This window comes from Moschus berezovskii, chromosome 5 (assembly GCF_049115385.1).
Source record: "Moschus berezovskii isolate FMDL1 chromosome 5, NW_MosBer_1.0, whole genome shotgun sequence".
NCBI classification, from domain to species: domain Eukaryota; kingdom Metazoa; phylum Chordata; class Mammalia; order Artiodactyla; family Moschidae; genus Moschus; species Moschus berezovskii.
In genome coordinates, this window is record NC_142464.1 from 105,756,321 (window position 1) to 106,044,678 (window position 288,358).

A 288,358-nucleotide genomic window follows, 5' to 3' on the forward strand; every position below is an offset into this window, starting at 1 on the left:
TCCCACCATGTGCAGTGAATGGCTGGCAGGACATGGTGGCAGTCTTTGCTCCCAGTGGGGAAAAGGGAGGTTACCCTAGTTCTGTCTCTTAAATGTTTTATATACTTTCAACATTAAATTATATCTTCACCTACCTCATAGATTTTTTTTAAAATTTAAATTAAAGGAGCTAATAAAGGTGGTGATTCTCATTGTGGTATACTGCAATATTGTTTCAAATATTTTGCCTTTTTTACACATACCCATTATTACATGACTTGCTGTGTTTCTTTCATTGGCATCAGGTTTGGCCGTATGACTTGTTTTGACCTATGGAATTCGAGCTACGTACGCCATGAGGGAGAAGAGGTTTTCAGAGCCATTGTGCTCTTTTTCTTCTGCCACAAGGATGACTTATCTCAAATAGGGTCAACTCATTCAGGCTGGGCTTCCCTGGTGGCTCAGATGGTAAAGAATCTGCCTGCAATGCAGGAGATCCAGGTTGGATCCCTAGGTTGGGAAGATCCCCTGGAGAAGGGAATGGCAACCCACCCCAGTCTTCTTGCCACGAGAATTCCAAGGACAGAGGAGCCTGGCAGGTGCAGTCCATGGGGTCACAAAGAGTTAGACACGACTGAGTGACCAACACTTTCACTTTCATTCATTTTAGTTCCTGAATGAAGAAGCCATGGGGAATAGAGCCTCCACTATAACAATCAACATATAATACATAAGAAGTAAGCCACTGTGTTAAAAGTCCACTGATTTGAGCTTGTTACTGGGACATAACCTGGTGAAGCTGACTAATTGCCCAGTGAAAGTTCTCCATCCATGTAAAGTACCTAGAACAGTGCCTGGTAGAAGGAATTAATAGTGACTCTCATTGCCAGTGTGCTCTGACTTTAGACACGACTTCCTCATTTGCCCTTGTTTGTCTTAAATTAAAACCCTCATCTTTGGATCCTTCAAAGTATTAGGTTATTGACAATCATCTGGTTAAAAGAAAGTGTGGGTTCCAGTCCTAATTTGCTTTTCCTGAGGCTCTGTTTTCATAAATAATCGTCAGAGTTCCTTGCAGCTCATGGAAGTTTCAGTCTGTAGATAAGCAGCAGTGGAATCTTCCACAGCAGTAAGCGAGGGTTGGCTCTACCTAGCTACAAAGCCAGATGATTTCAGGAGGCTCAGATGATAAAGAATCAGCCTGCAATGCAGGCGGCCTTCTGCAACATGAAGACTCAGTTTCGATCCCTGGGTCGGGAAGATCTCCTGGAAGGGAATGGCCATGTACTCCAGCATTCTTGCCTGGGAAATCACATGGATAGAGGAACCTGAAGGGTTACAGTCCATGGGGTCGCAAAGAGTCAGACATGACTGAGTGACTAACACTTTCACTTTCTCTTTTTCCCTCCACAGGGTTTATGTTAAATTATTGCCATTGTCAATTTTCAAGGCAATGGCATTTGCACAAGCTCCTGAATTACAGCGACAGTTTTTCATTTGGTTTGGTCTTTCTAAGATTAAGTTAGGTCTCAAAACTCTTAATCAGAGAAAAAAAGTGATTTCTTAGAAAAGGTGCTATGAAAAATCTTTGGCTAACCAAGTGTGTATTCAACTTAAAGAACTTAAAATAAAAAGCAGGGTACAATCAGAGAAGAAAGCTAGGCTGTCGTGATGAGCAGAGCTCTGGCCTAAAAACTAAAGCTTTGGGTTCCAGACTTCTTCCTGCCATCAGTCAGCCCACTAACCTTGGGCAATCATTATTTCTGTGGGTTTCAATCTCTCTATATGTAACAATAAAGGATCTCCAAATTCCTGTCTAGCACTAATGCTTCATCACTATGATTCCATCAGAATTAATTGACAAGGTTATTTCTGATAAGTTTTAAGTGGCAGTTCTCTTCATTTGCAGAAGTGAAGAAATACACTAAAGAAGGAAAATGTTTATAGGGGAAGCCCAGGCCACATAAAAGCTTGAAGAAGTTGATTTTTAATCATTTAACAAAACAAGCACTCTTTGGTTTGCCAGAACAGGTGGCCTCCTATCTTTTCCTGTCCATTCACGGGAGCTTTTCTGCTCCAACTAAGGAAAGCTGATCTCCGCCATTTCCCTCCCAGCTCTACTGAAATGTGTCCAGATCCTCAAAGTCTCAGTCAGAGGTCTGTCAAGCAGAGCACGGGTACCAAAACCGGCCCATGGCTTGATGTATTATTGGTTTTAAAGACCAGATCCTCTTCCCATGACTTAGAGCCGTAAGTGCCTACTGTTCCCTTGCCACTGGACTCAGCAGATTTGAGAGACAGTCCAGCTTCTGTGCCTTCCTTTCCCCTGATTCCCAGTCGATGCCATTCTGGCCTGTGGGCAGGGATGGCTCTAAGATTGGCTTTGGTAAATACATTATTTGAGTCAGACAATGTGCTCTAAGATAAGTTTCTGGGATCACCTCTTTTACTCTGTCCCTCCCACAGAGAGGTCTATGATGACCAAAATCTGTGAAAACTGGTGGGTTTTCTAGAACAGAGGGCATTCTAGAAGAACAGGTCATGAAGATACCCTGTTCGGAGAACCTGGTGTGGCGCATGGCTGATAGACAGCCACCGGCTACCGTGTTTTGGATCCATTAATGTGTTACCCTGAAGCCACACCTCCCCAGGGCTGTTCCCAGCCACTGACTGTGCACAGGCTGGGGCAGGGAAGTGGAGGATGCGGGGAACTAGAGTTGGGTCATTCCTTTCTCAAGGGGATTCTTCAAAGAGGCACTTTTGGCTTGGGGACTCTCCACCAGGATAGTGGAAAGTTTCTCGGAGCTGCGCTGTGGTCTGAAACTCTTCCTACTCAATCCTTCCTTCCTCTTTCCTTTCACAGATCTCAGTTCAGCATCATGGACTGAAGGCTACCCTTGACTGTACTGCTGTTTCTCACTTTGCCCCTCATCCCTCACAGGCACTCCCTTCGGTAAACCTCTTGCACATTTAATTCCATTTGGCATCTGCTTCTAAGAGAAGCAGGGCATGACATTTTCCAAAGTGCCTGCCTGGCCCACTGGGTTAGCCAGTGTTCTCCAGAGAAATAGAACCTATTGGAGATATATATATATATATATATATATATATATATATATATATATAATAAGGGGCTGGCTCATATAGTCATAGGGTCTGAGAAGCCATCGGGTCTGCAGTTAGCAAGCTGCAGACTCAGGAGAGCCAATGTGGAATTCCATTTTTGGAGTCTAAAGGTCCAAGAGCTGATAGTTCAAGTTCCAGTGTGAAAGCTGACAGGCTTGAGATCCAAGAAGAGCTGATAATGGTTCAGTCCAAGTCCAAAAATCAGACAAGACCAAGGTCAGAGCATTCAGGCAGGAGGAGTCCCCTCTTACTCCTGGGGAGTGGGAGAGTAGGGTGGTAGCAGTGGTGCTGGTGTGATGTCAGGTTTTTTGTTCTATTTATGTCTTCAACTGATTGGATGAGGACAACCCCATTGGGAGAATGATTAACTTTCTTCAGTCTACTGATTCAAATGTTCATCTCAACTAGGAACACCCTCACAGATACACCCAGAATAATGTTCAGCCAAATACCTTTGTACTCTATGGCAGTCAAGTTGAAATATAAACTTAACCATCCCACTATGGAGTCCAATTGCCAATCAGTTAAATCACTTTTGCTAAAGTCATGAAAGTGAAAGTTGCTCAGTCATGTCCAACTCTTTGTGACCCCAGGGACTATACAGTCCATGGAATTTTCCAGGCTAGAATATGGGAGTGGGTAGCCTTTCCCTTCTCCAGGGGATCTTCCCAACTCAGGGATCAAGCCCAGGTCTCCCGCATTGCAGGTGGATTCTTTACCAGCTGAGCCAACAGGGAAGCCCAAGAATACTGGAGAAGGTAGCATATCCCTTCTCCAGCGGATCTTCCCAACCTAGGAATGGAATCAGTGTCTCCTGCATTGTAGGCAGATTCTTTACCAGCTGAGCTACCAGGGAAGCCTATGAATACAGGTCAAGTTCTCATAGAGTGAGTGGCATTTATGTTTGCATCTGTTCTCCAAAAAGCCTGCGAATACTTTGGAGGTGGTAAACCATGTCTTATTCATTTTCAGACTCTAAGTACATAGTAGGAATAACTGATATTTATTGAGCTTCTATCATGCGTCATGCATAAGGTGCTAGTGGTGTAACAGTGAACACGCAGACCAGGTCCTTGTGCTCAGAGAGCTGATGTTTAGGGGAGAGGGCAAACAGTATATAAAACGACTGAAAATATAATATAATGAGGCAGTAACAAGAGTGAAAAGAAGAGAATAAAGCAGGGTAAGGGGCTAGAGATGGATGCAGGTCTCATTTTATATATGTGCCCAGAGAAGGTTTCAATGAATAACTGGATGAAGGTGTGGAGAAGGTTGTATAAGTCTGCTGGGGCAAAAGCAGGAATTTGGAGCTACACAGAGAAGAAGGAATCTTAACCTTCACCAGGGCATCAGCTCAACTAAATTGTTATCTCCCCCCAATTCTGGACTGTTTACTGTTCTTTTTTTCCTCCCTCACTCCCATTTCTACAGCTTTTACTTTCAAAACAGAGTGGGCCCTGTGTGGCTTTTGTGTGTGTGTGTGTGCTTTTAAATTATTTTTACCTGGAGGATGACTGCTTTACAACATTGTGTTGGTTTCTGCCATACATCACCATAGGTTGCCATACATCAGCCATATGTCTCCTCCCTCTTGAACCTCCCTCTCACCTCCCATCCCATCCCACTCCTCTAGGTTATCAGAGAGCACCGGATTTGAGTTCCCTGTGTCATTCAGTAAATTCCCACCTAATGCCTTTTCTTAAAGGGCTTCCTACTGGACTAAGTTTTCAAGTCAACTTCATCACTTGCATTGACCTTCCCCCATATGAAGGCTTGGGGCCAGTTTTCACTTCTGAAGAAATTCCTCTGAAGTGGTATTTTGGGACACCAGAGAAAATGAAGATAGACTTGGCAAAGAAATTTCAAGCCTACAGACAGATAATTAAGAGAGATTTTCAAAGCCTAGGGGGAAATCAAAGACCATTATAAATGTACAGTTGGCACTAAACCACTTTTATTACAATTTGAGCTCCTTACAGCTGTGCAGCAATTGAGAGGTAAGAATACACAGTCAGTGGGGAAAAAAAAAAGAAAAGCCACGTGGATGCCAACCTGCTAGTGGCCTACAGGATCCACATGTAAGTTTCATGATTTGTCCTGAGGAATTACGAAAACCAAAATAGGACATTTTATTGTAATTCTAAGAAGGAAATGTTTACGTAGCCATTGAGAAAAAAAGTTTAAAATTTCCCTTTCTCTCTTCCACCTCTCTGACTCAGTTCCTTACTCTCAACAGGGATGTGGTAAGAGGAATGAGACTCTGTGTCAAGTCATCCGAAGTCTTCAGGAGCCTGAGCTTTGGAACCAAGAAGTGGAAGTGTTAGTTGCTCAGTCATGTCCGACTCTTTGCGACCCCATGGACTGTGACCTGCAGGCTCCTCTGTCCACGGGATTTCCCAGGCAAGATTACTGGAGTGGGTTGCCATTCCCTTCTCTAGGGGATCTTCCCGACCCAGGGATTTAACCTGGGCCTCCCTCATTGCAGGCGGTTTCTTTACCATCTGAGCCACCAGAGAAGAAAACTTGGAAACAGGAGGGCCTAGAAATGCTATTTAATGCTGCCAGTTAAGAGCTGTGTGATTGTAGGCCACTTACTCAGTCTCTCTGAGCTCCATTTTCCTAGTCTATAGAGTAACTACTTGATGGAGTTTTTGTAATGATCACATGAGCAGGGTAAGAATGATGCCGGGCACATGACAGGCACTTAATGAATGACGGTTCATCTTCATGGAAAAGAAGCTATTTAAGGAACACAAAAAACCATTTATCATAGTTTCTGTTTTTTTAAATTTGTGTTGCAATACATATGCTTTACAATGTTGTTTTAGTTTCTACTGTATGGCAAAGTGCATCAGCTATACATATACATGTAATTTCCTCTTTCATTGTTTTCCTTCCCATTTAGGTCACCATGGAGCACTGAGTGGAGATCTCTGTGCTGTATACTAGGTTCTCATTAGTTACCTATTTTATATATATTAACAGTATCAATTGTGTACATGTATCAATCTCAATCTCCCAATTCATCCCACCCCCAGTTTCCCCATTGGTATCTGGTATAGTACATTTGTTCTCCACATCTGTGTCTCTATTTCTGCTTTGTAAATAAGATAGTCTGTACCACTTTTTTCAGATTCCACATATACATTAATACATGATGTTTGGTTTTTTCTCTTTCTGACTCAGTTTCTCTCTTGTTACTGTTAATTAAGATGATGATATCAAAAAGTTCTTTGTCAAGAGCAGTGATCACCAAAGCAAATGTCTTTGGTAAGCCTACAGTAGGATTTTATTTGTGATTTGTGGAGAACTGTGGCAATGGCAAGCCACTCCAGTACTCTTGCCTAGAAAATCCCATGGACGGAGGAGCCTGGTAGGCTGCAGTCCGTGGGGTCACTAAGGGTCGGACACGACTGAGCGACTTCACTTTCACACATTGGAGAAGGAAATGGCAACCCACTCCAGTGTTCTTGCCTGGAGAATCCCAGGGACGGGGGAGCCTGGTGGGCTGCCGTCTATGGGGTCACACAGAGTCGGACACGACTGAAGTGACTTAGCAGCAGCAGCAGCAGCGGCAAACTTGAGGGCCCAAGCTTACCAAAAGGCCTGTGTCCCATTTGAAGAGGGCAATTAGAGAACTTATGCCTGATATAGGAGGGTCCACTCCCATCCATGGAGGGACTGAGTCACATCTAAAGGGCAGTTTCTACTTTACTCCTGCCTCAAGATAGTGCAGACCCACCGGTGACAGATTTTTTTTGTTTAATCCTGAAATCTATTTCTATGTGAAATTTCCAGTTCACATAAAAGGCCTCCTAAGTCAGTTAATTAGAAGACACATAGGCCACAAAAAGCATGTCTGCAGGCTATGTGGCCTGTGGGCCACCAGTGAGCAACTTCTAGAAGAGGAACATTCCATGAATACATTCTCACTCCTTGTATAGTAAAATATTTTGGTGAAAAAAAAAATTCTTCAAATAATTCCACACAGAGCAAAGCGTTCAACATACAAATAAATCTCTTCCTGCATATTTCTATATCTAGGACACCAAGGGCCAAAAATAACCTTAGAAACCTATGAAGGATTTTGTTGTTATTTATTCCTCAGGATTTGGCCATTTGCTGGTGGGCAGACTGTTCAAAGTCTGTGCATAGGAAAAGATAAGTTGATGCCTGCTGATAAAGCTATTTTCTAGGTATATGCTTGTGAAATGTGATATTCCCTACATTTTCCATGGTATCATAGAGGGGTTAAAACATCAACAAATAGTCCACAAAACTGTCACCTTCAGATCTTAAGAGAGAGGGTAGAAAGAGCTTAGAAGAAATTACTGTGTTTGTTAAGGAATCTGTCTGTTGGCTCTGGATGAGCTTCACAATAACAGAGAATGTTCCCAAGGGGTGCTGACTAGAAGCTATCAGTGGCTGAAAAGTATTAAGCCACCAATGTTTTAATTAACTTGTTCCACTCCATTTCTGAGCTTACAGCTGAGGACAAAAAGGAATCCTATTTCAATATCCAAAGTCACTGTAAATGTTAAGCTCTGCTTTTGACTGACAGTCTCCCACACGCTCGCACACCCTAAAACTAGCAACTCTAAATTTAGAGCATTTGTAAAACCCAAGAGGTTTCTAGAGCATGTGACACTCTAGATATTCCTGCATCACTTATCCACAGAAGCCGTCTCTTGTGGGGGAAATGTACTCTGACATTCACCTTGATAGGTAACAGGCACATTAAAATGGGCTTACCTCAGTTAGAACAAGGAGAGAGAAATCTTAGACCAGATGAATTACAGAGCATCTCCCAGGAACATACTCAATTCCCTTTATACACACAGAGATTTGTTAAAAATTGGCTGAGGGGAATTGAATTATCAATACATCATTCCAAGGTATCTATGTGTTCTGCAGACATATCATCACCAAGTAATTGCTCCACCTACAACTATCCAAAAAGTTACTGGGCATGTATTGGATCTGAGGTCCAACTGATATGGCAACCCTAGTTATTGATATGCAACACAACAAGTTAATTCCATATTCTACTACTTATTTTCCCATGTTTCCAATACCAGATTGAAAACAAATTTCCTAAGAAGAATGTGGCCTGAAGATATTCATGTTCCAGTCCATTCTAGGCAGTATGGGGTTAAATATATTATCTATATATTTTTAAATATATTATATATATTAATATATATTTTAATATCTCTATATATTTAATATATAAAATATATTAAAATATTATTTAAATAATATATTATTTATGTCTTAAAATATTTGATTAGGAAATAGCGACAAGGATCTATAAAAAGGGACACAAAAATTATTCCACCAAAATGATGTTTTAGTGATATGCTATGCGATCTACTGCAAAAAAAAGTTTAAGAATTCTCTCTTATTACCAGGAAAAGGCATATTTTTGAAGTTATGAAATTCAGAACCTAAAACAACAATAAAAAAGGATATTTTGGGTAAAGTATATTGAGATTTTTGAGAGGCAGGCACTAAAATAAAATAGCACTATCATAAAGTAGCATCTCGAATAGAATTTCTATTTGAAAAACTAGTCTTCAGTGACCTCTCTTGGCTCCTACATTCTTTTTTCTTGTGACCCTTTATCTCTAATACTGTAATGACCTTAATAATAAACATGTTTTACCTAAGAAATCCACTTACTTTAATGTTGATTTTATTTTAATGACAATATTGAATACACCTCACTTTGAGAGTGACTTTTTGGAAAAGATGAGTCAAATTCAATTAAGTGTAAACTGACCATTTCCCAACCATGTCCCCTAGGATAATGTTCCCAAGATATTTCATAATCTTAATTGGGTCAACACTGCAGTTTACTTGAAGAGCAGAATGCCAGGGGAAGTCGCTATGCTGAGTCTGACACTTAATGGAGTTGTGCTTTTCCTTGAATGAACACCCCATTATAGAAATGAAGTCCCCAGAGTAGATTTAAGAGTGTGGTCAAAATATTGCTTTGCAAGGTCAGTGAAGGTCTGACTGACCATTTGGGTAGAAGTCAGGACACAAACTCTAACTGGGATGGCGGGAACATTTCAATGCAGACTACTGCATTCTGCATTCTTTTTTCTCACCAATTCCCTCAAAACCATAGTGCTGCTGTGATCTGCCAAGGTGATATTCAGTTCAGTTCAGTTCAGTCACTCAGTCGTGTCTGACTCTTTGCGACCCCATGAATCACAGCACGCCAGGCCTCCCTGTCCATCACCAACCCCCGGAGTTCACTCAAATTCATGTCCACAGAGTCGGTGATGCCATCCAGCCATCTCATTCTCTGTCGTCCCCGTCTCCTCCTGCCCCCAACCCCTCCCAGCATCAGAGTCTTTTCCAGTGAGTCAACTCGTCGCATGAGGTGGCCAAAGTATTGGAGTTTCAGCTTTAGCATCAGGTTTCCTTAATAAAGACAGATACATCACAGCAGTGGGTTAAGTGAGAGAGTGAACAGTTAATTCTTGCTTCATTAAGCCAAACCAAATAATTCTCATTTAAATGAAGAAACCCATCCTGCATCCCAGTAAATATTCGGTATCAGAGCAGCAATGAAAGTTTGTGCTATGTAAACCCTGCTTCACTTTGGGGGGGTCCTAGAACATTTCCACAAGTACTCCACCGAGAACGATAAAACTTTCAAAACAAAATGACACTTGACCAAATCAATGGGTAAAGGAAGCTTTGTGAAAGCTCTTCCTAGAGTTTGTGGTTTCATGGTTTTGTTTTGTTTTAATGCAGTGTGTGTGTTCACTCTCTTATTCAATCCTGAAGACATTGCAGTTCTCCCTGGGCCTCTCAGCCATTAGAATGGATTAGAAAATCCTACTGAATAATCTCTGCGAATCATCCTACAGAAAGTGCCTGGGCTTTTCAGGCGAAGTGCACGTTATACATATAAATCATGATCACTCTGGGGTTGATTAGGAAAGGACAGGTATTTTGCAATCTTGGCAATGTGTGTATGCCTGTGGCAACTGATTAGCAATTTCAAATTAATAGCTTAAAATTAAAAGAAGCCCGAGGTTAGAATAAAAGGAAATGGTTTTTTCACGTAAAGAAAGCTTCATCCTCCTCCAAAAAGCCCCTTCCCTCCCCCTCACCCTTTCCCTTCCTCTTATTATCCAGTCTCAGAATGATATCTATCAGTGGGAGGACTCACAGAGGTATGGCTTGTTACGTGAGTTTCCGGATCTGACTGAAGGAGAAGCAGTGGGCACAGCTAGAAACAAAGATGTCCAGTAAATGAATGTATCTGTAGTCATTTCACACCCGGGGCTCAGAAGTTTCTCAGGAGGAGTTGCCTGGCCGTGAGTCGGGCTGAATCCTTTCTTCTGTCTGCCATATGCCATCCTGCCTGGGTCAGGCAGCTTCTGGAGATACCCTCTGCCCACAACCAGCCCAGGACACCAGGATCTTCCATTCAGTGAGAACCACAAGAAAAACAAAAAACCCAGCAGAGAAAACAAACACATACTCCATTTCCAGAGTCGGTGGAGGACCCAGGGTTAAGGAGAATGGGTTATGCGGTTATGTTCACAGGTGGAAAGAGGATCTGGGTTTCCAGAAAGAATTTTACAAGACTTTTTTTTCCCCCCATTTTGTTTTTTTGACATATCAGGCCTTGATTTTATTTTGAAAAACATTAGACATTAAACTTATACTGCTATCTTAGCTGATCTTCTGAAATTAAAGAAGAAAGAAAAAAAAATCCTGTCTTTGAAAGATCCTTTTACAAGCAGTAGAAAATATACCTTGATATCCTTGCTGCCTCTCCAAGAAATCAGGCAGCCTGAAGTTTGTCTAAACTCAGGACATTTCTGTTAGTTAACCAAGATGGGCAAGGCTTTATTTCTCTATCTGTTGAGTTTATTTCCTTAATGATCCCTCCTCTTTATTTGATAAAGAGAAGCTGTCCCTTATGCAATTTTAATTTTGTCTTAAAGATAAGAAAGCCATTATATAGGCAAAACGAATTTCTTTCCATCAAATTACCTACTTAGAATACACACTAACAGGTTATACCCTTCGGTCTTAAAAGATTAGTACCGCTGTCAGCTACTAGTAAAAGACTGATTGGAAAGAGAGAGAAAAAAGCTTTGATATCAAGCAGATGTGTTTTAAAATTCCAGTTCTGCCACATACAAGCTGAGTGACACTGGGGTGAGTTGCTAAATGTCTGTGAACATCTGGGTCTTCATCTCTAAAAGATGGGGCTTTTATAATACATCCTTGGCAGCATTGTATGAGAATGACTTTAGATAACAAAGAATAAACACTTATCATGGTTCAGTTCAGTTCAGTTCAGTCGCTCAGTCGTGTCCGACTCTTTGCGACCCCATGAATCACAGCACGCCAGGCCTCCCTGTCCATCACCAACTCCCAGAGTTCACTCAAACTCATGTCCACAGAGTCGGTGATGCCATCCAGCCATCTCATTCTCTGTCGTCCCCTTCTCCTCCCACCCCCAATCCCTCCTAGCATCAGAGTCTTTTCCAGTGAGTCAACTCGTCGCATGAGGTGGCCAAAGTATTGCAGTTTCAGCTTTAGCATCAGTCCTTCCAATGAACACTCAGGATTGATCTCCTCCAGAATGGACTGGTTGGATCTCCTTGCAGTCCAAGGGACTCTCAAGAGTCTTCTCCAGCACCACAGTTCAAAAGCATCAATTCTTCGGCGATCAGCTTTCTTCACAGTCCAACTCTCACATCCATACATGACCACTGGAAAAACCATAGCCTTGACTAGATGGACATCGGTTGGCAAAATAATGTCTCTGCTTTTTAATATGCTATCTAGGTTGGCCATAACTTTCCTTCCAAGGAGTAAGCGTCTTTTAATTTCTTGACTGCAATCAGTACCTGCAGTGATTTTGGAGCCCAAAAAAATAAAGTCTGACACTGTTTCCCCATCTATTTCCCATGAAGTGATGGGACCAGATGCCATGATCTTAGTTTTCTGCATGTTGAGCTTCAAGCCAAACTTTTCACTCTCCTCTTTCCCTTTCATCAAGAGGCCTTTGGGTTCCTCTTCACTTTCTGCCGTATAGGTGTTACATATTCATTTTATTCCTTCCAATTAGAAAATACTTTATGGAGATTCAATTTAATCAGTATCCTTAGAATGCCTACTCAGTCCAACTAGCTCTGTGGTAGGCATTGTAAAAAAATAATAAAGGATGAGAAAGCCCAGACAATGTCTCATTCCTTCCGTTTGAGGAGACAAGAGGTATAAATAAACTCCTATTTGCAACTGGGAAGCAATTAGGGTACCTATAGACAAGTATTAGATGTTATGGTATAAACAGCAGGTGCTAGGGAAGATCATGGGAAAGAGATAGATTTTATTTAGGCTTTCATGACATACAGAATTTTAACTGGCATAAACAAAACAAACCACTTTAAAAACAAACCAACCTAGGGATTTTTTCTTTTTTTTTTTTTTTTTAATTTATTTTTTTTTATTTTACAATATTATATTGGTTGGTTTTGCCCTACATTGACATGAATTCGCCCCAGGAGTACATGAGTTCCCCCTCCTGAACCCCCCTCTCACCTCCCTCCTCCCTTTATCCTCCCTCTAGTTGAAGATTTGAGGGTAGAAATGAACAGAGCATAGATCTTGAGGAATCTGACTCACAGTAGACAGCTTTATTGGGGGAAATGGTACAAAAGAGCAAAGTCAGGACCAAGTTAAAAAGGGCCTTGAACATTATCCTAATTAGAATATGGTCTATGAAGTCTTTAGAAAGAGAGTAAAAGCGGACTTCTGAAGAGGCCGTGGCTCTCCAGGATGCACTGGAGACAGGGTATGGGTCCGGGGACTTTTCTAGAGTCATGAGAGGGAAGGTAACTTGTTTGTGCTCCTCAAATGCTTCTTCTTTTTCCAGGCAAGGTTTTACTGGGGCCCCTGCTACAGCAAGGGGGGAAGTGATAACAAACAACAGGTTCCCTTGCTGCTGGCTCCCGAAGGGCTGAGTTTGCTCCTTATTGAGGTGAGGGCAGGTGTATGCCCAGGGGCCCGGCCAGAGGGGTGGCTTAGGTGGTTTGCACACCCCTTTGGTGGTGTTGTATGCAGGGGGCACACATAGTACCTCAGTACCTTGCACTTGTTCCGAGCTCTTCAGAAGTGGCAACTGGGTTTTTTGATGCCTTTTTATCTTTTGTCCAGAATCTGCCCCAACTGTGCATGCACACAGTTATTTTTAGTTCCATAGAGTTTCTTTGCATTTTGTTGCTCAAGGAGGGACGTGTCTGGTAAAAGCATTGTGTCATTGCCACAAAGGGTCCCAGGTCCCAACCTCTCTCATCCCCCCTGAGACTCTACACCGTTATTCTTAAGGGATAAGGAGAGAAGGTTTGTTTTTCTGAAACCTCTTCCCTCACTGGCTTCTGAAGTGTTCATTCCAAGCCATAGGCCAAATGGGTCTTAAAACTTGTTTTCATCAATTTACTATAGATGATTTGATCCATAGTAACTAAACTCAGAAGAGATTTGTTCATAAAAGCCAATTTAAGCATTTAGGAAGTTACACACAATTATGAAGAGGAATGGCTTGTAGTCATGGTAAGTAATTCAGCCTGTCTCATTCCTCTCTAATAAGAACAGTATTCTGGAAAATTAAATCAATATCAGAGAGTTGACTGGTCATTCATTCATCAGTTTATCAAATATTGATTAAGCATCTTGAAGTGGCAGGCACTTAGGTGAGAAACAGCACGAGGAAGCTGAGCTAGGCAAGTGGTTTAGGGATGCTGGAAGACCAAGCAGGGGGTCTCAGGGGCTGGGTGGCAGGGAGGAGGGCGGAATCCCGCCCCAGAGGGTTGTGTACTTCCTGGCACAGAGCTAGGACTTCAATCTCTCTATAATCACAAGCCACTGAAGTGTTTTAATAAGCTCAGAAAAACGACTGAGTGACTGAACCGAACTGAACTGAACTGAACTTCTAAGTATGTCATTATTTCATTTGACTGGTGGCTCAGCAGTAAAGAATCTGCCTGCAGTGCAGGAGACTAGGGTTCGATCCCTGGGTCTGGAAGATCCCCTGGAGAAAGGGAATGGCTACCCACTCCAGTATTCTTACCCGAGAATCCCATGGACAGAGGCGCCTGGTGGGTTATAGTCCATGGGTTTGCAAAGAATCAGACACGACTGAGTGACTAACACTTTGGTAAGTCGTATTTTACCCACTAGATACTTGTGGTTGAAGCAATAATGCTACTGGATTGAAATAGCAGATAGAAAAGGACCTGAAAATACGATGTACCAAGCTCTCAGAAACAATATTTTGGTTATACAAATAAACCACTGGCTAAGAATCACCACTATTCACAGGAGTTAACTGTATAACAAAGAAACTGGGATATGAACTTATGTTTTCAAACCAAGGAATAAGTTAATTCCAAACAAAACAAAACAAACAAACAAACAAAAAATTAGGATGAAATGAAATCAGTAATGATGAGCCACCATCATACAATTGAGTAGGCTTCTCAAGTAGGGAAGCTCTGAAATCTATAGGTCTCAAATTACAACTCATTACACATTTTTCTCCTTTTTTCTTTTTTAAAAAATTTAGCCACACTGCTGAGCATATAGGGTCTTATTTCCTCAACCAGGAAATGAACTCACGTCCCTTGCAGTGGAAGCACAGTCTTAACCACTGGATCACCAGAGAAGTCCCTTAATTACATATTTTTCATTTAATTTTTTGATAGAAAATATATTTACATGGTTGAAAAATCAAAATACTATGGAAATAATATCTCAAGGAGCAATGCTCACACTCCTGTCCCTGTCTGCCCTGTACTCTGCCCAGCCCCTACCAGTACCATTTATATTATTTGTTGCTGCACTCTAATGGTCTTTCTTTATGCAAAATCCACATCCATTTTGTAAATAGAATAGTTAGTTAGAAAAAAGTGGGAAGAAAATAAACCAACCTTTGTTGGTAATCATTACTTGCCAGACACTGTTAGTTTTTCCATGAGTTACGTTACTGATTCCCTATGACAACTCTGTAATGTTGATCTTACCTGTCCCAAGAACAGACCTCCTGTCAGGTGGGCAGAAATCTCAGCCTTTGGTCCTGTACTTTAGAAGCACTTTCTCAGGCCTCTCCCAACCTCTAGCGTTTCATGTGGATTGAACACATCTTTTGATTTTTATATTTCAACTCATTGCCTTACCTTCATCACATCTTTAAAATGCCTACTTTTCAGGGTTGTTTTTGAGGATTAAATTGAGTTGCTAATGAAGTAGGTGGCATATAGTAAGAGTTCTGTAAGTGGAAGCTATTAATATTATCATAACGTCTCTGGGAGCACTTCCTCAGGCTAAACTCATTCAAAATGCATTGATTTCTGTTTAACTCATAAAGATGGCCCCCCTTTTTGTTTTGTTGTTGTTTTGTTTTTTGATGTGGATCGTTTTTAAAGTCTTTATTGAATTTGTTACAATACTGCTTCTGTTTTATGTTTTCCTCTTTGGCCACGAGGCATGTGGGGTCTTAGCTCCCTGACCAGGGATCAGACCTACACTCCCTGCATTGGAAGGCAGAGTCTTAACCACAGGAACTCCAGGGAAGTCCCATGGCCCCTTTTTTGGGCTTAGTTTATTCTGATGCTGACCTTCACCCCTGGGTGAGTAATAACCTTTGTCTTCTCCTTATTTAAACAGAATCCGGGTATTAGGTAGCCAGATCCTCTCTTGGACAGCCAGGATGAAAGCCTAGGAACAAGAGTTGCCACATTCATGCCACATCAAGGGTCAGCAAACTTTTATAAAGGGCCAGGTAGTAAATATTTTGGGTTTTAGGGGGTCTTTGTTGCAACTACTCCACTGCATTATTGCACAAAAGCAGCCCCATAGACGAGTGAGGCTAGTCATGTTCCAATTTATTATGGACATTGACATTTGAATTTCATATAAGTTACGTGTCACCAAATATTTTTCTTCTTTTGATTTTTTCAACCATTTACAAATGTAAAAATTATCTTCAGTTCATGTGCCATACAAAGGCAGGTGACGGTTGGATTTGGCCTGTGGGACATAGTTTACCAACTCCTACCCTAAATGACAATGATTTGATAAAACATCTCTTAAACTTGGTCAATTTTTTCTCTCTCTCCTTCTCTTCTACTAAAACTACAAGCAAACAAGGAAAACAAAAGACCTTTTTGGAAGGAATCCTCCTACTTACTCAGGGAACTACAATTTTATTTCTCTCATAAGCAGCTCAGGGTTTTGTAAATACAACTTAATGACTCACATACAAATTTAGATACAGATTTGAGTTGATGTCAACTTAACAGCACCGAGTCATGCTGGAAAAAAACCATAGTAGGCTTGCAGGTCCAGCTGCTAGGAAATTAAGCAACATCAGGATCTGATGTGTGTCAATTACCTTATTTAAAAACCAAACTTCAGAGGAGATAAGGTGGTCTTGTATCTTGCTACCTATATCCCTAGAAGGTGGGGGGTGGCACTGTGGTGCCAATCTGGGTGGGGGGTGTAGGGAGCTTGGGAACTCCCTGCTTTAGCCTCCCTGGGCCTTTATGCTGGCTGAGAGACAAGAAGTCAGACTTACTGGGGATATATACAACCATGGCCACCTCTCTGGAATGCCATGCAGTGGGCTCTGCCCTGTCTTGAGTCTTCACCAGTTTCATCTCCTGCCTCCAGCCACCTTCATCCCTCTCCTCCCCACCACCATGATTTCCTCAAGAGTTAGGCCTCTAGAAACAAAAATCAGAAAGGCAGGTTGTCTAGGGAAAACTTCTGCTTTCTGCAACACACCCCTATCCTGAGGCAAAGGAGCTCCAGAGCCTTGCTGTTTGGAAATGGTTTAGAAAAAAATCCTTTCATAATCTTATCCTGGGACACAAACATCTCTTTATCATCTGGGGAAGCCGATCATTTCAAAGGGGCAAATAGTCAGTGGCCGCCCACTTAGGAAAATTCCTTCTGTTCCTCTGGGTTTTTCAGAGTTCTGGATTCTCGGAAAGAAGAACTGGAATGCAGGGGTGACCGATGAATGCTTTCAGAATTCTTTTTAGAATCTTCACTGCTAGCACAGAACCTAGCCCTTCACAGTGCTCAAAAGACTTCACAGTGCTCAAATGTTGCCATGTTGAAGAAGAAATATTGGAACTGGGGCTTAAAAAATTTCAGTTGTCAAGAGATGAGTGAGGAATAGGGAATGAACAAAAGCATGGGGAAATGAAAGCATATAGTTTAAGTACCAAGAAAGCAAGGACTTAATCCATATCATTCATCTGATGTTCTTCACCACCAGCCCTGGGAGAGCACCCGGCTCAGTGGATATTTAATCAATGAACGGATTTCTGTAGAAAGGAGAGAGGAATAAGACTAGAAAGACAAAGTCTAGCCGTCAGGTCTCAGCAGGAAACAGAATTTGCTCCTGATAATTCAAGCTCCACTTTACTGAAGGGGTGACTTAGGGAGAAGAATAAGAAAGGAGGGGACTAGTAACAGGGGTTTCTCTGGTGGCTCAGACAGTAAAGAATCCGCATGCGATGCAGGAGACCTGGGTTCAATTCCTGGGTCAGTGAGATCCCCTGGAGAAAAATATGGCAATCCATTCCGATATTCTTGCCTGGGAAATCCCATGGACAGAGGACCCTGGAGGGCAAAGAGTTGGACACAACTGAGCAACTAACACTTGCACTTTTTTTCTAGCAATAGAAGGCTGATAGCAGCCCTGAGGCTGAAAGAGCAAGAGGAGTCATTTGGCAGAAAAGACGCAGTAATTACCAGAGACAAGCACTGAAGTGGGGATGATGTGAGGCAGAAATACTGCAGTCTCTCTCTCCTCCTGCCCGCCTTTCTCCTGCCAGGACCTCCCTTTGGCTGAACCCAACTAGAGGCCAGAGATGGTGAGAGCAGGAGAGAAGAGCTTGGAGAACTGAAAACATAATCACCAGCCCACTGGGTGAACTGAAACTGACAGCTGTTTTTCTTTTGATTGAGAGATAATGGACACAGAACATTATATTAGTTTCAGATGTACAAGTTAACGATTTGGTATTTATATATATTATGAAATAATCACCACAATGAATCTACATCCATCACCACACATAGTTACAAAATTTTTTTCCTTGTGATGAGAACTTTGAAGTTTTACTCTCTTGGCAACTTTCATGAAAGGTGGGTTTAAAAAAAACGGCACCTTCCCTTCCCTGTGCCTTCCTTCATTCCCTCTTCTCCCAAGATAGCGCGAGAGAAAAAGATATATCATCTCTTATCATTTGGATTGAAAGGCTATTAGTTGCCATTGGAGATTTTGAAGGAGGAAGTGACAAAAAATAAGGCATTGGGAAACCTTATCTGTGTTCACATTCCAGCCCCGCCACTCCCTAACTGTAAACACGTGCTAGTTATTAATATTTAAAAATCTCTGTACCTCAACTTCCTTATCTAGACAACCAAGGAAATGATGGTAGCTGTCTCGAATGGCAGTTGTGAGGCTCAAAGAAGATAATCTAAGTGAAGTGCTTGGGCCTAATATTATTGCTTTTTAAAAGCCTACCTTGGATCAGATTTAGGCAAATTTGTCTTATATTGAAGAATTTACTATCAAATCAATGTTAGGCAAGGTTTTCATGAACGTGACAATCATAAGGAAAAGGCTAGAGTTTGTTTTAATGACTTCATGACTATGCGATTTTACTGTTTTTGTCTGCCCAGCTAAGAAATTCCCTTCCCTAAGCACTGATTTTTCCACCTTTAAGTAACATTAGAATGATACAGAGGCTTTGGGTAACACAGATGAAGTCCACCTACATGGGATCTCAACCATACAGCTGTGATTTCACTACCAGTGCATTTCTGAAAATTGCTTCCTTAGCATTTCAGTGTGTTTATTCGAAAGAACAACTGAAGCAGAAAAAAAAAAAAAAAAATCAAGAAACAGCAGGAGGTCTTCATTGTTAAACTCATCAGTTGGCAAGCCAAAAATGTGCTCAGATCTGTTGGGGGTTCAGATGTAAAATTGGCTTCTGATAGGAAAGTCAGTAGCTACAGTTTAAAACCCCGAAGCACATTTTCTTCTCCTTCCCCTACCCACTTCCTTATTTTTCTAATAAGAGTGTCACATGATTTCCTAATAGTGAAGATGTGTAACCCTTGGATTTCAGAGTACTCCTGTTTATACCACCATTAAAATTTAAACAGATGTACACTTTATGGAAAGACTGGCTATAATTATGGTTCTTTAAGTCCCCTCCCCACCATTGCTAATTTTTAGTACTGCTATAAAAGAAACATTACTTTTACTGAGTTCTTGATGAATATTTGGGGAACCTTCTAAAATTATAAATGCATTTACAATTCTGATGCACCAATTTAACTTGCTTAGGTTAAACAGCAAGAAGATGTAAACGTATTTAAATATCATTTTCATACCCAAGACTTCTAGTTATTTCAATATATAGGTGAGCCTTCAAGATGAGTCATATGGGGAAACTGCTTATTTTTGTAATGTACACTTTATACAAATGAATACTTCCCCAGTGAACTAAGGTTTTTTTTTAAAAGGTAGTGTAAAAAATAGCATCTCTTGGGCCATGAAAGCCCTTAAACAATGATATTCAAGGACTTCCTCTGTCATTGCTTAATAACATTCAAGGCCTACAGACAGACTTCAGAATTACATGTTTAAAATTGTATATACAATATAAGTACAGTTATTTCTTTTAAAGCAGCAAAACCAGGCATATAGATTGGTTGGGATGAAAGGAAATTCACCAAACTCTTAATAGTAGTCATGCATGCGTGCGTCCATGCTAAGTTGCCAGTCATGTCCGACTCTACAACCCTAAGAACTGTAGCCCTCCAGACTCCTCTGCCCAAGGGACTCTCCAGGCAAGAATATTCCAGTGGGTTTCCATGCCCTCCTCTAGGGATCTTCCCAACTCAGGGATCGAAACCGCGTCTCTCATGTCTCCTGCATTGCAGGTGGATTCTTCACTCGCTGAGCCATCAAGGAAGGCCAGTTATATATGAGAGTAGGACTAAAACAAAGTTTTAACAAAAGTGCTAATCCTGTCCCAGGGATTTTTTATCCTTTTTCTATACCTTTCTTTTAGAATCTGGTGTCAGAGGCAGTGGTGAAGAGCGTTTGAATACCCACTGCATCATCTGCTACTGTGTGACCTTGTGTGAGTACAAACAGCTCTGAGCCTCAGTTCAGTCGTGTGCAGAGAAGGATAATAACATATACCCCATATAATTGTGAGATGAAGAGAGTGAATGCATACAAATCACTTAGGAGAGGAGTCCCCAAACTCTGGGAGCTGGTGTAATCATAAGAGAAATAAAGTGCACAGTAAATGTAATGTGGTTGAATCATCCCCAAAACATCCCCTCCCACCCCCTCAATCAGGTCCATAGCAAACTGTCTTCCACAAACCAGTCCCTGGTGCTAAAAAGGTTGGGGACCACTGACTTAGAACAGTAACAGGAACTCACCTGGCAGGAGTAAATGAGAATAATTATTCTGTTATTTATATTCAGTCACTTCCAGTAGACAGTGACCTCTTGAGGGAAGAGATAATCCTGTTTATCACCTGTATTGCTGGACCTTAATATCATGTCTAGCAAGTAAGAGATGCTCAATAAAGATTGTGAATGAATGGATCCCACATATAGTGTGAAGCAACATAGAATGTCACTGTTCCATGGGTAATGATGGAACTATAATTGCTACTCCTAGTCTATAACCTTTCTTTGTTTTAGCTGTCACTGGTTAGCATTTGCTCAGAAAGTATCCCAAGGCTGTGTGCGCAGATCCAGGTCACTTAGCAAGTGGTTTGCCTCATGATAACTCTAGATGGACAAAGAACATTTAGAAGGAGTGTTACTCTGAGATGGTCAGCATTCTTCATCCTGGAAACTTTAGTCACCTTTCAGATTCTCACGTGGGTTTTAAAGACTAGGTCACATCGATAGTGCAGATTTGATAGAGTCAAAAAGCACTCAGTCCACACAGAAAGCCAAGTTTTATAAACCAATCTGTATTGCTATTTAGCTCCATCCTCCTTTTCAGCAGCTGCAGCCCAAAGCTATTGGGCAAAGCTGCACTTGTCTCAAAAGTCTTCCAGGAAGAGAAGGAATATTCACAAACGGCTGACTTACACCCTCACAGGGGATGAGTTTGCTTGCCTGAACTTTCTCCAAACCCCACTGGATTTTTAATAGTATTTTTAAAAAATGTAGCATATTTGAAATCTATTCAGAATTTCTGGTGATATACTGAAAATGATTGAGTTCAATTAACATTATATACTGTTGTTGCTAATATTTATCTCTCTTCACAAAGCTAGACTTATTTTTAATTTTTTGGCCATGCCAAGAGGCATGTGGGATCTTAGTTTCTCAACCAGGGATCGAACCCATGCCCTGCTGCATTGGAAGTGAAGATTCTTAACCACTGGGCCGTCAGGAAGTCTCAAGTTAGTCTTTATGTATGAAACAATCTCCTCAACTTCCTTCTCTCTGCATTTCAGTCCTATTTCCTGTCCTCTTGCTTACGCAGAGGCCGAACTTTAAAAATGTTAAACACACAAACATACACCACACATATCTTCGCTTGTCTGAGTAAAGAAAGTATGTTATTATTGCTCCCTTTAAAGATGAGGTACCCAGGGCACTCAGAAGTGGGAGTGAATAAATCACAGATCTTCTAAGAACTATACCCTAGGATCCCTAAATGCCTTTTATTAACCCATTATGGGTTATTAATTTATTAAATGAAGCTATTAACATACTCAAGGGATGAGGAGGCAGAAATGGATTGGTCAGAATTAATTAAGGACCAAGGAAACAAGGAGCAATGCAGGGAATTCAGCACAGGATAGAAGGGCAATTAGATCACACAGACTAGTATTTACACAATGGACAGAGAAGCCTGGTGGGCTACCGTCCATGGGGTTGCACAGAGTCAGACAGGACTTGGCGACTAACCCAACAGTAATTTACAAAGTGCTTTTTACATACAGGAGGAGAATAAGTGAAAGGAGTGAAGAGGATACCGAATTAGTTTAGGTAGGAAGGTCCCACTAACACACAGTCCTTAGACCTTAAAATTGCCTTACTGTGATTTTAAGTTGGTAAGGAAATATATTGGGATGACAAAGAAATCTAGATAGCTCCTTAATTAGTTTAAAATATAACACTGGTAGATCAAAATCCGCCTTACAACTTTGTAAATTTTGATACCATACTCTTTCTGTAATATGGAAACTTTGGAAAATCATTTAAAATCTTTGGTACATCAAGTGGGCTTCCAAGAGCTTTCACTCATGTTTCACAACTCCTTCCCATGCCACAGACATGGTATGCTCAGGAAGCACATCGAACTGTAGCACAGGATGACCAATGTCCCTCGGAAGCCTGAGGCTGACCAAGAATAAACTTTTCTAGCACTTCCCCTGAGGCAGGCTCTCACTCAATAAACTGACTCAAGAAGCAGAGCAGTATTTGTCCTGAGAAGACCCAGGCATCGGTTAACTCAGTGACAGCTCCTCTTAAACCCCAACCCCGAATGTGGCCCCAATCCACACCCTCCTCCCACACCAGCTCTGAAGCAAAACATTATTCTGTAGGAAACTTCAAAGGAAGCAAAGTGTGAAAGTCTAAGAGTGAAGTCTACCCCCCCACCCCAGGGGGCCATCATGTACCATTTTACTGCAATTTCTCTTTGCTTTGTTTTTTCCAACGATGCATTTAGCTACAGTAAGTAGAAAAAAAAATCCCTATTCAAGAGAGTGGAGTCATTATCCACACACAAAAGGCCATTTAGAGAAAGAAAGGCTCAGTCAGTTCAAGCTGTGTCTGCCAGAGTCCAGACCTATTAGGGAAAAAAAAGGTTAGCTGTTTAAGTGGGAATGTGAAACAAAATGTCATAATTAGGGCTAACTGGGCACCCTCCCCCCCTGCCGGGAAAGCTGCCTGAGATCATAAACTAATTCCCTGAAAGTTCTAGGCTTAGGGAGAAGCAAATCATCAACTCTAAATGACAGTTCAGTGGTTAACCTTTACCCTGGAGGCTAGGTTTTCATTCTTTCTTGTTTTTCTTTTAGGTATGTTTTTTAAATAGATGTCACTTTTATAGGATTGGACTGTTTTTTTTCCCCTAGCTCTCCACTACTGGCATGCTGCAGATCACCGTGTGTCTGTGTGTGTGTGTGTGTCTGTGTGTGTGTGTGTAAAAACCATGAAAAATATCCCCCAATAACAGTAGTTTCCTTTAGTGATGAACTATATGGAAAAATTGGGAATTAATTTTTTGGACCCTCTCTGTACTTCCTAATTGCTCTTTTTATTGACAAGTAAGTGGACAAGCTGGCTTAAAACTCAACATTCATAAAAAACTAAGATCATGGCATCTGATCCCATCACTTCATGGGATATAGATGGGGAAACAATGGAAACAGTAACAGACTTTATTTTCTTGGGGTCCAAAATCACTGCAGATTGTGATTAAAGTCATGAAATTAAAAGACGCTTGCTCCTTGGAAGAAAAGTTATGACCAACCTAGACAGCATATTAAAAAGCAAAGACATCACCTTGCCAACAAAGGTCCAAAGCTATGGTTTTTCCAGTAGTCATGTATAGATGTGACAGTTGGACCATAAAGAAGGTTGAGTGCCAAAGAACTGATGCTTTTGAAAGTGGTGCTGGAGAAGTCCCTTGGACGGTAAGGAGAGAAAAACCAATCAATCCTAAAGGAAATCAACACTGAATATTCATTGGAAGGATTGATACTGAAGCTGAAGCTCCAATATTCCGGCCACCTGATGCCAAGCGCCTACTCATTGGAAAAGACCCTGATGCTGGGAAAGATTGAAGGCAGGAGGAGAAGTGGGTGGCAGAGGATGAGATGGTTAGATAGCATGACTGACTCAATGGACATGAGTAAGCTCCAGGAGACACATACTGCAGTCCATGGGGTTGCAAAGAGTCGGACACAATTTAGCATCTGAACAGAACTGAAGCTAAAAGGGAGACAAAAAGACATGTAAAATATTTCAGACAAAATTTTCTACCATGTTTCCCTTAAAGGAGAAAACACAATTAGAGTTTGGATGTGTTTAATCATGAGGAGAAAGGAGGTATTTACCTCAGAGAAGAGGCAGCATCGTGAAGGCAGAAGCACCCACAGGACTGTTAATAGGCTTCACGTCTCCTTTTCTTCAGCCATATAAGGGCATCCAGGTAAAAGCAATTTCAGGCTGATGGATATTCATAGTTAATAATACAGTAAATTCTCAGGATTTAGCATACTCAGAGGCATGGGATTCTTTTCTTTTAAAGAAGAGTTTGTCCTTGTATTTTTATTTTTAGATTATTTTGTTGCCTTGGGTCTTATTTACAGCACATGTGATCTTTGATGCCATGTGTGGAATCTTTAGTTGTGGCATGTGGGATCTAGTTCCCTGACCAGGGATCGAACCCAGGCCCCCCTGCATTGGGAGCACAGAATCTTAGCCACTGGACCACCAGGGAAGTTCAAGGCATGGTATCCTGATTGATAAAACGAAGTGAGAATGAGTCCATGCTAGTCATTTAATAGCTACTTCCTGTCAGATTGATTGGTTGGCATATTCCAGTTTACTAGAGGGTAACCATGTACACAGGACATGTATAACCAGTATTCAATAAATAAGGGGCAGCCTGAAATATTATTGACAATTTAATGTTAATGATTCAGAAGGCACTTTGGGATCTTGCAGAGCCTCTCGACTAATTATTTTGGATATCAGTGATGAATATAACACAGAATGTAATACAACACAAATTCGTAAGTGGTTTCTTTTGCTAGATTATGTGACAATTTTGCTTTTTATGCAGAATTTCTAAAGTGACTTGCAGATAAAATGGAGAAAATTGCTTAGCAAATAGAGACTAGGCATTTTACTTACACCTTTATGGACTTTCGTTAACACTTGCTTTCATTTTTACCACCCTCATAACAAAATATTTATTGAATATGGGACATTTAAAGCAAAAAGCATGCTTCCTGTGTTCACATGGCTTAATAATCATTGAAGAAGTAAGTAGGGTAAGGGCATTTCCTTTAAATTCCATGAGATGTCTTTTCCATTTTTTTGCACCAAAAAGTTTTGTCTAGGTAGAGTTGTATCCAGATAGAGGAAGGGAAAGGAAGAATCATTAAATCTTTTGGTTTGTGAGAAAAGAATAGATGTGAATAAAGAGTTGAAAGCCAGTCAAAGATTGAGAAAAGGACACCAATTTAATTCATGCAACAAATATTTTTGAAGGTCTATTACGTTCCAGGTGCTATCGTAGGAACTTAATATACATAGATTTTACTAGAAGAAACAGACAATAAATAGGCATCATAAAAATATAAAGGATGCTCTTGTTGTTTAGTCACCAAGTCATGTCCAACCCTTTTTGATACCCCATGGACTGTAGCCTGCCAGGCTCCTCTGTCCATGGAATTTTTCAGGCAAGAATATTAGAGTGAGCTGATGTTTTCTTCTCCAGGGGATCTTCCCAACACAGGATTGAACCTGGATCTCTCGCACTGCAGACAGATTCTTTACTGTCTGAGCTATCAGGGAAGCCCATAAAGGATACTAGATGATAATAAACATTTTAAAAATATTGAGCAGGCTACGGGAAAGTATCAGAGAAAAGGTAACTTCTGAAATTTTAAATAGTGTGGTTAGGGTAGACACCACGTTTGAACAAAGCCTTGAAGAAGGTGGAGAAGTTAGTCCCATGGATATGAGAGGCGGGGGCATTTCTGGCTACATATAAGACACAACGGAAAGTAGAAAATTACTTATTGAGAAAAATACCAAGGGCAGACTATGGGAAGAAGAAGAAAGGATAGTCATTGGCGGCAAATAGGCTGCCAGGAAATCCCTAAATTAATTCTGAAATGCTTGGCTTTGGAAATTGTGACTGGGAGAAATAATAAAAATAATCTCTCTGTCCAAATATGATTAGCACATGGACATGGATCTGCAGAATAAACAGGTAAATGTGTACACACCTAAATTCTGGCATATTTCTAGTTAGCAAATACCACACTGGGTACATTCATTTTTTTTTTTTTTAATTGGAGTATAGTTTTGAGATTTTCCAGGTGGTTCAGTGGTAAAGAATCTGCCTGCCAATGCAGGAGACACAAGAGAATTGGGTTCAGTCACTGGGTTGGGAAGATCCCTTGGAGTATGAAAGGGAAACCCACTCCAGTATTCTTGCCTGGAAAATCCCATGGACAGAGAAACCTCATGGGCTACAGTCCATGGGTCGCAATGAGTTGGACAGGACTACCTGACTGAGCATAATTTACTTCGGTCGGACATGACTGCCCAACTGTAAAGCATAGTTGCTTTATAATGTTGTGTTAGTTTCTGTTGTACAATGACATGAATCAGCTATATGTATACACACATCCCCTCCCTCTTGGGTCTCCCTCCCACCCCCACACCCCTATCCTACTCCTCTAGGTCATCACAGAGCCCCAAGCTAAGGTTCTGTGCTTTAGAGCAGGGAAAGATTCTTTACTACTGAGCCACAAGCCTATAAATGATGCTGCTGCTGCTGCTGCGTCACTTCAGTCGTGTCCGACTCTGTGTGACCCCATAGACAGACGCCCACCAGGGTCCCCCATCCCTGGGATTCTCCAGGCAAGAACACTGGAGTGGGTTGCCATTTCCTTCTCCAATAAATGATGCTAGATGATAATAAAAGTTATCAAAATATTGAGTCGGGTGTGGGAGGGTATCAGAAAAACTTATCTGTTCTACACATAGTAGTGTATATATGTCAATCCTAATCTCCCGATTAGTACCACCCTCCCCTTCCACACCTGTGTCTTCATGTCTGTTCTCCATGTCTGGGTGTCTATTCCTGCTCTGCAAATAGGTTCATCAGTAACATTTTTTTAAATTCCACATATATGCTTTAATATACGCTATTCATTTTTTTCTTTCTGACTTACTTCACTCTGTATGACAGACTCTAGGTCCATCCACAGCTCTTCAAAAGGACCCGACTGAAATCTCTATCAAAGGACCAATGGCATTCTTCACAGTTAGAACAAAAATTTTTACAAGCTGTAAGGAAACTCAAAAGACCTAGAAAAGCCATAGCAATCTTGAGAAAGAAAAATGGAGCTGGAGGAATCAGGCTTCCTGACTTCAAACCATTCTTTTATCATTTATGTTCCGAGAACCACGTGTCAGACACTGTGTTGAGAACTAGGGAGAAGTGATGAGCAAGCAGATCAGACTTGATTCCTCCATTCACGGCAGAGACGTTCCTTAATTAAATGATGCATTTGTTATCTTGTTCTAAATGCTGTGGAAAATTACATGAAAGTTGGAAAGCATATTGTAGAGTTACTTGACCTACTTTGGGAGACAGGAAAAGATGCCACTACGAAGGTGACATTTTGAGCCATGATGTGAGTGATGAGTTAGCATTAACTAGGGAAAAAGAAAGATTCACGCAGGCGGAGATGGAATATAGTCAAAGTACTGAAAGGCCAGTGGCTTAAGGAGGGAAGAACAATTCAGTCAGCAGTGACAGGGCACACTCACACATAGGGCCACTGGGACAGTTAAATGAAGGGACTCTTTGCAGTAAGGTCTGAATGGTTAAGGGAAGTCAACACGACTGCACGGTACCCAAGAATGAAAAGTTGTGCCTGTGCCTGGGCATCGAAGTGGAAGGCAGGAGTATTTATCAGAGAAAAGGGCTCCGGGAAAGAGACACCTCACAGTAGCTGTGGCTATAACGAGATGCAGATAGTCTGAAGCTACACAGCAAGGAGAGATCCAGGGGAATAAATACCAGACTACAATCTCCAGCCACCTCCTCATCTCCAACGTTTCTTTAGAGGTGGTGGTTTAGTTGCTAATTCATGTCCGATTCTTGCAATCCCATGGACTGTAGCCCACTGGGCTCCTCTGTCCATGGGATTTCCCAGCCAAGAATACTGGAATGGGTTGCCATTTCCTTCTCCAGGGGATCTTCCTGACCCAGGGGTCAAACCCAGCTCTCCTGCATTGCAGGCGGTTTCTTTACCAACTGAGCCAACAGGGAAGCTTCCTTAGTCAAACGCACCGTAAGTCAGATGACGAGGGAGCCCTGTGATGCAGCTCATCACAAGTGAGCTCTCAGTGCACACCACAGGGTGGAGAAGAATAAAGTGGACCTGGAGGGGCAAGTGGAAAGTGTCCTGCAGGGTATGCGCCAGGCGGTTCCAGATCTTATCAGCCAAGTGAGGGACTCAAGTATTCATTCTTCCGACATGATCAGCAGTGAGGGAAAGACGGGATCAGATTTGCATTCATAAAGGAAGGTTATTGGTGTCATAGGAGCAGATTGGAAGTTCGGTGGAAGGTGTCGTGGTGGTCCCAATGAGAGGTGACGGGAGCCTCTACTGATCTGGGGGTTGTCTCAGGTTCGGAGGTGTGGGGAGATTCTGGAGGCAACGAGTTTGTGCTGGTTTGGAAATGGTGATGTGAAAGAGGATGTGAGTGGTATGAAGTCTAGATTTCAGTTTGCATCGGAGATAGGTGGTGGTGCCATTCTCTGAAGGAGGAGCAGGTTTGGGAATTAGGGAAAATCATGAGCTTGGTTTTGGAAATACTGAGTCTTTGAGGTTAAGGTCAAGTCAGCACCTCCACTTAAGTAGGTGTTTACCAGCTACTTTTATTGTGTCCCAACAAGGTGCCATGCTAAGCACTTTAGATCAAGTATTTTCTCCAATCCTCAAAATACTTAGGTGGACATTATTGTTCCCATTTTATCGATGAGAAAACCGAGGCTCAGGGAGGTCAAATATCTTGTTTACATTTACTATTTGAAATGCAGACACTTGAAACCCCAACTCTTTCCTTTCTGTACCGCTATGTCTGTAGGCCACAGAAGCATCAGACAAGCCTGTAGGAAGGCTAAGGAAGGGTGAAAAAGAATTCTGTTCTGAAGCCTTTCATTCGAGAAAAATACAGGCTTTGTCTCATTGGATTCTAGAGTAGGCTCATGTAAATTTCAATTAACCAATCAGTCAGCACTCCCTGAGCAATTATTATATGATTAGGATTTTGCTGGCCATTTTATATATATATATATATATATATGTATATATATAAAGATTATGAAAAGTATAAAATATGAGCCTTGATTTCAAGAACTTAAAATTTAGCTGAGGAGGCTAAATACACTCAGGAAATAATTTTACCTATGATAACATAATATGCTGATAACTAAATGCCAGGTTGTAAAGGGCTGACAGCCTGAGGAAAGGATAATATATATCATGATAAGGTCTTACTTAGGGGAAAGTTGGATTATGTCTACAAAAGGAAATTGAAGAAGGGGAGAATTCTGGCTGTTGATGGTATAAGAAATTTCACCAATTGAGTGCTTGTCGGCAGATTGGATGTCTCCTTCTAAGAAATTTCTTAAGATACACAATTAATTACAGGTTTACAATTAGTTACATGAAGTATGCATCAAATGGTCTGAGAGTTGAAATCTCTGAGAACTTGTCTTATTTAACATTTATTTTTGAAATTCTCGCAACTTAGAGTCCTTTGCTTTTTTTTTTTTTTGATAGACAAGGGAGAGCAATCTGTTCATATCTCTGTGGAAGGAGAGGCTGAAATTGCAAATATGTTTCAATCTGATACAATCTAAATCCTTATCCCAATAATGAAAAATGCCATCAACAAATCTAAGATCTTTGCACCATAAAGATTATTCTCTATGGGAAAATCACCTCAAATTTATTTCCAAAAGGAAAGATAAGACTTCTTAAATAATGGCATCCAGAAAATAGACATTTTCTTAGTAGCAGGTATTATAATAATGGACATTTGTATAGTACCTTATGATTTACGAGGTACTTTATAGACTTTATCTCACTTGATAACTAAGCAAAGCCAAACTTTCATCAGAAAGTTATGTTGGTTATATAGTTCCCCAAAGAGAAAAAAAAAAATGTGTTTGTTTTAACAAATTTAGAAACAAAAAAATCAGTCTTAGCTTCTTAGGCATGAGAACGAAATCATGGATTACCACAAAATATAATAACTTTATAATAATATAGCAAGGACTATAATTATAGGAATAATATATATTGAACCTTTGCTATATATCTGGTCCTGGTCTATGCACTTTAGGTATTAACCTGCATAAGCCTATAAATGTCCCATGCAGAAGGTATTATTTCCATTTTACATATGAGGAAACTCAGGCACAAGTGTTTAAGTAACTTGCTAAGGTCCTACAAGCAGTAAGTGGAAGACCTGGGCTTTGAACCTGAGAAGTCTGGCTCCAGAAGACTCACTCTTACTACTCAAGACTCTTTCTAAAATATAAATTGTCCCTTATATAAACATTGTTTCTGAAACAAAACTGTAAAACAGACAATGATTTACAAACAAAAATAAAGAGGAAAAAAGGATAGGCATTACTGTGAAAGCTAATCAAAACAATAAAATCCCATGGAGAGGAAGAAAGATCATAAAAACTAAAAAATCTGCTCAAAGATTTAGAAATGAAAGTGTTTCTTTTTCACTAGTCTCTGAAGAGAGAGCAAGGAAGGTTAAGAAGGAAGAGACTAATTTATGATCCAAGATAACTCAAGGTTATCATAGTTATAAAAATGTTTTTAACCCTTCCAAAAATTATTTCCTGCTTTACTTGGAGAGGACACAGAATAAATCCATTCCCAAGCAACAGGGAGAAGGTCTGGAGACAAATAGATAGTCTAAAATCTTGGTTATCTCACTGAGGACTGCAAACTCTTTAACTTGTCCCTCATTCTGGGTGTGTGAGGGCCAAAGGTAAAAGTACCAACAGAATTCATTCCATTCTATGATCTTTAATCATTTACTTATTTAAATTTTTTTTAATTGGAGATCCCCTGGAGGAGGGCTTGGCAACCCACTCCAGTATTCTTGCCTGGAGAATCCCAAAGACAGAGGACCCTGGTGGGCTGCAGTTCATAGGGTCGCACAGAGTCGGACACGACTGAAGGGATTTAGCACACAGTTGCTTTACAAAGTCGCGCTAGTTTCTGCTGTACAGCAAAGTGAATCAACTACATGTGTACATATATCCTCTCTTTTTTGAGGTCACCACAGAGCACTGAGGTCACTGCAGAGCACCAAGCAGAGTTCCCTGTGCTTTACAGTAGGTTCTCGTTAGTCACCTATTTTCTACACAGTAGTGAGTATATGTCAGTTCCAGTATGATATATATGTGTCAGTCCATTCCACACACCCCCTCCCTCCTTGGTATCCAGATGTTTGTTCTCTATGTCTGTGTCTCTATTTTTGCTTTTAAGTTCATCTATAACATTTTTCTAGAGTCCACATATATGTGTTAATATACAGTATTGGTTTTTCTCTTTCTGACTTACTTCTGTATGACAGTCTCTAGGTCCATCCATGTCTCTACAAATGACCCAGTTGCACTCCTTTCTATGGCCGAGTAATATTCCATTGTATATATGCACCACTTCTTCTTTAATCCATTCATCTGCTGATGGATTAAAGTTGCTCTCACGTCCTGGCTACTGTGTAAATAGCGCTGCAATGAACATTTGGGTACATGTCTCTTTTTGAATTATGGTTTTCTCAGAGTATATGCCCAGGAGTGGAATTGCTGGTTCACACAGTAGTTTTATTCCTAGTTTGTTACTGTTCTCCACAGTGGCTGTATCAATTTACATTTCCACCAACAGTGTGAGAGGGCTCCCTTTTCTCCACACCCCCTCCGGCATTTATTGTTTGAAAATTTTTAAATGATTCTTTCAAGTGAGGATACCTGGCAAATAGCTCTACCCAGCTTCCTATAAGTCTCTTGTAACAGGAAGGAAATTGTGTCAAGGTTTGAAGATGTCTGTAACTTGGGGCAAAAATGGTAAATCCCCATCAACTCTGATAAAGTATAGAAAGGAACTCAGTGCTGCTTTGCATTTGGGGATACATAGAAGAGATTCTTCTCCAGTGTTCCCCTGAGGAGGCTAACATACAGGATTTTTCCTAATGTCCTTGCAGTAAGAGGGATGGGAGCAAACCTTAAGATACTGGTCTCTTGCCTGCTGCATAGGGTGAGGAACTCACAGGGGATATGGTCAAGAACAAGGTCTGTGTGTGCTTCACTCTCTGACTCATAATCTGGAAAGCAACTCTTATCTCCCATGGCAAAAGAAAGGAAAAAATTATTTCGCTTTCTCTGATCACAAAATTAAATTTTCTAAAATGATATGAAAATGTCCTTTATTAAAGACTCAGTGTCGTGCTGGACTTTTTCACAATTTAGTTTTGATCAAAAGACTCTTTTAGAAGTGTTTACGTCTGGAACATTTTAAAATCTCATTAAGGAGGCTTTATTGATATGAGGGATAAAATTTTATAGTGATCACAATAAAAACCACCGTGTGTGAATGTTATATGGATTCTGCTATATTGCTTTTCCTGACCCCAATAAAATTCATAATAATAAAAATAAGCACACTTTACTTTTTGACCTACTAATTGATTCTTCACTGAAAGACTTGGAGTAGTGTTTTTCAAACTGTGATCAGCATCACAGTGGGTAACAAAATCAATTCGTTGGACCTTGCCAACAAAGTATTAAATAGTTGTATTAAATGGTTAAATGCTAAAAAGTAAAAATGACATAGAATGGGCTAGGATAGAAATATGAGTATATCACACAAGATACAAATAGTATTATTTCATTATATTTTGTTTCATTTATATGTGTAGGTGTACTGAGATTTAAAATTTTTTTTTTTTAATTGGAGTATCAGTTCAGTTCAGTGGCTCAGTCGTGTCCGACTCTTTGCGACCCCATGAATCACAGCACCCCAGGCCTCCCTGTCCATCACCAACTCCCAGAGTTCACTCAAACTCACCTCCATTGAGTTGGTGATACCATCCAGCCATCTCATTCTCTGTCGTCCCCTTCTCCTCTCGCCCCCAACCATCCAGCCATCTCATTCTTTGTCGTCCCCTTCTACTCCCACCCCCAACCTTTCCCAGCATCAGAGTCTTTTCCAGTGAGTCAACTCATCGCATGAGGTGGCCAAAGTATTGCAGTTTCAGCTTTAGCATCAGTCCTTCCAATGAACACCCAGGATCGATCTCCTTTAGAATGGACTGGTTGGATCTCCTTGCAGTACAAGGGACTCTCAAGAGTCTTCTCCAACACCACAGTTCAAAAGCATCAATTCTTTGGCACTCAGCTTTCTTCACAGTCCAACTCTCACATCCATACATGACCACGGGAAAAACCATAGCCTTGACTAGACGGACCTTGGTTGGCAAAGTAATGTCTCTGCTTTTTAATATGCTATCTAGGTGGGTCATAACTTTCCTTCCAAGGAGTAAGCGTCTTTTAATTTCATGGCTGCAATCAGCATCTGCAGTGATTTTGGAGCCCAAATAAATAAAGTCTGACATTGCTTCCACTGTTTCTCCATCTATTTCCCATGAAGTGATGGGACCAGATGCCATGATCTTCGTTTTCTGAATGTTGAGCTTCAAGCAAACCTTTTCACTCTTCTCTTTCACTTTCATCAAGAGACTTTTTAGTTCTTCTTCACTTTCTGCCATAAGGGTGTGTCATCTGCATATCTGAGGTTATTGATATTTCTCCCAGTAATCTTGATTCCAGCTTGTGCTTCTTCCAGCCCAGCGTTCCTCATGATGTACTCTGTATATAAGTTAAATAAGCAGGGTGACAATATACAGCCTTGACGCACTCCTTTCCCAATTTGGAACCAGTCTGTTGTTCCATGTCCAGTTCTAACTGTTGCTTCCTGACCTGCATACAGGAATTGAAGTATAGTTGCTTTAAAACATTGTGTTAGTTTCTGCTGTACAGCGAAGTGAGTCAACTGTAAGTACACATATAATCCCTCCCTCTTGGACTTCCCTCCCATACCTGCCACCCCAGCCCTCTAGGTTATCACAGAACACCAAGCTGAGCTGCCTGAGCTTTACAGCAGCTTCCTACTAGTGCTCTGTTTTACTACATGATAGTGTGTTTATGACAATCATAATCTCCCAATTCATCCCCCTTGCCACGTCCACACATCCATTCTCTACATCTGTGTCTCTATTCCTGCCCTGAAACTAGGTTTTGTTTTGATAAGAGTGAAGAAAAAAGTTTCGAAAGCCTCTGACTTGAAGAGACTGTTGGACAAGAATATCAGCCCAGTCCTGATGGTTCATCCTTTACTCCCAAATCTACAACTCCACTGTCAGGAGTGACTTGCTGAATTTTGATATAGTCATATGATGAATATTATACAGTGGAGAATATGAGTAAACTCCAGCTTTTATGAATCAATATAAATCTTAGAAACACACTATTGGAATGAAAAGCTAAGATGCAAAAAAATACATTCACTATGATAGCATTTCACTGAAGCTCTAAGAAAGCTAAAATTAATATTAATTGTCTAATGATACATAATAAAACCACAGAAAAGACAAACATAAAATCTAGGAACAAGACTACCTCTGTGCAGGAGGCAGGAGTAGGAGTCTGGGGAAGAATATGCCAGAAGTTTCTATGCCATTGTTCATGTTCCAGTTCTTAAGTTGGGGAGGTGGTTATGTTTCATAACTTAAATATACTCCTCAATCCGTATTACATTAATATTTTTGCTTATACCCAACAATAAAAAGTGAACTTATTAATCAACTTTATAAGGAAGCAAATCTATTTTTTTTCTTAAATTTTGTCTTTGAGAGAAGTCTGATAACTAACCTTATTCCTAAAACACACCTCCTTTCCCAGTGATGGAGTGGCCAATAATATCCCAGACAACTAAGCTTATCTAAAAATAAGATTAGCTTTCAACCAGCTGCCTGGAAATGACTGACTAAATGAAGATGATTTTCTCAAAATTGCAGGCTCCCCTCTGTGACCTCGCATAATGTTCTTCTTTTCATTGCCTCAGTTTCTCCAGCTGAAAAAAAAAATTATGTGTAACTCTGGATTCCAGCTCCCTCCTTATCCTGTTCTAATCATCAAAGAATAAGAGCAAGTATTTCTAAGCAGTACTTCACAAACTTGCTATTTGATGGACACTCCATCGAAAAAGACTTTTGAATGACTGCCAAAATACCTAGCTCCCATTCAGACCACAAAGTTCATTTCATAGTTGAGCTCTTTTGCTGGAAAGGAGAAAAGTGCTTTTTGAATGGTGGAAATGCAGCTGCCTGCAGTTTCCTGTCTTTAGAGAATTAAATTATATATAAAAAAAGAAATGTTAAGTGCTCACTCAGCAGTTAGACTGTAGTTTCTATATGCAGCCCCACTTCCTCCATGTAAGTACACAGAATCCCCAAATCAAACACAGTCTGCCTTCCAAATTCATGAGACAGTTGACTGTTTGGGATTTAAACTATCTTTTCCAAAGGAGACTACGTTAGATATGATGGACTGGGTCTCTCCTGGTGCCTCTTGCTTTCAAGGCCCAGGGGGTGAAGGCTTTGGTGGGAAAGACTGAGGGACAGGACTGTAGAGTCAGCAGAAACATTTACAAAGGGAAGTTGTTACACCAGACTGGGGAATCCCCCTTGGGGGGCCACCTCTCAATGCCGCTCCATGCTGGGCAGCTGACCGTGACAGTGGGTGGGATGTGTAGGCGTGGGGCCCTTCAGTGGAGGACACCAGCGGCAAAGGAGGCTTCCAAAGGGAGGCAAATCAGATGGGACTTAGTAAGGGTCAGGGGACCCATCTGTATGTACTGAAAAAAAGAAACCTTCAGGACAGTTGAAAATTAATAAGTTCCAAACATTTCTCAAGTACACTGTTCAAGACTCAGAGAAAGGGAAAACTACTGTCTGGATGACATGTACTTTTCTTGTTCTTTTTTTTGTTTGCTCTTCTTTAATGAAGGGGCAAAAATCCGGAGTGCTCAATGCCATAACAACCCCCTTCCTGGTGGGATGACAGCCAAAGGCTAATGGAAGCACGGTGGTAGCAGAAAAACAAGAGTGATCCTGGCAGTGGGACACCATGGAAAGATTCTATATATGTATTAAATACTGTTATTCATTGTCGCCAAGATGAAATGACATCTTGGAATGTGAAGTCAAGTGGGCCTTAGAAAGCATCACTACAAACAAAGCTAGTGGAGGTGATGGAATTCCAGTTGAGCTATTTCAAATCCTGAATGATGATGCTGTGAAAGTGCTGCACTCAATATGCCAGCAAATCTGGAAAACTCAGCAATGGCCACAGGAATGGAAAAGGTCAGTCTTCATTCCAATCCCAAAGAAAGGGAATGCCAAAGAATGCTCAAACTACCGCACAATTGCACTCATCTCACACGCTAGTAAAGTCATGCTCAAAATTCTCCAAGCCAGGCTTCAGCAATACATGAACCGTGAACTTCCAGATGTTCAAGCTGGTTTTAGAAAAGGCAGAGGCACCAGAGATCAAATTGTCAACATCCGCTGGATTGTGGAAAAAGCAAGAGATTTCCAGAAAAACATCTATTTCTGCTTCATTGACTATGCCAAAGCCTTTGACTGTGTGGATCACAATAAACTGTGGAACATTCTGAAAGAGATGGGAATACCAGACCACCTGACCTGCCTCTTGAGAAACCTGTATGCAGGTCAGGAAGCAACAGTTAGAACTGGACATGGAACAACCGACTTGTTCCAAATAGGAAAAGGAGTATGTCAAGGCTGTATATTGTCACCCTGCTTATTTAACTTGTATGCAGAGTACATCATGAGGAACACTGGGCTGGAAGAAGCACAAGCTGGAATCAAGACTGCCAGGAGAAATATCAATAACCTCAGATATGCAAATGACACCACACTTATGGCAGGAAGTGAAGAGGAACTCAAAAGCCTCTTGATGAAAGAGGAGAGTGAAAAGGTTGGCTTGAAGCTCAACATTCAGAAAACGAAGATCATGGCATCCGGTCTCATCACTTACTGGGAAATAGATGGGGAAACAGTGGAAACAGTGTCAGACTTTATTTTTTTTGGCTCCAAAATCACTGCGGATGCTGATTGCAGCCATGAAATTAAAAGACACTTACTCCTTGGAAGGAAAGTTATGACCAACCTAGATAGCATATTAAAAAGCAGAGACATTATTTTGCCAACCAAGGTCCATCTAGTCAAGGCTATGGTTTTTCCCGTGGTCATGTGTGGAGAAAGCTGATCGCCGAAGAATTGATGCTTTTGAACTGTGGTGTTGGAGAAGACTCTTGAGAGTCCCTTGGACTGCAAGGAGATCCAACCAGTCCATTCTAAAGGAGATCAGTCCTGGGTGTTCATTGGAAGGACTGATGCTAAAGCTGAAACTCCAATACTTTGGCCACCTCATGCGATGAGTTGACTCACTGGAAAAGAGTCTGATGCTAGGAGGGATTGGGGGTGGGAGGAGACACAGATGACAGAGAATGAGATGGCTGGATGGCATCACCGACTCGATGGAGGTGAGTTTGAGTGAACTCTGGGAGTTGGTGATGGACAGGGAGGCCTGGCGTGCTGTGATTCATGGGGTCGCAAAGAGTTGGACACGACTGAGTGACTGAACTGAACTGAACTGAAGATGAAATGAAAAGGCTGACAAAGTATAGGCATTGAGTAACAAGGCCAGGAGATTCTGGGCTCTTACGGAAGCAGCTCTGTCTCTCAGAGCTTCACAGTTCCACATATAGTCTGAAGAGGTCCAGGTAAATTTACATTGACAACTGAATCAATGTAAATAAAAGTCTTTTTATAGTTTTATTACATATATATTATTTATTTCTTATATTTCCCTATTCAAAGTGTATATATACACACTTTCTCAACTAGAGAAAGCTCAAGTTTCATATATATATATATAATTTTCAAAATTGGCATTGTAAAATTCATAGAGTTTCATGATAAAAGGAAAAAACAAGATACAATCTAGGTCTACTTCAACACAATCATACAGATTAGCAAAGACATTAAGACTAGGACCTGAAGTATCAGGATGCCTCTTTTTTTAAAAAATATTTATGTACTTATTTGTGGCTGTGCTGAGTCTTTGTTGCTGCACTTGAGCTTTCTCTAGTTGTGCTGCATGGGCTTCTCATTGCGGTGGATTCTCCGGTTGCAGGGCATGGGCTCTAGAGTATGAGGGCTTCAGGAGTGGTGGCACATGGGCTTAGTTGCCCCACAGCATGTGGAATCTTCCCAGACCAGGGATTGAACCTGTGTCCCCCACACTTGCAGATGGATTCTTAACTACTGGACCACCAAGGAAGCCCCAGACTACCTCTTAAAGAGACATGTTTGTAGGAAAGTAAGAATTTTTGTAGGAATATGAGAAAGACAAAGATTCACTTTTGTCTCCAGCCTTGGGACAATTCTACAGGCTATGACTTTGCGCTACCAGTGGAGTCATTATCTTTTTTCTCTCCCTCTTTCATCCAATAATTATTGAGAATTCATGCAGTGTTTGGGACAATGTAAAGGAATGAAGAGTGACAACAAAAGCTATTACCACTTTCTAAAATGGAAAAGGGTAGGTAAAAATCTTGCTGATGATAAAGAGACTTTGCATCTTCAAGAGATCTGAGAGCCAAAGGGAACAATAGAAATTGTCACTGGTTAGTAAGTTCCAAGCTACAACCCCATGTGATCCTTTACAAGTTTTGACACTGAATTGCTATTAACAGCAGAAAAGTTTTAGAGGAAAAAATAGTGTTTGAATTAATACATCTTAGAGTAAGGATGTATCATTTTAACAGCTTGTGCTCCAGAAAGTCAATACTTTAATTAAATCAAGACTATCCCATCACTTTGAAACATACCAACATTCTCAGATAAAGTCATGGCAAAGTACTTTACAAATGATTCAGCAGTAATAATCCACTAATACAGTTAACCAATGATTTTATATAGCAGGATGTTTTGTAGCCTCAAACGCTTCAGTTACTTATGAAATCAGCACACTCCAAGTTTTCATTCAATGAGAAGTGTAGGTGGATTGATTCACTTATACCAGAAATGTCTACTGAGTGGCCCTATTTAAGGTTCTGTGGTCGATGCAAAGATAATTAGGTACATACACCATTTTTCTAGGAGCTTCATGCTTAACAGGTGAGATTGGACATGCACATTCTAGAAACTAGAATGTAAGTTCAACTGTAAATGTCAGAGGAGATTGACAGATGACAAATCAGAGAAGATCTGGGAAAACTTTAGGAAAGAAATATATTGGGCTTTGAACTAGACATCCAGGATGGTCAGGAAGCATAGTTCAGATGGAAGAAAAATACAATCAAAGGCATAGTTTGGGCAATTTCAATCTCTCAGTTTAACTAACTGGAGAGAAGCATGAACAGGAATCCCAGGCAATGTGGTAGAAAGGTTGAAAGAATTGCTCATGGAATGAAGGAGTGGGAATGTCAGGTTGAGGAGCTACATTGGACGCTCACAAGCAGCTTGTTTCTTTCCCTACACTGGCACCATCCAAGCCACTGTTTAAAATCTATCATTGAAATAACTCTGTTTTACAGATGAGAGTTTAGCACATAAGGAAGTATATTAGGACATTGCAAAATAACATGTAATTGATTCTTTTGCCTACCTTAAACTTGCAGATTAATTTTGCTTTTACTCCACGTTTGCCAAGAAACAATGTCACATAAATATCATTGACCAAACTGATATAAAGGGATGGATGACCATATGGATGGGTGAGTGGACACGTGGTGAGCATGCGACTGAGTGATTGAGTGGGACTGGATGTGTGACTGGATGAGTGTACAGTTAAACAGGTGGATGCACAGGTCAATGGTGGTGGGTGGATGAGTAGGTGGAGAGTACTGAGTGGCTGGCTTGCCGGATACTTAAAGCACTTAGATGATTTTCTGTTATGATTCTATGATTAATTGCTGAACACACAAGAAAATACAAGGTCAATAATATAAATCCAAACAATTGTTTGCACATAAATTTTAGTCTGGCTATATGAGTCAAGCTTATTTTTCAGTGTGCTTATAAAGTTAGCACACCCTTCACCGCATATTGGAATAGTTCAAGAGACATATGTCCTTTTATTTCCTTCATCCCTTTCTCCAACCGTATAGGGATTCATGTTTTCCCAGGTATAGCTCGAGTGAAACAAGGGAAAGCCACTGAAAAGGTAAAAGTTAATTAGGTAAATGTAGGGTGATTTTAAAAAAATGACATCTATAATGACATTCTATAAGAGAGGGTATTCAGATACAGTAACAGTTTTGAAAACTAAAAATTACTGATGTTTAATTTTCAAAATCAACAAGCACTAATTAACAAGCCAGTCAGCCAACCAACCAACCAAACATTTCAAAACACCAACTTTGTGTAAGCACGACACAGTCCACTGGTAAAATAAGGTTTTAAGAAAGACACCCTTGCTATTTAAAGTGTGGTCCTTGGACCAGAAGCATTAGCGTCACTGAAAATTTGTTAGAAATGCAGAATCTGAGACCCTGTTTCAGACTTAATATGCAATTTTACACACGCATTAAAGTTTGAGAAGCACTGATGTATTCTCGGAAATCAAAAGTACATAATGGCAACAACTGAGACCTGACGCAGCCAAAATAAAAATAAATAAATAAATATTAAAAAATAAAGAGGGATCCTTTCTCTTAAAAAAAAAAAAAAGATTTCCTTGGAGTCTTCTCCCCATCGTGTGGTAGGTGATGTGTGGTTGTGGGTAGGTGTCCCCTCCAATCTGAGGTCCTTTTCCACAATAGAGAGAGGTCTCTGGGAAAGAGCTTCCCAATCAGGAACTGCAATTCTCAGCCCGCTGTGCATCTAGGTTTGCCCATGCAACTTGCTCTCACTGGTGAAAGGTGAGCAGAAGTGACACAGGACACTTCTGGAAGAAGCATTTAAGAAGTAGAATTGCTCCCTCCAGGCACTCTTTCCACTTCCAATGCTTGGTTGCAGATGATGATGATGACTCAGGAAATGATGGCAAAACCAAATGATAGGAGAAGTCAGAATCTCTGAATCACAATTAGATAAGAGCTCTCTGCTAAATGAGAACATCTGGTTTGAACTGTGATATGAGAAATAAACTATTGTGTTTGAGCTAAAAAAAAAAAAAAGTAAATAATGTCATCAGTTCAGTTCAGTTCAGTCGCTCAGTCGTGTCCGACTCTTTGCGACCCCATGAATCACAGCACGCCAGGCCTCCCTGTCCATCACCAACTCCCAGAGTTCACTCAAACTCAACTCCATCGAGTCGGTGATGCCATCCAGCCATCTCATTCTCTGTCGTTCCCGTCTCCTCCCACCCCTAATCCTTCCCAGCATCAGAGTCTTTTCCAGTGAATCAACTCGTCGCATGAGGTGACCAAAGTACTGGAGTTTCAGCTTTAGCATCAGTCCTTCCAATGAACACCCAGGATTGATCTCCTTTAGAATGGACTGGTTGGATCTCCTTGCAGTCCCAGGGACTCTCAAGAGTCTTCTCCAGCACCACAGTTCAAAAGCATCAATTCTTTGGCGATCAGCTTTCTTCACAGTCCAACTCTCACATCCATACATGACCAAAGCATTCTATGTCTCTGTTAATTATATAGTTGTGTGTGTGTATATATATATGTGTGTGTGTTTGTGTGTGGTATGTGTGTGTGTAAACATCTGGGCTCTCCTGGTGGCTCAGTGGTAAAGAATCTGCCTGCAATGTAGGAAATGCAGGAGACTCGAGTTCAGTCCCTGGGTCAGGAAGATTTCCTGGAGGAGGGCATGGCAACCCACTCCAGGATTCTTGCCTGGAGAATCCTATGGACAGAGGAGCCTGGCAGACTGCAGGCCGTAGAGTTGAAAAGAGTCTGACACGACTGAAGGGGGTGAGCATGCATGCACTATATTTATCTATCTCCCTATATCCTCTATCTAATAGAAAATAGCCATGATTCTATTTATATATTTAATGAAAACAAAAAATAAAATGCCCTTGCCATGTCTGAAAGAAATGGTGGAATGCAATTTTAAGTTCTTAGTGAAGAGAAGAGGAATTTCATGAAAATTAACAATGAATCAGTTCAACTAAGATGTCAGTGTCTATGGGGAAATGTGTATGTGGGCTTGATATTACTCTCCAAGATTGTTTCCAAAATATACATTCTTCATTAATGAGGGCTAATTTTTTAATGTACTTTCTTCCACTTGTTCCTATTCAAATATTTTATTTTTGAAGGAATGTTGTTTTGGGGGCTGTTACAATTTCCATAGGCCTTCAGGAAGGTTACTAAGAACATTAGTCTTTAGATGAAGTCTCCTTGGATAAGTATACACTGATATGAATGACTTGGACTTAATTTGATGTTATTGGAACTAATCTGAAAATAAATAATACTTCCTCATGGTGATGGTTCAATCCTTTTTAAACAGGAAATTTTGCTGGATTTGGCTGTATTTCCCATAGTGCCTATCCAAAAGCACATAGACCTGAACCTCCCCATCCTCAAGAAACACATGAACCTAGGACAGGGACCTTTTTTTTTTTTTTTTAAACACCAGAGACTAAACACTTGAGCCTGGAAAAGGACTTTGTCATTGCAAATCATACTTCATTCTGATCAACCCTAGCGGTAAACAGAAGTAAGAATAAGACTCTGCTAGGTCTGTAAATAAGCCAGCATGATACATGAGATGATATTAGGTGGTATATATAGGAATCTTTTAGTTTGGCAGTCATTAAGTTATATTTATATTAGAAACAGTAGAATCAGTGTAGCAAATGTGCCACTTCCTACATCACTGTGCAAGATTAGGTTAAATTTACAAAATCAGGCCATTTTAAAACAGCAAATACCATTACAGGTGTGTTATACAATGAAAACTGTGACTGTGGTAATGTAAAGGGATGCAAGGACTTTCCTGATGGTCCAGTGGCTAAGACTCCTCGCTCCCAATGCAGGGGACCTGGGTTCCATCTCCAGTCAGGGAAGTAGATCCTGCATGCTGCAACTAAGATCGAAGATGGGTGCAGCCAAATAAGCTCCTTAATTAAATAGTTTTTATAAAAAGGATTGCAATGTGGGGAATATTCCTCTAATACAACTCTTTAAGTCTTCAGATGAAAATGAAGACCTCTTCCCTGGTGACTCAGAGATAAAGAATCTGCCTACAGGTTGGGAGACCTAGATTTGATTCCTGGGTTGGGAAGAATCCCAGAGGAGGGCATGGCAACTCACTCCAGTATTCTTGCCTGGGAAATCCCATGGACAGAGGAGACTGGCAGGCTATATAGTCCATGGGGTCGCAAACAGTCAGACATGGCTAGTGACTAACACACACATACACACACACACACACACGATAAGGGCCTAGGATTTCCTACTCCTCAAAATCAAACTTGTAGTAATAGTGATTAAAATATGATTAAATAATGATTAAAAATATTTCTTGGATAAAAATATCTCAAGCACATCTTAAAAACCTTTGGGATGTAGTGTTAGCAATCACAGTGAATATACTTCCTCTGATATTGAATAACTGATTATAGGCAGTTAATAATTTTCAGGATTCTCCAAAGCATTCAGATGCGTTAAAATAGTAAAGGGAAGGAATCTCTTTCTCAAAACATGCTGTGTTTATCTTACTTTGGGTATAAACCATAAACCTTGATCAAGGTTTACCTCATACCTGCTACCACCTCTATGAGGGCTGGCTTTGTCTACCATTTTCAAATGGAAATTCGAGCAAGTAATGATTCTGTCTCCAATTTCTTTGTTATACAAACATATAGAAAAAGACTCTTTATGTAGTTTAACTTTCCAGTGTCATGCTTTCCCAATCTGTGTTGTTCTTGTTGTTTAGTCGGTAAGTCGAGCCCAAGCCTTTGCAATCTCATGGACTATAGCCCGCCAGTTTCCTTTGTCCATGGAATTTTCCAGAGAAGAATGTTGCAGTGGGTAGCCATTTTCTTCTCCAGGGGATTTTCCTGACCCAGGGATGGAATCCATGGCTCCTGCATTGGCAGGTGAATTCTTTACCATCTGAGGCACCAGGCAATCCCTCCCCATGTGTGAAACACTATTAATTAGTTGATCTCAAAGGTAACGTCTAGTCCCAAAGTACTATGACTTCATAGCTATTAAAAAGATGAGTAGTATATTTAAATCCACAGAGATAGCTGAGCTTCCAGGGAGAGATATTACTAGCTAATTAAAACTGGAGTTTTTCAGCATTTATCATGTTACATGGATTCAGCAAACACTGTCTTGTTTCTTCTGTCCAGAATATGTACATGATTCCTATTTCACATATGCAGAAAATGAAAAGTGTTAGTGGCTCAGTTGTGTCAGGCTCTTTGAGACCCCATGGACTGTAGCTCACCAGGTTCCTCTATGGAATTCTCCAAGCAAGAATACTGGAGTGGGATGCCATTACCTTCTCCAAGGGATCTTCCAGACCTAGGGATCAAATCCAGGTCTCCTGCACTGCAGGTGGATTCTTTCCTGTCTGAGTCACCAGGGAAGCACATAGGCAGAAAATGAGGTTTAAAGCTGTGCAGTAACTTACACAAGATCACACAGACAGTACGTAGTACAGCTGATATTTGAATTGGGGTCTCCTTTTCTCAAAAGTCTACTCCTTTCCTCCACCATATCATGTCACCTGTCCATGATCAGTTCAGTTCAGTTCAGTTCAGTCGCTCAATCGTGTCCAACTCTTTGCGACCCCATGAACCACAGCACGCCAGGCCTCCCTGTCCATCACCAACTCCCGGAGTTCACTCAAACTCATGTCCATCGATTCAGTGATGCCATCCAGCCATCTCATTCTCTGTCGTCCCCGTCTCCTCCTACCCCCCATCAGAGCGGAGCATTATTATCATTATCTTTATTTTGGGGGGCTCCAAAAACACTGTGGATGCTGATTGCAGCCATGAAATTAAAAGACGCTTACTCCTTGGAAGGAAAGTTATGACCAACCTAGACAGTATATTAAAAAGCAGTGACATTACTTTGCTAACCAAGGTCTGTCTAGTCAAGGCTATGGTTTTTCCAGCGGTCATGTATGTATGTGAGAGTTGGACTGTGAAGAAAGATGATCGCCGAAGAATTGATGCTTTTGAACTGTGGTGCTGGAGAAGACTCTTGAGAGTCCCTTGGACTGCAAGGAGATCAAACCAGTCAATCCTAAAGGAAATCAGCCCTGAATATTCATTGGAAGGACTGATGCTGAAGCTGAAGCTCTAACACTTTGGCTACCTGATGTGAAGAGCTGACTCTTTGTAAAAGACCCTGACACTGGGAAAGATTGTGGGCAGGAGGAAAAGGGTATGACACAGGATAAGATGGTTGAATGGCATCACTGATTCAATGGACATGAGTCTGAGAAAACTCTGGGAGATGATGCACAGGGAAGCCAAGCATGCTGCCGTCCAAAGGATCACAAAAAGTTGGCTGTGAGTGAAGAACAACAAATACTCCACTTAAAGTTATCATAATATTATTGAGTATACTCCTTGTGCTATGCATTACAACCTATGACTTAGTTACTTTATAACTGGAGTTAATCACCTTCACCTTGATCCCTTTTACCCATCCCCCTTTGCTTCCATTTCAATGAAAACAGGAAACAAATATTGTCACTGTTGTAACTATGTGGAAGAGAACAGGTCATTGGTTAGGATAGAAAAGAAGAAAATGCTATAAAATTTGGGAAATGTCTAAAATTACAACCATAATATTTGTAGATAAAAAAATGCATTTTAGAGCAAAATAAAATTTCATGTATATAGTTAGGTGTCAAATCAAATATTAAAAATTTTTTAAATGCATTAAGCAGCATCTACTTGTTGGAACAAATTTCAAATGGAAACTGCAGGCCATCTGGTATTATCTTTTGAAATAATAACTTAGCTGAAAGATATTCATTTTGAGATTAAACAATTTTGATAAGCAATGTGGTTTTGAGGTAGGAAGAAAGAGAATTCCTTTAGGACACAGAGAATCAGCTTTAAATAATTATATTGGCTTTAAAAAAATTTTTTTAAAGGATTAAGCCTTCATTGCTAGTTTGCAGGCTTACTTTTCACCATACTCCAAAGTCAAGGCACACAGAAGTGAACAAAAAATGAAAACTCTTGTAATAGCATATTAACACCTCATAACAATACTAGCTTTCTTATTTCAACTAACAAACCTTGAAACAGGAGCGTATGAAATGGTCACCATTTCAAGTGAATCAATCAGTCCCTGTCCCACGATAACTGCCCAGTTTGGATGAGGTATTCTAGTGAATGAGCGCTCAGAAGGTAAAGCAGAGGAACCATGATTTTCCCAGCAGCCATCAGTCTGTGACTATGAGTGCGATCACCTGAAATGATCACTTAATTTCCACTGGCTCCACCTACATGACCTATGCATTTCCTCAATAGCCAGTAAGAGTTCCCTATCCACAAACATGGAAACATCTTGTATTTTCATATGTAATCTTTTTTTTTTTTAATTCAAAATTTGTTTTATGTCTTTGGCTGTGCTGGGTCTTAGTTGTACATAGGGGATCTTTAGTTGTGACAAGACAGGAAGCTGACTGTGGCTCAGATCATGAACTCATTGATAAATTCAGGCTTACATTGAAGAAAGTAGGGAAAACCACTAGGCCATTCAGGTATGACTAAATCAAATCCATTACGATTATACAGTGGAAGTGACAAATAGATTCAAGGGATTAGATCTGATAGAGTACCTGAAGAACTATGGATGGAGGTTCGTGACATTCTACAGGAGGAAGTGATCAAGACTATCCCCAAGAAAAAGAAATGCAAAAAGGCAAAATGGTTCTCTGAGGAGGTCTTACAAAGAGCTGTGAAAAGAAGAGAAGCTAAAGGCAAAGGAGAAAAGGAAAGATATACCCATCTGAATGCAGATTTCCAAGGAATCACAAGGAGAGATAAGAAAGTCTTCCTTGGTGATCAATGCAAATGGGAAAGACTAGAGATCTCTTCAAGAAGATTAGAGATATGAAGGGAATATTTCATGCAAAGATGAGCACAATAAAGCACAGAAGTGGTATGGACTTAACAGAAGCAGAAGATGTTAAGAAGAGGTGGCAAGAATACACAGAAGAACTGTACAAAAAAGATCTTCACGACCCAGATAATCACAATGGTGTGATCACTCACCTAGAGCCAGACATCCTGGAACGTGAAGTCAAGCGGGCCTTAGGAAGCATCACAAGGAACAAAGCTAGTGGAGGTGATGGAATTCCAGTTGAGCTATTTCAAATCCTGAATGATGATGCTGTGAAAATGCTGCACTCAATATGCCAGCATATCTGGAAAACACAGCAGTGGCCACAGGACTGGAAAAGGTCAGTTTTCATTCCAATCCCAAAGAAAGGCAATGCCAAAGGATGTTCAAACTACCGCACAATTGCACTCATCTCACGTTAGTAAAGTAATGCTCAAAATTCTCCAAGCCAGGCTTCAGCAATACGTGAACCATGAACTTCCAGATGTTCAAGCTGGTTTTAGAAAAGGCAGAGGAACCAGAGATCTAATTGCCAACATCCGTTGGATCATCGAAAAAGCAAGAGAGTTCCAGAAAAACATCTGCTTTATTGTCTATGCCAAAGCTTTTGACTCTGTGGATCACAACAAACTGTGGAAAATTCTTAAAGCGATGAGAATACCAGACCACCTGACCTGCCTCCGGAGAAATCTGTATGCAGGTCAAAATGTAACAGTTAGAACTGGACATAGAACAACAGACTGGTTCCAAATCAGGAAAGGAGTAAGTCATGGCTGTATATTGTCACCCTGCTTGTTTAACTTATATGAAGAGTACATCATGAGAAATGCTGGACTGGATAAAGCACAAGCTGGAATCAAGATTGCCAGGAGAAATATCAATAACCTCAGATATGCAGATGACACCACCCTTATGGCAGAAAGTGAAAAAGAACTAAAGAGACTCTTGATGAAAGTGAGAGGAGAGTGAAAAAGCTGGCTTAAAATCAATATTCAGAAAACTAAGGTCATGGCATCTGGTCCCATCACTTCATGGCAAATAGATGGAGAAACAATGTAAACAGTGAGAGACTTTATTTTTCTGGGCTCCAAAATCACTGCAGATGGTGACTGTAGCCATGAAATTAAAAGACTATTGTTCCTTGGAAGAAAAGCTATAACAAGAATAGACAGCATATTAAAAAGCAGAGAAAAAAATAAATAAATAAAAAGCAGAGACATTACTTTGCCAACAAAGGTCTGTCTAGTCAAGCAATGGTTTTTCCTGTAGTCATGTATGGATGTGAGAGTTGGACTGTGAAGAAAGCTGATCGCCAAAGAATTGATGCTTTTGAACTGTGGTGCTAGAGAAGACTCTTGAGAGTCCCTTGGACTGCAAGGAGATCCAACCAGTCCATTCTGGAGGAGATCAATCCTGGGTGTTCATTGAAGGACTGATGCTAAAGCTGAAACTCCAATACTTTGGCCACCTGATGGGAAGAAGTGACTCACTGGAAAAGACCCTGGTGATGGGAAAGATTGAAGTTGGGAGGAGAAGGAGACAACAGAGGATGAGATGGTTGGATGGCATCACTGATTCAATGGACATGAGTTTGAGTAAACTCCGGGAGTTGGTGACGGACAGGGAGCCCTGGCGTGATGCAGTCCATGGGGTCGCAAAGAGTTGGACAGCACTGAGGGACTGAACTGGACTGAACTGTGGGATCTGGTTCTCTGACCACGGATGAAACCCAGGCCTCCTACATTGGGAACAAGGACTCTTAGCCACCTGCTGCTGCTGCTGCTAAGTCGCTTCAGTCGTGTCCGACTCTGTGTGACCCCAGAGACGGCAGCCCACCAGGCTCCCCCGTCCCTGGGATTCTCCAGGCAAGAACACTGGAGTGGGTTGCCATTTCCTTCTCCAATGCATGAAAGTGAAAAGTGAAAGTGAAGTCGCTCAGTTGTGCACTACCCTCAGCGACCCCATGGACTGCAGCCTTCCAGGCTCCTCCATCCATGGGATTTTCCAGGCAAGAGTACTGGACTGGGGTGCCACTGCCTTCTCTGCTTAGCCACTGGAACCTCGCATTTATAATCTCGAATAGATTCCTGCTGGGCACTGCAGCTGCTCCATCAACACTTGGCTTCTCCTGCTGCTCCACCAGGCCCAGCCACTCCCATACTTCATCAACACTCCATGACATCAACCATGTTGGCTTTTCAAAGGCATGTGTTACTCCTCTGACTCCTGCTGGGCTCATGTCAGAGTAGGATCTGGGTTAGGTGGGAGAGGAGGTTATGATTCACGCTGACTCTCCACCAGACTCCAGTGGAGAAACTACAGACCCTTGGAACTCATAGCTAACTGATGATCACTTGTGGGTTTATTCGTGAATCAGATTTGTTAATGAACTGGGCAAGTGCCCAAAAAGCACTGAAACGCTAGTAAATGTTGGGTTGGAGAATGCAATTTGGATCCAAAGCCAACAGGTTTCACCCCATCCCCACCCAGATGAGACTGTAGAGCCACTGGAGCCTGGGGTGCGCTGAGGGAAGGGAGGGAGAAACGAGTCTTCAGCACAAACTCACAACCCACCCTTGCACAGAGGTCACAGGCTTCCTCAACCCTGCTGGCGGCTGACCAGAGAGTAAGGAGGGGAGGATAAGAGGTGAAATATCTCCCCTAGTGCATTTTTCATACAGAAGCAAAGGGCTAGGGAGCCTGAGTGCCCCCTGCTCCCCTGAAGGTCCTAGAGAGCAGGAGGCTTGTGCAGGAGCGGTTATTCTCAACAGAGCGACATTCTCCTTCATGGAGAAGTAAATGTGAGGCTGGGAGAGAAGCTAGACGGCGTCTTCAAAGCCACAGGCTTGATGGGAAGAAAAGAAGTTCCTTCCTCTGTGAAAACAGGAAGATGGGAGATTAAGTACTGTAAAAATAGACCCAGATGTTAGAGCGTTTATTAAGAGAGTTCGTCTGGCTTTGGCTCATCACACTTCTGCCTTCCCTGGGTCTAATGGGGCATATGGAGACAATCCCTCCTGGTAGCTCAGACAGGAGCCTGCAGTGCAGAAGACCCGGGTTCAATCCTTGGGTTGGGAAGGTCCCCTGGAAAAGGGAATGGCAACCTACTCTAGTATTCTTGCCTAGAGAATTCCATGGATAGAGAAGCCTGGCGGGCTACAGATAGTCCACTGGGGTCACAAAGAGTTGGACACAGCTGAGTGACTAACACTTCACTTTCAGAGACAATCTGAGTAGTGGACTTGTCTGCGCACAGAACATTCTTTCCTTTCAAAGTAAGGAAAGATGTGCCAACAATCTGCCTACCATGGCTGGCTATTTCCCTTAAAATTAATTCTTCTTCGGAGGATATCACAGTTCCCTAACCTGAAAAATCTTCTTTGGCGCAGACTCAAGAATTTGCCAAACATGCCCACTTGTGTATGGGTAAATAGAGTTGTTTATGCAGTAACACAGTTGGTTGCTTTGTCACCTGGAGCCTCTTCTTTACTCAACACACAAAGGCAACTAGTGGTCTGTCCTGTGAGTTAACCAGAAACTGCCAACCATGCTTATCCTTCAGCAGGGGCACTGGCCCAAGTTGTTGCTCCCTAATTTCTGCACAAATCATAATTTAATTCTGTAAACTCAGTGGTAAAGAATCCCAGTGCCAATTCAAGAGACTCAGGAGATGAGTTTTGATCCCTGTGTTGGGAAGATCCCCTGGAGAAGGATATGGCAACCCACTCCAGTATTCTTGCCTGGGAAATCCCATGGACAGAGGCGTCTGGCAGGCTACCATCCACTGGGGTGCAAAAGAGTTGGACACGACTTAGTGACTAAAACAACTACAGGTACCAAACAGAATTTCTGAAGATCAAAAGATAACTAAAGATTTAGTTCTTTTCTTTATTTAGCTTAATGAGCTAAATGTTTAATATAATCAGTAATCATGTATCAGTTCAGTTCAGTTCAGCCGCTCAGTTGTGTCCGACTCTCCACGACCCCATGAATCACAGCACGCCAGGCCTCCCCGTCCATCACCAACTCCCGGAGTACACTCAAACTCATGTCCACAGAGTCGGTGATGCCATCCAGCCATCTCATTCTCCGTCGTCCCCTTCTCCTCCCGCCCCCAACCTTTCCCAGCATCAGAGTCTTTTCCAGTGAGCCAACTCGTCGCATGAGGTGGCCAAAGTATTGCAATTTCAGCTTTAGCATCAGTCCCTCCAATGAACATTCAGGATTGATCTCCTTTAGAATGGACTGGTTGGATCTTCTTGCAGTATAAGGGACTCTCAAGAGTCTTCTCCAACACCACAGTTCAAAAGCATCGATTCTTCAGTGATCAGCTTTCTTCACAGTCCAACTCTCACATTCATACATGACCACGGGAAAAACCATAGCCTTGACTAGACGGACCTTGGTTGGCAAAGTAATGTCTCTGCTTTTTAATATACTATCAAGGTTGGTCATAACTTTCCTTCCAAGGAGCAAGCGTCTTTTAATTTCATGGCTGCAATCAGCATCTGCAGTATAGTGAGCATATGAAAGCTTTAAAGCTTTTACTGCAAAAAGGCACAACAAATTTTATTAAAATGCTATAATAACAGGCATATAAAGTGCTGTGAAGAGAAGGAAATGGCAACCCACTCCGGTACTCTTGCTGGAAAATCCCATGGACGGAGGAGCCTGGTAGGCTACAGTCCATGGGGTCACTAAGAGTTGGACACGACTGAGAGACTTCCCTTTCACTTTTCACTTTCATGCATTGGAGCAGGAAATGGCAACCCACTCTTGCCTGGAGAATCCCAGGGACAGGGGAGCCTGGTGGGCTTCCATCTCTCAGGTCACACAGAGTTGGACACGACTGAAGCGACTTAGCAGCAGCAGCAGCAAAGTGCTGTGATGTTCTGGGGTTGGGGCAACAAGTATTTTTAAATAAAATCATTAGACTATTTCCAAATTGGAAAGATTCGAGAACATGTAAAAGATGACAACTTAGTCTTAATTTTTTGATACATGACTATTCCCAAGCCTGGATTTCTACCATAGCTTTTTCTTTTTTTTAATATGCTTATTTGGGGGTTTATTTAGGGCATACTCATAGTAGCAATGGCCAGTAATGACCTTCGGCTTATGAAAATAGATCTCCAATAAAAATAAATTCATTTACTGGAAAACCATTGGAACATCTTAGTCCTGTGGAAAAACACAGTTATGTGTTTACTGATAAATTATTTCCTGCTTATGTAACTGACCTGCCACGTTAAAGCATCATTCAAACAACATTTGGGAAAATCAAACAAATATACTGCTCCGAAAAGACTGATTTCAGGTTTTTAAATTTGTTTCTTGCTTGCTTTCAGTTCTCGGAGATAAAAATGAAACAGTTAAAAAGCACATAGTAGCAGTTCCTAGGAGAAGGAAATGGCAACCCACTCCGGTGTTCTTGCCTGGAGAATCCCAGGGACGGGGGAGCCTGGTGGGCTTCCGTCTATGGGGTCGCACAGAGTCGGACACGATTGAAGCGACTTAGCAGCAGCAGCAGCAGCAGGTGGCTCAGCTTTTTTTATAGTCGAAATCTCACATCCATACATGTGATTCAGAGCTTCCCTCTGTCCATGGGATTTTCTAGGCAAGAGTACTGGAGTGGCTTGCCATTGCCTTCTTGGAGCAGCAGCAGCAGCAGTTTCTAAATATCAATGGATTCAAGACCTGGGAGTATGCTACACTGAGTCCACTGTGTTTCTTTTATTTTTACACTGGTTCCCTTTCCTTTCCTTGATCCTGCCTTACTTTCCAAGACAATCTCTTTGTTTTTAAATGTTTTCTGTTCATGCATTGGGCTTCTCAGCGGTACATTTGAAGGTTGCTCAGCTCTTTGATCGGAGAAGGCAATGGCACCCTACTCCAGTACTCTTGCCTGGAAAATCCCATGGATGGAGGAGCCTGGTGGGCTGCAGTCCATGGGGTCGCTAAGAGTCGGACACGACTGAGCGACTTCACTTTCACTTTTCACTCTCATGCATTGCAGAAGGCAATGGCAACCCACTCCAGTGTTCTTGCCTGGAGAATCCCAGGGACGGGGGAGCCTGGTGGGCAGCCATCTCTGGGGTTTCACAGAGTCGGACACGACTGAACCGACTTAGCAGCAGCAGCAGCAGCTCTTTGATGGACCTCAGTTTTAGTAATTAATTCTGTGTGTTCATCTCGAATAGCCTAGTATGGACCTCTCCTTACAGACTATATTCAAGTACAGAATAGAATAGGGACATTTGGTATAAAGTAGAAACTGTCATAGCATAGAAAGCCATTGAATCTAATGTCTAAAGGTTTGCCTTCAGGGAAGCCTAAGGGCTTTGGAATAGTCATGTATCAAAAAATTAAGACTAAGCTGAAACTCCAATACTTTGGCCACCTCATGCAACGAGTTGACTCACTGGAAAAGACTCTGATGCTGGGAGGGATTGGGGGGCGGGAGGAGAAGGGGATGACAGAGAATGAGATGGCTGGATGGCATCACCAACTGGATGAACATGAGTTTGAGTGAACTCTGGGAGTTGGTGATGGACAGGGAGGCCTGGTGTGCTGTGATTCATGGGGTCGCAAAGAGTCGGACATGATTGAGCGACTAAACTGAACTAAATTGACCTGAACTATCATCTTTTTATATGTTCTCAAATCTTTCTAATTTAGAGATAAAGGAGCTTATGCATAATGAGCTAAATGTTTACTATAATCAATAATCATGTATAGTGAGCATCTACTGCTTCTCTTGGTTTTTCCTTGGAGATTCACCCATCCCTAAGTCTGTATCACCAAGTAGCCAATGAGAGTGGTGCATCACAGGACTAGAACGCTTACATTGAAAGTGGCCACATGACTCAAGAAGGGTTAATCAGAGACCTCCCTGGTGGCTCACTGGTCCTGATCTTGGAGGACCCCACATGCTTCAGAACAACTAAGCCCATGCACCACAACTCCTGAGCTCATGTGCTGCAACTACTGAAGCCCACGAGCCCTAGAACCCATGCTCAGAAAGGAAAGAAGCCACCATAATGAGAAGCCCACGCACCATAACAAAAAGTAGCCGCTTCTTGCTGAAACTAGAGAAAGCCCACACAGCAATGAAGATCCAGCACAGGCAAAAGAAAAATAAACAAATACATGTTTGTTTGTTTGTTTAAAAAAGAAGGGTTAATGAGAGCCAGGCCCGGGACTTTTGCAGGAACTAATGAAATCAAACTCCTGTTCTGGTGGGAGTAAGCTTGGGGCCATTGGAACCAAGCTGCTGCCTAAGAATGACACTGTCACAAAGAAAGCAAAGCTGGTCCTAACGAAGTTGTTTGAGCCACTAGATCTAGCGAGTCCTGAGACTGCAGTAACTTCATGTTTCATAAAAAAAGAGTCAATAAATTATTAAATTTACTATAGCATACTGTCCTTATGCCTAAAATTCATGTTTATCAAATTGACTTCTTCTTGTTTCTTATCTATTTCCTCCACTTAATTGTAAATGCCTAGAGATCAGAATTTCCTACTACCTGGCTAATAACAGACGCTCAATAAATATTTCTTCAAATGAACAATCCAGAATCTATCCTTAAAACAAAAAATCACACAGCTGTTGATTTTATAGTGATCAAAGTACCATGTTTCTGGGCACTTTGTTTACAAATATTTGGGGAACACTTTGCACAAGGAAAATTCTACTTATAGAATAGCAAAAAAAAAAAAGAAAAGAAAAGAAAGAGAAAGAGATACCTGAAAAGAAATGACATTTTCTGTCTGTCTAGTCAAGGCTATGGTTTTTCCAGGGGTCATGTATGGATGTGAGAGTTGGACTGTGAAGAAAGCTGATCGCCGAAGAATTGATGCTTTTGAACTGTGGTGCTGGAGAAGACTCTTGAGAGTCCCTTGGACTGCAAGGAGATCCAACCAGTCCATTCTAAAGGAGATCAGTCCTGGGTGTTCATTGCAAGGACTGATGCTAAAGCTGAAACTCCAATACTTTGGCCACCTCACGCGACAAGTTGACTCACTGGAAAAGACTCTGATGCTGGGAGGGATTGGGAGCGGGAGGAGAAGGGGACGACAGAGAATGTGATGGCAGGATGGCATCACCGACTCGATGCACATGAGTTTGAGTGAACTCCGGGAGTTGGTGATGGACAGGGAGGCCTGGCGTGCTGTGATTCATGGGGTCGCAAAGTCGGACACGACTGAGCGACTGAACTGATACTGATACTGATTATAATTAGTTATTGGTCTTAGATACAGACCTCGAGATACCTACATGGAGTTCACAGTCTACATCCTACTGTGCCCGATCCTAATACATCAACGTCATTGTTATATAACATATAATAAGCCTGATAGGGGCTCCCCAGATGGCTCAGTGGTAAAGAATTTGCCTGTCTACGCAGGAGACACAGAGATGCAGGTTAGATCTGGGTTGGGAAGATCCTCCAGAGAAGGAAATGGCAACCCACTCCAGTATTCCTACCTGTAAAATTCCATGGACAGAGGAGCCTAAAGGGTTACAGTCCATGGGGGTCGCCAAGAATCAGAAACAACTGAGTGACTGAGCACACACGTGCACACAATAAGCCTGATGCCCTGATTCACTCTATTTGCCTTAACTCAGGGCAGTGATGCTATAATGGTAGAAATCATCCTGTATTCAAGTAAAAATGTATTTCACAATTTGGAATTTCTCCTTATGACCCAGCCTTAAAAGGTCTACAAATAGACTGCCTATTGGAGGGGTCTGTCTACTTATCCACAAACTTCTGGATAAATAGGAATTCATAATTAAGAAAGATCAACAACTCACAGAACATATAATTTATCACTCAAGACAAACTGTTTAGACTGGCAGGAAAAGGTAGAGGTTAATCACAAAATCTTATTAGAATGAAGAAGTATATAATTAACCTCCACTCCATTTCCTCAGTCATGAAGGACTTAGGTCTGAAAGGAACAGCCATACAAAAATGAACAAGACTATATGCCACCATACTTATCTGGCATACCCAGTTTCTTTCCTGCCCTTGCCTTCAACTATAGCTTTTAACTGACAAGAAGTTGAGGCTCACCCCCTAATAGGCACTGAATTATTGGATATGACACTCAACAAGTCTGCCTCTGGATTTTCTTTCTCTAACATGCAGGTCTGCTCTAACTGAGCTTTAACTAAAAGTTCAAAGTCTAATGGCTTCTTGCCAGCAGAGTTCATGTTCAAAATTGCTTGGCCTCATTTTAATACAGAGACTCTTTACCACCTCAAGTTTAAACCAAAATTTTTAAAAACCACAAAGCAGTCTTTATTTTATGACTGTCTACTTATCCTTCCTGCATCTAGGAAGTTGACTTCAGTGAGGTTCTGAGGTCTGCTGTTTCACGTGCTTTGTTCTTTGGTGGCAAGCCATTATGCAGCAGTTCTTTGTAATGTTTATTTCCTGAATTCTAATTACTAAGATTTTTAGCTTTGGAAACTAAGGCAGGTTTAGTATTTCTTTGAAAAGCTCTGCTTCATATGGCCAATCTTAATTTTTATGAATATAAAAGTTGTTTTGGTAAAATTCTATTCAGTTTTTTTTTTTTTTAATCCTCTGAATTTTGAATAAGCTCTGTAAGTTTATCGGGCTTGCCAGGTGTTGTAGTTCAGTCACTCAGTTGGGTCCAACTCTTCGCAACGCCATGCACTGCAGCACCCCAGGCTGTCCTTCACAATGTCCCGGAGCTTGCTCAAACTCATGTCCATTGAATCTTCAATCTTTCCCAACGTCAGGTACCTTCCCAGTGAGTCAGCTTTTTGTATCCAGGTGGCTCATTGGTAAAGAACCCGACTGCCAATGCAGGAGACATAAGAGACGCGGGTTCAATCCCTGGGTTAAGAAGATGTCCTGGAGAAGGGAATGGCAACCCACTCCAGTACTCTTGCCTGGAAAATTCCATGGACAGAGGAGCCTGATGGGCTACAGTCCATGCGGTCACAAAGGGTCACATATACAACTCACCACCATGCACTCACCACCACCACTACTGTAAGTTTATTACTGGTGAGATAAACCAGTTCTTTACCAAGAGGTTTCTGTGCCACTCCCTTGCAATGACAAGTGGACTCTTAATGACAGGATTATAGTTTTAACAAATAAGTTAGTTTGCAGCAACTGTTCTTACTGAAATATTGTAGGAAGCATGTTGGTTTCAATGATTCCAGCAAAAGTGCCTTTGAAAATATTCCGTGGGAGATGCTTTACCCACATGAGTAGGAAACAAATGTAGACATCTATCATGCTCTCCTGGGTATTGCTGAGTATTCTGGTAACACTGCACTTTCTAGGCGCCTGGATATTTTCAATACAATCCACTCTCTTTTCACTGCTATATAATACTCAAATAACTTGTTATCAGGTGATATGAACAGTTGTAGAAGTCCTTGAACATCATTCAGATAAATTTTAACCACACTCTTTCTTTTTTACGTTGATTTTATCTTAATACATAGGATACATATGTTTATTGTTTAAAAATTAGAGAGACACGTAAATGAAAAAAAAAAAAAAAGCCAGTTGCAATCTCACCACTCCTTTACATTTTAATGTTTGTATATCTAGATTTTCAGCATTTTGGAATTTGTCTTTTTACTTAAAACCAAAATGTCATATTCTCTTAAATAGACTTGTTGCTTATAGAATCTGCCCCACCACCTTGAATCTTTCTTTAAGCAGAACCTTAAGCTTATCTGTCATGGCCTAAATAGGCATGTCTATGTTTTTAGAATCAGTCCCTCTTATTTTTGCTGACTTTCTAAGAGTTATCTTTCTACATAATCATGGACAAAATATTGGGGTGGCCAAAAATTTCATAACATGTTACAGAAAAACCCAAAAAAACTTTTAGGCCAGCCCAATAATTTAGAAGATTTCTTTGGATTTGTGAGTCATTTTATGATACTATCTCTCCAGCTCAGGCTTTTCCTGGGTCAATAAAAATTTCCAAAGTAATTCATTCAGCCAAAAAGAACCACCAGACAGTTTTACCAAGGACTCTGCATTCAAGGAACTCTCTCTAACATCAATATAGTATTCTGGGTCCATGAATAATTCAACTTCGTAATGATACTTGTACCTGACACAAGGTGAGCCAGGAGGAAATGCTGAATGATAGACAAAAGAAAACAAGTTACATAAGAAACCCTAGATCTAAAATGTCAATGCTGGTGCCAACTGTCCCAGAAGCTATTGATTGTGCTTTTAAATCTTGGCAAAAGATATTGATGAAAAACTATTTAAATGAGGTTATAATTTTACATAATAACCTGGAAGTGATGATACTAGTAATAACCATTTTAAAGATTTATTACGTTCAGTTCAGTTCAGTCACTCAGTTGTGTCTATGTGACCCCAGGGACTGCAGCATGCCAGGCCTCCCTGTCCATCATCTGACATTTAATATACATGAGTCTTGACATATACTCTTTTACATACATTTTACAACAATTTGAGGAAGTCAGGTATTTTAAACCCCATTTTATAGAAGAGGTAAACTGAGGCACAGAGGGAGAGTAAGCTGCTCAACATCGCCCAGGTGGCAAATGGCAGAGGAGGTTAAATCAAGCTTCGTGTGACTCACATGTTCTTTGTATCATCCTTATAATGTATGTGGCATTCCACAGATGTTGGAACATCACTACAGAGTCCATTCCATTTGCATTATGCTAAACTTCCTGACATCTAACAAAGCAGGAAAGTGAGAAACTCTAATATGACTTATATTTGAGCCCCACCCATTGGTCTTTCCAGAGATGTATTTCTTGTGTGGTTCAAATGAAAGGGAATACATCTCAGATTATGAATTCCAGAATGCAAATTGACTGATATGCAGGTTTTTCATGGAATACTTGAAAATAAACCGTAGCTACCTTCTCATTCCTTGAGAGGATCCTTTCTTTTACTCTGAAAACGTTGCCAGTGGTGCAGTAACAATAGAGAAAGAGGGGAACTGAAATGAATTAATGAAGCTTAATAAAAGCTAATACATACATAACTAGTTTTAAAGGATAAGGAAAGCCTTAATTCAAGAGACATGAGCAAATCAATATAACGTGCGTTATCTAACCCAGACAATACTATGGTAGTAAAATTGCTGTAGCATTAAAGAGAAAAATAGCCTCTTGAAAGCTGCCTGATGAGTCACTGAACAGAAGTCCAACTGGCTCTAACCTTTAGACGATAACATTTTTTTTCTAAGATATGACTAACAAGCTGACACAACTTATTCCACACCAAAGATGGGATCCAAAGAATAACCTGACTCTAAAGATAACTTCTAATATCCAGGAGAAATCACTGTGATTCTGTGTGTGCACTAACTCCAGAAAGAGTTGTTCAGTGGTGGAAATATTTCTCAAACATTTCTCTCAAATTTATTTTCTTTTTGTTTTCCTCGAACAGTGTGAACTGACCATGAAGTGCAACTGCCAGCACTATCCGAGGTGCCAACGTTTCCAAGAGGCATCTTAGTACCACATCTCAAGTACCGCTCAGGCTAGCTGAGAATGGAAACTTGTGCGCAGACAGTTATGATACAATGACAGGTGTTAGGATGTACCACGGTTGCTCAGGGCTCCATGGATGTACAACAAAAGGGAATATGGACAAAGTGGTGGTAAGAGAGAACTTCTCTTGAGAGATTTCAAAAAGAAAACTGTGGAAAATTCTTAAAGAGATGGGAATATCAGACCACCTTACCTGCCTCCTGAGAAATCTGTATGCAGGTCAAGAAGCAAGTGAGAACCGGACATGGAAAGGAGCTCCATGCAAAGGACAGGGTTCCAAATTGGGAAAGGAGTACATCAAGGCTGTATATTGTCACCCTGTTTCTTTAACTTATATGCAGAGTGCATCATGAAAAATGCAAGGCTGGATGAAGCACAAGCTGGAATCAAGGCTGCCAGGAGAAACATCAATAATCTCAGTTAGGCAGATGACACCACCCTTATGGAAGAAAGACAGGAGGAACTAAAGAGCTTTTTGATGAAAGTGCAAGAGGAGAGTTAAAAAGCTGGCTTAAAACTCAACATTCAAAAAACTAAGACCATGGAATCTGGTCCCATCACTCCATGGCAATAGATGGGAAAACAATGAAAACAGTGACAGACTTTATTGGAGCCATGAAATTAAAAGATGCTTGCTCCTTGGAAGAAAAGCTATGACCAACCTAGAGAGGATATTAAAAAGCAGAGACATCACTTTGCCAACAAAGGTCCCTTTAGTCAGAGCTATGGTTTTTCTAGCAGTCATGTATGAATGTGAGAGTTGGACCATAAGAAAGCTGAGCGTGGAAGAACTGACGCTTTTGAATTGTATTGTTGGAGGAGATTCTTGAGAGTCCCTTGGACTGCAAGGAGATCAAGCCAGTTAATCTTAAAGGAAATCAGTCCTGAATATTCACTGGAAGGACTGATGCTCAAGCTGAAACTCCAATACTTTGGCCACCTGATGAGAAGAACTGACTCATTGAAGACCCTGATGCTGGGAAAGATCGAAGACAGGAGGAGAAGGGGGCGACAGAGGATGAGATGGTTGGATAGTATCACTGACTCCATGAACATGAGTTTGAGCCAGCTCCAGGAGATGGTGAAGGACAGGGAAGTCTGGTGTGCTGCAGTTCTTGGGGCTGCAAAGAGTTGGACACGACTGAGCAACTGAACTGAACATAACTGGATTATGTACAACCAATTCTATATAAAAAATTATGGAGACAGCCTAAATGAACCAAAGACTTCTGGTTTCAGCCTTGATTTTTCTCTGTGCTACACCTTCTTCTTTGCAGTCTGACAACCTAGATCTTTTTGTTTATTTTCAATTCTTTCTGTCCCCACCTTGGTGTGTTAACTGGGGCAAGTCACATCACCTCTCTGGGTATCAGATTTTTCAACTGTAACATGAGGAGGAATAATCCAAATCACCACTGAGAATGACTTTTAAATTTAGAATTCTACAAAATTGTATGAGATTAGCAAAATGTAATCCTAGGTAATTTCCCCCATGGATTAAAATAAAACCTCTGAGAGTCCTCTCAAGGAAAGAACTGCTAAGTCACTTCAGTCGTGTCCGACTCTGCGTGACCCCACAGACGGAAGCCCACCAGGCTCCCCCATCCCTGGGATTCTCCAGGAAAGAACACTGGACTGGGTTGCCATTTCCTTCTCCAGTGTGTGAAAGTGAAAGTGAAGTTGCTCAGTCGTGTCCGACTCTTAGTGACCCCATGGAATGCAGCCTACCAGGCTCCTCCATCCATGGGATTTTCCAGGCAAGAGTACTGGAGTGGCTTGCCATTGCCTTCTCCGGAATAAAAGGGCTAATATCTATCAAACAGAAGTCACTTAGGGAAATAAACATTTAATCAGCACAATGCTATCCTGGCACAAAGTAACAGGGCATTCCAGTATTTTCTACAACTTTCACCTGCAATTATGCAAGACGGTCAAGTAACCCTACCATGAAGTAGGTGGAGTTTTCAAGTATTCTATGAAGACAAGGATGAACACAGATTGACCAGTTCAGTATTAGCATACAGTATGTTGAAGTACAGGAACACCTATATCAGTGAAAAATAGAACATCATGCACTTTACTCCAGAGCAAGTCTGCAGGAGAAACCAGAAGAAGAAACTGAGTAGCACAGAAACTAAAAGAAAACAGGGGACCTAAAAGACTTGAGGAGAGCTAACCCAGCACTGATTTTTAAATGTATATATATTTTTATATTTTAACATATCTGAAATAGATATGTCATATAATGGCAGCATTTCACAATCACAATTAACAGAATTTTTGCCTTCTTTGCAGTTAATGAAAGAATAGTGTGCTATAACCTTAATCCTTTAACTCCCAAAACCAGTTAAGATGAGAGTATGTAGAAAGCAGATCTTTCAAACATCTAATGTAACACTATTATGTCATTATGCCAGCAAATCTGGAAGAGCCAGCAGTGGCCACAGGACTGGAAAATGTCAATCCTCATCCCAATTTCCAAGAAGGGTAGTACCAAAGAATGTGCTCCGCATCAGACAACTGCACTCATCTCCCATGCTAGTAAGCTCAAGCTTAAAACCTTGCAAGCTAGACTTCAACATTATGTGAACCAAGAACTTCCAGATGTCAAAGCTGGGTTTAGAAAAGGAAGAGGAACTAGAGATCAAATGGCCAACACTTGCTGGATTATAGAGAAAGCAAGGGAATTTCAGAAAAACATGTATCTCTGTTTCATCGTCTATGCTAAAGCCTTTGACTGTGTCGATCATGACAAACTGTGGTAAGCTCTTAGAGAGATGGGAATACCAGACCATCTTACCTGCCTCCTAAGAAACCTGTACACAGGACAAGAAACAACAGTTAGAACCCTGTGTGGAACAAGTGACTGGTTCAAAATCGAGAAAGGAGTACAACAGGGCTGACTGCTGTCACCCTGCCTGTTTAGTCTATACGCTGAGCACATCATGAAAAATGCTGGGCTGGATGAGTTACAAGCTGGAATCAAGATAGGCGGGAGAAACATCAACAACCTCAGATACACAGATGATACCACTCTAATGGCAGAAAGCAAAGAGGAACAAAAGAGCCTCTTGATTATGGTGAAGGAGAGTGAAAGAGCCTGCGTAAGAATAAATATTAAAAAAAACAACAACAACTAAGATCATGGCATCCGGCCCCATTACTTCAAGGCAGATAGAAGGGGAAAAGGTGGAAGCAGTGACAGATTTCCTCTTCTTGGGCTCCAAGATCACTGTGGATGGTGACTGCAGCCATGAAATCAGAAGACGATCGCTTCTTGGCAGGAAAGCAATGACAAACTTGGACAGTGTGTTGAAAAGCAGAGACATTAATTACTCTGCTGACAAAGGTCCAAATAGTCAAGAATATGGTCTTCTCAGTGGTCACATATGGTTGTGAGAGCTGAACCATAAAGAAGAGAGCGCCAAAAGAGCGCCAAAGAATTGATGCCTTCTAACTGTGGTGCTGGAGAAGACTCCTCAAAGTCCCCTGGACAGCAAGGAAATCAAATCAGCCAATCTTAAGGGAGATCAACCCTGAATAGTCACTGGAAGGACTGATGCTAAAGCTGAAGCTCCAGTATTTTGGTCAACTGATGCGAGCTGATGATTCATTGGAAAAGTCCCTGATGCTGGAAAAGATCAAGGGCAGAAGGAGAAGAGGGTGTCAGAGAATGAGATGGCTGAATGGCATCACCGATGCAATGGACATGAACTTGGGCAAACTCTGGGAGATGGTGAGGGACAGGGAGACCTAGCGTGCTACAGTCCATGAGGTTGCAAAGAGTCAGACACGACTGGGCGACTGAACAACAACATAACCTTAACCCTTTAACTCTCAAATCCAGTTAAGATGAGAGTATATGAAAAGCAGATCTTTCAACCATCTAATGTAACACTATTGTGATGAATCAGGAACAGAGGTGGATTGGGGACAAAACTTTCCAAATGGTTTTCAGTTGTCATCTTAGAAAATTCTCCTGAACTGGAGGAGAGTTCATACACACTCTCAACTTTAGGTCATTCTTAAATGACTCTAAATAAGGCTCAGGGTTCTGTTGGTTGCTGCTTTTACTGTATTATTATTAAATAATCTAAGCCAATGTTTTACAAACTATGGACTTCAGCCTATGTATGGGTTTTATAGTCAATATACTGGGTTGTAACAGCATGTCAGTAAATAAAGCAGCATAGACTAACACAGAAAGTCTCAGACTGCATCCCATATGATCCCGAGGATCACTTCCTGGGACTTTTCTCAGATGTGTTTACTTAAATACACAATGCATACACTCACATACATAAGAACTGGTTTATGGTTTAAAATGGGTTTCTATTGTAGGTTGTGGTCAAAAAAGACCTAAAAATGCTCTTCCAGAACCAACCTTAGAAGTGCCCACGGCTATGGAAAATAGCTGGGAGCGTGAGCAACCAAGCAGAGAGACGCAGAATTTGAGGAGGGTCTTGGGCCTTCATTAGCAACTTGTCTATACCCATACCAATCACACACTTGGCAAAATAAAATGGTATTTCTCAAGGGCTTGAACTAGCACTCGTAAATAAATCTTTGATGAATCGATTCTCTTTACCTCTCTATTACCAGCTTTGTTCTAGAGCTTTTCTCCTTGATGGTGCCCAAGTTTATTTAATGGTACATTTAGAGGCACTTCCAAAAATTCCAACTGACCTCTGACAGCTGGTGACAATATTTATTTCTCTTATAAGAAAATTCCCAGGGAAGTTTCACCTTGAAATTTTGATCTTGTGTTTACTGTCTTTCAGGCAGTACACTCACTTAAGGAAGGGATTAGAAGAGGAAGTGGATATTGTTAAATACTTTTTCTTCCAAACTACTCAGAACAATAAATAGCCGGCACCCCCTTGCAGACATATGGTTCTGTCGGTGTTTCCTATATTGCCTGGAGTTTCTGCTTTCGCTTCCATTTCAAGCATCCTTCCTGGACGTCACAGCAGGGGGTTCCTGCTGTGGAGGAAATGAAACCAGCAGCTGAAATAATGAAAGTGGGACCATCTTGGTTTTTCCACTACCACTTCTATAGGCAGTTGAGTCAAGGTCTTAACTGAAGGACATCCTTAGCTTAGCTTTTCAGATGGATCAAACTTCTAATCCTGACTCTCTCTGAGGTTCCATCCAGGTGTAAAATCCTGTGATTCTCTGAGATCTGGTCATGTGACCATTTCATTTTACAAACGAGAAGACAGAGGCTCAGTCTGGCTAGTGAGAAGCCCAAGGTCAGATGGCCTGTTCCCAGCAGGTCGGAAATGCTAAAATATCCCTCAACAGATTAGATATGTTGCTTTGACATACTGAGTTTAGACTCTTTCTCAAGGATACCTTAAATCTCTGGGAAAGGTGTAATATCCTATTTCAGTATTTTAAATCTATAACTGAGTTTCCAAATGAAAGTTTCTCCTCTTATTCTTATGGAAATTCACGCTAGACAGTTAACACTAACACAGTTCTGATAAATGAGACTAAGTCATATAATCTGATTTTCAATTCCTTGCTATTTTTTTCATGTACTTCTGAAGCAGAGAAATAAAAGCTGTGTTTTCTTTCTCAAGATATCTGTGAGGAAGATCAATACCAAGCAAATTTCTGTGCAGAATATATAGCCTATAATAGCAATTTTTTTGGTTCAGTTGAATGCTGTGAAGTAACATTATCTTGTATTACCAATGCATATAAAAAAATAAACCTGTTTAAATATAAGGATTGAGTCACTGCTACTTTAAAGGAGTTAAGAACTTTATTTATAAAGTTGGAGAATATGAGAGAGTCAGAAAAATGCTGGCCTTTTAAAAATCATTATTTTGAATGAGAAAGAGAAGACAGCTTAAAATGAGCAAGATGGGAAAGAGAGAAGGAACTTTTTGACATCTGAGTGAGCAAACAATCTCAGATGTCTTTGATTAGTGTATTTTCAGAGTTTGCTGTCAACAAAATTTCCATCCAAATAACTTCTATTTTTTAGTTAATATTTGTAAAATATGTTTCTAGAAAAGTGAATTTACTATTTTGAGTAGTATGGTCAAAACTAACTGACAAAATAAAATACTAAGAAAAAAGACTGCAACAATATGTTAAAAGAACAATCATGATCAAAATACAAAAATAGGTAAATTTATAAAATAAGTGGAAAAAATAAGTACACCAGGATGTACTAAACATACACATTAAAGTGGATCCATTTGATATGCAATAATTGAATTCAATGGAGATTATGAAGTAAGGCAAAAAACATTTATGATATATTAAGCAGATAGGCTACAAATACATACACAAAATGACTAGAATTACATAACTCTTCTGTCTTATTACTCCTATGTAAGCAAAAAACCAGCAGTTAGTTAAGTGGTACTTCCTGAAAGATATTACTATTAATCATATCAACATTAATAAAGATAATAATATTGCTAATATTTTTGAGATACTTGTTATTCCTTTTTCTTTACTTTTGAAATTTAAAAAGTATTTTGAAATTTTGAAAAGTAATCATGAATTCTAGTTTTGAGAGTAATAAACGTGTTTTCTTTGGGAGTGAGGGGAGCTGGAATCTGCCCTCCCTTTTTCCACAAAAATTATTTTCACTGTCAAGTTTGTGTTTGAGAAAGCTTTAACAACAACTAAGATTTCCTCAATTGATGTTCAAAGTACTTCATTTTTCCTGAATTCACCTGGCAGCCTCTGTTAACAAGATCATAAAGGAGAAGATACAATAAAACAAGAACAACCATGAGCATCCAAATGGTGTCACCAAGGTCACACACCAAAACCAACAGACCAACAAATCCGCCAAGCTGAAGTTCAGAGGCTTTGCTGCTGTCCTGATTCAGACCTGTCTTCTGATAGTGTATCCATAACTTTTGTACACATGGCTCTTTGACTTTCAGAGATCACAAGATTAAAGGGGGAGGGGGTGGAGCAGCTGCTGATAGCTGACAACAAAGAAAGCAACAGAAAGCCTTAAAAAGAAAATTCAACAGAAAACCTTTAAACTTCCATCGATCTAGAGTCTGAGCAGAGTGGCAAACAAATTTACATTCTTTTAAGGGACCCATATCATCACTATATAGTTGGTGAAAAACTAATCTTAACAATAATGAACTCTGAGTAATAAAGGGCAAAAATGTAACCAGAATACACTCTTCAAGAAAGAGACAAATGGATTGTGTTGTTTAATATTATTTCCACATAAAGCAAATACAATAAAAAGTATTCTGGTGCTTCAAGAGACCAATTGTCAACTGCATTGAATGACTCATCTCCAGATGTTTCAGGAAAATTTATTTTTATTGTAACCTTTTAAACTTTGGCTCACTTTTCTCTTCACTTGAGAACATTTCCTTCTCGGTTAGTGTTAGCCTAGTATTAAGACTACTATGTTAATATTTTCCCTATGGACAAATACCTTACAGGCAAAAGGGAACAGCATACAAAGATAAGAATTTGACTAAATTATCCCATCCTTGCTTTCTATGGATGTTCATTTACAGTGTCCATTGTAGGCTAATAAATGTCTTACAGTAGAAAATTGGTAAATTATTCTTGGTGCCTTGACACAACTAGCTGCTTGCAAAGAGCAGATCATGGTGAATCTTACTGTGGTTGCCAGAGCTCAGCCTTAAAAGATGCTATATTTAAAATGGATAATCACCAAGGACCTACTGTATAACACAGGGAACTCTATTCAATGTTATGTGGCATTCTGGATGGGAGGGGAGTTTGGGGGAGAATGGATGTATGTATATGTATGGCTGAGTCCCTTCCCTGTCCACCTGAAACAATGTCACAACATTGTTAATCAGCTATACTCCAATACAAAATAAAAAGTTTAAAATGTAAAAAAACAAAACAACAAAAAAAGATGAAATCTAAAATCGGGGGACCTAGGATCCGGGAGATGGTAATGACAACAAAATGCTGACCTAGAACCTCCAAATTCTTTACCATCACAGAACAAATAACACTCCTTAAAAGGAGTAAGAAGCATACCTTCAAGTCAAAATCCAAGTGGGTGAAATTTGTTTGATGGATACTTTGATCACATGCTGCCCCTGCTCTTTTTGTTCCCAATTTAGGTACTCAAGTTTTTGTATTGTTAAAGTTTCACTTTTGCTAATGTCCATCCCATCTTTCCTCTTTCCTCTCAAAATTTCCATTTCCCTAATATTCTAATCTGGAGATGGTTCTGCTTACTCCCCGCCTTGCACAGCCCTTGGCCGCAGCCCAAGGCTGGTGGGCGGAACGCTGTTTGTCATGGACTGTCTGGGTCAGAAGTGACTGGGCTGACGCTCAGCTGGAGAGACAGAATCGGGCTCCAGCTGCAAGGCCAGCAGATACAGGGTTCCCCTCCCTTTCTTCTCCTCCAGGATAAGGGATTACAGAAGTTTCTTTCAGTTTTTGCCTCTTGCCGCAGCACCCCAAGCCCTGACCCCATCACAGCTCAGCACTGTCTTTCCTTTGCCATCAGTTTCACAGATGAAGCATAGAAAGTTGAGGGGAACATCATTTGTGCCTGGAAACTTTCTACTCTGAATTTACATCTTTAAAAAGAGTCTCATCTAAATTAACATTCTAGCTTCCCTTCCTGTCAAGGTGTCACGTCCACTCAATGTCTCACTTTCCACTGAATTTCTATTTAGTGATTTTTCACTCTCTTTTCTCTCTCGAAGCCAAAGTCATCTGCTTCCTAGTTACTTGCGGTCAAGGATGTTTCTTTCTGATTGATTACTTTTTGTTTTCAACTCAGCTTCCCTGTGTTTGGATTTCTGTTTTTCGTTCCCGTGTACTCTTATCTCTCAGCGCTTGCTCTCTGACCTTGTACTAATTTTGCCTCCTCCTCTCCTGGTTTCTTTCCCTGCTGTTTGGGACTCTTTTTTTTCCTAGTTCACTTTCCCTGTCTTGTTCCCCTACAACTGTCACCCATTCCTTCCCTCAACTTAATCCTTTCCCTTATTCTTTCAGGCAACTTCCTTATCTTTTCTGTCCTCCATGTCCCTATTTGTGTTTCTTCCCCTCTTCCCATAAATTGAATCTAGCGAGAAGAAAAGACACTTACTGTCTGTGAAATTTTGCCATTCTGCTTTAACAAAAATAAGCACTGCCAGTAGATTTGCTTAACATTAATGAAAAATAAATATTTGCAGAAAGATAAGAAGCTGGACAACAAGTATTTACTTGCTATGGTTGAAGTTAAAATTTGAAACTGTGAGCTCAAAAAGAGACATTGCTTTTAATAGATAAGCCAGAGTTGGCCAACTCACTGTTAACACACCTAGGCCTAGGGTCTATTACCAATTCTGTCCTTTTGCATATTTTTGTCTGATACTGAGTAGTATTAATCACTTCTTTGCGTGAGTTTTGTTTTCTAAAAAATTGTTAAATTTCGTAATAGTAAGCATCCACTGTAAAAAAAAAAATTAATACAAAAGGAAATACCATGAAAGTCATTCTCTTGTCTACTAAAACCCCAGGTCATCTTCCCAGATACAACTACAGTTTAGAATATACAAGAAATCTCCATTCATGAATAAAAATACATGCATTTGTATATGAATATATATATATAACTATAACCTTAAACATCTTTATTCCCTCATTTTAATACAAATGGAAGCATCCTGTACATACATAATGAAACTCACTTCAATCAGTTAACAATATACAATGGAGTGAATTCCAACAAGCACCTACAAATCTGTTTTATCCTTTTCCACTGTAACAAAGAATTCCATTTTAGCAATATACCATAACTCAGCAGTTCTCAAACTTTATGGTCTCTGAAACTTGTATACTCCTAAAAATTACTGAAGTGTCCGAGGATTTCTTCTTATATTGATATGTAATTTTTATTATATTTAGATTTCTATGTATTGTGAATGTACATTTCAATGTATTATGAAAAAAATTCAAAAATATATTAATTAATTGATTTAAAATGACAATTGTAAGCCTGCTGTGTAATGCATAAATAACATAAACACAATAACTACACACCAGTAATTAGTGGTGATTAGTATCACCACTAATCTCCCTAGAAATATCTTTAAATATGAAGAACTTATCAAGGTCCTAGGGGCTTTACAAAATTTTGATTTTCTCTGGAAATCCCATTGGTGGGAAACTTGGTCTATTGTTTACCTTGAATAAATTCACTTCTTCTCAAGAAAGTATTTGCCAAATACCCAATTCTGAATAACCATAGCTTGCAATCAGTTTTTCAGTTGAAAATGTTCCATTACAGTTCAGTGTGCAACTCAAACAACTGCCTGAGTACCTTTCCTTGCGATGATAACCCCTATACTTGAGGACGCACCAAAGCTTGTTTGCATGCTTCCCATTTTGTCACACAAAATACTACAAAACAAGTACTCAAGGGTCAAGATTTAATGAAATCCATCATTTGCACTGTTTCATCAAAGACATTCTTAAGTAAACCTGGCTTTTTTTTTTTTATTTTAATGAACATGCAAGGTGGAGAAGAATACAATGACTATTAGCACAGTTTGGTGCACTACTTTGATTCATACTAAGGCACTAGCAGTTTTACTCACCATTGCTTTTGCATTATCAGTGCACACATCAAAACAATGAAGAAGATCAATAATGTCTTAGTATTATTTAGAAAACAGTTTTAATCTTACAATCAATCCCACGGGTCATTGGGTCACACTTCGAGAACTGCTGTTATGATGTATTTAACTGGTCCCACCTTGTTGGACATTTAGATTGTTTCTGAAAAATGAAAGTGTTTCTGTTCCCATGTAAATACAAACATTTGTACAATTAATATCTTTAACCAATATTTGTTAATATTTCATTTGTCAAATGATTTGAACCTTAAGAGTATTAAGGAGCTAAAAACCCTTTATTTTCTGTCTCTCTTATCATTTGACATAAAATACCTATTGATGGAAAGTATGAGATCCTGTTAAAATAAAAGATCAAACAGCTTCTGTTATTAAAATGGCCCCCATGGGTATACGAAGACGTCTGCATTCTGAGGTTCATGGGCCTAGAGGGTTTTATTTTATCTATTCTATATAGAAGGGAAAAAATAGAAGAATTTGAATAGAATTGTGCTTTGATCCTCATTATTTTGGTTCCTTTGAAATGTTCAGCCACAGTAGGAAGTGGGAACTGACTTAGAATATTCTTTATTTGGGAATAGCTGGATTAACACAGAAACAAATCACTTAATGATTCAGAATCACTTTCTGAGGAACCTACCATATTCAGTGTGAGTTAGCGTTAGTCGCTCAGTCAGTTTAAGGGAGGCTGTGGCTTGGTGCTCACATAGCCACCAGACTTTGGTTCAAGCAGAGGTTTAGAGGAAACACTGCTCCCAGTCAACACTCTCCAATAAGCAGGGACAGGGAGCAGCCTGAATGCAACACTCCTTTGGCCTGGGGCCTTGGTTGGTCTGAGTGTGGAAATAACATTAACAATAACAGCTATTAATTTGTTTGTGTATTTTAATACAATGTCATGGCTGGTGCCATTTTTTAAAATGCTTCATCGGTTTATTTTACTTTAAAAAATTTTTTAATTTTTTATATCTCTTTTGGCTGTGCCACATGGCATGCAGGACCTTAGTTCCCTGACCAGAGACTGAATCCATGCCCCCTGCAGTGTAAGTGCAGAGTCTTGACCACCGCACTGCCGGGGACATCTCCCTGGTGTTTTTTCTTAGTCCTCTATCAATGTCCTACTTAGATTCACCATCAAGGATGCTAAAAAGGAGTCTTTTGTTAAACGCTTTATTGAAGTTGGAAGAGCTATTATATCCAACGTTGATACCATGACCATCTGTAAAGGTGGACCTTAATTTATTGTATGCCAGCTCCAACTGATATTTTGATGTTCAAAAGCTTCTCTGATTCACCCTGTTATTAGAGTCAGAATGTACATTTAAAACGTAGGAGTTCAGATTGATTCCTGTCAAACTGGGAGATGAAGATTCAGAGGCTCTTGAGATAATAGAATGATTTTCTCCCTAGAATTCATCATTAGTGAGCAATGCATTTACACTGATGGCTTGTGAACAGTTTTCATTTATGAGACATTCATATTTTACCGTGGCCTCACTATATGCAAGGCTTCCCTAGTGGCTCAGTCTGTAAAGAATCTGCTTGCAATGTGGGAGACCTGGGTTCGATTCCTGGTTCGGGAAGATCCCCTGGAGAAGGAAATGGCAACCCACTCCAGTATTCTTGCCTGGAGAATACCATGGGCAGAGAAGCCTGACAGCCTACAGTCTATGGGGTCGCCAGAGTCAGACACAACTTAGCAACTAAATCACTACCACTATAGGCAGGACATATGAAAAATATTAAAAGAAGGGAAACTTTTGGCCAATGTCTAATGGCCTGAAATAGAATTTGAGAAAAATATAGAGGTTCAGGGTTATAGTAGAACCATAGAAAGTGATTAAGAATCATCAGACAGGAATCTCTACATGATTTTGCCGGACTGTGGAACTTTCTTAATTATGATGCAAAATAGCATCATTGTTTCTTGCTCCATCCTTCACTTTGTCAGTTACAACTCTAGGAATGATAGTTGGGATATTTCTGGCAGTGAATTTTGAATTTTCTCCTAATTGGCTTTCAGAAATGTGTGGCACTGAAACTCACCTGGGTTGACAGTATTGTGCTGCATGATGTGATCATGAAAGGAAGCTGAAAGAATAAAACAGCTGGGGAAGGATACCAGGGCTGAACATACTTCATGACACACTGAAAAAGACAAGTCAGTCTGGAAGACATATGTACATGCGCCTCCTCTGGCCTGTCTTAGCTGAAAACTTAGAAAACAAATACAGGTAGAATGGATCCTTTTGAGTCTGCTCTTATTGTCTGCTCAGTTTGACACAGCTGTTAAACATTGCAAGGAACCATGATCAGATGAGTGTGAGTTCTTCCTCCTATGAGCATCACAGACCAGTCTTCCGCAAGAGCCAGGGTCCAGAAGTGGTCCAGAAGGGAGGACTATGGAGATGCTTTTTCCAGGGTCACCAGGCAAAAGTGTTATTAGAAGGAACTCCTCGAAAGTCACCAGGCCTGGCTATTTCAGTGCCCCTGCCCCATCCCAGTGATCACCAGGACTGAAAGTGAAAGTTGATCAGTCGTGTCCGACTCTGTTCGACGCTATGGACTGTAGCCTGCCAAGCTCCTCTGTCCATGGAATTCTCTAGGCAAAAATACTGGAGTGGGTTGCCATTTCCTTCTCCAGGGGTCTTCCTGTTCCAGGAATTGAACCTGGGTCTCCTGAACTGCAGGCAGATTCTTTACCATCTCAACCACCAGGGAAGCTTAAGAAAACTGGAAAGACACAAATCAGTGATTCTTCAGATCCCAGCAACTGCTTAAGACATCAGACATTTCTTTTCCAGCTAATCTATACAGACAGAACTTTGACAAGGGGTCCTTCCTGCCTTTCATAAGACTGCATTAGCTAACCAAAAAAAGTGGGGGGGGGGGCGGGTATCATCTAATATGGTAGTTTGTGTTTCACTGTTATTATTATGCTCCATCTGATTTCCTACAGTTGTAATTTTCTTGACTGAGAGTGGATCTTACCACCAGCGGCTTCATTTCAGCGCTGATACATGTTAAAACAAAAAGAGTCAGAGGTTACCATTATGTTTTTAAAATAGTTGTTGGATATTCTGAAGGAAAGTTATCTGCACTCAACTGGGCTGCCCTGTGTGTTGAAGGAGAGGAGTATTCAGAAAAGTGGATATGCATCTTTCTAAGAACATGACTCTTACACTTGGGTCCATGGAGTACAGATTCATTAGATATCTAAACCTAAGTGACACGATGTGATAAAGAGGTGGTCAGATTAGTAAGCAGCCTGGCTATTCCTCCTTGGGGAATTAATCTGCCTTTTCTTCTGTTGAAAAGGATCACATTTCAGTGGGAAAGTAGCCATAGAGGCTTGGTCAAGAAGCCCCTCCCCCGCCTCCTTACCTGCACACACAGATAGTTTGTGGTGGTTTTAGAAAATTAAATGCAATTTTAGAGGTTGCTTTAAAAAATTTGATGTAATTTGTAAAAAAAAAAAAAAAAAATAGAAAGCAGATAGTTGCAAAGTAGTCAAGGAGCAAATAACACTGAAACTTACTTGCCAGTTTCCTTTCCTCTAAGCAGAAATCCTACTGATTGTTTACCACTGAAGACTTTTGCAAATTAACCTCCTATTTAACTTTTTTTTTTTTTAATCCTAATACTCAATGCAGGCCAACATCTGCTCACACATTAACTGTGGAAAACTCCAGATCAAAGGGCCTCTAATTATTGGAGATTTCTTCAGAACTTGAATTTCACCAGCTCAACTCGTTAAGATAAAAAGATACCTTAGGTATTATAAGTACTGCATCAGTCTGCTAGGTATGCAAAGACAGTAGTATAGAAGACAAGGCTTGAATTAAATACACACTTATTTGTTTTCTATCCCTGGTGACTCAGACGGTAAAGAATCTGCTGTCAAAGCAGGAGACCTGGGTTGGATCCCTGGTTCGGGAAGATCTCCTGGAGAAGGGAATGGTAACCCCCTCTAGTATTCTTGCCTGGAGAATCCCATGGACAGAGGAGCCTGGCTGGCTACAGTTTATGGGTTTGCAAAGAGTTGGATATGACTGAGCAACTGACACTTTCACACAGATAGAATGTAATAAAGCCATTTCTTTGTCTTGGACACATCAAAAGATTTCAACTGAATGTAGGGGTGGTGCACCAAGGTCTACCTGAACAACTTTTCATCTAAGGATGGGAAAGCATCTAACAAAATGGGGGGGAACATTCAATCAAGAAAGAAAACTTAGAATAGATTTTAGCATGAAGAACATAACACCCTGCCCATTCTATGGGTTATAACTCCAACTCTAACTGTGTGCAGGGGAACCATGTCTTTTTCATGTTTGTAGTCTGGACCCTGGTACAGTACCTGCCTAGTACAGGGCAGATGCTCCATAAATACTGAGAAATGTAAGTAAATATTGTAGAGGTCTCATAGCATCCCCTACAAGTGTAAGTTCATTACTTAAGGAATGCATGAGGCAACCTTGACTGCAGGTGTTCTGCTGTTAAGCCATTTTTATATTCTTATTTTTTCAATATCCACCTTGAAATAACAAGGGCAGTGATCTCACCAAGTTCCTGCAGAGGACAATATAAAAAGACAAAAATAATTTAAATGACTAAGTTTCTAGTACACAGAGTCATATCATTAGTCCTAGGAGAATCCCCACCATAATCTAGTACAGCCTTTTTTGCTGTTTAGTCACAAAGTTGTGTTTGACTCTTGTGTGTCCCTATGGAATATAGCCAGGCTTCTTTACCCATGGGATTCTCCAAGCAGGAATGCTGGAGTGGGTTGCCATTTGCTCCCCCAGGGGATCTTCCCGACCCAGGGATCGAACCTGCGTCTCCTGCAATGACAGGCGGGTTCTATAGCAATGAGCCACCTGGGAAGTAGAGTCTTCAGCCTCTGCTTAAACTCTTTTACTAGCAGAGGACACAGTCCCTCACAAGGCAGTTGGGGGTTAACTCTGATTGGTATAAAGATCCTCCTCATTTCAAACTGAATTTTGCCTCCTGTAAATTCAATGCTTTGATCCTCTATCAAAGACCTCTAACTCCATAAGGATCACTGAAGCATTTGAAAACCATTATTGTATATTCCTCCTCCTCCCTCCCCTAAACTGAATAGTCCTGATTTCTTAAGACACGATTTAAAGACCTCCTCCTTACTTTGGCTGCTCCTGTCTGCTTGTGCCAATTTTCTAGTATTTCCAAATACTAAAACCTTAAAAAAATATTTTGCACACATTTTTCTATAATTATTGTCTTGGGCATACTTAACTCACATTAAACTGGAAATTGACACCTCAAGGATGTTTTAATGTCAATTTCAATTCTGCAACCTTGGCCTATCTTTTATTTGTATGGTTCTTTTTGCTAGTTTCTGAGTTTAGGACTTTTTATTTATACATTATTTTTTTTATTTTATTTTTTGGAGGAATAATCTTTTAAGCTATCATTAAAAACTATGGAGAATTCTTTAATCTTGAGTCTATCATTCGACATGTCATATTGGCTCATCCTCTTCTAAGACAACAGTGAAAAGAAAAACTGAAAAAAGTGAAAGTGTTAGTCGCTTAGTTGTATCTGACTTTCTGTGACCCCATGACTGATTGTAACCCACCAGGCTCCTCTGTCCATGGAATTCTCCAGGCAAGAATACTGGAGTGGGTTGCCATTCCCTTCTCCAGGGGATCTTTCCAACTCCGGGACTGAACCTGGGGCTCCTGCACTGCAGACAGATTCTTTACCATCTGAGCCAACAGGGAAGCACTAAATGGCCCAGGGGTTTCTACCTGAGCTACATCTCAAGCTTCTCTGAGGCTCAATGCAGGAGGAATTAACACACTGTAAATCACCCAGTAAATGCTTTAGAGATGGGATTATCTCTAAAACATTTAGATGCCCAGAACTACTAAATCCCTCAGGACTTTTGTTTCCTTTAGGTTAAGCAGGAGCCAGCTTCAAACTGTGTGGGAACCTTTTCCTGCCAAGCATGGTATTTTATTTCAGCTTGAAGTACTGTTTTTGAATGAAACTTTAAGATACGTCTAATTTTTCTTTCCTTTTCTCCTTTAGTGTAGATCTGATTTTATGTCCCTCCCAGCCTATACTTTGCTCTCACCCCAAAAGACTTTATTCTCTTCTTAAGAGATCACATTAATCCATCAAGAAAAAAAATACACTGGAGGAAAGGAAGCCCAAACCACCGGTGTAGAGAAACAGACACAAGCGTAGAGGGAGCTTTTACTTCACGTCTGGAAATTCCCCAAGTCCTCCTTTGCTTCTCTGCTGCGGCTATTGTTTTAACACAAAGCAGAGCTGACAATTTGGAGTGTGTAAGTAGAAGCCCTTAGCAAAATATAGATCATAGAAAATGCTGGTTTAATGAAACCTGGTGGGTGTGTTTCTGTTTCAACTCAACTGGATATTATTTTAACAAACTTGTTCAAGTCCTAAAGATTTAGCATGTGGTTTACAGTTAGACCTCACATTCAGGGATCTGCTACCCACAGGCTTTGACTTGCAACCAGGGGTGTCAATCTCATTTGGTTCAGACAAGGCAGTATCGTGTGGGACTGAGGTCATTCAGGAATAAGTCGGGACACTTGGAGCTTAGTCACTCCTTTGTTAAGTCACTTTGGTTAAGTCACTAATGAACATAGGCCTGTTTCAACCTTTGTAGATCGAAGTGGTGTTAAATTATTGAAGTGGTGTTGAATTACATTGTCCTGAAAACTTATTGCTTATTAAGATCATCATTTTCTATGTGAAATTTATTTCTGTATTTTTAATTTATTTAATTGGAAGCTAATTACTTTACAATACTGTAGTGGTTTTGCCATACATTGACGAATGAGCCATGGGTGGTGTACATGTGTTCCTCATCCTGGGAAGACCCAGAGCGATGGGATGGGGAGGGAGGTGGGAGGGGGGCTCAGGATGGGGAAGATCATCATTTTAAAAAAATTTTTTTCAGTATTTGAGATCTAAGTTTGTAATTATAAAACATGTGTTCCCTGAAGAAAAAAACAAAATGAAGAAAAAGAACTCGCTGTATTATTACTGCCTAGAGAGAACTGCTGCTAATATTGAGGCTTATTTTCCTAACTCTACTTTCTGTCCATGCATATTACTACATAGCATTTAAGTACTAGACACCTTTGTGATGCTTCTCACCTAGGTGTAAAGTGAGCTGCTTTGTCGACCACCAGACTCAAGGGTGGTCAATTTCAGGTTGACTCAGGATCCATGAGTTGTCGTCTGGCTCAGAAAGACACACGGAGCCAGTCAGTTTAAGAATTTTGAATTGGGAGGCTGAGAGATGAAGCCAGTGAGTAACGAAGCTGAAATGAGTACATGTGAGATAGAAGCTAACAAAAACATCTTGAACTATATTGAAGCTGAATTTACGAGAGAGCAAAAAATTATGTTTAAGGAGAGGAGGTTGACTTGGTAGAGACAGAGAGATGGAGAAGGAGGAACAGGAAGCCAAGAGAAAGAGAAAGAAACATGATGCTCAGTGATTTTCCAGATTCATTTTCAAGAGATCCATCTGCCCTTGATTCCTAGGCTTTGATCCTTACAAGACTTCTGAAACATACTCAAAGCCCCTTTTATCTGAGCTGGGTCAATGTTACAGACAAACAAAAGACACCTGACTCAAACAATGAAAATTTAAATTGATGTTTTTTATTGACTATTTAAAATATTTCCCCAAGTTATTATAGATGCTTTAAATTGCATATGCTTTAAATATTACTCAGCCAGTTTTTAATGGGCTTCTCTGGTGGCTCAGGGGTAAAGAATCCACCTGCAAATGTAGGAGACGCCAGTTCCATCCTAGGGTCGGGATGATCCCTTGGGTAAGGAAATAGCAATCCACTTCAGTATTCTTGCCTGGAAAACCCATGAAAAGAGGAGCCTGGTAGAATACAGTCCGTGGGGTCACAAAGAGCTGGACACGACTCAGCGACTGAACAACAATAACAACATTTCATAGTATGAATGCATTGCAAAATAAGTCCAAATGACAACAAAGTTGATTACTTTAATGCTATTAAAATTATTCCCAAGGTGTTAAGAAACCTGAGACCTGTGGTTGCTCAAACGATTTGGAAGACCTACAATATTCTTTCACAAATCTTTTTATTACCTACCAAATGTGGCAACACACACACACACACACACACACACACAGAGCAGTTGAGTAGAATTTAGTGTGGAGAAATCTAGCCTGCCTTCAAAAAAATCCCTTGAGTACTGTTTTCCTAACTGAACCCATTACAAATGTTTTTATGAGAGCTCAGTGGGTGTTTTTCCAGCTTCCCCATGCCACTGTAACTCATAATGAGGCAGGCACAGCCCCACCCTAACTTGATCTTAGTCACAGGACAAGAACATCTGGGATAAAGGTCATTGTAAAGTCCAGATGAGCAGGTTAGACACGCAAAATCAACACATGCACGTAAGTCCTAAATCTATATTTTTTAATGGAAAGATTGAAAGAACATAAAATGTCATATAGTCCTTTCCCTGGTGGCTCAGACAGTAAAGAATCTACCTGCAATGCGAGAGACCTGGATTCCATCCCTGGGTTGGGAAGATCCCCTGGAGGAGGGCATGGCAACCCACTCCAGTGTTCTTGCCTGAAAAATCCCCATGGACAGAGGAGCCTGGAGGGCTACAGTCCATGGGGTCGCAAAGAGTTGGACATGACTAAGCACACAGCACAACCTCTCTCAGTAGTACAATTGGGCTTCCCTGGTAGCTCAGCTGCTAAAGAATTTGCTTGCCATGTAGAAGACCCTGGTTTGATTCCTGGGTTGGGAAGATCCCCTGGTGAAGGAATAGGCTACTCATTCCAGTATTCATGGGCTTTCCCGGTGATTCAGATAGTAAAGAATCTGCCTGCAATCCAGGAGACCTGGATTTGATACCTGGGCTGGGAAGCTCCCCTGGAGGAGAGCATGGCAACCCACTCCAGAATTCCTGCCGGGAGAATCCCCACGGACAGAGGAGCCTGACAGGCTATAGCCCATGGGGTCGCAAAGAGTCAGATATGACTGAGCAACTCAGCACAGCACAAGCAAATTATATCAGCACACAGACTGGCACCAATCGTTGGCAAAACCTCGGACAAGATGTGAGGAATCCTGGCTCCACTCTCTGTTTCAAAATACAGTATCAAATGCTGCTCCTTGTGGGTTTGGAACTTGTTTGGGGAAAAAAGTTGATCACATTCCCTCATACAAATTTTATCCCCAGCATAACTTGAAATTTCTTCTGTAGCTCTTCTTCCCAACACAATAGGAAAATTACTCTTTCTAGCTGGGTTTTTCACAAACCCCTAAACTCACCGAAATTTTCTCACAAAATTACACCAATTCAATATTATCAAATAAATATTAGAGAAAAAACCCACAGGTGTAATTAAAGCAGCAAAGGCAACTCTGAATATAAAGTAGCCTTTCTTTGTGTTATCTTTTTTTCAGGAAATAGATGATACTCTGATGTAGCCAAACCACCTATGAAGTAAGAGACAATGTTTTAGTGTTTGTTTAATACTATGTAAAAATGATAATAGGCTCACTTAACTCAAAGTTTAGTTCTGAGAAAATGTGAGATAGAGTGTATAAAGGCATGTTATTAAATTTTAAGCAGTTAAAAAAGAAAATGCTTTCCTTTTGCTGGAAGGTCAAGTAAGCAAAACAGGTCTAGTGAACTGAACAGACTGGAATATCATAGACCTGGATTCAAATCCTATCTGTTAGAACCAGGGCAAGTTCTTCATCACTCTTTTGATTTCTTCAACTATAATGTGGTAATACTGATGTACTGTATATTTCATCAAGGTTAAATGCACTCTGCATTAATTATGCCTTCTGTGTTAATGAGGTTAAATGATCTTTGTAATGTGGTCTTTTTTTTTTAAATGTGGTCTTAAAGGATATGTCTGTCTTGTTTCTGAATTCAACAGGAATGTCTCTGGTGTTTCATAGTAAGCTATGACCTCGCTATTATTTTTCAATATTATGTAAAAATATTCCTGAAAGATCTTCCAATCAAAATATAAGAAACAGAATTGATTTTACCTCCTTTCTGATATTTTATTTTTAATTATAGATAGTATAAATCTGTTTAGGAAACTGCAGGAGAATTAGCTAATAAAACATTAGAATTAATTTTTTAAAGTTCTGTACGGTGATCAGTTTCAAAATACATGTTCAAAATTCAAAAGTCCTTCTATATATTTACAATATCCAGTTAGGGAATATGAAGAAAAATAAAGTAATATAAAAATAGTAATTTATAATAGCAATAGAACAATAACAATAACTTTGATTAAAATTCATGTGATAGCTTACATAAGGACAAATTATAATTTTTTTCTGATGGTACAGAGAGGATAGTGGAACAGAGAGATATTCTTTATTTTGAACATGATGAAGAAATGTGATAAAGATGTTAATTCTTTGCAAAGTAATTTATAGTTCTAATGTACTTTTGATAAAGTTTCCAAAATAACTTTGAAAAAGTGATGAGGGAATATCAAAAGGCATTATAAATCTATAAAAATCAACATAGCATGCTACCAGAAAAGTCCAATGGTTCTAAAACTTATGTAGACTTGATGTGTCACAACGTGAGTGACACATACTAACAAGGAAGGAATTAGCTCTCCAATGATGACATGAGAAGAAACTGGATAATTTTAAAAATAATCAACACATATTCGTCTCATCCTACACATGAAAAGTCATTCATCACACAATCATTTAATATTAATGCTCCAGAAAAACTGGAAGAAAAGAAAGGTGATGATATTGGGTCATTCCAACACACACACACACACACACACATGCATATGTAAACATAACCACACAGAAACAGAGACATATAGCTACAGATACTTACTTAAATGTGGAAAAGTATCATAATAGTATGACTGTATGAAGGCAGACTTCCTGGTTGTGTCAACTGATCGCCCGGGTTGACCCAAGTGGTCTGCTTGGTCAGGAGGGGTTCTCTCCAACTTTACGACCTTGTATGTGTGTCTAACACCACACATTTGGTTAAAGAAACATCTTTCCCAGATAGGAGACTGCTTTTCAGTCTCAGTTTTGTAAGCTGCTATTTCCACTTTCCAGAATGTCTATACAAAATTCTCATAATATTAAACAGCCAGTAGGGGAAAATATTTGTTTAAAAGTATGACCGGGCTATTTGTATTAATTATGTGAGTTTAACCTTCATAATAAACCTGGGCTATCTTCTCCTCTCTTAAGACCTGTCCTAGTCCAGCGACACATCCAAACACAAATCTAATTCCACAACCTTGAAGATTAATGTATATACTTTATTGAAGATGGTTTTATTTGGTTGAGGGGCAGAGATAGCAGCAAACGAAGGTTTCACTGCACAAAACGCAGTAAAATATACTAAAGAGCCTCTTGCTCAGCCTTTCCATTAAAGTCTCATCAATCAGAGTAGCTTCTCATCTCCCTTATCAAAGCAAAAGTGCTAGTTACTCAGTCATGTCCAACTCTTTGCAACCCCATGGACTGTAGTCCACCAGGCTCCTCTGCCCACAGGATTCTCCAGGCAAGAATACTGGAGTGGGTTGCCATTTCCTTCTCCAGGGGATCTTCCAGACCCAAGGATCGAACCCAGGTCTCCGCATTGTAGGCAGATTACCATCTGAGCCACCAGAGAAGATAACCTCCCTTAACACCCTGTTCCCAAAATGTGGGAACATTCTGGCTTTTTTCCCCTTTCCTCTCTCCTGCCAAATGTCTCCAAATTCTTGCTATTTTCACGAATCCCCCCTCCCTATCCAGTATCTTCATATTTCCACATTAGAAAATATATTTTCATGCCTTTGCTTACGTACATTATTTTGTCTCTATTCTCCCAACCACACCTCACTCTAACTATCTGAGATAAAGGCTCATCATCTCTTCTTATAAGTAGAGAAATGAGGTTGGAAAAGAGAGAAGGGGAAAGACAGAGGGATAACAAACATTTGTGGTTCAATATAATCTCCTTTTATCTCTGTCACTCAAAAGTCAGTATAATAATACTAAAGTTCCAATAGAAAATGAATAAAGGTGGGCTTCCCTGGTGGCTCCGTGGTAAAGAATCTGCCTGCTAATGCAGGAAACATGGGTTCAATCCCTGATAGGTAAAGATCCCACTGCCAGGGAGCAACTAAGCCCCTGTGCCACAACTACTGAGCCTGTGCTTTAGAGCCTAAAAGCCACAACTACTCAAGTCTGTGCATGTGCTCTAGTCTAGAGCCCTTGCTTGGCAACAAGAGAAGCCACCGCAATGAGAAGACTGCCAAGAGTAGCCCTTGCTCTCTGCAACTAGAGAAAAGCCCATGCAGCAAGAAAGACCCTGCACAGCCAAAAATAAATAAAAAATAAAAGAAAATGAATAAAGGATATGAATGCACACTGTACAGAAGCAGAAATATAAAAAATAAATGAATATAGGAAAGAAATCAATCCCACTAGTAAACACTAACAAATGAAAACATGCCATGATTTTACTTAGCGAAGATGAAAACTTATAATAGTCAATGCTGATGAAAGTATAGTGAGGTTGACATTCTTATATGATGTTAGTAGAAACACAGACTGAACGATCTTTTTGAAATGCAGCTAGGCAGTATAACTTGTGAAATTTTGAAAGTTTCTAACCTCTGCTATTTCTAGAAATAACTATGACAAAATAATCAGAAAAATATACACAGATCTTTCTATAATTATGTTCATTATTTATCTTAGTATTATTTATAACAAAAGTTAGAAACCACCAGAATGTCCAGAGTTGGCTTGCTTGTAAAAATAACTTAGCTACAGTGATACACTCAAATATTAAAATCAAGATTTAAAATATCTATATATAATGATGTTGTAAATGCTCATGCAATAAAGTAAGTTAGAGTTTATTGAATACTGCATATGTTGAATAATCTCAGTTATATAATACAAACGTATGCATAAGGAGGAAAAAGAGGCACTAAAATGTTAACTTTGGATTGTGGAAATTTTTTTTTCCTTCTGACCTTCCCTGAATTTTCCAAATTACCCATAATGAGGAAGAGTGAGAGAGTATTACTTCCACAATAAGAAGAAGAGTTTTTTAAGAACTAAGACATCCAAATTCTACTGTAAATTATCAAATGTAATTCCTGTTTGTTGTTAACTAATATTTCAAACTCATGGATGAAACTTAAAAACTAAATCCCTTATCCCTGGGAGAGACTTTCTTAGAAGGCAAGCGTATAATAATCAGGTTCCAGGTAATTTGATAAATTTGAAGAGGACTGGGGAGATATGTGAGGAGAGAGAATTAAAGTGTGTAATGTGAGTTGTATGGTTTCAGGAGGCCTTAGTTCCTTGTTCTAAATGATAAAGAATGTAGTGAATTATTAGAAGCCACATTTTCCCATTTATCTGACACAATAGTTTTTCTAAAAAGGATTTTCTAATAGACTACCTTCACAACTTGATCAGCAAATGGTCACATCTTTCTCTGATATTTGGGTTTGTTTTTATCATTTATCTTTTTTTTTCTCTTGCATGACCATGGACAAATCATTGATGGGTACTTGATGTTAAGAACAGGATTAGATATTGATCAGATATGACTGCTTAAATTATAAGCCTTCTGGACACATCCATTACAAACTAGTCATTGAGTCTTAAAGCTGAAAGCTAATATTGGGGAATCAACTCAGTTAATTTTTTAAGATCATAGTTTAACCAATCATTCACTCCTTTACCCCTGCCACCCATCTTGCAAACACTTATTAGCCACCTGGAGGAATTAGGTAAGAAGATGAAAATAAGTAACAGTAAATCCATCTTCATTATTAGAAAACCATCTTAGAGTCTTCCCATACTTAGAAAGTCCTGATGTCAGAATCTTTATGGATAACATTAACATTTTTCTTTCAAACACATCTCTTGTGGCTGGGATTAATAAAACCAAAAAACAACTTCTCAGGGGATTCTTGGGTTTTCCTGGGGTATTCTAACTTTACGGACTTCCCAAGTGACTCAGTGGTAAAGAATCTGCCTGCCAATGCAGGAGACTCGGGTTTGATCCCTGAGTTGGAAAGATCCCCTGGAGGAGGAAATGGCAACCCACTCCAGTATTCTTGTCTGGGAAATCCCATAGACAGAGGAGCCTGGCGGACTACAGTCCATGGGGTCACAAAGAGTCGGCCACGACTGAGCAACTGAGCACACATGCACGCTTTCTAACTTTAGGGTAATTCCAGAACTGAACACTCTTCCAATAGCCAACGGTGTCCCTGGAGAAGCCCAATAATCAAACATGAGCTAAGAGTTCCTCTTGGGAAACAGTTTCTGCCATTACAGAACCTCAAGCTCACTCCATTCCAAGGCAGTCAACTGAATACTCTTCCAATAGCCAACGGTGTCCCTGGAGAAGCCCTATAATCAAACATGAGCTAAGAGTTCCTCTTGGGAAACAGTTTCTGCCATTATAGAACCTCAAGCTCACTCCATTCCAAGGCGGTCAGTCTCCTCTGTGCTCAATCAGGGTGATATCAGGACAACACATGAGGCAACTCAAGTCACATGGGTGACTACAGTTGCTGGAGTTTACTTTAAAAAAAACAGCACTGTCATTATAAAATATATTGCATTTCTATTTCAAAAGGGCATGAAATGTATATACACAAATAAGAAATCACTTTTAAGAAATAGTTATAAAGGAACACCCATATGGCTATCAATCAAATTGAGAACACTGTCAACGCCCTTAGAAGCACCCTGTGAAGACTTCCTTCTCACAACCCTTCCCTAAGTTCATTTTTTTTCAAGCACTCCCTCTTCAGCCCCAGCAGGGATTCTTGGCCAGGATTTTATCAGCACTGGAGAAGTGTTAGAAAGACTTTCCAAAAATAGTCCTTACTGTACAGCACATGACACTGTTTTGGCATTTAACAAAAAGGCTGCTACTATTTTTAAAGATTTCTCTATTGATCATTGAAAATGACTGTTTTCCAGGACATAAAAGGCATATATGTTCTGGAGAATAGCTTGCTTCAGCAGTTGAGAAAACTTCAACTTGCTTTTTTATGATTATTTCTAAAGGAATATTTTAAGCAATTTGCATATCCTTTTTCAAATTCTGTTTATGTTATTTAGCTGTTGGGTTCTTAGTATTTGTCCTATCAATGTTTATGTGTATATCCACATGCAGATATGTGTGTTAGTATATATACACATATATGTGCATTTGTATGAAAATGAATGTTAACTCTGTCTGCAGCATTTGTAACAAATACTTTCCCCAGCCTACTGTTTAAGAAGGCACAGAAATTCTCAACTTTGTTTACATAGTAGATTGTATTAACCTTTGCCTTCATGATTTTTCCAACAACTTTCAAATAATTTGAACAGATACTATCAAACATTCACGAAAGTAAAGAGAATATGATAATTAATCCAGGGTACTCATTGACTAGCACTTCTCACCATTCTGCATGTTTCATCTATTATCTCCTGTCCCCTAACTGTCCTTTGCAGAAGTATTTTAAAGTAAATCTCAGACAAAATATCATGTCACATGTAAATACTTCATAGCTCTCGCTGATCAGAGCTTTTCAATCAGCAACCAACACACCCATTAACATTGATCAGTCGTGTCCAACTCTGCGACCCCATGGACTGTAGCCCCATAAGACTCCTCTGTCGATGGGATTCTCAAGGCAAACAAGGACTTGAATCGATTTCTTCTAGAAAGGATGTTCCAAGAAAGTCTTCAGACAAGAAATCTAGATGGCCTTTATTACACCATGTAATTAGCAATGGAATTTCTGACTGGTTACACTCCTTTCCTAAGGGAATTCCAAAGCGTTTTCCAAACATATAATATTTTTTCCAACACTCTCTGTGTCCTGGTATTGGAACATTGGTTAAAGAGAAATTTCAGTATTTACAGAGACCCTACAGTAGGACTCAGACTAAGAATATCTGAGAAGGTTGAGGTGATTTTACATCCTCTTACAGTAAGCAGCAGTTCCATGCCAGAATGGAAAACTAAGACTTTCATGAGTAGTCAGGATTTTATTCAATCACTAAGTTCTTGAATTTTGAAAATGTCAGCTTTTTATTTCCATTAGCCATCATTTTGCCATTGAGGGAAACAACCTTGGAAAAAAATCTGTACACATGACACGATTCAAATTTAAGCAGAAGTAGTTATACTTTCTTTTCTTCCTCATTAAGAAAAAGAACATAGTCACCTCTTTCCGGATATTGGTACCTTGTCTTTTCTTTCAATTGGCAGAAATGAAACATATTGGCAAGGTAATTATTCAGGTCATTTTCTTTACAACCACAGGAAAAGTGATATTAGTATACTTGATTTTAATTAGGAATGAAAAGAATTGTAAGGCTTTCCTCAAAGATTTCCCTGACTACAAAAAAGTACCATTCAAACTACTACTACTACTACTACTACTAAGTCACTTCAGTCGTGTCCGACTCTGTGTGACCCCATAGATGGAAGCCCACCAGGCTCCCGGGTCCCTGGGATTCTCCAGGCAAGAACACTGGAGTGGGTTGCCATTTCCTTCTCCAATGTGTGAAAGTGAAAAGTGAAAGTGATGTCGCTCAGTCGTGTCCGACCCTTAGCGACCCCATGGACTGCAGCCTACCAGGCTGCTCCATCCATGGGATTTTCTAGGCAAGAGCACTGGAGTGGCTTGCCATTGCCTTCTCCAACCATTCAAACTAGTGCTAGGTTAATTGTGTAAAAACTTTAATCACTTCATCTTCTTGTTTAAGAACCATCCATAGTGCCCAACTGCTTAGAGTCAACTGCTTAGAGTCAAATTCAAATTTCTAGAGAACTTTCCAAGTTCTCTCATTATGGATCACCACCAACTAGCCACCCTTTCTCTTACCACTTACTCTTCAGTGTAATCCTTCAGTATTTTCACTCTAGTCTATTCTCTAGGCTATTGTGCTTTTGCACATGCTAATCTTTAATCTGAACACTTTTACAATTTCTCTTTCCTAGTAAAGATTCTAGCCTTTTAAAAAAAGTCCATACGTATCAAATTCAGACTTATCTACAAGCATTTTCCTTGTGGTGGCCTTTACACATGTCTCTCTGTAAACAGAATGGTATAGTTTAGCATGTAATTTTTTTCTTTTGCTGTTTACATTTGTTATGAATGTTGAACTAGATTGTAAGAGCCAAAGTAGTATGCTACATAGGACTTTATTTTTAGATCTTATTAAAATAAAACTCAAGAATTTTTAAGGGATGATTTTGATGATGTGCTTATGAGATCTATAAATGGCATGACAGCATGAAATGGCGTGAAAGCATGGCAGATTTTAAAAAATGGACACAATCGTCATGTTTTCTTTTCCTATCGAGACTCACTGTAAAGAGATTTTGAAGATCCTCCCATCAAGTCTGTTTCTCCAGCCTTTGAAGGCTTCTGGCCTTAGAATTGTTTTGGCTAACAGAAGACAGGGGAAATGATGGTGTCTCTCTTCTGAGCTTAGGACTCACAGGGCCTCTCTTAGTTTCATTTGCTTTCTTGGGATCCCTCTTCTGACACGTGGACAAGCCCAGGCTGGCCTTTTGAAGGATGAGAAACCATGCAGTACAGAGACTAGCCATCCCAGATGAGGTTCTTCTGGACTCACTAGCCCCCAGTCAACCTAGCAGCTGATCACAGATGCATGAGTAAGCCCAGTCAAGTCCAAAGAGCCCTAAACTGAGCCCAGTTTAAATTCAGACACATAGAATTAGAAGCTGAATTGTTCTTTTAATCCATTAAGTTGGGGATGGCTTCATATATGGCAAACATTAAACAGCACAGAGGGTAAAAATTTTTAGATGACAGAATCTTGATCCAAAAGGTTTTAGCTTTCTCGAATCATAAACTATACTATTGAGATAAAATTTAACTGATTTAGGGCTTCCCTGGTGGCTTAGCAGTAAAGAATCCTCCTGCAGCGCAGAAGTGGCAGATTTGATCCCTGGGTCGGGAAGATCCCCTGGAGGAGGGCATGGCTATCTACTCCAGTATTCTTGCCTGGAGAATCCCAAGGACAGAAGAGCCTGGAGGGAGGGCTACAGTCCATAAGGTCCCAAGAGTCAGACACTATTGAAGTGACTTAGCATGCACAAACACATAACTGATTTAAGCTCTAAGTTCAAGTTTAACATAAACAGTTGTGTGAATACAGGAGAGCAGAGATACATATTACTAACATATATGCAGAACATGTTGGCTTTGGTTGACCACAAGCATGTGACTTAACATTTTATTTCCACTCTTACGACAAAGTTTATATGATTTTATGCTGTGTTCAATGTATAAGACCCCAAAGTGAGGTTCGATCAAAGGACAGTGATCATGATGTTAAAGGGACTACAGACCATTTCACACGAGGGGAAATGGAAGGGGCAATGTAATCACATATCCAGTAGAAAGACTGAGCTATGTAGAGTAAATAAGGTAACAGTTTTCAACTATTTGAAGAGCTATCATGTGGAATAAAATAGGATATGTTAAGTATTATCTCATTAAAAAGTAGGACCCATGAATAAAAAAGAACAAAATTGGGTCATTTGTAAAGATGTGGATGGACCCAGAGAATGTCATACAGAGTGCAATAAGTCAGAAAGAGAAAGAAAATATTATATATTAACACATACATGTGGAATCTAGAAAAATGGTATAGATGATCTTATGTGCAAAACAGAAAGAGAGACACAGATGTATAGAAGAAACATATAGACACTGAGGCGGGACAGGGAGGGGATGAACTGGGAGATTGGGATTGACATATGTACACTATTGATACTATATATAAAATAGATAACTAGTAAGAACTTACTGTATTGCTCAGGGAACTCTACTCAGTGCTCTGTGGTGACCTAAATTGGAAGGAAATCCAAAAAAGAGCTTCCCTTGTGGCTCAGACAGTAAAGAATCTGCTTGCAATGTGGAAGACCCAGATTCGATCCCTGGTTCGGGAAGATCCCATGGAGAAGGGCATAGCTACCCACTCCCCTATTCTTGCCTGGAGGATTCCATGGACAGAGGAGCCTGGGAGGCTACAGTCCATGGGATCACAAAGAGTTGGACATGATGACACAATTAACACTAATATATATATATATATTATTTGATATATATATATATATATTATTTGATATATATATATCCCCTCCTTTTTTATTTGCTTCCAATTTAGATCACTACAGAGCACTGAGCACTATATATATATATATATATATTTAGTTGATTCACTTTGCTATACAGTAGAAACTGGTTAACTCAAACTGTGGTGCTGGAGAAGACTCTTGAGAGTCCCTTGGATAGCAAGGAGACCCAACCAGTCCATCCTAAAGGAAATCAGTCCTGAATATTCATTGGAAGGACTGGTGCTGAAGCTGAAGCTCCAGTACTTTGGCCACCTGAGGAGAAGAGCTGACTCATTGGAAAAGACCCTGATGCTGGGAAAGGTTGAAGGAGGGAGGACAAGGGGACAGCAGAGGATGAGATGGTTGGATGGCATCACCAACTCAATGGACATGGGTTTGAGCAAACTCTGGGAGATGGTGAAGGACAGGGAGCCTGGCGTGCTGCAGTCCATAGGGTTGCAAACAGGTGTATACAATTTAGTGATTGAACAACAACCACAAGAAACTAACACAACATAGTAATGTGATTATACTCCATTAAAAATTAATTAAAAAACAGAGTTATAGACGCAAAAAATTAGGACCCACGAGTAGAAGCTCTAAGAAGATAGATTTCAGATCAGCATAGGAAAGAAGTTGTTAGGGAGCCTGCAGATGTACATTATTTAAGAACGCAGACTGCATAGTCAAAGCTGGGTCTTCTACTTGCCAGCCATGCAATGTTGGGCAGTTGCCCAGTTTCCTCCTCAGCTGTAAAATGGAAATAATAACAGTACCATTTCACAAGGTTGTGACAAAGATTAAATAGGATTTTTGAAGATAAAATGCTTAGCTCAGTGTCTGGCATGCAGTAAGCACTCGATAAATTTTATTGAGCTATTTAAATATGACATGAACTGCCTCAGAGGGTGGAAAGCTTCCTCTAACTGGAGATATACTGAAGATGTTTGGCAGGAATTTGTGGGATAGATTTAAGGGTTAGATGAGAAGTTGGGCTGGATGATATTTAAATTATCTTCCAATGCTAAAGAAGTCATTCTATATTCCTTAAGATAACTTCCTTAGTATCTCCCAGAATACTTAGCATTATTGATCAAATGATGTCTATCTACTATATTTGGTAAACATTTTTGATTATATAATCATAATTTTTCTCATAGTAAGAGCTGTTCCATGCTGAAATGAATTTGTGTGAGAATTCTTGATTCATTTTGTCTCTCTTCTCCTCTAAAACAAGTATACCACTAAATTTTATTTTTATGATTACCATAGTGACTAAAACTAAAGAGTGTAAATTTTAGTCCTACAAATTCTTCTTTGGGGACATTTAAATTGGTATGTTCAAAGTCCTCGTTTTTCCCACTTGGCTTTTCCCTATCAGAATGTCTAATTTTAAACAAGTCAGATTTTTCAAGGTACAAAAGGCTGAACTTTCTTTGGTGACTGACTTGCTATCCAAAGTCCAAGCTGGAGCCAGTAACCTTTTTTCCTCCTGTTTGTACACAGAGCATCTGGAAACACTGACCATGATCACTCTTGCCTTCTAAAGGCACAGCAAGCACTTCTACTATAATTCAAGTTAATAAAATAGATGTGGTAGATTTACCTAAATGGGGCAATATGCCTAGCTCCTTGGGCTTCCCTTGTTGTTCAGCTGGTAAAGAATCCGCCTGCAATGTGGGAGACCTGGGTTCAATCTGTGGGTTGGGAAGATCCCCTGGAGAAGGTCAAGGCTACCCACTCCAGTATTCTGGCCTAGAGAATTCCATCCTCAGTTATCTCACTGTCACCAGTCAATAGGAAGAAACTCACACAGACCAGGGTGCTGTCTTTGTGGTTTCCAATTGATAAAAACCTTTCCTTCATTATGATGAGCTTCAGCATAGCAATGGGCCTTCATCATCTGTAAGCAGTGTTTACCTTTCTCATTAATGAAAGTTCAGAGTCAGGAACAGTGGCCAAGAAAATCCTGAGATGAATAAATGAAAAGAAGAGTTCTAAACTGTGTGTTTGAATGAACTCTGAATTCTGGGCTTGCTGTGAAATGAACAGGCACCGTACTCATAGGCACCAATAAGACTTCTGGAGCATCTACTCGTGTCGTGTGCCATGCTTTGTGCTGTACCTGGAGGAATACAAGATGACAAATGTGTGCCGTCACCAAGAGGAGGCAGAGTACAAGCAATTTCAGTAACGTGAGAGAAAAGCTGTAACAGGAAAAATACAAAGGACAGTTGTAACTCAGAATAGAGGTTGTAGGAGGGACAAAAGAGAATAGAAGGGAATTATAAGACAGATTTTTAAAAAGGAGAGGGATTCGGCAGGAAAGTAGAAGGAGTAGCACGAACGATGGCAGTCTCATGAAGTAGTATCCTGTAGGATTTGGGAGGGGACAAGCAAAGGGAGGTGACGGAGGGGCAGGGGAGTATTTCACACGTGCCCACCTTGACCATTCAGAGGGCCTCAGACTAACTCAGTAGTCAGTGGAAAGCCATTCCACCACTGAGTCAAGCGAGCATTGATCATAGCTGCCATTTGAAAGGATAAGTCTGTAGTGATACTGACAAGGAACTGAAAGAAGATGATGAGAATGAAGAGGAAAACTGCACATGGGCTCCTTAGGAAGCAGATGAGAGATGATGAAGGCCTTAAATACAGCAATCACAATAGGGAAGGAGAGGGCGAGATATCAAGGATTTGGAGCCATTCAAATTGGAAGACTGACTGAAAGGATGAGGTGGGGTGGGGAGTGGGGAAAGAATGACGGATGACACCCAAGAATCTGATCTGAATTGCTGGCTAGAAGGTAGGAACATTCATTGAGAGAGGAACAGAACATCTGTAGAGCAGAGGAATCAGAGACCCGAAAGAGGTGCCGACTAGTTCAGGTTCAAAAGTGTTGAGCTAATGAAACAAGAAAGCAGAGTATTGCTCATTGAGACAGCGTTGAGATTTTTTAAGTACACTAGGATTGGAACACTGGAGAACACAAAATTGGAAGTGTTATTGAGGGAAGATGAAATAACAAAAGAGACTGAGAAAGTCAGATGAGAATTACAACAGTCATCTCTCATAAAAGCCAAGAGAGCAACAACTTTTGAGGAGGGGTCAACTGAGTCAAGTTCCAGAAGAAATGAAATGTACTCTGGGTTTAGCAGTTAGGATTTCCTTACTGACTTTGGCAAGATCACTTTGGTGCAGCGAAGGAAGGAACAACTTCCATGCCATGAAACACGAGCACATTCTCCGTTTTTTTTTTATTTTTTTCTATTTTGTTTTAATCTCAACACATCTCTATCTCTGATTCTCTGTGAAAGCCCTTAGTGTAAAAACTTCAGTTTCTGCCTTTTACAAATGAATAGAGCCTTGTAAGAGTTATTCTGTAAGCAAATGTCTTGCAAGGTAAAGTTGAATTTTTTCACTAAGCAGAAGGCATTTCATGAAAAGCAGCCCAAACCCAGGTAATCTGAAAAGAGTGATCTCACATAAACAAAATGAGAATTCCTCTCCCTTTCTTTTTCCACCACTTCCTCCTCCTCAATAACCAGCTCCTGTATGGAAGGAATTATGTGTGGTGCTTTGGGGACACACATAATGAATAAGGCCCAATTCTGCTCCACCCTAGCCCCCAGACAAGGAGATTACAAGCCCCTGCAAAGAAGACAGACATGCAATCAGCCAACCCTAAGGTAAGGTAAGCTGAAATAAACATTCATAACAGTAAAAGCAAAATTCTACGGGGGCCCAGAGGTAATTCCCCATTTCTCATAAAATCCAGGAAATGACCTTTAAAAACATAGACACAATTGGGGAGTTCATCCACCACTAATTACCTCCCTACTCTTCAGACCATAAACTTTTACGCAATCTGTTCTCTGTTCACGAAAGAGAACAGATGCCTTTATTTCACCAGGCATCTAAACTGCCTCCATGAAAAACTTAACAGGCATTAGTGGTGAGTGCAGATTTCAGCTCTACCCTTGTCTGTACCATGAGTCTTTTGTTAAGTTGAACTTTAATAAGGCCACTTTTGACCCTTTCTCATTGAGAGCATTAGAGTTCTTAAAATTAAATGCCTTGCCTCATGGATTAGGTGAGCACCAACTCGCCTTCTTCCAGAGGAGATAAACTGGGACACCCAAAGGTATGGAATGGCTTCTGAGGAATATTATTCTGATCTGAGTAACCTCATGCCGCTATCTTTGCAGTTCATATCCCCTTTAAAGTCCTTTGTAAAGCAGCTGCCTTTAAAGGGGCAACCTAACGCCGCATGCTCACACGTTATTTCCCACTTGTTCCAGGTCGCTATTTATAACAGGGCCTTTTGGAAAAAGAAAATCTAATGTTGGTTAACTGCAGCCAGAGTGACCCATAATATAAGCCAGGTCATACTTTTTTGGCATCCTTCTGTGTCCTCTCAGGAAACTTTGATTATATTTCAACAAGGAAGAGAAAAGAGATTATCTGAATACATTTTAAAAATCTCTCTCCAGCAGGTTGTTAAGGCATAGGTCCTTGGCTAGTTTTGGATGCCAACTCTGTTGTTTACCAGTCCATGACCTTGAATAAGTCCTTTATCCTTTCCAGGCTTCATGAGTAAAACAATTAAATGAGAGACTGGATATGAAGAACTTAGGTTAGTGTTTGGCACACAGTTCTCAAACAATGGAAGCTATTATAATAATGATTATTGCTGTTATCATTTATACCAAATTGCCCTGAATTACTGTTTATAGCACACTGCCTCACACATGGAAGGCATTTCTTAGTGGAAATAAGCAGCTGGCATAGAATGCTTAGAATGCAATATTTCCAAGAGGAGCTTCCCTTGGCTTTCTCAGGGGGACCCAGAGTATGGAGAAAGGAGCAAAACTGTATAAATTCTGGGCTAACTCTGTTGATAATTCTGCAGTGCTATGTCTCAGAATACAGTGACACTCTATTTTTCTGATTTTTGTGAATAGAGACAACATGTATTCTATGCTAGTTCCAGGTCATCTTTTTTCCCTGCCCCCAGGTGGGAGAAATGAAAATTTCTCTTTTGCTCAGTAACAGACCAGGCTGTATTTTTACTTAGCATTTTTCCATCAGAAGTTCCACATGATATTTTTCAACCAGGTTGTGCAAGAGAAATCAATATGGTGTTAAATGGAAAGTGTGAGCACACTGAGCCAAGGGAAAAATAAACAATAGCCCCGTGTAATACAAATATGACTCTGAGACCTCTGATAATGGTGCAGTCTGTGATAGCAAGGGTCTGGTAATTACGTGTGTGTGTGTGCAATGTTACAAGCCATTTATCTAATATTTAAACATCAAGTATATGGTGATATGTCTATGCAGTTGAGCTATACATACTGTACCATATATTTCAACCTTTAAAATAGATACGCTGTAAAACAAGATCAGAGAATAAGAATGATTTCTAAGTTTGTTGTTTCTCATTTTTACTGTGTGTAGGCATTTAACTGTTTCTGAATTAACAACCTTGACAGGGCTTTCCTGGTGGCTCAGACAGTAAAGAATCTGCCTGCAATGCAGAAGATCCAGGTTTAAAAGCAGGGTCAGGAAGATCCCCTGGAGATAGGAATGGCTAACCACTCCAATAGTCTTATTTGATAAGCATAATCAAATAAATTCTATAGATATTAATTGTTCATATTTCACTTATATCCTATAGGTTTGGGAGCCAGAATTGAATATGCTTCTATGCTTATCAGTTCAGTTTCTCAGTCATGTCCGACTCTTTGCAACCCCATGGACTGCATTAAGCCTGGCTTCCCTGTCCATCACCAACTCCCAGAGCTTACTCAAACTCATGTCCATCAAGCCGGTGAAGCCATCCAACCATCTCATCCTCTGTTGTCTCCTTCTCCTCCTGCCTTCAATCTTTCCCAGCATCAGGGTTTTTTCCAATGAGTTAGTTCTTCCCATCAGGTGCCCAAAGGATTGTTCCTTCAGCTTTAGCATCAGTTCTTCCAATGAATATTTAGGACTGGTTTCCTTTAGGATGGACTGGTTGGATCTCCTTGCAGTCCAAGGGACTCTCAAGAGTCTTCTCCAACACCACAGTTCAAAAGCATCAATTCTTCAGCACTCAGCTTTCTTTATGGTCCAACTCTCACATCCATACATGACTACTGGAAAAACCATAGCTTTGACTATACGGATCTTTGTCAGCAAAGTAATTTATCTCTGCTTTTTAATACACTTTTTAATACACTGTCTAGGTTGGTCAAAACTTTTGAACTGCCATTGGTTTCAGCATATTTATTCAATCTTGTTCCAATCTTTGTGCTTACAAGCCTGTTTATAGAGTCATCTTGCCTGGGAGGAATGTTGGGATGGAAAGACTTCTTGTCCTTGTGCATTAGGAAGCTTTTCTTATCCTTCTGAACTCTTACCAATGAAGGACCTAATGTAGTAAATTTCAGTCAAGGTTTTGCTTGGGTGGTAGTGAGAATCCAGAAATCGAAATTCAAGGGAAATATATTTTCACCATTGGTTACTTAATATTCGTGCTGCTGCTGCTGCTGCTGCTAAGTCACTTCAGTCGTGTCCGACTCTGTGTGACCCCATAGTCGGAAGCCCACCAGGCTCTCCTGTCCCTGGGATTCTCCAGGCAAGAACACTGGAGTGGGTTGCCATTTCCTTCTGCTGCTAAGTCGCTTCAGTTGTGTCCAACTCTGTGCAACCCCATAGACGGCAGCCAACCAGGCTCCCCCGTCCCTGGAATTCTCCAGGCAAGAACACCTGGAGTGGGTTGCCATTTCCTTCTCCAGTGCATGAAAGTGAAAAGTGAAAGTGAAGTCACTCAGTCATGTCCGACTCTTAGTGACCCCATGGACTATAGCCCACCAGGCTCCTCCATCCATGGGAGTTTCCAGGCAAGAGTACTGGAGTGGGTTGCCATTGCCTAGGACAGTGCTAATGCTATTGATTAAAATTTTTTTCTGTCTTTAGTAGACATAGTAGCCCACTCACATAGAATACTATTCAACCACCATTGTGATCAGTATAAGAAGATGAAAATAGCTAAGTAATGGAGTAAAATTCCGAATTCACTTAACCATCCTGGGGCAAGTACTACCTCCCTACTAGGTACATGTCATCACATCAGACATTTTGAGGAGAGATGATGGGAAAAAATGGACTCTAATATGTGATAGCAGTAAAGGCTGATGTTTTAATTTATTAAGCGCAAATAATACATGTTATTATATTTTATGTTAATAAAAGGACAGTGCATCTAGAATAAGCTATGAGATAACAATTCGGTCTTCCCATAAAATCCTGTGTAATAGAATTATAGCAAAAGCTGAAGCCCAAGGTGATTCCCTGAAGCCCCAGGGAATCCAAACCTGTTCCAGATGATTAAAGAATAGAAATATTATACCAAATACATGGAGATATTTATAAATGTTTCCAAACTAACGTAGTTCCTACATATAATAATTATCAATAGAATGTTATTTGACCAGATAACCGGTTCCACTACAGATAACCGGTTCCATTCAGCTTGAACCTGAATATTTTCAGTATAAATGTTTCAGTTCTAAGGAGAGCTCCAAAATTCAGGATATGATAGCTATCTGGGTTTACTATAGTAGAGCTCAGCTAAGCAGAGATCTGTTCATCCCCTTATCCTCAGAGCCAGAAATTAGCCTCTATAACTCTTCCTCCTTATCCAGATTGACTGGGGAGACAAAAACTCAGAATTTCATCCCTTTAACTGATATTTACTGTATAGGTTCTGCCTTTTGCCTTTGCTGAATCCCACGTGACTTTTCATAGGGCATGCAGTCTACTTTCTCCCATTGTAACTGTGTGCTAGGATACCATTGCAGCTACTGTACCAAAGGCCAAATTAGTAGAGATGTAGACACGATGAAAGCCAATTTCTGTCCCAGGCAACAGCTGTCTGAACACAAGCAGATGATGGTTCTATGTGGTTTCTCTGCCATCCTCTCATGGTCTAAGGTGGCTATTTCAGTTTTTGCTACCATATTTATATTCAAGCCAGCAGGAAGGGTCTACCTTTAATATGAATGGCATGATTCAAAAATTACATACATCACTTCCATTCATATCTCATTGACCATAATATTATATGGCCAACATCTAGCTGCAAGGGATGCTGAAAATGTGCTCTTTAGTTGGGTGGACACATGCCCAACTAAACCCTCCACTATCTTAGAAGAACAGAGCTGGCCCTTTACCTTGGAAGCGTCTCTCACCTCAAAGAGTAGTTGGCTTAGTGCATTTTAGCTCAGTGACCAGAAGCTCAATGTATAGACAGAGAGCCAGTCACACCAGGTGCCCTCATTTTCAATTAATGAAAATTACATTTATCTATGACTGTAGTAATTGTAGTAGCTTGCTGTGCTTAAAATTATTATTCTCGTTGGATTATTCCATTCCTGACTTTTGGGTTTTTTTTTCTTTTTTTTGGAAACAGCAATAGGCCACAGAGTACTTTGTGGGTTGACTTCTTGGTTCATTTTCTTTGGTCACTTAGAGCCCTAAATATTGAGTATTAAGTTCCAAGGTACTTCTCATTGAATTTGTGCTGTCTATGCAGACCTGGCCATGATATAATGATGTAACACACTCAGAGATTCTCAACGTGCCATGACTTAGACGATGATTCTTAAAGTGGTCCATTTTGGCTAAGTTAAATTTTCCTTTGTTAAGAAAACTTCTCCAGTGCTAAAAGAAGCTAAAGATCAGTGTGCAAAAAAGCGACACCTCTGTTTGTTTTCTTCCCACAGATGCCTCTCAACTCTGAAATAAAGCAGCTCTATATGTGGTTAATTCTAAGTTCACCAGTTCCTTTCTTATCTGTTGTTTATCCAGTACTTCCACCCAGCTCCTCCAGTTTCCCCCTTTACTCATGGAGAAATACAGAAGGCCCAGGGGGCCTCTATTACTTTCTTAGTTACCCTTCCATTCAATAACACTGCTATCCTTCAAAGCTGTTTATCTCTCTCCATTTCCTTCTGGCCAAGTCAAATCATGTATTAAAGTTACATTTCCTTAGACCTGAGGACAAGTTTACCTGTCTCCTAAATTTTACTGAAAAGACAGGTTGGCACAGGCACACTCATGGGCAGCTCTTAATCCCAAACAGCTCCATCTGCTTGTGTATTCTCTGCAGCTTTCAGAGGTCATGGCACTTGCTTGGGTCATTTAGACTTGGCATGATCCGTACTTGGCATGGACTGTTATGCTGAGTTGAACTAATACTTCTTTCAACCCACTCTCTTGTCAGTAGCCCCAGTGAGAATTTTGAAGGACAGCCTAGAGTTTGAATTTTATGGTATCTTCTCATGTCACCTATCTCCTTAAATCCCTGCTTTTGTTTCCATCATCATTCCCTAATTCCCTTTCAATAATCCACTTTGAATCTGCCTTTAATTTATTGAAATTCTCCAATCCATTTTGCATTTATTGTTGGCCTGTGTATCTTCTTGGAGCTAACATGTTTAGTGTCAAATACATTGTCTGTCTTAATTCATTCTCCAAAATATCTCCTGTAAATGATAAAGAAAGCCCTCTAGTTATAACATTGTGGGATTTGGGGAAGTAAGTTCACCAGAGTTTTCACAACTCGATATTTAGATGATACAAATGCAGGAAGACAAAGCTACCAAGTTATCCCCAGGAAATCCCAAGACACATATTTTTTAACATTTGCATTTTTGTTTACATAAATTTGCATGCTCCATTCAAAAGGCACTGACTCCAGTTATGTAAAATAAAACAGGAAACTCTTCTTGATCTGAGAGTGGATATTCACACATTCCAGGCTTGCTTGCTGCCCAGAGTGATTTCAAGGGCTTCTCCCTAGAAAAGAAGGAAGTTTCCCTTCTTTAATTCCTGCCCTCTAATCATAACCACTAATGAAAAGAAGTATTATTTAGTGGTAAGACTGGAGTTGGCGCCAAAATATTCCTTCTTCTATTATAAGCTCACATGGGAATCCTCTGTTTTCTAATCGATATTTTCTCAACACTTCCTCCCCATTGTAGCAAGGAAACACTGGTCTCTGGTTCAGCTTGGGGCACCCTAATTTGGGTGATAGAAATTGCCTCTGGGTCCACCTTGCAGCCTTTTAACCAACAGTTTCTTGTCAGTAAGGAAGAGAGTTTGGATTCTGGGCAGATTAAACATAGGTTTAAATTATCCACCCCCCAAATGCTGCCTTCCATTGACCTCTATAATTAAAGCTTGACTTTCTTACAATTTTGGCATCATTCCCCCCCGCCCCCGACACACACACACACACCCCCAGGTGGATGGATTAGAGAGCTGATTGTAAAAATGAATTTGTTAGAATATTTCACAGAACATGCATTAAGCTAAAGCCAGAGCTATGGAGAGAAAAGAAAGTGTATTCTTTGGGATCAGCCCCTCTCACCCCAGGACAGTCCTGGTGTCACTGTACAGATGGACAACTCCCTGATCATTCAGCCCTGTGGGGGAGGGAAACCTGAGGAACATGCTGCGAAATACTATCGAACCAAGAATGGTCATGTTGTTGTTGTTTAGTCGCTAAATCGTGTCCAACTCTTTACAACTCTATGGACTATAGCCCACCAGGCTCCGCTGTTCATGGGATTTCCCAGGCAAGAATACTAGAGTAGATTGTCATTCCCTTCTCCAGGGGATCTTCCTGACCCAGAGATCAAACCCATGTCTCCTGCATCAAGAATCTCCCAGTGGATTCTTTACCAATGAGCCATCTGCGAAACCCAAGGATGGTCATACTGCCCTTGCCTTCCCTCGGCTCTCTGACAAGCATTTACCAAAGGCACTCTCTACCATTTCTACATCGCTGTTTCTAATCAGGTCTAGGAAAACAGCAAGTAAACTCAGGATTGGCTATTAGATTGACATGAAATTTAGTCAAAAGAGTCTCTCCAGGGCTCACGGACTTCTGAATTGAACTTTTGAAATGGCTTCTTTCCATCCCCACAAAGTGGTGGTCTATTAAAAACCTATATAAATAAAGTCAAAGGAAGTGGGGCTGGAAGGGACCCAGGCAGGGACAAAGCAGTGAAACGGAGCTGCTGCCAACATATTTTGTGATGTTCAGGGAGTGTTTTGTTTGTTTGTTGTTTTAATCTTTGGGCCAAAGGAAACTCCTCTTACTTGGAACTGAAGTCAGCAGAGGGGAAGTGCAGACCTTAGTGAACACGAAGTACAGAAAAGTCAGTCCCAAGAAGCTTGGGTCACTCCCCTACTACGCCTGCAAAACGTCAACCGGGCTGAGAGCATGGGCAGGAGACTTCCTGTTCCACTGGGAGTTCATACTCCAAAGACAGCTGTCTTGGCAGCACTCACCGCCAAGGCAGAATTACCAGGAATCGCTGGGAAAAATAGATTCATTTCCTTTTAAAAACTACAAAAGCTCCAGCTCTGCCCACATATGTAGAAGTTGGAGAGAAAAGACCTATTGAAAGAACTTTTGTTTGTTTTTGACTTGTCCAGACAGTGACTATGGTTCATGCTAGTGGTTGGATTGTGTGTGGTCTGGAGATGCACCAATAACTGTAGCAGAGGACAGGAAGGTGACTGTTATCCCAGGTAGATTGGTGCTACTGTTAAGGTGGGCCTGGCAATTGTCCTTGGCATTCTCGCCAAAGTGTCGAGAATGGTGTCCCTCCCTACATATAACACCCCCCAGCTCCCACTTCTCGAAATAAGCAAACTGAGTGTGTGTTTCCACTTTATCATGTGTATAGTGTCTTATTCATTCATGCAATTCATTTGCATTTGTTGAGTACTTGCATATACAGTAAACAAAATAGGTTTAAAAAATCCTTGTTTCATGAATTTTTATAAAATTAATTCTGATGACATTCCCATGAGGCAGGTACCAGTATGAAGACTTCTTTACATTTGATTTGCTCAAAGTCACACAGCTGTTGACCCCAGGCATCCTGACTCCAGGAATCCACCTCTTAACTATCCAGCTCTGCACTCCCTGGTGGGACTGATGGTGAGATTTCAGGTTCAGAACAGTAGCAGCGTAGGCAAATACTGGAATTTCTCTTCTGGAGTCAAAGTGTTTCATTCTACAAGATAGTTTAAATAACAAATATGTTTGAAAGAGAGAGTGTGGTGGCTGGATTTCACAATAAGATGTTGAAGAGAATCAGATTTTGCCACCCCAAAATATGCCACTTTTGCATAAGGATTACTTTGAGTCAAAGGCAACTGAGAATAGCAGGTGTAGGCAAAGCTCTCTGCCTTCTCTCTTTCTGTCTAAAAGTAGCACATAAACTTTCCTTTGTAAAAGTAACACAAATTTGTAACTGTGTCTTGCTTTTCCATACCAGGAAGAAGATGACTTTTAATCACTAGAAAAGACTCTTAGTAGTAGAAAAAGCACCAACTTGAGTTAGTATAACACACCTTACCAATTAACTCTTAATTTTTCATTAATTTCCCCCATATATTGACCAGCTCACAATTATGGCCCAGGGAAGCCCAAAACCCTTCACCTTTCTCTTGTCACTTTTCCAGTTAATCACTCTTTGTTAAAATGTTATACAAGTCTCAAATACAGTTGCTTCTTTGGGTCTTCACTTCTTTTCTATGAAGGCCTCTTTATTAACAGTAATAAACATTTTCTCTATTTACCTGTCTTTTTTACTTTCTCAGTTTAATTTGCATTACCCCAGGCACTAAGCTAAAAGAGACGAGGAAAAAGGTTTCCCTTCCCCTACAATGTAGATGACTAAAAGCCACCTCTTTCCTTCTAATATGTTCCGATAGGCAAGGGAAGGTGAGACAAAGAGCTGAGAAAGCGGGACACTGCAGGGTGTTGGGGAGGAGACCAGGTAATCTCAAATCAACATCACTTAGCTCAACATCTTGCCAAGGACAAACGCCACTAGGACCAACCAAACAGTTCAAAATGGGGATTTTTATCAGCCACTTTTATGAGATCAATTTGATTATGTCACCTAAATAGTTCAAGACAAAAAGAAAGAACAGCCAACAGACTCAAATTAAACCGTTCAGCAAGAAATGAATTCATTCTTACTTTGCCAACTGGCTTCTCAAGCAGAGGGCTTGCAAAGCAGATGGGAGTTATGCTGCTGTACATCGAAGGTTTCCATTGCTGTTCCTATGAGAAAGGAAACAGAAAGAGAGAGATTTCAGGGACTTGGCTGCCTCTCCTATTGCACGAAGCCATTCTCCTGCTTCCCACAACTGTGCCTCAATCACTTAACCGTAAGGGTTGTCACTTCAAATACCTGAGTCAGCGTTTTTCCACAGGCCTCTTCAGCTTGCAGTCAGTGCAAACTCATTTAACCTTGTGCAGGGGTACATTACGAAACCTCTTATGACATTCTGAAGGAATATCGGCAGACGTGCAGAATATTTTCAGCCTACTCTGCTAAGGTATCATGCAGAACATAGATTAGACCACGTGAATCTTTTCTTGCCGTTGTTAAAAAAAACAACACTACAAGTATCTCATCTTATTACATAAAAACACTGACCACAGCTCAACTTCTGGTTTTCAAACCTCTGATTCTATGTGGAGTACTGTCCAAAATTCTCTTTACCTGCCTTTTAGAACACTCCAAAATGTGGCTCTTTTTCCCTTTTTTGCTTTAGTTCCAACTCTCTCCTATAATTTAACCTAAACCTCAAGCCACATTTGGCCAAATGTGTTTTTCTTCAGTAGATTCCAGTCTATGCCTTTGTTTATACTGCTCCTAGTTTCTAAAAGATCCTTTCTTCACTATTTATGATTTCCCACCTGTCCTAAAAAGCACAGCTCAGATTCCCTAAGAAGCATTTCACTATACTCCTCCACTCTGGCTAGAATCAAACTTCTCCCAATCACAGGATTCACATACTATTATTAGGGTACTTGTCACTATCTGCTGGGAAGTGACTTACTGAAGACAGGACTCCTGTTTTTGTTATCTTTGTATCCTTTACAATCTAACACAGGTTTCATGCATAGTTCTAGTCTGAATGTTTGCATCCCCCCCCACCCCGAATTCATATGTTGAAATCCTGAAGCCCCTAAGGGCTTCACTGTTGGTTCAGGGGTTGGGACCTCACCTTCCAATGCAGGGTGTTAGTTTGATCCCTGGTCAGGGAGCTGAGGTCCTGTATGCCTCACAGCCAATAAAAATAAAACGTAAAAAGCAGACATGATATTGCAACAAATTCAGTGGAGACTTTAAGGATGGTTCACATAAAAAAAAAAAAAAAGCCTTAAAAAACTTCTAAACCCCAAATGGTGCGGGGATTAGGAGGTGGGGGATTTAGACAGTGATTTGGGAAATGATTGGGATTAATGTCTTTGTAAAAGACATCCCAGGGTGCTGGCTGGCCTCTTTCCCATGTGAGGATACGAGGACAAGTCTGTGCCCTAGAAGAAGACCCTCACTAAACTGCTGACACCCTGATCTTAGACCTTGAGTCACCAGAAATCTGAGAAATAAATGCCTGCTGTTTATAAGCTCCCAGTCTGTGGCATTTTGTTAGCAGCCTGAATGGACTAAGACATACATATAGGTGCTTTCCATGACAGTACTCTTGCCTTTCGTCAGCTGAATCTTTATGTAGAAACACCCCAGCCGATCCAGCTCTCTCCGGCCCTCAGCCCTCATTCTCACTAAGCACATTTTTCAGTCTCATTAGAGGAAATATCGAGATACTTGTTATTGAAAAACCAAAAAAATCTTAACCGTAGGTACCAACAACCCCATAAAATAAAAATGACCTTTAAAATTGAATCAAGCAAGTATTGACCCATCCCCGCCTCCTGCTATCCATTAATTGGCCATGTTTCTTGAATAAAAGAAAGATTTTTTTCAGTGGTCTTAGCAAAGGAATGGAGTAGGACCCTCTGGAATCTCCACCCCTGCTGTTACTAATTATCTTACTCTGGGCAAATTACTTGTACTTTCGACCAGGGTGGCCCTGCCTGTAAATGTGGTTCGCGTTATTTACACATATCTCACAGGGCATTTTGAGACGAATTGTGGAGCTATCTGTGGCTTAGAAAGGCAAAGCATGATTCCTGGGGAAGAGGCCCCTGCAGTCTACCCCCAGGAGAAGCCATTCAAACCTCTGACTTTCTTCCTGTGGTCTAGAAACAGGGGTGATGGTTGAATTCCAAGGCATATGGCTTTCTGTTCATTAGGAGTGAAGCTGAGACCAGCAACTCATTTCACAGGTCATGTTCCAGGCATCAAAGTTTAATTACTACCAAACCCACTGGCCCAGGTCCCAACCATGTTAGGGCATGCATGAAAGTTATAAAGGATCCAGTTACCAAATCCCACCTTTCAGAGATAAAAAGACATTCATTGAGTGGCACCAGAGAAAAAGCTGAAATACATCAACTGAGACTGTGACTTTTTTTTTTTAATGAAAATAACAGTTCAGTGTTGATGATCAGGACACATGACTCAGTTTCAAGGAAGTCAATCTGCAGACGTAGTAGATGAATTTGAGGAACTCTGCCCTTCCCTCTAAGGCTGGTCCAGTTGCTATGGCAACAGGTAACTAGTTGTCTTAGGTGGATGTGCAGCTTGATTTTCTTTGGACCAAAGAGTCCCTTGATATGATTGCACTGGGTATATTTAAGACTGAAACAACCTAAGAGCCCCAAGGCATAGATCTCTTACCTAGAAATTATTTGTGTGGTGGGAAAATATGTGACGATTCTGGGCCATATATAAAAGGATATTTCTGAGATAATGGGTTCACCTACAAAACACAGAGTAGTCAGGGACATGTTGTTATGACTAAATTGTTGTTGTCATTCAGTCTCTAAATCCACTGAGACTCCGTGGATTTAGCCCAGCAGCACACTGGGCTTCCCGGTCCTTCACTATCTCCCAGAGCTTGCTCAAACTCACCTTCACTGAGTCAGTGATGCCATCCAACCATCTCGTTCTCTTGACATCCAACCTATGTCACCTCCTTCTCCTCCTGCCCCTGTAAATAGTATTTCCCTTTCCCTCTCTCCTTTGTCAATTTAGGCTTTCCAATACAGGGTTTGTTTTTGCTATTATTTGGGTAGTTGAGTGGCTGGGTGGCTGGTATTGGGAGCTGTTCCCCATCTAACCTATTGTTTGCTCTCTGTGGGGACAGGGACTCTGAGGACGGACTTAAAGTGGAATAAAAGAAACTTTGGGAAAAGTCAAAGCCTCAGGCAAATCTGGCCATCCTCTCCAGCTCTCTGCAAGATAAGGGTGAAACTGCCCCTTTATCTTCTTCCCATAATAACTTCAGAGCATTCCTGAGGAGCTACAGAACTGCCGAGAGCTCTCTGCAATGACAGGTACCTGGGGTTACTTTTCTAAGACTGGATTCCTAAAAGGAGACCAAAGAAGTGGTTAAGACCATGAACTGTAATTACAACCTTCAGTGTTTACGCTGGAGTCTGGAATATAAGGGCAATTCCTGGTGGGAAGGACAGAAATAATCCAGAATTTTGAGGAGGAAGGACACAGGGATCACCTGGCAGCTCAGCTCGTTGACCGAGCAGTGGGATCAGTGCAGGTGGCATCTGCCCAAAGGGGCGTCACTAGGCAGCTCAAACACAACCCTAATAACTCTGAAAAAAAGAATGTGTCTTTGCTCAGAAATCTTGATTTTTTTTTAAATTAATTTTTATTGGAGAGTAGTTGCTTTACAGGGGCATTCCCAGTGGCTTAGATGGTAAGAATCTACCTTCTATGGGGGAGATCTCGGTTCGATCCCTGGGTAGTGCAACCCACTCCAATATTCTTGCCCGGAGAATTCCATGGACAGAGAAGCCTGGTGGGTTACAGTCCATGGGGTCTTAAAGGGTCAGACACAAATGACTGACTAACACACACACCCATACACAGTGGCTTTAAAATATTGTGTTAATTTCTACTGTACAGCAAACTGAATCAGCTATATGTATACATGTTGTGTTAGTCCCATAGCTGTGTCAGACTCTTTGCAACCCCAGGGACTGTAGCCCTCTAGGCTCCTTTGTCCACGGAATTCTCCTGGTAAGAATACTGGAGTGGGTAGCCATTCTCTTCTCCAGGGAATCTTCCTGACCCAGGGAACAAATCTGGATCTCCCATATTGCAGGCAGATTTTTTATTGTCTGAGCCACCAGGGAAGTCCCGTATGTATACATATACCCCCTCTTTTTGGATTTGTATCCCATAGAAAACATGGACGTGGATGTCAATCAACTGCCTGGACCTCCTCCCCACACCTCAGGGCTGTAAACAATGTGTTCTGTTTTGAGACGCAAGCAGATTCTACTTCAAAGACAGCCACCCCTCTATCCATCCTCAACCTGTCACCCATTCTTTATCCAGAGTAAAGGTGACCGCACCTTCCATCTACAGAGTATTCCCAAAGGACTGAAGACAATTTTACCCCAAAGGATCATGAGACATTTCTATATTGCACCTTTTGAGGAAATATCAAGTTACTTTTCCCTATAATTAACACCTATAAAAAAACACACTCTTTATTTTTGGTCTTTTGAATCATTTCTCTAGAATATTTTTCCAGGAGTAGGGTTCCTATGCCAAAGAAATGGACATTTTTATGGCTCTTGTGATTTACTGTCTATACTGCTTTTCAAAAGGATTGTGGTGGTTCACACAGCTATCATATGTCATATGTGTATCACATATGTGTATGTATTGCATATATGTATACACACTTTTTTCAACACAGCAAACTTATGAGCAATACTTTCAAACGCTGCTTCTGGGACTCAGGACATTGAGGGGAATATATTTCAAGCATTCAGTGGGAACCAGGGAAGGGAAAGTTCCTAAAAGGGATACGATACAGATATGCAGAGAGGAGGCGCCAGGCCCCATTGCTCTGGCCCCTCCACCCTCTGTCCCCCCAAACTAAGAGTTGGGACCAATCAACAGGAATCTGGGTTCACCCCACCCAGGCCAGCCGGAGTTCCTTCTAAGCAAGGGTCAAGCACATAGACACAGAGGTGAGGTGGCCTTGGGAAGGGAGGAGAGCTGGGTGGAGGGCCATTAAATGTTGACTCACTCAGGCTTGACCAGACTTCCTCCCTTTTTCCACACTCCAGTACAATTTTGGTGAACTTAAGTAAACTGCACCCATGCTAACTGCTCCCACTTCCTTTGGGTTATTATCACAGACCCACACAAGCTCCGGTATATGAAAATCCCCTCCCCTCAAAACTGGTGAGCAGAGAGAGGCTCATGGTGCAGAACAGACTTGCAGGCATTCCAGTGTTTAAGTTTCTGGGCAGAATCCTGGGAGAACCTGACCTGCTTAAATATTCTTCAGTGCCTCCCTCAATACGCATTTCCCGTAAATGCTCCGCTGAATCTTTGCATGTCAATTTCTAATTCTTAGATATTTTACATGTTGATTTTTAAATGTCCCTTGTGCTTTTGCCTTCCTTTCCTATGCTTTAATGCATCTTCAGTACCACCTGTACTTACCACAAGGCTGCCATTACAAAACACATTAAAATAAGTGCCTTCAAAATGCTCAACAACATTAATGAGACTTTTGAAAGAAAGTGGCACATCCCCCTCACCACAGTCGCCTCTCTCTGACTTTCCTGCCAGGCTTTATCCAAATGAACATATATTTATCTACGACATCACTTTGCTTTACTCTGAACATCACATTATGTATGTTCTGTGTTGTTATGTAGTTTTAGGGCTTATAATATTTAGTGATTACATCATGTTCCATCAACAGCATGGAGTATAATGTCATTTACTATCCTGATACATATTTTATTTCCATTTTTTTGCTCTAATTTTTTTGAAGTTTTTAAAACAGTTCTATTGATACAATTCACATGCCATTCACTTCATCCATTTAAGGTGCGCAATTCAATATTTCTCAAAAAAAAAAAACCTCACAAGGGTTTGCAGCCATTGTTGTTCGGTCACTCAGTCATGTCTGACTCTTTGCAAACCCCATGGACTACATACAGCATACCAGGCATCCCTGTCCATCACCATCTCCTGGAGTTTGTTCAAACTCAAGTCCATGGAGTCGTTGATGGAGCCATTCAACCATCTCATCCTCTGTCATCCCCTTCTCCTCCCGCCTTCAATCTTTCCCAGCACCAGGGTCTTTTCCAATGAGTCAGCTCTTCACATCAGGTGACCAAAGTATTGGAGCTTCAGCTTCAGCATCAGTCCTTCAAATGAATATTTAGGGTTGATTCCCTTTAGGATTGACTGGTTTGATCTCCTTGCCATCCAAGGGACTCTCAACAGTTTTCTCCAGCACCACAGTTCAAAAGCATCAGTTCTTCAGTACTCAGCCTTCTTTATGGTCCAACTCTCACGTCCATACACGACTACTGGAAAAACTACAGCTTTAACTATATGGACCTTTGTTAACAAAGTAATGCCTCTGCTTTTTAATATGTTGTCTAGGTTTGTGCAGCCATTACCACAATGTAATTTTAAAGTATCTGTGTCCCCTGCCAAAAGAAACCCTTTACTTATTAGCAACTCTGCACCACTCCCCCTGTCCCCTCCCCCTAGGCCTCAGTTCAGTTCAGTTTAGTCGCTCAGTCGTGTCCGACTCTCCGCAACCCCATGAATCACAGCACGCCAGGCCTCCCTGTCCATCACCAACTCCCGGAGTACACTCAAACTCATGTCCACAGAGTCGGTGATGCCATCCAGCCATCTCATTCTCCATCGTCCCCTTTTCCTCCCGCCCCCAACCTTTCCCAGCATCAGAGTCTTTTCTAGTGAGTCAACTCGTCGCATGAGGTGGCCAAAGTATTGCAGTTTCAGCTTTAGCATCAGTCCCTCCAATGAACATCCAGGATTGATCTCCCTTAGAATGGACTGGTTGGATCTCCTTGCAGTATAAGGGACTCTCAAGAGTCTTCTCCAACACCAAAGTTCAAAAGCATCGATTCTTCGGCGATCAGCCTTCTTCACAGTCCAACTCTCACATCCATACATGACCATGGGAAAAACCATTGCCTTGACTAGACGGACCTTGGTTGGCAAAGTAATGTCTCTGCTTTTTAATATACTATCAAGGTGGGTCATAACTTTCCTTCCAAGGAGTAAGCGTCTTTTAATTTCATGGCTGCAATCAGCATCTGCAGTGATTTTGGAGCCCAAAAAAATAAAGTCTGACACTGTTTCCACTGTTTTTCCATCTATTTCCCATGAAGTGATGGGACCAGATGCCATGATCTTTGTTTTCTGAATGTTGAGCTTCAAGCCAACCTTTTCACTCTCCTCTTTCACTTTCATCAAGAGGCTTTTGAGTTCCTCTTCACTTTCTGCCATAAGAGTAGTGTCATCTGCATATCTGAGGTTATTGATATTTCTCCCAGCAATCTTGATTCCAACTTGTGCTTCTTCTAGCCCAGCGTTCCTCATGATGTACTCTGCATAGAAGTTAAATAAGCAAGGTGACAAAATACAACCTTGACGTACACCTTTTCCTATTTGGAACCAGTCTGTTGTTCCATGTCCAATTCTAACTGTTGCTTCCTGACCTGCATACAGGTTTCTCAAGAGGCAGGTCAAGTGGTCTGGGATTCCCATCTCTTTCAGAATGTTCCACAGTTTATTGTGATCGACACAGTCAAAGGCTTTGGCATAGTCAATGAAGCAGAAATAGATATTTTTCTGAAACTCTCTTGCTTTCTCCATGATCCAGCGGATGTTGGCAATTTGATCTCTGGTGCCTCTGCCTTTTCTAAAACCTGCTTGAACATCTGGGAGTTCACGGTTTACATACTGCTGAAGCCTGGCTTGGAGAATTTTGAGCATGACTTTACTAGCGTGTGAGATGAGTGCAATTGTGCGGTAGTTTGAGCATTCTTTGGCATTGCCTTTCTTTGCGATTGGAATGAAGACTGACCTCTTCCAGTCCTGTGGCCACTGCTGAGTTTTCCAAATCTGCTGGCATATTGAGTGTAGCACTTTCATAGCATCATCTTTCAAGACTTGAAATAGCTCAACTAGAATTCCATCACCTCCACTAGCTTTGTTAGTAGTGATGCTTTCTAAGGCCCACTTAACTTCACATTCCAAGATGTCTGGCTCTAGGTCAGTGATCACGTTATCGTGACTATCTTGGTTGTGAAGATCTTTTTTGTACAGTTCTTCTGTGTATTCCTGCCACCTCTTCTTAATATCTTCTGCTTCTGTTAGGTCCATACCATTTCTGTCCTTTATCGAGCCCATCTTTGCATGAAATGTTCCCTTGGAATCTCCAATTTTCTTGAAGAGGTCTCTAGTTTTTCCTATTCTGTTGTTTTTCTCTATTTCTTTGCACTGATCACTGAGGAAGTCTTTCTTATCTCTCCTTGCTCTTCTTTGGAACTCTGCATTCAGATGCTTATATCTTTCCTTTTCTCCTTTGCTTTTTGCTTCTCTTCTTTTCACAGCTATTTGTAAGGCCTCCTTAGACAGCCATTTCGCTCTTTTGCATTTCTTTTCCATGGGGATGGTCTTGGTCCCTGTCTCCTGTACAATGTCACGAACCTCCGTCCAGAGTTCATCAGGCATTCTATCAATCAGATCTAGTCCCTTAAATCTATTTCTCACTTCCACTGTATAATCATAAGGGATTTGATTGAGGTCATATCTGAATGGTCTAGTGGTTTTCCCTACTTTCTTCAATTTAAGTCTGAATTTCGCAATAAGGAGTTCATGATCTGAGCCACAGTCAGCTCCTGGTCTTGTTTTCGCTAACTGTATACAGCTTCTCCATCTTTGGCTGCAAAGAATATAATCAATCTGATTTTGGTGTTGACCATCTGGTGATGTCCACGTGTAGAGTCTTCTCTTGTGTTGTTGGAAGAGGGTGTTTGCTATGACCAGTGCGTTCTCTTGACAAAACTCTATTAGCCTTTGCCCTGCTTCATTCCGTGCTCCAAGGCCAAATTTGCCTGTTACTCCAGGTGTTTCTTGACTTCCTACTTTTGCATTCCAGTCCCCTATAATGAAAAGGACATCTTTTTTGGGTGTTAGTTCTAAAAGGTCTTGTAGGTCTTCATAGAACCGATTAACTTCGGCTTCTTCAGCATTACTGGTTGGGGCATAGGCTTGGATTACTGTAATATTGAATGGTTTGCCTTGGAAACGAACAGAAATCATTCTGTCATTTTTAAGATTGCATCCAAGTACTGCATTTCGGACTCTTTTGTTGACCATGATGGCTACTCCATTTCTTCTAAGGGATTCCTGCCCACAGTAGTAGATATAATGGTCATCCGAGTTAAATTCACCCATTCCAGTCCATTTTAATTCACTGATTCCTAGAATGTCTATGTTCACTCTTGCCATCTCCTGTTTGACCACTTCCAATTTGCCTTGATTCATGGACCTAACATTCCAGGTTCCTATGCAATATTGCTCTTTACAGCACCGGACCTTGCTTCTATCACTGGTCACATCCACAGCTGGGTATTGGTTTTGCTTTTGCTCCATCCCTTTATTCCTTCTATAGTTATTTCCCCCTAGGCCTAGGCAACCTCTAGTCAACTTTCTATTTGTATTTTTGCCCATTCTAAACATTTTATAGAAATGAAACCATACAATATGCTGTCTTCTGTGACTTTCATCTAGTGTAATGTTCTCAAAGATTATCCATGTTGTAGGATATATCATCACGTTATCATTTTTTGTTGTCTAAACAATTCCTTTGAATGGATATACCACATTATATTGATCTATTTATTCATATGAGTTGTTTTTACTTTGGGGCTGTTATGAATAAAGTATTTACGAACATTCTTGTACAAATTTTCATTTCTCTTGGTCATACACCTAGGTGTGGAAATGCCAGATCATAAGACATTTCTATATTTCACATTTTGAGGAACTATCAAGCTATTTTCCCCTGTAATTAATACCTATGAAAATATACTTTTTTTTTTTGGTCTTTTAAATCATTTCTTTAGAATATTTTTCCAGGAATAGGGTTCTGTGCCAAAATTATGGCCTTTGCTATTTACTATCTATACTGCTTTTTGAAAGGATTAGACTTGTAACTATAAAACACAATATCTAAATAAGTTTACACAACTACCATATATCATATGTGTATCATGTATGTATACGCACACTTTTTTCAACACAGCAAACTTTTGAGGAAGATGCCACAATTAATCTCATATTTATAGATGGAGATACCAAGGATCATAGAGATTGGAAACTCAAGTGTTAGATGACCAACCAAAGCAAAGCAATGCCTCTTTTCTGGGCTTCATTGGCTTCAAATGTCTGAATCCAACACGTCACTGGTTTCAATGAGTAATTGCTGACTACGTGTCTATCCTGTAATTTCTTCAGCTTGTGTCACAATGAAACAAGCATGAGGATGGAGTCAGAGGCACGGGATCAAGTTCCAGCCCTATAACGTGCTAGCATGGAGATCCCGAATAGGTTGCTGAATCACTAAGCATCAGTTTCCACAAACATACAACATGATGATACCCACGTCATAGGCTTATCTGGAGGATTTAAATTAAAATTCAAGTCATCAAAGAAACTTACAAAATAATGCTCAGATCATTTTTCATGTTAATGACAAATGGCTTATTGTTATTCTTCCTTGGTGCCCTCTTCAAAGTAAAATATTAGGTATCTTCAATTCCCTATTATAATTTAATACATTTTCTCCTCTACTGTCAGTCAGAAAATTATCCTCTGAGTTATTATAACTTAGCTCTATAATAAATTTATGACTTTTTATATAAAATATTGATTACATAAGCAATATCAAGGTTTATAAAACTGTTTCAATAAAATTTATAGCAATTATAGATTTTAAAAAATTATAAAAGGCACAAATAAATTATTTAGAAATTTATCAATTAAGTTCAAATGGTATATTTACTTTTAAATTAAAAATATTCAGAACTTTTAAATTATAAATTATAATTAAAAATTTTTAAGTAAAACACAAAGTCTAAAATAGAAATATTTTAAATATTAAAAAATAATCAATCATGAGTTAATAAAATAAGCACTGGCTCATAAATGTAAACGCTTATTTTAAAAGTAGAAGTCTGGCTCTAAGGACCTTGTAAACAAGATAATATTGGTAAAGCAAAAATAGTTGTGGTCCCTCATTCTGAAGTCTTGGATTTCAGAACAGTTTTGGCACTCACTTGGTATATGACCTCCTTGGGGTTCCACATTTCTTTAGCAATAAAAAGTATAGTATATAATTTGCTTTGTTTAAAAGAAGATCGAATAAGGCAATGTATCTGAAAACAATCAACAACACATAAAAACTGTACAGCTTTTTGATACATCAAAACCTCGGTGTGATAGTTACACCACACAACTTGTCCATTCACTTGTATGGTAAGTACCCTAAATTATCAAGGAGTTCAGAAAAAATAGGAAGGAAAATAAAAATGCAAAGTCATCATCTATCTAAACGTGAGAAAATACCACATAAAAGAAGAAATAGTTATCTCCCTTGTACTGACTTCCCATGTATCGCTGGAGGTAAATATCATATGCAAAATGATTCAGGAAGTATAGGCTCATAAAATAATCATATGGAACTTTTACAGGAAGGGGGGAAGGATGCTGTAACTTGCATCTTTGCAGATGGGATCTGCTTGGTGACCAGCGGCAAATTTAGGGGAAAGCATCAATAGCTAAGTGGCAAGTTATAAGCTTATTTCAAAATCATACATTGCAGTCTTAACTCCCAGCACCTCAGCATGTGACTGTATTTAGAGGTAGGGTGTTTAAAGAGGTTAAAATGAGATCATCAGCGTGGGCCCCAATCCAAATAACTGCAGTCTTTATAAGAAGAGGCAATGTATACACAGATGCACACATAAGGAGGGTCATGTGAAGACACAAGGCCATCTGTGAGCCAAGGAGGGAAGTCTCAAACCAACACTGCTGACAGCTTCATCTCAGACTTTTAGTCTCACAGAACCCTGAGAAAGTAAATGTCTGTTGTTTCAATCACCCAATTTGGAAACCCTAGAAAATGAATAGAAGGCTTCCCAGCAAAAACAAAACAAAATAAAACAACAAACAAATTCAATATCAGGAGGAAGGACTTTTAGCAGAGAAACTTTTGGGCACTTTGAAGCAGTTAGGTGGAGCTAGTGGTAAAGAACCCACCTGCCAATGCAGGAGATGTAAGAGATGCAGATTCTATCCCTGGGTCAGGAAGATCTCCTGGAGGAGGAAATGGCTACCCACTCCAGTATTCTTGCTTGGTAAATCCTTTGGACAGAGGAGCCTGGTGGGCTACAGTCCATAAGGTCACAAAGAGTCAGACAACAACTGAAGTGACTTAAGAACAAGCAGTTGGTGTAGGAAAGGGTTCCAAATGAATTGGATGTCGCCTTGACTAGTGACAAAACAGATGCAGATGTGTGCATGGGCAGGATTTTGTACAGCAGTCCTGAGCAGGCCCTGGGGATACTCAGGTGAATACGGTGCTGTCTTACTCTCAGGGAGCTCTCCTAGTCTAGTGGGAGAGAGAGGTGAACAAATAACATCCAAAGGAGTGGTGCACATTCAGGACATAGATATACAGAAGATGCAGTCGGAGCAAAGGAAGAGCAGTAGAGGGGTTCCTGTGACCAGCAGGTTTCTGGAGGAAAATGGTACAGGAGCTGAGGACAGGAGGGCAAAGGTAGGTAGTCAAAGAAGTGGCATGGGGCAGGGTGGATGGGGGAGGTGGGGATAGAGAAAGAGACTTACGGTGTCAAAGGAAGAGAAGGTGTCATGAGTGCAAGATGTATGCAATATAAAGAAGTGTTGAGTTTTTATGTCTGACTCTCTGGGACCCCATGGACTATAGCCCACCAGCCTCTTCTGTCCATGGTATTTTCCAGGCAAGAATACTGGAATAGGTTGTCATTTCCTACTCTAGGGTTTTTGTATGAACCACAGATAATTTGGGGCTGTTAGATCTGAAAGAGTGAGACAGAGGCAGAGCGAGATGACTCTGGAGAAGTAGGTAAGAGGCCCACGATACTTTTACAATATGTGACTGGATTCGCTGGGCAGCAGACAGGAGCATGCCTTTGAGAGGAGGAGAGACCAGGAGCTTGGCAAATATTTAGGCCACTGTGGTCACAAACCAGGAAAGACAGAGGTATAGAGAGTGAGGGAGTAGTGACAGGGGCACAGATGATAGACTCCAGGAGAAGGAAAGGACATGTTGAGGGTACAGCTGAGGGCTAGTTTGTTTGCCTCAGGGTCTGCCCTGGGCACCAAAAGGCGCAAAGAGCACTCCCCACTGTGCAGTCCTGATTTTCAATGTCTTCACTGATGTAAAATTTGTACTACATTTTGGCCTTACCCTGCCTTCTTGCCTCAATTCGAACTTTTCACTGCCACCAAATATTTTCCCCTTCTCCCACGCACACACCCTGTTGCCATCCTGCTAAGAATGATACACATATGTGTATAAGCTGCTAAGCATTAATTGTACAGTTTCAGGAAGTCAGCAGATAAGTTCAATGCTCTTATACTGACATTTAAATCTGACATTGTACAATATAGATATAAATGATAAAATTCATACTAATAATTTGATTTAATATTTCATATTTGGCAGACCACAAATGGAGCCATAGCCATGGGCATAATTCTCCCAAAGAGCAAATAGGTGGTACAATTTCAAGTGCAGAGGTTAGGAAGCCCATCTTTGGATTATCTGCACTTGAAATTTCTTTTCTAGGGAAAAGATATTCATTCTGTAATTAACAGAAAAAATTTTTAATGTGTGAAATTCCCTGGGAGAGATGGCATGTTGGATTTAATTCACAGTAAGAGAGGATAGGGCTTCCCAGGTGGCTCAGAGGTAAAGAATTTTCCTGCCAATGCAGGAGACGTAAGAGATGAGAGCTCAATACCTGGGTCAGGAAGAGCCCCTGGAAATTCCAGGCAAGTTTTCTTGCCTGGAAAAATTCCATGGGCAGAGGTGCCTGGCCAGCACCACACAAAGGTGGTTGTTATTGTTTGGTCATTAAATTGTGTCCGACTCTTTTGTGACCCCATGGACTGTAACCCACCAGGCTCCTCTGTCCATGGGATTCTCCAGTAAGAATACAGGAGTAGGTTGCCAGTTCCTCCTCCAGGGGATCTTCCTGACCCAAGGATCGAACCCAGGGATCGAACCCACATCTCCTGCATTGGCAGGCAGATTCTTTTCCACCTAGCCCCCGGGAAAGCCCCAAACAAAGATTAGTTTCTCTCAAAGAAACAAAAGAAATGGAATTTACAGTGATAATAGAGAGGACACATACTAGGGACGTTTAATCTGAACTTTTATTATGAAAGGTAAAACTGTGAAACAGATATACTGTATACGGCAATAGTTCATTTTCTTTCACCGTGTGTGTACCATTCTGTGATTATATCACATTTCTTTTTCTGTTTCTATTAGCCAGAGCTGGTTCCTGTTGCTTTCAAATAAGAACTTCATGAGACATGTGGAAAAATCTGGAGAGGAATGTTATAGGTTAAGAGCAGCAGGGAGAGAGGCCCTGATGCCATTATGTAACCACCTTGTATTGATTACTTTCTAATCAGGTACTGTAACTAAGTGTTCACACACACACACACACACACACACACACACACACACTCCCCTAGATGGATGGTTAAATAGTCAGAGATAACCCCAGTTAATCGTTCTCACTCAACAATGATATCCCAGGCATTGAATTAGGAAAAATCCTATGAAGTATGATTAGTATTTATGCAAACTGGGAAACTGACATTTAATAAACTGAAATAAATGGCTTAAGATCATCTATGTAATGACAAAGAATTTGAACCCAACATTGTCTGCCTCCAAAATTTATGCTGCTCATCAACATACCATATTGATAATTTCTCTTTCTGAAGCTAAGAAAAGAGCTGATTAATTTATGAAGGACATATAAAGCAGATCCTGTTAACTCTAAATGATATCAAGTAGCACCAGCAACGGAGAAGGCAATGGCAAGCCACTCCACTACTCTTGCCTAGAAAATCTCATGTACAGAGTAGCCTGGTGGGCTACAGTCCATGGGGTCGCTACTAGTCGGACACGACTGAGCGACTTCACTTTCACTTTTCACTTTCACACGTTGGAGAAGGAAATGGCAGCCCACTCCGGTGTTCTTGCCTGGAGAATCCCAGGGATGGCGGAGCCTGGTGGGCTGCCGTCTATGGGGTCGCACAGAGTCGGACACGACTGAAGTGACTTAGCAGTAGCACCAGCAAACTTTCAGGATTCCTCATTTTCCCCAGTGTCTGTGCAGAGCATCCAAGGCAAGGTGGTAGATGTGACTCAGAAAGGATGAACATTCCATGGAGTGGTGAGCATGACAAATAGCTTGCCAATATTCTTCAGCTACTGGCAGACATTGATGCTATAGTCCAACTCTGCTAAATACAGTCTTAGGTAATGATGGTAATTCATATTCATAAAATATTTTACAGTCTTTCTAAAATATTATGGAACACTGCTAGGTCATAAACAGCAATATATTTCTTTACCACCTACACTGGTCTTTCTTTGAAATATGCCATTTTTTTTTTTTTTGAGTACAGAGTAGAGAAGGAATATAATTGTTTCTGTTATGTTTCATTTTTTGTTTTTACAGATAAATACTAAATCTGACTCAGTTCAAAATACTGATTTAACCTGTAAGAATTTTACAGATTATGAGACTGATGTGTTTTGGTTTGTGGGTTGCTTGCTGTTGTTCTGTTGGTGGTAGTTTTTGTTGTTTGATTGGCACAAAGTGTTATTGGTTTAGGCACAATTTATTAAAATAAAAAGGATTCCCTCCTTTGGTGGAATTTCTCTTAAGTTTCTATCTGAAACACAGACAACATTAAAAGAAACGACTGAATAGATCTGGCATGTGTGCTGTGCTTAGTTGCTCAGTCGTCTGACTCTTTTCGACCCCACAGACTACAGCCCGCCAGGCTCCTCTGTCCATGGGGATTCACCAGGCAAAAATACTTGTGTTGGTTGCCATGCCTTCATCTAGGAGATCTTCCCAACCCAGGGATCGAACCCAGGTCTCCTGCACTGCAGGTGGATTCTTTACCAGCTGAGCTACCAGAGAAACCCACTAAGGGCATTTCTGGGCTTCCCTGGTGTCTCGGCATTGTGCCTGCAATGCAGAGGACACAGGTTCGATCCCTGAGTCAGGAAGATCCCCTGGAGGAGGGTGTGGCAACCAACTCCAGTGTTTTTGCCTGGAGAATCCCAGGGACAGAGAAGCCTGGTGGACTGCAGTCCATAGGGTTGCAAAGAGCCAGACACTACTGAAGTGACTGAGAATGCACGCAGGCACGCACGCATGCACGCACAAGGGCATTTCTATACACCACGCAACTGCAGTTATGGAATCAGATCTAAAGGCAACACTGGAGCCCATTTAGAAATTGGTTGTAACAATCAACCCCTAGGAAAAAACTCTTAGCCAAATAGAAAAGGGCAGAGTAGGGCTATAAGAACAGTTGAATTATTTTCTCTTGGCTGCTTGTTTAATTACATTGTTTCCTCAACAAATTTTATTTTTGAACACTGCTCTCTAAAAATTATCATCCAGCAGACAGTTACAGTATCATCTGCTGCCTGCTGCTTATAACTGACAAGTGATTGCTGGTACAAATCATGTCATTAATCAGCCTTGAAGAGAAATGAAAACTGTGCCCTCCATCCAAACACAAAGCTAGCTATTGGTGTTGGTACTTTCTACTTTTGCAGTTTGGGCTGATGTGAGCACATAAACATCAGCTGCTACTCCTGGGGGCGGGGAGGGGGGTGCATGTCAGCTTACAGAATCATACATTATGCCAGGTGAGCCTGAATACCTTCATGGACTTCATCCCCAGTCATATTTGTGGGTAGGGAAACACCTCCCAATTGTTGGGAAAAGGCAGCTTCTTTTAGAAAAGGGCAGACACACAGCAAATGCAAAGCCCCGCTGTGCAACAACAGGAAAACATAAAACCCAGAGTCGCACTCAAATAACACTTTCTTTCTGATCCTCAATATTCCAAAAGGATAGTTTATTCTTCCTGAGTGTCTCTTCCATCTAATTTATAATCATAAATAAAATCACTTTTGCATTATAAAAGTGTACTTGATGGTTAAAGACAGATTCAAGTATTAGACAAACTCTTAATGGAGAAAAATCCATTTAGGTTTTGAATTGCGTTTAAAAAAGATCTCAGAAACACAGAGGATGAGCCACCACTGCAGGTTTGGAACCTGGTATTTAGGTGCTTTATTTGCCAAACTGGTGTTTAGTTCCTGAGTCACTCTCCTTCTAATTCTTTATTTCCCAGTGTATGATGTTAATGTATTTACGTAAAGTTTTAGGGAAAGTTAAACATACAAACTGAATGGCAGTACAGCCACTATATTCTTCTTAACCTTCTCTTTTTAATTTTAGGATTTGCCTTTTAGTATCAGTGTATGTATACAAATAGCAAAAGAAAAGAGAAACAGAGGTTGATCCACCTTAATTTATTGTTCAGTTCAGTTCAGTCGCTCAGTTGTGTCCGACTCTTTGCAACCCCATGAATCACAGCACGCCAGGCCTCCCTGTCCATCACCAACTCCCGGAGTACACTCAAACTCATGTCCACAGAGTCGGTGATGCCATCCAGCCATCTCATTCTCTGTCATCCCCGTCTCCTCCCGCCCCCAATCCTTCCCAGCATCAGAGTCTTTTCCAGTGAGTCAACTCGTCGCGTGAGGTGGCCAAAGTATTGGAGTTTCAGCTTTAGCATCAGTCCTTCCAGTGAACACCCAGGACTGATCTCCTTCAGAATGGACTGGTTGGATCTCCTTGCAGTCCAAGGGACTCTCAAGAGTCTTCTCCAGCACCACAGTTCAAAAGCATCAATTCTTCGGTGATCAGCTTTCTTCACAGTCCAACTCTCATATCCATACACGACCACTGGAAAAACCATAGCCTTGACTAGACATACCTTTGTTGGCAAAGTAATCTATTGCTACATTTGGTCTATTCCTGGACTCACCTTGACCTGGCATGATAAGAACTAAGGAATTTCTGTACCTAATCACCAAATAGATGAGAGAGGAAGGGAATGCATGACAGAATTCATAGAGGAAGAAAGAGTTGTTTCACTAATATTTGCCCAGGAGAGTCCTCCTGCTTTTTTGACAGAATTTGAACTCTATTCTCTATGAAATCTATTTGTTTTGGCCGAAATTTGGAATTTATCTAAAGTCAGTGTTAGTCTTAACATTATCTAGGAATTCAGCTTAATATTAAACCTTGCAATGGATTAAAGGGATTTATTTGCTTGGTTACTTTTTAAAAGATTCCATCTACACGTTTGAAATGTAGCTCTGATTGTGTGAATTTAATGAAAATCATGGAGGAGATGTAGGTGTTTATTTGCTTTTTGTAATCTAATGTCAGTCCAATGAAGGTGTCCTGATTTTGAGGGTCTCATACACTCTGAAAATGATTTGAATATAGCCTACACTGAAAGCAGCTATAAACTGCAGCCATGCCCATTTGCTTCAGCCTCCTGAAGTGTGTGTGTGTACAAATCAAAATGAAAATGACTAGAAAGAAGCTACAGTGATCAAGACATAGCACTGCCAAAAGAATGGGGGAAAAATCAATGCAACAGAATACAGAGCCCAGAAAGAGACTGGCATAACTACATTCAACTCATCTTTGACGAAGGCGCCAAGGGGCAACACAATGGAGCAAAGACAGTCTTTTCAACAAATGGTGTTGTAACAACTGGACACCCACAGGGAAAACAAAAAGTGAATCTAGACACAGACCCAACACCTTTCACAAAAATAAACTCAAATGGACCTAAAATGGAAAAAGCAACACTACAACATTCCTAGGAGATAACGTAAGAGAACAACTAGATGGCCTTGGGTATGTATGTCAATGACTTTTTTAGATATAGCATCAAAGGTACCACCTATGAGAGAAACAATTGACAAGCTGGACTTTAAAATTAAAAATTTCTGTGTTGCAAAAAGCGGTGTCAAGGGATGGAGAAGACCGGAAAATACATCTGCAAAGAACATACCTGATAAAGAATTGTTATCCAAAATATACAAAAAAATTCTGAAAACTCAACAATAAGGAAACAACTAGCTTTAAAAATGGGCCAAAGATCTTAACAGACACTTCACCAAAGAAGATATACAGACTACAGATGGCAAATAAGCATCTGAAAAGATGCTTCACATCATACATTATCACAGAAATGCAAATTAAAATGAGATACCACACACATATTAGAACAACCAAAATCCAGAACACTGACAACACCAAATGTTGGTGAGGGTGTGAATGGAAAGTGGTACAACTCCTTTGGAAGACAATTTGGCAATTTCTTAACAAAACTAAATATACCCTGACCATACAATCCAGCAAGTATGCTTCTTGGTATGTACTGAAGGGAGTTAAAAGCTTATGTTCACAAAAAAACCCTGTACACAGATGTTAATAGCAGATTTATGCATAACTGTCAAAACTTCAAAGCAACCAAAATGTTCTTCAGTAGGTGAATGGATAGACAAATTGTGGTACAAGACAATGGAATACCATTCAGTGCTAAAAAGAAATGAGCTATGAAACCATGAAAAGACCTGAAGGAAATTTAAATGCATATTACTAGTGAAAGAAGCCAATCTGAAAAAAACTACATGCTGTATGATTCCAACTCTGTGACATTCCAGAAAAGGCTAAGTGGTTTCTAACCACTGATCTTTTTATTGCCTCTACAGCTTTACCTTTTCCAGAATGTCATAGAGTTGGAGTCATACAGTATGTAGCTTTCTCAGATTGGCTTCTTTAGATGTCCATTGACAGATAAATGGATAAAGAGGTTATGGTACATATATACAATGGAATATTACTAAGCCCCAAAAAGGAACACACTTGAGTCGGTTTTAATGAGGTGGATGAACCTAGAGCCTTCTATATGAGTGAAGTAAGTCAGAAAAATAAAAACAAATATCATGTATTAATGCATATATGTGGAATCTAGGAAGCTTCCCAGGTAGTGCTAGTGGTAAAGAACCAGCCTGCCAATGCAGGAGACATAAGAGACATGGGTTCAATCCCTGGGTCAGGAAGATCCCCTGGGGAAGGGCACGGCAACCCATCCAGTATTCTTGTCTGGAGAATCCCATGGATAGAGGAGCCTGGTGGGCTACAGTCCATAGGGTAGTAAAGAGTCAGACACGACTGAATAGACTTAGCATGCTCGCATGCATGGACTCTAGAAAGATGGCACTGATGAGCCTATTTGCAGGGCAGCAGTGGAGACGCAGGCATAGAGAACAGACCTGTGAGCGTGGGAGTGAGAAGGGAGATGTGAGAACAGACCTGTGAGCGCGGGAGTGAGAAGGGAGATGGGGAGACAAATGGAGAGAGTAGCACTGAAACATATACACTGCTGCTGCTGCTAAGTCACGTCAGTTGTGTCCGACTCTGTGTGACCCCATAGACGGAAGCCCACCAGGCTCCCCCGTCCCTGGGATTCTCCAGGCAAGAACACTGGAGTGGCACACTACCCCATGTAAAACAGACAGCCAGTGCAATTTTTTTCTGTATGACTTAGGGAACTCGAACTGGGGCTCTGTGACAACCTAGAGGGGTGGGAAGGGGTAGGAGGTGGGAGGGAGGTTCTAGACGGAGGGGACATATGTATATCTATGGCTGATGCATGTTGACGTACGGCAGAAACCAACACACTGCTGTAAAGCAATTATCCTTCAACTAAAAATAAATTAATTTTAAAAAATCAGTGGTTGCTAGGAAGTAGGGGAAGGAATGAATAAGCAAAGCACAGAGGATTTTTAGGGTAGTGAAACTACTTCTGTGTGATACTATACGTTGATGGATATATGTTACCATGTTATTATACACCAAGAATGAGCCCTAAGGTAAACTGTGGACTTTGGGTGATTGTGATGTATCAATATAAGTTCATCAATTGCCTGTTCATGCAGTCACTCTCTGCAAACATTTCCCATGAGGAGCAGGGTGAATTTATGATAACTGGGCTTGTTGAGACTATGCACAACTCCTCCTGCCAAGCCTGAGAGCTTGAGGTCAGTGATTGAGCTGGTATGACGGAATTTCCTTCATAATAAGATAAAAAACCAGAATCTGTTGTCTTCAGAAGATAGTAAGCACTTGCTTTTCATGTTTAATGGGGCCTTGGAGGTCAGGCCCAAACAGACATCTCTACTCAGAAAGATGGATTCTGCTGGAGCAATTTTACATTAATAAGAGATTAAAAACAATAACAATAACAACAACAAATTCCGACTCAATGAGGGTAAAGAAAATGAGTGCTGAGAGAGCTGGTTTAGATCCAAATTTTTCCAACAAGCCAGAGAGTCTTGATCCAATTACTCAAGTGGGTCAGTGACTACATGTTGACATCCTTCTGTGATGTTTTCCTTTAATTTCCTCAAAAAAATTTAGCTTGAAGCGTTTTTTGGAAAAACATTTATGCAATTATCATTATTTAGTTCTAGCCCTAAATTTCAAATCTTGTTAAACCAAACAACTTGACCCAAAAAGCCAATTCTGTGTTCTCCAAGGACCTTTTTAAAATTTATCTTTATCGGAGTATAGTTGCTTTACAATGTTGTATTAGTTTCTACTGTACAACACAATGAATCAGCCATATATAAACATATATCCCCTCCCTTTTGGACTTTCTTTCCATTCAGGTCTCAGAGTGCAATAAGTAGAATTCCCTGTACAGTATGTTCTCATTAGTTATCTATTCTATTCATAAGGGCTTCCTAGGTGGTGTCAGTGGTAAAGAACCTGCCGGCTGATACAGGAGATGCAAGAGACTCAGGTTCAATCCCTAGGCCAGGAAGATTTCCTGAAGGAGGGCATGGAAACCCATTCCAGTATTCTTGCCTGAAGAATCCTATGAACAGAGAAGCCTGGAAGGCCACAGTCAATAAGGCTGCAAAAAGTCCCACACGACTGAAGCAATTTAACAAGCTCGCTATACATAATATCAATAGTGTATTTGTGTCAGACCCAATCTCCCGGTTCCTCCCACCACCACTCCTTTCCTCTCCAAGGGCTTTTACGTTTAACATTAGTGATCCTGCCACAGTATGGGTCACTGGCTGTGTACTCACTGTAACTGTTTTCCTCTTCCTCCTGAATGGGAATCCCTCCCAATCGTCCCTGAGGTCATGTTGGAAAAAATCATGGTCCTATTAGAGAAAGGGGCAAGGTCTGAGCAAACATAAAGAGAGTACATTGTGTTTGTTCTCTTTTTTCTTGCAGCAGCAAACTCTGAAGTTTTGAGGTGCTGGTGTCAAAGGATGCTGGAGACTTTGTTAGCCTGGGTTCCTGAGTGGCTCTATGGAGCAGAGCTTTCTGCTACTCAGTGCTCCATAAGTTGTGTTGCGTTAAGCTAAATTGTGGGCTTATTTGTTATCACAGCATAATGTAGCCTATACTGATTAGTATACTGGTAAACACGTTAAAAAGCAGAGACATTACTTTGTCAACCAAGGTCCGTCTAGTCAAGGCTATGGTTTTTCCCGTGGTCATGTATGGATGTGAGAGTTGGACTGTGAAGAAAGCTGATCACCGAAGAATTGATGCTTTTGAACTGTGGTGTTGGAGAAGACTCTTGAGAGTCCCTTGGACTGCAAGGAGATCCAATCAGTCCATTCTAAAGGAGATCAGTCCTGGGTGTTCATTGGAAGGACTGATGCTAAAGCTGAAACTCCAATACTTTGGCCACCTCATGCGATGAGTTGACTCACTGGAAAAGACTCTGATGCTAGGAAGGATTGGGGGTGGGAGGCATCACCGACTCGATGGACATGAATTTGAGTGAACTCCGGGAGTTGGTGATGGACAGGGAGGCCTGGCGTGCTGTGATTCATGGGGTTGCAAAGAGTCGGACACGACTGAGCGACTGAACTGAACTGAACTGAACTAAAACATGTTGAGACATATTCTTACTCAATAAGAGGGGGAAATCCTCTCTTATTAATCCAGAAATGTGTACACACCTCATCCATGTTTTCCAGGGAACACTTGTATAGTTTCTGACTTCTGACTATGATCTCTGTTATTTTCTGTGCAAGTAACACATACAAATGATTCAATGGGCTTCCCTGGTGGCTCAGATGGTAAAGAATCTGCATGCAATGCAGGAGACCCAGGTTTGATCCCTGGGTTGGGAAGACCCCCTGGAGAAGGAAATGGCAACCCACTCCAATATTCTTTCCTGGAGAATTCAATGGACAGAGGAGCCTGGTGGGCTACAGTCCATGGGGTTTCAAACAGTTGGACACGACTGATCGACTAACACTAGAAGAGGGAGGGGTCTCTTCTAACACCACTCCCCCTACCTCCCTCATCTTTCTCACAACCACTGCCAGCTACTTAACCCCAAGTAACCAAATAAATGATGGAATTCATTAATTTATTCAGTCAGTAATTTTTGAGAAAGATACTTTCTGGATGTTCAAATATAAAACTGAAAAAAAAAAAAAAAGATACAGACCATTCCTGTTCTTGTAGAGCTTAGACCCCATGGATCTTAGATTACAGGGGAGGAATGAAAAATAAAGAAATAAGTGAAATGGTAGTTTTAGAAATGTAAAACTGCTATTAGCAAAAATAATCCAGGGAGGGGGATTATGGAGTGTCAAGGGTGAAGAAGAGTTGCCATAGTCCCAGTATTTATGACAATGTTTGGCACCAAGTTAAGTCTTCAGTGAGTGAAGGCCATTGGTGCATACTAATGATACTTACAGGAACTCTCAGCTTTTATTTTGGATCAGCCCAATACGTCTCTCTGTATGTGTACAGCCTTGAGGACTTGCCCTGTTTCTCCCATTGCCCAGTAAAGTAGGAATGGCAGGTACTAACTTGGAAAACAAAGATCAGCTGTCATAAGACATGCTCCTTAGACTCCTCAGATTGCTCACTGCCTTCTGTTCCCAACTCGACTCTGCTGAATACTGGTTTCATTTTTCCCTCACAAGCCTCCTCTTGACTCTCAGTATTTAGTGATGATATTTAAATGCCTGAGTTAACGCTCAATCCCTCCTCAAGGACTCATCTCACTGCCAGAATCAGAGATATCAATTGGGTACTTCTCTGATGGCCCAGCGGCTAAGACTCCATGCTCCTAAAGTAGCACCAAAGATCGAACCTGGGTTCGATCCCTGGTCAGGGAACTAGATCCCACATACTGCAACTAAAGATTCCCCCACGTGGCAACTAAGGCCCAGCACAGCCAAAGATATATACATATGTTTTTTTTTTTTTAAAGAAATGTCAATTGATGTCTGCTGCTGCTGCTGCTGCTAAGTCACTTCAGTCGTGTCCGACTCTGTGTGACTCCATAGACGGAAGCCCACCAGGCTCCCCCGTCCCTGGGATTCTCCAGGCAAGAACACTGGAGTGGGTTGCCATTTCCTTCTCCAATGTGTGAAAGTGAAGTCACTCAGCCGTGTCCGACCCTTAGCGACCCCATGGACTGCAGCCTACCAGGCTCCTTCATCCATGGGATTTTCTAGGCAAGAGTACTGGAGTGGCTTGCCATTGCCTTCTCCGTGATGTCTGCTAACCTACATCTTCTTTGGAGGAAAATTTTCCCACCCTCAGACCCCTGCTATCTAAGCCATTACATTATATGCACACGATCCCTTTTCTTTATTTCCCTTCTCCAGTCATACAGGCTTCAGGTACTTAAGCTAATGGTGAGCACCTAAACTAAGCTAAGACTTTGGCTTGATGGTATTAAAAAAAGATCAGCTGGGATGACTAAGTTCTCTGCCTTCTAAGTTTGAGTTAAGTCATGCAGAGTGTACCAGCTGGTGATATGAAATGAAGCTGAAAAAAGCCATGAAACAGACTTGGGTTCATGGCAAGCCAAAGGAACATGCAATCCAAAATTATGAGGCAGTATTAATAGAAACTATGAGTAAGCAAAAAGAAAAAAAAAAGCTTTATAGCAAAACAAGCACACGCTTGGAGATGGGTCCACAAAGAGGAGAGAAAGAAGGTGACTGCATGTCCTCTGCCATCCCCTAGAGCTGTACCATGAGAACTGTCCAGTTTTAGTTCTAAAGAGAATACTGAATCAATGTACATCATTACAACAAACAATTTTCCCCAAGTCACTTTGAGGAGGTCATTCAGAAAATTGAAGTCAACAGCCAGACCCTATTGGTCCCGGAAGGCTTCATGCTTCACCCCACCCCCTTTGGCAACTTGACCATTGTTGGAAGAGGTCATAGAAAGCACCTGTCCAACGACTGAACTATGAGCTGCACCCCAGTAATCAGAAACTCCCCGGCCCCACTCCTGTCTGTGAAATGTTCTGTCCAGTGTTCCCACAGCCAAAGCTACTCCAAGGACACAGCCTCAAGACGGCAATGTGTTGTTGAGACATCTGGATTGGGCACATGATGGAGCCCTGTTAAGATGGGCCTCTGGGTAAACGTTAAGATACTGGTAGGTGGGCACAGAGACCGACCTGTCCTGCAGCTGCCGGAGACACACATCTGTGGTCAATAGTCCTCTGGTTGTTAACATGACCACCCATCAATGTGGAGCAGTCTGCTTTTACCTTCAAGCGATCCCTGCCCTCCCTGGCTGGGGCCAGTTTCTAATTTCATGCGGGAAGCTCCCAGGTTCAGAACCAATAATTATGTGGAGGATATTGACGACTACTCTGTTGGAAACCAGGAACAGAAGGGAGATCGTTACTGATTCCCATCTCCAGGAGACCAGGAAACAGACTTGTAAACCATCATTTTTAACAAAATTGGATACTAGAGATTCACAAAGTGAGTACTGAGTATGGACACTCACATCATGCAGCCAGGGCTCAGCCCACTGTCCCCAAGTTCCTTGTTGTCAGTGTATCGGGTCTGTCCCTACATCTAGGCTTCCAGCCTCAGTTTCCCTATCTTGGTCCTTGGTGTTTTGGCAGAACTCTCCACTAGGAATCACAAGCTGGAATCAAGACTGCCAGGAGAAATATAAACAACCTCATATATGCAGATGATACCAATACCATTCTAATGGCAGAAAGTGAAGAGAAACTAAAGATCCTCTTGATGAGGGTGAAAGAGGAAAGTGAAAAAGCTGGCTTAAAACTCAATATTAAAAAAACTAAGATCATGGCATCGGTCCCATCACTTCATGGCAAACAGAAGATGGAAAAGTGGAAGCAATGACAGATTTTATTTTCTTGGGCTCCAAAATCACTGTTGACAGTAACTGCAGCCATGAAATTAAAAGATGCTTGCTCCTTGGAAGGAAAGCTCTGATAAACCTAGACAGCATATTAAAAACCAAAGGCATCATTTTGCTGATAGAGGTCTGTATAATCAAAGCTATGGTTTTTCTAGTAGTCATGTATGGATGCAAGAGTTGGGCCATAAAGAAGGCTGAGCACCAAAGAATTGATGCTTTCAAATTGTGGTGCTTGAGAAGACTCTTGAGGGTCCTTTGGACTGCAAGGAGTTCCAACCAGTCAATCCTAAAGGAAATTATCCCTGAATATTCGTTGGAAGGACTGATGCTGAAACTGAAGCTCCAACACTCTGGCCACCTGATGCAAAGAGCTGACTCACTGGAAGACCGTGATGCTGGGAAAGATTGAAGGCAGGAAGAGAATAGGACAGCAGATAATGAGATGGTTAGATAGCATCACTGACTCAATGGACATGAGTTTGAGCGAACTCAGGGAGATAGTGAAGGACAGGGAAGCCTAGCACGCTTCAGTTCACGGGGTTGCAAGGAGTCAGACACGACTTAGAGACTGAACAACAAAAACAATGCCATGCTAAGGAACATGGGCTTCATGAAATAGCTAAAATGAACGGCCACTGAAAAGCTTTAAGCATATATTTGGACTTTGTAATTCTAAGGTAGTTCCACTGTGTACACATGTCCTCTCTCAGTTATTGAATGAAACACTAATTTTCCAGATGTGATTAAGGTCCCAAGTCATTTGACTTGAAGATAAGGAGATTATTCTAGGTGAGCCTAACCCAATCAGTTCAGTTCAGTTCAGTTGCTCAGTCGTGTCTGACTCTTTGCGACCCCATCAGGTAAGCCCTTAAAACGGACTGAACTCATCAGAGCAACAGAGATTCTGCAGGAGATAAATTTGACATGATGGATCTTCTCCACTGCTGCAGAGGGGCCATGTGAGAAGGAGTGGGGATGATGCACAGTAGCTGACAGTGGTCCCTGCCTGACAGACAGCAGGCACACGGGAATTTCAGTCCTGCAACAGAAAGGAACTGAAATCCATCAGCCACCTGAAGGGGCTTGGAACAGGATCTTGAGTTCCTGCTGAAAACACAGCCAACCAACCCCTTGATTTCAGCCCAGCGAGGTACTGAGCAGAGAATCCAGCTACCCCATCCCTCCAGCAATGCAAGCTCACAGGAGGTATGGTTTTACACCACTCCATCCCTGGAGATTTGCTCTGCAGCATCGGAAAACAAACACAGGCTTCTGTTGGACTGTGCGGAAAACAGTTTTATGAGGATTAAGACTAGAGACAGGGAGGTAGGGAAGGGGTTGCCGCAGTTATGCAGATGTGGGCTGAATGCCCAGAACCACAAGGAGGCCTTCCCCGCTGAGTTCAGCTCACCACTACCTCTAAACTTGGTGCTGTAAAACACCCAGCCACTTGGGAGGAGGCTACTTTCCACGGCTGGCTGGCTCCCCCATCTTCTCCTTTTTCCTGCCAACATGGGGTATAGGGTCCCCACCAGTTTCCTGTTGGAGCCCTTCTGAGTTGTGAAAATTAGTCATACTTCTTACCAGTAGCTCCCTTCTGGAGGCACAGATATACAGCAGCAGTTCTCAACCCTGACAGCTTATGGCAATGATCTAAGGAGCTTTTAAAAATAATGATAGCCAGAGTAGCCCTCCAGAGCCTCTCATTTTACTGTCTGTTGGTTTTTTTTTTTTCTTGCTTTTTTTCTTAACTTTTCCAGTGATTCTAATGCACAGTCACGGTTGAAAACAGCTGAAATAAAACAGACCTCCATCTGAAAGTGTAGGACTTAAAGAAGAATAATAAAATATCATCCTCTCGCCTGTCTTTATAATAGCATGATAAACTCTTCCTTCTCTGTTCAGCTCTACCAATAAGGACACTATCCTCATCACCACCATCATCATCATAAAAACGGTGATGATGATGTGCAGTTTGATTTGTTAATTTAACACTTTATTCTGTAAATAATTTCAGGCACTTGATGAGGAAACAAGGGCTTCCCACGTGGCTCAGCAGTAAAGGCTCTGCCTGCAATGCCGGACAGGCAGGAGACATGGGTTCAATCCCTGGGTGGGGAAGATCCCCTGGAGGAGGAAATGGCAACCCACTCCAGTATTCTTGCCTGGGAAATCCCATGGACAGAGGAGCCTGGCGGCTACAGTCCCTGGGATATCAAAGAGCTAGACACGACTGAGCGACTGAGCACACAACATGAAGAAACAAAGGCTTAAAAACGTTAAACAAACTGCTTTAAAATTATAGTTATTGTGGGCTCCACACAACCTCAAACCCAACTCCATGTCCCAAAGCCTTTGTTTTCCACAAAAACACTATTCCATAAGGAATTGTAAAGAACATATTTACCACTCTTTACATCAGCCACCATCCGCTGATCACTGCCTATGTTTTAGACCATCAAGTATGTTTCTGATTTCATTTGATCCTTATATGATGCTATATGGTGGGAATAAATGCCTCCATGGTGATAAGACTAAGGTTCAGAATGGTTAAAGAACTAGCCCAGGTTTAGACAACAAATAAGAGATGAATTTAGAAGCGGTTCCAAGTCCAGTATTTTCTGATTCCAAGTCCAGTATTTTCAACTGTACTCACTTGGTCCTAAGTGACAGAAGCCTCTGGCAAAGGCAGAATATCCTTGAAAAATATATGGAAAACTTGAGTCTGAATAAAGTAAGAAAAACCAAGCCCTGGGCTTCCCTCGTGGCTCAGTGGTAAAGAATCCACCTGCCAATGGAAGAGACATGGGTTCAAACCCTGGTCTGGGATGATCCCCCATGCCTCAGAGCAGCTAAGCCCATGTGCCATAACTACTGAGCCTGAACTCACCGCAACTAGAGAGTGGCCCCCACTCACCTCAATATGAGAAAAGCTCGCACAGCAGCAAAGACCCAGCACCACCAAAAATAATAAATAAATAAAATGATAAAACCCCAAACGATCACTGCTCTTCCTGCAGGTTTCTCTTCCACCACTTGGAGTACTCATATAAAGTCTTCAAATAATTCCAAGCCGTCACTTTCCACCTTAAAAAGTAGTGGCAGGCTGCACTTGACGACAATTCTTGCTAATGGCAACACTGCAGCTCTTCCCAGAGCCGTGATCCTGGCAAGAGATCCACATGAAAATACAGACACACACTTACACTTGTGTGAACACGAGTGACAAACACAAGACCTCACGTCCCAGAAAGTTCATCATGATTATTCTGGGAGGTAAGTGACCTTTTTAAATCTTCTTCTTTCTTATTGCCTATTTCTTTTTTTTTTTAATTTTAAAAAGGTATCTACTCAGTCCCTTCTTGGTTAGTTTTGTGACAATAACCAACATTAATGAATGATGTGAAGAGAGAAAATAACAGTCTCAGAAATTCCTTTTCTCCCCCTGCCTTTTCAACCGCACTATCATGTATTAGCATCCAAACCCTCTCCTCCAAAGTTTGCTTCATGTTGGGCCCAAATAAACTCCCTCCTTCCTATTGCTGTATTCATTCATTCGTGCAGTTACACACTTCTACTGAGTGCCTATGGGCTTCCCAGGTGGTGCCAGTGGTAAAGAACCCGCCTGGCAACGCGGGAGATGGAAGAGATGCAGTTTCGACTCCTGGGTCAGGAATAGCCCCTGGAGGAGGACATGGCAACCCACTCCAGTATTCTTGCCTGGAGAATTCCACGGACAGTGAGCCTTGCAGGCTGCAGTCCATGGGGTCACAGTGTTGGACATGACTGAAGCCACTTAGCACGCATGCACTGAATGCCTGTGAAATGCTCCTGGCAATAGATTAGTAACATTCTCTTTGTTTTCAAGAAATTCGCATCTAAGGTACAAAACTAATTCACGGGCTTTTTAATACACCTGAAGCATTACAGTGTAAGGAAGAAGCAACTCCATTCTCTACTTTTCGTCTTCAGAATCATATCTTTCTGGCTCCACGTATCTTAGCCTGAAAGAGTCTACACCTGGCAGCTGCTACATTACGGGAAAGAGGCACAAATCTGTCTACAGACAGCATGCAATATTTATGGAGAGAAATAAACATAAGGTCAGCGGTAGGAGACTAGACTTAAATTTGTGGGCTTTAAGTAGGGTGACCTTCACATTTATTGTTCAAGCCTTTGAGATACTTCTGAGAATGAAAAGAGGTGGCGTTAATCATTATCCTGAGATAATAGACATAAACCCTAAACCTCCCCCCAGAACAGGGACCTATGTTCACTCTCAAGGGATTAAGGAAGGGAGTCATGACTCTTTTCTATTGAGATGACTTCTGGAGAAAATCAAGGGTATCTACTCAGACCCTTGGTCGGTTTTGCGACAAGGCTGAAATAATTTCCACACATGTGGTTTGCACCATTCCACATGTGGACCAGCCATCTATCTATCTGATGACTTTGCCACATTGACACTAAAACGTTTCCACGTTTTAGTGAGCTCTGCCTCAGTTTCTCACTGGCATACATGCGTGCCAGGTTGCTTCAGTCATGTCCGACTCTGTGACCCCATGGACTGTAGCCCTCCGGGTTCCTATGTCCATGGGATTCTCCAGGCAAGAACGTTGGAGTGGGTTGCCATGCCCTCCTCCAGGGAATCTTCCCCACCCAGGGATCGAACCCACATCTCTTGGGTCTCCTGCATTGGCAGGCGGATTCTTCACCACTGGTACCACCTGGGAAGCCCCTTCTCATGTTGGCCCAGAGGTTTGTGTGCCTCTGAGTACTTTTTCTCTGCAGTTACTCTTCCCATAGTACAGCTGTTGGGCTTCCCTCAGCCTCTGCAATGTGATGGCAGAGGCAGGCCCAGCCGCAGCTGCAGAAACGTAGGTAAAGGGCTCCCTAGAGCTGGCTGGTGGGGAAGGAGCAGTGGCTCAGGCTTCGCTGTTGCTCTGGATCCCTCCTGGTTGCTACGGAATATGATTTAGGGGCATAATGAGGGCGCCCTGTCGCGTTTACTGCGTGCAGGCTTCATCAGGGCAGAATTTCACTCAGCAGATGAACACAGACAGATGCACATTTCCTCCTCCGATGAAATATTAAACATGACAGGTGCGTTACCCATCAGGAAAGCAGCATACAAAACGCTTGTGTAACCCACGAGGTCCTCCCCTCTCCACCTCCCCTGCTTGGCTGGGCTCTGGGAGGTGATATTCCTCCTGCAGCACTGTTCAGGTATTCAATTCCAAAAGTTACGGCCAGCGGTATCCTTGGGAAGATAATTTAAAGGCTTTTGGCTTTAAATTAAGAATCCATTAAGATAATAAAATGTTTTCTTCGAGTTTATTGTTATTCTGCCTAAGGGATCCGCGGGGGAACGCAGGATAAAAACTATGAGGAGAAAGATTCCCGTCACTATGGAAACAGATTCATTTATTTTTATGGGCTGATTTCTAATTCCTCTCCCTCGGCAAAGCTCCCACTAACTTCTGATGCTAGGAGATTATGCTCACTCTGAGGACATTTTGCTGCTTCGGGTGGTATTTCTTCTTTATTTGGGGAGGAGGGGGGTGCAGAGAAGGGGCCTCGATAAAGAGCCAAAATGCATAAGAATGTCTTTCCAAAGGGTTGACTCCAAGCAGAATAGTCAACCGACTGGACTAAGGAGGCTGTATTCAGAATTCACAATGAGTAGATGGAAATACAGCCCTCTAACAGGGACTAGCTTGACATCAACTCTTAAAAACGCAGAGCACGCACACACAGAGGGGTTCAAGAAGCATACCTCCTGCATGAAATTCTATCTACCAGCTGTGTTCAGTCTGGAACTTATTGATATATCTTAACTAGGTATAGATCTCATCACGATGAGTAGCATTCTTAAGAAACCCCAATTTATTTCACATCAATTAATGTTAACTTCTTGGGTCTCACTATTGGCAGAGTTGAGGTCCTTTAATAGAACGCTGATTCTATGTCTTATGAGTTATTCTCTATCCCCCTCCTAGTAAAATGGCAAAGGGGGTAAACAGCAACTTCCAGGAACAAAGGAGCGTTGTGACTGATATTTGCGATTATGCTGAACTCTCAGGCTGAAAAACGTTGGGGATATAAACAGTATGCTATGATTTCACTCAATCTGCTCTCAGAGGTCCCGTATTCTTGTTTATTTGCTTGCCTGGTCATTCAATGTGCTGTGAGATCCCACACACTGGGAGGATGGTCAATCACAGATCTCTGTATTGGAATCTGTTCAAGTCCTGAAAGGCAGACAGGAATAGGACATGCAGAACCGGTGGAAAGATCAGTGGGGCAATTCACCTATCAAGTCTAACTGTACATCTACCACTCCGCTTCTCAGGCCACTCAGAAGTGAACCATCGGCCCTGGAAAGCCACTGGAACTGAGCCAGCAAAATCATGATTCAGCAAGTGGGGGTTCATGTAAAGTTCGATTCAGTGTGTGTGTGTGTGTGTGTGTGTGTGTGTTTGGCTGTGGGTGTGGGTGTGGGTATATAAAGGTGTGGGTGTGCTGACAGCTTCCCTATGGGGTGTGGCAAAACGTTCCCTATGTACTATTTTAAGAACTGGTTCTAAAATGTCTGAATGCCGTGATTTCAAATGGCCAGAGCTTTGACACCAAGAGACACGTGGATGTTTGGACTGGTTTCTTCATCATTATGTTTGACACATGTGGAGTTCTCTGCTTATTTCAGTGCAAATCTACATACAGTCCTTTGGGGGCTGTTTATCCCCTGTTTACCTGCCTCCCATCCAAGACACTCTAAATGATACTGAAAGCAGGATGCAAAGCTGAGTAAAAATATGTATAAAAGAAGACCAAATAAGTGAAACTGGGACAGGAGAGTACATGATATAATATCTTATATTCCAAGGGCCCATTTTCCATAGCAGGGGTGGGGGAAGAGGATGTGCATTAAAAGGTTTTGGTGAAAGCACCGGTATCTCCCTGAATTAGAAGAAAGCTTAGAGATATAAGATAATAGAAATATGGCACAATGACACTAACATCTTCATTTCATGGCAATAACCATATACTGAGCGATATATATGTGAGGTGCCATGCAGAAGGCCCTTGCTCGCAATGACTCTATGGTCTAGTGGAGGATGCAAAGGTAAGAACAATGACTCACTGGAAAGAGGAAGGGGGAAGGAGGTGCCTAAGGTGATGCTAAGATTCTTACTTGAGGGACTAGCAAGAAATACAGGAGGATGAGCAATTAAATATTTTCCCAATTACTACAAAAACAATATATGCTCTGTTTTCCTGGGCATTGCCCCACCCAGGGAAACAATCCTAACAGTCTGCCGAAATATCTATTGCTTTCCTCACATCCATTCAAGCACAGAGACACGTGTACACATCCAGGGCTTTTCCAGATTGACTTTGTACAATAATTAGATAATACTATCTGATATACAAGATACTACTGTACATATTACTTTCCAAGTTGCTTTTTTACTTCATACTACATCATGGGCTTCTTTTCACATCAAATAACTGCATAATGGCTATAATTCACTGTCATCTATTCTCCCCAACGGGCATTCTGTTTGTTCCCAAGTTCTCACCACGACGCAAAATAAACATCCTTACTTATATATGCTCATACAGACATGTGCTTTGACTTCAATAAGAGAATCCATAGGTGGGATTGTTGGGTTAAAGGATATACATACTTTTCATCGTCACCGAGTCTTCCAGATTTCTTGTCAAAGATTGTGAAGCAATTTTTGCTTTACCAACAATAAAAGGAAATTCTTAGTGATGATCAGCAATTGTGAGGGGTGGGGGCCTGGGTGGTCCAGGGGAAAGAAGGGACCATAGTTTAGCTTGACTGTTGACTAATTAAGTCTAAAATGCCTACCTGATGCTTGCCTGGTGATACCGAGCAGGCAGTGAGATGCTGAGCGCCCACAGGAAAGGATCTCAGTGTGAGTGAGGGCATGGAAGTGGGTGGAATCATTCTGGGGAAGAGGATGGAGCGGCGGGCGGTGGGTGGGTAGGGTTGACTATAGATCCTGGGACAGTTCCAGAATGTGTCACGCAGGAGCAGAGAAGCCAAGAGAGCGCAGGTTAAGGGAAATAAGAGGAAGAGGCAGTTTCAAGAAGCAGGCTGTGGACTATGGCACTAAAGCCTGGGTGGGACCTTTCATCACAGTGACCAGGACATTTTCTTTCTTTTTGTAAAATATCTGTTTATTGCGGTAAAAGTCACATAATACAAAACGTACCGCTTTGACCGTATTTAGCCGCACAGCTCAGTGGCACTAGGTGCATTCACACTGTTGTGCAGGGCTCACCATCATCCATCTCCTGGGTTTTTCACTGGCCTAAACCGACATTGTCCCCATTACACAGCAATCCTCCATTCTCCGTTCCCATCCCACCCCGCCTCCCGCCCCTGTGTGCTCTGTTGCTCAGTCACGTCTGACTCTTTGCAACCCCCACGGACTACAGCCTGCCAGATTTCTTCTGTCCATGGGATTTCCCAGGCAAGAATACCACAGTGGGTTGCCATTTCCTTCTCCAGGGGATCTTCCCGACCCAGGGATCGAACACACGAACACGTGTCTCTTGCATCTCCTGCACTGGCAGGAAGATTCTTTACCACTGAGCCACTGGGAAGTCCTCCTGTCCATGGCATTTACCAATGTACTTCTGACTCTATGAATCTGACTATTCTAGGTACCTCATATAAGTGGAATCAAACAGTATTTGTCTGCACCTAAATCAACCAGTCCATTCTAAAGGAGATCATCCCTGGGTGTTCATTGGAAGGACTGATGCTAAAGCTGAAACTCCAATACTTTGGCCACCTCATGCGAAGAGTTGACTCACTGGAAAAGACTCTGATGCTGGGAGGGATTGGAGGTGGGAGGAGATGGGGATGACAGAGAATGAGATGGCTGGATGGCATCACCGACTCGATGGACATGAGTTTGAGTGAACTCCGGGAGTTGGTAATGGACAGGGAGGCCTGGTGTGTAGTGATTCATGGGGTGGCAAAGAGTCGGACACGACTGAGCGACTGAACTGAACTGAACTGAACTGAATGTCTGCATGCATGCTAAGTCAGTCATGTCCAATTCTTTGTGACCCTATGGACCGTAGCCCGCCAGGCTCTTCCGTCCATGGGATTCTCCAGCCAAGAACACTGGAGTGGGTTGCCATGCCGTCTCCAGGGGATCTTCCCAACCCAGGGATCAAACCTGCATCTCTTATGTTTCCTGCATTGGCATGCGGGTTCTTTACTACAAGCACCACCTGGGAAGCCCCACACCTAATGTCTACCAGAATACATTTTTGTGAACATTCTCTTCTTATACCTTATGGTTGGGGCTATAGAAATGGGAATTCCAACTTCCTGCTGCTGCTGCTGCTGCTGTTGCTGCTGCTGAGTCACTTCAGTCGTGTCCGACTCTGTGTGACCCCATAGATAGAAGCCCACCAGGGATTCTCCAGGCAAGAACACTGGAGTGGTTTGCCATTTCCTTCTCCATCCTATCAAACAGTATACAACAAATAATTCCTGAATTTTCAATTTCTGAAATATTTTGTCCAACTTCCTAGTTTTCTTAAAAAAAAAAAAAACCTGATCTGTGTCAACTTTAAGGAACACGGTGATGCATATACATTAAATATCCTTCGTCCAAAAACCATCATAGGGCATCGCCACTATTGGCAGAGCTGCCGACGAGTTGGAAAACGGATGTGTTTCAGTTTGATCTCGATTCCCCTCCCTCTGCCCTTCTTGGGAAAGAAGTGCTGGCAATCACAGGATAAAACGCCCTAAATCATTCCCTGAGCAGAAAAACAGCCACTAAACTATCAAAAGCTAACAGACGCTGACAGACACAGGCTATGGGGCCGAAATCTTCCTGTCATCAGTTTCTCTCTCTGGACCCTGGAAACAGAGTGCTCACCTGCCTGTCATCAGCGGTTGTCCTGGTGACAAGCTCTCAGAGTGTGTGCAGCACGTAGTGTAATTATTCAGGTCACACACCTCCTGGGATGGTCCCATGTTCTCAGGGGGAGTCTAGAACAGAAAGGGACTCGACAGAAATGGATCCACTCATGTACACATGGAGCTATCTGACCAGTTATTTTGGGACAGCTAGGCTAAAGGGCCTGACTTCCATGGCTCTACCTGACCCTGGGAATCCCAGAGCCTTTTATATAAAAGTAGGTAAAATAAACAGTGAACAAAAAGAAAAGGCCTTCTAAACTCTCCCATAAGACCAAAGTTTGTTGACTGGATCCTTCTGGAAACAAAAGTTAAAGGAATAGGAGTTGGGAGAATTTAGATAAAGGGCCCTGGTGGCTCAAACGGTAAAGAATCCGCCTGCATATGTGGGAGACACTGGTTCAATCCCTGGGTCGGAAAGATCCCCTGGAGAAGGAGATGGCAACGCACTCCAGTATTCTTGTCTGGAGAATTCATGGGCAGAGGAGCCTGGAGGGTGACAGTCCATGGGGTCACAAAGAGTCAGACACAACCGAGCGACTGACACTTTCATGTATACACTTACGATATTTAACCTCTCAAATCCACCCAGGGTTTCCCCAGTGGCTCGATGGTCAAGAATCTGCCTGCAATGCAAGAAACACAGGAGACTCGGATTCCATTCCTGGGCAGGGAAGATCCCCTGTAGAAGAAAATGGCAACCCACCCCAGTATTCTTGCCTGGAGAATGTTATGGACAGAGGAGTCTGGCAGGCTGCAGTGCATGGGGTCGCAGTGTCGGACATGACTGAAGCAACTAAGCATGCCACCTCCACCCACTCATTTCCTGTATTAAGTGATGACTGAGCCCATTCATGGAGCCGCCTATGTGAGGGACTCTTCAGACGACAGCAGCCCTCTCATGATACAAGAGGGCCAGTCTGTGCTGTTGCCATGTAAATGTGTGCAAAGGAAAGCGAGCTTTTCACCTCTGACCTCATGGAGTCAGGTGACGCCAAGGAATCAAATGCTGCTCTAGACAGGTTTTCAGGAGGACACGGTGTTTGCACAACAGTGATAAAGGCTCCCCTGGGAATTGCAAATTTGATTCGACTTACAGCAGTCACTCTTGCCTCTGGAGACTGGGAGGATTTCAGTTGCAGGAAAAAAGAAAAAAAAAAAAAAAAAAAAGCCACGCAACTCTTTTCAGGGCCTGGAAATGAGTGTGAATTGACAGAATTAATCCACTCAGGAGACTGGTAGGTGGACTATAATTACAGCTAGGCGGCCAGAGCTGGTCAAGCCCCGAGGAGGAAATATCATTTGATTTTGTTCGGGAGGATCTATTTATGATCAAGTTTCCTGGCTGAGTCAGACTGAATACGGTTCCAGGTTTAAAAAACAAACTTTGGATAAGAATAAACAAAGTTAGGGAAATTCTTTGATCTGGAGTATTATCCATCCTTTCTGCTAAATGAAGAGCTGTCTGCAAGGAAAAGAAAGACTTCCCATTTCTATCACAGATCACTTTCGCTTGCAGCTTGGCAGAGGTTTTATCCCAGCTTTTGGCAAAGAAAGGCCAGGTTTCCTCCTCTTCACACACCCACCCCTGTCACGCCTGAGTCTCCTTTTGCTCATGCTTTCTTGGGCCACTTGCTCACCCCAGGTGACAGAGGACAGTGTCTCCGTAAAGAACGAGGAAGTGAAGCACTGTGGGAAGAGGTGCTGGTGCCTAAGGAGACAGGTGATGCTTTTGCTTGAGGCCACTGGCAACTCGTCAGACTCTTCAGACAGACCTGAGTTCAAATTCCTTCTCAGCCACTTGACAAGGTACGTGATCTTGAGTGAGTTACATAACCTTGTGTAAAATGGGGGAAACCATACCCAAGTCTTAGGACTGTGGCAAACATTAGCGAGAAAAAGAAATACATCAATGAAGTCACATATACGTGTCTAATGCCCCTAGCACACAGTAGGCACCATCACGAGGTCATAATTATGCTGTGGATCGATATAATCCTGTAAAAATGTGCCTGAGTTGCTGACTTCTGAGTAATGAACTGGTTTTCTTTCATGTTAAATGCCAACAGCATTATTCAAGAATTATTTCTCCTCTATTGTTTTCCTCATGAAACCCACAGCTTTTTTTTTTCCCTATCAAGTCATGGAGGTTTTGGGGGGTAGCTACCCCACTGGATCCAGTTTGGGTCTTACTTTAATTGCAGTAAGTTTAGAGGATGGGCTTCTCTAGTGGTCCAGTGGTTAAGAATCCACCTGCCAATGCAGGGGATGCAGGTTCAATCCCTACTCCGGGAAGATTTCACATGCAGAGGGCAACGAAGCCCATGCACCACAACTACTGAGCCAGAGCTCGAGAATTCATGCTCTGCAACGAGAAGCCATTGCAGGGAGAAACTCACACACCAAAACTGGAGAGTAGCCCCCGCTCTCCTCAACTAGAGAAAGCCCATGTGCAGCAGTGAAGACCCCGCACAGCCCAAAATAGATGAGTAAATAAATTAATCAATCTTAAAAAAAAAAATCAGTTGAGAGGAAATCAGTGCATCCGGAAGCCATTTCTACTTCCTTATGTGGCCCAGGGAGTCCACATGATGGCACCGTGTCCCATTCATGGCATAGGTCCTGCTATAGGACCACAGATTCTGGGCCACCTCTCTCATGAAGACCCTTGTCTCCATATCCATCAGTGCAGGTCTCCCCAACTGAGCTCTGCTCATGCTCCCCACTTAGAGCTGGCCTGGGAGCTAGTCCCCATCATGAATGCTAGATGTGATCAGTGGGCTGGGGTTAGGGGGTCATGCCCACCAGAACCACTCTGTAAGCACTATAGGGGTGAGTCCATGGCATATCCCACAAATGTCTGTGTGGCACCCGGTCTGTGCCAGGGCCGAGCTTGGCTTCAAGAACAGAGCATCAAACAAACCATAAGTCCTTTAGAGTCTAGAGAGATGTGTAGACACGTGAACTGCAACTATAGCATGGTCACCATTGCCCACAATTGGGGAAATAGAGGTAGCACAGAGATGAGGTCCCCTAACCCAAAGTGGGGAAAGTCACGAAGGCTTCCTCAGAAAGTGAGACCGGGAACTGGCAATCAGCCAGACAAAGGAGGCTGGGATAAGGATGAGGAAGGAGGAAGTTCCCTAGCAGAAAGGGCAACATGCAGAGAGGGTGAGCCAGTCGGGGAGGCAAGGCAGGGCTTGTTGCTGAGATGAAGGCTGGGGAAGCCACATAGCACAGCAGGTCCTGGGACACGGCTTTGTGAGTGTACAGGTGTGGGGACAAATTCCAATTCTGAAAACTGTTCTCTTCGTATGACTGTAAGCAAATTCTTTAAACCCTCAAAATCTTTTCGTGAAGGATATTATAAGTTCCTCCTCTTGGGATTACTGCAGTAACAAAATAAAATAGTATATGAAATAGTATCCAGCATCTTCCCTGATATCAAGTAAGCACTGAGTAATTGCTAGTGGCTGTTAATATCCTGCTTTAGATGGCAGGAATGAGCCATGCAGTGAAGATGGTTTGGTGGAGTCTAGATCACAGGGGATGCAGGAAGGGGAGACCCAAGTGACGCTGTAACTGCCTCAGACCTCCCCGTGACTGCTCTTCGTAGCTGTCAGCCCCAGATGTGGAGACAAGAAGGCATCAGTCCATTCGAAAGCAGAGAGATGAGACTCAGGCTCAAGTGAATGGATCAGCTTCTCAGTGTGGGGAAAGGGGAAGCTCTGTTCACCCTCCGGGCGGGGTGAGCGGTGCAGAATTCTCTGTTGTGCGGACTGTCCTCCACACAGCTAGACAGATGTCTAGCATCTCTTGCCTAATCCATTCCAGTATTCCCCTTAGCCTCCACGACAATACTTTCTAAACATCTAGGTTAGATGTCCACCAACAACAACCAGCTCTTTAACTATGAAGAGTTTGAATTTGAAAGCATCTCAACCAAGGAAGATTGAAATATCTTAACCTAGAAAAGGTTCAGGTTAGATCTAGGAAAGGGATTTAAATTTCAAAATTAACAAGCTCAACTGAATGTAAGTGCTTCAGAAGACATCCATGTTACAAATTAAAGTGATAAATACACAGTTCTTCAAAGGAAAATTCAAATTAAGTAAATGATATTCATGTTACTTGTACCTTTCTATCCTCACTTCACCTACAAAGGAGAAATAAGCTAAGTAAGGACAGTAAGTTCTCTTTCCTGGTGCAGAGTAGACCAATCTTATGTGCCTGGCAAGCACCAACAAAGAACAAAGCAGAAGCTGGCATAAATTATGTGACTGAAATAATTATCTCCCTTTCAGAATTGTCAAAAAATTCATTTCTCAGGCTATTTGAAGGGGTTATCCAGGCACTAGCTTTGGAGAAAACAAAACCAAGCATTCATTCCTTACATTATCTCACAAAAATGATTCAAGGCTGATCTACTATTCCTGGATGCATGAAACTTGTTGTTCAGTCATGTTTGACTCTTTGCCACCCCATGGACTGTAGCCCATGGGATTCTCCAGGCAAGATTGCTGGAGTGCGTTGCCATGCCCTCCTCCAGGGGATCTTCCTGATGCAGGGATCGAACCTGGGTCTCCTGCATCACAGGTGGGTTCTTTAACCGGCGCTACCAGGAAAGCCCCTGCATTACATGTAGGGTGAGATAAAATACCCTAGCATGTGTCACTGAGAAGATAATCACGAAGAATCTAGGCCAGGGGAGGGACTGGTAGATACCAAGTTCCATTCCAAGATCACTTTCTACTCTCCATCCTGGGTTCAAATCACCTTTTGTTCTGTTAGGCTGGTGTCTCGAGACCACAACTGGGACAGGCTGAAGACTCAGACATCATCTGTGCCCTTGGGTACGGACTAACTCTCTACCTCAAGCCTGCTGGGGCTTCCCTGGTGGCTCAGAGGGTAAAGAATCTGCCTGCAATGCGGGCGGCCTGGGTTTGATCCTTGGGTTGGAAAGATCCCCTGGAGGAGAGCATGGCAACCCACTCCAGTATTCTAGCTGGAGAATCCCCATGGACAGAGGAGCCTGAAGGGCTACAGTCCATGGGGTGGCAAAGAGTCAGACACAACTGAGCAACTAAGCACAGAGCACACAAAGTTTGCTGCCACCGTCCACCTCTCACGCCCTCCGCAGGCAGAACATCCCCCGAGAGGCTGTCCCATGTGCTGCAGTCCCGTCAACAGAGCGCAGCTCTGCCCAGCCAGCCTGGCTGCCCCTTTTCAGCTCTGTTCCCCATCCTTTGGCTGAACCAATGAGGACAAGACCCAGAGGGAAGACAGTCAATCCTTCTGTCCCTGAACTGCTAACAATGTGAGTTCTGCTGTTAAACAAGGTTGCTGTGTTTTACCTTCAGGGCAGAGAAACAATGCACATTTTCAAAAAGGATTTTTGAGATATTTGGGATAAACAAGACTGCCAGAGGTCTACTGAAAACCCACAGTGATGAACATAAAGAGAGAATTAAGCATGGTTCCCTAGTCACAAAACCTACTGTCGGTCCAGCCGGGTTAAGCATTAAAGAAAGAATGCCAAGAGAGAGATGTTTAGGATAATGTGTGACAGTAAGCCTGTGTGCACAACACCTGTGGCCTCAAGCCACATCTCCGTGCTTTCTTCTTTTTTGGAAAATTGAAAAAAAAAAATCCTGGTGATAATCTTCTCACTAATTTTTATGTGAAATATAGAATAATGTCTAATAATTTAAGATCAAAGTTTTAAAAGGTCTGTTAGATCATTTAAAATGTTTCAATGGCCTAAATCTAACAAAGGAGAGTCATAGCAGCAAGTTCTATAATAGTTCTCAAACTCGGATTATTTTCTCATCCAAAAGATAACGGTAGCATAAGACTAGACATACACATTTTTGACAAGGGTGCCAAAACAATGTCATAGGGAAAGAATGGTCTTTTCTTTTCAACAAAGGGTGCATATTCATTTGCAAAAACATGAAGCTGGACTCCTTCCTCACACCACAGATAAAAATTAACTCTAAGTGAATCATACACCTAAATGTAAAAACCAAAACTATTAGAACTCTTAGAAGAAGCACAGGTGTTAATCTTCATAACCTTGGGTTAAGCAAGATAACATTTCCTAAGGAACAAAAGTAAAAATAGGTAAACTGAAAAATTCTGTGCTTCAAATGATACCATCAGGAAAGTGAAAAAATGAGCCACAGATGGGAGAAAGTATTGCCCATTACACCTGCAATAAGGAATTTGTATCCAGAATATATAAAGAACTTGAACAACTCAACACTAAAAAGACAAATATCCCAATTAAAAAATAGGCATGGGAGTTAAATACTAGTCAGTTCTCCAAAGAAGATTTACAAATGGCTGATAAAGGCATGAAAAGATGCTCAATATTTTAGCTATTAGAAAAATATTAGGTTGGTGCAAAATATTAATACCTAGACTGTGAAGAAAGCTGAGCACTGAAGAATTGATGCTTTTGAACTGTGGTGTTGGAGAAGACTCTTGAGAGTCCCTTGGACTACAAGGAGATCCAACCAGTCCATCCTAAAGGAGATGAGTCCTGGGTGTTCATTGGAAGCACTGATGCTAAAGCTGAAACTCCAATACTTTGGCCACCTCATGCGAAGAGTTGACTCATTGGAAAAGACTCTGATGCTGGGAGGGATTGGGGGCAGGAGGAGAAGGGGACGACAGAGGATGAGATGGCTGGATGGCATCACCGACTCAATGGACATAAGTTTGAGTGAACTCCGGGAGTTGGTGATGGACAGGGAGGCCTGGTGTGCTGCGTGCGATTCATGGGGTTGCAAAGAGTCGGACACGACTGAGCAACTGAACTGAACTGAGCTGAATATTATACCACTTCACATCCACTAGCAAGTCTATAATTAAAAAAACACACAAATAATAAGTACTGGTAAGGATATGGGGAAACTAAGAGCCTTATACAGTGATGGTAGTGATGAAAAATAGTACAAGTGCTGTGGAAAACAAAATGTTAAACAGAGTTACCACATGATCTAGCAATTTCACTCCTAGGTATAGACCCAAGGTAAATGAAAACATGCGTTCCACACAAAAATCTGTACACAAGTACCCATAGCAGCATTATTGATAAAAGTCCTAAAGTGAAAACATCCCACATGTCCATCCACTGAGAAATGGATAAATAAAATGAAGCATATTCATTCAATGGACTACTATTGCATGACCACTGGGGCTTCCCTGGTGGCTCAGATGGTAACGAATCTGCCTGCGATGCAGGAGACCTGGGTTTGATCCCTGGTGCTGGAAGATAACCTGAAGAAGGGAATGGGTATCCATTCCAGAATTCTTGCTTGGAGAGAAGTCCATGGACAGAAGAACCCGAAGGTTACAGTCCATGGGGCCGCAAAGAGTCAGACATGACTGAGCAACTAACACACATACAAAGGAAGGAAGTTCTGATCTCACAAATGGGAAAAATTTAAGTTTAGAGAGACTGCATCCTTTATCCAAAGTCACTTCATCTTTAAGGGGCTAAGCTAGCTTTAGATCGGTGGTCTACTTCCAACGTGGATGCTCTTAACCAGTCAGCTTTCTTATTTCCTATAGGAAAGATACCATAGATTGCACTTACTAAACACTTGCCCTATGCCAGGTACTTTGTATATATTACCTCACCGCTCTTCACCATGCCTCTGCCGGGTAAGTATTATTCCTATCTCTAAATCAGAGAAATGATCCAAAGGAGGCATTAAAGGCTTTGCCCAGGTCATAATGTTAGCAATTGGGCAGAGCTTCAATTTGAATCTGGGTCTAGAATCACCATTTTTTTCTGCTAAATATTGCTGTCCCTGTTATCAGGTTTCTGAGATAATTCTTTAATGTGTCTTTGAGGTCTGCCCTGTGCCTTCCTTCCCCACAGGCACAATACTGACCTGATGCTCAGATAGATATTCACTCCAGGATTTCTCCATGAATTTTGGTACACTAGAGTCATTGCAAAATGACTTTGCAAAATCCTGTTGCTCAAGACATGTTCCACGTCTGTTAAGTCAGAATTCCTGGGCATCAGATCCAGACGCCAATATTTTAAAAATCTCCCTAGGTGATTCCAGTGTGCAGTCAAGATGGAGGGGCACTGAAACAAACCAGCGGATCTGCAGCTGAAGCCCGCCTCCGTATCGCTAGGCGATGTATTGCTATGTTTTGTCCTGAATCTCTATCGCCTCTGTTCCCACAGTCCTACTTACTGGCTCAGGGCGAATGCCTTCTCCTCTCTCTCTGATAAATCAAGTCCTCACCTGCCAGACCTCGGCCCAACTCCACCCACTCCAGGAAGACTTCCTTGAATACGCTGACCTCTGAATAACCTTGAAAGAAATATGCGCTTAACCTCCAGAGGATTGAGTTGAGAACATAACACCATACTCTTCTTGCTCTCTAACTACTTTACAAATAAGTGTCTATACTCACTCCCATTGTGTAAAATACTAGTGACAAGAACTTTTCGTGTATACTTTGCTTTCCACAGATGTTCCCTTTTCTGCCTTCTCAGTACCCTGCATCTTTGAAGACCTAACTTGTTTGTTTATTCCCTCCTTCTAATGTCTTCTCTACCCACCCTTGTCCTGTTGCCCCAACTTTAGAGCCACTGCTCATGTTTCCGTCAACAGACCTGCCATTTTCACTCTTCTATGCTCGGCCATACATGAGTTTGAGTGAACTCCGGGAGTTGGTGATGGACAGGGAGGCCTGGCGTGCTGTGATTCATAGGGTCGCGGAGAGTCGGACACGACTGAGCGACTGAACTGAACTGATGCTCTGCCCTCTGCCCAGAATTTCTTAGTCTCCAATCCAACAAAATTCTACTTTATTCATTTTGAAGGTTTCCTTCCCTCTCCACCTGTCTAGGAGTCTTGTCTTGTCAGACAGAATTAACAGTACCTTATGTATTGGTGCTTTACAACATTGCTCCTGTGGCACTTCGTTCACACCAGTCATTGGCACTGATCACAGTGTATTATAGTTCATAGGCTGCTGAAGATTTTAAATAAGAAAGCATGGCAAATGTGCATGTCTCAAAGGCTGGATGGTTCCAATGTAAAGCCAAACTTCTGATGCTGTATTTTCCTTATGAGCCTGACAACAAACTTCTGTTGACTTGAAAGACTATTTTCATGGCCCAACTAGGGTGGCCTTTGGAAGGTCCTGACCCAGAACACCTGGTATTTTGTGCGCATGTCCCATGTGTAGGTGTAACCTGGCTTTCTTTCAATAGAAGCTGCAAAGAAAGAAGTGTGGGAAGGCCAGATGTCCAAGATGTGTCTTTCTCTTTGAAGACCAGCACTGATCAGAGATAAACAGAGCTTTGCACGGACAGAGGGAAGCAAGCTTGAAAGCACAATGCCTTAAACAGGCCCACACAGTTTCTTTTTTTTCAACATTAAGATTCAAATAATCTTGCAATATCCATTTTAAAAAGTCACCAAGAGAAGGAAGCTGTGACAAGAATTCCAGACCCAGGATGGTCTTATAATAAGGGACCCCAGATCCCTCCTCTGAGAAACAGACTCTTTTAGGACTGAGAAGTGAATTACACATTTCAAAATCCAGTTGTGGCAGGTTACTGCTATAAAAGTCTATGCTGCTGTTGCTGTTCAGTCATTAAGTCATGTCTGACTCTGCGAGCCCTTGAACTGCAGCACACCAGGCTTCCCTGTGCTTCAACATCTCCCTGAGTTTGCTTAAAATCATGTCCATTGAGTCAGTGATGCCATCCAACAACCTCCTCCTCTGTTGTTCCCTTCTCCTGCCCTCAGTCTTTCCCAGCACCAGGGTCTTTTCCAATGAGTCGACTCTTGGCATCAGGTCGCCAAAGTATTGGAGCTTCAGCTTCAACCTCAGTCCTTCCAACGAATATTCAGGTTGATTTCCTTTCAGATGAGCTGAGTTTTTGAAACTACTATTTCCCCATCTCCATACTAATACATTCTAACAAGGCAACAGGTACAGAGAATCAGGAATTCAACAGTAAATAAAGTGGTGCCCAACCAATTCTCCTTGGGTAACTAAAACTCATTCTTCAGTTTTCTATTCTAAAGTCCCCTTTAAAGACGCCAGATTGAACTCTAAGTTCCTATCGAGTTCTCACTTTAACATGATGAAATAACACCCAGATTTTAGAAGAGATTTCAAATCACACTCCCATCTGACTTTCCCTCCTTCAGCCACAGTTCAAACCCAGGTTTTGTTTAAACAATGATTCACACTATGTGATGTCATGACTTGTTTATCCTATTTCTTCAGCTCTAATCAAGGTATTCCCAAGCACACAAGTCTTCAGTGATAAAGATGCATGCCTGTGAACTGAGGCAGGGTTCCATGGAAGTGGGCAGGGAAGATGAGAAAAGGTGCAGGAATAGAATTCTTGGGAAAGGTGGGCTTTGGATATACTTTCTTTGAAAATGAGTGTCTTTTGGATATCCGGAAAGGCAAAGGGGATTCCATATAATAAGGATGGAACAAACAAAGTCTAAGGAAAAGGTAGAAAGGAATCTGTCACCGGCAATATGACAGGGACAGCTGCTTGTCTTCTGTCATGAGTGAATTCTGTTCCCCTCAAAATACATATGTTGAAGCTCTAACCAACGCCCCCTCACACCCCAGTATTTCAGAATGTAACTGAATTGGAGACAGGCCCTTGGCTGAGTCCCTTCGCTGTTCACCTCAAACTATCACAACATTGTTAACTGGCTGTCCCCCAATACAAAATGGGCTTCTCTGGTGACTCAGATGGTAAAGAATCTGCCTGGAATACAGGAGACCTGGGTTTGATCTCTGGGTCAGGAAGATCCCCTGGAAAAGAGAATGGCTACCCACTGCAGTATTCTTGCCTGGGAATTCCCATGGACAGAGGAGCCCGGTTGGCTACAGTCCATGGGGTCACAAAGACTTGGACATGACTAAGGTGACTTAGCATATACCCAGTACAAAACAGGCCCTTGGCTGGGTCCCTTCACTGTTCACCTGAAACTATCATAACATTGTTAATTGGCTGTCCCCCAATACAAAATGTGCTTCCCTGGTGGCTCAGTCCGTAAAGAATCTGCCTGCAATGCAAGGGACCTGGGTTCAATCCCTGGGTTGGGAAGATCCCTTGGAGGAGGGCATGGCAACCCACTCCAGCATTCTTGCCTGGAGAACCCCCATTGATAGAGAAGCCTGGCAGGCTACAGTCCTTGAGGTTAAAAAGAGTCGGACATGACTGAGCAACTAAGCACACAGCACAATACAAAATTTTAAAAAGTACCAATTAAGTTAAATGAGGCCATTGAAGTGGACTCTAATCCAACTGACTGAGGTCCTTATACAAAGTGGAGATTTCTTTTTTTAGCTAAATATAATAACCTTATTTCTTCTTCACTAGAATACAAAGTCCATTGTAGGACACATGACCTTCCTTCATCTCATGGCTAATCCACCAGTAATGGATGGCCTCCAAGATCGCCATGGAGGGGAGAGAGAGAGAAAGAGGGAGGGAGACACACAGACTCGACTGCCTTGACCTTGACATGACACCTTTCACTTTCAGCTACTGTCCTTTGCTCCAAACTGGTCACATGGTCCCATCCAAGAGCCAGGGGGCTGGGAAATTTAGCCGAGAGTGTGGAATTGAGGGAGCTCTAGTTCTGCCATGATGCTTCAGTGGCATCTACACAAAGAGGAGATTTGCAGAGAGAGGGAGGCACCAGGGGTGCGCACAGACAGGAAAGACCACATGAGCACAGAGAAGGAGATGGCCAGCCACAAGCCAATGAGAGAGGCCTCAGAGGAAACCAACCTGCCAGCACATCCGTCATGAACTTTAGCCTCCGCAGAGGTGAAAAAGCAAGCTTGAGGTGTATAAGACAGCCAAGGCAGTCTGTGGTATTTTGTGATGACAATACTAGTCAACTACCAACCACCACTCCTCACTCCTATCTGTTACCTGGCAGAGCCCACCTCCACCACAGAGTCTCCCAACTGCCCTGAGGGCTAAGCCACGGACAACTTCAACCATTCTGGTGCAGAAGGGCAAGGCACTCTGGGAAATGGCTTCTTCTCTCATAGATAAGGAGAGACAGGTGGGGGAAAAGTCCTTCCCAAGACACTGTCTTTCAAGGACAATAATCCCCGGGGCCGTGGTGGCCATCTAATACCATGAGACAAACTATAAAAAAAATTACAGAGAGGCTGCTCCAGCACCCTTGACGATCAACTCTGTAACTGCCTTCCTTAGATTTCTTGTCATATGAGACAATGACTCCTCCTGTCTAAGCCCATTTTAATTGGATTTATTACTTGCTGGGTCCAGAGAAGAGAACGATGTGGTTAATGAAGGAGATCACATTTGTGAAACCAAGGAGACCCCAGTTTTGGAAAAGGGCCTTTGAAGGTTTTATAGAAAGTAAAATAGAAATGTGGGAAAGAGAAGAATTAGAAATAAATTCTGAGCCTCTAGACTGGGAACCCATGAGAAAGGGATGACCTATAAGGGGTATAGGTTACTTTCTCCTCTGGGAGAAGTTATTAGTTTTATAAGGCCATCTCTCTGAGTCTGTGGTTCAGTGAGGGGTCATCCAGTCAGAAGAAGAGATTGTTTTCTTAAACTGCTGAGAGTGGACCTGTGTCTTGGGCAGCAACTTAAAAGAGGTTGAAAGGGAACACTGTCAGCGGGACCAGTGGATGTTAAGTTCTGCTGTTAAAGCAGGCTTACCCACTGCTTATGGTAAAGAAACTGCCTGCAAATGCAGGTGACCTGGGTTCGATCCCTGGGTCGGGAAGATACCTGGGAAAGGTCATGGCAACCCACTCCAGTATTCTCACCTGGAGAATTACATGGACAGGGGCTACAGTCCATGGGTTCACAAAGTCAGACATGATTGAGCAACTAACACACTACTCACTGCTCACATCAGACCGTGAATGAAGCATAGAAACATGTGCTTCAAGTGCATTCCCACAAACACTTGCTATCTGTTGCCAGCTTTGTAATAATTTGTAAATAATTCAAGTAACACTATTTTGAGCTGGAAAAACCCTGTGATCTGTGGGAGTCTTTACAGGTTCTGCAGTGAGAGTCTGGGGACCTCACTGGATCTAAACCTACCACTAACTGAGTGATCTCAAACAAGTCACTACCTCTCTGGACCTCAATGACTTTAGCAACAGAACAGGGGGATTTGATGAGAATGGTGGTCTTTCTTTAAGTAGCAGAACTCTCTTGCGATATCACATTCAAACTCCCAATATCTAATCATAATAAAAGTGGCATTACTCACAATTCGCGATTATTACACATTTAGACTCTGCCTGGCTTTGTACTCAGCACTCCAGGTAGACGACCTCATTTGAGTTCTAACTCTTAACACTAAGAACTAGGCAAGTTTGTCATTCCTGTTTTATGAGTGAGGAAACTGAGGCACAGAGAAGCTGAGATACTTGTCCAGGGTCACCCAACTAGTAGAGAACAGATAGTCTGACTCTCCAGTCTTAGCTCTGAATCTCCAACTAAATGGAAGCCCTCTTTGGCGTGTGTGTGTGTGTGTTTGCGCGCGCGTTTTCGTGCACACACATTTATGTTATTGGGGAAGAGGGCATGTGAGACTGTTAATAAAACACAGTCCAAAACACTTGGCTTTTTCACTCGTCCCTGAAGTTGCCCTGTGGCATCCTCCAGAGACTTGGAGAATCACAGAATAAAAACCCACCAATCCGTTTGATCTTCAAAATAATAGCATATTAACACAGTAGGCAGAGGGAAGTTATCTGAACAGGTTTTGTGGGGCAAAGCAAGATGAGACACAGCTGGAAAATAAAGCAGCATGTTCTCCCATTGTTTTTTATTTGGTTTTAGTCACAGTTGTCAGTTTAAGTTGCAGTTCACAGCAATAATCATATGAAGATCATAAACTCATATACATATAGGAGAAAGGGCTATAAAACTTGTGAGAGCCACTGATTAGACAGCTCTTCAGATCTATGAGCTTTAATTTCCTTGGTCTGCCACCTGCTTAGATTCTGCTCATTCCCATCACTCCTTGTTCAATTTCCTAATCCTATGTCAGGTAAGGCAGGTCACATACCTTAAATTCGATGGGCACCCATGTGACAGGCCAACCAGTGGCTCCCTGGCAAGGATAATAATCATTATGAGAGCTAACACCTATTGTATCCTTATTATGTTCCAGGCACCACAATAAAGATTTGTACTGATACATACATAAACTGATCCAATCTTCACACAATCCCAAGCATCTACTATGTGCTAAGCAGAAGAATCCCTTTCAGAGGCCTTTTCTAACCTCCTGACCCAAGAGAAGTACCCTGCTGTGAGCTCTTGTTACACCTGGTACAGGGCTCAAACAAAGCACGTTGCTAAATATATCAATGCATGTGACTCACACCTGCCTTCCTGGAATAGACTAGAAGCTCCTCGATGGAAGAAACTTTGTCTTATACATTCTGTGTCTCTAACACTAGGCACAGGAATTGGCACTCAATAAATATCTGCTCAATACTAGCAGACACTTTCACTGAGCTACCCCAAATGTTTCTTAGCCCATTCCTCCTTGATGACTTTCATTCTGGAGACTGAAAAAGCTATGTAACTTACCAGGTTTTCAGAAAGATTTTGGGAAAGATATCTCTTCCTGATACTACAAAAGTGGCTGACAAGAAAGCTCTGTGAGGAGAGATGTTCAGAGCTACTGCAGCCATTCTGTGCTAATGAGGGAAAGACCAAGAGAATCACAGGAAGCCAGAACCAGATTCTTGATGTCTCTGAGCCATTGAAGCTTTCATAGAATTACCTTTCTCCAAGACTACCTGCTATGAAGAAAGATAAACTCTGCTTGTTAAAAACTCCAAGACTTTCTATTTAGGCTTAATGCTTAAAGAGTTTGTTCAGGCTTAAAGCATTTCTTTTTAATACATGAACATTCTGCAATTAACAAAAACTGGTGACAGTAAAAGTGAAGTCGTGTCCAACTCTTTGCAACTCCACAGACTGTAACCCACCAGGCTTCTCCATCCATGGAATTTTCCAGGCATGAGTACTGGAGTAGGTTGCCATTTCCTTCTCCAGAGGAGGACCAGGGATTGAACCCGGGTCTCCTGCATTGCAGGCAGACTCTTTACCATCTGAGCCACCAGGGAATCTCCCAAAAACTGGTGGCTAACCTTAAAAAAGACCCCTAGAAATGGTCATCAGAGTAAACATAGGACATCAAATTAAATATAGGACTTGTTAAAAACAATAATTTTTGCATATTAGTATGTCCATTCAATATTTAGGACTATTTATATTAAAAATTACTTGTGGTTTATTAGAAATTCAAATTTAACTGTGCATCCTGTATTTTCATTCACTGTATCCAGCAGATCTTCATGGACAGTAGTAAACAGCTTCTAAGAGAAGTAGAAAAGCTACTTAAATCAGGGCTTCTGATTCAGCAAACAAAACTACTCCCGTGATGAGATAACAGCAATAATAACAATGTACATCACAGGATCCATCACAGTTTTCGGAGAACCTTCATAGATGTGACTCATTCAGCAACTAGGCGCTGTTTACATTTTATAAAAATCCTCTATCCTAGTGGGTTATTCGTCCAGAGTGGCACAGATGGTAAGTAAAGGAGTCAAGATCTGATCTCATCTCATCTCTCTGGATTTCTGGTTCCATCTAACATTCATCAGAATCACCTGGAGAGCTTGTTAAACCAGCAATTGTCAGATCTTCACCCAATAATAGGTCTGGGGTTGTTGTTTAGTCACTCAGTGGTGTCCGACTCCGCGACCCCATGGACTGTAGCCTGCCAGGCTCTTCTGTCCATAGGTTTTCCCAAGCAAGAATACTGGTGTGGGTAGCCGATTTCTTCTCCAGCTGCTCTTCCTGACCCAGGGATCAACCCTGCATCTCCTACATAGGCAGGCAGATTCTTCACTACTGAGCCACTAGGGAAGCCCAGGTCGGGGGTAGGGCCCATGAATTTGCATTTCTAACAAGTTTCCAGTGACACTGATGCTGCTAGTTCTGGGACCACACTTTGTGCAAACCACTGTTATACTATACCACAGCAACTCTTTTTCTAGAAGGAAAGAATCAACAAATATCCACCCTGTTTCCAAGAAGAGAAAACCCTAGATGGTCTGTCAAAGCCAAATGATATTGAATTGCAAAGGAACATGAGCCCTCATTTTCCCTGACATGTATCAGTTTGAGCTTGCAAGTTAAATGCATGTGTAGGGAAGCACCTGAAAATGAGCAAGATGCCTTATATTCCACTCTCTGGGGCACTGGTTTTTATTTATGGGGGTAGAGGTTGCCCAAACAAGCTGGAGGTTTTGCTTAAGCATGGCTGGTGGGAGTGAGGATTGAGTGTATGTTTTTGCATCACTGTGTGCTGACAGGCTACAAGAAACTTAAGGATCACTACAAAATCGCTCAGCGGGAACTTCCCTGGTGGTCCAGTGGTTAAGAATCTGCCTTCCAGTGCAGAGGACTCAGGGTCGATCCCTGACTGGGGAACTAAGATCCCATATGCCATGGGGCAATTCAGCCCATGTGCCACAACTACTGAGCACACAAACTCTGGAGCTTGTGTACCACAACTGGAGAAGCCTGGTTGCTGCAACAAAGATCCCACATACTGAAGCTAAGACCCAATGCAGTCAAATAATTACAAGTTGTTGTTATTCAGTTGCTATGTCGGGTCTGACACTTTGCAACCTCATGGACTGCAGCACACCAGGCTTCCTTGTCCTACACTATCTCCTGGAGTTTGCTCAAACTCATGTCCATTGAGTTGATGATGCTATCTAACCATCTCATCCTCAGCCACCCCCTCCTCCTTTTGCCTTCAATCTTTCCCAGCATCAGGGTCTTTTCCAATGCGTTGGCTCCTCTCATCAGGTGGCCAAAGTGCTGGAGCTTCGGCTTCAGCATCAGTCCTTCCAATGAATATTCAGGGTTGATTTCCTTTAGGATTGACTGGTTTGATCTTCTTGCTGTCCAATGGACTCTCAAGAGTCTTCTCCAGCACAATTTGAAAGCATCAATTCTTCGGCACTCAGCCTTCTTTATGGTCCAACTCTTACATCCGTACATGACTACTGGAAAAACCATAGCTTTGACTATACAAACCTTTGTTGGCAAAGTGATGCTTTTGAATATGCTGTCTAGGTTTGTCATAGTTTTCCTTCCAAGGATCAAGCGTCTTTTAATTTCATGGTTGCAGCCACTGTCCACAGTGATTCTGGAGCCCAAGAAAATAAAATCTGTCACTGTTTTCACTTTTTCCCCTTAAATAATAATAATAAACTCCTCAGGGGTCTGGAAGTGATAATCTCTGGTGTCCTCATTCCTAAAATCATGCGAGGTCAGGGCATGAAGCTTGACCCTTTGAATGATAAACTAAGAGATGTCCTCTCTTTATCCAGAGTCGAATCCACTCTCCCTCTTTGGTTTCCCTTTTCCTGTTTCCTTCATCCTTCCTCTGCAGCCACCTACCAGACAGAAAGATAAAAGAGAAAGGGAGAGGAGCAGCCAATTGTAAGGCCATCAACTGTGGCTGCCAAACCACAGGCGAGTGGAGGGTAAGAAAGGGGGACATGCAAGAGAAGAAAGAGACCTACTTATCCTCTGAGTCTCTGAGTGGTAATCTCACTGTCTACATAAACAGTAGCTGAGAGCATTAAAAACAAACACAATCACACTATTGATACAAACACAGTTCATATTCTCAGGGGCTCCCTCCATGGGAGTCTTTTGGGGACTTGCAACACTCCGCAGCCAACTTCGAACCCCGCAGAAGGTAAACCAGGACCCCTCAGTGCATTCCAGGTTAGATGTGACCACCTCTTTTCTGTCTGGACAGTTGCTGAGGCGACGAAGTGTAATCAGTGCCATTTACTAATTTTCAAAACATTAATGTTGTCTACAACTACAAAGGATAATGTGACAATAAAACAGTCTTACATGCAGGTTTAACAGTTGTTACATTTGGCTGTATCTCTTCCAGGTTTTATTATTTTATTTTTATGGAATTAAAAGATCTCTCTTTTTATGTATTTAGGCCATGCAGCATGTGGGGTCTTAGTTCCCCAACTAGGGACCATGCCCCTTGCATTGGAAGTGTGAAGTCTTAACCACTGGACCACCAGGCAAGTCCCAGCTTTTATGGAATTAAATGACAGAGTCAAAGATCTTTAACCACTTATCCTTTTTCCATTATCCTTCTCAGGCAACAAATATCATGAGCTTTGATTCCTTTTCTTTCATTAAAAATTTACATATATAAACATGTATTGTAAAACTTCATATATTATTATGTTTTGTTTTTATTAATAATATGGTATTTACTTTTACTACTAATAAATTTGTTAAATAATATAATATTATTTTTGTTTCTTGTTTATATGAGTGATTCACATTGAATGTTTTGTTCTTCTCCTTGTTTTCACTACATATAAAGTTCTGGAGCGCTAACCAGTTGACTGAGATGGTTATTTTTACCTGTTCATTCTCATCCTGTTCATTCTATTTGCCCATTTATTCCTCTATAGTGGACTATGGATTGTTTCCAACTTCATTTACTCTTATAAGCAACGCTGCAATTCCCACCCTATTACGTGACCCTCTGTTGGGTATATACACAGAATTGGAATTCCTGAGACCGACTCTGTGGACATGAGTTTGAGTGTACTCCGGGAGTTGGTGATGGACAGGGAGGCCTGGCGTGCTGTGACTCATGGGGTCGCGGAGAGTCGGACACGACTGAGCGACTGAACTGAACTGACTGAGGTATTAAATCTTGCTAGTGGCTGTCAATATAACTTGAAAGTTGGTGTAGCACGTTATAGTCCCAAGACCAATGCAGAAGGATACCATCTCACCCACATGTTGACAACTGCTGAGACTTTCAGACTTCTGAGTTTTTGCTAATGTCCTGTCTACAGTAAAAGGTATCTGCCTCATATTTGTTTTAATTCACAGCTCCTGGTAACTGAGCTTTTTTCTGATTGTTTCCTTTTCTGTCACTTGCCTGCACATGTCCTTTGCCCGTTTCTCTATGCAGTTATATTTGTCTTCTTTGTCTACTGATTTGTAGGAATTCTTTTGTTTTACACAATGAGAACAACAGTAATTTATATATTTTATATATATATATATATATATATATGTACACACACACACACATATAATGCAAGTATCCTCTCTCGGTCTTTGGCTTATGTGTTAACATTGTTTATGAGTACATTATTTGATAAAGAAGTCAAAAGAAGCGATCATAGGTCATTGACTTGGCACTGTCACAGATAATCCTTCAGGGGCTGGAGAGTAAAGAAGCGGAGGCGATACCTGGAGGAATCAACATTTAAAGTCATGTCTGGAAGCCACGAACTCAGTACTCACTCCACCCCAAACCAACACGCTTGCTCACGTGTTCCCTCTTGCAGAATCATAAAATAAAGCCTTGTCATGGTTAAAATGGGCAATGCGATGATTTATGACATTAGAAGTATTTGGAGACATTTGTTAAAATGTCAGAGACTTTTATTCTGTAGGATTGGTGTTAGTTCCAGAAATATGTGTTGCAAACAAGCTCCAGGAGACCAAGATATAGCAGATCAGTGTGCTAGACTTTGAGGATACTCTTGACAGAGCTGAGAAATCAAAGCATTTACCTGTGCCTCTCTCCTGTTGACCTATACCCTCTTTAAGGACAGGGACTTTCCTTTTCTACTTTTCCTCAGCATCCAGCATTGTACCTAGCTCAATAAATAATTGTGGAATGAAGTAAGACTCCAGATATCCCATATGGTAAGTGACCACACGTGGCTAAGAAGAGTCTTAGGAAAGTCTTCACTTAGCCTCAAATGCTACACTTTCTTCTCCCACTGAGAGGGAGGTAGGCAACAACGATTCATTCTATATGCCAAGTGCTCTTGACCGTCAGCCCTGAGAGTTGTCATCTGAAAGTACGTATTATGAAAATAAACATTCCTAATTATATGAGTCTATAAAATGACAGCCAATTCAGTGGAGGAGGAAATTTATCTAAATTCTTTACTATGTCGAAATCAAACACCCAGATGTTTCTCTGAAAGCTCATGCTGGAAACATGCGTGTTAGGATTCCTTCAATACCCTCTCTCTGCACCTTGTCCCAATGCCACAAGGCAGAGCAAGTTCCCAAGTCCCTTGCCTCCTGCCATCTCTGTGAGGCAAGGATGATTCATGGGTCTGAGCTCTTAGTCCTGACAATTGCCTGCATCCGGTTAAGCCATCTCTGTCTTTGATCAAAACTGTCAGCATTTTCCTTCCTCTGTGCTTTAGTCATGCACTATTGAGATGATCAGTGGATCTGTTCTCCAAAGTAGGCCAGTCAATGACACCTTCTAGCTAGGCAAGAATTTTCCCTGTTAGAGCTGGGTGTGATGCAATGGTTCAGAGATGTCTGGCAGGGCAGAAAAAAAGGTAAGCATTTCTGAGAGCTCTGTCACCTCTACCTATTTCTGATTGCTCAAAGGGACAGGTATCTCTGAATATCCTCAAAAGATATGATGAAGAGAGGCCCTGAGAAGTATATTTTAACAAGAAATGCGACAGAGTCGCTCGGGAATGTGGTTCAGGGAGGTTTTTATTTTTCTTATGTATTTCTATTTTTAGAAATAACATTAAAACTTTTTAAGAATGCCAACATGTTCAAACGCCTTATATGTTTAATCAAGAAACCCGTGGAGATGTTACTGGTTTGAAGCTAGAGACCATGAGGTTGCCTTCTCTACAGTTAGGGAAGATGACAGTCTTATATGAAAGAGTGTGGTGAGACCGATACACAGCCGACATAGAACAGAAGTGGGGAGAATATGTTCTCTGGGGGAGGGGCTGGAATTCATTCTACCTTCCTCCCCTAGGCCAACAGCCAGGCTCAACATTCTTCTGATCTTCAGAGAAACTGCCTTCTCTTTACGTCTTCTCTGGAAGAACCAGACCGAAGGTGAGTCTGTATAGAACTGTTGTCGAGGCTTTCATGCACCATAACATATCCATCACAAATAAACACAATGCAGAAGGAGTATAGGAATTTGTCAGCTGGTTTTGTCAACTGACAGTAGAGTTTTCATAGCTTGGATGAATTGGATCCAAGGGGGTTTTGCCTATAAACTTATATATAGCCTCTGAAGATATTTTAAGCTATATAATTCTGACAAAGTAGCACTTGACTCATAAAAACATTTTTTCCTATGGGCTTAATATTGTGTGATAATTATTTTCTGATCTTTTTAAAGCTCTTGGCTTTGGAAACAGGAAGTGGGAAAGGAAACCAGAAAATCAAAACATTCTAACTTAAGGCAAAATCTGAGTGGCACTAGATCTAGCATGTGTGTGTGTGCTAAGTCACTTCAGTCATGTCCAACTCTTTGCAACCCCATGGACTGTAGCCCACCAGGCGCCACTGTCCATGGAATTTTCCGGGCAAGAAAACTGGAGTGGGTTGCCATTTCCTCCTCCCGGGGATCTTCCTGACCCAGGGATAGAACCTGTGTCTACTGTGGCTCCTGCATTGTATGTGAATTCTTTACCACTGAGCAACCCAGGAAGCCCTAGTTATGGCACAACAGATTTATAATCCTGACATCATAAGTCATATCAGTCCCACAACAGATGTGCAGAAAATAAAGACTAGATTTCAAACAAAATGTCTGTCAGAGAAAAAAATTTCTTATCCCAATTGTTTCCTTAACCTTTTTCTTTTAATGTTTCAAATTCCTTTGAAGCCTTTTATTTACCTAAACAATTCATTCTAATTTTGCATTCTATTCTGTAACATATTCATATCTGCTGGAATATTCAATAAAAGGCTTTAAAATACCTGTTTGGCTAAACTAATGCTCTCGGAAGGTGTACCTTATTTATCTTGCAGGTCTATGGATCTTAGGAACCTTGCCAGATTACTGTAACCCAAAGTAAAAAGTAGAAAAAATAAATACATTTCCATTACCAAAAACATAACTAAGAAGTCCCTTCCTACCAAAGAGTGCACCAATAGCATATTATTTGTACCTGAAAAGCAGCAGGTTACCAGTAATGATCACAAGGGAGATTTTAAATGCTTAGAAGATGAGCATGAGGATAATGATAAATAAGAACAATATAGTGCTAATTAATTAGAACAACAGAGTGTAGAATTATTTCTGCCACCTAAACCAACCAGTTTCTAAAAATCTAGCACAGACAATGAGTTGCATGCTAAATTCCTAACAGGACACATATATTGGGTTGGCCAAAAATTTTACTCAGGCTTTTCCATAAACTATTATGGAAAAACCCAAATGAACTTTTTGACCAACCCAATAATATGAGATTCAGAAGCAACATGGTAGAACAAGAAGAGCTTTGGACTGGGGATCAAGACCTGGGTTCTAGATTCAGCTCTGCTGTCAACTAGTTTTGACCAGAGTTTTGATAGGTGCTTTGACTCCTGTGTTTGCAGCTATAGAGTGAGATGACTTCTGATATGCCATTCACAAACACTCTATGCATCTATGGTGTCTGACAAATGAACAGTGAATGGTAAGTAGAATATAGGCACTGGGATCAGACAACTGAGCCTGAATCCCAGTGGAGACATTTAACAGCTTTGGGAGCTTCTACTTTTCTATGTGTGAAATGAGATGGAACTCAAAGGGTCATTGAGAAGGTTAAATGAGAAAACATTTTTGAAAAATCTACCATGGTGCCAAGACAGATAGTTGGCCCTCCATGATATTAGCTACTATTTTGATGATACTTGTTACATAGATAAGAAAGAGATGGAGGGGAAGCACTCAAATTGCTCTGCTGGAGTTATCAGTTTCATTATAAACAGTACAGCTTACTTTGTATTCGATACTCTTGTCACTCTCCACACCATGTAATTTTTCTTCATAGATTTACTACAAATTATAACTATGTACTTAGTTCTGTGATTCTAAGATTATTTATCTGAAATCTTCCTTCTCAAGCTGACCTAAGCCCAGTGAGGGCAGGGACCACATCAGTGTTGCTCACATGAGTATTCTCAGAATCTAGGGGAGTGCCTAAGACAGAGTGCCCAATAATTATCTGCCAAATGGATTACTGAGTGAATGAGTAATGAAAAGTACTATGAAATCGTTGTCCTTATTAATATCTCACGGAAATCATGAGGAAACCTACTTGTTCAGTCCCACTTGGATTATTGAATCTGACTGTTCTCCACAGGTCATTTCAAGTACAATGTATAATGTTCAACTGTAGGCCATTCTGCTATTGATTCGTGCAGCTACCAATTTTTAGAACTTACACAGATTACCACCCATCGCAACTCAGATTCTGCCATTCACATCCACCTACATGGCTGCCCAATAAAGCCTATATCTTTATCAACTCGCGGCAGTAACAAGGAATACTCTGTTTCACAATGGTAAAGAATCTGCCTGCCAGTGCAGGAGACACAGGAGACACATACAGGTTGGATCCCTGGGGCAGGAAGATGCCCTGGAGGAGGAAATGGCAACCCACTCCAGTATTCTAGACTGGAAAATTGCATGGACAGAGGAGCCTGGCCTGCTACAGTCCATGGGTTCACAGAGGCAGACATGACTGAGCGACTGAGCATGCTATTTCCATGTGTTTCAAGAAAAACAACAGGTATTTCTAGCATTTTGTTTCTTACTATTCTAAATTGATGATCCTTAGTCTCTAATGTATATCAGTATCACCTGGAAACTTGCTAAATATGTAGACTCCTAGGTCCCACCCTCAGATATTCTGATTTGTAATATCCAGTATGAGGCCTAAGGATGTGCATTTTGAAGAAGCTCTCCAAATAAGATGCAGGAAAACTGGTCCACATTTTGAGAAACAATGCATTAAAGACTGCTTTGAAAATATTTGCTGTATAAAAAGCAGAGACATTACTTTGCCGACCAAGGTCCGTCTAGTCAAGGCAATGGTTTTTCCCGTGGTCATGTATGGATGTGAGAGTTGGACTGTGAAGAAAGCTGATCGCCGAAGAATCGATGCTTTTGAACTGTGGTGTTGGAGAAGACTCTTGAGAGTCCCTTATACTGCAAGGAGATCCAACCAGTCCATTCTAAAGGAGATCAATCCTGGATGTTCATTGGAGGGACTGATGCTAAAGCTGAAACTCCAGTACTTTGGCCACCTCATGAGACGAGTTGACTCACTGGAAAAGACTCTGATGCTGGGAAAGGTTGGGGGCGGGAGGAGAAGGGGACGACGGAGAATGAGATGGCTGGATGGCATCACCGATTCTGTGGACATGAGTTTGAGTGAACTCCGGGAGTTGGTGATGGACAGGGAGGCCTGGCGTGCTGTGATTCATGGGGTCGCGGAGAGTCGGACACGACTGAGCGACTGAACTGAACTGAACTGAACTGATGTTTTCTTAATAATATTTATGCAGATAAAGATACTAGAATCAATATTCTTGAAATGTAATTGGATGTAAACTCTTTTGAATTTTTTTGGGGTGTCCTGGAAAAGAGTCTGATGCTGGGAGGGATTGGGGGCAGGAGGAGACGGGGACGACAGAGAATGAGATGGCTGAATGGCATCACCGACTCGATGGACAGGAGTTTGAGTGAACTCCAGGAGTTGGTGATGGACAGGGAGGCCTGGCATGTTGTGATTCATGGGGTCGCAAAGAGTCGGACACGACTGAGCGACTGAACTGAATTGAACTGAAAGGGTTGACAAAGTTCTTCAGTAAGCACATTCAGATGGAGAGTTATTCTTTTTGATCCTTTAAAAAAGTTGCATATAAATATTTTGGAACCTCCAGGTTTTAAATTACTGTCAGTTACAAAAGTTGCTATTTAATTCAACAAAGAGAGATGAGACCATGAACAAATACCCAGAGCTCAAAAATGGCCATTTCCAGTAGCTAAGGACTGCAGACATGAAATTAACAGACACTTGCTTATTGGAAGCAAAGTGTTGACAAACCTAGATGGCGTATTCAAAAGCAGAGACATCACTTTGCTGACAAAGGTCTGTATAGTTAAAGCTATGGTCTTTCTAGTGGTCATGTATGGATGTGAGAGCTGGACCATAAAGAACGCTGAGCACCAAAGAATTAATGTTTTTTGAATTGTGCTGGAGAGGACTCTTGAGGGTCCCTTGGACTGCAAGAAGATCAAACCAGTCAATCCTAAAGGAAATCAACCCTGAATATTCATTGGAAGGACTGATGCTGAAGCCGAAGCTCCAACACTCTGGCCATCTGATGAAAAGAACCGACTCATTGGAAAAGACCCTGATGCTGAAAAAGATTGAAGGCAAAAGGAGAGGGCAGCAGAGGATGAGATGGTAGGATGGCATCAGCGACTCAACGGACATGAATTTGAGCAAACTGGGAGACAGTGGAGGACAGTGAAGCCTGGGGTACTGCAGTCCGCGGGGTCGCAAAGAGACATGACAGCGGCTGAACAACAATAATAAAAATTAAAGAGAAAACCACAGCACCAAAGTCTTGCTCACTTTCTCTGGAAGCCTTTGAAGGAGTCATGAGGGTACCTGAGACTCTCATACCTGATAGAAGTAATAAGATCAAGCAGAAGAAGTGCAGGTAAGGACTAATAATCTCACCGATGCCAACAGGACAGTCGCATGCTATGGTCACAAAGGAGGTAGAAGTTCTCACTGTTGACAGATGGTCATCAGTTGTGCCTAACTGACTTGGAGGGCAGTGAATAAAATCCACGTTTACTCTAGCAAGAGAAAAAGAGTGAATCTCTTAAAAGTCAAAGTGCAAGGCATCTCTGTCTATTAAAAATCATGCAAATAACCTATCTCCCAACTTAAAGCAGCTCCAGTCTTATAGCGGCTAATGCTATTTTACTTCCAGACATCTCCCACACCTGAGAATAAAGCAGCAAGCTACATAATGTATTCCACCTCTAATTTAGAACCTGAATTTCATGTCTTTGGAGGTGTGTAAAAGGCCTACGTCAACCTTTAGCTTTCTGCAAAGATAATAATTTAGGCTATCACCAGACACTTGTCTAACCTGTAATTTTTTCTTACTCCATTTTATTTTGTCTCCATGATTGTGTAGAGAGCAGTGTCTGCCAGAGTGCCAAAGAGTAATACAAAGGAGTGCGTACTTAATTATTTGTGTCAAGACAGAAGTGACACAAGTGCCCAAATGTGGTGAGTCCCTCACACTGGAACCTATGGTCCTCCTTTATTTCACCCCAGGTAATTTCAGACCATCTATGATACTTGACACAGTAAGCAAGGAGCTCCAAAAAGCAATTAAAGGAAGAGGGAAAAGGCTATTTACAGAATTGATGGGAGAATATCAGGGATGAGCATGAGGAAGGGGCTTCCCTGATGGCTCAGCGGGTGAAGAATCTGTCTGCAAGGTAGGAGACACAGGAAACAAGGGTTCGATCCCTGGGTGGGGAAGATCCCCTGGAGGAGGAAAATGGCAGCCCACTCCAGTATCCTTGCCTAAAAAAATCCCACGGACAGAGGAGCTGGCGGGCTACAGTCTAAAGTGTCGCCAAGAACTGGACATTGCTGAAGCACAGCACAATAATAACAACAGCAGGACGAAGGGCAACAGAAGGTATATTCGCTGAAGAGAAATTCACAGTTGACTCTGTTCAACTCACTTATTCAGGGAGGATAGTACCAGGGGGATTATCACCCAGCAATACAGGCGTTACTGTGTGTCCTAAGCAATGGAAGGCCTCCTGGGACCCTGTGGGTTTTGTCTCCTTTGTGGGCATCGATTCATTTATTTTACTCATTCAGAGAAGCCTCTGTGAGCACCCATCAGGATTTGCTCTGAGCACAAAGGATACAATAGCACGAGATATATTTCCATCTGTAAGCAGTTTTAAGTCTCTTGGAAGAGACACACCAATAAACACGAAATGTCAACTCATCGTGACTTCCAGTTAGGGCTGGAGGGTCAAGGAAGGCTTCTTGGAATTGATACGGGGGCTGCAATTCCAAGAACAGCAGAAGTTGGGAGGAGACAGTGCGGGAGACGAGGCAAGAAGAGATAAAGAGACTTCCAAGTAAACCCTTGGCAAGAGCACTGCAGGGAGAATCAACAGCACTTGGGGAGGGACGGAGTATGTTGCTTGGAGGCAGTTTCTGGAGGAAGAGAAGAAAGATCTGTAGCATAGAAGGCCACTTTCCTTTCTTCTCCCACCATAGACATACACAGTAGAACTGATAGTCCCTCCTGGCACTGTGAGCTATGCTAACCAAGCAGCCAAGCTTTGAAGACTGACTTACGGTGGCCCCAGATCCATTCACCTGCAGCCAAAGCAAATACAAATTATACTTTCTTAATCTACCTACATACATCAAATCTAAGGCTCTACTTCCTTTTGGCCTGCCTTCTTTACTTCCTTTATTTCATACACAATGAACAATCATATCTACAGTACTGCCTACCCAGACAGATTTAATACTATCTCAGTGTATTTACACTGTCCAGATTAAACTAACGCCAAAAAAAAAAAAAAAATCTATCTCTCCAGTTCTTCAAGCTTCATGTTCTGTTGTGTTTATATTCCTTTCAAAATTTTAGAGTCTTTTTGATGGTTTTAGGAGGGGCCTCTCTGGCAAGCTGGGTCTCCCCACTCTTCACTGTTGATATGATCTATGCATTAAGAGCAAAAATGCCAAGGCTTTGTACTGGCACCAAATAAAGCATGTTAAGTGGATACATCCCTGCTCTTTAATTTACTTTGCTTAGGATAGGAGTTTCAAATCACTTCCATTTCCTTGCCCAGTTTTTCAAGCATTCCCAGGGAATTAACAAACTTGAGTCTCTAAGTAACTCATTTGTAATGGTGTGCTGGAACCAGTCCACACCAGCTCACAAGAACCCACTATTAAATTTTCAGGAAATTTGTGAACCGGTTGTTAGAAACAGCTGTTATTAAAAAATTAAATTACATGCACTAACAAATAAATTATGTTTCAAACAAGGGTAATATATACTAAAAACATCATTTCCTAATCCTGTGTTTTGCTATTTATCTACACTGTCAAGTTCCTCCACATCCACTGTTTTGGGGTGGTGGTAATACTATATAGAGTGGCATCTACTGTACAGCGCTCCTCAACTCTGCGTCCTGTGCTGACATATTGGTGACTCAAAAATAGCCATGCTGGGAATATTCACACCATGCAACTGGCAAATGCAACAAATCATGATTCATTTTTTTTTTCAGAGATCCAGTTTTTAAGCCTTGCCTCATGCACCACTGCTCATATCGAATAAACAATGGGAAGATTGTGGAGAAGGAGAAAAAAATGAATACTGGCAGAAAAACAGTCGATCAATTCTAATAATATGTAGAAAATCCAGTAACAGTATAGTTTAGGAGAGGACCAGTGAAATAAAATCATATTCTCTGAAGATGTATATACCTGTCCTCTTGAAATTAATAGATTTTTAAGGACAAGGAATTCACATGTCAGTCTTGTTCCTTTTTGCCTTTAACAGAACAAGTAAATGTAAGAGAAGTGACAACAGGAGGCCGGAGTGTATAAAACCTACTTAGGACATCTGCTAACACACCCTTATGACCTGGTAACAGCCTCTGTTGCATAAGTTCTCCCAGACATTTGAGAAATCACAAAGTAGATGAACTTGTTTTATGGATTAAGGTAAAAATTACTAGTACTTCTTAGCTGAAATTATTTCTTCTGAGCCTCTGCAGTTTCTGGGTGTTGTAAATGGCATATAAATGGCCTCTCTGTGCTCAAGAGAACATGCAGGGCTATTTTTTCATTGAAAGATTTTTGATGTGGACCATTTTTAAAGTCTCTATTGAATTTGTTATAATACTGCTTCTGTTTTATGTTTTGATTTTCTGGCCCAAAGGCCTGCAGGATCTTAGTTCCCCGACCAGGAATTGAACCTGCACCCTCTGCATCGGAAGGTGAAGTCTTAACCACTGGACCTCCAGGGAAGTCCCATGCAGGGCTATTTAAGATGAAGGCACAGGGTAAGTTACAACTTCACCAACGACAACTATGGTAAAGGCACGAATGCTCTCACCAGAGGGCCTCTGTGGATCTCCTGGGACTTCTTTGATACCTCAAATATCTATGAGGTACAATCAGGGGCAAAAACAAATATCTAATTGTTTGGAGAGGGATGCAAAAACACTGTGCTTCAGCAATCTTCCTAAAACTAGGAACAGATCCAGTAAAAAGACAAATAGGACCAGAAGCCCCAAACTCTGACTCTTAGTCAAATATAAAATCCACAGCCAAAGGGTAATAATGAACGCTGATTTCAAAGCCTCAGCGTTAATTCAAGCAAATTGCTCTAATGAATAAATAAACAATGGTCCAAATTTTCAAATTTCTGAGATTTTTTAGGAAGTAGCAAAACTTTCATTAAATAAACAAACTAACAAAAGACAGACTTGTGTATTTGAAGCTACTCAGCGTGCTTAACATGAATTCCAAAGTGTGGAAGTCAACATTACAATCAGATGGCAAACTTTCTCCTAAAGATGTTGTAGACTTAAATAATTTTATGATTTCAGCCCGATTTAAATACTTCTCAAAGTTGATCCCGTCAAATGAAAATTATATAAAATCTAGTTTACAACTAACTCTAAGCACGTCATAATAACATATCATGAGTTCATCGACTGGTAAGCAAAGTAAACCTTTCAAATTCTAATCAGTGTGGGTGAGGGAGGAATTTCTGGGTGCTTCCATCCATTCCCCAGGCAGGGTGCATCATCTGGCCATTTTTTCCAACTAATTATTAATAGTCAGAAGGAAAATATGAGATACTGGGCCAAGGAATTGGAAAGAACTGCCTCTGAACATTTGTCTTATTCAAGAGAATTTTCTGATTCTGAACATTATAAAATAACCTTGCTGCTTCTGAAATGTGTTCTACCTCTCTTAAATAGAGATGAAATGCACCTTAGACAGCATTTCTAGCTGGGCTTAACACATGCAAGGCATTCCTGCCATTGCCTGCGCAGGACAGACGCAGCAAATCTATTAGGATAAGCCTGGTCTGAATCAATAAATAAGGGTACTCATTCCCACTGTGTCTGGATACAGTCTTCAAATGTTCTCAACGTTCTCCAGCATACCACTGCCCATGAATCTGAATTAGCACTTGAGATAAGCCCAGATCTGATCCAACATTTGTGTTTCATTAAAAGTGAGGTTCAGAAAGGTTAAATAACTTGTTGAAAGTCACAAAACTACTTAGTGGCAAAACTAGAATTTGAAGCTAATTTTCTAGTGCTCTTTCTTCTGTGATGTACTACCTTACTTAGACCACAGAGGGTTTTGAGCTGATGTAACCTGAATTCCCACCCAGAAGGGTAAGAATTTTGTTGATGGAAACCATCAGGGGAGACTCTTTCTGAAAGGCATCTGCAGACATTTGACAGATGGAGCTGTTTTGAGTTGCTGCTCAGCAAAAAGCATTAGTCCTTTTCCTTCCATAAATGAATTATCAGTGTTTATGGTGTTAAAGGTCTTCCTAGGTGGCTCTAGTGGTAAAGAACCCATCTGCCCATGTAGGAGAAATAAGAAATGTGGGTTCGATCCCCGGTTGGGAAGATCCCCCAGAGGAAGGCATGGCAAATCACTCCAGTATTCTTGCTTGGAGAATCCCATGGACAGGCTATAGTCCATGGGGTTGTAAAGAGTCAGATACAACTGAAGCAACTTAGCACGCACACATACGTGGTGTTAAAGTCAAGGGAAAATATCAAACTGGCCAAAAATACAGCTCTCAGATTAAGGAACTCTGCAATTATTTGTTAATTCATGTGCTTAAGCAGAGTTATGAGCCGAATTATGAACAAACAAATCATTTTCATCTTAACGGGCTTCATCCTTGCCTTATAAATTGTGGAGACATACAACAGACGTATGGGGAATTTGGAGGTGAGAGAGAAATACGAACCAGTCAAAAGGGAAATCTGACCTAGATTTCCTTGGAAGTGCTCTGTCTGTTCATTTTTGGGTGGGTGTTATCAGTCAAAACCAAGTCTTTGTTATTCTGATATTCTTAATCTACAACGCCAGTTTTGATCCTGCTACGTGAGTAAACGTTTGCAGCATTCTCCAACAATTACTGGAAACACTTGATAAGACGTTTCTATTTCTACTTCTCTTTAACCATACTTTTTAACCCTTTCAGGTTGTTGATGACTGTGTCCAGCAAAACCAAGAGCAAGACTTGGTAGGTACCATCATAAAGGGCTTGCAGCTCTCAGATGCATGTAGCTACACGGAGGGGACAGAGTAAAGCAGTGCATATTGCAGACACAGCATGTTTTGCTATCTCTCAGAGGACTCTGAACCTACCAGCTGCCCACACACATGAATAATATCCTGTCCTGGCCTCAAGAACACTGACATTTTTCTACCTCCACCCTTGGCAGCAAGCCTTTCATGGATGTGCCACTTTGGCTTGAAATTTGCTTCAGCTGGTCAGTATGACTCAGGAAATTCATATTTCCAAAGTCAGTTAAAATTCAGGCATTTAAGAAGAAGAAGGGGGCTTCCCTTGTGGCTCAGCTGGTAAAGAATCTGCCTGCAAGGCAGGAGACCTGGGTTCAATATCTGGGTTGGAAAGATCCCCTGGAGAAGGGAAAGGCTACCCACTCCAGTATTCTGGCCTAGAGAATCCCATGGACTGTATGTATGAATGTGAGAGTTGGACTGTGAAGAAAGCTGAGCGCCGAAGAATTGATGCTTTTGAACTGTGGTATTAGAGAAAACTCTTGAGAGTCCCTTGGACTGCAAGATCCAACCAGTCCATTCTAAAGGAGATCAGTCCTGGGTGTTCATTGGAAGGACTGATGCTGAAGCTGAAACTCCAATACTTTGGCCACCTCATGAGAAGAGTTGACCCAGTGGAAAAGACTCTGATGTTGGGAGGGATTGGGGGCAGGAGGAGAAGGGGATGACAGAGAATGAGATGGTTGGATGGCATCACCAACTCGATGGACATGAGTTTGAGTGAACTCCGGGAGTTGGTGATGGACAGGGAGGCCTGGCGTGCTGTGATTCATGGGGTCCCAAAGAGTCGGACACGACTGAGCAACTGAACTGAACTGAACTGAAGAAGAAGAAGAATCCAAATGTGTTGGGGTCTCTGGATGTTCTCTTGTTGTACTGATGATGTGAATCTTCTTTGCAAAAAGGTGACTTTCACAACTGCATCAATACATATAAGACTTCAGGTGAAAGCTATCAGTGCATACAGAGGAACCTCGTAGCCCCAGAATTTGATCTCATTGTCTAGAAGTATAGCAGAGTGTTGGCTTTTTTTATCAAAGGCATTCTTATAAATCTAACAAACCAATTACAGTTGTAATATTACTTAACAGGGCTCTTTACAGATCTTTGTCCCTTAAAAAAAAATGGACATATTATTTTGAACTAAGAAAAATGAAAACACAAAGATCAGTGAAGGAGATAGAGGACTGAGGTTTCTTCTGTGCTAAGTCACTCAGTCATGTCCGACTCTTTGTGACCTCATGGACTGTAGCCCGCCAGGCTCCTCTGTCCTTGGGGATTCTCCAGGCAAGAATTTTAGAGTGGGTTGCCATGCCTGCCTCCAGGGGATGTGCCCAAACCCAGGGATCGAACATAGGTCTCTGCGTTGCAGGTGGATTCTTTACCATCTGAGCCACCAGGGAAGTCCAGGCGATTGAGGTTTAAACTAGGACATTTCCTCATTGTGTTATTAGAACTTCTCTTCTTCCAGCTATAAAACTGTCAGGGGCCCCTGGGGATACCAATGGTGAACTCATGTTTAAGAATACTGGAAATGACTTTTGCAGCATGGAACATCATTTTGGCTCAGGAAATAATGAGAGGACCAGTGAGGGTGATCCACATTTTTCACAGTTAAGATACAAAATGTTTATGCGAGATATAGGCAGACACTCTATTTTTACTGTAAGCTATTCACAAATTCTTTTCTCCCAAGACTTTCTGTTTTAATTGGTAATGGCTCCACTTCTTATCACATAAAGTCCTTCCAAAGTTTTTCCCAAAGAAATTTCAGCTCTCATTTACTGTTTTATACTAATTTGCTGTTACTAGTTCCATAGCAAAAGAAATCGGTGTAAAGCCCACAAAGGAAACCGATGCAAAGGAGGCATTAGGTCTTCAGTCTGAGGTTGGCAACCCACAAGCACAGTCAGTGGTGAAGCAAAGGCAGTAATTAAGAATGGAGGTCAAGACACAAAAGAAGAGGAGAGAGAATTCTATGGTTCAGGCACACAGGATTAGAATAGAGCAGGTTGAAAGCAGACAGGGAGGGAAAGAGGCCTTAAATACCTGGCACACCTACAGGTATTTCTACCAACCTTGGCTTTGCGAATCAACTCCTATGTTCCCAATCCCACACAAGGAATGTGATTTTAATTCCCGATTTCAGCTTCAACAGTGGGATAATCCAGTTCAATGTTTCCCAAAATTCAGTCTGAAAAGACCCTGAAGTTGGGAAAGATTGAGGGCAGGAGGAGAAGGTGGTGACAGAGGACAAGATGATTGGATGTGATCATGGACTCAACGGACATGAGTTTGAGCAAACTCCAGAAGATAGTGAAGGACAGGGAAGCCTGGTGTGCTGTAGTTCATAGGGTCACAAAGAGTCGGACATGACTGAGAGACTCAACAACAACAACCACAAGTGTTACATAGGATGATTCTAAGTAAGACATATATTTTAAAATTTAGTGTTAGCTTTCATGGGTTTCTTTTTATATGCATCAGGAACTTAGAACATAAAATCTATAATTTCTTAGATGCTATTGCTTAGGACAAAGCTACATTTTTTAAAGTGCATCAATTTAAAGTAAAAAAAAAAATCTATGAACTAATAAGAGGAGTAATGTACAGATAAGGGAAAAAATCATGCAGTTTTTGAAGAACCTAAGTTTGGGAACACCTGATCAAGTCTGGCTCACATAACAAAGGTTTGTTTCTTGCTCCTCTTTGTCTCCCTAAAATGGGGTGATATTCTTTGAGATCCCAACCTTATTTTATTTAAGATGCAGTGTCGCAAAGTTAAAAAAAAAAAAAAAAAGGAACGCTAAAAAGGATGGGAGGGAAAGGGTACCAAAGCAGTCTAAATTCATTCTTCCAACAGAACAGAGTAAGAGTGTCAACGTAACAAGATTTTACAAAGACTCTTCCCCAACAATTATAAAACAGTATTGTTTGTGGAGCCAGTTGTAGGTGCTTGAGTTGTAGTAAAGGAACATTCTATTCTGAGTAAGGGGAATAGTAGGCATCTTAGGATCAACACACTGCAATGAAGGTGCCCAAATTGAACATCTATATTCCTGTTCCTGGCAAGGTGCCGCAGAACATCAGTTCAGTTCAGTCGCTCAGTCACGTTTGACTCTTTGCGACCCCATGAATCACAGCACGCCACGCCTCCCTGTCCAACACCAACTCCCGGAGCTTGCTCAAACTCATGTCCATCGAGTCGGTGATGCCATCCAGCCATCTCATTCTCTGTCATCCCCTTCTCCTCCTGCCCCCAATCCCTCCCAGCATCAGGGTCTTTTCCAATGAGTCAATTCTTTGCATGAGGTGGCCACAGAACATACTCCCTGCTTTATAACCTCTTAATTGTCAGAGTACATCTTGGAATCACAAATAGTCAGCATTTCAACCACTCCTTCTAAATTCTCACTTTTGGAAGGAGTTTCTCCTAAAATGTTGCATTGATTGGGAAAAGAAAAAAAAAGTTGAAAAAGGCAAGAGGTTCAAGAGGGAGAGAATATATGTATACTTCCAGTTGATTCGCGTTGTTGTACAGCAGAAACTACCACAACATTCTAAAGCAGTTATCCAACAATTAAAATGAAAAAAGAAAAAAAAGGCAAAGAAACATGTTCCAACTCAGAAGAGGCTGAGAAGAGGTAAAGAACCAGGGTTTAGTGCAAGGAGCATTGCATTCTCATACATAGAACACTAATGTCAAAGCAGGGTTTATACCCGTGTGTGTGTGTGTGTGTGTATTTTTAAACTATTTATAGAGATTTATTCTGCAGCCACTCATTCCTCTATTCCCTCATTCCAGCAGTGAAAACGAACATTATCTTGCTCCAAAATGGCTTTTAAAAGGGTGTTGTCTTTTTTTTTTTTTTAAGAGCAACAATATTCATTTAACTTGAGGGACATATCAGTATAATCCTGAAAATATGTCTCACAAATTTTCCTATGCATGTCAGGTTTGGAGGTCAAGTCCAACAATGCAGTTCACCTTGGCCTCATGGGCTGACACTGTGAGAATCACATAAAAGGTTGAGACTGGAGACCTCAGAAAAGAGAGAGACACCAACCACAAACTTTAAAAAGAACATGTCTTTAAAATAATGTGTTGGGCCCATAACTCTCTCATCTGTGACAAGATGTCACAGAATGTCCCAGTGCAGTGTTCCTCCTGATTAGCTGTCTTGTCATAAGAGGAGTCTGTCAGGACTGATCTTGGCCAAAGCAGAGGAATGGCCGACAGGTCTGAGTAACCTGACTCCCTAACAGTGAGATTCCTATCCTGTGTTTAGAGCACATCGATCTCTGTTCTTCCTCGTAGAGTAACTGACAATGCAGGTGACAGGAAATAAGACAGAGAGATGGGTTATAGGCCTGCAACAGATGCTTATTAATTATTGTGCAAAGTAGGGAGAAAGGACTGTGTGGAATATAGACTTGTGGAACTGATAAAACATTTATTGTGCAATTACAATGAGTCAAGCACAATATTAAATAATTTACATATAATAACTTATTTGATGCTGACAACAAATGCGCAAGGTAGACATTATATAGATGAGGAAAATAAGAGGCAGAGAAGCTAAGTAACTTGCCTAAAGCCATGCCATGCAATCGAAGAGGAGGGGCTGGTGATGGAGGTGGGTGTGTCTGATCTCAAGTCAGCCTGACTCCCTAGAATTTTCTGTCTGTTTGTTCCTTGTCTGTTTATTGTTCTGCTATTATAGGGTGGGCTTCCCTGATAGCTCAGTTGGTAAAGAATCTGTCTGCAATGCACGAGACCTGGGTTTGATCCCTGGGTTGGGAAGATCCCCTGGAGAAGGGAAAGGCTACCCACTCCAGTATTCTGACCTGGAGAATTCCATGGACTGTATAGTCCATGGAGTCACAAGCAGTTGGACACAACTGAGTAATTTTCACTTTTACTTCACTTTCACTGAGCTCTTACTATGTATCGGATATTATACTAAATGCTCACCTGAACCATCTGAGTAAATCCTCAGAATAACCCTATCACATAGGTGATCTTAATTCTGAAATTTGATCGATCATGAAAGTGGGGCACAGAGAAAGTAAGTCACTTACTTGAGGTTATACAGCTGCCCGGTGGTGAGCCGGGACTTGAGCCCAGGAGTCTGACTTCAGAGCCCAGACTATCACAGCAGCGTATGGCCTGACTCCAAAATCAGACACGAGACACAAGACACCCTGAGGCCACAGTGAGCACTGGTGCTAAGGACACGCACACTGACCGTGAACTGAGGTATCCCCGTGACAGGTATGCAGGAATTCAGGAGATAATAACTGGTTGTGCTACAAAGGAATGCTCAGGATCCCATTGCAGCCACTAAAAAGATTTGAGTGAAAATCATTTGATTCACCTGACCCTAATATTCAGTATGGCTTCTCTGTCCATGGGATTCTCCAGGCAAGAATATTGGAGTGGGGTTGCCATACCTTCCACCAGGGGCTCTTCCCAACCCAAGAAGCAAACCCAAGTCTCTTATGTCTCCTGCACTGGCAGGCTGATTCTTTATCATTAGCCCACCTGGGAAGCCCCTCAGTGTGATTAGGATGTCCTAATTCACTGACTCCTATTTTTATGTAGAGTAGACAAATTAAATATGGAAAATATAGACAGAATTGCCAGTTCTTAAAATTATGCTAAACAAGTTAAAAACAATCTTTATCATCCACTGTCAATATCATTTTATAAAAAAGAAACACCATATAAATATAAATTTGTGAAAAACTACCTACACTGTAGTTATTCTATACTGTTTATCACAGAATGGTGAAAATGGTATCAAAGAACATGCTGATTCACAAACTGGCATTTGGGAACAATTTTTCTAGTTGAAAATAATAGCTGACATTTATTGAGCAACTATTTTATGCCAGGAGCTTTGTAGATATTATCTTGAATCGTTATATTAATAGTAACTTGACAAAGTAAATATCATTACCCCCATTTAAGAGATTAGGAATCTGAGTTTCAGAGAACATAATTGTCATGTCCAGAGTTACCCAGCTAGGAAGCATTGCTATATAAATACAGGTCCTTCTAACTTCAAAGTTTATAATAATTTTCTCTCTTGCCTAGACTGCCAATCAAAAATTTGATTGTATAGAGAGTTACTCCATATAGTATCACAGGATTTATAATTTTCAAATAATGAGAACAAATACATTGGGCATTATCCTGAATTTTGGGTGAAAATTTCAAAAACAACAGAAGATATTCAACATGCAACCTAGGAAATAACTACAGAGACCCAGATCCTTTTCTGAAAAGCCATGGTACAGTCAAGACAGCAACATTCTCTGTTTAGTCATCACCAGCCAGTACCTCACCACCTGCCGTCTTGCCTCAGTAGCTGAGCTGGTGTCTGACACAAGCTAAGTCTATGAGAAGAAATGCAGAGGAAGATGCTGACTTTGGGATGCCGGGAAATGTCAGAGGCGTGTGATGAGACCCAACTGAATCCATTTGAATTCATGCCGACACAGATGTATAGAACAGTCTTTGGGACTCTGTGGGAGAGGGTGAGGGTGGTATGATTTGGGAGAATGGCATTGAAACACGTATGTTGTCATATGTGAAACGAATCACTAGTTCAGGGTCAATGCATGTTATAGGATGCTTGGGGCTGGCGTGAGGGGATGACCCAGAAGGAGGATAAAGGGAGGAGGGAGGTGGGAGGGGGGTTCAGGAGGGGGAACTTATGTAAACCCGGGGCGAATTCATGTCAATGTATGGCAAAATCAACCAATATAATACTGTAAAATAATTTGCCTCCAATAAAAAATAAATTTAAAAAAAATATTCTATCTATAGACTCTAGAATATTCAGGTGATGAAAGGGATCTTAGAGTCCAGTCAAGCTCATTAATTTTTAAAAATTAATTTTTATTGGCATATAGTTGCTTTACAATGTTGTGTTAGTCTCCACATACAGCAAAATGAATCAGCTGTATATATACGTATTTTCCCTCCCTTTTGGACTCCCTTCCCATTCCGGTTACTTGTGTGCATGCTCAGTCGCTCAGTCGTGTCTAAATCTTTGCGACTCTATAGACAGTGGCCCTCCAGGCTCCTCTGTCTATGGGATTTTCCCAGGCAAGAATACTGGAGTGGGTTGCTATTTCCTCTTCCAGGGGATCTGCCTGACCCAGGGATCGAACTCACATCTCCTGAGTCTTCTTGCATCAGCAGGTGGATTCTTTACCACAAAACCACCTGGGAAGCCCTATTCAGGTCACCACAGTGCAGTAAGTAGAGTTCCCTGTGTTATACAAGCTCACTACTTCTTATAGAGGATAAACCTGGGACCCAAAGGAGTCAGTGACATTCCAGATCTCCTAGCCAGTCAGAACTGTGACAAGACTAGAATCCATTTAAGGATTTTGTGCACAACCCCATGCTGGGAACATTTGTCCTTGTAGAGGGAAAGCACTGGGGAACTTTTAGGTCCTATCAAAGAAAGGAATATTGTAAAGGACCGGCTTCCCAGAGCTTGGTAAGGAGATAACTGCTTAAATTATTGTACTCATAACATAGTATCCAGCTCCAGAAAGCTATTCTTAGGAAAGAGAGTCCCTTTCAAGTTGCTAACATCTGAGGTTAAGTGTATAATACTTTAGAATATGTTTTCTGCATTTGAGGTCACTTAGAAACTGTCTTTTTAAGATGATACTATAAATACGAGAACTCTAATATAATTTAATTACTCTTTTTGATTTAGACTTTTAAGATCTCATCATTTAACTGAATCATTTAATGAGGTCACCATTAAAAACACCGGTTACAGACCTATGTAATGTGAGAAGGTCCTAGTTAATGAAGTTTGGCTAGTAATTGAATGTGTGCTCACAATAATCTGATTTTTTATATGTTGTCTAGTCTTTAAAACGAAAGCACCTGCTGCAATGTCTGGCACACAGGAGATGTAATACATTTGGGTTTCTCTCTTCCCTAGCCTTTAGGTGCATACATGGCTATGACAAACCTAGACAGTGTATTAAAAAGCAGAGACAGCACTGCAGATAAAGGTCCATAGAGTCAAAGCTATAGTTTTTCCAGTAGTCATGTATGGGAGTGTGAGAACTGGACTATAAAGAAGGCTGTTGTTTTTCAGTCACTCAGTCGTGTCCAACTCTTTGCGACCCCATGGACTGCAGCATGCCAGGATTCCCTGTCCTTCACCATCTTCCAGAGCTGAGCACCAAAGAATTGAATGCTTTCAAACTACAGTGCTGGAGAAGACTCTTGAGAGTCCCTTGGACAGTAAGGAGATTAAACCAGTCAATCCTAAAGAAAATCAACCCCGAATATTCATTGGAAGGACTGATGCTGAAGCTGCAGCTCCAATACTTTGGCCACCTGATGCGAAGAACCAACTCATTGGAAAAGACCCTGATGCTGGGAAAGATTGAAGGCAGGAGGAAAAGGGGGCAACATAGGATGAGATGTTTGGATGGCATCACCAACTCAGTGGATATGAGTTTGAGCAAACTCCAGGAGACAGTGAAGGACAGGGAAGGCTGGCATGTTCCATTCCATGGGGTCACAAAGAGTGGGACATGAGTCAGCGACGGAACAACAACATGGCTCTTTGTGATGTGGGTGACAGTATTTGCGCATGCGTGTACATGTGTGTATGCACGCACATCTGTTGACAGGGACTGCAGCAACCTTGTCAATGGCAGTAGTAGAATGGTACCCACAGTTCCCACTAGATGCTTCGTTACCTGTGCAGGGCTGTCCTAGTCTGTTACCTGCAGTAACGCACGTCTCCCCACCCACAGAACAGTCCTGGTTCTGACTACAGAAGGAGCCTGTAACCCATATTCTCTGATGATTCTTTTTACCTTGAGATCAGTGACCCTGCTCTGGAGGGAAAGACCTATTAGACTCTTCTAGGCCAGAGCTTCTCAAACTTACCATGCATATCAGTTCCCTGAGGACCTTGTTAAAAGGTAGATTCTGATTCTTTAGGTCTGGGATAGGGCCCAAGATTCTGTGTGTCTAACAGGTTCCTGTGTGTGTGTGTGCTAAGTCACTTCAGTCGTGTCTGACTCTGTGCGACCCTATGGACCATAGCCCGCCAGGTTCCTCTGTCCATGGAATTGTCCAGGCAAGAATACTGGAGTGGGTTGCACTTCCTTCTCCAGAGGGTCTTCCTGACCCAGGGATTGACTCCCATGTCTATTATGTCTCATGCATTGGCAGGCAGGTTCTTTACCTTTGGGGTTCTTAAAAGAAAGAAATGAGATAACAAATGAAACTATCTACCATAAAGCTTAGTACATAGTAAAGACTCAATAAAGAGAAGCTAGTATTGCTTTTCTTTTTCTGAAAAAGAGTTTCTTTTTTCAAAGTCTGATAAATAATGATGACAAAAATAATATGAACATTTTGTTATTATTATGAATTAGTCATTTAAAGGCTATATTTAAAAAGAAACAGAACAAATCTTAAACACTCTCATGCATGACTTATTTCAAGCTCTCAGATTCAACCTGTGGTAGGTTGACTAGAGAACATCTTTGAACCCATCAAAATAGTATTTTTAACTCTAGAAAATCAGGAGGAAACAGAAAGGAAGAAAAGTTAACATTAGCAGTCTTGGCTTTTACAGTCTCCTATAATTTAGGGTGAAAGATACAGTCTTCCTTTAATAGTTAAGAACGTTAACAATTAAGCCCAACGTCAAGCTGAATATATAGACACTGTAATTAGTTAAATATTATATTAATTGGGTACAGTCAATCCTGTGTCATTCCACTTAATTCCCAGCCACGCTATCTGAACATGAGGGCTACTCACTTTTAACTTCACAGAGAGTTTCTCTCTCACAGAAAAAGACTGACTTTTAGGCCATCTGGATATCATCAGAAATGAAAATCAGAAAGAATAATTTACTGACTGAACAGACATTGAAACAGCCAGTGTGGTGGATGACAAGAAGCCCATGTTTTTGTTTTTTCAAAAAACATTTTTGTCATTTGGCTCACATGCATTGCACATTTTGCAATATTTTGGGACAAGCATTTAAACTGTGAGATTGAATTTCACCATTCCAGAGAAAGCAGCAGTCCTAATGGAAGCTAATGCCAAGTCACCAGACTGTTGACCCTTCCTCCAACCTCACTGTCAATCTCAGAAAAACAGTTCGGGTCAGAAGATACACGGAAAATGAGACGGCTTGCATGGCAAACTGGGAGGTCATCTTGCCTGATAGACTGTAAATGCTGAGAGATGAGGTCTGTCTGGCTCAGCTTCTATTCCCATGCTGCCTTGGGCACAACTCTTTCACCTCCCAAACCTTTCTTGGTCTTTTCTGCTGCCAAATGTAAAGAGAAACTCTTCTAGCTCTCAGATGGCTTACCAGGCAGGGCTAGTTAGAAGAGGAAGGATATAATTAATGAACACTTGTCAACCACACATATAACCTGGGGCACAAATTACTCCCACTGGACCTGGTGATGTCGGTGGAGGAGGAAGTAGTTTTGAGAGCTGAGCTGCTGTGAAGACAGCTGTTGGCCTGTGGATCCCAAGCACCCACCCCTCTCTTAGCAGCCAACAAGTAGATCTGCAGAATAGAGTCCCTGGCTGCAGGGAAGAAGACGCGAACGTCTTAAGCATCTAATGCAGACTGGTTCCAGGAAGGTCAAGTTACATTAGGTTACACACAAGCTGTTATGGAAACCGCTCCCTTTGGAGTGATGTCAAAGGCAGATCTGGGCTCGTCTGGGAAACAGCAGGCTTTTGAGTTTTCCAAGATTTTTCCTGCCTTCCTCCCCATACTTATGTTGTAATCTGTGGCTGCCTCCAGACCTCAGCTTCCTTGACAAGGGAAAAGAAGGAAAGCTACACCCAACCATTAGTAAGTAAAACAAACATTCAAGGGCATCTGTACCTAGTTAGGGTTTTTCATCAAGGTCTTTCCAATGGGAGCCCATACCCCGAGGCAGTTCAAGGATGCTGTCTGGAGAGTTTGATGGGTGAAAACAGGGCCACAATAAATGATTAAGGTAATCTCTTGTCTTGCACAGTAGTATATTTTCTTTCTAGTAAGCAGACCAGATACAAGGCACATAGAGACAGAAAAACCTAATGGTTGTGACAGTTGTTCTCGACTCTGCCTGTCTTACATCTTTGTGGTTCAGAAAATCTGGGATGGGCCCTCACACTGTGTGTATGTGTGAGTGTGATCGTGGCTCAGTCATGTGTGATTCTTTGTGACCCCGTGGACTTAGCCTGCCAGGCTCCTCTGTCCTTGGCATCCTCCAAGCAAGAATACTGGAGCAGGTTGCCATTCCCTTCTCCAGGGGATCTTCCAGAACCAGAGATCGAACCCAGGTCTCCTGCACTGCAGGCAGATTCTTTACAGTCTGAACCAGCAAGGAAGCCCGGGCCCTCACATTAATGTTTGTTTGTTTTGTTTTAATCTCCACACGTAAAACTTATAGAGTTAAGCACGTGAATCTGGAGTCAAAGCAACTTCTGTTCAAATACTGACTCAACCGCCAACAAATTCTGTGACAACCCCTGCCACTCCACTACTACCCAAAGATGTGCACGTTACTTAATCTCTTTAAAAATGGATAATGTATCTGTGTCAAAAGGTTAGAGCAAAGATTAAGTGACTAAGCTTAGGGTTGGCACATCATACATGTTAAATAAACTATCAACTCATTTATCATAACTTTTTTCTTCTTATGACTAAAGTAGCTGCAGTTAAGTTCTTCCAGAAGGTTGTCAGAAGACAGCACCACTGTTCTAGGATATTTGGGTCGTATCAAGATTTAATCTATGGTCTTTTTAAATTTTTTTATTTATTTATTTATTTTATTTTTGGCCGTGCCCCATGGCATGTGGAACTTTCCCAACCAGGGACTGAACCTGCTTTGGGAGCACTGAGTTTAAACCACTGGGCCACCAGGGAAGTCCTACTCTGGATTCTTGGTTAAGAAAACAAGCTCTGACTCACTGTGTAAATAAAGTCCTATGATAGTGAGCTACTTTTCTAAATGTTGTATCAAGATATAAAATATGCCTACCTATGACTTGATAGTTGCCAAACTGTCTTCCAAAATACTGTACCAACAACAAACACATCCGTTTTCTAACTGATCACCTATTATGTGCTAGGCACTATGCTGTTTCTTACTTGATTCTCAATACAATTATACAACACAAGTTTATATCTTCATCCACCACATGATGGAAATGAAGCTTAGGTCTGTCAAATAATGTGCTGAAATCAGACAGGTAGTTAGTGACAGAGAAGGATTTGTACCAGATCTAAATTTAAATGGGCCAGATGATTTCCACCTGTATATATGGGAAAATATAACCCAGGATAAAAATTCATCTGAGGTGTTGAAATTAACTCATAAATCTGTCAGATTTTTACTGAATGACATATAATCCCTGCATTTGTTTACATAAAATGAAGAGGTTCAACTTTCATGTCTAAGATTGCTCTAACACAATAAGTTTGTGGGGGCTTCCCTTGTGGCTCAGCTGGTAAAGTATCTGCCTGCAATGTGGGAGACCTGGGTTTGATCCCTGGGTCAGGAAGATCCCCTGGAGAAGGGAAAGGCTACCCACTCCAGTATTCTTGGATTTCCCTGGTGGTTCAGCTGGTAAAGAAGCGGCCTGCAATGAGGTTCAGTCCTTGGGTTGGGAAGATCCCCTGGAGAAGGGAACAGCTACCCACTCCAATACTCTGGCCTGGAGAATTCCATGGACTGAGGAGCCTGGCAGGCTACAGTCCATGGGGTCTCAGAGTTGGACACAATTCAGTGACTTTCACTTTGTTCATTGCAACCTGGTGTCAGTAGATTGGCTTTACTGCATATGGGCGAGTGGACCCCCAATAAGTTTGTGGAGGAGGGGGATCTTTTTGGGAATTGGTACTCTGACATAATGAGACATCTGTACATATTAAGATGGTGACAATGTTAGTTTGTTCTCCATGTTCAAAAGCACCAAACAAGAAGTAATGGATCCTAAGTAAAGCCAAAAGATTTTAAAGTTGAAAGATCACCTAAGATTATGTGATTGTCTCAGTGATAAACCCCAGGGAATTCAATGGACATGAATCTGAGCAAACTCCAGGAGACAGTGAAGGACAGGGAAGCCTGGCATGCTGCAGTCCACGGGGTCACAAAGAGTCGGACATGACTTAGTGACTGAACACAAGCTGTATATGAGGCTAACTCTAGGAAATACAGATTACGTTTGTGCATGCCTTCATCAGTAAGGCCTCTGTTGGCTTTAACCTTGAAACGAGGAGTCATACAAACACAAAGATTAAAGGATCTTAAAAGACCTTTTGATTAAGCTTTATGCTTCAGGCATATGTATGCCCAAATCATGTAGTGCTGTTGACAGTCTGTTTTCTTGCTAGAGATGTTTCAGGACAGAGAACCCACTGATATATTGTTGTTGTTCAGTCCTACCAATGCAGGGGACATAGGTTTGATACCTGGTCGAGGAGTGAGGATCCCACCTACTCCAGGGCAACTAAGTCTGTGAGCCCCAACTAGAGAAGTCCTTGGCTGCAATAAAAGAAAAACTGCATGCTGCCCTAAAAAGACTACACACTGCAACAAAGACTCAGTGTAGCCAAAAAAAAAAAAAAGGAACATTCAGGCTCTAGCTTCAGCAACAGTGTACCATTTCTTCAGATAGGAAAAGGTGGAATAGGACAATGTAGTGATTCAGATAAATGACTCTCCATGGAAATACATGAACATATGAAATGAATTTAACTGGCAGCCAGACACATCAGGCAAAAATATTACCTACTTCTCCAGTTCAGTTCACTCCAACTATTATCATTTAGAAAATATCATTTAACATGAGGCTCCTTGATCTAGGAACCAACAAATGCAAAGTCCCATAACAATTTTCTCCTCAAGTTTCCACTTCTACAGAATTCTGTGCTTAGAGCCAACAATTTTCCAACCTAAACCATACATTAAATCAAGATGTTTATAGACTATGTCTGTAATGATACTTGGTCTGCTCTTTTCTTATATCTATGATAAACTCTTTCAGGGAGGCCAAGATTGAATCAATTGACCACTGTATACTCATCATGAATGTATCTCAAACAGAAATACAGATACCCTTAATGGTCAAGGTCCCTTTAGTGTCAGAGGTCTCTTTGAATATAGATATTCCTATATTTACTGTATGTGGGCTTCCCTTGCGGCTCAACAGTAAAGAATCTGCCTACAGTGCAGGAGCTGCAGGAGATGTAGGCTCAATCCCTGGGTCAGGAAGATCCTCTGGAGAAGGCAATGGCTACCTACTCCAGTATTCTTGTCTGGAGAATCCCATGGACAGAGGAGCCTGGTGGGCTACAGTCCATGAGATCTCAAAGAGTCTGACATGACTGAAGCAGTGTAGCATGCACGCATACTAACTGTACAGTATTTATGGAATTTTCAAATAAGTATTCTTAATAATCCAAAATTATAATTCAAGTCAGTAAGACTTCATCTGGTAGGACATAGAGTCATATTGGGTCAAAAAATATCTAATAGCGTATAGGATTCACGGAGTTCCTACTTCATGCAATGTATTTAACTTCATATTTTTCAACAAACCTAGAGACCATTTGATAGTTAAGGAAAAAGTAGCTGAGGGAGGCTGAGCTGATCAAGATCATACAGTTAGTAAATGCTGGAGCACACCCAGGTCTACCTGGTAACTGAGCTCTCTAAACTTCTCTAAGATGCCTCCTGTGAACTCAACTAATGAATAAAGGCAGATTATATTTTCAGGTTTAGAGAAAAAGTTTAATTATCCCCACCCTGCAATTGGGAAACAGGTTCTTCTCTCTCATTCTTCCTTATATGAATAACATCCAGCAACTCTTTGGAACACATCATTTATCTCAGTGCCTTCATGAGTAAAGCATGTGAAAAAAGATATCTTTGATCTATCCCAACTTAACTGAAGGAAAGTCTATATAGGAGCATACCTTTAAAATAATAATTGGGACTTCCCTGGTGGTTCAATGGCTAAGACTGTGCTCTCAATGCAGGGGGCCCAGGTTAGAGCCCTGGTCAGGGAACTAAATCCCACATGCCACAAATAAAGATTCTATATGCTGCAACTAAAGATCAAAGATCTCGAGTGCTGCAATTAAGATCTGGCATAGTCAAATAAATAAATAAATATTAATTTTAAAAATATAAAACAATATTTAAATCGACCCAAACCAGAAACTACCCAACTGTTCATCAACAGTAGAACAGATAAAGAAACTGTGAGGCTTTAACAACTGAATACTGTGTAGCAATGAGAAGGAAATTAATATAACTGCTGGCAACAACATGGATGAATCTCATAGACATGATGCCAAATGAAATAAGCCAGAGGCAAACGAGTACCTGCAGTGTGACTTCATGCATCTAAAAAGTAAAGACGGGTGCAGCTAATCTACCTGTTAGCACACTGGCTACTGGGTACCTTTGGGTGAGCAGTGACTGCGGGGGGCAACCAGGGTGAGGGTCTGGGTGCTGTGAACACCCTCTGCTGGTACACAGATACATTCACTCTGTGAAAATTCATCAAGCCTTATATTTACAATTTTTGCATTGCTTATATATCTATGTATTGTTTCAGTATAGCTTCATAAAAAGTTTACTAAAAAATAATTTTATGACTTTCAGGTTCAGGTGAGACCCTAGATAGGGTACCCAAGCCAAAAAACATACCAAAACATTCCCTATCACTAAGCTCAGACTTAAAATTTTATAATGAAAATGATTCACTAAAGCATAGGTTTTTTAAAAACATGCCAAATGCTATTAACAATAAGCAATGGAAACTATTTTTCACAAAAGATGATTAATACATTTCAAAGACTGTCTAACTGAAGCATAAGACCACAGAGAGACTTCAACCATATGGAACCTTCAGCAACAATTCCCATTGTAATCATGGATAAGTTACTAAATTCTTCAGTTTCCATGTCACCAACATCTAAGAGCAGGATAATTCCTACCTTCCTCACAGGGGTGTTGTGCTGATTAATTAATGTTTGTAAAGCACTTTCTGTTCCCTGGGTGAAAGATACCACAAAAGAGCAAAGCATAATTATGTTTTAATTGCAGGGTTGATTTTGAAGATGAAAAAAAAAAAGTACTATGGATTGCAATTTAATCAGATCACTTCATTAGAATCACAGTCATGATTTATGCCTTCTGGTTTCTCCTATACTTAGGAAAATGGCCTTTCTTACTTTTTAAGTCTTTCTGGCTCAGTTTCTCTGACAAATGGAATAACATAATTTCCATGATCTGCAAATAATTGCTTTTGCAAAGTCTTTCAGTGACCCTTAGATGAAAAGAAGGCACATATTGCAATGGAAAGAAGAAATGCAAGCTCCTGGGTGGAATGAATGGAATCACTTTTCTCTGGAGGAAATCAGAGTACTAGATGTCTTTCATAAAGGCCACCTAGGCACTGACCCCACAGAAGAAGAGTCTGAGAACAACCAGTCTGCCAGAAGCCAGGATGCTAGATGAGAACTTTGGGACTTTGTTTATTGGCATTAAAGTTGGTTATATTCCATTCTCTCAAAGGGACGTTGAGGACATATTCATTTCTACCCTTAATCAAAAGGTTTATTATACTGATACAACACCAGTTATTAGAAATCCATGGATAGGTATGCCTCAAACTAGGACCTTTTATGTAGTATGAGATGACCTGTCAAGTTGCAGTGTATGATCTTGCCTTCTTGGGTATTTCACAGATCTAGACTTGGGGAGATCAAATAATTATGTCATTGCGAATTATGTGTTTTAGAAAAAAAAAAAGATCTCTGGAGAAACAAATTCTATATTTTTCATTTCTCCTTGTTAACAGGCTAAGTAAAACAAAAAGAGATTCACAAAAAGACTTTTGATTCTTTGATGAAAAAAAAAAGAACTTCAAATTACATAGAGTTTTCTGGCATTTATTTCCCCCAACATGCGGAACTTCATTTATCTGTGTCTTCTATTTAACTAATGTTATAGCATATTCTTCATACCCCTCCTTGATTAAAGCACATAAATGTCTGGTGAAACCGCACGACTCCCAGCTACTGGTCACATTCTTGGGCAAAATACTTCTATTTCTGTATGAATAGTCAATAATTATGGAGAAGGAAATGGCAACCCACTCCAATATTCTTGTCTGGAGAATCCCAGGGACAGAGGAGCCTAGTGGGCTGTCCTCTACGGGGTCGCACAGAGTCAGACACGACTGAAGCGACTTAGCAGTAGCAGCAGTCAATAATTAACCTTTTTCTCTCTACTAAGACAAATCATACGGAGCTATTTAAAAAAATATTTTTTAAAGTATATATCTCGATGATAGTAGATGTGACTTTTCAGCAGCTAAAATTCCCCTGAAAGATTAAGATGTCTAATTGAAAACCTCTGCACCATCAACATCTTTCAGGGAACAATACTGATGCATTCCCTTAGGAAAATATAAACCAGTCAAGTGCACTGACTTAGTGATTAGAAGTCCTGAGAGCTTTCTGAAATCATACTTGGTTATTTGATGATCCAATTTTAAATGTTTAGCAAGCTATTCACTACCACTCTACAGATATACTTAGGGAATGCCTGTGTAGGTTTTATGGAATTGTAGAAGAATACACTAAATTGTCAACACATTCAAATCGTGCCATGTCCAAAAAAGCACATATGCTGAAAGTCACTTTGAGGATGAGATGAGAAAAAAGAGCAATGAAAGGCCAAAATCATGGTTTTGTTTTGTTTTCTTTCTGGAAGAAAACAATAGCTTCTGCTGTGCTGTTAAAATGGGAATGTTTTTTAGTGCTTTGGGTCAGAAATCCTTTCTAAGTTTCCTAGGCAAAGTTGGCCAAAGTGCAACTGGACAAACAGCCCACTTCCTTAAAGTTCATGTCCAAGCACATGGTCTCTGATTTCATGGCTGTCAACACGACCAGTCATGTGAATTTTTACCAGTCATTTCTTTCTAAAGTTCAACGTAAGCTGGGCTGATTCCAACTCCTTCTGTAGTACCAATAAATTAAGAGAGATTCTCCAGAGTAGGATCCCCCAATCTCCAGGATCTACCTGATGATCTGAGGTGGAAGTGATGTAATAATAATAATAATAGAAACAAAGTGCATCACAAATGCAACGTGCTCGAATCATCCAAAGTCATCGCCCTCCACCTGGGCCTGTAGAAAAATCGTCTTCCACAAAATAGGTGCCTGATGCCAAAAAGGTTGGGAACCACTGCTCTAGAGGTTAAGGTCTTCGCTCTTAGTGCTATCTGCCAAACGTTTCCAACTCTGACTTCTGGACATGGTAGGATTGTATGAAGCATGATCTTTGTAGTAGTTTGGCATGGCCATGTGACAGTTGGCCAATGAAATGTGAACAGAAAGAGCATGCGTTATTTCCAAGGGAGAGTTTAAAGAACCAGTGAGCAACCAGCCACAGTTCTCCTTCCCTCTAACAGCTGGCACTGTTCCTGGTGGTGTCTGCTTTGTCAGCTGAGATGCTGGAGTGATGCTGCCACATGCAGAACCTGTAGTTCATGCACAATAGACACGCGTGGTGCAAGGAAGAAATTAAAACCACTGCCTTAGGATACTGAGATTTAAGGGCCATTTGTTTCCATAGCATCACCAGGTCTCTCTGGCAGACTGAGCACTTCACCAGGGTAAGACCTCAGAACTCACGGGAGGTTGACAGAGGGAGGCATGTAGTCCTCTTACAATTTCTCCCCTACCCCTCGGTCTCACTCAGCCTAGGCCTGGGCTGTGATAACCTGTTTCCTCTTATCCCGTGGGAGACTCTCAGCATTACTTCCCCAATGTCCACAGGAGGGTCACCCCTTCAAGTCACAACAGGGGCAGGCAGGTGACTGAAATGAGTAAACATGCCAGTGCGTTATGTCCTCACCTCTCACTCGGGAAAACTCTTTTCTTGAAACACAAGGTGCGCATGCCTAGCTTTCTACTCAAAGGAGCAGTACAAGTGGGTTGATGAATTGCAACCGCAGTGCTGGGAAGTAACACGACCAGCAGCAGCAACATCTCCCTAGTTCACACCAGCAGCATACGCAGCTGGAATACAGCATATTCATTTTTTTTAGAAGCTAGAATTCTGGATTTTTCCCTAAATTTCCCAGTTTTCTTAAGACACAACCAAGGCCAAAGAAACATAAATGGGTTGCACACATGACTCAGGCCCACTGTCTGCATGCCCCAGGCAACTGCAGGGGAACCTTGTTCTGTGCTGATGGCTGTTCTCCACTTTCAAAAAACCCCAGATTGTTGACTGCAAACCCAGGGCAGGAACAAGCTCAACTTGGGGGGAAGATGTTCAATTCTGCCACCTTTCTCATGGGAAGAAATTTCCTTATCTTAGCAAAAATTATACTCATCAAACCTGTGTCCACACTGAGAATGCACTGGTCATAACAAACACCCTCTTCCAACAGCACAAGAGACAACTCTACACATGGACATCACCAGATCGTCAATACCAAAATCACATTGATTATATTCTTTGCAGCTGAAGATGGAGAAGCTCTACACAGTCAACAAAAACAAGACTGGGAGTTGACTGTGGCTGAACTCCTGATTGCAAAATTCAGGCTTAATCTGAAGAAAGTAGGGAAAACCACTAGATCATTCAGGTATGACCTAAACACTTAGGATTATACAGTCAGTCAGTTCAGTCACTCAGTCATGTCCAGCTCTTTCTGACCCCATGGACTGTAGTATGCCAGGCCTCCCTGTCCATCACCGACTCCCAGAGCTTGCTCAAACTCATGTCCATTGAGTCGGTGAGGCCATCCAACCATCTCATCCTCTGTCATCCCCTTCTAAGTGGTGAATAGATTCAAGAGATTATATCTGGTAGACAGACTGCCTGAAGAACTATGGACAGATGTTCGTAACACTGTACAGAAGGCAGTGATAAAAACCATTCCCAAGAAAAAGAAATGCAAGAAGGCAAAGTGATTGTCTGAGGAAACCTTACAAATAATTGAGAAAAGAAGAGAAGCTACAAGCAAAGGAGAAGGAAAGATATACCCAACTGAATGCAGAGTTCTAAAGAATAGCAAGGAGAGATAAGAAAGCCTCCTAAGTGAACAATGCAAAGAAATAGAGGAAAACAATAGAAAGAAAAGACTAGAGATGTCTTCAAGAAAATTGGAGATACCAAGGGAACATTTCATGCACAATAAAGGACAGAAATGGCAAGGACCTAACAGAAGCAGAAGAGATTAAGAAGAGGTAGCAAGGATACACAGAAGAACTGTACAAAAGAGAGCTCATGACCCAGATAATCATGATGGTGTGATCACTCACCTAGAGCCAGACATCCTGGAGTGTGAAGTTAGGTGGGCCTTATGAAGCATTACTAGGAACAAAGCTAGAGAAGGTGATGGAATTCCAGCTGAGCTATTTAAAATCCTAAAAGATGATGCCATTAAAGTGCCACATTCAGTATGACAGCAAATTTGGAAGGCTCAGCAGTGGGCACAGGACTAGAAAAGGTCAGTATTCATCCCAATTCCAAAGAAAGGCAATGCCAAAGAAAGTCCAAACTGCCATACAATTGCACTCATTTCACACGCTAGCAAGGTTAGGCTCAAAATCCTTCAAGCTACGTTTCAGCAGTATATGAACCAAGAAATTCCAGATGTACAAGCTAGATTTAGAAAAGGGAGAGGAACCAGAGATCAAATTTCCAGCATCTGGTGGATTATAGGAAAAGCAAGGGAATTCCAGAAAAACATCTACTTCTGCTTCATTGACTATATGAAAGCCTTTTGACTTTGTGGATCACAACAAACTGTTGGACCTTCTTAAAGAGATGGGAATATCAGACCACCTTACCTGTCACCTGAGAAACCGGTATGCAAATCAAGAAGCAACAGTTAGAACTGGAACAATGGGCTGGTTCAAAATTGGGATAGGAGTACATCAAGGCTGTATATCATCACCCTGCTTATTTAACTCATGTGCTAAGTATATCATGTGAAAGGCAGGGCTGGATAAAGCTCAAGCTGGAATCAAGATTACCGGGGAAAAATATCAATTACCTCAGTTATGCAAATGATACTACTCTAGTGGCAGAAAGCTAAGAGGAACTAAAGATCCTTTTGATGAAGGTGAGAGGAGAGTGAAAATTTGGCTTAAAACTCAACATTCAATAAACTAAGATCATAGCATCTATGCTATGGAGGATACTACGATCCTCCATCACTTCATGGCTTCTCTGGTGGCTCAGATGATAAAGAATCTGTCTGCAATGTGGGAGACCTGGGTTCAATTCCTGGGTCAAGAAGATCCCCTGGAGAAGGAAATGGCAACCCCCTCCAGTAGTCTTGCTTGGAGAATTCCACAGACAGAGGAGCCTGGAGGGCTACAGTCCACGGGGTCACAAAGAGTCGAATACAGCTTAGGGACTGAATAACAATTTAATCTGGCTGGTCTCTGATATTTGTCATAGCCGATCTAGCAAAATAACACAGAATTACTTTCATGTGCCATTGCTGAATGCCATAAGAATAGCATTTAGAAATGGCAAATGCAGTGATGGTAACAACAGCTGTAGAAGTGGTGTGAGGTTGGTATTCGGGGCCGTACACTTCGCTTCTGCTGCCATCTTTCCTTAGGAGAGACGTTCAGACAACCAGCTATTAAGAAAGTGGCCAAACGAATTCTTACTTACATAGTACAATCGGCCTCGTTGTCTTTCATTTACATTGTAGTTAACCTTCTTGGCTGTATTACTTAATTTATAATCTTACATTTTCACTTTCCACTTCAGTCATTGATATAAATGTTGCTTGAACTTTAGCCCTGATAAGATTAGCTATGAATGTTTGTAAAAGGAACATTTTCTTGACATGTGAAGAAACGGCATGTCTGATGATGGATCACACAGGAATTACACAAGAATTCAAATCTCTCTGAACAATTCTAAAGGGCAATTTGAATAAGGACCCAACTTAAACAATGGAGGAAACAATACCAGGGTATATCCTGAGGACTCATTAAATGTTGTCTGTTGAATCAATCAATAAACGAGTAAATAAATGGATGGCTGGATGAATGAATGAACGTGAGGGGTCTTTTCTGTAAAAGGCCAGATAGTAAATAGCTAAGGCTTTGCGGCTTACAGCATCTCTGTACATGTATGTGACATACAGCGTCTCTGTCACAACTGCTTAACTCTCCCATGTAAGCCAAAGGCAGCTATAAACAATATATAAACGGGCATGACTGTGTTCTGAGAAAATATAACAGCAGGTCCGATCTGGACAACTGCCAGAAGTTTGCTGATCTCTGATTTAAAATATTCACTCTCCTATCAAAATTTTTTCTCACGTCCTAACCTACCAATTCCAGGACAAGCTATCCTCTTGGAATTCGATCTCCTCCACAGCTTGAACCCCCCCACCTCCCCTGCTTTACCTCACAGTACTCTGATGTACATAATCTCCATTCCGAAAAAGCTGTGGAGTATTATTTCTTCAGGTTTTCTCACTTCCTCATCTTGCTCATACAGTTCCCCTATCTACTAAAATTGCATGTATCCTTCAATGCCATTCTCAAATTCTGTGTACTAAAAGCTTTCTGAAACAAGACATTAATTCCAAAAGATACATGAATCACAACGTTGATAGCAGCATTATTTACAACAGCCAAGATATGGAAGCAACCTAAGTGTCCATAAACAGACGAATGGAGAAAGAAGATGTGGCATATGTAAACAATAGAATATTATTTAGCCATTCAAGAGAACGAAATTCTGCCATTTGCAGCAACATGGATGGACCTAGATAATATTATGCTTAGTGAAATAAGACAAAGAAAGACAAATGATGTATGATATCACTCATATGTGGAATCCAAAAAAATACAGCAACCCAGCGAATATAACAAAAGAGCAGACTCACAAATACAGAGAACAAATTAGTGTTACCGGTGGGGAGGGAGAAGGAGGCATAACGCAGGGCCAGGGGAGTGAGAGGCACACACGACTGGCTTTAAGACAGTGTCTTCGTGTGTGCGTGGCAGTCGCTTCAGTTGTGTCCAACTCTCTGCCACCGTATGGACTGCAACCTGCCAGGCTCCTCCGTCTACGGGATTTTCCAGGCAAGAATACTGGAGTGGGTTGCTTGTGCTCCTCCAGGGTATTTTCCCAACCCAGGGTTTGAACTCACATCTCCCGCGTCTTCCTGCACTGCAGGGAGACTCTTGCCCACTGAACCACCTGGGAAGTCCTATAATGATGTATTGCACAACACAGGGAATGAAGCCAATATTTTGTAATAACTGTATATGGAAAGTAACCTTTATAATGATATAAAATAAAAGCAGAAAGAATCAACTTAATGAAAACTAAAAATAAAAGCTTTTACGTAAGCTTTCTCTCCTCTGAACCTCATAACTGGCATTTTCTCACATGCTAGTTGCAATTATTAAACTCAGACTCACATTAGACTCATGTAAGCAGTTTCTTATAAACTTCCAGAAAGCTGCTAACTTCTAAGAGCAGAGGCTAGTTCTCTTCATCCCTGCACATTCTGCTAGACTCTGAACATACCATGGGCTCAACAAATCTTTGAAGAATATGCTGAAATGATACCGTTTTGAATTTTCTGCCACAAAAGTGAAAAAGAACTCTGACCTGTCTCTGTTTTCAGTGGATTTCAAAGCTGGCTATCTCTGGACTGTCTGTACAGGCAATTTCTCTGTAGGGTCATTTATCTGGCAGGAATTGAAATAACCTTATTTGCCACAGAACTTTAAAAATGCATTAGGGAACTAGAAGTCTCAGAGCCAACTGTCCTTTTAATTAACTTTGGTCTGGGAGCACGGAGTTAACAGTCTCCTCAATGGCTGAGCTTCTATAGAGGTTAACGGCAATTGAGATTTTTGTTGTTTTCCAGTCGCTCAATCGTGTCTGACTCTTCGTGACCCCATGGCCTGCAGCACACCAGGCTTCCCTGTCCTTCCCCATCTCCCAGAGTTAACCTGTTGTATTTCTATGGACCTGCTCACAGATTGTTTCCTGCAAGTAAAAAGTTCTGTTCAATTCAGACATTTCTCCGGTGCCTGCCTGCAATGCAGAGAGCACTGGGAGAAATGGAAAGATAAATAACACATGAGCTGTCTTGATATTTAGAAGTTAACAGTCTGGTCAGGGAGACAGACACAGATTAATGGCTTGAAACACAAAGCGAGCTATGATGACAGTTATAATAGAACATGATGAGATGATATTGCAAAGAGAGACATTTATTTTGATGGAGATGGGGGACAAAGAAGCCTCACAGAGTGGATGGGGTTTGAGCAGGAACTTGGTAGGAAAACAGAGATGAATATGTGGATATTGTGATATCCTGGTGTGTTAGAGCTGCAACGACCTCAGACCACCCTCTCCTTTTCAAAAAAATTATTGGCATATAGTTGATTTACAATGTTGGGTTAGTTTCTGCTATATATATATAGCACAAGGGAGGGCTTCCCTGGTAGCTCAGCTGGTGAAGAATCTGCCTGCAATGCAGGAGACCCCAGTTCAATTCCTGGTTCAGAAAGGTCCCCTGGAGAGGAAATAGGCTACCCACTCCAGTATTCTGGGCTTCCCTGCTGGCTCAGATGGTAAAGAATCCGCCTGCATTGCAGAAGACCTGGGTTCAATCCCTGGGTCAGGAAGATGTCCTGGAGGAGGCCATGGCAATCCGCTCCAGTATTCTTGCCTGGAGAATCCCCATGGACAGAGGAGCCTGGCAGGCTACAGTTTATAGGGTCACACAGAGTCGGACACGAGTGAAGCAACTAAGCAGCAACAGCATAGCACAGGGAACCCTACTCAATGCTCTGGGGTGACCTCAGTGTTCTGGGGTGACCTCAATGCTCTGTGGTGACCTAAATGGGAAGGATATACATCCCTTCCTTTTTGGATTTCCTTCCCATTTAGGTCACCACAGAGCACAGAGTAGACTGCCCTGTGCTATACAGTTGGTTCTCATTAGTTATCTATTTATACCTAATAGGGTATATATGTCAATCCCAACCTCCCAATTCAAACCACCTTTCCCTCACACAGGGACTGGTATCTAAGAGTTTGTTCTCTATAGTCGTGTCTCTATTTCTGCTTTGCAAGTAAGTTCATCTGTACCACTTTTCTAGATCCCACATATAAGTGATAATAATAAAAGGAATCCAAACTGGAAAAGACAACTCTCTCTTCTTTATCAGATGAGGAAGATGAGACCCAGAGGAGAACTGTGACCTCAGGCAAGCTACTTGTTCCCCTTTAGAACCATATACGTGCAAACTTCAAATTCACAGGAGGGGTAGAAAATGGAATTTTAGACTAAAATATCTTCATTCCTAAGCATCTGACAAACGTCAGAGGCAGCAGTTAGTAGTCTGACCACACAACAAGCCGAAGGCCAGAGCAGCCTCTGTTGGAAGCCACTGCCTTTGCTCGTTATCAAGGGACCAGATTTAGCTGCTGGCAAAATCGCACCCGGGTCCTGTAACTGATGGCCATAGAGCCCTGGCAAGGGAATAAAAGCTTGCAGTGAATTGGGGAAAGATCAGAGGGAGCTTTAAACTCTGGGTAGGAAATCTTGTGGAAGAGTCCAACTTTGGTTCAAAAGAACAAGTCTCAAAAGTAACCAAAGAAATGATGATTTTGCCCTAGAAATTACAGGGTATATTAGATCACAGGGCCAGGCAGGGGTTTGCCTTCTCAGAGGGCATGTGTTCCCCTGATTGAATCTGGGAAGATGAGTGCAGGTGTCCCAAGTCCCCCTCCTGCCTGGCACGCCACCACCTTCCCACCTCTTAAGTTCACCAGCTGTCAAGGGCAACATGACCATCATCATAGGGTTGATGCCAAACCGGAAAGTGAACATCCCAGGATGAGTCAGAGAAGCAGCTAAAGCCCAGAAAAATGCCTTGTGACAGTTTAATTTAAATAGACTATTCAGTTCCCTTTCACTTTCATGACTAACAGGGAGCATGTAACTGAATAATTAAACAACAAATCTTTATTTCTTTATTTTAGATTCACAGGAGCGGCTGTGCCTTTTTTCCTTTCTAAGGGAAACACAGACTTAACAGGGCCCATTTGGTTCTACCTAGTTCTCTTTTCTCTGTACTTTTTCACCTCTACATACCAATCTTGTTCCCCAGGTCCACCATGGAAATATGATGGGCCCATATTAGTCTACCGAAAAAAATCATCTTCCATGAAATGAAAATAGACTGCCCTGGATAGCAGTAAAATGGTCTGATTAAACACTGAGCCTTTATCTCTTTTGAAAAAAATTAGACTTATTTTATATCCACAAAACACCCAAGTTAAAAGAGACATGAAAGTAACTTCACACAAATAATCCATTCAAGTAGATTTGTTTTCCAATAAGGGAAAAGGGTGGGTTTTGAATGGCAAGCAAAGTATCATTTACTATTACTACCACTTTAATACACTATACATCAGCTTCCTGCATTCTGAGAGTATAGAAGGTACTACTTTTTCCTAATGAAAGTTATAGAAGATTTGATAACAGAATGCCAGAGCTTCCTGTGTAGCTCAGTCGGTAAAGCATCTGCCTGCAAAGCGGGAGATCTGGGTTCAGTTCCTGGGTCAGGAAGTTTCCCTGGAGAAGGGAATGGCAATCCACTCCAATATTCTCGCCTGGAGAATCCTGTGGACATAGGAACCTGGCAGGTTACAGTTCATGGGATTGCAAGAGTTGGACACAACTTAGCGCTGTCTTTCTTTTTCCTTTCTGCCAGAACTAGGGCAAAGGGCAGGAATGACAAGCAGTCCCTAGCCCAACCATTCATTTTACAGATGGGGAAACCAAGGTAGAGAAAAACCAAAGGATTTGCCCAAAGTTAGACAACCAGGACAAAGCCTCCCAGCAGGTTAGGGAAATTCAAGAATAGAAATCCTCTCTTCATGGTCTCTTTTTACTGCTTCACTACATCCTGTCTCTATTTTTTAATAGTAGCCTCTGGTAGATATATTTATATGCATGAAATATATATGATATTTTATATATCAGTTCAGTTCAGTTGCCCAGTGTGTCCGGCCATATAATATAAATAAATGTGTATGCTCAGTCATTCAGTCATGACCAACTCTTTGCGACTCCACAGACTGTAGCCAGTCAGGCTCCTCTGTCCATGGAATTTTCCAGGTAACATGGGCTTTTCCAGGCGAGAATACTGGAGTGAGTTGCCATTTTCTACTCCAGGGGATCTTCCTGACACAGGGATTGAACCTGCATCTCCTGTCTCTTCCAGCATTGCCAGGTGGATCGCCAATGCAGGAGACATAAGAGACATGGGTTCAATCCCTGGGTTGGGAAGATACCCTGGAAAAGGGCATGGCAACCCACTCCAGTATTCTTGCCTGGGGACTCCCATGGACAGAGGAGCCTAGCAGACTATATCCAGAGGGTGGCAACAAATCAGACACAACTGAAGTGACTTAGCATCATCATCATCATCATTCTTTACCACTGAGCCACCTGGGAAGCATATAAATAAACAAATATCACTTATAAAATACCATCATATATTTATATATAAATATATATAATATCATACATATATAATACCATGTCCGGCTCTATATACAGATATCCATATATAAATATATATATCAGGGAAGGCTCATAGTCACTGAAAAGAATCTGGTATTGAGCAGTCTCAGTAACATACGATACTAATTCACTAAGGAGCTCTTGTCCCAGCATCGCCCAAATCTCAAACCAAATGGCAACCTGCTGGGAGTGTTACGTAGCATTCTATCAGGGTCTCCATAGAGACAAAGAGCCAGACTCGGTCAACACGGAGGAGATGTCTTACACAGGAACTAGCACAGGGCATACAGTAGCTTTTCAGGTAACGCTTGTCAACTTGCTGTGAAAAATCTGGGATATATTTTTAGAACACAATTATAATAATTTCCAAAGTAGGAAGTCCATATAGACAATCTAATAAATTAGGAGAATGCAGGAGCCCGCTGATTGGATGGACGAGGAGGAGTATGAGGACAAAGAAGAAGAAAGAGAGCTCAGCTTCTCAGCCCCAGACACTGGGAGGTCGCTAGTCGCATTCCATATTTTTTTTTGTTTTTCATTTCAGATCAAAGAGTCTGCATCTGAAAGCCACTGATTACAGTTATAGATCTTTCCCTACTTACGATGGGGTCACAACACACCACCCTAAGTTAAAAATTTCACTAAGTTGTAACTGCATTTAAAACGCCTAAACTACCAAAAGAGTCCCTTACACAGCAAGGAGATGAAACCAGTCCATCCTAAAGGAAATCAACCCTGAATATTCATTGGAAGGACTGATGCCGAAGCTGAAACTCCAATACTTTGGCCACCTGATATGAAGAGCTGACTTATTGGAAAAGACCCTAATTCTGGGAAAGATTGAAGGCAGAAGGAGAAGGGGGTGACACAGGATGAGACAGTTGGATGGCATCTCCAACTCAATGGACATGAGTTTGAGCAAGCTCCAGGAGACAGTGAAGGAAAGGGAAGCTTGGCGTGCTGCAGTCCATGGGGTCGCAAAGAGTCAGACACTACTGAGTAACCGAACAGCAACAACAACAGAGCTACCAAACGTCATAGCTTCGCCAAGCCAACCTTAAATGTGCTCAGAATACTTAACGTTAGCCTACACGGGGGCAAAATCATCTAACAAAAATCCTACTTTATAAAAGTGTATTGGTCATTTACCCTTGAGACCATACGCCTGACTGGGAGCTGTGGCTCACTGATGTTGCCCAGCATCGTGACAATATATCCTCCTGCTTATCCTCAGTCTGGGAAAAGAGCCAAAAAGTTTGAGGTATGGTAGCTACTGAATGTGTATCATTTTCACTCTGCAAAGTCAAGAAGTCCTAAGTCAAAATATCGTTAAATCAGGAACTGTCTGTATTACCTCAAGGTTTCAGGCACTCAACAAAGATTTGGAACAAAAGGACTTAAAAACTCCTATTACCATTTTGCTTTGTTGCCTCTCTCAAGAGACTCAGATAAATTAAAAAGCCATTTAAAAATCCCAATCTGGGGCTTCCCTGGTGGCTCAAAAAGTAAAAAACATCCACCTCCCAATGCAGGAGACACGGGCTCGGTCCCTGATCCAGGACGATCCCACATGCCATGCAGCACCTAAGCTATTGAGCTGATGCTCCAGAGCTTGGGAGCCACAACTCCAGAGCCCACGTTCCGAAAATACTGAAGCCCAAGTACCCTAAAGCCCGTGATAGGCAACAAGAGAAACCACCAAAATGAGAAGCCCATGCACTGAAACTAGAAAGTAGCCCCCATTCACCACAACTAAAGAAAGCCCATGTGCAGCAATGAAGATGCTGCATAGCCAAAAATAAGTAAATAAATATAATTATTAATAATTCCAATCTTCTATGTCCATGAAAGACACCTAATGTAGCCTCCTCACCATTATTCACCAAGAGCTGTGAAATATGGTTATAGAATATTACCCTTAAACCCCGTGGACTATAGTCTGCCAGGCTCCTCTGTCCATGGAATTCTCCAGGCAAGAGTACTGGAGTGGGCTGCCACTTCCTTCTCTAGGGGATCTTCCTGACCCAGGGATTGAACCCAGGTCTTGATCTGCCATGCAGATCTGCAGTACAGGGAGATTCTTTATCATCTGAGCTACAGGGAAGTCCAAACCATTCTAAATATGGTTACATAATATTCCCCTTATAAAATATTAACCATTATTGAAATGAGGAAAACTCCAGAACACAAGAATATAATTATTCTATGAGCTACTAATTATACTGAAATCTTCTCAGGACATCCTTATATTCAAAGGCCTCTGTTATTAGTGACTTGTTCAAATGCCCACATTACTAAAATAGCAGTCATGTAATTCTAATGGTGCATTCAGAAGTTGGGCTAGTCAGCCGAAGCCAGAGAAATACAAGTTGTCATAATATACTTTTCTTCAAAGAGACTGAAAACTTTACGAATCTTCACAAATGAAAGCCTTGTTATTAAAAAATTATAGTCTCTATCTGTCCCATGTTGTGGCTTGAAGAAATATCATTTCCAAGCAAGGCAGAAATCTGGATAAAGTAGTTTAGTATTATTGTTCTTATAACAGAGAAACCCACCCCATCAACAGTGGAAATATTATTTTAATAAAATTCATAATGATAATAATAGTTCCTCTTCTCTTTTATTTGATAGCTTCTCTCATCATGAGAGTTGGACTACAAAGAAAGCTGAGTGCTGAAGAATTGATGCTTTTGAACTGTGGTTTGGAGAAGCCTCTTGAGAGTCCCTTGGACTGCAAGGAGATCCAACCAGTCTATCCTAAAGGAGATCAGTCCTGGGTGTTCACTGGAAGGACTGATGTTGAAGCTGAAACTCCAATACTTTGGCCACCTGATGAGAAGAGCTGACTCACTGGGAAAGACCCTGATGCTGGGAAAGATTAAGGGCAGGACGAGAAGGAGATGACAGAGGATGAGATGGTTGGATGGCATCACCGACTCAATGGACATGAGTTTGGGTAAACTCTGGGAGTTGGTGATGGACAGGGAGGCCCGGTGTGCTGCAGTTTATGGGGTTGCAAAGAGTTGGACACAACTGAGCAACTGAACTGAACTCATCAAATCAACTTAGTGACTATACACAAGCCAGAAAAACTCCTGCTTTGTAACCAGCCTTGGCCTCTGTGTTTCTCCAGCACCAGAAATGCTTTCAGAGACTTGCCTGGTTGCCTGTGAATTTAAGGAGCCAATTCTGTGTCAACTGAATTGCCAATCCTCTTGCTGCCAACTTCAAAACCAAATCATCTTTTATTCTTTCTTGCTTTACCAGTGATCATGTCCATTTCATTACTAAGACTTCCACATTTTTCTTTTGATATTTCCTTTATTGTGGTCTTCTCCTCTCCATTCTTCCATTCACATTTAAGTCCAGCATATCATACATTGGCTGGTGGTGTTGTTTAGTTGCTCAGTCATGTCCGACTCTTTTGCGACCCCATGGACTGCGGCCTTCCAGGCTCCTCTGTCCAAGGGATTGCCCAGGCAAGAATACTGGAATGCGTTGTCATTTCCTTCTCCAGGGGATCTTCCCAACCCAGGGATTGAATCCGAGTCTCCTGCATCAGTAGGCAATTCTTTACCACTGAGCCACCAGGGGAGCCCCAAACATTGGCTATCACAACATTATTTAGCCAACCTTTATAAATCTATCTCTTCCCATTCCAATTCAACCAATATACCTACAACAGGCATCATTTTTAATACTCATATTCCTGCTTAAAACTTTTCAAAAAAAAAATCAAAGACATCTAATTTAGTTCCAAAGGTTCTAGTCTACCTCCAAAATCATATTCTCTCCAAATCACTCTGTAGAATCCTCTAACCCAAGCAGGCAAACCTCCTCACTGAGTCATGAACAACGTTTGTGTGCTCAGTCACTCTGCTGTGTCTGACTTTTTGTGACCCCAATAAGCTGTAGCCCGCCAGTCTCCACTGTCCATAGCATTTTCCAGGCCAGAATACCACAGTGAATTGCCATTTATGCCCTTACTCATGGGGTTCGGCTTGACAAGACACTTATTTAAAATTTCTGAGCCTCAATTTTGTCTTTTTTAAAAAAATATGGACCATTTTAAAGTTTTTATTGAATTTGTTATAACATTGCTTCTGTTTTTATGTTTTGGTTCTTTGGTTCTGAGGCACATGGGATCCTAGCTTCCTGACCAGGGATCTAACTCACAGCCTCTGCACTGGAAGGTGAAGTCGTAACCACTGGACCACCAGGGAAGTCCTGAGTTTCAGTATCTTTCGGTGAAGATGAGGACTATAATACTAGACAGGGTTTTGGTGAAGTTCAAATAAGAATAATTTATTAATCTTGGCCTGCATTCATACTTGTACCCCAACATTTGGCACCTACCCATCACACACTGAATGAATTCCATTATTGGTGCAACAAGTTTCTTTATAAAACCTGAATGTAATCTGTTTGAAAGCAGTACTTCATTTAGTTACCAATCAACTTGAGCTTCTTTCCTAAACAGAAGGATCTGACGGGATGAGATTTGCCAAGCCAGCCTTCATGGTTCTTTTCAAGGCCTGGCACAAAGTAGACAACAATACACACTTGTCAATTGCTTTAGTTAGCGCTGAAAATGAATAAGGTAGAGGAGCAGAATCTCATCTCATCAGGCCAACTTTCCTACCAAAGAACAGCAACAAAAATGCACAGTGATTGGTGAGAAAATATCTGTGAAGTGCTAGAAATTATTTGAGAAGCATTTGCCACAAATAGCAAATTCCTACTCTGGGGACTTTGAAATGATTTTCCAAATAGTGATTGGAAATTCAACCTTTGCATTCTGCATTGTATACAATGCAAAAGGCAGACAGCTAGAGAAGCCACCAAATGTCATGAAAGACAAAGATATTTAGTGGGTCACATCCCTGGTGGCTCAGACGGTAAAGCGTCTGTCTGCAATGCAGGAGACCCGGGTTCAATCCCTGGGTTGGGAAGATCCCCTGGAGAAGGAAATGGCAGCCCAATCCAGTATTCTTGCCTGGAAAATCCCATGGATGGCAGAGCCTGGTAGGCTACTGTTCATGGGGTCACAAAGAGTGGGACACGACTGAGAGACTTCACTAATGAGCGTTCAGCATGCATGTGTGCTCAGTAATGCCCAACTTTTTGTGATTCTATGGACTGTAGCCTGCTAGGCTCCTCTGTCCATGGGATCTCCCAGGCAAGAACACTGGAGTGGGTTGCCATTGCCTCCTCCAGGGGATATTCCTGACCCAGGAATTGAACCTGTGTCCCCTGTGTCTCCTGCATTGGCAGGCAGATTCTTTACTGCTTGAACAGGCTTGAAGGAAGCCTGTTCAGCGCATACTAATTTGAAGGTAGTCCATACTCCCAAGGTTTTTGCTGTGTCATTCCCTCCTTTCCCATCTCCTGCCTTTACTTAGAGAATTCTGTGTGCAATATTATTTTAACCTGAAAAAAGAAAAGCAAGCCCTTAGTTACACTCTGTAACAGTCTTTTGGTCATAGAACTATGATTTATGGTTAGCAAATTTCAGTACGCTCATTTTCCCCCAGATTACCCAACTTACCCTAATCAAACATCTTCTTTCCTTTCTTTTCTCCCTGGGGCCTCCAGCTGCCATCTCTCTCACAGGGAGTCATTCCTCCTACACAAAGATGACACAGCCCACATTATTTATAACTACCCATTTGTGAAGCACAACTGTGCACCTTGTAAATGGGAATAATGTTCAGGGTGACCAAGAATTATAGGACTATCAAAACATTTAAAGTAATCTGAAACAGACTTTTAGCCCAGTTAAAACCTTTGTAGATAGATGAACTCTTGGTCTATCTAGAGGTTTCCTGAAGAGGTGAGGACACACTGAAAAAAGTCTAGAGCCGCTCATCACCTAACAAATTAGGCAGGGATTAATTTTTTAGTTGTCAACACTCATTCTTAGAAAAGACGTGACCAAAATGGCCACTTTCATATATTACAGAAGAGAGGATAAACTTGAAAAAACTCTTTTAGAAACAATTAGCAATATGTATCAAGAACCTCAAACTGTTCTTATCCTTTGATTCAGTAATTCTAGAACAGGCTTAAGGATATAAAGCTGAAATCCTGAAAAATGTTTCATGTGAAATTTGTGTGCAACTCTTTGCAACCCCACGGAAGAGTTCATGGAATTCTCCAGGCCAGAATACTAGAGTGGGTAGCCTTTCCCTTCTCCAGGGGATCTTCCAAACCCAGGGATCAAACCCAGGTATCCCTCATTGCAGGCAGATTCTTTACCAGCTGAGTCACAAGGGAAGCCCAAAAACACTAGAGTGGGTAGCCTATCTCTTTTCCAGCAGATCTTCCCAACCCAGGAATCAAACCCAGGTCTCCTGCATTGCAGGCGGATTCTTTATCAACTGAGCTATCAGAGAATATAATTACTATAATATAAAAAAGGAAGACTTAAATGTCCAACATCATGGGATTCAGCATATAAATTAAGATAGCACATCAAACAAGTGGAAATTGCAATCACATCTCTCATTATGAAAGAGGGAGAAATGTCAGTTACAAAATAAATTTACTGTCATAGCTGACCAGAAATCCCAAAGGAAATCCAACTGCTTTGTTTGCTTGTTTCTGGGTCTAATGATATAGAGATTTGGTGAGATGAGATATGTCTCATTTCCTTTGTCTTTTCTCAAGCCCAATTATAAAGCAGACAACAAATACAAGTTTTCTCATTGCTTTAGTTGGTCACTTAAAATGAAAAAAAGCAGATAAGTAGAATCTCATCAGGGAAAGTCTACTGTTAAGGGGGAAAAAAAATACATGATGAGAGATAAAGCCTACACTGAGTGGTAGGGAGTCAAGATGAGCACCTATGATCTATTCATTTAATCCGATGCTTCATTCCTACAAGAACTTAACTCTAGACCCTATGGCACCACAGTGAAAAATATTACATGTTATCAAAACACTGTGAAGGATAACCTCTGCTAGCATTATTTTTTACTTTCATTATATTAAAAGATTGCCCTTTCCTTTGAAGGATTAATTGACATTATGGCAGGCTCCCTCCTCTTCAGTTTAGTCTAAGACTCTCAAGATTCTAAGAATGGAGACACGGAGGTGGAGGGGAACCTCTCACTAAGGATGATTAAGTAATCCTTAAACTAAAAGGTGGAAAGGCAAGATAAAATGATAAATAGGAACATGTACAACTCTCTACCACTTTTGCTTTCTACTTTTCATTATGTTCCCCACATTTTCTACAAGAAGTAAGTGATGTTCTACAATTTAAAATTTTGAAGAATTTTAAAGGTGAGACATTTTACGAATAATATCATTCTTAGCAGCAAAAGTTTAAATCAGGGGGCCGTCCTTGTTTCAACAAACTGTTAACTGCTACCTCTGCCAGTAGTGTGCTGGATAAAAAGGACGAGTAGGTCATGGCCCATGTTCCCAAAGATGTCACATGCGTCTGAAGGAGAAACAGAGTACCATGCAGTCAAGTGCTGGTCATGGGGGTAAGTCTTGCAACCTGAGTGTGGGGAGCACAGAAGGTGCATGAAGGAGCTATGAGTTCTGTCTGGAATCAGAGTGTGAAAAGCAGAGGGCTTCACAGGAAAAGAAACACTCAGCTGAGCTTAGAAGAACAGACAGAAGAAGACAAGGGAACATGATCAGGCTGGGAACCCACGGAGTTATACAATAATCAAGAAAAAGATGATGAAATGCAAGCCAATGACAGCTCCAGAGAGAATGGCAGGCAGGGAGGATGAAATGATCAAGCCAGAGGTAAATCAGAGGATGCAGGGATGAACTGGTTGTGGGAGGGAAAGGACAAGGACTGCAAAGTGACTCCAAATTCTGTAGTTCAGGAAAGACTAACTAAACCTAGTCCCAGAGTGAATTAAGGGGATAGTGAGGCCATTAACTAAGTCAAGAAAATAGGAGAGGGACTTCCCTGGTGGTGCAGTGGTTAGGAATCTGCCTTCCAATGCAGGGGATATGGGTTTGATCCCTGGTCAGGGAACTAAGATCCCACATGGTGGAGGCCACTAAGCCCATGCACTTCAACTAGAGAGCCCGAGTGCCCTAATTACTGAGCCCATGAGCCAAAACTAGAGAATCCCCCATGTGGGCAACTAGAGAAAGTCCATGAGCCACAACGAAGAAAGCCATGAACCACACCAAAGACCCAATGCAGACAAGATTTTTTAAAAGAAAAGAAAGAACTGGTCTGGTAAAAAGGGGGCACAGAATATAGGAACTTACTCTGAACATTTGGAGTTTGAGCTGCCTCTACAACTGACACCCACAGAGTAACGTCTAACACAGGAAAAGAAACGTGATGCTGGAGCCCAGGACAAAGATCAAGGCTTAGAGGATGACATCTGGGAGGAGAGACTATTATTAAGGTAACAGGTAAAGGTAGGAGAAGAGAAATAGTCTCCTGACCATTCTGCCTAGTTCCAGATCAGCCTTTCCCCCTCTCATTCTAACCTGTTCGCTATATCGTAGCCCCAGTGAGCTTCCAAAGTAGGAATCTTACCGTTTAACCCTCCGGCTCAGAACTTTCAATGCACCCAATCTCAACAGCAGTCAGAGAAATGTCTTCTGAAAGGACAATGAGATTCTATTTTTTGCCTGGTGGACTGGAAAAAAAATTAAAGATTGATAATATCCACTACTGGTAAGCACATGGGGAAATGAGCACTCATATATTTCTGGTAGGAGTGCAAATTGCTATGATATTTTGGGACATCTATTACCATCTTAAAATCTCATGACTTTCGATCCAGAATTCTCACTTTTAAGAATCCCAGAAACAAACGCAAAAATACAAAAGGATAGATGTTCAAAAGTCTTTATTACTGCCTTGTTCGTAAGAGTAAAAACCTAGAAACATCCATATGTAAGAATGTAATGTAATGTTCAAACAAATAAATATTAAATAGAAGTATGCAGCTGTTAAAAATCTATAACAATCTCTACATATATTTCTATCTGGATCTAGAATGATGCTTATGATTAAGTGGTGAAAAAAGACAGTACTATTTATAAAATAGATAGCTAATAAGGACCTACTATATATTACTGGGAATTCTACTCAGTACTCTGTAATGACCTATATGGGAAAAGAATCTTAAAAAGAGTAGGTATATGTATATGTATAACTCATTCACTCTGCTGTACAGCAGAAACTAAAACAACACTGCAAATCAACTATACTCCAATACAATTTTTTTTTAATGAGTTACTAAGTTCTATACGATGATTTGATTTAAGAGAAAACAAAGAAAAAGAGTGAAGTAACACCTCATATTAGCTAATATGAATATAGGTTTTACTTTTTACCAGGTTTTATTTTAAGTGCGTTATGTGCTATTCGTTTCATACAACAATCTCCTAAGGTATGTAAAAGATTGCTATCACTCCCATTTTACAAATAAGGAAGCCAAGGCCAAAACAGATTTACTTGTGCAGGTCACACAGCTAGCAAGTGGTAGGCAGGCTTTACACCTGGGTGTCTGACTAAGAGTCTACACTCTTGACCCTGCCCTATCCTATGATAAAAGTTATTAGAGAAGGAGAGGATTGGAGATTATTAATTTTTAAAATACCACTGTACTGTTGGACTTATTAAGAAATATGTTATTCCTATAATTTAAAAAAAGTTCAGTAGACACATACGGGGAAAGACACTCTGAAAGCTCCCAACTGTCCTTACAGAAAAAGTTCAAAGTTCCGACCTTGGCCTCTTCTTACAAGCAGTGTCACATAGGTTCATTTTCTAAAACACTGGGTAAGTATGTAAGTTCCCTACATACGAATGAGTTCTGTTCATAGAGCAATTCCTAAGTCCAATTTGATTATAAGTCCAACAAAATTTGCCTAGGTACTTAACTCACACAATTAACTATATGGCACTGTACTGTAATAGGTTTATAATACTTTCCACACAAATAATAACATAAAAGCACACACACAAAAATTAAGGAAAAGATTTTTAATTCTGCAGTATGGGGCCTTGAAAAGCACAGTAGTCCGGTACACCAGCTGGCATTGAGTCTGGCATTGAGTGAACCAGCAAGAAGAGTTATTGATTGGAGGAGGAAGGGGAGGGAGGAGACGAAGAGCTGAAGGACTGTCAGCGGAGGAGATGCAGGGCAAGCTGCAATTCCACTCCCTCCTGGCGCTGATGGAGCGCATGTTTGCATCTTTCAAAGTTCACATCTTGAAGGTTCATATGTAGGCGACTTACTGCACAGGCCAAGGTCTAGCCAGCTGATGATCAAACTGCTTGCATGCCTTGGACATTCATTTTGTGCAAGGCAATGGCAATCCATGTTCATAACAGTCTTGAAAAACTTCTGAGGACCCGGTCTTGTGGAGGCAGAAGACCTGGGGAGAAAGGAGCTCACAGTTCACGCTTCAGAACTGGATGGCGCCGCAGAAAGCAGATCCGTCACCAGCGAGTACAAAGTGGGTGCACTGTCCGGCTGACAGGGAGCAGACAGTGCAGCAAAGCTCTGGTGCCTTATTTATGTGGCAGCTCCCAGCTGCTGGGGATGTGTCTCCTGTTCCCCGGGAGCCCACCGGCCGCTCAAAAGGTCATTCCCAGGCCCTCAGGCCCGCTGGGCTGTGGTCACCTGCAACCAGGGATGCAGGGATGGGACCCAAAACAAATACCCAGAAGGCTCTTCCTCAGAGACCACAGGACTAGCTGCCTCCTGGCAGTCAGGGCCAGCCTCCGCTCCACCTTTTCAGGAGATTTCCACCATCAGAAAAAGCAGCCCCTCCCTCTCCTCCCCCGTCCCCCTCACATGCATCATTCTTCATCAGAACATTTAGCCCCTCAGTAGACTCCTTAGCTTTCCTCGCCAATGCCACCTTCCCCTAGGGCCTCCATGTAGCCTCTGTAAATGGCACCCACTTGAGTCACGTAAACAGGGCAGCTGGGCCCCTTTAGGAAAACAGAGGTTCATTCAGATGGGAACTTGCTTTGCTCCAAGGCACAAAGGAGGTGTGCAATGCCTACCCATTAAATAGATGAATGTGCTGACTTATACCATCGGGTCTCTGTTAAACCCCAGCAGAAGTCTCTCCGAGTTTTCCTGCTCCCCAATTCTGGCCTTCTCAGTTTGGGATATCCATATATATGGAGAGAGTTCATTACAACAAATTTTTCTTTTTCATTAACAATTCCTAATAATCAGTAACTGAAATTGATCAATACTACTACTCTCACTCATGGGCATTGCAACATGGTTCACTTGAATGAGCACGCAGTAGAATTTTATAACGTTCATAACCTACAAATACGCACAATTTAAGAATATATACATTTACTGAGAATCTTTAGTCAAGTTTTTTTTTTTTTTTTCTGTAGAGAGGCGAAGACCCTTTAAAAATTTAAAGACTTGTAGCTTAAAGAGAGAAGGGAGAATAATGCTAAATCCCTTTCAAGAAAACATGGGTTTCTCCCAGAGGTGACTCTCTTAGCAACAGCTATCCTGGCTACACAGAGACGAGAATGAATAGCCCTTAAGGCAATTCCTATTAGAGAGAAAGAGAGGCATGTCCTGGGGCACCTGTCATCCTGCTTCTTCAGAAATCTGCAGCCCCAGGTTTTCTTCAGAGTGAATTTCCACTGCTTAATGTATTGGCTCCTTAATATACTGGTTTCTTTCTCTTTGGAATTTTCTGTTCATTTTCTGACCAGTAAGGTCCCTGGGGCCCTGAATTCTGGTGTGGAGCAGCACTGCCCACCACCTTGCCCCAAAGAAAGACAGAGAGGCTTTGTGAGGTTACGGGAACGACTTCCTCCATGGAGGCAGCATCAACCTAATGCTAAGACCTCTGGCTTGAAACCACTCATCACCTGAGATCCCCATGAAACCGACTCCCTGATAGGCATTCAGTGAAAGTCAGAAAACGGAGACGTACTCTGATCTGGGGTTGGAGAGGGTGCCTGTGCGGCCCTGGAAGTACATCCTTGACTGAAGACTGAAATGCAGTGTCCTGTGGGCCACAGCTGCAGGTGGGCAGCCCCTTTGGTTGAACAGGGAACAAAGAACAGCACAGGCGTGCGGCTGATTTATCTGCCTCACCATGTAGAATGTTCCATCCATTCTGGAAGTAGATTGATGGGATAGATAAGCCGCGAAACATTATTTTTACAGGCTCATAAAATTGTCAGCAGCATCACTTCTCTCTTGGTACTGCTGCCGGGTCAGCCCCTTTGGTGGGCACGCAATGACAGGGGACCAAGGCCCTGCTTCTGATATCTGTGTAGGTTGATTAGTTCTGTGGACATAAACTCTACCAACGATGCCGGTCATTGATGTCATAAATGCTGAGGGAGAGACGAGGGATACATGGTTGTAGATCCATTACCGCTACCAAAAGATTAGAATGATAGATAGGTCTCAGTTCAGTTCAGTTCAGTCGTTCAGTTGTGTTCGACTCTTTGCCACCCCATGGATTCTAGCACGTCAGGCTTCCCTGTCCATCATCAGATAGATCTATACATGTTTACATCTATATATGTTTATATCTAGATATAGCTATATGTTTATATCTAGATACATCTATATATGTTTATAATTTATATATGTATACATATGTGTCTGCATATATATATATATATAACTCAGGGCTTCCCTGGTGGCTCAGCTGTAAAGAATCCACCTGCATTGCAAGAGATGCAGGAGATGTGGGTTCAGTCCCTGGGCTGGGAAGACCCGCTGGAGAAGGAAATGGCAGCCCCAGTATTCTTGCCTGAAATATCCCCTGGACAGAGGAGACTGGCGGGCTGCAGTCCACGGGGTTGCAAAGAGTCAGACATGACCGAGCGACTGAGCACACATGCGTATGTATCACTCAGAGCTTGACCTCCTAATGAGAAAAGTCAGATACATCATCTTTATGCATGAAGGCTGCCGTAGCACAGATTCTGAGGACTGGGCTATCTGGCGACTCTGGATATCAACAGTTTAAAACAAAAAGTCAGATTTCCAAGTATTATAAAAAATGTTTCATTTTCTGCTATGTGTGTTTTTTCATTTGTTTCTTGGTTTCTGTTTGTTTCTTCGGATCCAGCTCAATTTCTCTAGGCTCAGATTTCTCTCCTGAATTCCAGAACCATAAGCCAGAGGCTAATTGAACCTCTCCATCTGCAGATCCCAAAGACGCCCCGGTCTCTAAAATAAATTGTCCCAGCCCACACTCTTTCCCGGCCTCCCCATCTGCTCATCCTCTGTGTTCCCCACCACAGTGAAGCCATCATGGGGAGTGGTTTCTAAACCAGAAACCCAGTGTTAACCTTGGGCCCTCCCTTCAATGCACTTCTTACATTCAATCTGTCAAGTATAGTGAAGCACAGAGTGGAGGTTAAGAGTTCAAAACCTGCCCCTACCACTTTCTAGCTGTGACTCCACGCCTCAGTTTCTGGATCTGAAAAATACCATCATCATCATAATATCAACCACATAGGGTTGTTGTAAAGATTCAAGGAAATAATTAATGTATTGTGCTGAGAACAGGGCCTGACAAATGATGAGTGTTCAATAAACATTAGTTATTTATAAACTCTTGATTACATCCTTATACGCAGCACGTCTTTCACACACAGTTTCTTCTCTGTAACCTCACTACCATCCTCCACAGCCCCCACTCCCCCAAAACCAGTCTTGTTTTCTTCAACTGAGCTCTGCTGCTGTTCTCACATTGCTGCCACAGTGATCTTTTCAGGCTCATCTTTGGGTGGGGAAATTCTCTACTGCTTAGGCCCACGCTTAGGGAATGGAGGGTGAGCTTAAAAGTGAGCCACAGGACTTCCCTGGAGGTACAGTGGATGAGAATCTGTCTGTCAATGCAGGGGTTGTGGTTTGAGCCCTGGTCCAGGAAGATTCCACATGCAACTAAGCCAATAGCTCACCACCACTGAGCTTATTTTCTAGAGCCTGTGAGCCACAACTATTGTGCCTGCATGCTGCAACTACTAAAGCCCAAGTGCTCTAAAGATGGTGCTCTACAAGAGAAGTCACCCACAATGAGAAGCCCTCTCATTGCAACTGGAGAGTAACAATGCTCATCACTAGAGGTAGCCCACGTGCAGCAAGCAAGACCCAGAGCAGCCAAAAATAAATAAATGAATTTTAAAAAATAACTCTCTCTCTAAAAAAAGTGAGCCCCCAAAGCTTCACCTTTCTCCTTTTTCCCCTGAATATCATTAAAATTCAATTTTGACAACTCTATCTTAAACTATATCCCAAGGGGTCCACAGAACACACTAACAGCACAGCCTTCCTTCAAGTGCACGTACCTAGTGCAGCCCTTATAATGGTAGACTTTCCCACAACCTCCACTCTTCTAGGGGGGCTGCCAGGTACTAAATGATGAACTAGTTGAGAGCAGAGTCTAAATCATTTATCTTTGTACTCCCCCAGAATAGCTTAATGTCTGGCCACAGCAGGTCTTCAAAAAGTGCTTGTAAAAGTGTTAGTCAAGTCAGGCCTGACTTTTTGCCACCCCATGGACCGTAGCCCACCAGGCTCCTCTGTCTATGGAATTCTCCAGGCAAGAATACTGGAGTGGGCATCCATTCCCTTCCCCAGGGAATCTTCCTGACCAGGGATCAAACCCAGGTCTCCTGCATTGTAGGCAGATTATTTGCCATCTGAGCTACCAGGGAAGCCCCAGTTGAATGGCCACTACTGTGTAGGTCCAGGCCAACTCACCAATATTTGACAACAGAGTAAGTCAGGCGTCTAGGACAAAGGTGAAACCAGAAGCATTCTGGTTCCTAAACCCTCAGTACACTAGCTCATTCACACGTGTATCTGGAAGGACACTAATAAAGGTATCTGCCTTATAAACAATAGGTCATATCACCTGCTCCTTCGATCAGTGTTACAACATCCTAACCAGGAAGACTAGAGGAGGGTTTGCTACAGTCCAGCAGTGACGATTCTGAAAGCTGAGAAAAGCAGCCAATGAATTTACCCATCCACTCAAATATTTGTTGAGTACCTAAAATGTGCCTGGCACCACGCTCACACTCACGGGGCCCCAGGATTTGTGCACTATACAACTCACTCCCTGGGGGCTCTTTATGTCCCGAGGGAAGGTATGGATTAAGGTTCAGTATTTGGAAACTCTGATTCCTTTTGATAAAGTAATCAGTTTTCTTTGAAGGCAATTTTTCATGGTTATTTCTTCTGACAGTTCGTTGGTGATAATATGTCCCTCTCAGCTCATATAGTGTTTCATATCTGAACAGTCTGACTTTTCTCCTTTAGTCCCACAAAGACACGCTTGAATCCTTGTGAGCACCACAACTAGATAATTAAGAAAAATGGAGTGTCAGACACCACAGAAAACGTTTCCACCTTTGAGGAGAAACCAGCTTGCTCTCTGTCCTGGAAAATCAGGTGTTCAAGTGAATAAAGCTCCAGTTTATGTTCTAGGTCCTCAGCTATCATTGACTCGTGTGAACTTTGATAGGTTGAGTGTCTCCTCCGGGCCTCGAGTCCCTTCTTTTAAATAGGTCATCGATATTTCCACCCCCGGGCTATGATAAGACTCAGGTTCAATCCCTGAGTGAGGAAGATCCCCTGGAGAAGGAAATGGCCACCCACTCTAGTATTCTTGCCTGGAAAATCCCATGGACTGAGGAGCCTGGTGGGCTCTAGTCCATGGGGTCGCAAAAAGTTGGACACGACTTAGCAACTAAACCACAACATCTGCTCTTTTAAAACTGACCACCAGCAGCAGAGAGAAGACTGGGGCCTCGGTGTAGAAATGCCTAGGAGTTTGAATGGACCTAAAGATTGTGGAAGAAAAAATGGCTTTTTTTTCTTTCTTTTTAAACTAATTTGTATTGGAGTATAGTTGGTTTACAATGTTATATTAATTTCTGCTGTAGAGCAGAGTGAATCAGTTACATATATACATATATCCACTCTTTTGAAGATTCTTTTCCCATATAGGTCATTACAGAGTGTTGAGTAGCATTTCCTGTGCTATACATGCCTGCCCAGTGGCTCACTTGTGTACAACTCTTTGCCACCCCATGGACTGTGGCTCTCCAGGCTCCTCTGTCCATGAGATTCTCTAGACAAGAATATTGGAGTGGGTTGCCATTTTCTCCTCCAGGGGATCTTCCTGACCCAGTGATCGACACACATCTATTAGCTCCTGCGCTGGCAGGTAGATTCTTTACCATTGAGCCATCTGGGAAGCCCCTCCTGTGCTATACAGTAGGTCCTTATTAGTTATCTATTTTATACATAGTAGTGTGTATATGTCAATCCCAAAATGTTCTGGTTTTTTTTCTAAAGATCTCTTAGTTTTCTGTAGGGAAGGAAAGATTCTCCTCTTCTCTTCTTGCATACATCTTTCTTGTCCCAAATTCTAAGTATTTCATTTATAACACTTGGAGTAACCCCCCCACCACACCCACGTACATTCAATTATTATTCATTCACTACCTCAAGTATTTTGCCATGGAATGGCAGCATCCATGAAACTCCTACACTCCACAGAGGTTCACTGGCTATTTCATGACAGTTCTGAAGAGTTGTCACACTTGACAATGAGTTTCATAGTCCTCTTTTACAATAATACAAGTGTTCAAATTTTCTGATGTTTTCTATAATACAAGAGATTTTGAACCCTGGTAGGTATCTAGGAGATACTTTTCAAAACAATAAATCTACTAATTAACTTTCCAAAGATTTCTCTTTTTTCTTTTCAATCTGCCCCTCCACGAGAGAGTAGTATTTTAGCTATGAATTTAAAAGTTGTTTTTTTAAAAAAGAGAACATTTTGAAAACAGATATCTAGAAATATTTCCATGATTACATGGTTTTGTTGTCTGAAAACACTATATCCCACCTAAAATATTCTTTTATCTGCTCTCTTTAAAGACTTGCATCTACTTTCAAATCTTCCCAATAAAAACATTCAGTAGGGTTTGAAACTATTTGTTAGGTGAATGTGAGATAAACCTATTTGTTAAAAGTTCAGGAACTTGACATCATCTGATTAGTTTAGAAGAGCACTGATTGACAAAGTTAACGTGGAAATGTATTACTTGAATGGTATTAAAAACTCCTTGGTCCTAGGTTCATCCTAGAGCCTATTATACAAAGTGAAGTAAGTCAGAAAGACAATATCATACATTAATACATATATATATATATATATATGAAAGATGGTACTGATGAACCTATCAACATGGCAGCAATGGAAATGCAGACTTAGAGAACAGGCTTTTGGACACAATGGGGGAGGGAGAAAGTGGGATGATTTGAGAGAGTAGCATGGAAACATACACTGCCACATGCAAGACAGACAGCCAGTGGGAATTTGCTGTGCGACATAGGGAACCCAAAGTCGGTGCTCTGTGACAGCCTGGAGGGGTAAGATGGTGAAGGAGATAAAAGGGAGGCTCAAGAGGGAGGGGACACATGTGTACCTATGGCTAATTCACGCTGATGTACGGAAGAAACCATCACAATAATGTCAAGTAAGTATCTTCCAATTAAAAATAAAAAAACTTTTAAAAATCATTTGTAAAATTAGCAAATGGGATTGGATAATAAAAGAATGTCCTGATTTAGTAAGCACAGTCAAGAAAGTGTTTCTTTCTTTTGGATTTGCATATCCTTGTGAGGTATTTTTTTCAGCTACGATATCCATTAGAATAATGGTTATATCGAAATAAAGTCAACTTTGAACCAGATCTTTAACAGAGTATTAACAAAGATCTTTAACAAAGTGTTAAAGCCAAAATTCTAAACTAAGGAAGCATATTCAATCACACTGCCTTCACTAAAATATAATTCTTAGTAGGAATATAATTCTTAGTAGGAATAAAAGATTTTTATATCATTAGTAATACAAAATTACTTATATCATTTCCTTTCTTAACAGTTCATTTTTACTTTTTATTTTGTGTATCATATGATGTATATAATATATTGGCAGAGTATTATGTGCAAATATTTATGAGTATATATATTTTATATATGTTTGGCTGACAGGTATAAAACAAAAAAATTAGAGACAGTTGCTTACATTAGTTTTCTGTGGCTTTCTAACAAATTACCCCAGCTTGGTGACATAAAAAACGGAAATTTATTCTCATTCTTCTGAAAGCCAGAAATCCAAAAGCAGCATCACCAACTGAAATCAGGGTATCAACTGGCGTTTGACGGGACATCTGGTAAAACTGAAGAAATGCCATTCTTATGGATGAATCAAACAAAGTTCAATTCTAGAAAAGGGTCTCAAGGTATTTTACTTAAACATGAACTAAAAGCAAGGACAAATTAAACATGAGAACTGTTTTATTGAGAACAGTGAACAATGAAGTACCCACTATATGTATGTGTATATACATACACACACCACACATACACACACATATGTTTACACACACACAAATATAGTGGGTTGTTGTTGTTTAGCCACTAAGTCATTTCTGACTCTTTTGCAACCCCATGGACTGTAGCCCAAATGTACGTATATATGTACATATATGTATGTATATATACATATGTATATACAATTATAGTGGGTTGTTGTTGTTGTTTAGTCACTATGTTATGTTCAACTCTTTTGTGACCCCATGGGCTATACCCCGCCAGGCTCCTCTGTCCATGGGATTTTCCAGGCAACATATGTGATTGCTTGAAAAAACAAATAAACAAATACTGAAGGCAACGGCAAGCCACTCCAGTACTCTTGCCTAGAAAATCCCATGGATGGAGGAGCCTGGTAGGCTGCAGTACGTGGGGTCGCTAAGAGTCGGACACGACTGAGCGACTTCACTTTCACTTTTCACTTTCACACATTGGAGAAGGAGATGGCAACCCACTCCAGTGTTCTTGCCTGGAGAATCCCAGGGACGGGGGAGCCTGGTGGGCTTCCGTCTATGGGGTCACACAGAGTCGGACACGACTGAAGTGACTTAGCAGCAGCAGCAGCAGCAGCACCATAGATATACAGTCAATAAAATTAAGTGATGTAAAATGGGTGTAATGTGAACTCCTCAGGTCTGACCCATAAACAGCTCCAGTGCATAACACTAACCCTCCTGTCATCACCAACAGAATGGACAAGTCACTGAAGTTCTACAAGGAGGTGGAGCCACAAGATGGAAGGACCCTGAGCTTCTGAATGGAGCATGTCCCCAGCCCTCCCATCTGAATAAGAAACACACATTTTTGCTTTGTTAAGATACTGAAATGTGGGAGTCGTTCTGGACAGCAGCAAGCCTTCCCTGACTGGTGAGTGTTACTATTCACTAGGTGAAAGCTTTAGAGAAAGTAAGGGATGTGAGCCAAATTACATGTATTAATATGTGTTTAAATTTCATACTGATAAAAATGAGACACCTGGAGATAGCAATAGAATAATGTCTGTTGGCCTTGAAAATCAATCATGGTCTTATCTGCATTGATGGTTCAACAGAAATAAGCACTGGTTGTTAGGACAAGTGAGAAGAGAGAAACTCGAACCTGAGGACTCAGGGTGACATGAAATTAACATATGGCATGATAAATACAATTTTTAGAAGAATCATAGTATATTGGAAAAGCATCTTAAACACTGACTCACTTAACCAATGGGGCTTCCCTGATGGCTCAGTTGTAAAGAATCTGCCTGCAATCCAGGAGATGCAGGAGACGTGGGTTTATTCCCTGGGTCAGGAAGATCCCTCGAGCAGGAAATGGCAACCCACGCCATTATTCTTGCCTGAAAAATCCCATGGAAAGAGAAGCCTCGTAGGATATAGTCCATGGGGGTCGCAAAAAGTCAGATATTACTGAGTGATTGAGCACACTCAACCAAACCTGAAAGGAATTTAGCTGTTCGGACCTTAAAAATCATAATTCAGAAGCAATTATTCACTTGATCATTGACCGTAATTACAGACCACCAGACATCGGAGGAACAGCAGCTTTGACACTTCCGGCCGAGAAAATCAGAGTATCTCTTTCATCCATGCTGTCCCACCTTTTCTTGCATGAGAAAACAGAGAACTCAGTACTGCATGGTGCCAGGTCCCTGTGGCAAACACAGACCAAAGCTGAGTGTGCTGACACGGGTGGAGGAGAAATATGCAGCTGACATCTTAGCAGTATTACAAAGCATGAGGCGCTGTCACACCCCTGATGCTACGCGGTGATTCTCCTGCTGCATTTCAGGGGATGGGGACAGGGTGGGGGCGGGGGGAGGGGGGACAATCAATGGTCAAGCCCTCATCCATGATCAGCCCTCCTAGTTCCTTCCTCCTGTAAAAATCACTTACTGATGAATCATCCAGAGCCAAATACCCAGGTCTATATTTCCAGAAATGAAAATCAATATCCCTGTCAATGAGTTTATTCTCTTTCCAGGGCTGGTGAACATAGGTATTCCCGATTCTTCTCGAAGCTTCATCCCCCCCTTGCCTTCCCAACCCCCACACAACTGTTTCTCTTTGTCTCTGTCCCATACAAAGAGAAAAAAGCTACTTCTTAAATTTCAGCCACTATTATGTGAACATCTGTGAGCAAATAAACTGTGAATGTGGTTTCCATCTCTTTCCCTGCTCGGGACCCCACATTTCACTGCCAACCCATTGAGGCCCAGTGCACCTGGCCGAGATGAGTTGGTGCTCAGCGGGGTGGCTTTAAATCCATAAATGATTCAAAGGCAATAAACAAAACAAGGGTTTCAACTCTTTGACGGAGACAGGAGACTGTATGGAGGAGATGATCACCTTAGGCCACAATTTAGGAAATTATTTTTCAATCTCCAAAGAGCTGATAATGCAGGGATGAAATAAATTTTGCCTTAGAACAATCCCTGTCATTTTTTCTTTTGATTCCATGTTCCTTATCATTAATAGTGCTACAGGAACTAAACCAACATGCCACACTGAAAATTCTGCTAAGCATTGTACGTATAAGTAAACATAAAGTTTAAAATACAAGAGCATCTTTGCCCAAGGAAATGCATTTCAAATAATCTGAATAACTTGGATGTTTAGGGGAAGTTATTTTCCACGGTAGTTCCCAGGGCTTTGCTGGGGAGCAACGGAGGGACAGGGGACACCATGGGCTGCTGGGATCATGCCATCTTTCCTTTGTTTTAATGTGGGGACCATCAGGCTGAACCAAAAAATGAGCCATCCTAACGGCTTATAGAGTTAGTGAAACTCACTCCCTTGCATTTCAGGATGCTAAAACAGGCCTAAAAAAGAGACATATGGTGGGACTTCCCTGGTGGTTCAGTGATTAAGAATCTGCCTTCCAACGCAGGAACTCAGATTTGATCCCTGGTTGGGGAACTAGGACCCCACCTGCCACAGAAGACTAAGCCAGAGCACTGCAACTAAGACCCGACATAGACAAAATGAATAATTTAAAAAAATTTTTTTTTGTTTTAAATGAGAGACATAGGGTTTTGGATCAGGCCGTACAAATAACCTGTTTGGTCAGCATCAGGTAGCAGCCTTTGGGGTCAGATCCCAACTAATCAATTTCTTTCCCAGGTGGCGCAATGGTAAATAATCCACCTGCCAATGCAAGAAATGTAAGAGACACGGGTTTGATCCCTGGGTCAGGAAGATCCCCTGGAGAAGGAAATGGCAACCCACTCCAGTATTCTTGCCTGGGAAATCTCACGGACAGAGAAGTCTGGGGGCTACAACCCATGGGGTCGCAAAGAGTCAGACATGACTGAGTGACTAAGCATGCATTTATTTTAAATCTTCCTATAAAAGTACTTTATCTCTCAAAATCAAGAGTGACCCTCCCTGTTCATTCTTCTTTGTATGTAGAGCATCCAAAGGTTCCTGGGCCATCTTGGACTTGGAAGGATACAGGATTCAGCAGGAGAAGGTGAGCAGCTGAGTAGCACTGGGACTTTGAATACCAACTCTGCTTTCAGGCAGCACTCTCCTAGTAAGAGTTACCTTTCTTCTGGTTCCCTGTAGATGGTCTGTTCACAAATGTGAGAGGTCACAGTCTCCACCTGAGTATACACAGAAGTTACAAACCCTTGGGAGACTCTTTACACATAATTCCTACTGGGTAATGACTGTATTGTTCATCTGTTCAATTGTTCATTTGTTCTTTCCGGCATTCATTTATTAAACACACAGACATTCCACTCCACGCCAAGACTACTCTTTGTGCTAAAGATACATCTGTGAACAGACGCCAACCTTGTTCTCATGATGCCTGCATTCTAGAAAGAGAAACAGTGAGTGCAAAATGAGCCAACAGGATGATACCACAGGGGGAAGGGCGCGGGGTGGCTTGGGAGATTGGGATTGACATACATACACTCCTATGCATAAAATAGATAACTAGTGAGCACTAACTGTATAGCACAGGGAACTCTACTCAGTGTTCTGTGGTGAGCTAAATGGGAAGGAAATCCAAGGCAGAGTGGACATACGTTTACGTGTGGCTGACTGACTTAGTTGTATAGCAGAAACTAACACAACACTGTAAAGCAACTATACTCCAGTAAAAAAAAAGCACACACGTACTCCCAACCCCCTTCAAAGGAGGCAATAAAGGAATTTCTGATGGTGCATATACTATAAAGACATTAAACAGAATGCAGAGATTAAAAGTAACAGGGAAGACTTATATCAGATGGAGCATTCAGGGAAAGGTCTCTCTGACATTTAAGGTGGCATTTAAGCGTTTAAGACTTGAGGCAAGACAAGGAGCCAACTCCGCAAAAGCCAGGAGAAGAGCATTCCAGACAGACAGAAAACCAGGCTCCAAGGCCCTGAGGCAGCAGAGCACTGAGCAAAGGCCAGCAGGCCCCAAGCAAGACTGGAGAAGCGACGAGAGCCTGGAGCTGCAGGCAGCAAGGAGCCCCAGTCAGGCACGTACATCATATTTTAAGGCTGTGGGGAGACTGAAATTTTTAAGTGAGAAAATGACACAATCTGATTTATGTTTACAAATGCTCTCTCGAGCTGCTGTGTGGAAAATGGATTGGACAGGGTAAGAGTGGAAGGATGTTATGCTAAGATGCAAAGTAAGTTAAAACGGGGTCTGTGCAGCCAAAAAGTTTACATCTGATGTGAGTCAGGAAGGCAGGAGAATGAATGATCGCCAAGTGGTATAGGCGCGCAAGGCACCAAGGAGGAAAGGTTGGGTTTGATCCTGTCACCTATCGAGTTGGGTCACGTTAAAATAAAGTTAGATGGATGTAGATGACATCGTGTGTGTGTGTTCAGTCGCTTCAGTCATGTCTGACTCTTTGCAATCCCATGGACCGTAGCCCCTCTGTCCAGGATTTTCCGTGCAAGAATATTGGAGTGGGTTGCCACATCCTCCCCTCCAGGGAATCTTCCCATCCCAGGGATCAAACTTGAGCATCCTGTGTCTCTTACATTGCAGGTGGATTCTTTTCCTGCTAAGCCAACAGGGAAGCCCCTAGATGACATTACTTTGTAGAATTAAGACACTGAATTTATGCAAAAACCACTGAGCATGTTATTAGAAACTATGTACAGAAGACCAGGACATTTTTCCAGTGATCCCCAACTCGGAAAAAGAGGTTGCTTCCAGTTTCTTTCAAAATCTTTGGTTTGGAACAGGTGCTCTTCTGAAACACTGAAGCATCAGGTTTTTTTCTGTGTACCAAAGTTTCAGCCAAATCCCTCTATGGGTGATGACTATCGAAAAACTGCTTCCAGAAGACACAGTAGGATTCACATCTCAGGTGTGTGTCGGACCTAGGAGTTCAGTAAAGATGACTGAAGTCATTTTCTTTTTCTTTTCACCCTGGAGTGTGCTCTTCTATCTTTGCTAAAGTAGGGCAGGGAGGGGAGGGTTGGTGTTGGTGTTGTTATGTAAGGCAAGGCACCAGGCAGGTGCATGGCACTGGCCACTGAGCAGGCACGTAGGTGCCTGGAGTGGCAGATGGAGCGACGGTGACTTAGCAGTCATCCTACGATGGAGGCAAAAATCTAAAGTCACTTCTATCTTAAGGAGTCAACAGCAGTGTAGCTTCTGGTTGGTCCAAGTGAGCAGTGAGGTTCTGCGTGGGATGAGACCAGAGTTGGGAGATGACGAGGGGGCTGTGGGAACTGGGAGAAAGGGGCAAAATGAGGAATTAGGAAGCAAGGATGCCTACTTTCCTCCCCTCCCCTTCCCCTCTCCCCTGTTATAGCAAGGAGATGGACTCGATGCAGCAAAAGAACCTAGCAGCAAACAGGGATGGGCAAGGTGGCAGGATGAGGCTCCCCCTCCTTCCTTCCCCATCCTGACTACCTGGCACTGGACACACGGTGACAAGCAGGAGTGGACCCAGCGTGCAAGTCCCATTCTGGGCGTCACCGCCTATGCACAAAGCCAGTTTGGCTACTTACTCACTGGAGAGGCTCCAGTTGGCAGCCTCTCTGATCTCTAGTTGCCTCACCATTAAGTGAAGACAGCATACCTTCTTTGGATGGTTTTGAAGATCAACAGGAGATGAGCTGACTCTACATTTACTCTCTCTTATCTTCCTTACCCCACTTGAGAATCTGTACTGGTCTCTCTAGTGCCTAGAAATCAATCCTCATGACACAGGGTGGCGGGGGAAACTCAGTTGGAAATGGAGACGTTGTGTGTGCTGCCTGCTGGGTGGACAGCAGTTACATTGAAGGGAGACCCGGATTTAATAAGATGTTCTTAAGTCGAACGTTACTCATTGTGCTCAAAAACCACATATATGCCCCCAGCTCTCCAATCACTGTTCTGACATTTGGATCTGTTGATACAGTTCCTCCCAAAGTAATTTCTGTGACCTAGTTATCTTACCTCTGGTAAAAGATGAACAGATATTCATACCTTTGCAGATTTCCTTTCACTTTGCAGCGACATTTTTAAAAACGCTTCACTATTAATAGTTTTTATAATGGGCATCAATATAAATCCTACTTGAAGAACTCTCTTCCTGCAAGTTCATTTGATTAACCACCACTCTTTTCATATTCATCATGCCAGTGACTTCAGTAAGTTACAAAGAAACACAGCACATGATTGGAATCCTGTAGCTGGAAAAGAATTTTTCTACCTACAGTACAATTAGGCACATATCTTTCAGAGGTTTCCAGGGACCTCAAAGTATTTCCATGGCTCTTTATCTTCAGTTCTCCTGGGATGCATAATCCTCAATTAACTGTTCAATCTCACTGAAGTCGTGTTCTAAACTTGGAAATGTTTATTCCCTTTCCTCTGTTAGCAAGGCAGCCTAGTGCAGTGGTTAAGAGGATGAAGAGGGTGGGACTGCAAGTTGGACTGTAGAAGTCTGAGTTTTGATGCCACCATTTAAAATGACCCTGGGCAGGTTATTAGCTCTATAAAATAAAGACTAGATTTAAGAATAAAAAAATTAAATAACACATGGAAAATGTTTAGAATGTTGCCTTGACACCTCCCAATAAATGCTAGCTATTACTGGAAGGACTGATGCTGAAGCTGAAGCTCCAATACTTTGGCCACCTGATGCAAAGAGCTGACTCACTGGAAAAGAGCCTGATGTTGGGAAAGATGCAAGGAAAAAGAAGAAGAAGATTACAGGATGAGAGGGATAGAGAGCATCACCAACTCAATGGACATGAATTTAAACAAACTCTGGGAGATTGTGAAGGACAGGGAAGCCTGGTGAGCTGCAGTCCACGGGGCTGCAAAGAGTTGGATATGATTTAGGGACTGAACAACAATTATTAGACAATAAGGTGAAAAGCTATGCATCTCCCTCCCAGTAATGGACAGCTGCACAAAGCACAAGAAAACACTGTCCATGGTCCTCTGCCAAAAGTCTCAACTGATAAATGGTGCTTATTTTGCATGCTTGATTCAAAATGAAATGTAAACGTCTTTTTGTAAGTATCCCAGACCAGAATCTGAGCAAGATGGTCTTTGGACAGCAGGACAGCCCAGCTCTGGGCTCTCACCTTCTGCCCTGGCTACAAGTTCGAGAATGGCAGGCCAAGGTGTGCTGGGAGCTGGGCCTCCCTGAGTGACAGCTGGTGCTGTCAAAAGTCGTTACCGCTGGTGTGCACAGACCTTCTGGCAAAGCCGGGCAGAACAGAAGAGCTGCAGTCTCCCTGCCCACCTGTCAGCCTGGGCCCAGAACAGCGGCGATATTTGCTCTTTTCTTCCTTCAAAGGCTGCCAGCGAGCCCCAGTGCCTTCGTTAATGCCCGTCTCTTCAATCCCAGCCGGCCCCCTCGCCCTCCCCGAACACACCTCCCGCAACTTATTCTTCCAAGAAGGGGATTAGCCCAATTAATCTCTGGACAAATGTCAAGGAGTCTGGGGGAGGGGCCCCCTTTCAAGTGCCGCCTCCCCGAGCGCAAATGAGACCAGACGCGGTGGCGCGCGGGGCAGGCGGAGCAGCTGCCAGCACAATGGCACCGGGTCGCTTCATCCCGGCCGAGCCGCCCTAGGGCTCGCTTTCCAGCCAGCCCGCGTCCTCACAGACCACAGCCCTCCTCCCACCATCTGGGATGTGATCTGTGACGGGGAAGGAGCTGCCGGATGAGAAGCCGTTTGTGCATCCCAGGCTGCTATCCCATGCCCCACCCCCAGCTCCGCACTCACCTCCAAAGCCTGGTTGGAAAACCAAAGTCCTAGGTTCAAAGGAAGGGCATGGAGAAGGTAAAAAAACCACTGTGGGGGGGGGGGAGCTGACAGGATGGGAGCAAATTCTCATCATACAGATATAGATATGCCTATAGATATAGCCGGGCTTCCCTGGTGGCTCAGACCATAAACAATATGCCTGCAATGCAGGAGACCTGGGTTCAATCCCTGGGTGGGGAAGATCCCCTGGAGGAGGAAATGGCAACCCACTCCAGTATTCTTGCGTGAAAAATCCCATGGAAGAAAGAGCCTGGCAGTCCACAGTCGATCAGATCTCAAAGAGTCGGACACGACTGGCAACTAACATTAATGCTTCATGGATGTTGCTGACCAGGGATCGAACCTAGGTCTCCTGCATTGAGAGGAGTATTTTTTACTACTGAGCCACCTGGGAAGCCCCTAATACATATATATATATATATATATATATACACCTATATGTCATCATTAATTTCCCTCCAAACCATAGGCTTCATTGGCCTAATCCACAGAATTTGGGGGGAAAGTCTTGAGAAAGAAAAGAATAGTCTATGCTCTAATTCCCAGAAAGACCTCATGAATCCATCCAAGGAAGTTACTGTTCTTATAAGAAATTCTCTGGAATAGAAGTTTGCCAATCACTCCATAAAGGCATCCCAACGTTTTAATTTATAAAGTATTCTCTAGTCAGGAATCCTCCCCCATTCTCTCTCTCTCTCCTCCTTCCCTCCCTCTCTGTTGATAGCCAGCAAAAGCTGGCTTACCCAGCAGGCTATTAAACAGCACTTCCACATGCTCCAGTCCAATGATTCGGTAATTAATTTTCATAACGAAGATCTGGAAGGGTTTCTAGAGTCCCCTGGAAGATCCCAGAATTATCTCTACCCTACTGGCTTTGCATATGCTTTGGGTGGAAGAGACAGTCTGGGTGTCCAGTCGTGGGTTTAACCTCTCTGCCTGTCACCGCTAACTCTTGGGCATGTAAAGTTTACCAAGAAAGGTAATAGCTGACACTCTAGTTATGGAATGTGTCCTGTAAACCAGACACTGTGCCAAGTGACCTACCTGAATTATCTTATTTAATCCTCACAACAACTGCTAGGTCGGTATCAAGTTTATTTCACCATAGTCTAATTTATTCAACATAGTAATGCACATATGGCACCTATATTGACCATTAACTATATCTAGTGAATAGAAATACTTCATTTCCTGACTGTTAGATGGCAGAGCCGGTCTACTTCAGGGTGACAATTATTATCCAAAACTCTTCTGTTTAAATGTGCTTCTAAAATTAGAATTTGTTTCTCTGTGTGTGGACTTTTTGAAAGACACGATGACTCACATAACAAAGAAAATATACTGGTTTGGGACATCTGGTAATTGAATACGTTAAAATTTCTATAATAAAACATGAACATTCTCCCTAAGAGGACAATGAAGAGCTTCAGAGCATCTCAAAACAGATTTTGTTACCAAAGTAGGTCAAGACAGGGGAAGTTCTGCCACCAAATAAGTTAAGGATAAAAATAGACTCCTGTTGTTTTTGTTTGGATTTCAGCATTTTAGACAAGGGATGGTGAACTTTACTACACAAAAACATGAGGTAAAGAAATAAAATTCTAGTCCTATTTCTGACAGTAAACTTTGTGTGATCTTGGGCAAACCTTTCTGGTTTCAGATTCTTCAACTACAGAATGAGGGCCTGCTACTGCTTGCTAGCTTTCCTTGTGGCTCATCTGGTAAAGAATTCGCCTGCAATGGAGGAGACCTGGGTTCAATCCCTGGGTTGGGAAGATGCCCTGGAGAAAGGCAAGGCTACCCACTCCAGTATTCTGACCTGGAGAATTCCATGGACTGTATAGTCCATGAGGTCACAGAGAGTTGGACACAACTGAGCTACTTTCACTTTTTTCACTTTCACTGCCCCCTGAGTTACACAGAAATAGCTGTTAAGTTCAAATGAATCAGGATTCATCAAAGCATGTTGAGTAAGTGAAGTGTTTAGCAAACTCAAGCTGTTTACTATCTTTCAAAAATTATTCTAAAGAATATTATAGTCTTAATTATGCACTAGTGAAGAACCAGTCCATTCTAAAGGAGATGAGTCCTGGGTGTTCATTGGAAGGACTGATGCTAAAGCTGAAACTCCAATACTGTGGCCACCTCATGTGAAGAATTGACTCTTTGGAAAAGATTCTGACGCCGGGAGGGATTGGGGGCAGGAGGAGAAGTGGACAACAGAGGATGAGATGGCTGGATGGCATCACCGACTCGATGGACATGAGTTTGGGTGAACTCCGGGAGTTGGTTTGGACAGGGAGGCCTGCTGCAATTCATGGGGTCGCAGAGTCAGACACGACTGAGTGACTGAACTGAACTGAAGGACAGGGATGAGCTTCCCTGGTGCCTGTAGTGGTAAAGAACCTGCCTGCCAATGCATGAGAGATTAGAGATGCAGGTTTCTCTCTCCCTGAGTCAGAGATCCCCTGGAGGAGGAATTGGCAACTCACTCCAGTATTCTTGCCTGGAGAATCCCATGGACAGAGGAGCCTGGTGGAGGAGCCTACAGTCCATAGGGCTGCAAAGAGTCAGGTAGGACTGAAAGAACTTAGCACACATATGCACAGAGAACAGGGAAGCCTGGCCTGCTACAGTCCACGAGGTCTCAAAAGAATTGCACACGACTTAATGACTGAACGACAACAATTAATGCACTACTGCTTCCTGATTGAAGGGCATAGTGTTGCTTCTACAGGAACAGAACCCACTTACATCGCTTTCTTGCATGCATCATGGTTGTTACTTCTTATACATCAGTAAAGATCAGTGTATTCATGATGACTGTCCTACTACAATATTTTTCTTACTTAATCTGTAAGAAACCACCTCCAGGAAACAATGGCAAGTTGCCGTGTCAAATCACTGCAGTCACTGAACACCTCAACGACCTTCTGTGCTTTGTAGAAGCAAGAGTCAGGTCATTCCTAACCTGATTTCACAACTTCTTAAAAATCTGTCTTTCTCTGGGATCTATGAAGAGTCAGACCATCCAGTTAATAGTCCCAGCCTGGCCTCTAACCTTCTGTGTGATCTAAGACACCGCACAGCACCTCTTGGATGTGCTGTTAAGTCAGGTAAGCCTAGATAGGCTTTAGACAGGACTCACTGATGGTTTTGCTGTTTTCATGGTTCAAACCCTGGTGGACCCTGCCAAACACCCTCTTTGCACTGATGTCAATCACGTGTTGCAGATGTCAGTCCAGCTGCAACAGCTAAGGCCAACACCACCCACAGTGAGTCACAGTTGCCTGCTTTCTCCTGGCTATGAGTCTCCTCTGAATCCCAGGGCAGAGCCCATGATCTGCTCCCCCCTTTACATCTCTTTATGCCTTTTCAGCTTGAAGAGTCTCCATAGCTGAGCGATTTGTCCCATTAGTCATGGTTGTATGAAATTAACCGTGAATGTTCTCCAGTGTCGGCGGCAACCTTTCTGCCAGGGGGCAATGATAACCATAAGCCACCCTCTTGTGATGTTAACTTTTGGAAACAAAGCCTCCCCCATCCACTAAAATGCAGTGGGGTGGGTGTCTGAAAAGAAAGAAAATGTCCTAAGTATTACCTTACATATAGAAAAGAGGACACACTGAGTAACCCTGACTGTATAATAAAGCTAGTAATTTATTCTCAATGACTGAAAGGCATTCTGTGGTTTAAAACTCCCAGGTCTCTGGCATGCATGAAAATCACAGTGTAGCACAGAGGGAAAAAAAAAAAAGCACTGGACTTAGAAATGGAACTTTCTCTATCCTCAAGGAAGCTGCATCCTAACAGAGGAGATGGATAGATAAAACAGATTATTATCTTGTATTACTACATAAAACTATGGAGGGCTTCCCCAGTGGCTCAGACAGTAAAACATCTGCCTGCAATGCAGGAGACTTGGATTCGATCCCTGGGTCAGGAAGATCCCCTGGAGAAGGGAATGGCTACCCACTCCATTATTCTTGCCTAGAGAATCCCATAGACAGAGGAGCCTGGTGTGCTACAGTCCATGGGGTCACAAAGAGTCAGACATGACTCAGCAACTAACATTTTCACTACATAAAATAATATGTAGGAGCTATGATAAACATAGTCATAGGTTTCCTGGGAGATATAACAGTGCGTACCCCATCCTGAAGGTTCAAGGAAGGCTTCTTGGAGGAGGCGATACATTAATGTCACCTAAACCCTCTAAACCAAAGTCTTCTCATTTTAATTGAATTTAGAATACTATATCTACATTGATTTTAAAAACTTCAACATGTAGATACAAGTTGCCACAACATTCCTGGCTCAAGAAATAATAGAACTGGTCTCTCATACTGATACTGAAGCTAATGAATGTTCTTCTTTTTAATTTAACTTTGTATTGAAGTATAGTTGATTTACAATGTGATGTTAGCTTCAGATGTACAGCAAAGTTATTCAGTTCAGTTATACATATACACATATCCATCCTTTTTCAGATACTTTTCCCATATACATTATCATAGACTATTGAGTAGAATTCCCTGTGCTATAAATTCATTCCCGTGGCTAATGAATGTTCTTAGAGCAAGAAATACTTTTAACCCAAAAGTCCCACCAAGAATTGGCTCATGTCATTTCCTACTGTTTTATTATTTTAAGACATCCCAGAGTCTGAAGATAGGCTGATAATTGTTCTGAGCAGTTTTCGGTTTTCAATAACTTCTGGCAAACACGTTCTCCCAGGTCAAAGAACAAGCTGTGTTTCTACATGCATTTTCCTTTCTTTCTCCCTCCACCCTTACTACCATATCTGGCACACTTTATGTCCTGGAAGAAATATTTGCATGTTCAGAACTTGTATTGGGTGATGGCTGCCCAACAGCTCAAGAAGAAGCAATAGGTAAGCCAATCAGTGGCTAGGAGCTAGGGCAGACTGGGGCAAAATTTTCACACTGAACCAACTGCTCAACAAGTATTCACTCTAGACAGGTGTTGTGAAGAATGGGGCAAGAAATAGTTCTTCCCTCAAGGAGTTTGTGAGATACTTGAAAAACAAGACTACTGCAATTGGAAAATGAAAGGATAATAAAATGCAATATATAATGAAGTACAAAAAACCATTAAATATATGATATTTGTTTTTCTCTTTCTGATTTACTTCCTTCTGTATGATAGTCTCTAGGTCCATTCACATGTCTACAAATGACCCAATTTTTTTCCTTATAATGGCTGAGTAATATTCCATTGTGTATATGTATCACGTTTCTTTATCCACTCATCTGTTGATGAATATGAACATTTAGGTTGCTTCCATGCCATGGCTATTGTAAACAGTGCTGCAATGAATATTAACTCATATCTGTGGAACCTAGAAAAATGGCACAGATGAACTTATCTGCATGGCAGGAATAGAGATGCAGACACAGAAAACAGATGTAGAAAACATGTTGATATGGAAGGGTGGGAAGAATTCAGACATTGGGATTGACATTTATACACTGCTGCTGCTGCTGCTGCTAAGTCACTTCAGTCGTGTCCGACTCTGTGTGACCCCATAGACGGAAGCCCACCAGGCTCCCCCGTCCCTGGGATTCTCCAGGCATGAACACTGGAGTGGGTTGCCATTTCCTTCTCCAATGTGTGAAAGTGAAAAGTGAAAGTGAAGTCGCTCAATCGTGTCCGACCCTTAGCGACTCCAGGGACTGCAGCCTACCAGGCTCCTCTATCCATGGGATTTTCTAGGCACATTTATCCACTACCATGTGTAAAACATACAGCTAGTGGGAAGCTGCTGTATAGCACAGGGAGCTCAGCTCGGTGCTCTGTGATGACCTAGAGGGGTGGGATGGGAGGGTGGGAGGGAAGTCCAAGAGGGTGGGGATATGTGTATACACAGAGCTGATCTATTTCACTGTACAGAAAAAACTGACATAAAACTATAAAACAGCTATACCTCAATTTAAAAAAAAATGAAGTACACACACTGTGATAGGTTAAAGGAAAGCAAATTATTGTGGCGGACCCCAGGCAGCAGGAGGCATTAGGTTCTGAGGATAGAGGATCTGAATGGTGGTGAGCAACGGGTCCTGCAGGTGAGGGGGGCAGCAGAAGCAAGGACAGAGATGCGGAAGCATGGCCTGCCCACAGGCAGCACACAGACCTCCCGGACTAGAGGGCAGGGCTACACCAGGTATGAGAACCACCCTGCAAGGCTTCCTTCTGATCCAGTCAAAAGTGAGGTGGGTGATTATCTCATCCATTGTCTAACTCTGTACAAAATTCTTACCCAGAGATCTTTAGATCTTACATAGAGACCTAAAACTCCTGTCAAGCCCCTAGTTTTTAGTCACTGTCTGTGTGATGAGATGCAAGGCGCCCCACTTACTTTACATCCGTGGGCTCAGCACGTGGTCAGCAGTACTGATGACTTCAGAATCTCCATATTGCTCTCCTTCTGTCTCACACATGGCAATGCAGCTGTACTAAGGCCACTTGGTAGGTTTCTCTGTCCTCATCGAAGAAGAATGACTATCAACCAGTTTCTGGTTGTAATACGAAAGTCTTGCAACAGGACACAAAGCTATTCGAGTTGGATATTATACGAAAAAGTCTTCCCTGGTAACTCAGCTGGTAAAGAATTCACCTGCAATGCAGGAGACCTTGGTTCAATCCCTGGGTTGGGAAGATCCCACAGAGAAGGGATAGGCCACCCACTCTAGTATTCTTGTCTGGAGAATCGCAATGGACAGAGGAGCCTGGTGGGCTACAGTCCATGGGGTCACAAAGAGTCGGACAGGACTGAGCAACGAAGCCAAGCACGTTATATCAGAAAAGAAAAGATAGAGTCATGAAGACTCCAAACTTCAGAATAATCCTTAAGTTTTCCCTCCCCTCCTTACCTCTTACCCCATCAATGATCAAATCTGATCAATTCTGCCTCCATGTCATCTCATGCATCCACCTGTATCTTCTACTCCAAAGTTACTCAATTCAAGTTTTCACTTTTCTTCTTAACTACCACACAGTATTATATAGTATTGGTTACGTCTACAATCTATAGTAGTATTGAAATAGTACCTTTAATCCAGATATTCTTCCTCATCTGTAAGTTCAACAAACACAATTTTACCTATTTCCCTAAACACACAGTTAAACCACTCAATTGCTTGCATTGATGGTTTACACTGTACCCCTGTCCCTACACACGCACACACCTGCGCATGCACACGCACACACACGTTCACCAGTATTTGGTCCTTTCTATCTATACTTACTATTAAACAGAAGGAGAGAATTCAGAGGCTATTTTTCTACTGCTGGTTTAGCATTTTACTTGTCCTTTTTAGAATGCCAACTTCTTCATATGAAGAGTCTCTATATGTAAATCAGTGGTATCCTAGGATTACTTTAGTGTTCTCAGACCACAGACATTTTAGCCTATGACTTATTCCTATGAAAGAAGTCTAAAAATTATGCCTAAAATTATGGCAAAGTCCAAAGTCTTTGATCTTATTTGGTACTTAACAGTAATTTGAGTATTCCTATCCTGACTCCATAAATCCAGGAATGAAGATCTCAATTTTCTATTTGAATTGAAATAAAGGGAATCCATCACCTGGCATGGACGAGTTGCCAGAACTTGGTGGCTCCACAAATCTGTGGATAATTTCATCTAAACGGGCATCTTTTCTGATCTGCTGCATGGAAGTCGAATCATTCTGTCTCTGGAGAGATGTAAGATGTTGACCATCAAATTCATCCTGAAATAAGTCATCAATCCAACTGAGCTAAAGTAGGATTGCAGCAAAACCCCTCAAATACTAATGGCCCTAGAGGGAGACATGACTGAGCAAGTCCCACTCTTTGCAACCCCATGGACTGTAGCCTGCCAGGCTCCTCTGTCCATGGAATTCTCCAGGCAAGAATACTGGGGTGGGTTGCCATTCCCTTCTCCAGGGGATCTTCTTGACCCAGGGAACAAACCTGGGTCTCTTGCATTGCAGGTAGATTCTTTACCATCTGAGCCACCAGGGAAGCCTAGAGGGGGGCTTTCCCCTATAGAAAAAGTTTTCCATTTTCTATAAAATCATGAAGCTATCACAGTGAAATAATAGATGAAGTGTACATGAATTTAGTAGGGCAAAGTCTAATTAGTAGATTTGTGATAAGGGGTTTAATATTGTGACATGTAGCCTGTATAGTCTTCAGTTTGCTCATATATTGAAAACAAGCAAAACAAGTATAATTATACTGAAATCTAGCAGTTAGGGCCTAAATAAAAAAATTACTTCAATTATTTTTAATAGAGGGAGTTTAATGTGGAACTGGTTATACAGGTACTGGGAGACTATCAGCCAAAGATCAGACAATGGGGAAAGCCAGGGCTGAACAAGAGCAGAAAGGTCTACCTACCCATTGCTGGAGAGACCAAGGGAGGAGAGAATGTTTATTAGAGCTTAGGGGTGGATCCACCAAGTGGAAGCTAGAACTATCATCTGTCAGACCCATGGGAGCTGGTGCCATACAGGAGATGCAGCCCAAGGCAGAGAAACGTGTAAGAAATATGACTTCTTTATCCACCCTACCCTATACTTCCACCAGTGCCTCTCAGTGCTCAAACCCAGAGAGGAACTTGTGGACAGGAGAGACTGGGAATTGTAGCTGCAGGATACAGGCCCCCTCAATGTAGAGCAGGGCAGAGGAAGGGCAATGCAGGCTTCAAGACTCCATATAATTACTGTGAGGATTACATGAGGCATCATATAAAAGCATCCATCATAAGGTCTCATACACAGGGAGTTTTCAATAAAAGTTTGTTTGTTCAATAACATACCACTGTGCACACAGAGGACCTGATGACTCACAATGTTACCAAATCTATAGGTACAGAGTAACACCACTTGCTATTTTTATTTTTCAGAGTTACCAAAAAAAAAAAAATTCAGTAAAAATGCGTTCAGTTCAGTCGCCACCTTCCAAAGGAGAAGCTGCAGATGGTATTTGTTCCTTTCACAGAAGCATCTCAGTGAAATTAACTTGTCTATTAAATTCTCAGGCATTCAGCTCTTTTTCCTAATGTGATCACCTCATGGAGAAACCAACAAGTCAATTAAATCAGAACAAATGACTAGCTGATCTCTAAGGTTGTTTCTGGCTCTGCCATCCTGATTGCTCAATTGCATGAGTTGATAAAATGATGAAAGGATTCGAAGTACATTCTGTCCTTAGTCAGTTCTGAATATCACCTGAATCATTAACAAGAATATGCTTTTTTTTTCTCAAATTTCAAATGCACATGGAGCAAAGTACAAAGCATTTAATTCTTTCAATTCTGAAAGAGGATTTTTCCAAGATAATTGACTTGAGGAACACATTTTTTCATACCATAAGGGGAGAGTAAAGAGACCTATAGCTTGTTTTAGATTTTTTTTTGTTTGCTTGTGATCTACATATTTGTGTGTTCTGGATATAATCCAGGGTGGATTTCTTATGTATAAACTGATTGGGTAATATGTGGTGAATAATGATGTCCTCTGCTATAGAGTAATAATAATAGGTCTTATTATTACGTGATGCTTATAATTAGTGTCTGGCATTGTTCTACACACTTTACATACATAAACTCACTTAGTTTTCCTAACAACTTTATGGGGAGGCACCATTCACCATTTTACAGATTTAAAACCGGAGGCACAGGGAGGTTAAGCAGCATGTTTATGGTCACTAAGCCTGTCAGTGGGAGAAGCAGGGATTCAACCCTGGCAGTCTGGCTCTAGAACCTGTGCTCTTAAACACAGTGCTATGCTGAGGGAAAAAAAGAAAGACTTTCTAAGAAGAAAAATGACAAGTCAGACTCCTCTCACTTGTATGTGGATGTCTCTCCTGACTAGCTCCCACCTACTCACCAGCTTTCATTGGTCCACCAGTCCCTCTTACCCCACTCCAACCACAGATGGCTTCCATTTACCCTCATGCTCACCAAGCTCCCTGCCACAGGGCCCTTGCATGTGCTATTCCCTCCGCTTGGTATGCACTCTTGTCCCCTTTCCCTGCTGATGCTCTTCCACCTCTCAGATCTCCAAACAAGCATTCCCTGGCTATTAAGCTTGGATTATAGGCTTTCCTGGTTCAAAACACCTCCCTTACTTAGCTTTCATCAGAGTTACCATCTAACATCTCTTTACATGATTTGTATACGCTTAGCTTTCTTGGATAGCCTCAGTGTCTGGAACATAATGCATGTTCAATAAACACTTATTGACTGACCTACTGGTTGATTTATATTTGTCTGATCCCTGGACTGTGTGCTTCTTGAAGGAGGAAACCACGTGTGTTTATACTTCCGCTGCATCCTCAAAACTTAGTTAACTGCCTGACACAAAACTGATACCTACAGAGCAAAATACGTAAACCAGAGCACAGATTTTTAAAACTTTTAAAAAAATTTTACGTTAAAGTAAAGCCGATTAACAATGTTGCGATAGTTTTAGGTGGACAGCAAAGGGACTCAGCCATACATATACCTGTATCCATTCTCCCCCAAATTTCCCTCCCATCCAGACTGCCACATTACACTGAGCAGAGTTCCCTGTGCTATACAACAGGATCTGGTTGATTATCCATTTTAAATATAGCAGTGTGTATATGTCCATCCCCAACTCCCTAACTGTCCTTTCCCCCATCCTTTCCAGAGCACAATTTTATTATCTTTACAGCAATTATGGAAATTTCCTGTGATCCTTTTTAAAAAGTAAGCCTCTGATCCTACTAATTTCCAAAGAAAAACTTCAATATACCCAGAAGATAGGGCTTTCAGCACTCTTGCCCACGGGGCCCTCAGATCTCATGGAGGAGACAGAAGCTAGATTTCAGAAGCAGCCTGCAGGGCTCCCCTGTCCCCTCCAAGAGTGGCCTGCCTCCCTGAACAGAAGCTTGGGGACCTCATCAATGCAAGTCAGTTTGCATCCTCCGACTTGCAGTCCTCTGACCCCTCAACCCTCCTATGTCCACCTTGGATAATCCACATATTGCCAACAACTGTAATTCTAGAAAGAAGAAAAGCAATGACCAAAAAGGCAATCATTTCCTCAGACAACTTCGGACAACTGACTTTTCTTCAAGTGGAAGGAATGGTAAAGAAGCTCCCTCCTTCTTTGATGGCTTTTGGGACTTATCACTTTTGTCACAGCTTCTCCTGAAAGTTATAACCACCTGCTGTCACTGGGCTCCACCTTTCCTCTGCAACTGAAAGAAATCAAAGCTGTCTCTCCACCTCAATTTACAGGAGAGCAACCTGTCTTCCCCACAGCATCAGGAGGCAGAACTTGCTCACTCGGGGTTTGAAACCATCCCTGACCTTTGACCCAAAGGAAGCGCAGGGCTTGGAACTCTGGCATTCCAACTCAGGAAGGTTGCTGACCTCTGGCTTGGAAAGCACGCAGTCACCTCAACCCATTGCCAGAGTCAGTGATTAGGCAGATTCTTGTCATCCTTCTCTCCTCTTTGAGCAAAGACTGTCATCAAAATAACTAGACAGATATAGGGACTGCGAGCAAAAACTAGAATACAATCTTTTATAACAGGGGGAGCTTTAAATAAGCCATACACAAAAGGGCAGATACTATAGGATTCCACTTACATGATGTACCTAGAGAGGTCAGATTCTTAGAGACAGGACGTAGAACGGTGGTTTCTGGGAATTAGGGAAAGGGGAGCTGTTGTTAATGGGTAAAGGGCTGCAGTTTGAGATGATGAAAAAGTTCTGGAGGTGAAGGGTGGTGATGGTTACTCAATAGTGTGAATGTACTGATATTCAACGTCACAGAACAGTGCATGTAAAAATGGCTAAAATGGTAAATTTTACTACAACTTTTTTAAAAAGCAGAGGCTTTACAGGTCTTGATCGTGGCATCTTTTCAATCTTTTCCTACATTTGCTGGCCAGCAGTTCCAAAAGTTAAAACAAGCAAACAAATAAACAGATTTCCAAGCCTTTCCTCTTAAGCAATCTCCCTTGTCATATTTCTACTACCCCTCAATATGGGAGCTTTGATATGATGCCTTTCTTGTCAGTCAGACTATGCTGTCAATCCAAAGAACCCCAGAACTCAGCAGTTTCAAATAACAAAAAAGCATTTCTTGTTCTCTCTACGCGTCTACAGTGAGTCTATAAGAAGATTCCTTTTCAATTCCATCCTGTCCTTGAGCGCAGAAGTTACAGGATCGCACAACATCAAAAGGCATGTTGTTACATGCTTTATTTGGGGAGATAAAAAAATCTGGTCATGTTCTCAGAGGAGCAAAATCTTTAAAAGGAGAATAAGCTGATCTTTGCGATTACTTATTCTAGGCTATCTGGCCTCAGAAGACTCTGACAAGTTGCAACAGATTTTAAAGGAGACTCCGTAAATCCACATGCCCGGCCTTCACCCACTGACAATGTGAGTTCAAGTGCAGAGCCCCAGGCAAGACCTCCTGACTGTTTTATAACGGCCAGATAAACATCCCCATCAGAGAAGAGCCATCCCATCCAGGCCCTCGAAAGGACAAGCAAGCTCAGACAGTATGAAAGCCCAAGCCATTCACTCCATATGAAAATGACAAGGCTTCCCAGAGGCTGAGATTCACACTCAATGTGCAGGATGGGAGCCTAGTAGAGACCCAGACCTCGAGACTCCGATACATACACACATTCGAGCACAGATTAACAAAACCTTCAGATGCCATCCTCCTGCCCTTCCTGTTGACTCTGTAGCAATACAGTGAATATCAGAAAAGCTCAGGTACCATCACCCCTTGTATATCTATTCAGTACACCCACATGCTAGTAGGCAGAGAAATACCGGCTGGCCCTGCCTTGCATTACACGCCAATGATAGCTTTGGGAAGATTTTCAAGTATCTCCGGCAGATTGAGCAGAATGTTATAACAATCACGAGCTAAAACAGAAAAGGAACGGTATAAAGTACAAAATCCAGTTTTCAGTGTTGACAAAATAGCAGCACCAGTGATATGACTCAGCACAGGAGCATATTCAGCCACTCTTTCCATTTTTATTGCCGTCGCCTCCTTCTTGTGATTAATCCAACTGCATAAAGAAACATCTCAATCTCCAGTTACAAAGTTAGCAATTGCTTGAAGCTCACATACATGTTGGCAAATTTCTTCCAGAAAGACTAAGTTTTAAAGATATCAATCACCAAAACATTCCACATGATTACAATGACTTGGATTCAGATTTTACGATGGAATAAACCAAGAGACTGAAAAAGAAGCAAAAGTGAATGGTTTTTTTCCCTGGAAGCTATAAACCAGGGGCAGTAGTTTGGTGATAAAACCTGGGATTTTAAAGTCACAGATACAGATTAAACCACTGCTCTGTAGTTAGGGAGTCTGAGATCAACATGCACACGCTGCTATATTTAAAATGGATAACCAACAAAGTCGTACTGTTTAGCACAAGGAACTCTGCTCAATGTTATGTGGCAGTCTGGATGGGAGGGGAGTTTGGGGGATGATGAACACATGTATACATATGGCTGAGTCCCTTTGCTGTCCACCCAAAACTATCATAACATTGTTAATTGGCTATACTCCAGTACAAAATGAAAACTTAGAAAAATAAACCATTCCCCAATCATCTACTAGCCACAAGACAGTGACCATACCATACAACCATAGTAAGTCTCAATTTCTTCACCTGTAAAATGAGGAAAACAACATCTACTGCCTGTGGAGGTTGTGAGGATGAAATGAGACAATCCATATAAGTCCCAAAGCAGAATGCGTGGTGTACACACAGCAGTGATATTATTTGATAGAACCGTATAAGGGAAGAGAATTTCTTGACTAAATTCAAGTCATACCTGCAAAATTGCCTGGGAGTCCAATTGCAGACAGACCTTGTGAATCTGACTGACATTCTCTTGCCCAAACTCTCAGTGGCATAATTTTCCGGCTGCACAGTTGAACTCATCCGGAGATCAGGGGTGACAGACCTAAGCAACTTGGCTTTGGTGTCTATCTTGATATGAACTGAAAGCATGAGGTTTGTTTGCGGTGATTATTCTGCTGTTGAACTCCAGGGAGGACTAGTGGACACCTTACTAATAAAGTGGTTCCTTTGGCCTGATCATCTCTCAGTGTTTAAGAGGAGACAGTAACATACCTTGATGCCAAGGGATTGATGACAAGCATGAAACTTGGAAGAGAGCAAGTGTTTTCTGAGGCCTCCCCTATAGACTCAGAGCTGTTGGTGCTGCTGTTTTGTCAACAGAAAGGCCCTCATTTAGATATTTACTTCCAATGTCTTTTCCTCCTTTTGACTAATGGTGCCACTATAACGTGTCCTTTCATCTGGCCCAGTAGTCTAAGGAGTCCTCCTAAGCTTCTCATCAGGAAGTAACTCTACACCTTCAGTACTTATTAGCCTTGTCTGCAAATAAGAACCATCTGGAGGGCTTTTAAAAGTCCAGATCCATAGGTCACACCCAGAACAACTGAATCTGATTCTCCCACGCATCCAGGTATGTTAAAGCTCCCCAGATAATGGATTCCCAGGGGGCACTAGTGGTAAAAGAACCTGCCTGCCAATGCAGGAGACAGAAAAGATGTGGATTTGATCCCCTGAGTCGGGAAGACCCCCCCTGGAGGAGGGCATGGCAACTCACTCCAGGATTCTTGCCTGGGAAATCCCCATGGACAGAGGAGCCTGGCGGGCTACAGTCCATGGGGTCATGCAGAGTGGGACACGACTGAAGCGACTAACACTCAGATAATGGCAACGTACAGCCAATATTGAGAGCTGCTGCTGGACTAAAGAACGTAGATACCTCTGAGACCAACAATGCACTGAGAAAAGAAGTAAGCTGAAACAGTGGTCTGTGATCAGTTAATCCTGAAGACTTACCTGATAAATTGACCAGATGTTGCCGGCAATCAAGGTGATGTGCTCATGGGTGTGAATGTGAGAGCGCGTGGGCACAGCACACACACCCTTCTGCCTGCCCCAGTTTGCTATGATTTCCAGCTGAGACAGGTCTTTCTGCCCCTTTCTTCTCTCAGGAAGTTTGCTGTTTACACCCATCTCATTCCCTCTACATGATGCTTCAGGAGATTAGCTCCTCAAGAAAAGAGACAGTAAACGTTGAGATACACTTCCATCCCCTCACCCCACTCCCCCCCAAAAAGGGATTTTCTACTTAGGGAGGGGATTTTCTACTTAGCAGCAGACCAAGGGCAGTGTGGCCAGGGACTTGGTGTCCCCAAAGTCACACCAGAGCAGAGAGGAGATCAGAAAGAAAGAGAATGCTTCCATATTTGCTATGTGACGCCTTCAGATAAGCAACATCAGACAGCTTACAGAATGAGAGAAGAAGAGAGATGGAAATCTAAACTTGTGTGTTGAGGACTCCAGTGTGATGACGTTCCTTGTATTCTGGTTCTGTTTTTCAGTTCTCGGGTTGCACATGGATACTCCAAGCCATGGGTTCCCTACATTTCCACTTCTGAGCCACAATCACACATATTCCCCCAGGCTTCTCCCTCTGCTCTAGCTCAGCAGCTAAGACTCTGGGTTTGCCTCCCACCTCCCTTCCAATCAGTTTGTTTGCATATTTTTGTCTGGCTGAAAAATATCCTTGTGTTTTCACTGGCCTAGTTCTTGGCAACAGTGTCTCTTGTGGCTGGAGCAGAGACTCATGAGGCAGAGAGAGAGCCCCTGAACACGGACCATTTGAGTCTTTATCCTCACGGACCACTGAGGACTCTGGGTTGGGGTGTCTGGGACAGGGCCAGGCAAGTGCAGTGACCGGGACAGACTTCAGCGAGGAATGGTCTGGGACCCTGGGTTGGCTGGCTGATTCAGCTCAGATTCGTATAAGTGAAAAACAGATACTCATAGAAGGCAGGGTCGCAATCTGAATATACATGTAAGGACAGCCTGCCTTGCCGGGGAGTGGGGGCCTGGTGAATTTTCTGCCAACGACCCCACAAAAGATGTGAGGGTTTTCCATGTTGCTAGCCAAAGCCCTGAGGGCTCGCGGGCCAAGAGAGATGACCATCCCAGTCCAACCCAGTCAACAGCAGGGCTCTGCCTTCTCCTGCGCCCCCCACCTTTACCCCCGCCCCCGCGTCTGCGGTCTCTTTTGCTTCTCTTCCACTTCCTTTTATTCTCGGTGCTTTTTCAAAGTTCGGGCTGATTAGGCTGACTGGAGGAAACAGACCAAATATGTTTTATTTTCAAGATTTAGAGATTATCCTCTAGCTGTAAATTTCCTTTAGTAAGTAAACACTGGGCTAATGTTACAGTCTTTAGACCTATTTCTTACTTTTCTTATTTTTTTAAATTTATTTTAATTGGAGGATGATTGCTTTACAATGCTGTGTTTGTTTCATACAAGACTGTGAATCAGCGGTGCCTGTTCGGTAGTTTCAGCCCTGTCCAACTCTTTGTGACCCTATGGACCGTAGCCCGCCAGGCTCCTCTGTCCATGTGATTCTCCAGGCAAGAATCCTGGAGCGGGTTGCCATGCTCTCCTCCAGGGGATCTTCCCGATCCAGGGATTGAACCCCAGTCTCCCGTGGCTCCTGCATTGCAGGGGGATTCTTTACCACTGAGCCAACGGGGAAGCCCCAGTTCTACCAGAGTTACTCTATTTCGCCTTTCAAATGCATCCCCCTTCTCAATTTTAAAGTAGATGGCACTGTTAATGATTTTACTGCTTTTCTAGATATGGGGAAATGTAAGCATTTGGGTTCATAAAATCTAAGTATACATATATCTGGGCATGCGCAGTGGTATAGAATTCGCCTGCCAACGCAGGAAATAAAACAGATGCGCGATCAATCCCTGAGTGAGGAGAACGCCCTGCGGAAGGAAATGGCAACCCACTCCAGTATTCTTGCCTGGAGAATCCCAAGGACAGAGGAGCCTGGTTGGCTACAGTTCACTGGGTCACAAAGAGTCTGACACGACTCAGTGAGCATGCACTCATGCACACATATCCCCTCCGTCTTGAACTTCCCTCCCACCCACTCATCTCAGCACTCCAGGTTGTCACAGAATACCGGGTTGAACTCCCTGTGTTACGCAGCACCTTCCCAACCCGCTGTCTATTTCACATGTGGTCATGCATACGTTTCAATGCTGCTCTCTCAGTTCGCCCACCTCCTTCTAAAACTTGTTCCTCTAGTCTCGTTTCTTGTCCATTTCTCCCTCTGCCAGCTCTCAGTCACTGTACGTAGCAGCTTGTTTTAATAATGGTGGGACTACATTACCCATTCTTACTCTATTGGGTGCTGCTGCTGCTGCTGCTGCTAAGTCGCTTCAGTCGTGCCCGACTCTGTGCGACCCCATAGACGGCAGCCCACCAGGCTCCCCCGTCCCTGGGATTCTCCAGGCAAGAACGCTGGAGTGGGTTGCCATTTCCTTCTCCACTGTTGGGTGCTAGGTGCTCTTTTTTCTTTAATCAGTTCCCTCCCCTTTAATCAATTCAGTTTCCTCATCTGTAAAAAGGGATAAGAAAAGTGTCACCTTAGTGGACTACTATGAGGATAGACAATTTATGTAAAACACTTAGAATGGGGGTCAAACAATGTTAATTGTTGTTATATATAATATGTTGTTGGCTTGGAAATAGAAAAAGGGTTAAAAAATGGAGGGGGTGCAGAAAAGGGAGACCACAGCAAAACTTCAAATTTCTCCTTTATAAGTACAGTCATCCCTTAGTATCTGAGGGGACGAGATGTTCAAGCCCCTTATATGAAATGGCATCATGTCTCCATATAACCTATACACATTCTCTGATATTCTTTAAATTATCTCTAGATTACTTATAATACCTAATGCAATGTAAATACTATGCAAATATCTGCAAATGTTGATACAATGTAAATGCCATATAAATAGTTGCCAGCATGTGCAAATTCAAGTTAGGCTTTTTGGAACTTTCTGGAAGTTTCCAAAAAAAATATTTTCTATCTGTGGATGGTTGAATCTGCAGATGAGAACCACGGCCAGCTGTCTAATCCATAATTTTGCTGGATGAGAAGTTCAAATTCCAAGACATGTATTTTGGATTACTTCCCCATAAGGGTATTAATCACATGGTTATTTGTCCAAATTTTAGTAGTTTTCAATTTCCTGCATTTAAGCCGGAGAGTCATGCCTTGTAATTTAGACCCCTGAGCTTGGTGATTCATCTGGAGGTGCTCAACACTGCACCAGCATTGAAGTAAGTTTCTCCACCTCTTGAATGCTGTGCTTGTCTACTGACCCACCAACATCGGAAGGGTCAACTGACACTCTAGGTGGATGTCTGACTCTGCTTATTAAAGAGACCTTTTATCAGTCCCTTACTTCTAAAATGTGCTCCTTTAGTCCTTTTCCATCCACATAATTTATGGTCTGTCCATAGCCTCCCTACACTGTGTGCTTTCCTGTCCCTTCTCTTGGGCTAAGGCTTCATTTTTCAGAAGATTTTTTTTTCCATCTACTCTGATGACCAGCTGCCCTCTGCCAGCTGGCCCCAGAGGGCTGTTATGCGAACACCTGGCTGTTTTGATCTGCACACATTTTTTCTAGGGCTTGTAATAAAGCATTTCAAAAAATAGTGGTCAGATGTTCCTTTTCATTTTCTCTTCTCAATGGCTAAGCCAATTGTCCCTTTTTTTGTGTCCCTTGGGAAAATCAAACCCACAAAGAACCATCCTCAACCTCAAAGAAGACTAGACTACTGATCAGACTGGAGGTATCCAACTTTCTGGATTTTTCCCCATCTTAATTTAAGTGAACTTATTCTCCAGCCTACAATCTTCTATTAAGTGAATATCACATTTTCTCAGAAGCCAAATGTGCCAGCAATCCTTCATACTATGTCTCTATGGAGTTTCTCCTATGTTCCAAGCATGATGCTAGGAGCAGGGAATAAACCAGACACAAACTCCGCTCACCGAGAGCTTGGCCTCTAGATAAATTTGAAAGGAGAAAAACAGAGAAGTTGTTTTCTATTTTTAATGTCAAGGATGTGTGGCTTTAAATCTTAGTTCTACCATTTACTATTTGACTTTGGTAGCTTCTTTAACTTCTCTGATGCTTTTTTAAAAAAATGTTCCCTCAAAACAAATATCATATATTAACACATATGTGTGGTATCTAGAAAAATGGTATAGGTGATCTTATTTGCAAAGCAAATATAGAGACATAGAGAACAAACATTCAGATACCAAAGAGGAAGGGAAGGGATGAATTGGGAGATTGAGATTGACATATATACATTATTGATACTATATATATAAAGTAGATAACTACTGAGAACCTACTGTATGGCACAGGGAACTAATCAATTCTCTGTAGTGACCTACATGGGAAGGAAATCCAAAAAAGAGGGGATATATGTAAACATACAGTTGACTCACTTTGCTGTACAGCAGAAACTAACATAATATTGTACAGCAACAAAACTCCAATAAAAGTTAATTAAAAATTAAAAATACAATAGGCAATAAAAACATCCTCTCTCTCTAAAAGATGTGGTATCATCTACCTCACAGGGTTGTTATAAATATCTGATATTAATGTATTCAGATGCAGTGTGCTGGCAATGAGCAATAAATAAATGGTAGGTGATAACTGACAGTGTGTTGAAAACCAGAGACATCATTTTGCCAACAAAAATCCATATAGTCAAGGCTAGGGTCTTCCCGGTAGTCACATATGGTTGTGAGAGCTGGACCACAAAGAAGTCAGAGCGCCAAAGAATTGATTCCTTCAAACTGTGGTGCTGGAGAAGACTCCTGAGAGTCCCTTAGACAGCAAGGAGATCAAATCAGTCAATGCTAAAGGAAATCAACCCTGAATACTCATTGGAAGGACTGATGCTGAAACTGAAGCTCCAATACTTTGGCCACCTGATGTAAACAGCCGATTCATTGGGAAAGTCTTGATGCTGGCAAAGATTCAGGGCAGAAGGAGAAGAGGGCATCAGAGGATAAGATGGCTGGACAGCATCATTGATGTAAAGGATTTGAACTTAGGCAAACTCTGGGAGATGGTGAGGGACAGGGAGGCCTGGCGTGCTGCCATCCATGGGGTCATAAATAATTGGATACAACTGGGTGACTGAACAACAAAAATAACTGTTGTCTTCATTACAATGTGTGGTAATGTGTAATCTTAAAGAGACGGGAATACTAGACCACATTACCTGCCTCCTGAGAAATCTGTACACAGGTCAAGAAGCAACAGTTAGAACTAGACATGGAACAACAGACTGGTTCCAGATTGGGAAAAGAATATGTCAAGGCTGTGTATTGTCACCCTGTTTATTTAATTTATAGGCAGAGTACATCATATGAAATGTCGGGCTGGATGAAGCACAAGCTGGAATAAAGATTGCAGGGAGAAATATCAAGAAAAATATCATCTGCTCAGATATGCAGATGATACCACCTTATGACAGAGTGAAGAGGAACTAAAGAGCCTCTTGATGAAAGTGAAAGAGGAGAGTGAAAAAGCTGGCTTAAAAGTCAACATCAAAAAATGAAGATCATGGCATCCGGTCCCATCACTTCACAGCAAATAGATAGGGAGACAATGGAAGCAGTGACAGACTTTATTTTGGGGGGCTCCAAAACCACTGCAGATGATGACTGCAACCTTGAAATTAAAAGATGCTTGCTCCTTGAAGAAAAGCTATGACCAACCTAGTGAAAGTGAAAGTCGCTGTCGTGTCCAACTTTTTGCAACCCCATGGACTATACAGTCCATGGAATTCTCCAGGCCAGAATACTGGAGTGGGTAGCCTTTCCCTTCTCCAGGGGATCCCCAAACCAGGTATCGAACCCAGGTCTCCTGCATTGCAGGTGGATTCCTTACCAGCTGAGTCACAAGGGAAGTCCAACCTAGACAGCATATTAAAAAGCAGAGACATTACTTTGCCAACAAAGGTCCATCTAGTCAAAGCTATGGTTTTTCCACTAGTCATGTATGGATGTCAGAGTTGGACTACAAGAAAGCTGAGCACGAAAGAATTGATGCTTTTGAACTGTGGTGTTGGAGAAGACTCTTGAGAGTCCCTTGGACTGCAAGGAGATCAAACCATTCAATCCTAAAGGAAATCAGTCCTGAATATTCACTGGAAGAACTGATGCTGAAGTGGAAGCTCCAATATCTTGGCCACCTGATGCAAAGAACTGACTCCTTAGAAAAGACCCTGATGCTGGCAAAGATTGAAGGCAGGAAGAGAAGGGGATGACAAAGGATGAGATGGTTGGATGGCATCACCAACTCAATAGACAAGAGTTTGAGCAAGCTCCAGGAGTTGGTGATGGACAGGGAGGCCTGCCGTGCTGCAGAACATGGGATTGCAAAGAGTCGGACACGACTGAGTGACTGAACTGAACTGAATGTGTAACCTTAATGAAAAGTATACCTGAATCCCACACACTCTGAGATTCCTGTATAGGAGCAATTCACTTAACTAGTGAAGAAACTTAGTTTCCAGCCTGTCAGCACTGCTGAGTTGCTACTTCTCCACAGTGACTCTTGAAGTGGCAAAATCTTTGTTTATTTATTAAGGAAAAAATGTCTCACACGATAAAGATAAATACATGTGTCTTTCAGTGAAAATGTAATTTGGGAGAAAGCCAATGAGCTGTTTAAACATTTTATATTTGTAATTTCGGGGAATATTTGCAGATCTTAAACATATTCCCTGTAGATACCAATGTTTTGTGATACTCTATAAATCATACGGTATTATTTTTACAATCCTCATAACCAAGAAGATAGATTTTGCTAAGTGAAAGTGAGACATAATTTCCAACCGAAGGAAGTGATAAGACCGAGAATCAGTCAGAAATAGTGGCTGCGACTACCTCTTCTTTCTCGGGTTTGACAGTTAGTGGGAGCACCGAGGACGTCACAAGCCCTCAAGTGTTAAAACTCAGGGAGATGAGCCACAAATCCAGAAAAGAGAAGTCAGAGTTTTAACCTTCTAGCTGCTAAGAGACCTTCAGGGCCTTTGTGAATCGCCAGTTTTGGTAGCACAATGGTTCCTGGTTGATCTACAGAAGATCAGCTGTGATATTTCCAGGGGTACTTGCCGTAGCTGCCATAGAAGTGTGCACTCAAATCCTCACCGAGGCTTACAGCTCCAAGGCCATGCTTCCCTGCACCCAGTCACTGAGCATGGTAAGGGGAACAGCAGGGAGGCCCAGCCCATTCCTGTCCGGGATGGGATTCTTCTAAGAGACACCTTTGCTCAAGCAACCCATTATCCTGGCTGAGACTTTCTTAGAACTGTGCTACAGTCAGAAACGCCCTACCTACCCAATCCTTCCTCCCCTCTGTCTTCCCTCTTTCATAGTTGTCAAACCTACACTGTGGTCTGAAGAGCCTCCCTTTCTACAACAGCTCCATTTCTCCCTTTCTCTTTATCTTCACGGGCATTTTCCCCAGTAAAGCTCTTATAAGTCTTATCCCAGCTTGGCTGCTTCTCAGAGGATCTGAAATGACACACAGTTCTGTCCACCAGGTGTGATTCACAAAACAACTGGGGATATTAGCTTCTGGATGACAAATCAATCAGTGATTGCCTGGATCAGCGCCTCATGAGGGTTTGTGACACCAATTCTGAACCGCACAGAAGATGTGCTACGGTTGATGATCAATGTCTGCAGTGGCACAGAGAAGGATGGGAATGCATACCTGTCGTGATTTTGTGTGTCACGAGCAGAGGGGCTAATTCAGGTTACCCTACACAGGTTATGCAATGCCGTAAAATTGAAAAAGTTATAAAAGTGCAGATAAAATACAGAACTCTAACTAAATATTGGGCCCTCTGAACTTGACATAGTCTTCTCTGAATGGCAAACTAAAAGAGAAGCAAGATACCTATTTTTAAACCTTGGTGTCTTCATTTATAAAATAGGACTTAAATACTTCCTACCCCTGAAATGATTATGAAGTGTAAATGAGAATATACTAGGAAATTTTATAGGATAATACAGGGCATTACGTAGGTTCCCAGGTGGCGCTAGTGGTAAAGAACCTTCTTGCCAATCAGGAGATGTAAGAGACCTGGGTTCTGTCCCCGGATTGGGAAGAGCCTGGAGAAGGGCGTGGCAACCCACTCTAGTATTCTTGCCTGCAGAATCCCAAGAACAGAGGAGCCTGGCAGGCTATGGTTCATAGGGTCGCAGAGTCAGACACGACTGAAGCGACTTTAGCACAGCACACCTGGCATTATGTAAGAATTCAATAAATGTTAACGAGCCACCTGGGATACAAAACCATAACTTTAAGGTGCATATCTTTTTACTTTTATACTGATTAATAGTTTATTCAAGGCAGCACAGCATGGCTTGCTCATGCCTTTAACTAAGGGATATGATAAACTCAACCAAAGTAATAACATGGTTGAATTCTCCCCTTTCCTTTGGTAATGTGGGAGGCTGACATGGGTCACACTGTTATTAAATGTTCAAGTCATTTATATAGTATGTAAATACCTAGATGGTGAGGCAAATAACATTTTAAATTATGGAAGGACACTCCTTTAAAAACACTTTTTCCTCAGTGATAGTCTCTCAGGTTATAATATCATAAATCAGTAATGACCTTATGGCACTCCCTCTGAACTCCATAAAAAGTTCTCATCTAAATCAATAAACTCTCAGAATTCATAAGGGGCACAAACCGTAAATTGATGGGACTTCCTTTTCTAAGAAAAGAATAATGTGTTTCTGCTCTGCTCCCTCTCTCAGGTCTTATAGAACTACTTGGCACCTTCATTCCTCTTCATGAGCACACCCCCAAGCCGGTCCAAACCAGCCCCTACACACACACACACAAGTTCACAAACAGCAACGTCTAACTTGTCCCCTATTTCCCTGAGAAAATTAAGCTGTCAAATCCTCAACTCTCTAAAAGTTCCCCCCTGACCCCTATAAACATGTCTACATCCACACCCATCTTCACTCCCTTCCAGGCCCTCTTCCAGTTCAAGATTAATTCTCCTTCATGAAGTCTTATCCCTTCCTGGAAGCCGAAATTGGGTTCAGTTATCATTCTTCCTCCATCACTTTAGACTCCTCATTCTACCAGGCTCCGACTCCTCCAGCTCATCCTCTCTTATTTTGAAGAGCCTTCCTTGTACTCCATGTCTCCTTCCGTGCTTTCTGTCCTAGGCCAGGCCCTCATAGTTTCAGGCCCTACTTTGATCTGTCAACTGTTCTTCAAACACTGCAATCTGATTTCTACTACGACAGTTCACAGGACACCACTGACCTGATTATTAAATCCTGTGAACGGTTTTGGGCTTCCCTGGTGGCTCAGACAGTAAAGAATCTGCCTGCAATGCAGGAGACCTGGATTTGATCCCTGGGTCGGGAAGATCCCCTGGAGAAGTGCATGGCAACCCACTCCAGTATTCTTGCCTGGGAAATCCCAGGGATGGAGAAGCCTGGCGAGCTAGTCCACGGGGTCTCAAAGAGTCAGATGGCTGAGCAACTAACACACACACATGAATGTTTTCAGTCTTTATCTTACGTGATTGCTTAGAAGCTTCTGACACTACTGACCACTCCCTTCTAGAGCATCCTTCTTGGTTTCCTTCAATCACTCCAGCCATATACTCCTTCCACTTTTAATACGATGCTTTCTTAGTCCTCCTCGACAATGCTAGGACCATTCTTTCATACTTCAGCCAACAATTAGTTGCTAAGCACCTGCTGTGTGTCAGGTACACTGCCAGGGACTGGTGTGAAAAGTTCAACAAGACACAGACCTTATCATCAGGACCTAAGAACAAAAGAGAGAAGCAGAGAGTCCATTTTACTTAATGTGGTTACTCCAGAAAAGCACATATAAGGGGCACTTTTCCTGGGGAGAGGATTACTTTGGAGGTGGGTCTTGAGGGATCAGGGGGCTTACCAGGTGGTGCTACTGGTAAAGAACCCACCTGCCAATGCAGGAGACACAGACATGTGGGTTTGATCCCTGGGTTGGGAAGAAGGAAACAGCAACCGACTCCAGTATTCTTGGCTGGAGAATTCCATGGACAGAGGAGCCTGGCAGGCTACCGTCCATGCAGTCACCATAGTCAGACATGACTGAGCACGCAGGCACGCTCGCACACACACACATGCACACCCACACCCACACACAAGTATTTGAGGGATCAATAGGAGTTTGCCAAATGCAGAGAGCTGAGCAACAGAATGAGGCAAAGGACATTTCTGACAGAGGGAACAGCACGTACGTTAAGAGAGCAGGTGTGCTCAGAGAACCTCGCGTGGTTTAATTTGACTGGTACGTAGACTGCTGAGAGCAAGTGGTGTGAGATGAGATCAGTGCCGTGATAATAAAGGCCCACTGAAACATGTCCTGTTACCCAAATTTCTGTACTTGGATCTCTTTTAACTTTCATCCATTCCTGCTGCTACAATTATGCTGTGATGTTTGTGACCCCTAAATCCATCACATTGGTCAGAACCTCACTTCTCGGCACTGGGGCCATGTGTCCAAAACCAATAGTACACCTTCATCTGGATGTCTTACAGGCACTTCTAATATACTGAAAACAAAACCCATTATTGTTTAGCCCTTTCACTGTCAAAACAAATGAAAAACCCCAAATAAAGCAAAAAGCCTTATACTCTTCCTTTACTCCCATCTCAATACATAGCAGCATCCTATTAATGCTGGAAGCCTCGGGGTCACTCCTGAAATATCCCTTTTCCTAACACAGCATCCAGGTGGTAACTAAGGTTCCATAAGCAAAATTAACTAACATTTCTATTGTTTGTCTCCTCCTCTTTTCTTCTCCATTTCTGCCATCACTCTTCACCTGAGCGATGGCTCTTCAGGCATTCATCTCTTTGCTTCTAACTGAAGAGCATCCAGCCTATCCATTATAAAGTGCATAGAGTGACCTATCTAAAACAGTGCTGCTCCACACTCCACACGGATGTTACCAAAACATTCATCTAGAGAGTTCACCAAAACACGAAGCGCTGACTCCGATCCAGTAGCTTTGGGTGGGGCCTGAAAATGGACATCGCTAACAAAGTCCCTGGTGATGGACATGCCACAAGGACACAGCCCACCTGTGGAGTTGGACTGATCTAAAGTGAATCTGATATGGTTACTCCACTGCCAGCACTCCTCAATGCCTCCCCATTACTTACAGACGCGCCCCTTTGGGATTCAGGACCCTCATGATCTAGCCACTGCCACCCTCAGCCACCTTGTTTCTCATCCTACCTCCCCTCCCCACTCCCACCTCCCACTTGCCATGTCCTACTATTCTGAGCTACTTTCAGCTTCCTAGATTTACTCTGCCTTTGTTCGTTCTCATAAACCAGCCTGGAATCCCTCTCACCAGCTTCCCTGGACTCACTGTCCTCTCCCTGGCAAACATATAATCACCTTTTAAAACTCACCTAGTCCCTTATACTGCAAGGAGATCCAACCAGTCCATTCTAAAGGAGATCAATCCTGGGTGTTCATTGGAAGGACTGATGCTAAAGCTGAAACTGCCATACTTTGGCCACCTCATGCGACGAGTTGACTCACTGGAAAAGACTCTGATGCTGGGAAAGGTTAGGGGCGGGAGGAGAAGGGGACGACGGAGAATGAGATGGCTGGATGGCATCACCGACTCTGTGGACATGAGTTTGAGTGAACTCCGGGAGTTGGTGATGGACAGGGAGGCCTGGCGTGCTGTGATTCATGGGGTCGCGGAGAGTCGGACACGACTGAGCGACTGAACTGAACTGAACTGAATGTAGCACCCACTATGGATCCTCTGGAAGCCCCCTTCCTCCTTGCTTCAAAAGAACTGACAACCCTCTCTTCTATGACCCCACTCTTTCTGTACTTAAATTTATCAACAGTGCATAAGCACTTCACTTATACATGCATGTAACTGCCTGTTAACTTGTCTAAGTTATTCTGTTCTTCCAGGGTGGGGACTGTGACTCATTCGTATTTACATCCACACATACAACACAGGACCCATTGCCTTGCAGTTGCTTAATAAATGTTTGTGGAATAACCAAAAATTATAACAAGTATGATTTATTAGGTTCTTGGGGCTTCCCTTGGGGCTCAGAGGGTAAAGCATCTGCCTGCAATGCCGGAGACCTGGGTTCAATCCCTGGGTTGGGAAGATCCCCTGGAGAAGGAAATGGCAACCCACTCCAGTATTCATGCCCGGAGAATCCCATGGATGGAGGAGCCTGGTAGGCTACAGCCCATGGGGTCGCAAAGAGTCAGACGTGACTGTGCGACTTCACTTCACTTTATTAGGTTCTATTTGAAAATCACATACAGTAAGTGCTAAGCACCACACACACATGAATTGATTTAATCCTCACAAGTTTACGAGACAGTTATAATCCCCATGTTACACAGAAAGGAACCAAGGCTTATAGAACTTAAGTAGTTTCCTAACGTCACAGATTCAGATATGTAGTAAGTGATAGAACCAAAAACTGAAACCATGTTCCAAACTCCAACTTCTTCACTCCTATGCCTTCCTGAAGTGTAATTAAGTCATCAGATCAGCATGTTGCCAACGATTCCATTGCAATATCACATTATTCTATAGTTAAGAACCTTAAACATTAAATTAAGAATACGAAAGACTCCACTAAATAAACCCACAAAACATACCAGGTGGCTTATAAACATTTTTGTTGCTTCTTTTTTTCAGTGCATTTTCACCTTAAATTTTAAAATAAGAAATAAGAATACCACCAATAAACAGCTAAGCCTTCACCATCTACTTTTTAAAAGAAAACAGAAAGTCCTCTCTAACAATAATAATTATTATTATGGCATTAGTCTACCCTAGCATTTCTCAGAGAAGATTAACTCTTGGACTTGCTCCAGGAAAAATAAATAGTCAAATAAATTTAGAAACTCTGCACCACAGACTGCCTCCTGAAGATTCATAATGAATGTATGTTAAGAACTTTTAGAAATCCTTCAGTTAAGGTTTAAAAACAGTTAAATATATTCCTTGAGTGTCCCACACATATCTGAACATAGAATCCTTTAAGAAGTAAACGAAATACACCACAGGGAACATTGATTCTAGCCATGCCTTTCTGACTTAAATGACACGATTCTGCGTGGCAGACATTCTTTGCAACGTCCATATGCTCTGAACTGAGCCAGGCCCACTCACTCGTGGGCTCCTTTGTGTGGGCTCATTACTTTTATTTTCTTTGAGAATCAAGCTAAAGTTTTCCTACTTTACTTGCAACTCTTGTGATTGCATGCTGCTGCTGAGTCACTTCAGTCGTGTCCGACTCTGTGCGACCCCATAGACGGAAGCGATTGCATACCCTTCTTCAAATTAGAGAGAAATTTTATGTAATCACATAAAATCACATTTTTCTTTTATATACCAATTTTGCTATTATGTCATCACACAAGGATATTGAATTCTTGAAGGAGATGTACCTAAGGTAAAATGGAAAGGAATATAATAAAGCTGAGAGTAAACTAGCTTTATGCTTTTTACAGCTATGTCCCAAATTTAGCTCTAACTTTCTAATTGCTAATGCAAAGAATGAAAAACATGTTACAAGATGAATCATATCTTTAAGAGGAAAGCAAGCTAACTACTTGGGAGTAACATGGTTTTTCCTCACAGTGAGACCTGAGAGCCATGTCGCTTGTGGGATCTCATGTAGGGGACACTCCAGGGTGTGGTTAGGAAGGCCCTCAAACATATTAATATCTCACAGACCGGCCTAGACAGCATATTAAAAAGCAGAGACATTACTTTGCCAACAAAGGTCTCTCTAGTCAAGGGTATGGTTTTTCCAGTAGTCATGTATGGATGTGAGAGTTGGACTATAAAGAAAGCTGAACGCCGAAGAATTGATGCTTTTGAACTGTGGTGCTGGAGAAGACTCTTGAGAGTCCCTTGGACTGCAAGGAGATCCAACCAGTCCATTCTAAAGGAGATCAGTCCTGAATATTCATTGGAAGGACTGATATTGAAGCTGAATCTCCAATACTTTGGCCACCTGATGCGAAGAACTGACTCATTTGAAAAGACCCTAATGCTGGGAAAGATTGAAGGCGGGAGAAGAAGGGGAAAACAGAGGATGAGATGGTTGGATGGCATCACTGACTCAATGGACATGAATTTGAGTAAACCCCGGGAGTTGGTGATGGCCAGGGAGGCCTGGCGTGCTGCCGTCTATGGGGTCACAAAGAGTCGGACACGACTAAGAGACTGAACTGAAAATCATTAGTTATTGCTGATGAAAGCCAGCACTTCTAGCCAAGAGCAGTTCAAATTCTTTTTTCAAACCATTTTTTAAGTTCAAATATAGAAGACTCTTGAGAGTCCCTTGGACTGCAAGGAGATCCAACCAGTCCATCCTAAAGGAGATGAGTCCTGAGTGTTCATTGGAAGGACTGATGCTAAAGCTGAAACTCCAATACTTTGGCCACCTCATGCGAAGAGTTGACCCAGTGGAAAAGACTCTGATGCTGGGAGGGATTGGAGGCAGGAGGAGAAGGGGATGACAGAGAATGAGATGGTGGATGGCATCACCGACTCGATGGACATGAGTTTGAGTGAACTCCAGGAGTTGGTGATGGACAGGGAGGCCTGGTGTGCTGAGATTCATGGGGTCTCAAAGAGTCAGACACGACTGAGCGACTAAACTGAACTGATAGTTAATATATATATATATTCTTTTTTCAGATTCTTTTTTCATTAGAGGTCATTATAAGCTACTTAATAGAATTCCCTGTGTTACACAGTAGATCTTTGTTATTATTTTATATATAGTAGTGCATATATGTTAATCCCAAACTCTAGTCTAGCTCTGCCCTGGCTCCCGTACCACGCACTGTTCCCTTTGGTAACCATAATTTTGTTTTCTATGTCTATGATTCTGTTTTGTACATAAGTTCATTCCTATCATTTTTTTGGATTCCACATACAAGGGCTATCATATGATATTTGTCTTTGACTTATTTCACTTAATACGATAATCTCTAGGACAGTCCATGTTGCTGAAAATGGCATTATTTCATTCTTTTTATGGCTGAATAAAAGACACTTGCTCTTTGGAAGGAAAGCTATAACAAACCTAGACAGAGTGTTAAAAAGTAGAGACATCACTTTGCCGACAAAGGTCCTCAGAGTCAAAGTTATGATATTTCCAATAGTCATGTACAAATGTGAGAGTTGGACCATAAAGAAGGTTGAGCACCGAAGAATTGATGCTTCTGAACTGTGATGTTGGAGAAGACTCTTGAGTGCCCCGTGCACTGCAAGGAGATCAAACCAGTCAATCCTAAAAGAAATCAACCCTGAACATTCAACAGAAGGATTGATGCTGAAGCTGAAGCTCCAATATCTTGGCCACCTGATGCAAAGAGCTGACTCACTAGGAAAGAGCCTATGAAAGAATGAAGGCAAAAGGAGAAGGGGGCAGCAGAAGATTAGATGGTTAGATACCATTACCGACTCAACGGACGTGAATCTGACCAAACTCTGGGAGATAGTGAAGGACAGGAGAGCCAGGCACATTGCAGTCCATGGGCTTACAGAGTCGGACACAATTTAGCAATTGAACAACAACAAATATTTCACTGTATACCTTCTTTCTCTATCCATCTTTCAATGGACATTTACATTGCCTCCCTGGTTGGACTATTATGAACAGTGCTGCTTTGAAAATAGGGATGTACATATCATTTTGAATTAGAGTTTTTTCTAGATATATGTTCATGAATGGGATTTCTGGATCATATGGCAACTCTATTTTTATTTTTTAAGGAATCCCCATACTGTCCTCCATAGTGGCTGTACCAATTTATATTCCTACCAACAGTGTAAGAGTGTTCCCTTTTCTCCACACCCTCTCCAGCATTTATTATCTGTAGATTTTTTAATAATGGCCATTCTGTCTGGTGTGAGGTGATTCCTAATTGTAGTTTTGATTTGCATTTCTCTAATAATTGGTGATATTGAACATCTTTTCATGTGCCTGTTGGTCATTTGTATGTTTTCTTCGAATACTGTCTGTTGAGGTCTTCTGTCAATTTTTTTGATTGGTTTTCTTTTTCTTAATATTAAGCTGTATGAGCTGTTTGTATTGTTGGTAGCATCATTTGCAAATATTTTCTACCAGTCCATGGGTTGTTTTTTCATTTTGTTTATGGTTTCCTTTGCTGTATAAAACAGAAAAGTTCAAAGTCTGAAGTACAATCCAGCTAAAGCACTTCAATAAGGAATGATTATAAGGATGGAGGTGGACAGTTCTTTGATGGTCTTCTTCAGCCAAGGGAAAAGCTTTTTATATCTGGAGCAGTGGGTGGATTGTAACATCTGCAAATGCTCCTTTATAATTACAGTTTCTTGCAACCAAGCTTTTGTTAGGAACTGGTCCAGAAAAAGACCAGGTATTCAAAGTTAGACAATCCATGATGTTGGTTTAGAGCAGATATATATGCCTTGACACTGAACAGTGGCCTGGGGTGGGATAAGAATAACAACCAGTTTCAGGAAACACTGGTAGGGGTATAAGGAACATGAGTCTCCCTGAAAAACTTCAAGACCCCCATATACCTGGGGGAGGGGAGGGAAGGAAGCTCCACTTGGCTTGCAGAATCTGTGCTGGGCGAACCTGTCCCTTCAGCAGCCCATGAGTCAGCAGAACAATCTTGCCTGTTGTGCGTCCCCTCATCTCTGGCTCTGTCCAATGACATTTCGGTGGCTCTCCAGTGTTCCTTCTGCCCACACTGTCTGAAGAAAGTCTTTGATCCAGACCAGCACAATTAAGTTTCTGACAGCAGCAGCACCAACAGTGTATAACATGAAACCATGCGGAAGAAAACAAGAGCAGGTTACTCTCTGGCCCTTTAAAGTTAAGCCTGAGAAATGCACGTTTCACAGCTCCCTGGCCATCTCAGTGCCTCACCAACTGACAGAAGCCTTGCTCAGGTAAATCTGCTTTGGATTTTTCTATGCAGCAGTTTAAGAAACAGCTCTGAAGATATAAGCTACATCATAAGTAATTTGGAATGTTCCTAACGAACAATTTGTAGGGCACAGCTTAGGGACCTGATATGCCTAAGAAGGACGTCCCAGGTGGTGCTAGTGGGTAAAGAAGCCGCCTGCCAATGTAGGAGACGTAAGAGATGTAGGCTTGATCCCAGGTTGGGAAGATCCCCCGGAGGAGGGATGGCAACCCACTCCAGTATTCTTGCCTGGAGAATCCCATGGAAAAAGGAAGCTGGCGGGCTACTATCCAAAGGGTCGCAAAGAGTCGGACAAGACTGAAGCAACTTAGCATGCATGCATGCTTAAGAAATCACTTAAAAGTGAGAAAACTGAATCTTAGGAAGTAATTAAAAAGATACAAGCACCCCAATGTTCACTGCAGCACGACTGACAAGACATGGAAACAACCTAAATGTCCATCAACAGGTGAATGGATAAAAAGATGTGGCGCATACATACGATGGAACACCACTCAGCCACAAAAGAGAATGAAATAACGCCTTTTGCGGCAACAAGGATGGAGCCAGGGATTATCATATTAAGTGATGCAACTCAAACAGAGAAAGACAAAAATATGGTATCACTTAAATGTGGAATCTTTAAAAATGATACAAATGAACTCATTTACAAAACAGAAACAGACTCACAGACATAGAAAACAAACTTATGGATATCAAAAGGGATAGCAGACAGGGGAGAGATAAATTAGGAGTTTGGCAGTAACATATACACATTGCTGTATATAAAATAAATAAACAACAAGTACCTACTGTATAGCACAGAGAACTATATTCAATATCTTGTATATCTTGTAATAATCTATAACAGAAAAGAATCTGAAAAAGAACATATTTATGTATATTTAATGGCTTCCCTGGTGGTTCAGTGGTATAGAATCCACCTGCAAAGCAGGAGATGTGGGTTCGATCCCTGGGTCGAGAAAATCCCCTAGAGAAGGAAATGGCAACCCACTCCAGTATTCTTGCCTGGAAAATCCCAAGGACAGAGAAGTCTGGTGGACTACAATCCATAGGGTTGCAAAGAGTCGGACATGATTGAGGGCACACACACACACATTTAAATACGGGGAACACATGTACACCCGGGGCGGATTCATGTCAATGTATGGCAAAATCAATACAATATTGTAAAATAATTACCCCCCAATTAAAATAAATAAATTTTTAAAAATAAAAAGAAAATAAATATAATATACATATTATATACATATTTAACTGAGTCAACTTGCTGTATACCTGAAACTAACACAATATTGCAAATTAACTATACTTCAATAAAAACGATTTAAAAAGTCACACCAAAAAATTTAAAAAGTGAGAGGGTTGAGTCCTAGAAACTGAATCAATCAGCCTCCTATAGAGATTTCTTAACCTAAACAAGTATTTTTCAAGTCATTTTACCTCTTTTCTCTGTCTCTATCAACTTTGTTCTCAAGATAAGCAAACAGAACACAGTGTAAAACATAAAGGCTAACTCTGAGCTAGTTCAGTAATAGCAGTTCACTAAGCGAATTTTAGAGTGATTTGGAATTCTCCATGACAACCATCCTTCAAGATCTCAATTTGTTCCAGCCATCAATCCTGCTTTTAGTGGCTTTGGTGTTTGTAGAACTGGGAGGCGGGGCCTCCTACTTGCCTCTCTCATGTGCTAAAAGGAAAACTCTCCATTTGTATTGATAAAATATTTATGAGGAATTTGAATATAAAGCTTTGATGAACTGAAAATAGATCCTATAGCATGTGTGAAAAGGTTAATGAAAGGCCAGCTGCATCAGCAAACAGAAGTTTACTATGTCGCTGGGAATGTCTTAATGTCACATTTTCATTAAAGAAATAATCATGAGTGTATCATGACTCATTTGCAATTTGGTGGCAGTGAGGGGGAATTCATTATTTAGAGCAGCAACCACATCTGTGTTGCTCTTTTTCCAGCTCCTAGGGGTTTATTTGACATTAGAAATGGAAAAACCAGACTGTCCATTCCCTTTATTTAAATAAGCATGCAGAAAAATAAATAAGCAAGCAAATGCCCTTTCCTAAGGGGGAAAAAAATCTCTCATAATTAATCATCATTAAGTCTTTCCTCTGCAACTCCAGCCCTGACTGGTCACTTCTCACGGATATTTCACCTTGTTTTATTTGTCATGGTAAATTGTGATAAAAATGAACCTCTGCCCCTTTTTTTCACCTTCAATGAGTTTTAACCACACTTTACTTGAATAGCTTTTTCTCCCACCATAATCTTTTCCTCATCTGGTACTGCTCCATCTCCAGAATCTTATACTCCAAAATGTCACATTCTGACTGCAAAATACTATCCCAACAGCGCTCCAATCTCCTACTCGGAATACCTTTGCATTTACACTTCTTTCGGATTTCTCGTGACTTGACTGCTCACTTTTCTCCTCCTTGATTCATTTCCTGCTCCCAGGATTGAGTCAACAAACCATGATCACTTCAATCCCTCACTGACTCCCATTTTTAATTCCTTCACGCTCTTAAACTTTTTCCTTGCACCTGCTCTTCAAATTCCTTAATTTCTAAGCTATCTGCTTTCTGTGTTCCTCTCCCCAGACCATGGATCATTTTTCAAAAAGGTCACACCACTATATCAATGACTACAGCTTATGGTTCCAAGCTCTGTAGACTGTAGGGCCACCCGGCAATTCCTTGGCCTGACCCAGTGAGCTTCCTCTTGCATTTCACCCAATATTTCAATATTCTATCCCTATATTAGAATCTCTTATCCCAACTCTTATTTGCTGCTCTCAGAAGGTGAGCTTTCATCTCGTTTCACAGAAGAAGAGGCCACTCGGCATGAGTCCCCCTCTTCCTCACCATCATCAGAGTCATCCATAGTTATGCTTCTGCAACCTCACTCCTCGTCATGCTTGATGCCTACCCATTCCCCATGTGCATCAACCGTATCCTTTCCCTCATTCTTTGGAGCCTCCCTATGCCTTTTCCCCCCATATTTTAAGTTTATTTTTTTTAATAGCCCCTGTCTCTCAATCTACAAATTTTTTTCATCCCCTTTTTTTGTATTACTACCACAGAATAGTTTTTATTGGAGCATAATTGCTTTACAATGTTGTGTTAGTGTCTGCTGTACAACAGAGTAAATCGCCTGTATGTGTACATTTATCCCCTTCTTCTTGGACCTCCCTCCCAACCCACCCCCATCCCACCCTTCTGGGTCATCACAGAGCACAGAGCAGAGCTCCCGGCACCATTCAGCAGCTTCCCATTAGCTACCGACTGCACACACGCTGTGTGTACATCTGTCAATCCCAGTCTCCCAGTTCATCCCACCCTAGCCTTCCCCACCTGTGTCCACATGGCCCTTCTCTACACCTGCATATCTATTCTTGCCCTGCACGTAGGTTCATCTCTACCATTTTTTTGGATTCCATATATATACATTAATATTTGTTTTTCTCTTTCTGACTTATTTCACTCCGTATGACAGTCTTTAGGTCTATTCATGTCTCTCCAAATCACCAATTTTGTTCCTTTTTATGGCTGAATAATATTGCATTGTGTGTGCATACGTGTGCATATGTGTGTGTATACACACTATATACTTAGTGTGTGTGTGTATATATATATATATATATATACCACATCTTTATCCATTCATCTGTCAATGGGCATTTAGGTTGCTTCCACGTCTGGCTATTATAAACAGTGCTTCAGTGAACGCTGGGGTACATGTGTCTAACAACCATCCTTCAAGTCACTCTCTTTCCTCTAACCAGTTCCTCCATTCTCTCATCTTCTTATGGCCAGTCTCTATAAAGGATAATGCACAGACACTGCCTCTGTTTCTTTACTGTGCATCCATGTCTCCATCCACTTCAAACCCTTCCAGCCCTTTAGCCACTTTCCTGAGACCTTTCTTATTCACATCCAGCAAGGGCCTCTTTATGGCCCAGTCTAGATAAGTCCTGAGTGTTCATTTGAAGGACTGATGCTGAAGCTGAAACTCCAGTACTTTGGCCACCTGATGCGAAGAGCTGACTCATTTGAAAAGACCTGGATGCTGGGAAAGATTGAGGGCAGAAGGCGAAGGGGACAACAGAGGATGAGATGCTTGGATGGCATCACCAACTCTATGGAGATGTGTTTGGGTAGACTCCGGGAATTGGTGATGGACAGGGAGGCCTGGCGTGCTGTGGTCCATGGGGTAGCAAAGTGTCAGACATGACTGAGCGACTGAACTGAACGGAGTGACATTTCTCAGTCCTAATCTCACTAGCCTTGATGTTCCCAATGTAGCAGCTTCTCCTTTAACCTCACCCCAGATTCTGTGACAATATTCTTCCTCTCATCCTCCTCTTTTTGTTTGTTTTTAAGGGTTATTTTTTTTTTTAATGTGGACCATTTTTAAAGTCTTTATTGAATTTGTTACAATACTGCTTCTGTTTTATGTTTTGGTTTTTTTGGCCATGAGGCAGGTGAGATCTTAGCTCCCCAACCAAGGATCGAACCTGCACACCCCTGCGTTGGAAGGTGAAGTCCCAACCATTGGACTGCCAGGGAAGTTCTGCCTCCTCTAATTTGATGTTCCTTTCGGGTTTCCTCTTCCTCTGCTGACCCTTCAGTGTCTCCAGGGTTTGGTTTTAGCCTTATTACCTTCTATTGTGCCTGTTCTCTTGGTCTGTGCTGCTCATGCTCAGAATCACCTTCCACTCTCATCTGTACTCTATCGATTTCCAGACTGCCTCCCCTGAACAGAACTCCTGAAAGACACCCAGCCTGATTGTCTGACTGCCTGTCACATATCTCAATTTGGATTTGTTTGTTTGATGGGTTTGAGACATGATGCCTTCCTACCTTTTTCTGCCTCCTAAATTTCTGGGCTTAGTCAATGGTCTCACCATCCATCCAGTTCCCCAAATTAGAAACTTGAAGGACTTAACTATGACCCTCAACTAGATCCCCTACTCCCACTGGTCTCTATATTTTTTAAATTATACATCACAAGTATCTCTGAAATCCTTTCTCTCTCATTACTTATTTCATCAGATGCCAAAGAACCTCCTGATTAACTGATTGATTGGCCTCCATTCCTTGTATCCCTTGCCTCACATTCCCACTCACACGCAACATGGTGACCTTTATCCTTCATCCTTATGCTGCTCATCCAAGCTCCATATGCATGCATCCAGATACCAACTCCACGTCACAACGTCAGTGTCTCAAAAGCATTTCAAAGGCAAGATGCCCTGGTGGAATTTATGATTTGTGTCCAATAACCGTGTCTGCTACATCTGTGAGTAACACCACTTTTTAGCCATTATACAAGCCAGAAACCTAAGCATTGTCCTTGATCCTCCTTCCCTTATTACCCGATATCCGGCCCAGGACCAGATGATTTCCATCTTACCTCCATCTTACCTCACCCCCTAATTTCCTTTCTCTTTTTTTTTCCAAATGAATTTTTATTGTGGTAAAAGACACACAAAATGTACCATGTTAACCATTTTAAATTCAATAGTAAGTACATTCACTTTGCTATGAAACCAATCTCCAGAAATTTTTCATCTTGCAAAGCTGAAACTCTGTACCCATTAAACAATAACTGTCCATTCCCCATATTTCCCAAGCACTGTAAACCACCATTCCACTCTCTATCTCTAAGAAAGCCCTATGTACCTCATATAAGTGAAACTATACAGCATCTATCCTTAACCCTAACCCTAACCCTTCACTCGACATTATGTTCTCAAGGTTAATCCATACTGTAGCATGTGTCAGAATTACTTTTTAAGACTGAATAATAGTCCATTGGATGTATATGCCATATTTTGTTTATCCATTTATCTGCTGATGGATGTTTGAGTTGCTTCTACCTTTTAGCTACTAAGAATAATGCTGCTATGAACATGAAGCCACAAATACCTCTTTGAGCCTTGGTTTTCAATTCTTTTGTGCATATACCTGGCAGTGGAATATATGTATCATGTAATAATTCTATTCCTAACTTTCTTTAGGAATTGTTGTACTGCTTTCCACAGTGGCCGTATCATTTAACATTCCCACCATCATCGCCTAGGGTTCCAATTTTTTCATATCCTTAAACAACATTTGTGATTCTCTGGTTCTTTGGCAGGAGCCATCTGAATGGATGTTAGGTGAACCTCCATTCTGGAATCCACTTTTTCCATCTCCATGCCTCAAGCCTGGACTGCAGCAATCCCATGGATCCCTGGATCCACTCTAGGAATCTTTCAAATTATTGCCTACACTATGAATAGAGTGATCCTTTCAAATACAAATTTGATTGTGCTGCTTGCTGGGTTAAAAATCCTTCGATGGTTTTCTGTTGCTGTCAGGATTAAGATACAAATTCTTGTCATAATTCGTACTCATCTATTATTCCCTGCCCACGCCTTCAGTCTCCTTGCATGTCAACCTCCCTTGCTCTCAGCTCTCCAGCCACACAGTTCTCCAGTGAATGTGAACTATTCCCTCCCACCCATGCCGACGACCATCTGTGTAGTTATATGTGGAAGGATGGGTGGAAGGATGAAGGAAGAGAAGGTAGATGGAGAGGGAAGCATTCAGAGGACTAACTGACAGATCATAGTCTAGCTTCTTCTTTACCGAGAATAATACTCTTTGGCCTAATACTTCTCAATCTGCTTCTTTGCTTTGCTGGATGGACTGAGTTAGGAAGAACATGTTCTAACCATATTTTCTTTTACAAATGAGGTGAAGGAAGGCTCTAGGCTAAGAGGTGAAGCCCATGTCACATCACTCTCCACTGAACTGGTAGCTCTATTAGTTTGCTTTTGCTTTAGTTGCTCAGTTGTGTCCAACTCTTTTGTGACTCCATGTACTGTAGCCCGCCAGGCTCCTCTGTCCATGGGATTTTCCAGGCAAGAATACTGGAGTGAGTTGCCATATCCTTCTCCAGGGGATCTTCCTGGCCTAGGCATCGAACCCATGGCTCCTGCCACGTCTCCTGCATTGCAAGTGGATTCTTTACCACTGAACCACTTGGAAGCCCAATTAGTCTGCTAGAGCTCTCTTAACAAAATACCATATATCATAGACTGGGTGGCTTAAACAACAAAAAATTATCTTCTCACAGTTCTCTAGGCAAAATGTCCAAGAACAAGATGTTGGCCCCGTTGGCTTCTTCTGAGACTTTTCTCATTGCTTTGTAGATGTCCACCTTCTCTCTCTGTTTTCACATGGTTTTCCATCTGCATGTAGAGGAAGTTTGTCTGTATCCAAATTTCCTCTTCCTAAAAGGACACCACTCATATAGGATAAGGGCCCCCACCAAATAACTTCACTTTGACCTCATGACCTCTTTAAAGACCCGGTCTCCAAATATGGTCATTTGTAAGGTACTGGATATGAGAACTTCAGCCTATGACTCTGGGGGTGGACACAATCAGCCCACAATACAAGGTGAGTATGCAGAGGGGTGTGCTAGGAATCAACACAGCCCACTCTTTCCCTTCTCTTGAGCTGTGTCTTCATTTACATTCCTTACAGTAATGCCTGAAGGATTTCAAGTGAGCTAGTTTCTAAACCTTGGGATCTTAATTTAACATGATACAAAGTCCCAAAAATTTTTTAAAATGTCACAAAGTGATTTACACACTAAATAAGAGAGATATAAGAGATAACTTATAGAGAATAAGAGATAACTATGTGGCTGTCATTTTCTTGGTGATCCCATTCATATTTATGAATGTTCTACTTGTTTTACTTGTGAATGTATTAATAGTAGATCTGCCTTCATGGAGGACTTGAGAGTCTATGTTATCTAGTCATTCCTGTGGATTGAGCTCCAGGAAAGAGTTGCCAGAAGGCGTCGACCCGGAAATTGTGGCTGGAGCTCCTTTGCTCCATGCATGAAGCCTGTCCTTTGCTTCCCCACCAGCAGCAAGGGGATACATTCACAGCTCTTCTCACCTTGCCCAGCAGCAGTCTCTCCAGCAAGGAGCCCCTATGGTCTCTGAGCAGCACATCCGAGGCAATCCCTTGTCTACTAGTGTGAACACTTATGAGAACCACAGTTTATAGCTGCAAAGCCCCAAGATACTCTCCCCTCTCCTCTGGTCCACATGGCACTTGGACCCAAGATCTGCTCCCTTCCAGCAGCTTTCTGTGACCTTTATACACACACACACACACACACACACACACACACATACACATGCACAAACACACATGCACACACCTCAGGCAGGAAAGGATATTCAGCCAGTGTTTTCCCTTCAAAGAATGGACACTTCAATTTCTCTGGGATTTTAAAAGCATCTCTCTTCTCATTTTTGACTGGAGTTGATTGAGGCAATAACCACCCTCATTTTAGAGCCAAAAGAACTCGTAAACTGCTGCTGCTGCTGCTGCGTCACTTCAGTCGTGTCCGACTCTGTGTGACCCCATAGACGGAAGCCCACCAGGCTCCCCCGTCCCTGGGATTCTCCAGGCAAGAACACTGGAGTGGGTTGCCATTTCCTTCTCCAATGTGTGAAAGTGAAAAGTGAAAGTGAAGTCGCTCAGTCGTGTCCAACCCTTAGCGACCCCACGGACTGCAGCCTACCAGGCTCCTCCATCCATGGGATTGTCTAGGCAAGAGTACTGGAGTGGCTTGCCATTGCCTTCTCCGACTCAGTAAACTACTGGGAGTCAAACGAGAGACTGACACTAGACTGACATTTTATGAAACTGCTCAGATGGTAAAGAATCTACCTGCAATGCAGGCACCCCCGGCTCAGTCCCTGGGTTGGGAAGATCCCCCGAAGAAGGGAATGGCTATCCACTCCAATATTCTGGCCTGGAGAATCCCACGGACAGAGGAGCCTGGCAGACTACAGTCCGTGGGGCCCGCACCGAGTCAGACACGGCTGAGCGATTACCACTTTCACTTTCACATGAGGCAAGACAGAAATGCACCAGCTTCTGAAAATAAAGAGTGACATTAAAGTGCAGTGTCTGAAGGTCAGCCCTCTGGATATCTGTGAACTTTGTCCTAAGCTGGAGATTTCTGTATCTCATTTCAATCTACTTGTCCTTTAAATGAATTTGCAGAAAAGCTATTTTATTCAGTGCTATGCTGAACGATCACACTTGGAACCATCTAAGCATAGATTCTGTTTATACAAGTTCCCTGCCCCCTAGCCAAGGGCAATTTACAGGAATGTGTTGTTGGGGGCCTGGATAGTGGGGACCCCTTAGAGTGACACCAAGACAGCTAACACCAAGGCAAAGGTGGTTATGCACAGAAAACAGAAGACAGAGAAGGACAACCCTTGCAGATATAATTTACATGAGCAGCTCCTTGGGGGAATGGCAAGCCCTAGAAAATATGCAGAAAGAGCAAGCTGAGCTTTTGCCATAAGGAACAGAGGTACAGCAGCCCAGTCATGTGACAAGACAGCTGGCTGGAGGAGGATCCCCTCTGTCCCAAGTCCAGCAGCTTTTCCCCAAGGCACTGCCCCTCTGCCACCACATGGACACATACACCAAGGACGGCAGATTCCTTGGGTCAGCTCTGCTTATAGAGGAGAGTGGTGCTGGAGAGTGCTCAACCTAAGAAAGGAAATGACAAAAAAAAAAATGCAGCGCGAAGGGTGTGTGTAAAGACCATGTTCAAGAGCTCCTGTTCTGCTGAAAGACAAGCCTTTGCAAGAAAAGGCAAGAGAAACGCTTTCCAGAGTTCTTGCTATTTTTAGTGGCACAGAAAAATATTTACTGTGTTCAATCACCCAGTCTATTGACGGCAATTTATGTGCATTAAAAAATAAGCTCATCATTTAAAATTGTAATGAGAGACCTTGCAGCTACACACGCAGATGCGATTGCACAGAAGCCTGCAAATCTGGCAGGATCCACACGCTCTCTGCCTTATCCTGGGGAGCTCCTTACTACTTACAGCTGTGCGGAGTCTTTATTCAGCATCCTTCAGCTTGTCAGATACCACCTGCTGCTCAGTTTCAAATGGAAATCTCAAGTGGACACAGCAGCATTGTGGCGTGTGTTAGTGCTATGTCATTTGGGTACAGGGTCGGGAATGGGGAGTCCATTTCATTACACACCCTGCCATTCATTTGATCCTTGTTTCATCTAATGGGCAGGACTTCTTGGTGGCTCAAATGGTAAAGAATCTTCCTGCAATGCAGGAGACTTCATCTATCACATTTATGCCCTTGTCTTACCCTGGGTTTGATTAAGAAATTTTGAACATACAGCATTTCAGCATTCCATCCACAATAATCCATCCATCCATACATGATTTTCTCTCTTGGCATAAGGGAACATGGAATTGTCACTGACATCTACACAATTTCAAATGTTTAGTCACAGGGAATTTTGATGCACCTGTCTTCTGCACAGCTGTGGTCTAGTTGGGCACTTATGAATACAAAAGAACGTATAGAGATCTAAAGGAGGATAAAGATATCAGATTTTTCAATTCTAATATTCATTTTGCATTTTCCTTCCAGTGTATGATGTGATAAAGAATCAAAGACCTGGATATCTATGTATGAAACTATAAAGGACTAAAAAAAGTGATATTTTTACCTGCATAACAAGACCTATTGGGTTTGCCACGTGGCTCAGTGGTAAAGAATCTGTCTGCCAATGCAGGAGATGCTTTAGACATGGGTTTGATCCCTGGGTTGAGAAGATCCCCTGGAGGAGGAAATGGCAATCCACTCCAGTATTCTTGCCTGGAAAATTAAATGGACAGAGGAGCCTGGTGGGCTACAATCCATGGGGTCTCAAAGAGTCGACACGACTGAGTGACTGAGCATGCATGCAACAAGCCTATTATGGGCAACAACTATTCCTAATGACTTATTAATTCTCAATTACCAAATGGAAAAAGGAACTATAAACTCTTACCACTCCTCACCTTTCCTCCAGAAAGAATAACATCAGTACTGGATTTTACGAATGTGGAGTTAGTCCCCTGCATACAGCCCCAACCCAGTGAGAATGAATGTTCTACAGGTCTCACCTGACTCTCATAAAAGCCAAAGATCACTTTTCTGCCTCACTTTATTTTCCCTCAGCAGCATTTTGCACATTTCCCCACACTTTCTTCTTTCACCCTTTGAGCCATGGCACTCTCCCGGTTCCCCTATTCCCTCACTGACTTCTGCTCTTTGGTCTACTTTACTGTCTCCTTCCGCTCCTCAGGTCAGTCTCTAAACACTGGAATTCCACAGAGCATGCCTGGATTATCTTCCGTTCACTATCTCTATGTTTTTCCCGATATGATTACACAGGTTTAAAAAATGGATATTGAGGTTGACTCCCCAAACTGGCTTCACCCCAGGTTCTTTGTCTAGGTCAACACTAGAAACCCCAGGACAGTTGCCAGTGACTGGTTCAGGGATGGGCAGGTCGAAGCCAATCTGAACCAATAAGGTACACACAGAGATTTGCTGGGAGCTTCTTGGCTCCTAGCCTAGAAGACTGGGACTTCTAGGAAGTCTTTTTCGTTCTTAAGAGACATCCATAGTTACTCAGTGTCTTCCCCTTCATATATGAATGAAGAAACCCAGAGCTCTGATGCCAACCATAAAAAGGCAACTCTGGGCAACCGAAGACACTAGTGCAGAACAATGAAGAGAAGGAAATCTTTGAGTCTTTGTAGACATCACTGTGGAGAAGGCAATGGCACCCTACTCCAGTACTCTTGCCTGGAAAATCCCATGGACTGCAGCCTACCAGGCTCCTCGGTCCATGGAATCCCTAAGAGTCAGACACGACTGAGCGACTTCACTTTCCCTTTTCACTTTCATGCATTGGAGAAGGAAATGGCAACCCACGCCAGTGTTCTTGCCTGGAGAATCCCAGGGACGGGGGAGCCTGGTGGGCTGCCGTCCATGGGGTCGCACAGAGTTGGACACGACTGAAGCGACTTAGCAGTAGCAGCAGCAGCAGACATCACTGAAGTGTTGGATAAACCAAACCAGAAGCTTGACTTAAGTCTGGGCTTTCTCTTGAAACAGAGCAGGACCCTATGGGGCATTCCTAGGACAGACCCCACCCCCTCACTATCTCCTCCACCTGCCTCTAGTCCATAGAAAATCTTTAGCCAAAGAATAAACTTGATCGGGGAGATGAGAAAAACAAAAGCAAAGGAAAATAGACAAACAAAACCAAATAATAACAGTTTAGTCACTAAGCAAAGTCAAGGACCTTTAGTTCCTCCTTAAGGGTGATAGGTAATATTCTAAGCCATATCCTTTGAGCTATTTTGTAGGTACCAAACCCTTCACCAGGTGGAAGAAGTTAACTACATGATGACCAAACTGTCATGTAGCCATGACATAAGCTGCTCCATCTTGCACAGTTCCAAGAATTGACCTCAGAGAAATGGGAACAAGCTGACCCTGGAACTGAAGACTAACTGTACTTAAAACAATCAAGATTATGCTGATCAGAACATTGCATGACCAATTTCAAGATGACTGTCAGAGCTAACTGTACCATCCTATACATAGCTCCTTTCCTCTACCTATACAGCCCTGAAAAAATTCACTTTAAAAGCTCTTGTCCCCTGGTGCGGGGGGTACTACTATCTACTTGCAGTGCATGGGCTTCTCATTGCAATGGCTTCTCTTGTTGCAGAGCATCAGGGGGAGTTGGCTTTTGGACATGAGTTGGCCTTCTCCTCCAGTTGCCAGCCTCTGAAATAAAGCAAACTTTCCTTTCTTAACAACACATGCCTCTCAGTATTTGCTTTTGCTCCTTGAGCATCCAGACCTGAGTTAGGTAGCATTCTTCTTTGTCATCCTCATTTAATCTCACTGAACTTAGGTTTCCCATTACATCCAGCAGGAAATGTTACAATCATCTATATGCAGATAACTCTGAAGCTTTTATCTCAGCTACCACATCCATCCTATCTTAACATCTCTAACTGGATACGTAATAGTCATTCAAAAACTTGCCCAAAATAGAGCTCTTGATTACCCCTCTTCCCTCCCAATTCTGTTCTCCTTGGGCTTTCCCACCCTTGTGAATGTTACCTGTGCTCAGGCCCAATCAAAAGGGTTACCTTTTCCCCCAGACCCCATATCTAATCTATCTACCAGCTCTGTCCACCTTACCTACAAAAAATAAAACCCCAAAACTTTATTTAAGCCCTTTATGTATCTTTCTCCTCTACACTTTCTTTTAAAAATTATTCATTTATTTATTTTTGGCTGTGCTGGGTCTTCATTGCTCCACGAGGGCTTTCTCCAGTTGCAGGGAGGGAGGCGGGGCCGGGGCGGGGCGTGCTATCTACTTGAGTGCATGGGCTTCTCTTTGCAATGGCTTCTCTTGTTGCAGAGCACAGGCTCTAGGGTGCATGGATTTCAGTAGTTGCAGTGCATGGGCTCAGTAGTTTTGGCACATAGGCCTGGATGCCCCATAGTATGTGGGATCCTCCCATACCAGGGATCGAACCCATGTCCCCCGAACTGGCAGGCAGATCTCCAATCACTGAACCACCAGGGAAGTCCTTCCTCTCTACTTCTGACACCTAAACAAAACAACCCCCTTCTCTCACTGGAACTCACACACTGCCCTCCCCTGCCTCTCTGTTCCCTCCTATAGTCTTCTCAGAGAAGTCAGAGTAATTATGTCAAATAGGAAATCAGATCATTCTCTTTCTTGCCCTGAATCCTCAACAACTCCTCACCAAACCTCGAATAAAGCTTAAGTTTTTTCATCTTTGCCTAAAAGGCCCTGTGTGTGCTGCCCCCTGATTAACTCTCCCACCTCCGTCTGTCTGCAAGCCAAGGAGAGAGGCCTCAGAAGAAACCAACCCTGCTGACACCTTGATCCTGGACTTCAGACCTTTAGAAATGTGAAGAAATAAACTTGTTTTTAAACCCTCCAGTCCGTGGTACTTTGTTATGTCAGCCCAAGCAAACTAATACAGACACATTCTTTTATTTGTTTACAAGTCAGAAAAACACCAACATAAATCACAGCCTATTGATTCATTTCTGTCCCAGCGGAGGCCACAGAGCACGACGAGTGGGCATCTTCTTATTCTTGATCATAAAATGAATACCTTCTATTTCTTATTGCCTACCTTACTTCTTGATTGGGCTTCCCTGGTGGCTCAGATGATAAAAAATCTGCCTGCAATGCAGGAGGCCCAGATTCGATCCCTGGGTTGGGAAGATCCTCTGGAGAAGGGAATGGCAACCCATTTCACTATTCTTGCCTGGAAAATTCCACGGACGAAGAGCCTGGCAGGCTACAGTGGGGTTGCAAAGAGTCAGACATGACTGAGCGAATCTCTGTTTTCTTGATATCTGATCATTCCAATTCTTGTAGTGTTTGCCTATCTGCCTCCGTAGTTCTTCACTATTGCTATTTTCTCACTTATTTCCTTGTATCTATAACTCCGGGAGTTGGTGATGGACAGGGAGGCCTGGCGTGCTGTGATTCATGGGGTTGCAAAGCATCGGACACGACTGAGCGACTGAACTGAATTGAACTGATAGGGATTTTTTAAAATTATGGGTTCATTTGACTTGGAATATTATCCGTGGGATTTCCTGAGACCCTGTTTAAAGTGCACAGCTTCTGGGAGGGTTTGTCTGGCTTTCACTTGCCCTCTGGAGGCTACACCAGGCAGGGCCACTTCACAGTAAATATACTGCTGGGTGTGACTGGGCACCTACAAGATAGTGTGAATTCAAGCCACAGCCCCACGTGTGTGTGAGCTTGTGCTCAGGGATTATCAGAGGAGGCCATTTTCTTTATCTGTTTGTTCACCCAGAGCCGAAGTTAAAACAGGTGCATACCTGCATCACCTTCAGCTCAGTTCAGTTCAGTCGCTCAGTCGTGTCCGACTCTTTGCGACCCCATGAATCACAGCACGCCAGGCCTCCCTGTCCATCACCAACTCCCGGAGTTCACTCAAACTCATGTCCATCGAGTCGGTGATGCCATCCAGCCATCTCATTCTCTGTCGTCCCCTTCTCCTCCCGCCCCCAATCCTTCCCAGCATCAGGGTCTTTTCCAGCGAGTCAACTTGTCGCATGAGGGCAGACAATTTTCTGGCACACCCTGAGCACACTATCTTCGGAGTGTTCTGGGTTTATGTGCAAACTCTGATCTGACTTCCAATCTGCTTGGGACCCTAGGCTTTGGTTCCTCCTTCAGCTCACAGGTGGACAATTAAAACTCAGGCTGTCAGACACCAGCAATTAACAAAGCCTCTGGGTCATACCAGATTTGGCACTTTGCTTAATTCCATGGGGGCTTCCTTGGTGGGTCAGATGGTAAAGAATCCACCTGCAATGTGGGAGACCTGGGTTCAATCCCTGGGTTGGGAAGATTCCCTGAAGAAGGGAATGGCTACCCACTCCAGTATTCTTGCCTGGAGAATTTCATGGACAGAGGAGCCTGGCAGGCTACAGTCCATAGGGTTGCAAAAGAGTCAGAGACTCGACTGAGTGACTAACACATTCACTTTAATTCTATGAGGTCAAGCTTCCTTATCACGCTTCAACCAAATGAATTCCATTATTCTGCTGGTAACTCAACTACTTATGAAATGTGTTTGTGTTTATTTCCTCACAACACTAAAGATGTGAAGTCCACCGTGTCTTTCATTTTCTCTGTCACTCTTTTTATGTAAACCTGGGGCAAATTCATATCAATGTATGGCAAAACCAACCAATATAATATTGTAAAATAATTTGCCTCCAATAAAAAAATTAATTAATTACCTAAAAAAAAAAAATAGAGCAATACGTAAATAGCTTTAATTTTAACTATTTTACTGTTCATTTTTAAATGAATTATCAGCAAAGATTTCTCTAATCATCTAATTCATTCTACAACCTGAAATAAAAAACCTTTCAATGTGCACACAGAGCTGGAGCTCACCAAGCTCTACTGAATCATAGTTTCAAGAGTGTGGCCCTAAAATCAATATTTTGGCAAGTTTTTCATTCATACTAATGCAGCTGGTCTACCAACTGGTGGTTTTGAATCACTGCCTGAGTTGGATTTCTTTCATTCAGGGTGAAGCTTCCAGTTTAAGGGAAAAGTTTAGCCATACCTTTTTTAATACAGAGAAGGTTATAATACAAGAGAGTTGAAACTTGCTTTGAAGGCCCTGAGTGCCTGTATATTCCTGTTACCTGTGACTCAACATCACTATTTTTAAAGCAAAGTTACTGTTCTCATAATTAATGACTACCCAGAGAAATCCTCTTTCTATCCTCTTATATGTCATAAAGGGGTAAAATGAGTAATGTGTGAAGGGTGATTTGGCTTCTTAGGGCTTTACTCAGATAATTTACATTAATCCTCCATATTAGGGGTTTTAGAAAGTACAATTTAAGTTTCAGGTTTCTGCTCCTCCCTGACTTGTTTAAGAACCTTGAAGTTGACTAGAAATTTGAAGGAGTAAATCCATTTTCCAGAGCAACAACTGTGATTAGGTTGGCTTACCTTGCCACCAATGAGACAGCAGGGATGCAAAAAGACCATGTGCTTTTTACAAGTATCACTAATTAGGATTCTCGTGCATAGTTATTTTTTGGGATTTTGTGCAGACTCTGTAAGTCAGCAAACATGACAGTGACTTATCATTATTCCTTTCTTTCCCAAAAGAAAAGAAAGACAGTGACTTATCATTATCCCTTCCTTTTCAAATAGCTCATATTTGGGGTTTTCTTTGTGGTTCTTAAAACTATTTATTTTGTATTGGGGTATAGCTGATTAGCAAACAATGGTGTGATAATTTCAGGTGAACAGCTAAGGGATTCAGCCTTACACATACAAGTACCCATTGTCCCCAAAACTCCCCACCCATCCAGGCTAACACATACCATTGAGCAGAGTTTCACTAGACAGTTGTACTATACAGCAGGTCCTTGTTGGTTATCCATTTTAAATACAGCAGTGTGTACACAGTCAGTCAATCAGTCAGTTCAGTCGCTCAGTCGTGTCTGACTCTTTGCGATTCCATGGACTGCAGCAAGCCAGGCTTCCCTGACTATCACCAACTTCCAGAGATTATTCAAACTCATGTCCATCGAGTCAGTGATGCCATCCAACCATCTCATCCTCTGTTGTCCCCTTCTCCTGCCTTCAATCTTTCCCATCGTCAGGGTCTTTTCTCGTGAGTCAGTTCTTCATATCTGGTGGCCAAAGTATTGGAGTTTCAGCTTCAGCATCAGTCCTTCCAATGAATATTCAGCACTGGTTTCCTTTAACATAGACTGGTTGGATCTCCTTGCAACCAACCAGTGTGTACACAGGCATCCCAAACTCCCTAACTATCCCTTCCCCAACCTTCCCTTACCCACCCCAGCAACCATAAGCTTGTTCTCCGAATCTGTGAGTCTCTTTCTGTTTTGTAAGTAAGTTTATTTGTATCATTTCTTCTTAGAGTCCATATATAAGGGATGCCACAGATATTTCTCCTTCTCTGTCTGACTTACTTCACTTGGTATAATACTCTCTAGGTCTATCCATGTTTCTGGAGAAGGCATTATTTTGTTCTTTTCTATGGCTGAGTAATCTTCTATCGTATATATGTACCACAGAACCTGCCTGCCAATGCAGGAGACACAGGAGATGCAGATTCGATTCCTGGACTGGGACGATCCCCTGGAGGAGGCAATGGAATATTTTCTTAAGAAGCAGTTTTTCCTTTACTTTTTCAACAAGTATTTATTGTGTACCCGTTATGTGCTAGATACTGCGTAAGGCAATGTCAGACCTATTATTCCTGCCATAGCTTTTCATGGTCACTAAACACTGAACAGTTAAAATACTGTACATAGTTCCTAAAGTGGACAAGAGAAACATATTCCAGAACACACTTTAGACCTGAGAGAAACCGTTATTCACATTCTGATGAACCACTACTATGCAATAAGCCTCCAGGGAGTCTTGCTGGGACCCACGGGCTTCCCTGGTAGCTCAGCTGATAAAGAATCTGCCTACAATGCAGGAGACCCCGGTTTGATTCCTGGGTCAGGAAGATCCGCCAGAGAAGGGATAGGATACTCACTCCAGTATTCTTGGGCTTCCCTTGTGGCTCAGCTGGTAAAGAATCCGCCTTCAATCAGAGACCTGGGGTCAATCCCTGGATTGGGAAGATCCCCTGGAGATGGGAACAGCTACCCACTGCAGTATTCTGGCCTGGAGAATTCCACGGACTGTATAGTTGATGGGGCTGCAGAGTCGTACATGACTGAGCGACTTTCACTTTCATTTGGCATTACAGTTTCAACACAGAAAAAAAAAAAAAAGATGACCATGTCCACTGAAGTGTTGAGAGGAGGAAAAAAAAAAAAAGCTCCATACCAAAGCCCCACAATGAGAACCAAATAAAGTCCTTCCCAGATCCTAACAAAATTATGTCCATGTGTAGAGAGGAAAAGTCTCATAGACTGAAGAGGTTTGAGGTAGTTTTTGAAAAGAGACAAACTTCACTCCTTACCCTGGCTCATGAGAAACTATAAAATCACAGACTAGTCTTGGCTTCAAAACTATGCATAGACCTTCTCTAATAATAAGAGGCCACCTCAAAAGTTCGTAGACAGACTTAAATGGGAACACATTTTTTTAAATTAATTTTATTTTTAAAGTTTATTTATTTTAATGGAGGCTAATTACTTTACAATATTGTAGTGGTTTTGTCATACATTGACACAAATCAGCCATGGGTATACATGTGTTCCCCATCCTGAACCCTGCTCCCACCTCCCTCCCCATCCCATCCCTCAGGGTCATCCCAGTGTACCAGCCCTGAGCACCCTGTCTCATGCATTGAACTTGGACTGGCAATCTGTTTCACATATAATAATATACATGTTTCAATGCTATTCTCTCAAATCATCCCACCCTCACCTTCTCCCACAGAGTCCAAAAGACCGTTCTATACATCCGTGTCTCTTTTGCTGTCTCGTATACAGGGCTATCATTTGCATCTTTCTAAATTCCATATATATGCGTTAGTATACTGTATTGGTGTTTTTCTTTCTGGCTTACTTCACTCTGTATAATAGGTTGCAGTTTCATCCACCTCATTAGAACTGATTCAAATGTATTCTTTTTAATGGCTGAGTAATATTCCATTGTGTATATGTACCAAAGCTCTCTTATCCATTCGTCTGCAGATGGACATCTAGGTTGCTTCCATGTCCTCGCTATTGTAAATGGTGCTGCAGTGAACATTGGGGTACACATGTCTCTTTCAATTCTGGTTTCCTCAGCGTGTATGCCCAACAGTGGGATTCCTGGGTCATATGGCAGTTCTATTTGCAGTTTTTTAAGCAATCTCCACACTGTTCTCCATAGTGGCTGTACTAGTTTGCATTCCCACCAACAGTGTAAGAGGGTTCCCTTTTCTCTGCACCCTCTTCAGCATTTATTGTTTGTAGACTTTTTGATAGCAGCCATTCTGACCGGCGTGAGATGGTACCTCATTGTGGTTTTGATCTGCATTTCTCTGATAATGAGTGATGGTGAGCATCTTTTCATGTGTTTGTTAGCTATCTGTATGTCTTCTTTGGAGAAATGTCTGGTTAGTTCTTTGGCCCATTTTTTGATTGGGTCATTTATTTTTCTGGAATTGAGCTGCAGGAGTTGCTTGTATATTTTTGAGATTAATTCTTTGTCAGTTGCTTCGTTTGCTATTATTTTCTGCCATTCTGAAGGCTGTCTTTTCACCTTGCTTATAGTTTCCTTCATTGTGCAAAAGCTTTTAAGTTTAATTAGGTCCCATTTGTTTATTTTTGCTTTTATTTCCATTACTCTAGGAGGTGGGTCATAGAGGATCCTGCTGTGATTTATGTCAGAGAGTGTTTTGCCTATGTTTTCCTCTAGGAGTTTGATAGTTTCTAGTCGTATGTTTAGATCTTTAATCCATTTTGAGTTTATTTTTGTGTATGGTGTTAGAAAGTGTTCTCGTTTCATTCTTTTACAAGTGGTTGACGAGTTTTAATGGGAACACTTTAATTTCAAATGATACCACTCACAGTAACTACTGGAAAGACCCAAGTACTTCTTTCACCCAGGGATCTACAAGTCCTACTTCCCTGAAATGTTCCTTATTAAAGTGTCCACAACTATCCTTTTGCTTTATTTATTACTTATGGTCACGCTGGGTCTTTGTTGCTGCATGCAGGCTTTCTCTAGTTGTGGAGAGTGGTTGCTACTCTGCATTGCCCTACATGGGCTTCTCATTGCAGTGGCTTCTCTTATTTTGAAGCATGGGCTCTAGAGCACAGGCTCAGAAGCCGTTGTACATGGGCTTAGTTGATGCATGCAATGTGGGATCCTCCTGGACCAGGGACTGAACCTATGTCCCCTGCATTGGCAGGCAGATTCTTAACCACTGGACCCCCAGGTAAGTCCCTCCTTAGTTGCTTTAGAAAATCAGTCCCAGTCAATTCCTTGCAAACATCTTGATATGGATGGTGAATGTAATGAGATGATCCCACTTCGTTTCTTTTATATTTTTTCAAATTTAAAAGCACCCATCTCTAGCTACCACCACCAGCAGGACAAATGAGCAGGAAGTTTCCCCCTTATACAGGTTTCTCCTTCCCTGCTGATCTGTTCAAGGGCCTTGGAAGTTTGGGGCTTCCCTGGTGGCTCAGATGATAAAGGCTCTGCCTGCGATGCAGGAGACCCTTGTGGAATCCCTGGGTTGGGAAGATCCGATGGAGAAGGGATAGCCTACCCACTCTAGTATTCTTGCTTGGAGAATCCCATGAACAGAAGACCCTACCGTCCACAGGATTGCAAAGATTTGGACATGACTGAGTAACTAACACTTTGACTTTCACTTAGAAGTTTACTAAAAATCCTTATTTCAAAGCTCTGCACTGAGAAAACTGAGATGTCTGCTCAGTCCTCTGAAAAGCAACTTTCATTTCCAAGTGGACGCTGCTCTTGGGGCCACCACACAAGATTGCTACCAAAACTTCACACAGGCTCAAAGGGCTTTGCCCAATTTGTTGTGGCTCCACTGCTGACTCAGAAGCTTGCAGAGGCCCAGCTGGTTTATGAAGGAAAGGAGATTCTGTTCCCTCAAGGTTAATCCCCGGACTTGCAAGGTCTTTGTTCTTTAGCTGCGGTAACACAGCGAGGCCATGTGTCTAAAGCAATGCTAAGGTGGGGAGAGGAAACCTTTGAGTCAAAGCAGCACTTCACCTGGACCTGAAAGTACTGATGTGAGCTGCACTGAAAAGCTGACACTCCTCTTTTCTTCCTGATGAGTTTCCCCTGGGCTAGGAAGGGTGCGTGACACCCTAGAGCCATCATAATCCACCAGCGAGCTGCTAATATCAGCATGCCTCAAGAAGTCAGGATCATAGCGTCAAGTTTCCTATCCTCTATTAAGCCTTCCCAAAGAGTCCTATTATTTCTTTCCTCCAGGACAATTATCCTCAGGACAAAGCTATTCTGAGGTAGCTTTTCTCCATCTAGTCAGAAAAGTGAGTTGAAGAGTTGAAAGGTATTCCTTCCAGAAAAGAAATTTCAAATCCTCATCTAACTAGATCCTGTAGTACATATTCATTTGCGTGCCAACTGCAGACTCATATGTTTTTGCAAATAGCATCACTCTTTTCGTTTCCTTCTATGTCGCATAGCTAATAAGTTTTCAGGGCTAAGGAATCAACACAAGAGTGTAAAACAGCTATACCCGTGGACTTCCATGGAATTCTCCAGGCCAGGATACTGGAGTGGGTAGCCTTTCCCTTCTCCAGGGGATCTTCCCAACCCAGGGATCAAATCCAGGTCTTCTGCATTGCAAGTGGATTCTTCACCAGCTGAGCCACGAGCAAAACTCAATAAAAATTAATTTAAAAAATAAAACTGATAACTAATGAGAACCTACTATATGGCACAGGGAACTCTAATTAATTCTCTGTAGTACCCAAATGGGAAGGAAATCTAAAAAAGAGGGGATATATACGTATACATATGGCTGATTCAATTTGCTATACAGTAGAAACTACCACAATGCAGCTATACTCCAAAAAATTAACTAAAAAAAGAAACTGCTGTCTTCCATTGACAAATGCCTGATTTTTTTTCCTACTTGGTTTGAACAAGAAGTGGCATAGCTTTTGTTTTTTTAAAAAAATATGGACAATGTTCAATGGTGCCATTCATGACAGAATGAAAATAGCTTCTTCGTTATTTAGCCTGGAAGAAAATCTATATATTATCATAAGTGTCTGTTAATTGAGGCGAAAAAAAAAAAAGATTTAACAGATGTGAATTCTTTCTATCAAATTGTGCAGGCTAATTATTCTCTACCTTTGAAGAAGTGCAAAGGTCAAAAGGCTAATATGTAGCTTAATCAGGAAAATATGTAAATTAGCCCAAATCAAGCACATCACATAACCCCCGTAAGCAGTAAAATATGTGGCTCACTAGCAAATCAAGTGAAGCTTCCAGGCATTTGATCAGTAAAAAAAGAAAGAGAAGAAAAGCCCAGAACATTGAGAGGCAAAGTTGATTTCAACATACCAAAACAAAATAAAATACAGCAGTGGAAAGGATATAAACTCAAACAGTCGATAGAGATGATTTGGGGGAAATCATTAGCTATGAGAACCATAAGCTGGGGTGCTTTTTGCTCACTGATATACTCCTATCACTTAGAACAAAACCTGGTACTTTATAGGTCCTCAAAAAACACTTGTGAATGAATACTGAATTAATTACTGGATCAAAAATGTCATGAGGAAACATGACAATCTAAGTTTTGAAATCAGAAAACAAAGATACATATTATAATTTCATTTATTTCTTTCTAAACAGATGGACAGGGAGGCCTGGCGTGCTGTGGTTCATGGGGTCGCGGAGAGTCGGACACGACTGAGCGACTGAACTGAACTGAACTGAACTGAAACTTATTTTATTTCCAGTGTAAGCAATCTTTCATCCTTTACAAAACAACTTGAAGCAGCAGCACTGATTTTTTTTTTACAGATCAGCTATAATAAATTCTTTGTACTTAACAAAAGTATCTATTTAAAAACAATTCCTTTTTCTTTTAATTATGGTAATATTAAACACCATTCCTGGATATGTATAAACATATGGTAGGTTATTATCCACTCTTCAGAGATGGCAATAAAGCACAAAGAAATGGGGATTTTTTTTCAAGAGTCACCATGAAATAAAACTCAAACGCAATTGATTTTTAGGGAGAGAATCTATTTCAAATCACATTTTACTATTACCAAACATTTTCCTTGTCATTTCTTGCAATAACATTCTAAAATTTCTTTGTATCCCTATACAGTAAAAACTCTCACTGTTCTTCACTCAAATCTTGCCACTCTTTAAAAATGTTTCCTTTATATGTTCCCAGGTGGAAACACAGTATATACAAGACATAACTTTTGTTATACAGTTATTATTCAACATATTCTAGAAGAATTTAAGGCCACTTATGCTGGAGAAGACTCTTGAGAGTCCCTTGGACTGCAAGGAGATCAAACCAGTCCATTCTAGAGGAGATCAATCCTGGGTGTTCATTGGAAGGACTGATGCTAAAGCTGAAACTCCAATACTTTGGCCACCTCATGCAGAGTTGACTCACTGGAAAAGAGTCTGATGCTAGGAGGGATTGGGGGCGGGAGGAGAAGGGGACGACAGAGAATGAGATGGCTGGATGGCATCACCGACTCGATGGACGTGAATTTGAGTGAACTCCGAGAGTTGGTGATGGACAGGGAGGCCTGGCGTGCTGTGATTCATGGGGTCGCAAAGAGTCGGACACGACTGAGCGACTGAACTGAACTGAACTGATACTATAGCACCTGCTAGGACAAAAAGAGATTGCTATTTGTTTTTAAATTGAAGTGAGTGAAAAAATGAATGCAGAGGGAAAATGAAAGCAAGAAGGAAGTCAATAAACAAATCACAAACTATGAAGTTTGTGCCTTTAGTCCTTAGTCACTTTTTTCCTAAGCATTCTAGCAACCACGACAAACAGGAAAATGCGTATCTTGGATATGATTCTATATCCAAGAGATAAACTAGGTAAACAAGTCAGGAAAAGCATTCCTGGTACTGAGAACAAATAAAAATATCTTTCATGGATCCCCACAGTAAGGATAGTGCACGGCTTCCCTGGTGGCTCTGTGGTAAAGAATCCACCTGCCAATGCAGGGTACATGGGTTTGATCCCTGGTCCAGGAAGATTCCACATGTCACAGAGCAACCACGGCTATTGAGTCTGTGCTCCAGAGCCGAGGGGCTGCAACTACTGACCCCAAGGGCTGCAACTACTTAAGCCTATGCACCCTAGAACTTGTTCTCTACAACAAGAAAAGCCACTACAATGAGAAGTCCATGCACCATACCTGAGGAGTAGCCCCCCCTCCCCACAACTGGAGAAAATCCATGTAGCAACGAAGACCCAGCAAAGGATGGTGCATATTGTTAAAGACAACATTCTCAACACTATCTTTCCAGTAAAAACAATGATGAGTGTGATACAGACTTTTTTAGACATCCTGCAACAGGAAGGCCTGCCACCAAAGAGCAATTCAGTAAAGCAATGGGGGCCGAGGTGGGCAGTAAGAGCAGAAAATCATGAGTTCCAGGCACTGAAAACAGTGGGTTAATCCAGAAATTGATTTTAGCATGTTCAGAGGAGCAGAAAGGCCACACAGCCTTCAGCCAAACCCCACAAATGTTTTATGAGTTTTGATAAGAACTAGGACTCTGATGCTGGAAGGAATTGGAGGCAGGAGGAGAAGGGGACGACAGAGAATGAGATGGCTGGATGGCATCACCGACTTGGTGGACATGAGTTTGGGTAAACTCCGGGAGTTAGTGATGGACAGTGAAGCCTGGCGTGCTGCGATTCATGGGGTCGCAAAGTCTGACATGACTGAGCGACTAAACTGAACTGAACTGACCGAAGGGCCGTGTGTACAAAATTCTATTCTCTGACAGAACTAAGAATGTAAGTATTTAGTGCTGCCAGATCCAGATGAGTAAGGAATCATATGCAGGAACCCACACAAAATAGAACTGTAGAGCTCCTTGTTCAAAGGCATTAAGTTTTTCAAGATGGCTAAAGCAGAACAGTCAGCTAAGTACAAGGTCCTCCGGAAGAGGAGGCCCTGTGTAATTGTATACAATCACACCTGTGAAGCCAACTCTGATCACATGCTTTAACAGCCAGTCAGATTATTCTAAGATATGCCCATGGGTGGCCTGGAAAACATACCCTCCTTCCCATGAAGCTTCTGTCTTACCAAGATTCTCCCAGTCTATCTCACAGGTGAATCAAAAATCATGACATCTAGAGTTCAAGGACACAAACATGGCAGGATGTTAAGCCTGGATAATTACAAATTTTGATATTATAAAATGTCTAGCTTGATCATTAAAAATATAACACACACACACACGGCTTGCCTGGCAGTTCAGACAGTAATGAATCAGCCTGCCATGTGGGAAACCCGGGTTTGATCCCTGGGTCAGGAAGATCCCCTGGAGAAGGGAATGGCAACCCACACCAGTGTTCTTGCCTGGAGAATTCCGTGGACAGAGGAGCCAGGTGAGTTACAGTCCATGGGGTCACAAAAGAGTTGGACACAACTGAGCAAGTAACACTTTCACACATATGTAAAGCACCTGTAAAACATTTACCCTTTAGCAATGAAACTTCCTTGTACATATTGTAAAATGAACTGCTTACAAGACGTATCCTGGGTAATCAGATAAGATGCTTCCCTGAACAGAGCTCATTATAATCCAGTTAACATTAGAAGATGTCTAACCTATTGTGATGACTCTCTTTGTGAGGCGCTTCCTCCTGGCAAGCAATAGACAGCAGGGCCCATTGCTTAGGGGAACCCTTCCTAGGTTGTGATTAGAGCAACTGCATTTGTAAGTAAAAGGATGTAGGATCTTTTATCTCATATTCTCTTTAAAGAGAGAGGAGACGTGTAATCAGCACACTCAAAAGAGGATTCAAGTCATTAAGGCAGAGGTTCAAATGAAGAACTGCAGCAAATCTCTGGTTTACTTGTGTAGAAGTGATGCTCTTCATTCTCTTTCTTCTTCAGTTCAGTTCAGTTCAGTTCAGTTCAGTCGCTCAGTCGTGTCCGACTCTCCGCGACCCCATGAATCACAGCACGCCAGGCCTCCCTGTCCATCACCAACTCCCGGAGTTCACTCAAACTCATGTCCACAGAGTCGGTGATGCCATCCAGCCATCTCATTCTCCGTCGTCCCCTTCTCCTCCCGCCCCCAACCTTTCCCAGCATCAGAGTCTTTTCCAGTGAGTCAACTCGTCGCATGAGGTGGCCAAAGTATTGCAGTTTCAGCTTTAGCATCAGTCCTTCCAATGAACACCCAGGATTGATCTCCTTTAGAATGGACTGGTTGGATCTCCTTGCAGTATAAGGGACTCTCAAGAGTCTTCTCCAGCACCACAGTTCAAAAGCATCGATTCTTCGGCGATCAGCTTTCTTCACAGTCCAACTCTCACATCCATACATGACCACGGGAAAAACCATTGCCTTGACTAGACGGACCTTGGTTGGCAAAGTAATGTCTCTGCTTTTTAATATACTATCAAGGTTGGTCATAACTTTCCTTCCAAGGAGCAAGCGTCTTTTAATTTCATGACTGCAATCAGTATCTGCAGTGATTTTGGAGCTCTTTCTTCTTAAGCTTTCGTAAAGAATATATCCCACTCACAGGAGCAGTTCTACCAGCTCCCACCAGCCAATTGGTGTTTGTGAGATGATGATGATGATACATTATAATTATCCTAGGATGCATTATACAACCTAGGATACAGGGTACATCACATGTTTCCTAAACAAGGAAAGAATTTTTTTAACTCTCCAATTTCTAGAAGTTCAGCAGTAGGGCACAGTCTGGGTTGACTGACTGACTCAAAGATTTCATAAAAGCCTCAAGATTTTTCATCCTCTCTACTCTGCCCTTCTTGTGCAGTCTTCACCCTCAGACTGCTAGCAAGACAGTTTCCATAGTTCTAGACAATACAAGTAGACAGGACAGTATGCAGAGGACATGTGTCTCATTCTGAGGATTTATGAACCTTTCCCAAAAGCCCTCCAGAAGATTCCCCTCGGGTCTCATTGATGAGAACTGGGTAACATATCCATTCCCAAACCAATCACAGGTAAAGGGATCAGAATTACCATGATCAGCTGGGGTGGTAGGTGCTCGCCAGTCAGTTGCAACGATCAGTATTCAGACCCTGGGCAACAGTTAAATAGAATTGTTCAGACATTAGACCAAAGAGGAATCAACTCCGAGGCACATGTAAGTCACTAAAATTCTTGTTATCAAAAATTTGAACTAAGGGGCATAGAGCTTAAGGGAGTTGGGAACCAGCACATATTAATGACAGGATGAAAGTAAAAGTGTTGCTTACTCAGTTATGTCCAACTCTTTGAGACCCCATGGACTGGGGCCTATGAGGCTCCTCTCTCCATGGAATTCTCCAGGCAAGAAGACTGGGGTGAGTAGCCATTCCCTTCTCCAGGGAATCTTCCTGATCCAGGGATTGAACCTGGGTCCCCTGAATGGCAGGCAGATTCTTTACTTACTGTCTGAGCCACCAGGGAATCTCATTAATGGCAGAATGCTACATTAAAATCCTTGAACATAAGCTGCTGAGGTCCTCAGAGCCACCTGTCTTACCTTTTCAGGACCCTAGTTGCTCAATTTTTCTTTATTTCTACAAGACTCCTTATAACAAACCATCTTTACTTAAGCTAATAAACAGGTATAAATTTCCTGCCAAGAAAAATGTTGTGTTTAAGGTTGCATGCATGCTCAGTTGCTCAGTTGTGTCTGATTCTGAGATCCCATGGACTGCAGACCACCAAACTCCTCTATCCATAGATTTTCCAGGCAAGAATACTGGAGTGGGTTGCCATTTCCTACTTCAAGGGATCTTCCCAACCCAGAAATGGAATCTGCATCTCCTGCATTGGCAGGTAGATTTTCTACCACTGAGCCACCTGGGAAGCCCATATTTAAGGTTACCTTACTGGAAATTGCGGTCCTAAAGTCCAAGTCACCTTATGGTCATGTTATGACACAGCTTCCATCTGATGTTCAAATGCAGTATGATCAACCATTCTAGTGAAAAAGCTGGCTTAAAACTCAACATTCAAAAAACGAAGATCATGGCATCAGGTCCCATCACTTCACGGCAAATAAATGGGGGAAACAATGGAAACAGTGAGAGACTCTATTTTCTTGGGTTCCAAAATCACTGCAGATGGTGACTGCAGCCATGATATTAAAAGACACTTGCTACTTGGAAGAAAAGCTATGACAAACCTAGATCAAGATCGCTTTCACTCAGTCATGTCTGATTCTTTGCAACTCTATGGACTGTAGCCTGCCAGGCTCCTCTGTCCACGCAGATTCTCCAGGCTAGAATACTGAAATGGGTTGCTATACCTTCCTCCAGGGGATCTTCCCAACTCAAGGATCAAACCTAGGTCTCTGTGCTGCAGTTATGATATTAAAAGACGCTTGCTCCTTGGAAGAAAAGCTATGACCAATCTAGACAGCATATTAAAAAACAGAGACATTACTTTGCCGACAAAGGTCCATCTAGTCAAAGCTATGGTTTTTCCAGTAGTCATGTATGGATGTGAGAGTTAGACGGTGAAGAAAGCTGAGCACCAAAGAATTGATGCTTTTGAACTGTGGTGTTGGAGAAGACTCTTGAGAGCCCCTTGGACTGCAAGGAGATCCAACCAGTCCATCCTAAAGGAGATCAGTCCTGAATATTCACTGGAAGGACTGATGCTGAAGCTGAAGCTCCAATACTTTGGCTACCTGATGAGAAGAGCCAACTCATTAGAAAAGACTCTGACGCTGGGAAAGATTGAAGGCAGGAGGAGAAGGGGATGATAGAGGATGAGATAGTTGGATGGCATCACAGACTCAATGGATACGAATTTAAGCAAGCTCCGGAAGTTCGTGACGGACAAGGAGGCCTGGCATGCTGCAGTCCATGGCGTTGCAAAGAGTCAGACATGACTGAGTGACTGAACCAAACTGAACTGAACCATGCCACTGTGCCCAAAAGTGAACAGTTTCCTGGAGCCAGGACTTTCAGTGCTAAAAACTGGAACCATTGGTTACCCCAACTTCAATAACAGGGTCTATCCCAGACTCATTAAGCCCCTCCCATATCCAGTATTTCTTCTCAGAGTCAGAGTGTGAGAGAAGACCAGCGAAAGCTATATTCCCACAAAGTATCTTATATTCTTACTTTCAGTCTTCACTACGGTTTTAACACACAAAATACTGCAGTTACGTTCAGTCCAGGTTCCAACATGGCATAAAACTCACACTGGCAGCTCAGCAGGCATTGACAAGATAAGTTCAAAATGAGTGCCGTCATCCTTAACATGGGCTTCCCGGGTGGGCCCTAGTGGTAAAGAATCCACCTGCCAATGCAGGAGCCACAGGAGATGCGAGTTCAATCCCTGGGTCAGACAGATCCTCTGGAGTAGGAAATGGTAACCCACTCCAGTAATCTTTCCTGAAAAATTCCAGGGATAGAGGAGCCTGGCAGCAACAGTTCATGAGGATGCAAAGAGTTGGACATAACTTTGCTACTGAGCACATCTCTAACATGGAAGGAGCGTTCATAAATAAAACATACCATGATGTTAAAGCCAAAAGCATTCTCTGAGATGAAAAGAAACGTCGAAAAGGGACCCCTGACCTGAAAGTCTCCCTTCACATATCAAGAGTTATCCCTGGGGTGATCTAGGTTCCACTGAAGCAGTGCTGACATACAAATAAAATAATCATGATTAATAATGCATTGCATTTCTCCATGAAATAGGATAAAAGACGTCTTGTTGCTTTAAACAACCACGGGGATGAAAATATGACAATGGTAAGTAAGGATAGTTAAGTCATCCTAACAAATATCCTAAAAGTGTAGTACATAATAACAAGAAAATGGGCCTCAACAACCAGGGGCTCTTAGGCTGTATTTTCTTCCTGTCCTGAAGAGTATAGGCAGGGATGTGACAAAACAAAATTCATCCTCTTTCTTCGCAGATATGAAAGGACATCTTATTTGTAGCTATTGTAGAAAAAGCACCAAGATAATGAACAGAAAAACCAATTTCACCTGAGGCTGTGGGCAAACTAGTGGAATCCTATTAGATTCAGTAATAACGTCAGGAAAAAAGCCCAGGCCTTTCTCCTACCTGTCATTTTAAATCAGAATTAGCACGGTATTCAAATTTCACATCTTTTTAAGGAAAGCACCTCTGATCTCATTAGGCCTGTTCTTCCTCTCAGGAGTCCATATCCCTCAGTAGCACATACGCTCCCTGATGACAATTTGATTCATTTTCATAGAGTTTTCTCCACCTAAAAATCTAGCATATTAAGCACCAAGAAATATTTGTTGGACAAACATAAGAATGAAATGTAAAAAGGGGAAAGAAGGCACTAGTTGATTTAAAGAAGTTGCTAATATCAAAACTTAAACTTGGTGTCAAACTTAAAAATAAAAATTAATAGGGAAATATTTCTGCACGAAGATATATATACATAAATGAAAATATATAAAAATATATACATCTGAAAAATCTATTATTTTTCAGTGTTTATAAAGTTTTTATTTTTCATTTTCTTAAAAACAACAAGTTTTTTTTTTTTATGCATGTATGGTGTATACTTGTTTCCTTTGAAAAGTCTGTTTCTTACTTGGGAAATGATTATTCAATAAAATTGTACAGACACTGGGTCCTTTTCTGAATGGACTTTGTAATCAGAACCTTGTGTGTATACACATGCACACACACATAAATACATACATTTCTGCCTCACCTCTTTCCCAAAAGGATATGAGGGACTTAGTAAAAGAAGGACAAAAATAAATTAATAAACTAATATTTTTAGTGGGAAACAGGAGGAGAAAACTAAATATTCAAAATACCAAAAAGTAAAGTGGTTGAGTGAAAAGATCAACTGTAATCTTCCTGACAAACAAGACAAAGGGGAAAATGTGATAAATCACATAAGTCAATTTGATCTGAGAGGAGGAAACTCACTACTTTCCCAAGGGAGATAAAACTTTTTCTAGAACCAAACTCTGATAGAAATTTCCCATGTGAGGAGGGAACAGGGATCACTCCATGATGTAATAGAAGGTATCTTTACAATTTCAAGGCAAATGCAGAAACATCTGAAAAGATGGCACCTGATTATGTTTAAGCAAGAAAAGATTCAGGTTCTTGGTAACCGGGTCACATAGCTGGGTCCATAAATAAGCACACAGAATCAGAAATCAATAAAGGGGACAGATGTTGACAGATGTTTACCTCTAATATTAAAAATATATGATAACAGTAAAAAGTAACAACAATTTAAACAAACACATAGCTGTACTTATTTACTATGCAGTTGATTTGCGAATGAGTCCTTTCCCAATATTATCCCATTAGCATTTGCAACTTCTGATGTTTAGCAGGAAGACAATCAAGGCTCAAAAAGGTAAAGAAACTTTGTCCAAGGAACTTGTCACATAGCAAAGTCAAAATACTGGGTTGGCCAAAGAGTTCGCTCGGATTTTTCTATCACATCTCATGTTATGAATGAACTTTTTGGCCAACCCAATAAAAACAGCATTCACTGATTCTAAACTATTACTATTGTTAACTTCTATACCTTTCTGCTTCCTTTAGTAACATAGTTATGTCTGAAACCCACTCATTTCTGCCTGTAAAATACTGGATCAAGGGACTCAAATATGCACTTTTTTAGAAGAAACAGGGAATAAAGTTTTGAAAGTATATTCAGAAAAGTGATGATTCTACAGCTGTGGTATATCATAATTCAGTTTCTAAACTACACTCTGAAATCATTTAGAGGACATCACGCCTGAGAAATT